Source organism: Hydractinia symbiolongicarpus, chromosome 7, assembly GCF_029227915.1.
Source record: "Hydractinia symbiolongicarpus strain clone_291-10 chromosome 7, HSymV2.1, whole genome shotgun sequence".
Classification (NCBI taxonomy): Eukaryota; Metazoa; Cnidaria; class Hydrozoa; order Anthoathecata; family Hydractiniidae; genus Hydractinia; species Hydractinia symbiolongicarpus.
In genome coordinates, this window is record NC_079881.1 from 9,151,142 (window position 1) to 9,423,943 (window position 272,802).

A 272,802-nucleotide genomic window follows, 5' to 3' on the forward strand; every position below is an offset into this window, starting at 1 on the left:
TTAAAAGTATTTTATGGGTGCGTGACGATAGCATGGACTTTGAAAATGCCTAGAGAAAATATTTTCCAAAAAATTCAGAGAAAAGACTTCGGAAAAAACAAAAAAGAGTCAGAAAAAGCATCATGGAAGAAATTGAGAAAAAATTAATCAGAAAAACGGATTCAGAAAAAACTAATCGGGAAAAAAACAATTTTAAAAGAAAATTAAAAAAAAAACAGATTTAGAAAAAAATGGATAAAGGTAGGGTAGGGTAAGGGAAGAATTAAAACTTTTGTACTTCAGCAGCATGCAATTGAAGAAGTTCTTCAACTTCCTCAATCGCAGCCGCGACTTTCAATTTCTTTTTGGAAAGCTTTCTTGGAAAGATTTTGCAAAAGAAATTGTTACGCAAAACCTTTGTAACACCATCACACTTTTTGCGAAGCACGGTGGTGAAGCTTATTGTTTCTTGTTTACATTTCTTATATCGTTCATCTTGCTCAGCAAGTTTTTTCTTAAGATTCTCTATGGCATCCTTTTGATAAGCACCATTAACCTCCAGCTCTTTCATTTTGCATTCCATATTGAAAATGCACCGATTCAATCCATCGTTTTCCTTTGCAAAAACATTACGTTCACCTGTCACCTTCTCGAGTAGTTCTTCAACTTTGATTCTTTTCATCTTTTCACTCTCACAATCTTCAACAGCTTCCGCAGCCATCTTTTCCACAGGTTTTATTGCCTGCTGAATGATTTCTGGAATCGCATTTACTTTTGTGCTTAATTGGTCGAATACTGCATCACATTCTTTGTTACAATCTTTGATTACTTGCTCTAGATGTTGAATCTGCTGCAGATGCTTTTTATTTATGTCTTCGTTCTCCTTTCTACTTTTCTTCTCTCCTTCGAGAGCTTGAGTTAAAGATGTTAACTTGTCTTCATAAACTTCGTTCATTTCCTGAAAAATAAAGTAAATTCGCGTTAACAAATTGTAGCGAGATGCAAAAAATTCTTTTGTGTGTCGTTTTGCCACTCCATTTGTTTAGACTTTACCATGTATTTCAAAAAATGATGAAAAAGTTAGGGTCTAACAGGATGATGTTACACCGAAATTATAAGCTCTGTTTCAAATTTTGTCACCTTTTTTACAGGTTTCATGTCAGCAACATTATAGCTGCTAGTTTCCATTCTAGAAGGCAGTATCACTTCCATCTGTCACTGAGTATTTGCGCGATGTAAAAGACGTTATTTGACGTCAAATGTTTTGCTATTAACCTGACGTAATAGTTCAAAATGGTTACCAGATACTTAGAAATGGCAAGTAAAATGAGCCTAAAGCATGATTTCGCAAATAGAAGCCATGAGAAAATACACCCGATACGTAAAAAATAACAAAGCGTCCCATTTGTTAAATGAGAAGCGCGTGAGGGATTCCAAAAACATATATCGCAGAGAGAACATGCTCCATTTCTTGGTTGTTTTAGTCACACAGTTTTGTGTCATCGCACACCTATTTCCAATGCGCCCAATGCATTTGCGACACATCTAAAGCTTGCACTCCTTTCTTTTGCTAATGTAAAGTCAACAGCCGAGTGGATTGCTTGGGGGGTCCAGGGGGGCAGCGCCCACCAGGCGGGATTTGCATATGATGTCAAAGTATATTAGAAGAAGCAAAAGTTTAAAAGAGCTGGGAACAGAATTTTAGGATTGGTCAGAGCATGGGCATATCACATTTTAAGTCTAGCCGCTTCCAAAATTTGGTCAATGTTGGCGACTTAAATTCAGTTGAAAGTTTTCTCGTCCATATAGACACGGAGAACAGACGAAACGGTGAGGAAATTCAATAAAACATTGTAATAAAATGTATTATTGGAATATATTTACAAAACATAATTTACAAAAAATAATAGACGTATATCCCACCCAACCTTTATCACAAAAAGACCTTTATAAAACCTATTAACACGATGAGAATTAAAGACAAGAATTAATGGAAACAAAATAAGGCTTCGTCGGGTATTTGCCGCCGTTCCACAACAAAATCTTACGAATACTTCCATTTTTAGTCCAGTCTCTATAAGCAAAAAGAAGTGGCCGGTAAAACCTCACAAAACCAAAGAAAATTTTAAAAGCGAATCGAAGAATAAAAAATATTAAAGAGATACTTTATCAGGACAAGTATGCTATCAGGATTGATCTTTAATTTAGCGAAATAACTCAAGCTTCTGTTGCCGCCTATTCACAAAAACTTGACAGTGATCACACTAAGAAAAAAAACGCATCAGTCTAAAATACTTGTTAAAAGTATTTTATGGGTGCGTGACGATAGCATGGACTTTGAAAATGCCTAGAGAAAATATTTTCCAAAAAATTCAGAGAAAAGACTTCGGAAAAAACAAAAAAGAGTCAGAAAAAGCATCATGGAAGAAATTGAGAAAAAATTAATCAGAAAAACGGATTCAGAAAAAACTAATCGGGAAAAAAACAATTTTAAAAGAAAATTAAAAAAAAAACAGATTTAGAAAAAAATGGATAAAGGTAGGGTAGGGTAAGGGAAGAATTAAAACTTTTGTACTTCAGCAGCATGCAATTGAAGAAGTTCTTCAACTTCCTCAATCGCAGCCGCGACTTTCAATTTCTTTTTGGAAAGCTTTCTTGGAAAGATTTTGCAAAAGAAATTGTTACGCAAAACCTTTGTAACACCATCACACTTTTTGCGAAGCACGGTGGTGAAGCTTATTGTTTCTTGTTTACATTTCTTATATCGTTCATCTTGCTCAGCAAGTTTTTTCTTAAGATTCTCTATGGCATCCTTTTGATAAGCACCATTAACCTCCAGCTCTTTCATTTTGCATTCCATATTGAAAATGCACCGATTCAATCCATCGTTTTCCTTTGCAAAAACATTACGTTCACCTGTCACCTTCTCGAGTAGTTCTTCAACTTTGATTCTTTTCATCTTTTCACTCTCACAATCTTCAACAGCTTCCGCAGCCATCTTTTCCACAGGTTTTATTGCCTGCTGAATGATTTCTGGAATCGCATTTACTTTTGTGCTTAATTGGTCGAATACTGCATCACATTCTTTGTTACAATCTTTGATTACTTGCTCTAGATGTTGAATCTGCTGCAGATGCTTTTTATTTATGTCTTCGTTCTCCTTTCTACTTTTCTTCTCTCCTTCGAGAGCTTGAGTTAAAGATGTTAACTTGTCTTCATAAACTTCGTTCATTTCCTGAAAAATAAAGTAAATTCGCGTTAACAAATTGTAGCGAGATGCAAAAAATTCTTTTGTGTGTCGTTTTGCCACTCCATTTGTTTAGACTTTACCATGTATTTCAAAAAATGATGAAAAAGTTAGGGTCTAACAGGATGATGTTACACCGAAATTATAAGCTCTGTTTCAAATTTTGTCACCTTTTTTACAGGTTTCATGTCAGCAACATTATAGCTGCTAGTTTCCATTCTAGAAGGCAGTATCACTTCCATCTGTCACTGAGTATTTGCGCGATGTAAAAGACGTTATTTGACGTCAAATGTTTTGCTATTAACCTGACGTAATAGTTCAAAATGGTTACCAGATACTTAGAAATGGCAAGTAAAATGAGCCTAAAGCATGATTTCGCAAATAGAAGCCATGAGAAAATACACCCGATACGTAAAAAATAACAAAGCGTCCCATTTGTTAAATGAGAAGCGCGTGAGGGATTCCAAAAACATATATCGCAGAGAGAACATGCTCCATTTCTTGGTTGTTTTAGTCACACAGTTTTGTGTCATCGCACACCTATTTCCAATGCGCCCAATGCATTTGCGACACATCTAAAGCTTGCACTCCTTTCTTTTGCTAATGTAAAGTCAACAGCCAAGTGGATTGCTTGGGGGGTCCAGGGGGGCAGCGCCCACCAGGCGGGATTTGCATATGATGTCAAAGTATATTAGAAGAAGCAAAAGTTTAAAAGAGCTGGGAACAGAATTTTAGGATTGGTCAGAGCATGGGCATATCACATTTTAAGTCTAGCCGCTTCCTAAATTTGGTCAATGTTGGCGACTTAAATTCAGTTGAAAGTTTTCTCGTCCATATAGACACGGAGAACAGACGAAACGGTGAGGAAATTCAATAAAACATTGTAATAAAATGTATTATTGGAATATATTTACAAAACATAATTTACAAAAAATAATAGACGTATATCCCACCCAACCTTTATCACAAAAAGACCTTTATAAAACCTATTAACACGATGAGAATTAAAGACAAGAATTAATGGAAACAAAATAAGGCTTCGTCGGGTATTTGCCGCCGTTCCACAACAAAATCTTACGAATACTTCCATTTTTAGTCCAGTCTCTATAAGCAAAAAGAAGTGGCCGGTAAAACCTCACAAAACCAAAGAAAATTTTAAAAGCGAATCGAAGAATAAAAAATATTAAAGAGATACTTTATCAGGACAAGTATGCTATCAGGATTGATCTTTAATTTAGCGAAATAACTCAAGCTTCTGTTGCCGCCTATTCACAAAAACTTGACAGTGATCACACTAAGAAAAAAAACGCATCAGTCTAAAATACTTGTTAAAAGTATTTTATGGGTGCGTGACGATAGCATGGACTTTGAAAATGCCTAGAGAAAATATTTTCCAAAAAATTCAGAGAAAAGACTTCGGAAAAAACAAAAAAGAGTCAGAAAAAGCATCATGGAAGAAATTGAGAAAAAATTAATCAGAAAAACGGATTCAGAAAAAACTAATCGGGAAAAAAACAATTTTAAAAGAAAATTAAAAAAAAAACAGATTTAGAAAAAAATGGATAAAGGTAGGGTAGGGTAAGGGAAGAATTAAAACTTTTGTACTTCAGCAGCATGCAATTGAAGAAGTTCTTCAACTTCCTCAATCGCAGCCGCGACTTTCAATTTCTTTTTGGAAAGCTTTCTTGGAAAGATTTTGCAAAAGAAATTGTTACGCAAAACCTTTGTAACACCATCACACTTTTTGCGAAGCACGGTGGTGAAGCTTATTGTTTCTTGTTTACATTTCTTATATCGTTCATCTTGCTCAGCAAGTTTTTTCTTAAGATTCTCTATGGCATCCTTTTGATAAGCACCATTAACCTCCAGCTCTTTCATTTTGCATTCCATATTGAAAATGCACCGATTCAATCCATCGTTTTCCTTTGCAAAAACATTACGTTCACCTGTCACCTTCTCGAGTAGTTCTTCAACTTTGATTCTTTTCATCTTTTCACTCTCACAATCTTCAACAGCTTCCGCAGCCATCTTTTCCACAGGTTTTATTGCCTGCTGAATGATTTCTGGAATCGCATTTACTTTTGTGCTTAATTGGTCGAATACTGCATCACATTCTTTGTTACAATCTTTGATTACTTGCTCTAGATGTTGAATCTGCTGCAGATGCTTTTTATTTATGTCTTCGTTCTCCTTTCTACTTTTCTTCTCTCCTTCGAGAGCTTGAGTTAAAGATGTTAACTTGTCTTCATAAACTTCGTTCATTTCCTGAAAAATAAAGTAAATTCGCGTTAACAAATTGTAGCGAGATGCAAAAAATTCTTTTGTGTGTCGTTTTGCCACTCCATTTGTTTAGACTTTACCATGTATTTCAAAAAATGATGAAAAAGTTAGGGTCTAACAGGATGATGTTACACCGAAATTATAAGCTCTGTTTCAAATTTTGTCACCTTTTTTACAGGTTTCATGTCAGCAACATTATAGCTGCTAGTTTCCATTCTAGAAGGCAGTATCACTTCCATCTGTCACTGAGTATTTGCGCGATGTAAAAGACGTTATTTGACGTCAAATGTTTTGCTATTAACCTGACGTAATAGTTCAAAATGGTTACCAGATACTTAGAAATGGCAAGTAAAATGAGCCTAAAGCATGATTTCGCAAATAGAAGCCATGAGAAAATACACCCGATACGTAAAAAATAACAAAGCGTCCCATTTGTTAAATGAGAAGCGCGTGAGGGATTCCAAAAACATATATCGCAGAGATAACCTGCTCCATTTCTTGGTTGTTTTAGTCACACAGTTTTGTGTCATCGCACACCTATTTCCAATGCGCCCAATGCATTTGCGACACATCTAAAGCTTGCACTCCTTTCTTTTGCTAATGTAAAGTCAACAGCCGAGTGGATTGCTTGGGGGGTCCAGGGGGGCAGCGCCCACCAGGCGGGATTTGCATATGATGTCAAAGTATATTAGAAGAAGCAAAAGTTTAAAAGAGCTGGGAACAGAATTTTAGGATTGGTCAGAGCATGGGCATATCACATTTTAAGTCTAGCCGCTTCCTAAATTTGGTCAATGTTGGCGACTTAAATTCAGTTGAAAGTTTTCTCGTCCATATAGACACGGAGAACAGACGAAACGGTGAGGAAATTCAATAAAACATTGTAATAAAATGTATTATTGGAATATATTTACAAAACATAATTTACAAAAAATAATAGACGTATATCCCACCCAACCTTTATCACAAAAAGACCTTTATAAAACCTATTAACACGATGAGAATTAAAGACAAGAATTAATGGAAACAAAATAAGGCTTCGTCGGGTATTTGCCGCCGTTCCACAACAAAATCTTACGAATACTTCCATTTTTAGTCCAGTCTCTATAAGCAAAAAGAAGTGGCCGGTAAAACCTCACAAAACCAAAGAAAATTTTAAAAGCGAATCGAAGAATAAAAAATATTAAAGAGATACTTTATCAGGACAAGTATGCTATCAGGATTGATCTTTAATTTAGCGAAATAACTCAAGCTTCTGTTGCCGCCTATTCACAAAAACTTGACAGTGATCACACTAAGAAAAAAAACGCATCAGTCTAAAATACTTGTTAAAAGTATTTTATGGGTGCGTGACGATAGCATGGACTTTGAAAATGCCTAGAGAAAATATTTTCCAAAAAATTCAGAGAAAAGACTTCGGAAAAAACAAAAAAGAGTCAGAAAAAGCATCATGGAAGAAATTGAGAAAAAATTAATCAGAAAAACGGATTCAGAAAAAACTAATCGGGAAAAAAACAATTTTAAAAGAAAATTAAAAAAAAAACAGATTTAGAAAAAAATGGATAAAGGTAGGGTAGGGTAAGGGAAGAATTAAAACTTTTGTACTTCAGCAGCATGCAATTGAAGAAGTTCTTCAACTTCCTCAATCGCAGCCGCGACTTTCAATTTCTTTTTGGAAAGCTTTCTTGGAAAGATTTTGCAAAAGAAATTGTTACGCAAAACCTTTGTAACACCATCACACTTTTTGCGAAGCACGGTGGTGAAGCTTATTGTTTCTTGTTTACATTTCTTATATCGTTCATCTTGCTCAGCAAGTTTTTTCTTAAGATTCTCTATGGCATCCTTTTGATAAGCACCATTAACCTCCAGCTCTTTCATTTTGCATTCCATATTGAAAATGCACCGATTCAATCCATCGTTTTCCTTTGCAAAAACATTACGTTCACCTGTCACCTTCTCGAGTAGTTCTTCAACTTTGATTCTTTTCATCTTTTCACTCTCACAATCTTCAACAGCTTCCGCAGCCATCTTTTCCACAGGTTTTATTGCCTGCTGAATGATTTCTGGAATCGCATTTACTTTTGTGCTTAATTGGTCGAATACTGCATCACATTCTTTGTTACAATCTTTGATTACTTGCTCTAGATGTTGATTCTGCTGCAGATGCTTTTTATTTATGTCTTCGTTCTCCTTTCTACTTTTCTTCTCTCCTTCGAGAGCTTGAGTTAAAGATGTTAACTTGTCTTCATAAACTTCGTTCATTTCCTGAAAAATAAAGTAAATTCGCGTTAACAAATTGTAGCGAGATGCAAAAAATTCTTTTGTGTGTCGTTTTGCCACTCCATTTGTTTAGACTTTACCATGTATTTCAAAAAATGATGAAAAAGTTAGGGTCTAACAGGATGATGTTACACCGAAATTATAAGCTCTGTTTCAAATTTTGTCACCTTTTTTACAGGTTTCATGTCAGCAACATTATAGCTGCTAGTTTCCATTCTAGAAGGCAGTATCACTTCCATCTGTCACTGAGTATTTGCGCGATGTAAAAGACGTTATTTGACGTCAAATGTTTTGCTATTAACCTGACGTAATAGTTCAAAATGGTTACCAGATACTTAGAAATGGCAAGTAAAATGAGCCTAAAGCATGATTTCGCAAATAGAAGCCATGAGAAAATACACCCGATACGTAAAAAATAACAAAGCGTCCCATTTGTTAAATGAGAAGCGCGTGAGGGATTCCAAAAACATATATCGCAGAGAGAACATGCTCCATTTCTTGGTTGTTTTAGTCACACAGTTTTGTGTCATCGCACACCTATTTCCAATGCGCCCAATGCATTTGCGACACATCTAAAGCTTGCACTCCTTTCTTTTGCTAATGTAAAGTCAACAGCCAAGTGGATTGCTTGGGGGGTCCAGGGGGGCAGCGCCCCCCAGGCGGGAGGCGACGGACGCCAAAACGCAAATTTCTGGACGCCTAAATAAAAGTTTAGGTCTTTGGCTGTGAAATGAGTCTGAATTGAGCATCTAGTTCGTTTTTGTTTTTGAGTTATTCAGTTGAAGTTGAAATACGAGTTGTGTCAAAATTGGCATTTTTGACAAACGGACCTCAGTGCGAGGTTTAATACTCTGACAGAGTATATTTTTATCAAACTATAAACAGGCATTTGAATTTTGTAAGAAGGCAACCGTTTAAATAAACAGCCAATTGCTTTCTGCTTAATGCTCTGTAGAAAGGTTAAATTTAAACTTCTAAAGTCTGTTGGTATGACTTGACCGGACATGGGTCCAGGACCTTTCTGCGCTGGGGAAGCAAAAGCTGTCATCACGACCGGAATACGGGAACGTTACGGATAGTTGGTTTGACCCACTTGCAAAGTATAAAAAGGAACATTGTGCCATAGAATCCATGGTTGTTTTGATTTGGCTGGCAAGAAATAGTTATCCGGTCTACAGAAAACATTTTTGTTTAGATAAGTCGGTGAATTCTGCATATACCGTAATAGAGCACCAGAGCTGACATATAAATAGCGCGTTAGGTCCCAGTTTACCCTTCTAGTTGTGTCCGGCTGCGTTTAGGTTCTGTGCAATCCTATTTTGGAAGCCCTGCTTTCTTGTAGATACACAAATCTGATAATGTATGTGGAAGATATTTTCCACGTTACAAAAAGTTTTCACAACATTTTCTGTATTTTTATGCAAATTTTTATTGGATATTTTTTCAAAACAATAAATATTTATTTTATTTTTTCATTTATTTACTATTTATTTATGGTTTTACATAGTTCATGGACTAATTTACACCAACTGAGAAGTATTTCAAAGCACACCCTTCTTCTCGCAAAACAACTGTCAACTATCGCGTTTTATATGCGTTGCGAACTCCAAGCAACGCGATATTCATTTGTGCGTTAATCAGCGATACAAAAAATAAATAAAAATGGCAACCAAAATTCGTTTTTGTAAATTTGACGTATTTCTTAGCGAAGTTTTAATAACATTACCGGATACATGTGTAAGATTTATTATCAATGATGTCCCCCACAAAGAATATAGCGATATTTCTAGATGAACAGTGTACAAATGTATCTGGATATTTTTTTATTCATATATGTTTTAATAGCGTAAAACGGCTGAAAACGGCGCGCGGAGTTTTAAAAAAGCTACAAAAACCCTATAGGAACCAGATGACAACATGCAAAAATGCTTTCCGCATATGCAATTCGCATGTAAGCGCTTGATCCCTTGCAAATTGTGTTGAAAGTGACAACGCTTTTGCAACCTTGTTTTTTCGGCTATTTGCTTTCTTTCTTACACAGAACGAAGAGACTGGTAGAGAAGTTTCCCAAAGTTTCCTCCCTTTTTGATATAAGAAAGGACTCAAATCCAAAAAGGTAAAAAAGCCTGAAAACAAGGGTGAGATTTGACACCATTTCCGGTATAATATAATTTTCGCTGCCTTTTCTGATATCAAAAGGCCAAAATCCTTTGGAACGAGGGTGGTCCAATGACTACTTCATTCTGCACGCGAAGCAACCTCGTTCCCAGGGTCTTGTAGCTCCAAGCCGTTATTACGGAGTAGCCAACAAAGCAAGGGTCTTTCCGCCGCAATGAAATTCATTAAAAAGGCAAATGGCCATGGAAAGGAGGTCGCGCGAAAAGTATACTAGCTTTGTGATATAATTAATCTTTTATCGCAAATATTATAGTCGCAATAGGTTTTCAATACAGTTAGTTTAAAATTGTACATGCAATTCGTGTATCTAAATTTTATATATACGTCGTTTTTTGATAAAAAACACAATATTTGTGAACTTGAGGCTGAAATATAGGGACTTTCAACTAGTAACTGGCGAAAGACAAAGTAAATTAATAGATTATTCGAAATCTTTTTAAACAGAATTTTAAAAAGATGTATCAGATTTCTGACTCCGTAAAGAAAATCTTTTTTAAAGTTAAGAAACATCCAGGCTAAAACATAAAAATTATGTTTCTTATAAAAAAAGACATGTATATAGTCCTTTAAGTGATTTTTACAGTAAAAGGGATTTTAAAAGGATTTATCAGGGCTGGTAAGAACATATTTCATATTTCAAGTACTAAGAATCATTTAAGAATTAGGTAACGAAAGCTTGAAGGAACTTACAATCAAGAAACCAAAATTCATAGCACTTCTGAAGGTCGACGCGAACCGATCCGACTTTCCATCCGACTTGAGATTTTTCCCATGTCGGATGAAAAGTCGGTTCGGTTTGCGTATGTACGAAAAAACAAAATTTTCAAGAAAAAGGTTGGATGAAAGTTTGTTCCAGAACACAAAAATGAACAAAATGGTTTGGTGTACCATTTCATCCGACTTTTGGAGTCTTTTTCTTTACAAAAAACATCTGCTTAAAACCTATTCTATCTTCTACTTTTAACTCTTAAATGATATTTTTAAAATACCCCTGTTCTCCACGCTTCTTCCTTGTTTTCATTGTTTTTCGTCATCAAAATCTGCAAGCCCGTTCATTATAATTACCGTTGCGAGCAAAGTGCTGTCCTTCATTTTGAAAATTCAAATTACTAAACTCACGGATGGGTCACAAACGAGAAATTCGATTTCATCCGACATTCGAATTTTCATGCAAAATTCTCTCTTTCTTTCAAAGTCGGATAAAAATTCGGATCGGTTTGCGTCGACCTTAACTTTAATCAGAAAAATTACAAGTAATGTCTCAAACCGCAGTGCAAATTTGGGCTAATGCAAAATATTCACACTTTGAGATACACTATAATATTCTGACAGGACGTCTAACTGTCCTTTCAGACTATCATTGTCGCATATGAGCGCTTAGGACAAGGCCGGCTGACAGAAGGAAGTTTACAAAATGTCGCTCATGTCATTATAATTCTACTTCTGCTGTTTCGATCTAAAGAAAAAACACACACGCTTCTGCAGTGAAAACAAACCAACAACTGAGACTTTCATTGATCAAAAATTGCGCACTCGTAAAAAACATTCTAGGCTTAACATTAGTGCCTACCTAAGTGATTTTCTACCTGAGTACATCGATCAAAATAAAAGTTTATGGTTACACATTTTTTAAAGAAACGAAAAGTACCAGAACACAGGTTCCATCAAAAATTCTAAGAACAAGCCAAGAATTATACCTGCTAATTAAAAGATTAGTTAAAAGAATTTCTTGGCTTTAAAATAAATACAAAATAATAACTTCCCCAAGCTTCCACGAAATCGAGACATCGGACACGTAAATACATGTACTCATTTTTTAATTTTTGAAAAATTATTTTTAAGAGTATCGAAATTCTAACTAGGTTGGTTATTCTGTTAATTTCTCTAGTATCCTAAACAATACACCTGTTAACCTGACTCGGCCTGAAATTCTTATCCAAACCCAGTCCCAACTACAGGCTTTTATTTATAAGAATATTATAATTTGTTAAATATGCAAGCTAGTGCTGTTAAAAAATGTGTGATATTTACTTGTGTTGTTTGCTTTTTATGTTTCCAAGAAATTTTTTTATCAGGGTCAAGAAAAATGCAACAGCTCTGCTCACTATGTTTTTTAATTGAACAATTCTCTTTCCTGACCAAACCATATTCGTGTAATGACATTTTAAAATTTCATTTTCTTAGAATTGTAAGTAAAGAATTCAACTACTTCGTTTAATTGTTCACCCATGCATTCATTCATTCGTTCATTCATTCATTCATTCATTCATTCATTCATTCATTCATTCATTTTTCCACTCGTTTTTCCGTTTATTCATCATTCTATTCATTCGTCCCATCAAATAAATATAATTAAAAATAAGTATAAAATAAAATAAAATTTATATCTCTATGGTCCCATTCTAATGTTTTTTTTTGTAAGCATATATTCTGTAAAAATGTGCAAGATGAAATTGGGCAAATAGATAAACATATTCCAAGAATATGCTTATCTTGAAATCTTGTTTGCATCTTACATTGAATGTTAACAAAAACACGACATATATATAAACCTCCTATCATTGATGTAATATGTCTTTTCCCAGGTTGAATATTTTCCCCACAAAATCTAGTTTTCTGTCTGTCAGTTGAATTAGACTGCTTATAGAACAGCACATTAGAGGTGATTTTACACATTCTTTTACACATTCTTTCTAATCTTAAGTTTGCTAAGAATATGCTAAGATAATTAGTAGAACGGTTTTTTCCCAAATATTCTCACAAAAGAGCGTTAAGGTAAACCCATGCAAATAGATTAAAATTTCTCATTCATGACATAAACATTACAGAAAATTGTATATGTCTTAACTTTATATCATAAAATATATTTCGATGATGCATTTTAAGGTTATAGAACTTTCCCTCATCAGTAAGATGTTCTCATACTGCCCAACGCTATAACGTCTTTAATTTGTTCGTCATAACGTTCATAAGTTGAAGTATCACTGCACACAAAAATATCCTTTTATAAACATCCAAAAATATTCACCCCACGATCCAAAATTCTCATTACCACCAATTGCTAGCTATACTTTATTTCCTTCAACTCATGCGCTTTTCCAGCCACTCTCTCTAATAAAATAGTTTCCCCTCGTAATTGTTTGTCTCTATCAGTTTTTTGAAGAAATTTCTCTTAAATAAAGTAAAGATTCAATAATAACTAAGCTCCTAAGGACTGATAGTTTTATCGACACCTATCTCAAATAAGAAAACCTTTACACGGTTGAAAAAGCGTGTGGTTAACATCATGCGACTTTTTTTACCCGTAATGCATTTCAGTTGACCTATCATTTATCAGTCCAACCATAGTGGATATAATCATGGTCTAGCACATATAAAGGGCTAGAATAGAGACAATAATGCACGCCGTTATTTGATAGAGGCAGGCAAATGCCAGGTGCAATTGCATCCAAACAATATTGAACGATTTTGAACTTTTTGGGTCGTCAAATTGGGTGGGATTTTGATATATAATTCCTGTGTTATGACCTTCTTGAAAATTACATTTGAAATTTTGCTCACTATTTACTAACCATCAATGGCGTTTTAATTCTCAGGGGTTTTAAAAAGGGAAACTAATAGATGCATTTAAAAACTCCCATTGTTAGCACCACAACTATATATTCTGGGGACGAAAATGCGAACCAATCAACATGCGAATTGCGCTAATCACGTGCTCTATTTCATTGAAAACAAGATTGCAAAACATCGTAAACAACAAAAATGGCGACTGCAATGTTTTGGTTGCGTGATTAAAGCTTTAGAGCTGCTCTTTTACATTCAAACGAGTAGCGAGCAATGGTAAGTTTTGAGATATTTTCTTTTTATCATTTAAAATTGCCTGTTCGCTATGGCTGGGAATATTTTGCATCGCACAAGTTATCCAGCTTACGTGGGATTAAAACCCCTTTTCAAGAAATATTAACATTAAGACTGAGTCTTGGAAACGAAGATTGTTATATGTAATCCAGTTGCTGTCCAAAGTTTTGTTTTAGCTACTATAGGTATAAAGGTTAGCTAAATCTCCACACTTGATTGCGTTAAAACTTCTGATTTTGTTAATTTGTAACTCGGTAACACCTTTTTTGTGCAGCAAAGCCAGATAAAATTGTGTACATACTGGCTGTATCAACAAAGTCCTTCTTGTTGTTTCACAAAATCTACTGTTCTAAATGCAGCAGTATGGAAGAGTGTATACTAACTTACAGGGTCATAAGGACTTCTTGCATTGGAGAGGTAAAGAAACCACAGGTTTAATAAAGAGATGGTTGAGTTGAAAAGGCGAGATAGCCAGATTTGAGTTACTTGTACAAACAAAAGGAGAAATTATTGATCTTTTTAGCTAAATATAATATACCAGTTGATCACTACAATGCTAATAAGTGAGGAGATTCCTAAAAAATTTTTAAAAAGAAGCTTGCTGAGATAAGGAATTCTTCAGTTATATTACTGACAGCTTTAAGCTTCAAGGGAATGTTGCACAACTGAATAGTAGAAATAGATTTTTTGGGGGAAATTTACAACAATAAAGCAATTTGTACTTGTACAATTTTATTATTTGCTTAAAATGAAAAAAGATTTAAAAATACATTTGGTGACTTCAAAGATACTTAATGCATTACCAGGATATGACTTAATACTCTTCAGCATTAAAGGAAAATATTTTTTGCAAGGTACCTATCATCCTGTTGGTGCTGTTGTTGCTGTTTTGGGTTTTTTGTTGCAGTTGCAGTTGCTTTTTGTTTTGCTGTTGTTGTTGTTGTTGTTGGTGTTGTTGTTGTTGTTGTTGTTGTTGGTGGTGGTGGTGGTGGTGTTGGTGGTGGTCATGTCATTGCAATTGCTGTTTTGTTATTGCTATTGTTGTTGTAGTTTTTGTTGTTGTATAATTGTTTTTTTTCTTTGTTGTTGCTGTTTTTATTAAAGTTTTGCAGTGGCTTTATATTGCTGTAGCTCTATGTTGTTGCATCATTGTCTCTTTCCTTTGTTGTTGCTACAGTTGTTGATACTGAATGCTATTGAAGTTTTGCATTAGCTGTTGTTGTTGTCCATGGTAACTATTGGAACCATATGTGTTGCCTTGTCAATTGCATATCACTTTTAAATACACTGTATTTAACATTAAGATAAACTAATGGCTTCTGCCTTAGTTCTCTGTTCCATCTATCTAGTAGCTGTTGCCATGCTTTACCATGTTATATATATTCAGATCTTTTCTGTTTCATACTCTTTCTTGGCTGATTAATAACTTTAAATGGTGAAGCTTGTAGGTGAGCTAAATTACAATTCATGACAATGGATAAATTTTAATGTCTGTTTCTGAATAAGTTTGTATGACTTTAAAACCTTTTTACCTAAGACTTTTTACACAAAGGCATATTTAGGGACAAAACATAAAGTCATTCTCATTCAAAAACATACCATGCTTCTGTATCATAAGGATGGACTTAAAAGTCTATCTTTATATGTATATTTTCATCTGCACATTCAAATTTTATCTTCTTGACATATATATTATTTTATTCTTGTATATTTCTTATTTTATTTCAACCTACCTGCGTATTTTGTCGTCAGAAAGAAATCTGTTTTAATAAAACAATTTAACACAGTGTCTAAAAATAAATTTTAAAAAGTCCGGGCATCTTCCAGGCTTGCCAAATGTCTGGATTCTTTTTAGCGTTCTCCGGTTCATGAAATCCTTTTTAACTTTTATTCCTGTTTTGGAGAATAAGAAGATAACGTATTGTTTTCGTTACGTCCAAAATCGTCACCATAGTGATGTATTGTCGCTGGGAAACCTAAACGTCATGGTTATAGCTTTTGTTTCGTTTATATATTGTATTAACGGATCCAATAAATCTAAATGGGAATTTACACGAACTGTAAATTATTTGATTGTTATGAGTAATTTTTTTTCTTAAGACGTGCGTCCGCAGTCAGTAATCAAAGAAACAGCAGAAGATAGTCGAGTTACCTTATTTCATATTATCATATTTATTTTTCTTCTCTCCTACTTTAGAATTTCACCGACATAACAAAAAAATAATTTCACGTTCCAAGAAATGTATTATTCATAGCATATTTTTTAAACAGCGGGACGGATCAAAACCATTTTCGCCAATTCTTGGAAGTTCTTTGTATGCTTACTGAATGGCTGCGCAACAAACTTTTCTAAATGTGCCGAACTTATACGTAGGATAAATTATTAACTCACTTAGCCAGCGCGTAGAATTACGTTGTAATATTATCGCATATCATCCTGCTAAATAAAATACACATAAACATGGCTCATTAGCAAAATATATGCCAGCTTCTCTAACGCTGCCAAAATCGTACTGTTATATCATACACTCTCAAAAGTAAATTCTTTTGCTATTTGCAGTGTACTTGTAGGGTAGAAATCTAAATATGTGGGTTTCTATTGGGGTGGGGGGAGGGGGGAGGGGCTATTGCTCGATGGGCTTATTTTGGTGTTTAAGCGCGAGTCGAGAGAATGGAAATTTCTGTAAATGAAGATATTTCATAGTGTAACTTTGCTAACTCTAAAATGAAACTAATTTGTGGAGAGTTATTAGATTCAAGAAACCTGTGATAGCAAAGTCATTCATTTAAAAACAGAAGCTATTTATTAATGTAATTCTCGTGCAATAACAGAAACTTTTGTTTTTTATCTTTTCTGACGTCTGTTTCTATATCAGGATGTACTTTACGTGTACTCAGGGGCGTTTTTAAACCGACTTGCATGATACCAGCCTGGCTCTAATAAAACGTATTGGCAGTTTATTTAGAACTATCTTTTGTGTAGGGAAAGCAAGTAATTATGTGGGTCTGCAGGTAATTATGTGGGTCTGCAGGAGTATGACAAAGTTACATATGAAGAGATGATACAAAATTTAAAAAAATAAACTTTTTAAAAAATAATGTTCGAAATTGATTTTTTTTTTCTTTTATAAGAGAACTACAAGAGAAATAAATTAATAATATTTCTACTGGCAATGTGACAATATTGTGTGCCTAGCCTGCCAATCTGGTTTCCAATCCTCTTTCGTGAAAAAGCAAGTCAGCGATAAATTAAAGTATCAAAGACAAAGTGCCACTTCAAAACTAAAAGTAAAATTCACACGTAAATTGGAACTTTCGAGTTACTAACTTGCGTTACGTCATTCTAAAATTATTGAGATCTGGTATCTGGGGGACTGTCCAAAATTACACAATATTACTCATATTAGCGTAACAAATGAGTGAGTGGTACTAGAGCTGTTACAGTGTGTTACAAAAGCAAAAAAACATGATCAAATATTTTACTATTTGTGACACAACGTAACGGTTCCAGTAACACCTACTAATATGTAACGTCATATTGTGAAGCCTTAACCTCTGCCTAATTATTTATTTTGAGGTACGAAAAAAAAAATTACAAAATTGCCGTTTATTTAGTTCTACAAGATGTCATTCTAGGTCATGCACTTTCACAAGGAAATTCCGGACGTCATCTAGGAAGGCGAAAGTCTTTTATTTGAATTACAGGAACTTGAAAATGTCGAAAAAAACTCACTCGCGTAACAAAAGAAACTAAATCTCCCGCCCTTTAATTTATTTTCGCAACTTGTGGCAAGAAAAGCAATTGTACCCTGTCACCCTAAGAGGCTACTACATAATTCTTTGATGACCTCTGAAAAGCGCAGCGGCTTTAGCATAGGAACCAAAATGACACGAGAAGAGTACGTCTGGTCTGTGATTGTAATATTTCTCGGCGTTTTTTTATCTTAGCAGTAATAACCCATGACAAAATGAAAATTAAATTGTTTTTAATGAAAAAATAATCCCATAATAACTTCATCAGAAAGGTAAAATTAATTGATAAAAACAAATTTGAAACGCGATATTTAAATATCAACAGATTAAAGTTTGGCTTCCTCGTTAATCATAAGCAAACGATCCTCTCCATCGCATTGTGCCTTACGACAGCCTCGATTCCAGGGCACATTCACGTTTCACTCCATTTAGAAGTCGAAGAAGCCAACATACCCGAAAAAGTGGTTGCTCATACGAAAGAAATGATTAAGTGTGTTAAGTCTTATAAAAAGTTTGATACAACCTTGTTCGCAGGACTTTTTTAAAGGAAAACAAGGATCGTAAGAAAGTTAGAAGGACTTGTGATAAAGTTCCTGCCATGTAAAAACAATCGCTGTTAAAAGTGTGGACCTCTTCCAACATCAAATCGACTAGAGAAAAACGACTGGTTATGTAGGATATTAGAAAAAGCCACCAAAGAAAAGAAGCCTTGGTACGAGGCTGTAGTAAGCACACTGTTCTGACCGCACCTTTAGGGTTAGTTTCTACGCGGAAAAAGGTGTCATTTTTGTTACATCCGATAGCAAGATTCTTTGAAAAGTTTGTAGTTCTCAGTACCTAGGACTGTTAGATAAACGTCAAAATACGGAACTGGGTTCGAGTTTGCTAAATCCTCAAAGTTCTGGAATTACGCTGTGTCTGCTTTTTTCTTTTCTCTCAATATTTAGGCTCTTTCGCAATAAGATTGAAACAACTGTTGATTCTTTGTGAGTATTAGATACTTTGTGAGTAAGTTAAGGAATCCAACTAACCTAGGGTCACAAGGTGGAACATAACAACTATTCATGTCAAGAAGAAAATCTTTTACACAAAGTCATGAGGCAAAAACTTGAACTCCTGGAAAGGAAGTGTGTGTCCGATGTTGTTTCACATTGAACCTAATTTTGTATGATCCTCATTATTTCATATGATTTTTATTATAGTTCTTAGAACTATTGATAACGTGCTTGAAAGCTTTTTTATGTTGATGAGACATTTTGTATACAATAACAAATAGCTTTGTTTGCTTTGCTCTCAATCTTGAATCGTGTTTCTGCGAAAGATAAGTGAACTTAACGAGATTTAAAATTTTTAGAATTAATGCTAACTTCATGTAAAACATCACGAAGGTGATATCACGCATAGGACCAAAGTTGACCTGGATATCTCATGTATTCATGGTAACGCCCATTAACATGAATCCCGCACACAGGCATAAATGTTTTGAGTCAAAATAAATAAATAAATAATATATGGACGTGAGTCATTCCTTGCTAGTGATCGTTTCTTCTCTCTGGCTCGATCGTACACGATCACAATTATAGAATTCCATTAGCAACATAAACACCTAGTTTCATGTAGACACAGAAATTCCAAAGAAGTCTGAGAAAAAAAATTCTTCGAATAAGAATACGTGAAGGCTGAATACTATTAAGAACAAAATAAGAACAAAGACTCGAAAAATAAGAACAGCTAGCCTCAGGCTATACTGATTCTTACAAAAAAGAGAGGGTAATGTGAGTACGGATGGGAGTGAGTGCAGGTAGAAGGCTATCGAACGCAGCAATAAAAATTGCTGATGGCAGCAAATCAGAAACTTTTGAGGTAATCTCGCTTAGAAAAGTGCTGATTGTAGAGTCCGATATATTTTACCAAAAGTCTACTCCAAACAAAATTTGAAGAAAAAAACTTGAAGTGTCACATTAAGTTATAGCTCTAACGTTTTAATTTTTAGGCTTTTTTCCCCTCAACTATCTATCGATGTCGACAAAAGCATATATAAGAACACACCGTCAATATTTTTTTTCTGAAAATTGTTGTAATGTGGAAAAAGACCTTAACGCATCATTAGTCACGATATCCCTGTTTTGATGACAGTGCTTGTTATACATTTGTCAGATGCACGTTTCATTCTTGGATGACATCACACAAATGACGTCACACCGTCACAATGATCTTTCTATTACGCTGGCTCATCAAAAGTTTATAAGTAATGCACAATGAATTTTGCTGTTGCAACGTAATTACTTTTATGTTCTCAAAGAGGAAAAAAGTATAATTTTATGGAAAAAAGATCCCGGGAATTAAAACTGTCCACATTTAACTGTTTAGAAATAGTAACCAGACCTCAAGCTGAACCAGACAAAGTCTTTTCTCATGTTTAGGTTTTGTTTTGTTAATTTTACCCAAAGGTAACTTTTTAAGAGTTTGCTAAATTAATAAAGTTGATTCTAAGATCTAACATGCTCGTCCCTAGGTTTTATTGGTAGCCTTGCTAGCGCTTACTTAAAGACCTTATTATCAAAAAATAAGAACCGCTGAAGACGAGGTTATAGGTGTAAGCGTTTGACTTTTTAATCTTTCAGAAGCCTTAAAAAGACGAATTGTTGTAAATATTTTTTATCCTGTCAACAAAATAAACATCGTTTTACAACCTTATCCCCAGGTCTTCTTGTATCTTTTTTTTGCAGGCGCTGGGAACTAGGTTGATTACTTTGATGTTAAATTCTCACATGTTGCCTTGGCTACTAATAAGATCAGCTATTTCTGTCTTCCAATCTCTGATAAGTGAAGAGGTGTATGGAGACGAAATTTCGCCATAGCTACGAGTAAACAAAGAACACACCAATTTTTTTTATCCAAAATATATTATTAATGAATATTAAGTTTAGGAAGCACAAAAAAAAAACAACAGCAATAATGATAATAAAATTGTTTTTTTTGTATGTTAATTAAGATGGTTTCGTTTAATATTTTTAAACTTTATGAATTATACTGCCTAAAAAGCAACTAAAAGTTCTGGCGCTAGCACATATGTGTCTCGATATCTCAAATCATGAAGAGTTTGAATTATCAAGTGTTCCATTCATTATAGCAAAGGGTTAACCGTATTTCACCTTTTTTTCTTTTTCAATTTAAAGCAGGATTCCCATTATTCTACGACAACTTTATTTAGTATTTCATCGAACTTTTTCTTTCGACATATGCGTGTGGCCTAAAGCACAGAAACTTCTAAGAATTGTCTTCTAAAAGTCACGTGGTTGCTTTGGTGACGCACCACTGAAAAAAGAAATTGTATATATGTACATTTATGTGTATGAAGAGAAAAACTATATTTTAGATATAAAAAGCAGTCTATGACAAGTAGCTACGTTGAATCACATCTTTTCAACGTCATAAAAAAATAATTTACCTCCATGTCATTGAGTCTATACCAAGAATTATTGATAGAAGACGTCTTGATATGAAAAGAAGCGGGGAAATCTAGTTAATTTTTTATTCTTTGCGGTCAAGCGTTGAAAATAAGATAGAAATTTTAATATTTATCTTTTTTGAAAGTGTCCAATTTTATCGGCGCCTTTTATCCTTGTCCCCTCACTTTTTTGTCTAAAGCCGTTACATCATGTTGCCCGCATAAAGTTTATCAAAACGGCGAAATGCCCTGGAAACTAGGTTGAACGTTATTAAGTTTAGGAAGCGACATTCTGGTTTCACATTGAATTTATTAACTCAAGTTTTCACTTTTTTTTCTTTTTTTTTTACTAGTACATTCTCCTAATAAACCAAGTCTAACCTTCGTTATGTGAATTGGGGACGCGATATACACACTGCAGACTTTATTATTTTTTTTACTTTATTTCAAAAGAAATTGAAATGTAAAAACAAACAAACAAACACACAATTAAAAAAACTATTTTTGTTACTTTTTGTTGACTTTAAAAGCAAACTTTCTGCAGAAATTCTTCGAAACTACGATTTATTGTGTCACTTCTGAAAATGAGGAGGCAAGTGTAAAAGATTCGAGGAAATTATTTTGTGAGCACATACAGAAAGTTTACTAGTAAACAGTTAGATAGGAAGAAGCGTTTTATTACCTAATTAAGTTATTAGCATCATCTCATTATCGGTCTAACCAAAACGTATCAAGGCTACAACATGCGCACCTACTTAGGTTATCAATTACTCTACATGGGGGGTTGGGAGAGGACGAGATTTTCTTAGTAATGTCTTTTTAGCGGTTAACATAATATCTTTTCATCGACAGTAGAAGTTTCGTTTGTTTGTTAAGAAAAAACTTAAATAGATCTTTAATCAGCGTTGTGTTGTAAGAGCCTTGGATTTAGTCTACGCACTTTTAGACCTTTTGTATGGATCCTGAATTTGCAAGGATGATAACACCTTACAAGAAATAGCCTAGATAGCTATGTAACCTTTTATACTTTTGCACATGCGATACTTAAAACGACTAGGGAATCCTAAAATACATCAAATATGCGATTCCATATGTTTTGCAAGAATGCTATTCCGCCAACTGTTAATTCTAGATCTGTTCCGTACGGTCTTGAACCGAAGTCCTGCGAATCCAAAAAAGATGTACGAAATTATAGTTGTAAGGCGCTCACGTTACGTTAACCTTAGTGTGTTGTGACGCAATCCGTGGCAAAGTGAAGATTTTTGCATCTAAAGATTGAACATAGCCGGCTAATGATAAACTTAATGCACTCTTACGTTTAAAGACACCTAGAGAGTATGACGAAGTGTATTTTTATTTAGAGGTGGAACGATCGCCATAGTGATAAACTTTAATAACTTCTACTTTAAAGAGCATCTCAAAGACGTAGATTGCGTGTTTCCGATTGTAAGCCGTGCGTCAAGTATGACTCTATGCACGGCTAAATGTCGTTAAAAAGAGGACTTCTTTTTCGCCGCAACTTCTTGCACAGTCCCTTCCACTGTCGATTTAGATGATCTGTTTACAACGAAAATATTTGAATTGGAACAAAATTATTGTTTTAAAATGTGAAAAGATAACTTCGTATTCAATATATTATTTTAACAGAAAGAATATGAAAAACAATATTATTTTCGTTCACTAAATTTCAGCATTATTTTCTGATTTATGAATTCGAGTTAAATCCCTTTTCGTGCAGCGTTTTCGTTCACGATGCTTGAAAAAATTGGATTTGCTCCAAAAGATGGAATTACTCGTTTTTCATGCTTTTTTCTTTAAAAAGCTTTTAATAAGAAAGGAAGTACATACCAAAGCGGAGATGAGATAGAAACATTTTTTTTGCAATGTCATCCCCAATCTCCTTAAAAAACTGGAAAACAAAAGTTCAAACAAATTTACCTTCTTCGCATTCATTTGCGAAATTATGGGTTAACTTTTTTTAATTGTTAAACACAAACGCATAGGGGGGACACTCTAGTTGCCCTTTTTGCGGTTTGAAATAAAACCAAATTTCAAAATAGGGACGTGTCAGTCAATTATCGATCGGCACATGCCTAACCGGATCAGAAATGCGGTTTTCATAATTACTGGTGAAGAGTAACCCTTGGAAATCTTTGTATGGGACAGTTCCGGTCATCTTCTTATAATTACGCCGCAGAATACAAAGCATGAATTTAACAATGTAGTGTAAGCTCCTGTCACACGTTCAACGGCAGGAAAATTATTTTTCCTCTCTTGAATGACACAGAAACACAATAAGTCAAATTACTTAAATTAACTGATTAATAACGAAACTAGGAACATGCGTCTGAAACTAAAAGTTCAAAGAGAGTAAGATCAGGCTTTTTCATTCCTGAGAAAGAAAGTTTAATCATGTGATCTGAAGGTATAAACAAAAAGTAGGAAGTGTAAAACAGGATTAAAGGTAATTAAACTCGCGATAAGTTAATTGAGGTCTTTACACGCAAAAGTCAATGGAAAATGATTATAGGAAGCGTTAAAGGTGGAATTTGCAATACACCCTTGTACTTTCTTTGTGTTAATGCTTCTGCAAATTTCTTGAGGTATACGGACTGAATTTCCACCTGTTAATTCACACAAGTACTTCTAATTTATTCTTATATTTTGGATAAAAGGGGAATTATACATATGTATTAACAAAAATATACAACATAGGCATTTCTTTATTCTAACCCAACATGCAATAAATACTTGACTGTACTTTTTATATATATATAGAGAATTTACACAATTAACATAAGCGCAAAAACAATTCTAAAAAATTCATTGAAATAAATTAGTAACTATATATATATAGTACATATGTATATAATCTACATATACTTTGTGATGCCATTATACCTTAACAAGGAAGCGAAATACTAGAATTAAATTCAAGCTTCTAGTAATTTAAATCTCTTTGTTATTCACTCACTCTTTAAGCAAATAAAAAATATTTTTAATATTTTTAATATAAAATATATAATACATAATGGTACACATAATATATATTATAGGAACTATATATTCATTATCAGGGGTATGCTTTATCTAAGAATGTCTCAAAAACTTCACAATCCATCATTCAGCGAATTCTTGGAATATCTCGATGAGTAATGCCAACTGAAATAAGAAATTTCTTATTACAGGAAATGAAACAGGAAAATAAACCGTCTACTGAGTTTTGTGAATCACATCGTGCCATCATAGGGAGTAAGGGTATACACTTAGCTGTTCTTGAACAAAAGTAATATCACATTTAGCTTTGTTTTTTTGTTTATTTAATGATACCCTGGACAAATGTTTCAATGAGGAAACAGTCTTTCTCACAGGAGCTTTTAAGAATTTATCAGAACTGATTTTTCCTTGGCTACAGTACGTTTGAATTAACCCAAGAACTGTATCTGAATGACAAACAGGTTTGGAGCTTGCCGCAAAAAAGAACTTTCCATAACTGTATTCAATTCTTATGCTTTTTATTGCCATTTTTCGGTCAACATAAGTTACTGTGTAATAATGGGATTGAGAAGAACTGTCTCGAACTAAAAATCTTCCTGGCTCATAGCCTTTCAGTTTTTCTACTGCTTCTTGTGTTGATATATCCCTGTAATAAAATCCAGACATATCAAGTTCGGTATTATTTTGTTGAAAAAGATTCTTTTTATAACTGCTTAATTTTTCGGGTCTGTAGTGGTATGATCTGTGTGATTCTTTTAAAGGTGAAACATCATTGAACATTCTATTGCAGCATGGCTTATACTGCCCCAACGGTGAGCAGAAAATATAATCATGTACTGTTGGTGCCAGCTTGAATGTAATAAATTTTGTGACTAAAGTCACTACAAATACACAAAAAGTTGAGTAACTAGCGAAGTACTTTTCCAAAGTAAAACTCTCACTAAGATATTGTTCACAGCCGCTTGTGTGAGCAAGAAAGAATTAATAGATAAAGGCTGTGTTCATACGTTTACTAATATTCTTTTGAATCTTTCCTAGAATAACCTTGAGAATTAAACATTATATGAATGCAGCATCTGTTGTTTTGGTTTCCTAGAAATCTGCTTGCATAATAATATCTCTGTAGAAAAGCTTCTGAGAATTACATTAATTTAAAGCATTTGATTGGATATGAAAACAATTATTAGAAAGATACGACCGGTTATTCCCAACCAGAAAAAATGGGAAACTTCTTAACTTTTGCATCACATTGACCTTCAACTTTTGAAACTAATATTATTTTTTTAACATAAAAAGTAAGAAATTATGCTAAAATAAGATTTTTAAAGTTACTAAAATTCTCAAGCGGATATACCCACATAATAACATCGTGCCCGGATCGCACACCGGTATGAATAGAAAAATGTTTTAAAATCATTTCCGGCCGTTTACAAGGGCCGTTTATTATATAGCTAAAAGGATACCATAAGCTGTGGAAAACCTAACCTAACAGTGTTGTTTTGTTTTGTGTGCGAATCTAGACAGATGGATTAAACATTTTCGTAAAGTACAAGGCTGAGTAGAGGGCAAAAGGGCATTCGAGATCTTGTCCAACTAGAGCTAGCTAGCTATAGCTTTATAGTTACATCCCTTTTTCATGATACACGCATGCTCTTTTTGAACTTTTCAGGTTTACTTGTAGCTAAATGCTTATGATGGTTTTAGGACTTGAGAAGCCTTTCATACCCTCTTTATATTACAACAAATTGACCCACTCAAACAGTTGTTAACGAAATAACGTAAGCCTAAGAGTAGCTAAGGTGCCATTCACTGAAAACGCCTGTAGGCGAACTATATAGGTATATAACAGTACGGCACTTTCCCCTGATTGGGTGATCACCCGATTGGGCAAGTCGGCGGTGGACGCTAACTTTTTTATACCCTGATCGAGTGAGTGGCGCTTTGGAGCTTGTAATAAGTCAATCGAGTGACTCTGTTCTGAACCAACTACGGACACAGGCCCAACTTTGGACACAGGACTGGCCCGTCTTTAGACAGGCCGGTTCATCAAAAGACAGGTCGATGCGTTCGCAATCGGGATAGCCCATCTATTGACGGGCCCGGTCCAATTTTGGACAAATGTATGCAAATACGTCTTAAGTTGGTACAGGCGCAACTATTGACGAAGGAATCTCTTGCTTTTAAAAGCCGTGTTATTCGATGGGACAAACTTAACTGTACACAAAGGTCTCTTGTAATTTTAGAAAATGTGTCACAAGATGGTAAAAGGCCTAACTATTGACAAAGGACACTTGTGTTTTCAAAAATCGTAGTAAAAAAGGACAGATCCAACTTTTGACACTTTTTAGAAACAGCATGGGTCAGTTTGAAGACTCCCAGACTAAAGTTAAGCCTTGTAACATGGGAAACACACTGTTTCAAATTTAAAAAAAAAATAAAGACAGATCTGGCCCAACTGTGGACAAATGCACTATAGTGTTTATAGGAGAGGACAAAAGAAAACAAAAAATATACAGAGGAAAATAAGTCATAAATTCTCTAAATATAATCTATTACAAATATAGATGACTTGCTATCTTAATAAATTTTTTGAAAATAAAGCAATTCAATTGGCTAATACTTCTTTTTAGAAGATCTGATTAGTTAAAAAAAACTATTTGCTTGTGAAAAAAAATGTAAACAAAGCTTAAGTCATCTATAGCTAAAGTAATGAGCAACACAAATACAATTTCATAATATTTTTCTTTAAAAATTGAGCAAACACAGACATAAATTCACAAATATTAGTAGCACAGTCAGTAGAGCGTACGACTCATTTCCAAGTGGTTGTGGGTTTGATCCCCACATAATGCTGTTGTCCAGTTGGAAAAGAATTTCAAAAAAGATTTCTGTAGCTCAAATGGGAGCTTAAGGACTCACTGATCACATAAAATATAAATTAACTTATAATATTTCTTTAAAATTATAATCAATCTTTCTGTTTCTTGATTATATAACAAAATATTTCAATCATGGATGCCCCAGCCAAAACGATTCTCGCTCTCAAGTTACGTAATAGGTCCAGTTGCAATAATTCCATCAAAGATTATATTGAAAATTAAACATAGCAAAATAGATTAAACAACAGCTTAGCTATACTATAGCTACCTGTGAATATATATAATATGAAATTACACTGAGCTAAATGTTATATTTTGATATCTGAGTCATAATTATTTAGCTAGTCATTATGTACACAAACATCTCCGATAATTCAACAAGGAAGTCTCTAACTGCTTTTTAAAATGCTTTCGCAGATATGGTCTTGCACGAGTTGTAAAAGTGTTGTTTTTGCTACCCACAACAATCTTGAAATACATAACTGGATTTAATCTCAGCTAGCCATATACAACAATACCTCGGCGAAAGTTGCAGCAGTTCAGTTTTTTTCACTTTATTGTAGTTAGTTTACGTTAAATGCAATGTCTTAAGTATGCAAACATCTTTTAACGCCATATAGCAAGTTGGTCCTGGCCCGTCAATTGACAGGCCAGCATGTCAAAAGATGGGCCACCATGTCAAAAGACAGGCCGTGTTCCAAGTTGGGTTAGAATAACTCTACCCAATCAATGTTACAACATCTTTCTACATTGTAAATGGGTTCGCCTGCTCGAAGTTTATTTTATATATGTGAAGCCAATACACTAATAACATGTTTCTTATGTCTTTAGCTAGCTAGCGCTATAGGGTATCAATCCTTATTTCTTTCACAAATATATTTTTACATTAGTTTCTTGCTTTAGCTAACATAATTAATCTTATTTGTCACCTAAGCCATTTGTCACCTAGCCGTTTTGGTTTATTCTGTAAGCATGCAGTAGCTGTCATCTGTACACGTAATAAAAGACTCAAATATACTTATTATTCACAAACTAGCTACCCTTGCTTGCTTCAGAACATCAAAATAACAAAATCTCTCCAGCATGTTAGCTAGAAACAATTAATACTTTACCATGTTGATCCAACGTAAATAAACATTAATAGCGCCAGAACAGCATAGTAATTTTTTTTTAATTGGTGAATCGACGCGAAATACGCATGTGACTTCATATAAACAAAATTGGCCCCCGCTTTTGTCCAGTGGCTTGCCTTTTTACGAAACAATTTTTTTTTCATAAACAGTACTCACACGATCCGGGTAAGTCTCAACTAATTTGAAAGTTGCAAACTCCCCTGATCGGGTGATTACCCCCGTGCCATTTGGTGCCAGTTCTGAAATTTTTTAAAAAGAATGAAAACGCTATTATCTTTTATATTGAAGAAGAACTACTTTGTTATATGACTTACACACATTATACTCACCCGTCATGATCAGAGGTCTGATCAGGGTGAAGCATTCTCTGTTAAGAATGAAATACGGATTTGCTATGATAGATATTCACCAATATGCTATTATCTTTGTTGTTTTCTTTAATAATTATGTCTTCTTTTCTGCATAATTTTACAAGTGCATAGCATAGAAACTTTATTCCCAGATAAACTTAATTATTTAGGACGTTTTAAAAGGAATTGTTGAAACTGAATATTTTGGTTAAAGATAGTAGTATTATCACTATAAAATTATGAAAAGAGTGTCACAATAGAAAAAATGCGTGCTTTGTAGATGCCACATCCAAGGTTTTGGTTTGAAAGATGATGATATTCAGTCAAATTATATTAGTGTATTTGTTTCAGGGACTATCTCCACCATCATTTCAAATTTTATATGAATTGATTGTAATTTTTTAAACTCAAAAATTATACAAAATGAAAATAAATGGGAAAAGAAAGAGATATATGACAGAGGAAAGATTTGGAAACTGCTTTAAAACGAATCTAGAAACAATATTTAAAACGAAGTCCAAACAAATTCTTAAATGAATTTATTTTACCAAAACAATTGATTTTTTATCTAAAAATATTTTAAAATTCGTAACAAAATTGTTTAGAATCTCTTATAATAATACGGAGTGTATGTGACGGTCATAGTGGATATCGTCATTTTCCTTTAAAATCGCCGAAATTTCCTTTGAAGTTGCCGAAAAAAGTATGTCTCAAATGTTAAATTTTATGACGCTACAGCGCGACATCAATAACACTACTTTAACGTCAATATCACTACTTTAACATCAATATCCTATATTAAATTAATGAAGCCGTTACAGTGCACTTAAAACTTTGAGGCCAAATAACTTGGAAACGAGGTGGTGACGTCAATGATATTTCACCAGGTGGGTAGCTAGGGACCACCAGGACCAATTTGGGTAACTTTTCCAAACCTGGGTCCCCAAATCCGTTTCGGAGTGGGCGGGTTGATGACGTCATCAAAAAACTTTTAAACCCTAATATCTCTGCAACCGTTTGTCACAAGTACATGATCCTATACATTTTCTTGATCAGCGTTTCAAGATCTATACAATGAAGGAATACAAATCTGTCAAAAAAATTTTTTTGTCTTCACGGGTCATTCCTGACGTCAGCAAAATTTTTAAACCCTCCTATCTCAATAACCGCTCATCAAAAGCACATGATCATATACATTTTCCTGATCAGGGCTTTAAGCTCTCCACAATAGAGGCAATGTGAAAACAAAATTCTAAATTTTTTTTAGTGGATGAGTTGCTGACGTCATCAAAATTTTTATCCTGCCTTAGTGGATTTTTCCACGGGCCTTATCGACTAGTAAAATATAAGAATTTAAACGATTATTTTTTAAACAGTCGTGGAGAGGATTCATAAATTGGTTCATTAAATAAATTAAATTAAAATTAAATTATTTCATTTTCAATAATGAAAATGAATAATTGAATATAGATTTTTTTACAAAAACTTAAATTTTAGTTAAAATAATAAAGTGAGAATAAGACTGTAATTATGTAAATAAAACACAGCTATTACTTTTGATCTAATGCAATGAATATGTGGAATGCCAAAATTTTCACAGTGTACCTCTGGACTTAACCCCAAGAAACTATCTAGTTTCTACACTTTCTTACCCAATTTCACACGCATAACATGTATTCTCTGCAACGAATTTGCCAACATCTTTATCCATCATTATAAACCTAAAAAAGCTTAGACTGCCCTCTCAACTTTGTAGCATCTTACTGAGTCTCCTTTCCTCCTGACTTAATAAACATAACACATATCAACCAGTCAACATTCTAACAATTCAAGTACTTCAAGTACTATTTTACCAACATTTTCCTTAACCATCCTCAACCTAGTTTTAACTACCTTGTAATGTGATAGCCGGGTAAAAGTCTGACAATGTTCACACCTGACAACACAACGTGTTTATTCCTCAGAGTTCCAGTCCGGTTTACGCAGTTTCTTTGATGACCTGCTTTCACGTCAAAAGTTTTGTTGTTGTTTTACAGCCAGTTGCTTTTCCTAATGCCAACCATTCACAGACCAGACTAGGTGTTTTTTAAAGTGAGGCCATATATGTGGCTTGTCACAGGACTTATAAAATCACCCCTTTAAACTCTAAGTTATGGTGGGGGACGTTTAACTCCTCTCTTAGTAAAACACAAAAAATAACTTCTTGCAGTCGAAATTGTTTTTTTAGAAAAAAAAAAGGTTTAATTTCCATTGTATACTCATTCACCTCTTCACCAAATAAAATTTATTATAAGTAAAAAATTTTAAAATTATTTTTATACCATTTCATAGGGATTTAAAAAAGTATTTAAGTGAAGTATGTATAAATATACTTTAATTTACCAATTCTGAAAAAAATCATACTTCAAAAAATCATGCTTTAAAGGTATACCATATATCCTTTACTTTCCAAATTTTTAAGAGCTAAAATTACAAAATGCCTTTGTTCTAACAGTTTTTAAAGATTTTTCATGAAGTATACCAAAAATAGTTTCAAAAACTATTTTTCATCAAAATCAATTTTTATAACTTCATGCATTTTTCTATAAATTGAATGAAATGTAAGAATTTGTAAATAATGATCTGTACTATCTACAAATCTGGTCCCACATGTGGCAAAACTCTGTTTTCAAAATTGATTGAAAAATATGGTTTTTCACATTTTATTAACATTTATTAGTTTCTTATAGATAAACAATAACCTGAGAACGGATGTTTTTAATTACAAATTTCAGTTAATATATGTGTGAGAGAATTATGTTGCTAGACAACAGCCCTTAACTTCCCCAAATTTTATCATTTGAATGTTAATGCTCATGTTTGATATTTGTGTATAACCATTAAGATTTGAACTTGTTTTAAATGCTAACTGTATAAATTTGATCAATTTCTGTATGTATTTACATACATACAGCACCTGGCAAATCCCTGTTGCATAGCGTTATGTTAATCACATTGTCTAGTTTGGCAAAATTTTGCTAACCTACAACAGGTATGAGGTTGGCAAAGATGATTTACGGGCACTTCAGGGGTCGCACGTTACATTTTTCTTTACTCTGGGGATCTGATCAATTTATATCGACTAATATCTTTTGGAGACATTTTTTTTCCTATTCAGCGGCACTGGTGTGTTCATTCTTTGAAGGCATAATTACAGGAAACTTTGTGTATATACCATAGTACCTATGTAGCAATGTACGGATTGTTAGCCTCTTGTAGGTAGGTGATAACAAACATTCTGGAGCTAATCCGTCAAAGTGAAATAATTTTTCCACATCCTGTGAAACAAGGTCGGTTCTGCTGTTGTTACAAATAATCTTTTCTTAGCATGTCGACCGTAGCATACATTTAAGGCAACAAAAAAAGGCTGTTTTTGAATCAATGCAGTTTGACTTTCGGGTTGGCAATGCTAATGCTAATGTAAATTCACAGAGGAAGGAATTTATCTTTTTTAAGTTTTCAACAAGAAGTTATATCACAACAAAAGGTGTTTGGTTATTCTTTTAGATTAAGAAAAGAACACCGCTATGGCAAAAGTCAGTCTCTACATATATGATATTTCAAAGGGCATGGCACGCCAGTTATCTCTTCCTTTAGTGGGTATGTATCTTTATTATATTGTTTCAGTCAGGCACTTACTTCTTCTTCCATGTTAAATTCAGTAATTTTCAGCATTGTTGGATACTACCTGCTAGTAATTTGATTCCCAAGACTGAGGCAATAACTTTGTTAAACTTTAAACATTTGTAGCCCCATGGATGTCATGTTAAGAATAAACAGGACCCTAAATATTTACCACTGAACACAGCTGACAATTTTTTTTATAGTTTTAAATGTTTTTAAATTGCTTTTAGGTAAACAGATTGATGGTGTTTGGTAAGTATAGTTTTACAAAAAGCATTATGCGTATAAGATAACAGGTTTAGATTTTTGTGATACTTTTTATGGTCATCTCCATTAGCCGATTACTGGTCATTCTAATTGCCAGTGATCAAGGAAACAGGCGACTTCTCCATTGAGGCAACAGAATTGTAAATTTTAAAACACACTATGCACAGGTGAATTTCATGGAATCAGAATTGCCATTAATACTAGTGTGATTAAAAGGCCGATTTTGACCTTTATTGTATTCCTTCAGTAGCATTGGCTTTAAAGGTCATTGATGTCAAAACTGCCAGAGTTTGGCGAAAAAGTAAAACTTGATTTAACTCTCGAGATCTCAATGATACGCAATATAACACAATTCTTCTTAAACAAAGCTCATAAGCATGCCCATATCTGATTATTAGCAAGTAGAGCGACCAAAAATTGCCTAATGGAGATTAGGCTTAAAACCAAAGAAATAATAGGTCTTTACCGCAGGGAAACATATAGTTCTTCACGTTTTAATCAGTGTAGAACTCAATATAAGGTATATAAGTGTTTTTTTTTTAATCAAGTTGCTGATGTGAAATTCCTTGTTTATAAATAAAAACCTTTCTATATAGGCATACATCTATTGTTTGTTTTGATAAGGAGTATTTCTATGGTGGACAAGGCATCACTCATTGCACCCCAGTAAGTTTCTGTTTTTCTAATCTTGATATCACAATCCTTCACAAGGACTATGCAAACTTTTCACTTATGTCTATATTTTCATTTATTGGTTAGGAGGTTGTTCTTCGAGTTGAAAATGTGAAAAATGGCTCTTTGAAGGGTTGAAAAATGACTCCTTGACTTAAAAATGTGTAATCTATTACATTTCGTGATTGCTTGGATGACATGTTGATAAACAATGAGGTTTTAGTAATTCCTGACGTTACATTAGGGAGGACAGATACTTGACAGTTTATGATTATGCCATCTTTGTGGAAAAAACAATTAATCTCTGTGTTGTTAAAGTTCAGGTGTTAAACTCATTTTATGGTTTTCATATACTGATAATAATTTAACATGTTTTTGTTTGTGTATGTTTCTTGTCATGTGTGGACGTGCAGAGGAAGCGCAAATGAATTAAAATTTAGCAACCTTTTTGACTTGAAAAGAAAAGTGCAAGATATTTGTGCTGATCATTTGAACTTTCTTTTTTGGAATTTGTGAATTTCGTAAACTTTTAATAATTACACTTTCATATTGAAATAGCTCCAATTATTCAACTTCTAAGTAATTTAAAACATTTATTTATGATGATTAAGTTTTAATAATTGATCCTGTTCCATGAAAGGTAATTAAATTTCAAAATTTTAAATAAGGAAGCCTACTGTTGTTCAATTTTGAAACTAATTATTTTGTCCACATAGGCGAAATTTTTTGACTTTTATCGTCTAACAGCTTTGTTAGAATACAGATAGAATTTTTTGTATTTTTTTACAATAAGAGTTTGTTCCATCATCAAAATTTTCCTGCAATATTTATTCAAGGCTTTTACTAAATATGTTTAAATTTCATAGAATATAAGGTTTTAGTCATTGCTAACCAAAATGAAAACTTCTGGTCAATCCACGTTTGAAATTATTTGCCAAACTAAAAATAAATTGAGTTTTGTGGAATGCAATAGCTTACAAATGTTAATCCATGCACATCTGTCATTGCCCTCATAAACAGTGCAGGTTTCTTTCAAAACAAAAACTGAACAAAATAAATATGTTTACATGATCATATAGCATTTTTAACACATTTTCGGCATGCTGAAGGTTGATTGAATGTAAGGAGAAAAAAACACTGTGTCATGACTAGAAATTTACGTAATATTTTTTCTTTTGCTGCCTTTTTGTTTTTTCTATGTTGGCAATTTTTTGCAGGATGAATAGGTCAATAAGCTGCTACTTATATTCTGTGTTCTTTTTGTTTTGTAATTACTTCTGGAGATTATTTATAGGACTCCTAATTCTCAATCCAATGCACTTAAGAAGTGACTTATCCTTATGGAAATTATCACAAAGCTATGTAAGAAAAAAGATTCTATGCAGGATTATTATTATACAATTCGTTTTTAGGGATTTTTTTGTTTATTCATTGTTTACAATTTAAAATTCTAAATTAAACTTTAAGCGCTTCTGATTAAAAGAATTTTTAATGACAGAATAAAAATATATAAGATTAATATGAATAGATTGTTAAAAATTTCTTGAATTTTTATTGTATTATATATTTAATTCCTTACATCTTTAATGGAATTTTATCAGGTTCATTATCAGAGGGCTCTTTGAAATAAGATCAGCTGTGAACAATGCTTGCTGAAAGATAGAATTTGTGAAAGCATAACACAAATACTTGTAATTGTTTTGGAATATATTGAATTCATACAATAATATCACATTTCTTTCTTTATGAGCTTGCACAAAAAAAATATCCTGCCACAAAATAATTTTCTCCAAACTGGTTAAAATTTGCTTTTTGTTGGTTCGCAAAGATTTCTTTTTACTTTTCTTTTTACATTGATTTCATGATTTAACATGTTTCAGCTACCAATCCGTCCCGAAAAATGATTTAGCTCTACGTAACACTTATAAATATATCACCTTGGAATCCCTCATCGTTTTTGTTTTGTTTTTGACAGATATATCACCTAACCCATGTATGCTTTCCATTTAAATCAGGGGTATATCACTGCATATTACCATGTGCAACATAAATTTGACTATAAAAGTCAGAAGAATTAATAATGAACTAAACAAACTTAACCCAAAGTAATAAAATCATATATATTTTTTAATCTTTTGGCCTACCATCTATTAAAAACATGTCAAATTTGTGTTGTGACAGGATTAGTTATTACAAACGTTTTTTTTAACATTTTTTATCGCAGGAAATGGCCCATAAGAGAATCCTTCTGTCTGAGGTTTTAGGGTTATACAAGGCTTCCAAGGATATAAATATAAGTGTTTAATATGGCTGAACCATTTTTTTGGATAGATTGATAACCATGCAATCCTAATCAAAAAAAAAAAAAATTCTTAAACTTTTTGTTTTGCAAAAGTGATCAAATTTTGGGTCGGATAATAAAAATACCACCAAGAAAAATAACATTGCACACTTATCAAATATAGTCATGACGGGAGTCATATTTTAACAGTGAAGTTATTTTTAATAGTGTTTATTTAAATCTGGTTAAAAATTAAAAATGTTTTTCTATTAGAAGGTTAAAAAACAGCTTCATTATTGAAAAGTCAAGTTTTAAGGCAACTCACAAATCAAAAAGTGCATGCTAAACATTAAACCCAACTGTAACGTTAAAGCAAACAATTAATCAGATTGATGTTTTGTATAAATTGTTTCCATTCGAGTGTCATTTCCAAGTAAGATCAAATAATAATATTTTTTTCGTGTACTGAAATATTTGGCAAATAATAACCCTCAAACATGTGCTTACGGCCCTCAACATGTTATTCAAGCCAATACGTTTTTTTCAATACAATCCTTGAAAGTAACACAAAATTTCACAGAACTCTAAAATTAGCCGAAGAAGTTATTCAATGCACTGACTTCTTTTGCTTTTTAATTCTGCTGACTGTCTTATAAAGAATACACAGTAATTAGAAAGCAGGGTTAATAGCTCTTCATGACCAAGGTCAATAAGTTTTTTTTTACTATTTCCAGTGACAACTAGAACCTATGACCTCTATAATGTGCAGAAATAAATATGTCGTTGTCATGACAACTAATTATAATAAATTACTAATTTTGCTGAAAACATAAAATTTGAGGAATAGATTTGCAATTATAATTTTGTGGCTAGGATGAATCAAAGAGACTTAATAAATAGCTTCTACTTGTTATGTGTAGAAGTCAGCAAAGGGGCAGTTCATTATACCCACCATCATTAAAACCCATTACCACGAAAATTAAAGACACATTAAAATAAACTTTTAATTAATCTTTTTCTAGTTACTCATAATTATTCTAGTTAATTCTAATTATGCTGAACTGTTTGACGTGTAATATATGTCACCGGGTATTTCCAACACATAATATAGAGCATAGATTACCCAATTCCAGCTACTTATAGTTAGTTAGTAATGAGGCTGACAATGGTGTTGCATTTGGTCTTTTGCATAAACAAAATAATTCCTTAACAACAACACATGCGGAAGAATTATGACTAAACATCTTCCAGTTATTGAATTTTAGGTGTGATCAACATAAGAGGATGCAAGAAATTGATAGCAAATTAAGAAACCATTTTGTACTTAACAACTTTCTGTAGAAAACACGTCTGTTTGAAAGTGAGGTTTGCAGGGAAATTTCTTTGGGGTAGTGTTTGATCAGAACATCAAATCATTTGTAAGTGTTGATGATGTACAATCTGTGAAAGTAAAAATTCCTGTATTTTTCTTCAGAATCATCAAATCATGGACCTTCTTAATATGTCCTTTTAAACATAATTTCTTTTAATCATTGAATCTACAATCAGTAATAAAATTTTTGTGCATTTTTTCGAAGTTAGCATAGAGCATCATTACGCCAATGTAAACGTTGACTTGTTCAAATTGTGTAAATCTAATGTAGAAGGCGATGGAATTTAAAATTTGCAGTCATGTGCCAACTTATTTTCTCACTGATTTTGCTTGATGAGATTCATGACTGCATTTTGAAGTTATATATGGTTGCAGCTTCAATACAAACAGATTTGCTATATTTTAGGTGCATTTTTAAGAATTTCTTTGTTCATTTGTAGTGTGGAACCGTACTTGGTGCACCTGATGAGACTGTTAACCTTGGTGAAACAGCGATAACAAAGAAATTATTTAAAGATTATTTAGCTGGACTAGGGACTGAAGCTTTTAGGTAAACTCTTGCTTGCAATAAGTTATTTAATTAGTTTGAAATTAGCTTATTATGACAGCTTTTGATTGGATCAAGGATCCCCATCTTTGGGAAGTGGAAAAATGCCTGAAATTCATAATGACAGTCTTTAAAACAAGAAAAATATTTGCAATAGTTAAAACACTTTGGTGTAGGTATAATACTTATGATTTTTCTTTATTTGTGTACTTTGGTGTTATAATGTGTTCCAATAAAAGAACAAATTTTTTCATGAATCCAACAGTAGAAAGTTATTATCTCATGTCTTATTATTATCTCTTATTATTATTTATAATCATTCTTTATCATCTCTATTATACTTGTATATGTCTGTCTCTCATGCAAAATGGTACCGCAAGTAGCGAGACGCACACAATGCGATATAAAAAGTACGGGCAAACCCGTGGATTTTTTTCACGGGCTACCGACTAGTTCATTATACTTATTCTTTGTTATTACTCCTTATTGCTTCTTTTTATTAACCTTTTCGCACACATTGGATATTGTATTTGTAGTTTTTAAATTCTTGCTTTTACAGACCTGAAAAATACCATCTGTTTCACCACAACTGCAACACGTTTTCAAATGAAGTAGCACAGTTTTTAACGGGAAAGAAAATCCCATCTTACATAACAGACTTACCGCAAGAAGTCATGTCAACTCCGTTTGGTGCCATGATTGCTCAATTTTTCGAGAGCGTTCAAGTCCAACCAGAGGTGTATCATCCTGGACAAGGTGTGAGCTCTTAGTAAGTACACTGTTGTAAGGTTGAAAATTCAACTTGTGTTTACTTTAAAAGACGAAATTTTTTGAGGTAGTAAAAATTCGTGATTTTGAAAAATTTCGGCGAAAATTGTGCAATGCTTCATTTTGCACGTTAGAGCTCACAGAATTTTGTTTTTGCAATGTTTCTTTCCATTCGCCATTCGTGAATTTTTTTATTTTTAAGCGCTTCTTTTAATTCTGGTTTCGGTTTTACCTATTAATCTAATTACTGCCTTTTTAAAACAACTGAATGTTATTTGCGTGTTTATATTTATTTGGAAGAAACCAAGGAAAGAGAGCAAAAAATAACCACGTTTTGTGCGGATTTTTCTTTACAAATGTTTGAGCAGTGACCATTTGCGACATTTAAAAATGTGACAAAATTACCCTTTTTTTTCATTCGCCCAAATGTAGTTTTTTAAGGTGCATACCTTAAGCACCAGTTGATAAACATCTTTTTAACAAAAAGTTTAAACTTTTCATTTTTTTGAACTTTACTGGCGTTTTAGACAGGGAGTGGCCACGATAAAGAGAAAGCATGTAAAATAATCACTAAAAAAATGTAGCATTTTGAAGAATTTAACTACACCTTGGAAAACACAGACAGTGATATTCTCTTGTTGAATGTCAACGTGAGTTAAAAATGATGGATGTAAAGAACCTTGTATTATATTGACGAGACATTTTAATCTCTGAGTTTTCTGTCTCAGGAAAATAGTGTGCCGAAATTCAAAATTAGCCGTCCTTGTTTCATTATTTTTGTCCATGGTTTTAGTTGCAAAGCCTACCATCTTGTTTTCTCTGTATAGCGTTTGTTGTGCATTAACTTTCTTTACGTAAATTATGAAGGTATAGATACACGAAAACAACAGTTAAATGTGAATGGTGTAAGATTTAATTAACGGTTACAATGTCATCAAAATGTATTTGAAAAATAATAGTGTCATCACTTTTTTCAGTTCTGGAAAGGAGAATCATTCAGACTCGATTGACAGTACTACGCAGCAGCCTGATGTTAGCTTGATACCTACTGTATGTAAAGTTGAAGATGACGAGGTAAAATGGCTTGCTTGAATTTTTTTCTTGGATTCCATAGTGATGGCCAAAAATTTTAAATGTAGATGATTGGGCAAAAGTAGAAATAACGAGGTCTGTAGTGGGTAAATGTTGCTTACGACAACTTATTTCGCAAAGTAAAAATGTTGGATGGTCGTACTACTAAAAGTAAAACACAAAGTTTTACTTTTAGTAAAGGTAGAAATAATTTGTTCTGGTAGTGGGTGAAATGTTGCTTGCAGTTAAGTTTGAAACTTAAACTTAAACGTTTGAAACTACGACAAATTCTTTCTCAAAGTAAAAATGATTTTCTGTCAGGATATGGTTGCCACAAGCTATATTTAATACTTATATTCTGTGTGTGTGTGTTTGTTCGCTAAAACATCGTACTATGGGCACAACAAATAGCAAATAGGACATATTTTTATCCACTTCGTTGGGACAAGCCAATTTCCGTGGAAGTATAAAGGACGGGAAACCCCCGTGGAATTACTGACTAGTCCCCGTTATTAATTAGACCTCTCGCCCCCTCTCCCCCTGATAATTCGTAGCAATTTTTTTATCCACAGCAATTTGTAATACATAATTTTCGTTATTTTTACATCACCTAAAACTGAATTTGCAAAATTTTCCACAAAACGAGTTTGCTTTATACGGACTGATTAATAACAGTATTTTGTTCAAAATGGTTGCGAACTTGCCACTTTGTGTTAACGAATACACTAAATAGCGATGCCTGGGTATGATATGTTAGATGGGAGAATACCTTATCACGGAAAATTTACAACTGACGAACGTTCGTTAATATAGCTCAAAATAATTCATAGTGATAGCCCTTCTCTTTGAAGAAAACAACAACATCAACAACAAACATGCGATATCTTAAAAGCAGCGAAGCTAGAATATATGTTTCAAACGTTGTTTCCGTCTTTCAGCAAAAACGATCCGAATGTATTGCAACATTAAGTGTTTTTATTCTTCTGTTTTCAGCTCACGAAATGCATCAACCAACTGAAACAAAATTTCGAAAAATACGCAAAAAATCTCGACAAGCTGAGATGTGTTTTAGAAGAAGTGGAATTTGACTTTGGAAATGAAGACGACTTGCGAAAAGACATAACAGAAAGTTTGGGTGGGTTTTGTTCTTACTATTTTTTAAAACAGAAAGAGGTCCTTTTTTAAGAGTGGCTAGATTTCCTAGAATCTCCTTCCGCGAATTGCTCGAAGTTTTATAAAATACTTTTAAAGCTTGCCTTCGTAAAAAAAAAAAAATGGTTTCATATGAGAAAGCTAAAAAAAATTATAAATCTTTTTTTTTTTTTTTTTTTTTTGAAAGAATTTTGATCGGTGGTTAAGATTTTTGAATCTGCAAATTGTTTCTCAGCATCTAAATTTTTTATCATAAATCCGCATGATTAGCCTAAATTTTAACACCTGAATCTCAGAAACCGGTCAATACTTTTTCAAAAAGTATAAAGATTCGTAAGGGCTTTTCAAAATCTTGTAAGCTTGTGAGGTAAGTTTTAAAATCCTTATATTTTTGAGTTTCGTTTCTTTAAGAGTCAAGTTTTTTTTTTCTTTCAGGTTGCATGTGCAAAGAACTTGAAAGTGTCAACGGAAATGTGGAAGCATTCAAATCATTGCTTACTGTGTTAAAAGCCACTGCGCTTCATCTGCCGAAAGTGTTCAAATACGCAGAAGGTTGGGATGAGATAATATATATGCTAAGCACGATATTAAGGCTCTGTGCATCCATTTCCTCCCCATGAGAGGATTCTGAAAACCCTGTTTTGAAATTGTCATATGATTTTAGAAAGGACTTTTAACCGCAGAAATATGTACATATAGTCCATTAGGCGAGCAAAGGAATAAAGTTGTAGTTATTTATTAAGTGGAATTATTTTTATCTTATTTGTACAGGCGATGAGATTATACTTACAGTGATCAATAAGTTACAGCGGGGACATGTCAACGAAATCAAGTTACTTCGTGTAGAATTCGTAAGTTAGCCGTTAAATTTTAAAATTGATTTTTAAAAGGTTTCAAAAGTTATGACTTGCCTGGCTACTTCGTACACGCGAAAGAAAAGTTGTTAATTCGCATGGCTACTTCGCACACGCAAAAAAAAAATTGTGAACTCGCATGGCTACTTCGTACACGTACAAGAAAGGCTCTTCTTCTTTGCACGCGCAAATACACACAAAATGCTTAATGTTGGGTATCTACTGTGTGAATTATATCTTTATATTGAAACTAGCATTTGTCTTTAATAAATTTGTTTTTAGCTTACGAACCTGCTAAGTGTTTACGAACTCCGTAATCATTTGCTAGCTATCGAAACGATGTTGCGAACTCTGGTTACGATAACAATTTCAAGTATACTCGATGGCCCAGGTCCTCTGATTCGTGAAGCTGGCTGTTGTCTTGCTTACTCATTATCAGTAGTGAATGTGAGTAGCTCGTCCATTCTTTCGTGTCTTTGGTTTGTGTTGCACGCATCCAGTGAGTCGAACCCTCGAGGCACTTTGCCTTTATTTTATTTGAGTGTTGTGGTGTGCATCCATAGAGATATTCTCTATCCTCCTGGTTGACTACCCAGGTGATATCTAAACAAGTTTTTATGCAAATCCAGCATACCACCCAGCATAGAGACAGTGCAACCTCCCACTCTCGATAACTGCCTAGTCGGGATAACTCCCCACCCTAAATAACCGTCCACCCGGGATAACTGGTCACTGGACTACAGTGGTATCCCGATTTTTAGAACTCACGAGGGACTAAGAAAAACAGATCCAAAAATTTGTAGTTCGGGAATTTAAGGGTTGACTGAAAATCTTTGAAAATATTAATTGTGTGGTAAAATATTAAAAATATTAAATGTGTGTTAGCATGATTATCTGTTTTAAAAGATAGCTTGTAATCCCACTGTTCTTTCCAAAGTAAAATAACAAGTTAGCTAAGACTAGCAGTGGATCTTCGGATTTAATATACTTATTTTAGAACTAAAAAAACATAACATTTATACCAGTATCTAGTATCCTTTTATCATTATCGTAATCACAGCCATGCTCTCGCAAAAAAGGGAAAAATTTTTTTTTTTAATTTCTTAGTTTATCATTCGAAAAACCGGGAAATTCGAAAAATGAAAGTTCGAAAAATCCGGCATATGAAACATTGAGACCTTTAATCGCCTTTTAATATAACTAAAACCATTCTGACGTAGAATATCTTACCCTAAATATTTTCTTTGTGAATAATCCTTGCCTACGACCTCTGTCCCCCCGCCCCCCCTGTCCGGATATACCCCTCACAAATTTCTTGTTAAATACCCTCAGTTAATTATCATTTCGACTCACTTATTGGTTATTAGCCCTGTCCTATACAAGATAAGGCTACGCTTATTCAGTGGAAATTATATTAGTGAGAGTTATCCAGTGAAGATTGTATTAACAGACCAGTTCCTTCGTTAAATTATACTAACGTTTTTTGAAACACGTACCAAAGTAGCAAGGTACTCAAAACTTTAACAGCGCATCACTTAAAATGAGCAACAAGCAGTACCACTGTAGCTCGTACAACAATGTTTATGTTTTTAGATCAATGATGATCACACGTTCGAATTATCATCAGCTCTCCTCCACATCATTAGTGATTTAGAAAAAAATACGAAAGCTAGTAAGCTGTTCATTTATCGTCTGTTTGTTATATTTGTTGTTGAGAATTTATTCATTTTTTTACTCACATCCTAGGGGAATATGGTATGGCTGCTTTAAAGAATTTTGCAAGTAAAAGTGACCAGGTAAAGATTGGACTTATAGACTGCCTTTTGTGTACTCCCCCGCGAAACTTACAAAACTGCGACGGTCCCCTTAATACAAACACTTCTTCTCATACTCAGAAACACTTCTCTTCATTTTTCCGAAATCTTTTCTTATATTCCCGGACTCAATTCGGGCCCGTAATATTGATCGAGCTGGATTTTGTTACGTGTTTTGAGTAAATGACATTTCGGTTCCCGGTTAAAAAAAAAGGTTATTGTTCATAGTAATTATAACTCGCCAAAATATTTATGTATTAGTTTACATGCTTTTTTAGCATTAGGTAAATTAACCAGTCTGTTCATTATTATTATTTTCCCCTTGTTCCAAACAATAGCCCTATTAATTTTAAGTTAAAATTCCAGCCTAATATTCTTAGAAGTATGTTCTTATAAAGGAAAAAGCATGTAGTTTGTTTGGTGGAAACTATTAGGATTTCGAGGACTCTGGTAGCCATTTTGTCATTTATTATGTTGACTACTCAGGTACTGACCTGGTAAAATAATCGTGGAAAAAATACAGGCCATAGGTGGAAAATAGCGGATCAGATTTTTCAATTTATATGTGAAGAAAAAGTTTGGAGCCTCATGAAGAGAAGTGTTCAGTGCAAAAGAGAAGTGTCAAAATGCAGAAGAGAAATGTATGAATCATAGAAGAGAAGTGTTTTTAAATTAGAAAAGAAGTGACTCATTAGGGACCATCGTACAAAACTTGATCGGAAAAGTTTATCCATATCTGAAATAGAGAATATTCTATAGATTTTGGAAAAGATTGTTGGAAAATTGTGTTTCTTATAAAAAAATTTTTTTTTCTTATTCTGTATTCTAGGTAAAGAATTGACGTACACCAAATTAAATACATCTTTTTTCTTTTATAAGAATATGCTTTATAAGAATATTGGTCTAAAACAAAACACCCATTGTTTATAACATAAAGAAATAAGAATAATGACCAACCTGGTTAACCCTCTAGACCGATGTACTTTTTTGTCGCATTTAGCTCTTTTAAATTTGAACGCGAGACGAATCGGAAAGGAAAAAGCAGCTCATGAACACGCGATTAATTACTTGAAGTAACGAAAGTGTTTGCAGAAGAAAGTTTCGCGTTGTTTTCACAAAATGCACGAAATTTATTGACGCAAAAAGTTAGGTCAAAGGTTTTTCACCGAAAAATGTCATATTTAGAAATGATTTCACTGCCATTACACAAACTCCATGAAAACTAGTCGGAATAAGATGAAAACATTGGTACCATCGCAAACTGTTAACCGCGAAAACTGTCACCCCCCCCCCCCCCCGAATTTTTTTGCCGCAAAATGCAAAAATTTAAGGCTAAACCGCAGAACTTTGTAGCCCGAAGGAGCTAAACTAAAGTATATTTGAAAAAACAAATTTCCGTTTTATTTTAGGTAGCAGAACTGGCGCGAATGATTGTTCCTGAGTTGTGTGATGGCGAGTTAAAACTGTGATAGCGAGTTAAAAAGAGGTGATTTTCATGATTTAACAAATTCTGCTTCATACATTTCGCAAATGAAAAGTGAAAACGCCCCAATGATGCTTTGTTGTTTACTAAAATATAATGTTTTAGGTTTTTGGAATTATATTCAATTTGGTTTGGAATAACTGCACAATAGCTTCACGATGCGAAAAAGAACGAATTTCGGGAATATATTTAACATTAGGATATTTTTACTTCAACCGAAAAAGTTTGAATCAACTGTAAACTCTATGAAGCAAGAAAGATACGACGTTTTAACAAACGAGTTTTTTAGGATTATATTTATATCATACGGCTTTATGTGATATACGGGACATAACATCTATTTTTTTAATCCTAGACCATTTGAATATGGTTATTCTTAAAGCAGATGTATTACTCAAAAGGTTGTGTGTACTCAAAAAAGTTTTGAGCCATTTCAGTGACATTAATGCTATAAAAAGCAAGAGTTTTAGCATATTTATAAAAAAATATGGAATTATTTCAGATCTGATTTCCTACTTTTTATGGGCCATAAGATTTGAATGCTTCTCTATGGATGTTATTTTTTCATTTCAACCTGTGAATACTTAAGTTTGCTGTAACTTTTACGAACAAAATAAGTTTATAAAACTAATAGTTATTTATCTTATAAAATTTTAGTGTAATGTAACAAGAATACAATATTTTTATACTTTATCTTATGTCGTCGACGAATGTGTTAAAAACAAAGACTGTTGATAAGGGTACTTCGGATATTGTTGCACATGCGTTATATAATCTTAGGACTGGTATTCAAGAGTTTTGCATTCCAAACGTGAAAAAAGTCGCATTCCTTGTTTAGACTATTTTTTAAAATATTAAGGTTTTATAATCAGCAGCGGATGGGAAGTATGTGCGATTTCTCTTTATGAGAAATTCTTTCCCTCATCAGTGTCGTGCTGACGTTACACCATACATCCACGTTATTATTTTCACGACTCACAACTTCGCTACCATTATGCTGCGTTTTATTTTGTTGCATAAATTCACCAAGTTGTTGTGCTGTTTGAAAATGATTGCCATTGGTTACATGTTTTCTCCATATGCGTGGTATATTACCGAATGATTTTTGATTACCAAAATAAATAATATGTCCACCAGTTTTCAAGACTGCTAGCATATTTTCATCTAGTATGTCTGAACATGATTCTGTTACTACTAGGTAATATTTAAAATTACTTGTCTTGTTTATAAGTTGGTCTAATCTGGTTTTGTTAATTTGACCAAACCTATTCCGCAGAATACTAATTTTGGGGCATATATTTATCATAGTAATGTTATAAAATGATTGAGTAGATTGGATAAATTTAACCATTGTTTTGTTACAGGAAGTAAAGTAGGCTAAAGCATGGTCAGATTTACCATGAAAAACCTCTTCGTAAATTGAATTGTTTAAGACCACATTCGGAACAGGATGTTCTGAGAGTGGTTTGTAAAAATCAAACTGTATACTTGAACCAATGGAATATTGGAATTGGTTCATGAAAGCTTTGTCTCTTAATCTAGTATACTCATTTGGTGAACCAGTAATATGCAAAATCCATGTAATATTCCGATAACTTCCGGGTAATAGGCCGTCTTCTTCAATATGTATAAGTAGTGCATCGGCATTCAAGGCTTCGGAAATATCACGCGATAAACGATAGTTCTGTTTACACGATCGATCGATTTTATCGTTTAGTGAAATATCGTTCTTGTATCGTTTCGACCAAAGTACAATTAGAATCTCTTTGTTCTTTGATGATTTTTCTTCTTTAAATAAGTCCCGATCCAAGTGTATCGTAATATCTGCCGAACCAAAATAAATCCGTAAATCGGTACCGTTTCCCAATTCCATTATTGAATAGCGATACATGATCATCGCGATTACTACAAGCGAAAAGAATAATAAAACCACAGTATTCTTTGTGTTTATAACGGGGCTATTACGTACTGTATCAGCAGACTGCATCTTGTATAGTCTTTGATAATTTCCAGATTGATAATTTTATTTTATTCAAAAAGTTAACCCTTTCACGACGCTCTATTATGCTCAACTATGTGTTCTCCACCGTAGAAAAAACTCAAAACAGAATCTGCTTCCGCTTATTTTAATTTCTGTATCTTTTTAAGAGATTAAAACCTATTTCACTGAAACAGGTGCTTTTTATTGTCAATAACGCACAAAATAGCTCACTGATTGTGGTTCTTCGTAATCTTAAAAATCATCACCAAGAGAGAGAGTTTCTATTCTGAAAGTGATTACAGTTGAAAGATTGAAAGACCAGAAAGGTGTGAATTACATAAATATTTTCTTTCAGAAAAGTAATTCCTTTTAATCGCGGCCTCTCTACTCAGCAACAATATATTTAACACCATCTTTTCACGGTTTGCACAGACACGCCGACCTTTTCACACTTCGGTACCAGGTCGCGAATTTAGTAGCAGTTTTTTAGTAAATAGAATAGATGAATTCCGTTGTTTACATTTCCAGCGGCAAGCTCTTTCGACTTAGGCATTTGCGTGGCAGGAAAAGATATGGGGGCGCTACGTGCTAAGTAATTATCTGTCCATTTCTTCGGATGAAAGCATTTTTATGACTTTTAATGGACTCAAATAGATAAGGCATCAACCTACACTCGATAATAGTTTATAACCCCAACAATGTCCCCGTTAGAAGAAATTCACAGTAAAAGACCTTTCTTCACCAAATCCCAGCATCTTTTTTCCTGCCACGCAAATGCCCGAGCCACGGGGCTTACCGTTAAAAAAGTAAACAAATGACGTCACGCTGGAATTCATCTATAGAATAGAAGCGAAGTCATTTTGTCAACCCATGGTTCGTAATGACGTAAGTTTTCAACGTTCATAGTAAATTCGTAAAACATCAGAGCTAGTTTTCTTTTTGAAAGGATACCATACCGCTAGCTCTAAACAGCTCTAGAAAACGAGTACATTCAAGTATTTCCAACTTTTTCAGTACAGGTGATCGCCTTGTCGATCCCTGGGGGCGTTTCCTTGGGTAATGAAGACAACTGTCTCGATGAATAATTCTTATGTTTATAAAATCAACATATTCAATAAGATCAAGACTCTGTAACAAGAAGCATATCCAGGAAACTCTTTTTTTGCCATGCTCGTGGAACGTTTCTGCCTACAAGAGATACGAAAACTCCTTTTTTAACAAAGAATGTTATTGTCGTGTAAATAGAGCATTCCAATTGAGAAAGGCGGGGTGTAAACCTCGTACATATCTCTTCACGTAGAATGTTTTCCTGTTTACACAACCTCATCATGGCAACACTTTTTTAAAGCTCCAAATACACTTTAAAACTCTGGATTTGACTTTTTCCTCCAAGATAACGATAACAGACAATCACATTAAAATTCAACCTTATAAAAAAACTTTTTTTAAAAACTAGAAAAAACAAATTATAAATTGATTTTTTTAAAAAAAAATATAAAAATCACTTCCCATTAAAAAACATATAACAATGCAGTCTTGTGTTCTAAATTCGTGGACACGCTACACAGCATCTTAGAAAAATCAACGTCAAAGGCAGAATTATGAGACCCTGCATCTGTAAAGAATGTTTTTTTGGCTCTCACCAAACTTATTAAAATACAATAAACTGTATAGAATGTCAAGTTGGTTCAAGCAAACAAAACTTTTTCAAAACGTTTCCTCTGATCTTACAAGGCTCATTTCCATTTGGCTGTTTATTCCGCTATAGCAAAAAAAGCTCACGAGATTTTGTCTAAGTGCACATGCGCTACGAAAATAGCCCGTAAGATTTAGCGCTATAGCGAAAAATGCAGTCAAATTGTAAAAACAAGCCTAATAAGAATGGACGAAAAAAATGTTTTTAACTCACTCGCCGTGTACCCTTGACATGTCTATAGAAGATGTAAGGATGCTGATCTTCACTGCATGAATGTCTGACTGAATGGATGCAAAAACACGATGCATTTCGCCGAATGTTCGTTGTTTATGCTACTTCCGTTATAGAACATAAAATCAACTTTTTGAGCCAAAACATTTTTCAAGATTCATCTTGTCACTGGAAAAGTATTATTTGGGATGGTAATCTACCGTAATTTTACGAAAAACATAAACATTATAATTTATATATAATATAAAATAACAATATAAAAGCTCATGGAAAACTTAAAAGTATATTAGCCAACCTGGACTATCGTTTAAACACTAAAGAAACTATTACTATTCTTTATACGAACAGAACACTAATCTCCAACCTCGTGCGCAAACTTAACTGTCTGCAAACGAGGCTGAATCAACTGTACGAGTCTACGTTATATTTACAAAAATAGATAAAAATGTAATATTTTGAAACTAATATAAAATTTGAGAGATATCTGATTAAATAATTTAATATAAACACCGGGAAGGAGGGGTTTCGAACTTTACGAACAGGCAACCCCGAAGAAGACTAGGTGCAACAGGTGGAGCGTTCCAGTTTTCAAACATATCTTTCGTTCATCTGTACGTCTAAAGAAAAATGATAAAATCATAACGCAATGCCACAACAGTATAGTTAGTTGGATAATCGGACGTTTAAAATTTGATATGATGACGTATTTGAAGTGTGATATATTATCACAGGGTGGCAAAAAGTTTACAACCTTTTTCGGCGTTGATCTAATTTGTGGATGGACTAAAATGAGATTTTTCTTGTAGATTAAAGATAATTAACTCCTATATATACGGAGGTGTGGCACCCGAGGGCCAAAATAAGCTGATATCAGCAGCAAATCTCTGAAAATCATAAGGCACAACCACATATTTTTCAAAATTACCCAGAGTTCCTCAACGTTGTCCGTCATTTTGGCTAGCGCTGAAACTTGACTGAGACGCGGTTGGAAGCTCAGGGATCGTGGCTTGAAACTAAAAACATGCAAAGAAATGCCATGAGTAGTGCAAGGGAACGAAGAGGAATTCTTAAGTAATTTTTTTTCATTGGATTTACAAGAATTTGAGGTACCCCACAATGAGAAGTAAAGAACAGAAATGCCTTTCCGATGTCTGATGATGAGGGATGGTCACATCTGGATAATATTTATTTTGTGATTTTAAGCTACCTAGCCAGTACCATGCCAGCACTCCAGGGCACATTTGTTATTAAATAATTAAGTGATAAAGTACAAGAGCTAAATATATTACTTTAATGTAGGTAGCTGCACAAAAGATTTTTACAAGGCATTCTGTCATTTTAGATAAAAATAGCTGGGTAGTTATTTGGACGTCCCATAACAGTGAACATTCAAGACTTTAATATATATCTAGTTAGGTATGCAAGACATTGCATGTTGGTAAACATGTTTCCACGACAAATTGAAACCTATATTTCATAAATAAATTTCTGCATATATAAATAATTTTGTAGATTTTCAGTTTTCTTTTATGAAATAACAAAATTTGGGAAAGTATAGCCAGAAGTAATATTCGCTTTGAAGTGGGATGACCTAAAGTCTTCAGGTTAAGACTTAGTAAAGCGTAAACTGTTTCACATGGAGGACACTTAGTGTAATGTGTTACAAATCCAGTGGAGCACTTATAGCATTAAGGGTATAATATCTTTTTCATAAACCAACATTCACAGGACTTATGATAAAGCCTATTGTTATTTCTGTAAAGCAAATACAGTTGTTTAGCATTTTTCATTTTGCATAAAAAGTTCCTGTGGATATTCAAAAATTAATTGTGAGTGGCACCAGACTGGGCAATTAGTGCAAAGTAAACGTGTTGCAGATCAAGGTGGACAAAAAATAACTTTCTAACCACTTTGTATTTATACGGCATAAAATTTAGATTATGTATTTAGCACTGTGCTTTAGAAGCACATTCCCACTTTCTCTGAGCTGGATAAGGTATTTGGTCCTAAACTTGGGACACATTTTATCTGTTTGAATTATTTTTAATCCTGAGAATCACTTAGAATGTTTTCTGTACACATAGTTTGTCAAAATTTATATGCTGTCAAAAAAATTTATCGGCGTCTCCAAAAATGGCCAAAATTAAGAACTCAGAAACTATGATAGTAGTAAAAAAAGATTTTGGGTTCATTTCATCAAACTGGTTTAAAAATATGTAATACTAAGTTTCAAGTCATTATTCCAATTTTTACTGAAGTAATAGGACTTTTACTTGTGATGTAATGTAAAATGTGATGTAATTTTCCTCTTAAACCACAGTGGGAACCGAGCTTAATAAGTACCAAATTTTATGTGTTCATTTCTTGCGCTTATGAGTGTAACCAAAGTGGCCTCTACGTAAGTCCTAAAAATTTATGTCATTGGCTCACTCTTTACGAATGACACTAAGTAACAAAGGAAAACCATGCTTTGCTATTTCCCGTAACTTATACCGAGATTTGGTTGTGATATATATCAGAATTAATTGTCTTTAAATTTGGCAAATAAAAATTTTTGTTAAAATTGGCGAGTAAATAAGGTATTCATCTTTTTTTCGGAAATCGAGTCATCTTTTAGTAAAAGATACTTAAATATCGTGTCGATTCATTATAACAACTTGTAAATAACCATAAGGCAAAAAATTTCGACCTAGTAATTTCTGCACTTAAAATCCACTTAATCAAAGTAAATACGAAATTCGCACATTTCTCAAAATGTTCATCACGTAAAAAAATTTTTTTCGGTTAAGGTATTTAGGTATATCCCATCCAATGGACGCTAAAAAATACTTTCCCATGTCTGGTTGCAGGAAACACTAAAAGTATCAGTCTTTTCGACACAATTCTTTCTGACTCTTCCAGTACACGTATGTAGAAAAAATTAGTTTTAAAAACAACAACAATTTTAGAGGTGACAAGAATTCTATACCTTCCATTCTGTTTAACTCACAGCAGCTGGAGCCTGAAATGTGATTCCATTAAATGGATTATCATTATTGTCAACACTGCAAATAAAAAATTAAGAAATAAAAACTTTGTACATTTTATGTAATACTCTGTCCGACTTTTTTTATCACAGACAGAAATGGTTTCAAAGTTTTTCTCTGGAGAATGTGGGATATTTAAGGTTGCCACGGCACCCAGATTACACTTCAGGTCAACGTGGCTCACTTATCAAAACAAAGGTTAGAAGTAAATTGAACATACATAGTTTTATCTCCCTCTTGTTCCTCTTCTTCCTCGTCTGACTCAGGTGGTGGTGGCGGTGGGGGTGGCGGCATAGCATCGTAATCTTTCGCAGAGAATTTAGTTCTTTTCTTTTTGGTCATTTTCTCTTCGGTTACATCTTCCGCACTGTCATCAAACGAATCCATATCGTCATGGTTAAAGTCAATCCCTTGAAATGAATTCGAATGCTTTCGCTCGTGGCCATTGGTGGAAGTCTCATTCGCCATGTGTAGCATTTGTGGCATAGAATTTGACGTGGACATCATCGGGATATCTAATCGAAATAAAGCATATCAAGATAAGAGTAGCGCAAAGACAAATAACTTTAATTATGAAACAAAGAAATTAGTTTATTTCCTGCAATTCTCTTCCCCTAAACCCTTTTTTCTGTCAAAAAAATTCAACCTTAATCCCCTTTTGCAAAAAAAATCCGAATTTTGCTTTGATTTATCTTGCAAACGATTGTCTTGCAGTTATTTAGCCATCGTTGGGAAGTGATGTTTTTTTTGTTTTTAGCGCTTTATGAACCACTCTCCCCCGTGGACAATACTGTTGCAATAAATGGCAGACTTTTGAAACTGTTAAACATTCCAATCTTTTTACCACATGTTGTTGAAGATTTTTAGTACCCTTAATGTGACGCACAACAAAAAGCTCTATAACAAAGACTATGATCTAATATTTCAGCTTAATCGTGCACTCTCTCCTTAACCAAACAAAAAGCTCTCGCCAAGTGGTATAATTCGAGTTTAAGTAGCATTTACTGTTAATGCGTACGAACATATATACATATTTTTTCTTTACAGAGGCTACACAAATAAAAAAGAAGATACCTCCATGGCTGTTCGACCTAGCGTGCATTTCATCATTCTGACTTTTAGGGGTCACTAACGATATTTTTCGGCTAGCGCCTCGATGAGATTTTTTCGCCACAGGTGGAGGGTGTTTCTTGTGGGTTGTACCAGTGTTACGTGCAGTGGGTTTAGCTTTTGTTTCCCTACAAATGGATTGCATTGAAATACATTGAAAGCTGTACAATAGATGCACAGCTTCATATTTTTTAAGCACACTTTGCGTGATAGAGATTTTAGTGAATAATACTAAAGAGGGCTAAAGAGATTTGAAATAGTTTACACTAAAGAAGAATAAGGAAATTTGTGGTGGTTTACACCAGAAGAGACTTTAAAGATTTGGAGTGGTTACACCAGGGGGCAATAAGAAGATTTAGAATGGTTACACTACGGAAGATTAAGGAGATTTGGAGTGGTTACACTAGGGAAGATTAAGGGGATTAGGAGTGGTTACACTAGGGAATATTAAGGAGATTTGGGGTGGTTACACTAGGGAAGATTAAGGAGATTTGAAGTGGTTACACTGGGGACAACAAGGAGATTTGAAGTGGTTACACTAGGGAAGATTAAGGAGATTTGGAATGGTTACACTAGGGAAGATTAAGGAGACAAGTACACATACCCAGTGCTAGTTATAATAACTTCTTCTGTGAAAGCAGATGGAAACCATCCCGATCTAAAATAATCGTAAAAACATACGCAAACGAAGTAAATTCAGCAAAAAAAAAACTGACAATCTTGCTACACGCCGCTTAAACGATGGAGATGTTTAAGTCTCCCTAACGTTGGCTTCAATTGAGATCTTAAATCGAGTTGGTCACCTTGTTTTGACGCACATGTGCGTCCTACGGGTTCTAATGGTTAATGAAAATATTGAAATGTAATCCTTCTAGATATTCCAGTCAGCAATTAAATTATTCCCGCTGCTGGTATAATAACTGATTAGCAGTTTGTTCCTGGACGCTCAGGTCGACTTAAAATAGCCAATCAAAACCTTGGGAAAAGAATATCATACAACTGTCGTCACCCCTGTGCTCGAGTCCCTATTTGCTTCACTCAGGAATGAGACCCATTCCTGGACTTCTAGCTTTAGAATGAAAAATCTTGCCGACTCGGTTTAGAAAGACACGTGACATTGCTTTACGCCAATAAAAATATTTAGTGGAAAATTAGTTATTAAGAATGAGAAAAAAAGCAAGCTGTTTTTATTGAAGATTTTTTGAAAGTAAAAAAAACCTAGCTGTCTCGCTTTGGGTTTGTGTCAAAATCGAGATGGCACCTTTAATTTCGATAAAAACGGCTGTTCTATAAATATTCGAATGTGAAAAATCTTCACGTAAAATACACAGAGCATACTTTTTTGTCTTTTCATTTTCTCCGTACTGCCAACCCGCGGTCGCTTCACAAATAGGGAGAATGATGTCATCCTAAAAATGTAGAAAAAAAAATGAAGGTTAACAAATACCAAAATTTTGTGTATCAGAAATGCGTCAATAATTCCAAGTCAACAATGACTCATTTTTTTAGCACTTTATTTAAATCATTCTTATCCATACAATGCTATCGTTTAGATCAGTCTGTTGATGTAATACTTTTTCTAATTACTTTTACTGAAAAATTGTAGAAAACGTATGACCTAAAAAACACAAGCTACAAATTTCACGTGTCGCTTATATTTTTTAACTACTAAACGTGAAATAGTCGACGTGACATTACGAAGGTTACCAACACAAATACTGGAAGTTCGAAGCGAAAAGAATAACGTTTTATGGACAACTTTCTGCTACTTTAAAGCTTCTCTTTCTATTCTTTGATATAATAATTGTATCACTGTATTACAAGTTATATACAGTTAACTTTCACTAACTTGAACTGGAAATACCACACACCATAAAATTGATGTGGTATTCCAACTATCTTAGAACGTATCACAGATCCCTTGACGGTTCAACATAAAAGATTTTGACGTCAATGTATATCAAGCGTATTCAACTGAAGGGTTAGAAAGGGGCGAGAATTGTGCATGTGCATATTTTACCTTTACAAAATTAAGTTGAGACTGGTCCTGCGCAAGATGATCGTACAATGCTCTGAGGCAACTCCTGAAAAATATAAAACGTTGACATAAATATAAAAATATACACGGTAGTATCACTATAATCAATGTTAGCCTCTACTTCTGCTAACGACAGTATCCCTATTATAATTATGCATAATATTTAGGAAGAGGTACATTTAAAAGTCTATTAAAGTAACTAATGAGAGCTGCATATAAGGCCGATTTTTTCATCCAGGCGTTTTTTGACTGCAGCTATCAAACTTTTAGGATTTAGGAAGGCTACACAAAAAGAACAAACTGACAAAAATACGGGAGGACATTGATAGATCAAAAACTTGATATATAGAAATCTTGTTTTTAATATTCAGTATAAGACTCTAAATATTTCCAATTTTTATTAACTAAATCCTCGATGTTTCAAATTTTTTAGACAATAATTTAGTCATGCATAACTTTCGCGTAGTTTTAAAAAGGTGACCAGTTCTATTTTGTGAAGAGATGTAGTTAAGGGAAATTTTTTGGCGTGCGTTTTGATAAAGCGTTTTAAAATAAAATTATTAACGACAGGAGGCAAATTTAAATTTTGTTAAATTTCAAGGAAGGGTTTTTTATTACTCTCTGTTTTGCATTTTACCATACTAGTCATCAAATATTATCTATGCCATAATAGACCAGGTCTATGTTATAATGATCGCTATGGGCGCTAAAAATGGTAGCGTAGCAGCGTGTAGTTTATTAAGATTATATGTTTCCGGTCTATGTCCTATCACAAAATTAAATACATACAAAATACACTGAAAAAAGAACTCGCCAAATAAATCCGCGCATATATTTAAAAATTAAAATAACCAAGCTTCTCAAAATTAAGGAACTTACTTTGAAGTGGGGTCATCAGCCGGCGGTTCATTCAACTTCTGACTTAACTGATTCTGTATCATTGCTAACCGTGACGCAAAATCAGATGATGAATCAGCACCTTCTGTCAAAGCATTGGGTATACTCCGTTTCATCCCATCACACACTGCACTCTCCGTCCGATTTAGCGTCACCTTCTGGTCATTTAATTCTTTTCTTGGAGCAGTGAAAGAATGACTGCGTGCAGCCAAGCTGTTCTCATCGTGTTTGTTCAACACAACTAAATTAGCATATTCACTCCGTGTTGGACTAGCAGCAGCCGTGTGAAGCTTGGGAGGTTCATACATTTTTATCTGGATTGTTTCACTAGTAGGACTACCACCGTGGGCTGCAGTGCTCAAATCATCATCAGTAATCGACCTTGGTGGCATCGAAAACGAGGGACTATGAAGGCTACTTATGCCGGGTGTACCCGGGGCTCTTCTGGTTGGTGTGTTACTATGACTCCCATCAGATAGGTTAGAAACCGAGCTAACAGTTACCGCTGACAGACTTGGGCGAGAACCTCCTCTTGATGAACGACCATCGAAGGTGCTGTATTTAGTTGGGAAATGGTTGTTGAAAGATTTGCCTCGTTTAACAGCTTCTTTTTTGTCCGAACGAGACATTTTTCTTTTAACAGTGCCCATTTTGTATCCAGTGGGATTCTACGACAAGAAATGAGCATATTAATAAATTCCAACTCAGAATTTTTTTTGAATTGAGAACATGTTGTCCATGGGAGTTATTGTATGCAGATGATTTGGTTCTCATAGCAGAGTCGATGGAAGAATTAGTTGAAAAGTTTGAGAAGTGGAAGAATTAGTTGAAAAGTTTGAGAAGTGGAAGAAAGGGCTAGAAGAGAAAGAGCTAATTGGAACACAGCAAAGTCCAAAGTCATGATTAGTAGCATTGCAGCCAAGTGTGACCTTGTAGTTGGAAAGTGGCCTTGTGGAGTTTGCAGGAAAGGGGTTGGTAGTAACTCAATTTTTTGTCAGACTTGCAAGCATTAGGTACATAAGAAGTGCAGTAGTATTGGTGGAAAGTTTAAGAGCTGACATTCAGTTTGTATGCAAGCGTTGCAAAGGTGAGACTATAGAGAATGAAGTATTTCCAGCTTCAATGATGTACAACAGTGGCTCGTTAGAGATAGTTGAGAACTTCTGTTACTTAGGTGATATGTTGGGCAGTGAAGGGGGTGTTGGAAGACGTGTTACTTGCAGGATAGGTTCTGCTTGGAAAAAGTTCAAAGAGTTACTTCCTTTGTTGACTAGCAGAGTCTTGTCAATTGAGTTAAAAAGGTAGGTTGTATGAGGCTTGTGAAAAAGCGCTATGTTGTACGGTAGTGAGACATGGGCAGTGAAGCAGGTAGATCTTGACCGTTTAGAAAGGATGATATGAGAATGGTTAGGTGGATGTGTAACGCCAGTAAGAGACAGAAAGAGTTCAGATGAGCTAGGAAGCAGGCTAAGTATCCGTAGAATTAAAGATGTTATCCAGATAAGAAGATTGAATTGGCTGGGGCACTTAAAAAGAAAATTAAGCCGAGAATGATGATGATGATGATAATGATGACAACACTTAGATAAATGCTGACAAAATATCACCTCACTGAAAACACGTACATGCTAATTAGGATCCAGGATCATTTTTCTACATCTTTTATCCCTCTCAAAACCGTAGCTACTTTACTAAGAAAACACACTGCAGCTTATAAAGAAGAAGGGCTACTTTTCTTTTGCGAAACCACCAAAACCAGCTATTGTTTTAAAACACTGTTGAAATCATTCTCATATGGTAGCTGTAATTCTAGGAGATATCGACTTTACAACTGCAATAGTGAGATTTGAACCAGGGTTCATGAGCAAAATGCTCTACCATTAATCCACTACTGCGAAGTACAATATTACAACTTTCAAAACTATGTGTTTCAAAATAAAATCCTTACAGCTATAATGGCTTCACTATCTTCTGGCAGTTCTGTAGGTTTAGCAATGTATTGTTGCCAGTCTGGAAGCTTTTGGTTTATAAAGTTTGAAATCTAGAAGAAGAAAAAATCAAATTGTTGTGTTAGTATCGGTGTTGGCATCACCGTGTTTTACATCCTTTAATCAGTTTAATTTTTGGACCATTTTAGTCAAAACAAACATTTAGGCATCCGGAATTTTTTTTTTTTGATGTCGTCTTCCTATCAAATTTTTTTTTTGTTTTTATGACTGTGCTATAGTTTATCCAGGGGCATTACGTTGCAAGGTAAGCACGCTTGTTCCTAATAAATGCAAATTCAATTATAAGCATAACTGATAGAACAGACTGTAAAAATCAATGCAATGTATCTGAACAATTCTAACATTCCTTGCATTTTTTTTAAATAATAAAATTACTGAAAAGAACTGATATTATCTTTCCCAACTTTCTCCTGACATTTCGACTAATTTCAGAAATTCCGAATTTTTACATTCCTGAGAGGGAACACTCTGCAAGTAACATGAAAATGATATCATTTTACCTAACCACCTCACTGGCTTTAAAAGAACTCGATTTTGATGTCTACAAAAAGATACTATTTTTCTCAGACTTTTTAAAACTTGAGTTTGAAATCTACATAACCAGCATCAAGATGAAGACTTAACACCTGAACTGTATATGAACAATATATCACTCGTCTAATCTCAGAAGGAGTAGATAACTAAATCACTCATCAACAACATGAAACAACCTGAGTAAAGATTAGACAGTTAAAATTCATTCCCTGATGTTCCCTGGCGACTATCCCTGATTAAGGATGTGATGCTCCCTTACTTTTCAGACGCTATGAACTCTGTCCTAAATGCAGCAGTGCTTGCAATAAATCATTCTCCTTCTATATGTTATAAAATATTATTAAACGTATTGTAAACAATAGCATGTTATAACAAATAACTATTTTGTTTGCCCCTATGGCTCAATTTTGGTCACTAAAAAATATCTTAATAGCGTTAGAATGGTCAAACCACATGTACATTTCAAAACAGCTGATACTTGCATGTTTCTCTATAAAATCTTACTTACCCTGTTGTTGTATATGATCATTCCTCTTCCATATGTACACATACGCTCAGCAACAAAACAATAAACCCTTCGTTCTTCAATTAATGCCTAAAAATGGTTTTATTAAAATCCTTTATCAAAAAAATTTATGTCTTAACACAACATGATGCTAAAATCTGTTTGGATACAGTGAATACATTAACAAAGGGGCCAGGAAAGTGTATAAAGTAGGAAGATTCTGAATAATAAGTAACCCAGAACTTTAAATGAGATTGGTCCAGCATGTTCGAGAATAGTTTCTGGGGCAAAACACAGAGGTAGATAGACTTGATGGTGAATTTCAAAATAAGAGCAATTAAAGCTTTGTAGGGTAACAATGTTATCAGTCTCCGAATTTCTTGCGAATGGAATTTTTACAACATAAAAAGACATCCTATATAAACGGCTATAGTAGCATACCTTTCGCAAACCTTCTTCCCGAACTTGTTTTAATTTCTTTTCCTCCTCGTCCAAAGTTTGCACACTCTAAAAAAAAAAAAAAATTCTTTAAAATTTGCAAATTGAATCTGAAAATCTTTGTTTGCTAGAATTCAAGAAAACTGCAATTTTTTGAACGGATTCTTCTCGTGATATAATACAAAAGTTTGTCGTGTTTGTAAAATTTATTTTTTGGAAAATATACTAAAATTGTCTGGTTTGCAAAATATTCTACAATTAGATAGATAGGCAAATTTTTATTGGAGATATAATAGGACAGGGACAAAATAATCTTTAAGAAAAATTACTTCCCCTAAAAGTAAGACTTTGTACATACCAATTTTTCTTTTTCTTCTAATTTTGGTGATTTCTTTTTTCGTATACTTTTCTTTTTGATCTTCGAAACAGTAGTCCTTGCTTTCTCTGTGAGCTGAAATATCAATTTTGGCTGTCTGATTTCCAGAAAAAAGTTTATGGATAACATATTTTACATACAAATGCAGTCAGCCGAACTTTATCGTTAGTGTATTTAAAAGGCTTTGGCCCTATAGGATATAAAAATATAACAAGCACTTGGGTAAACAATCACCCAGTATACAGGAGAGATTACGTGCCTCATTATGTTCACCGAGAAACAATAATTCTGTTCATTTTTTTTAAAATCTAATATATTCTAGCCAATTGACAAGTTCCATTTCTTGACTAATGCTCCACAGACAGTTAGTTGGCTATAAAAGCTCTGCTTTGGAAGATGTATAAGCTAGGTAAACAATGTTGAAAATGTGGTGGCCACAGTTTCTGTTTTTTAGCCTTGTCAAACTGCATTTTAGCCATTGTGTCTGTATTAAAAGACAGACAACAACAAATTATTTTGTGGCAGCCACAAAATAAATTTTAGGTAAGAAAAAAAAAAAGATTTCTTAATCCAAAAACCTACTATTAGTAGAAATCTAAGTATTTATATATCTTCCCATGAGATGAAAATAAGTAGACTTTGGATGAACCTACCAGTAAACATTAAAAAAGATCTATGACTCCAGATAATTTAAAAATTTTTTACATGCAAACATAGTAACAACATTTTCATAACCTTCATTTAAACTTCCTAACAGCTTTAAATAAAGTCTGTTGTGATAAGACAGCACCAAATTTAGTAAAATATAGACTAAAACATTCAACAACAAATCAAGCACGCAATATAGTTTCATCTTTAACTACAAATTTTTACTTTTCTATCCTTACTTACAAATTTATTTAGTAAGTTCAGTAAAAATATGAAATGATAAGAACATGTTCTTCACATGTTACATTTTTGCTATTTTGATGTTCAATTTTTTTTGTTTAATTGTTTGGTGTGTGTGAACCTGTGGTCGAGAAATGTATTCCATTGTTTTTATTATTGAGCCACCTATATGGAACAGGTGACTCAATTACATGTAAATCAGCACTCACAAAAGATTAATTAAAATTGAATAATATTAAGGATTTTTTATAGAGTAAAACAAGGGTCTGACCTTCAAATAAACAGCTACTGTTAAAGAAAACTTTATGTTTCTCTAATATTAAAGATATAAAAGTTCTGAATATTAATATAAAGTGTAAAAATAAATGAAAGATTAAAACCTACTTCTGTTTGTATTTTGTTTTCACTGTTGTAACTTTTATGTGTGCCCTGCAAAAAGTAAAGTATGTTATATGGGTATATTATTGATGGTACAGTTTAAAAAAAAAGAAAAAAGAAGCTTTCTGGCTTGTTAATTGATAATCCTTTCTTAATTACAGTCTGTCCATATTGCATAAGGTAGATAGAAATATACAGAAGAGAAAATTGGTGTAACATTTAAAGATGAACTTGTTTAAGGTGACGTTATACCTTTTGAGCATGATTTCTTAAATCGCGATTTTTCAGCGATAGTTAATTAAAGTTTATTCATTCATACATCACCAAAAAGCATTTTTAAACACCTATCAAATGATATAAAAATAATTTTTAACTTTTTAACTCCTGAAAAGTACAGAGACATTTTTGAAACACACCCTGCCTTCAAAAAAGTGACTTCATTTACAAAACTACTTCGTTTCCAAATCTAATCCGATGTTCTTTAGAATCGTGATAGATGTATGTAAAAACATTTTTCAATTATTTTCCACAAAGAAGATAAGAGATTTGAAATGTAATAGATGGTATACAAAAAAAGCAACACTACGAAAAAGTGTTTTAAAGATTTTTTAAAATATCACACCTTTCAAGCATACTCATGATGATGGTGATACTTTCACACTTCCGAGGTGATGAATATTCAAAAGGTTGTCTTTTTAAATTTTATTATTCGCAAAGACGTGACTGAGAATGCAGATGGTATTTCTTTTTGGAAAGGAAATATAATTTATTTTTAAAAGTTATACGCAAGAGGATGATAAGTGTTAAAAACATTCACTCTCAACTCTTATTCAATTTGAAGTGTGAAAGACCGATCAGAAAAAAAAGTTAGTTTTTTGGATAAAGTCAATATTCCTTTTCGAAAAATAAATAAATAGTTTCACCATTGGAGAGATCGTCGTTTCTTTAGTATAAATAAAAAAAATATCATTTTTTGATACAATAAAGGTATACCGTCACCTTAAAGTTTGCAGTAAAAATCTAAGTTTTGGCTATTTCTATACTCTTAACTAGCTGAGCTAAAATGTTTAACAGACAAGCTTGCTTTTCTAATACAAAGTGACTAAAAGGTAGAGAATCTAATAATGTAACCATCATCTTAAAACAAAAACCACATTTATGGAGTAGTTACTGGGATATAGGAACATAGAATTATATAGTTGAGTATGTTAACATCATGAAGCTAATGATCAATAAAAAAAAGAAAGCTGGGCAGCTATGAGCTGTCTTGTCCAGAATAAATTATCTTTGCTCCAACTAAGTGAGCTGCCCAACCTCATCTGGTTATAAAGCTTCAACTGGATATATGGACTGACCTGATTATAGGGCCAGCATAAAAGCCTTTGGCTGCCAGCCCTGGGTCTATATATTATATTCAGGATGTTATGGCATAACATTTACCTTCATGTTGTTAATTTCAATTTCTGCTCGACTTTCCAGTGGGATTATGACTTCATTTATAAATAACTTTGTTAATTCCAATTTCATATTTTCTATCTCCTTATATGCATCAATTATATCTTCAATAACTTCACCTAAACACAAAATATTCCCGTTAAAATACAGAATATTTATTGTGGTTATTAGGGACATAGAGAAGATCATGTTTTGACACGCATGATTCGTGATTAAAAGCCATCACTTACATCACCAAGATAATATTAACGATTGTGTGTGTGTTAGGTTGGTCACGTAATTGTGACATAAAGATATTCCATACAAAAATTGAGTGAAGGTTACATGATAAGTCTTATTGGATCAATCTAACCAATCAGAAAAAAACTTGTGTAAACAGAAAAGGTTTTATAAGTTCTCTAAAATGTATGTGTTTGGTTTCTCAGACTAGTCGTCCATACTCTTGGAACAGTTTTTAAATATTTTCTTGAAGAATTTTGAAAGTAAAATGTGTATAAAAATTAATAGTAACAAAAGTAGTTCTTTTAAAAAGAGCTATCAAAGAGGAAAAATTTTAGAAAAGGGGGAAGCCTTGTTTTTCAAAATTGACTAAAAGTTTGTTTTAAGCACTGTGTCATTGTCTATTTTAAAGGGCTCATTTTTTTCATATTTTCTCGCTTATTCTACTGAAAATTCACAATGCTGCTATTCTAGTTAAACAGTTACAATATCTACTGTAAAAAGACAATTTTTATATAAAAAAACTAATTTAAATTGATCCTGTATACCAGGTACACAATGTATACAATCTGCATTTAATTTTATAACCTTTTACTAATTTCTAATTAACTCGTTTAGTTAAACTTATGGTGTATTTCAGCAATAACTTTCCTTTTTTTCATTATTGCTTTTCAAGATAAATTGGAAACATTTGCATGAACTTTTAGTAAGCATTGCATAAAGAAAATATATAGGCATGGTTTAGGGAATCTGACAGAAAAACTAATCAGCAGGTCACAATTTGCAACATAGCAGGTCAATCATTCCATTCATTCAAGTTAAAATTGCAAATCCTAAATTGCAAATTTTATAATGGTTGTTGCAACAAAATCAATAGCACTTGTTCAAAGATAATAGCTATGTAAAGACTTTTTTCTCTACAGTCAGCAAATTTTTGCAAAATGACTTTATATTTCTAATTTCAATCCTGCTGATGATAAAGAGGCTTAAGAATCTTTGATATTTTTAAATGCAACATTGGGTTTCGTGCTGATATAAGCCTTAAAATTTTTTTTTTCTTACAGAAAAATCAATTCCGGCATACTCCATTATAAAGAACAGAAATGAAAACACTGGGAGAACAAAATACTTAACCCTATTTGTGCTGGGGGGGAGGGGGGCTGATTTAGCCCACCCCCACTTTTTTTAATAACTTTTTATGTGTTTATAGTTACAACTTTAAATTTGGTGAATTTTCATAACTTTTATTTAGCTTTATTTTCCTAAAAACTTTTTTAGGGAATTATGCCGAAGTGTTGCCATGGCAACACCTTTTTTATGTTGAGTAAAATTCTAAAAAAAAAATTTACATGTTTTTAAAAGCTTTAATGACTTCTTAGTTTATCTTATTATATTATTTTGTGATTCTATTATTATTGTTACTTAATTTATCATAATTATACAATCGTTAACAAAATTCAAAGTTAGTGCTTTTTTCTATATGTCACCGAATTTCATCACCAAAATTGTCATCACCAAAAAATGCTGGCGTCATCACTTTTTTTTTTTCACTAAAATACCTAAACAACACTTGTTGTAAGTTTCAACAGACAACAATTGTAGAAATTACGCTGGGTAGGGGGGTCGAATCAGCCCCCCAGCATTGAGGAGCCCCTAAAATTAAATTAACTTAATTAATTAAATAAACCATAAAAACAGTGAAAGGGAGTAGAAACACAAAAGTGATAGTAGCTATAAACAAGTCAGAATAACATAACAACTCAAAAACCACAACTATTATGGTTGAACTATTATTTATATAATTGCTTTCCGGAAGTGGTCAGCAATCTAACGTGGATTGCACAAAAACATTCCACTCCTTTTGATTAGACAGTTCATTATTTTCTATGAATTAAAAGGAATAACAGATTTGATTTTTTTAAATATTTGACTTTGTGGATACAAACAGTCAATCAATCCATGTCTTAAATAAAAAACAAAAATATTATGAATTTGATTTACTTTTGATTTTTTAAATTCTTATCATTATCGCTATTCATCTTTAAATCATACCAAAATTTTAAATGAAAAATTATGATCTGGAAAAAACAAGTAAGTATTATTTACAATACAATGAAAACTTTAACAGATAATCATTTTTTTATGTGTAGGTTACAATATAATACACACAAATTAATCAAATAACGAAAAACGCTCAGTGCACACAACAGTTGTACAAATAAGAAAAGAGAAAATAATATATAAAATATATTGACAAAAATAACAGTCATTAGTTTGGGTGAAGTCAGGTTAAATACAAAAGTAAACAAAAATACAGTTTTAATCCTGTGCTATTAAGTTTTTGTTTCCACTAGACACCATGTTTGTTTATTTAATATGAAAATTATATATGTTGATAAAATTAGTGACGTTTGTAACAAGAGTGGTATTTTTCGCAAAACCACTTTACCCTAAACATTTTGTAATTCAAAAAGACTTGCATAAAAGGCACATTTTTCTTAGATACTAAAAGAATTAAGTAAAATAGAAAAAAATTTGACGACACACTGACTTTTCTGGACATTGCTTATTTTTCCACTTTTTAATAACACTATATAAACCTTTATAAAAACAATGAGAGCAGAAACTATAAATAGATCACTTTTTCTCTCTAAGTGTAAAAAGATTTCGATGTGGTTAAAACAGTTTTCTGATTGTCAGCAAATAATATCAAAGACTGCTAACCAATGGAAAATCCACAGGTTTGCTAAGCAGAAATTATTTAATCTATGGGAAAGCCCAAAATGAAGCTGAACACAGCCATTTAAACACAGAAAATATGGCTATCATTATAGAGAAACGTCAGTTGCCCCCCTGTGAAAGAATTTACTGGTCCTTCAGTCGTCAAATTTTTTATTTTTGTTTGTCGCAAGGATTTCTACAACGCCATTTTTAACAAAATACGACAATTATATAGAGATACAAAATCATACCTAATTTTTTAGTTGCACCTTGTGACACAGTTGCAGCATTTGCAACATTTTGCATTGATTCAATGAACATAACAGCCAGGTTACATGTAGCTAAAATAAACATTAAAGTATATTATATGCTTAAGAAACTGACCAAAGATTAAGATCTTTGTAACAGCTTTGCACAATATGCATCCCACTCAATTGGTATTTTAGCAAAATGCTTATGAAACTTTTAACCTGAGATAAATAAGATAGCTTTGACAAAGTAAAAAAATATTACATGTGCTTGCCTGCAATTAACATAAAAATGTTAACAAAAAATGACTTTTTATAAAATCAAGAATAATGATTTGACATTCGCACGTGGTGCTGGCAAAAGTACTAAATTTTATCAGATTCTTTTTGCTAGTAATTTGCAGAAGCAACTTATCTTACTGATCCCAATGCGCTCCTTTTTGCACTTTTGGAAATGATTTTTTTGTTGAAGAAAGCGAAAATATGACACACACATTATAATACTTTTAAAAGGTCAAAAATGTTTAAACTATTTAAGGGATAGTTTATTCAAATGCAATTTATTTGAGAATGACATTTGTTTTACGGGGTCTCCATTATTATCTGCAAGTTTGTATTTTGGCAGATTACAAATTTAAAATACACAATTTTTTATAAGCAAATCATTTATAAGCAACTGAACTGGATTTAAAATAAAAATAAATAAGCAAATTCAGTTCTGTACAAAAAGCAACACAAAAAAATATTTGTTGTGAAAATATAAAGAAACACGTTTTCAAAACAAAAGAAATAAAACTCCAAGAAAAAATACTCTGTTGCACACTTCAGTTTACTTTTGTTAAGAACTTTCTTTGACCAAAAATTTGACTTCTTTTCTTTTCTTCCCTTCTTACATGTATTATGAAAATTAAGCAACCATTATATAAATCTAAATATTGACTAAAGCATTAAGCATCTGACCAAAATTCTAAGTTACTTATAAAAAATCTTGGAGAGTTCCTTTTAAAAATAATACAAAAATGGTTATATATATTTAGTTTAACTGATGATAACAATTCATGGTGAACTCAGAAATTTTTAAACCCATACATATACATAAACCCAAACTTATACATAATTTTTGAAAAAAATTTATGAACACTGAACGCAATTTTTCAATGCTATAAATAACAATTCTTGCGTAAACAATGTCATGCAAGGGTTAGACATTAAAACACCATATCAATATCTGTGCATACTGTAAAACATAAACAATATGTCATTAATGTGCAAAAAAATCTATGTAAATGTAAATTCCATGACTTTTCTGTGAATTTTTTTAAAAGGTGATTTGTATTAATTATTCCAGCCCAAACATAGTGCAATGATATTTATTAACTGTTAGGATTGTGATATCTTAATTGTACGGAAAAAGGTATATATTTTATAAGAAATTTTAAGTTTTAGCAGGTTCAACAATGCAGTGTTGCACATTTGATTTATACAAGGTAAATACAATGTCACAATGCTAAACTTATTTCTTTTTTTAATTTTGCAAAATAAAAGGAAATAAATAGTGACCACCTTTTGTAAATTAATATAATATATACATTATTATTCATGTAATTATTGTTTTATAAACAGTTTTTTAACAGCAAATGTGCAACAAAACATTTTAAAACAAAATAAGGAATAGCCATTTGAGTTTATTCTTAGCGCTAATTAGCAATTAATTTGTCAAAGAAAAAGGTCTCTAAGCAATTTATACAAAGTGTAATTAAGACCTTACAAACCTAACAACAGGGATTTAAATTGATCCAGAGATATTAAATTTTTATGATATCCACTTGAATGAATAAAAAATAAACTTTAAAAAAAGTTTAAAAGAACATTTGTTTAGGATGTTAACAAAACAAATTATTTGATTTGAGTCATATATTAACATAATTTTACCAAGCTATCTTATAAAATAAATCATGCATATATATACTCTTTATCACCATAAGGCTACCTTAAGAATTGGAGAAAATAAAAACCATCCAAAAAAACTTGCCATATTGTTGACTTTTATTTGCATAATAAAAAATCAGCCCTGTTTTTGTTTTAACAATTTTAACATAAAAAATGTTGACATGATTGAATTAAATAAAATTCCACGTAGCTAACAATTGTAAGGAACTTTCATTGTTAAAAATCATGCAAAGTGGTTGCTGCTTATAGCTAGCGATATAAAAAATTAGTGTGGCTAAAGCAAATCAAGCTAAAGGGTTTATTAACAAAACTAACAGAGATACCAAGCTAACTAAATCATATGTATATATATATATATATATCCTTTTTAATTGTATTTATGTAGCTAGCTGCTAGCAAAGCACAATGGCAAGTTTTCATTTAGCTAGCTATAAAAAACGATATATCACACAGTATATGTATTGGGAAATGTTTATATACATACTTTGAACAGACTTTTGATAAATTTTTGCATTTGCAACCATCTGTCGAAGCATAGGACTTAGGTTAGTGACATTCTAAAAATGAAACACAGCTCTTTAACTAACCATAGTGTCTAGCTTGATTTGACTTTTCATAAATAAACAAAACATCTTATTTTACCTGAAAAGTAGTATTAGCTAAATTATGAAGTTCGTTTAAATCTTCCATCTTTTAAAAGTTACAAATATTATTTTAGTTAAACATCTTGAAATTTATATGTTGTGATCTTTGACTGTTCCCGCTGTGTTATTTTGATGTAGCGGTAGCCGACATCAGGTTGGCCGTTATACTATTAATATAGTATCGTCATTCATTAATTTACGTTAATTTCTAGATCTATCAGCAACTTGGATAAATATACCGGATTGGTTTTCCATGCGGGCGCGTGTCAAGCACATCCGAGAAGGTTTTTAGACATTTTGTGTAAAAACTTCTCGTGTCCTTCTTATGCGGACAGGTAACGTAGGGTTCTATCATTAAACATAATTTTTACACTTTTTTCTAAAATAGCTGAAAATAAGAACAAAATAAGAACAATGGCTAGGGGAAATATTACTGATATTCTTTATGGGAAATCTTTTGAATATTTTTGCAGAATCAGGTGTTGCAATTTTGTGAAAGTTGTACCAAAATCTAGTATCGCAAATATTTGTAACGCAGCGAAACATATAAAAACAAAAATGCTCAAAATATAAAAAACAAAATAGAAACAATTTCAGGCTGAACAAGTAAGAAAATAAGAACACATCAAGCTGAAGTCAAATTTTCTGATTCTTTTTGTGAAAGTATCATCAAAGTCCAAAAACGTAACATATTTCACTCTAAATTTTATTTTTTCGGCCAAGAATTCCTGACTACACCCGTTCAATTGGTAGTCACGTTAATAACGGATACATGATATAACCCTAGATTAAGACTGTGAACTTCCACAGAACCGAAACGATAGAAAAACAACCAAATGCTATGAGAATAAACAAAATAAAACGTATGTGTCATAATTTTTTTGTAGTAACACTAGATGTTATTTCCTTACGTTTTTACATTCTAAAATACGTGTGTCATTTTTCTTTTATAACCTGGTTAAGCAGTCGACTTTTACGATATATCAGGTATGGGTATGTCAGAATTTCTGAGAAGACGACGGTGTTGTCACAAAACAAAATGAGAAGATTTGAGGACATTTCCATATTCTTCCAAAAAAATTGAGAACATTTAAAAAAGGCATGCCTCCTCAAAACTCCTCAATATTCCTTAATTTTAAAAAGTCTTCTCAAAACTCCTCTAAAAGTAGAGGAGTCTCCGCAAACTTTAATGTTACAACCTGTGGCATGTTTGTATTTTCAAAATGCATAGTAATGCCCTGCATATCCAAAAGGAAAAAATCCCTGGGAAAGAGAATATATTATTAACACTGGAAACCCAGCAGTTTTTTTGCTCACACGCACAGAGTAATATCACGTTTTGTTTATACAATATTCATTTTTTCATTGCATAAGATATCATTAATAATGAAAAAAAAGACGTAATTGTCAATAAACTGTCCACCTCTGTGAACACCAATCCCAAATCTATAAATCTATATATTCTTTTCTCTCAAGAATAATTTTGAAGATGACAGCAAAAGAAATATAGACAGCCAATCTTTCTGATGAAAATGTTTTAAATTCTATAAAAATTACAACATAAGCCTGTTGATTAAATTCGTGACATTGTTTTTTGACACATTGTATGAAAAAAGCACAGCGCGATATATTACTGTTGTTATTTAAGGATATGACATATAGGCGAGTTAACAACTTAATACGCCGGGTTAATTATTCCGTGAAAATTGCTGGACGTAAAGTCAAAACACGATTTTTCTAAAATAAATGAGAACGAGGTTGCATTTGAAAAGCAGTTAAATATCAAATCTTATCTTGTTTAACATTTTTTCTCATAAAAAACAAGACTGCACACAAAATATAAATAATTCCAACGTTATGTGATGTCAGTTTATTGTCGACGGTACATAAAAGAATACGAAGAAAATCGTCCCTGGTTTTCTCCCCATATCATTTGATTGATTTACAAGAAAATGCACATTACAAGCGCTTTTTAGATCGTCGGGGGAATGGTTATTCGGGTCCTACTCTTCTTGCATCGACTGCCGTATTTTTTCCAGGGCATTCATAGCTTGTATAACGGTTGACTGCGAAATAACTTGAAACTCGATCATATTATTCAGGTGGAGAAGAAAATTTCGCGCCATATTTTTCTCGATAACATCACGTCCGTACTCTTCCACAAACGATTTGCAACCTTGCGTCACAGTGAAATCAGCAATGTATCTAAATTTAGTTTGAACACAGTAAGTTGCACAAATATAGATTGAGTGGGAAAGAAATTCCAGATGTATGAACCAGATCTGTTCCATGCAATAAAAACGCTTTTACAACTTAATAATATTCTAAGATGTCCCACTGCTCTGCAGTAGAAACATTGCAGAAGGTAGATACGGTATAGACTCAATAGAAATATGTAGCGGTCCTGCATGAGGGATTATTCTTTAACCCATGCTAAAAGGGCAGGTTTAATAGAGACGCTGGATACAAAGCTTTAAATTTTGTGCTTGCCAATTGGTTACAATGTATTTAATACACTGCGGGTAGAATTATGTAATCCCCTCAAACGTTTTTCATCATCAAGTTTATTTGTTTTACTGTTGTAATTTTTTTCAAGTGATAATCTTTTATCTTTCATGCCAGTTTTTTTTTTTTTACTTTTTGTGTACGTTTTAGAATTGAATTGACTCACTGTGAGTTGCGAATTAAAAAAAATCAGATTAGGTGAGACAAAAAATTCTTAATAAATGAACTTGTTTGGAGCGAAAAAAATTGCTGCGAAATACCTTTTGTTGGTTATAACTCGCTTGTCAGTAGCGCGCAAGAAATCGCTTAAATACATTTCAAACTACGAAGAGAGCGCTGTTTAAAAACGCGCATCCACTGAAATACATTTTCTTGCGACTGGTTAAAAATTTAAATTGGTCGTGGGGAACATCAGAGACGCACAAAGTGATTACTTTAGAGGTATTTGGCATAAACATTCTGCTGGAACATATTGTAGAAATCATTCTTTAAAAGACCCTTAAATTTGAAGATTAAAAAGCATCAAAATAAAAAGAAATCCTGGCTTGTTAGCTGTGCCAGACCATGCCGGTGTCAAAAGAAAAATCTAACATAATTCAGCTTGACACGAATTATAATTTCTTAAGTCAGTCATATTGAAGCATGCGGTACGACTAAGGGCCTGTTCATATAAGGTATTTTTTTACGTTCACATCAGGCGAGCTAGCCCGGTTAGAAAAAAAAAAAAAAAGTTATGAAAGTTTGTTTATATCAAAGATGAGCTATTGGAAAAAGAAAGCCTACAAGGTCGTAAAATGGGCTCAATAAGCTACGTCATGTTTATGCATGGTGTTTGAAATTTATCACATAATGGCATCCGAAGCTGCGTTAGTATGTTGTTATTAAAGGTTTAATTTAAAAAGCTCAGAAAAAAATACTTACCCCTTTTTTAACATGTGCAGGTTCCATAACTTCATTAAGGATTTTTCGCCTTCATTGACATCTGTGAACTCTTCAATCATCTAACAAAAATACGAGACAAAAAAATGAATAAAATAAAAACGAACTGTGAGCAATACCTTATTTTGTGGAACACACCCAGACCAGGAAAATAGCAAAAAGAGTAATGCTGAGGTCTGCAATAATTTACACCGTTGCATGCAGTATATCTAACCAAATAACCGAAGTGACAACTGTGTCGTAAACATTTGGCCAGTATACATTGACAAGCGCAAAGTGTGTTTTACTAAGTCAAATGAAAAATATAAGTGGGGATTAACAATATACTTCGGTTAATAATATTATAGGGAATAAAATTCCAAGCATTAAGGTAACGAATAGATGCCCTAAATTAATATTTACACTACTTGTAATTCTATGGAAACACAATTTTCAGAATACATTCAGAATTTAATATGAAAATCGATTTGTCATTTCCCTTTATCTTATTTTTTTTTATTACCCCAAAACTTTCAGGCTTTCGAAAATGTCACCATTTTTACATATGCGGCTTAACGGCATCTTCGTTATAGTTTTGGCAGTGAAACTTGGCCTTTAGCATTTTAGGTGGGATTCTGGTTTATAGGTGATGTGACTTTTTAGGTCGGAGTTCTAATCCCTCCTACATACAACGATGGCTTTACTGCAGCAAAATTCTATGTGTTGTTACAAAGATTTTTAACACATCATTACTTTCCTTCGTCTCTCCACGAAGGTTTAAAAAAGCTGTTTGGTTCCTAAAACAAGTCCCTTATGTTTTTCATGGCAAAATTATCGACTTTTCCAAAGACCCTTTGTCCAGTACAGGCTTTCTTATAAACCAGTTTCTTATAAATAATAACATGCATTTCTATGACTTTACATTGTCATTTTTACAACCTTTTCAGTCACAATGACTTTCCGTGCGCATGTAATCTCGTTTGTGAGACCAAGAACTTTAATATAGAATAGAAATTAATGACTAAACCACAGATGATTAAAGGTAGCAACTTTGGTACTGTAACTCACATTTTGTGTTTTCTCTTGCAGCCAATCAGGAGCCTTCTCGTCTTCGCTATTGTAATCAAATTCAGAGTGATGAACCACGTGTTGATTGTTTCGGCCATGATAGTACACTCTAAATAAAATAAATCACACGCACATTGATATAGTATTTGTTGTGGTAACGTTTAGCCGTTCATTGTATCCATGGTCTCACACACCGGAAACAATTACTCCTTCACTTTTTTTTACACCACACTCGAGTTTAAATTTTTTTTTTTAAATTTTTTTTAGGGTAATAATTTTCGCGAGAACTAAAAAAGAAGCCGTCAGAATTAATTTTTCGAAGTTAAACGATCTCTTTACATTTCTTGAGAAATAGACTTCGCGAAATTGTTCTCCAAATCACCTATCTGACAAAAAAACTCTCGATCTTCGAGAAAATTAATTCCCTCAAGCATTCGTTTACGTTGAGTTTTAACCCCTCTACCCTCTGATTGCAGACAACCCTCCTTCTCTACCCTTTCCAGCTATTTGCAACAATCATTTGCATTCTGTAAATTTAGCAGCGTTTAGAAAAGCATGTTCCTATAAGAGCTCCGTAAAATATATAAAAATCAAAAAACCTATATGAGAAGTGGAAAATAATGCGTAAACCTTAAGGTAAAGGCTTAAAGGTAAAAGATCTTACACCACATGTTTCACCTTTAAAAAGCTAAGAAAAGTATTTTTTGTCTCAGTGAATTTCGGACTGAATATACCTGTCGTGCCCTTTTATAGCCACAACTCCTTCTATTTCTTCTGTATCTGGTTCTGCAAATTCATTCAAATCTTCAACAACCTTGAAAGGTCTAAATAACAAAAAACATAAACAAACACACAAAGAAGGAAAGAAGGAAATTTCCAAAACCAAGAAGACCTTAGAAAAAACAGAACGGTGCAACATTTCTGTAGAGATTGACAACTAAATCATATCCAGATCAGGGTGCATATCCCACAGTACTTTTATAGTGCCATAGGATAGTGAGCATTTGTGAATAAGGAATCGCTTATTCAGACTAAGGAAACTAAAAAAATTATTCTAAAATCTCTGGTCATCCAAGTAACATATTTTATTATGAAAACAAATAAAAAATACAAAGATACAAGGAAGGGCATTCATTTTTACGTTCGGGCTCTCAATCAAACAGTCTTTAGGTTTTATCTGATATGCAAAGAAAATACCGCCCCCCCCATTAAAACTAAGTCCCACCTCTTCGGCATCCCTCACAAATTAGGCATGACTTGCATAAATTTGTATCAAAACTTATACCTGGCGACGAGGATTTCAGTTTGTGGTTTTCGATGCAACGGCGCGTCATCAACATTAATAAAACCCATATCCTTGATGCCGTCGAAATCTAATGTTCCTTCAAAATTATCATTGACACACACATCGATGCGATGACTTTTCTTTAATGGCTGAAATACGAGAAGTATACTACATTTTTAACATCAGTACAATGGCTGTTAAAATTTTATATGTTTTTTATAAGCGAGTAAAAATTCGCAATCGGGCTGGGATATGTTTATGCGAGATAAGGTAATGCGTTAAAGGTCGCCTTATGGGATAAGATAAAATGGTCCCGCTTTTACATTTAAAAGAACAGCATTATAACTAAAGGTATGTTTACACAAGCTAAGTTTAGAAAGTATAGTGGTGTTAATTAAGTCTTATGTATGAGAAATTTAAACTCTGTGTCTAATTTAAAACGCCCATAACACAAGTTAAAACACACATGAGAAGGATTCACCAAGGGGGGGGGGGCTATATTCTAAGTATATGATTAAAAATTTAAACCTGGATATGCTTTTATTAGCGTATGTTTACAAAAAAAAGTAAAATAATAAGGAATGCAACATTTTGATAAATATTTTACGTGTAATGCCAGTCAATACTAACTTCTTATTTCCAGGTATTTTGTGACTAAAATTCCTGAAATTTCTCTAATATTTGCAGCTACAGGCTGATACATATAATTCATTAGAATCTTGCATAACCCTCACAAGATAGAACAGGCTTAATGCTAATTCTTTCAGAACAGATCTGACGGTTATGTTTGGCAGTTACTAAAGAATTAAATTAGTTCAGATAACAATTTAAATCTAAAATTCCTGACTTTTTCTTGCCATTTTGACAATATTTTGAACAAAATCCCTGATATTCCCGATTTTCCTAGAACAGGGGACAAACCCTCAAGGCTTTTTTTCGCAAGAATTAATGTTTTGATTTTTTTTTATCATAAGAAACAAGTGATGTCAATAGACCGACATGGTCAAAATTAGTCCGTTTGGTTCGTATAAAAGAACTTACAAACAACAACGACAACAACAACAATAAAAACAACAACAACAACAACGAAAATAAAAACAACAACAAAAGCAAAAATAACAAGCCAACTTTTAGGAAATGAGTTATTTCAAGAAATTTTGCAAACAATTATTTTCGCGAATAAAACTTTTCAGGACATTTTTCTCGATCTTTTACTCGAATTAATCAACTTAGGGTTGTCGCAGAAAAATATTTCACCCACATTCTGCATTATCAACCAAACAACATCAAAGAAAAATATCAATACTGGTAAAAAAAACACTTACAGTATATAAAAATGAAAATCTTGGATGACAACATTTCAAGTGCTTTAACAACGCATATAACCTTTTGCAATTTAAAGCACACCACGGGCAAGAGGTACCCTCCCTCGCTTCTGTTTGCTGGCGAGTGTTATTGTTGTATATAAATTGATAAAAAACCTTCGGCAATTCTTTTTGATCCGTTTGTGATTTGTTATTGTTGGAAGCTAATGCAGTCGTTAAAGGTTGAGGACTGTCTGTATATGGAGTTGATAAAGAACTCAAAACAGGTGCAATAGGTACAGAAGATTTTGACTCCCAACGTAAACTGAACTTTATGGTTGGACCAAACGAAAAAGCGGCAAACGGTCCAAGCTAAAAAGAAATAAACGGTGGTTAGTCAAGACTTCTTATTGATCAATTAAAAATAGAATAGCATTCATCTAAATTTTTGAAACTTAAAGATTAATTTTATGGCTGAAAATCACTGAAGTCTAGCTGAAAAGTGATTCCTTTTTAACTCCTGGGTTAATGGCCTAAAGTTGTACAATATTAAAAAAGGTAACAACAATTTTTTTTAACCAGTTATAAACAACCACTCAAAAAAAGTCTGTACCAAAATGCTAACTTACACGATAAGAATTTAAAGAATTAGCCTTTAAAAGAAATAAAAACTTCAATTTTCCTTTTCCCACTAATTTTAAATTCAAGCATTAAATTTCGCATATTATAAATTATCGTATGACTTTTTAAGAACCACTCTTTTCTAAAATAAATATAGAGAAAACGTAGGGAATTTCAAACACGTTCTTATAAGAACTCACAAAAACAGTTGTTTGTGGATTCTAAGACATAGCAAAAAAAAGAACAGTCTACAAATCCCGAACGATTTTTGAAATGCGGTTTTCACCACTGAATAGCATAGAGTTGTACTTTTTTAAACTAGTATCGTTTCTCACCAGATGCCGAGTGATAGCAGTTTAATCATCGGAAACCGAAAGTGCGTGGTTTTCCAGGCTGGTATAGTCAAATGTATACCAAGAAAGTATCCGGGAAGTAAACTCATATTCCAGATGATTTTTAAAATGCGGTTTTTAGCACTGGAAAGACTTTTAGTTCTCAACCGTTGTCACAGTAGTTGAGGTTACAGGGAAGATTACAACTAACGATAAAAGAAGTACCTTATTTTTAAATGTACTTTCCCAGCTGTTATTCTTATTAGCACATGTATCATCGTTGTCCTGCAGTAGTAGTTCGTAATCACCTGCTGTGAGCAAGCAGGTCTTGTGACGATCATAAACGATAAGTTCAGCGGAGAATGATGCAGACGTTTGGTCCATAAACACCTCACTTGATGGCACCTCTCCTTCTTCAGAAATTGAAGATTCCACAACGGTTTCAGATTTGTGACGTTTAGCAGGCGGTTCAGGAGTATTATCTATGAATAAAAGGGAATTTATAGAACTAGTATATATCTTTCCATATTTTTATATGTAAATATTTACGTTACGTGAAATATATAGTTACGTGATTATTTGCTGACGTTAGCAAAGATTATTTGCTGACATTAGCAAATATTAGAAAACACAGCAGTTCTTGTATTGTGTAATATTTAGCCGCATGAAAGCTGCGAAGGCTCCATTTTAAGGTAACCAACAATTTTTTTGAATAAAATATTTCCAGATCATTTTTGCATTCTTTCACTCACAACAAAGACGGGCAAAACACAAAAAGACATTAAGACTGGGAATTTTGTTCAGCTATTCGTTTGTAGAAATAAAGCAAGAAGTAGTTCATCAAAAAAAAAATTTCAAGTACTAGTATTACAAAAATTTTGGAACAATTCAAGGATTTCCAGAACCGATGTTGATCGCTTTGCATTCAGATAAAATTTCTTTTTCATAATAACACCTTAGGCTTTTTCACTAGTTTTTAAGCTTAATCTAGCTTTATTAGGACACTAATGAGGGATAAAATACGGAAATTATAAGGGAAAAAATTAGTGAAAATTTTCTACTCCACATTTTGGAAAAAAAAAGTAAAAAATTAAGAGGCCCGGGACAAGCAAACAATTATCATTTGGCAAAAAAAATTATGTTAACCAATTCACCTTTATAATATATATGCAATGATAAAGTTTGAATGCACATTCCTAAACAAGTCTAAAATTACTGAAGAAAAATTTGCTATTAATTAAATATGACATAATTTATGCAGCATAATTAAATCGAAAATTCTTTAAATGTGAATATATTGAGAAGGAAAAGAGCTTTTTAAAAAATTTAAAAAGACTTGTTAACCAACCTTTTAAACTCTATAATATAAGTCCAACATCATTTTATACCCCGGGTTCCCTTAACTATTAGGATTGCAGTCAAAAAATTTTTGCTGTAAAATGTTCACTATTTTTGGCTTACATTTCAAAATTTTACAGGTTATTGGAATCGATAACGCTAAAAATATCAGGAGTTTTATTTTGTAGTACAGACCAAAACTGTGGCTTACAAAAGCATTTTAAACACATTTTAAAACTGTCAACCACACTAATTTAATGAGCAAGGATGTCTCTCATGTCCTAAAAATTCTTTAAAAAAAAAGCATATAATAAGCATATTTCCAAGCCTAAGAACTTTTATTTCTTCTTAAATCAAGAGCAAGGTTAAACAAAGGAACACACAAGAAAAATATTTAGACGAGGTCAATGACAAAAACAAGCAGCATAAAATAATGAAATAATCTTGGAACAAAACTAAACGCTCAAACATAAGGTTCAAATTTAAAAAATTTCAAGCATACTGAGCCTACGCCCACCTTGCCTACCTTGATCTGAAGAAGCATCTTTCTTTTTACGACCTCTTTTTTTTCTCATTTTCTTTGGAACACTAATGCTAACAGTAATAGATAAAATATGAGTTTTGATTGGTCGGCCATCTTCTGCAAAAACTGATGGTGGAACACTTAGTTGTACGGAAGAACATGGTAAGAGTAGCTGAGAACGTGGATTCCACGGTGCTTTACAGGTTCCTAATAATATAATTTCCATTGGGGCATCTTTGCCCTAAAAAGTAAAGCAATTTTTAAAGAAAAGAAAAATTTTCAAATCTTTATATTTCCTTAACCTTTTATAAAAAGCACATGATCCTATACATTTTTTTGAGCAACATTAAGTCAGGTACACTAATTTATGAAAAAAAAATTTGTAACCATAGGTTATCGCTGACATCATCAAAATTCAAATGACGGATACTTTTCAATGTTCTTCTGCCTAAGTGGATTTTTCCATGGGCTTATCGACTAGCATTGATGAAAACAAACAAACACCAAAGAGAAGCTCCAGTATTGTCTAATAATAGTGGCTGATAAAAACTCAATTTTAAACACATTTTGATCACAATAACACCCCCCCCCCCTTTAACCACCCTTCCCGCCCCAGGCATTTTTTTAAAACATTATGTCCCTGATCCCAGGCATTTTTAGCAAAAAAACACATTTTTCGTAAATTTCATAATATTAGTCTAAAATAAACTAATTTAAAGCATATACAACTAATTTAAAGCATATACTATGTTTAAAATGCATGTAAGGTATTTCTCTTTTCTTAAAAATGATCATAAAGCATTATCTAAGTCCCGGTTCAACTCCGGTAATAGATAATTCAGTATAAATTGTAAGTATATAAAAGGAAAGTTGGCAATCCGTCTATTAGCCATGCTTAGATTGTGCTTATTGGACCACAACCTATGCTTAGTTAGTGCTTTAGACTAGCAAATAAAAGGAATGTAAAAGGAACTTCTTCTCAAACATATAAAACATAATTTTGAGATATATAAAACATAATGTATATATACTATTATTCGGACATCATTTGAATATATTTACCAATGAAATCTTTATAATTATGATAAAGCATAAAACAAGGTTTCACACAGAGTGGAGTAAAACATTTGTCACACTCATAAGATGATTCTCTTCCCGGTCGTTTTCTCTTAGGAGTATTATTTTGCCGATCCATTTCCCTTCTGGTGGGAACACATACACGACATGATCGACTAACTTGGGTTTTCTTTCTTTTTTGAGATATTTTTCTGGGGAAATGTCTACCAGAAAGTCTGTGTATTTCTAAAGAATTAGAACTAAAATTGACCGGAGCACAAGGTGGAGTAAGAGCATTAGATTCTTCCACTAATTTACGAATCACAATTACTCGAAAAAAAACTTTCTTCCACCATTTGAGGCTTTGACGTGAAAATGCGGAATACTGTAGCATTTGATCGCTGCTGTCAACACCACCCATATATTTATTGTACATACGTATGATATCAGGACACTCAATTTTCTCGTTGGCAGTTGTAAGCAGTGGATAGTAATGTCACATGCTTACGGTCTAGGATACGGAACGCAACAAGCTTGTTATCGTATGTCATTGCAATTGACTCGCCTTTCCTTTTAAATTTTGCTGTTTTATTTGAACAGGCAAGCCTTTACGAGGCCGACTGGTACCACATGCTGCTGTTTGATGTTGCATACGAAGGTTATAAAATAAGTATGGAGATGTATAAAAATTATCCATATACAGAATATAACCTTTACCAAGATGATTGTGCAAAAGATGCATGACTAAGTCATAGGTTTTACCATACTGAGAAATGGGCGGAGCATCGTCAACTTGGCCAACATAGATATCAAAGTTGATACAATATCCATTATCTGAATCACACAATTTGTATGTTTTAATACCATATTTATCTGGTTTGTTAGGGTTGTAAACCTTGAATGAAATATATCCTTTGAAAGGGATAGTCCCTTCATCAATGGACAAATGAAGGTTTGGTGTCCACACTTCTGCAAATGTTTTTTCTTTGGATTGTAACCCGGTTCACCTTTTGCTGGATAGTCATCATTGTTACAGCAATGAAGGAAAGACATGATGTTATAAAAATCCATTCTTGACATGACAGTTCTTGGAAATGGAGTAGAAATAGTAGTGTCTGTTGACCAATAAGACTTTAGTAAATCTTTTTTTACTATGCCAAAATAAAAAGTCAAAGCCAAGAAGCTTGACATTTTTTCAGTAGGGATTCCATTTACAGGCCATCTAGCCAGGTCTGAAGAGGGAGGAAGACCATCACCAGCTTTTTTAAGAAATTCATGAGCATAGCGATTAGTTTCAGTAGTTATATCATAAATAATTTCATTAGTGATAAACAGTTTGAAAAAATAAAGTTCATCGGCATCCTCAGGAATATCGACATTTATTCCAGGATTTGCAGCAAAATGGGGCAACTCTTGTAACTTCTTGTCACCAGATTTCCATTGCCCCATGTTCCAACCAGGAGGGCTTGGTTCCTTTCTAGCTTTTTTCGAACTAGGTTCTGCCAATTCATCATTATCAGTTGAACTTTCATCAACACATTCTTCCCCACCATCAGAAAATCCCAAAAAATCTTCGTCTTCACTATCACTCCGGCCAAAGAATCTGTTAATTGGATCATCACTTGCTACTACATCCTCATCGCTATCCTCTTCAAAGTTTAGTTCATTAATAGAGGCCAGATGATGCATTACTGCTGCTAAAAGGCGAAGATCCAGAGCCACAGCATGCGCTAAATCCAGTCGCCATCTTTGTTTTAATTTTGAAAAGCAAATCTGCATAACTTACGGTAGTCGAATTTAAAAATCGTCCGATCAGGCGCAAATGAGAGATAAATTATTCTAGTGTTAAAAAAAATCGATCTTGTTAGTTTTAAAGATACAGGGCGGCCGTGAGGGCCGTTCAAAGTGGTCCTAGTGAAATCCCGGACCTGTCCAGGATCGGGATTATTTTAGCGTAGCAATATCCCGGACTAGTTCGGGAACGGGCTGAGAAGGGTTAAGTTTTATAAACAATACTGAGTCTTAATACATAAGGGTGCCTTTTTGTTATAACTGATCAGGATTTTACTGGAAAATCATTTTTTAAATTTTCGCTGGCTTCAATAGTAGGGGTTTTCATGAAAACAAACGACTGGTGTTGTAATTCCATGGCACCTAAATTTCATTCTTACAACAGCCCTTAACTCAGAACTGCCATGTCCTTAGCAATCATTAGAGATAGATAAGAAATAGAAAACCAATAAGATGTTACATAAAACAGATGTGCACTGCACATGACACAACCTTTAAAATTCCATTTATCTGCCTGCTTCATGATGACAAACTTGTGTTTCATGATGGCAATTTATATTATGTTTGTAATTTCACTCTCCCATACACAAACAGTTACAATAAGAACGATAATGAGATAATACATCTATAAATTCAAGTTACATTTTGTTTAAAAAAAACACGCATGCAAGTATTTGTCAATGTTTTACTAATTTTTACTAACATGTTGGCTTTTACCAACGTAACTTAGAAAGGCTGTGACATATACATTGGTGGGAGAGCTGTGTAATGGCATAGGTGAAATGGAGTATTGATTTGATATTTAGCGTACATTTTCAACTACCCACAAAATGGACAGTATTTTTTATTTATAAATACCAACTAGAACACAACACTGTTCTCATCACAGATTAAATCTAACCTTTTTTCGCCTATGGTACACTTGAATTAAATGTATGCTAACTGTGACAAATTCATCTTTGTAGATACTTTGTATTTTTGGATCATTGGTTAAGAATATAGACTCAGCAAATCCTAGATGCAATAATAAAAAAAGTTTTAATGACATAAAATGGAGTAAAAAATATGCATGCATTTCTGGAAAAAAGTCTGCCGATGGCAGATAAAACAGAGGTGAAGTCCAGAGGAATTGTTTGCAGCAAAATTAATGGAGATAATGCTTGACAAAATCTGCTAATGCTCCTTAAATTTAAAAACAAAAAACAAACAAAAAAAAAACAATTAGAATTTAGTAATATGATCTGGGGTGCTTTTGCGAAAAACAAGATATACACCCCTTTTAAATCTAAATACTAACCTGGCTTAAATGGAAAACAAGTTTTGGTGGTTCAAGCATTACACATGGTTGTGACATGTAGCACAACAAACAGAAATAATTATAATAATTTTTTTTAATTAAAATTACATTTAATCAACAAACATTTTACCTGGCCCATGGAAGAACCCTCCAAATGATAAATTAAGATAATTGTTTCTAAACAGTACACATTATTTAGTCAAACAAATAATAAATATATGGTTAGATATTAAGTTTAATTCTTTGATAGATTTAGAGAGAATTGTTTAAAAGGGTGAACTGTCCACGATGAGTTTAGTCAACTAAAATAAAAACCAATCAGTGTTCAAATCAGGAGTTTCACAGTTTTAGGAGAAAAAAGGGCAGTGCTAGTTAATTTTGGTTAAAATAATTGCAGATAAGATGAAGTAAGCAAATAAAAATAAAATATTGGATACACAAATTTAACAAAAATGGTTCGCATTGAAGTATTTTAATTTGTTAATTGCAAACTTCTGATTCTGCTAACATAGAAGAAAAAACATACATCCCCTATTATACGGTTATAGCGATATAAAATATAATTTCTGTATGTAATGCTGTCTTAGAAATTTTTTTGAAATTTTAGGGAAGTTAATGTGGAAATTTAAAAAATCTAAAAAACTTCAGAGAAAATACAAAAAAAGGCTATTAATGGCAACAATAATCGTAATGATAATAAAATATATTCCCCCATATTTCATAATTATTGAATTGTAAACTATAAAAATGCAGTAATTCTGTCTGTATCTGAAAAATTGAACAAGGTCAAAATTCGTTTTTTTCAGATTGCGATCAAATAACTTCCAAATGGAAGTAAATAATTGACATCATTCCCTGTGTGGATAATTTAGGGCAACCTGAGACCAAAAATTAGGCTCATTTCCTCCATTCGTTTCATTGAGGCATGAGTATAGGAAAAAATCTATTTTTTTAAAGAAATTTTTTTAAGGTGATTGGATAGGAAAAAATCTAATTTTTCTAATGGTGCAAAAATATTTTAAAAAAAATGTACTTAAGTTAGGGTATTCTCCAAAAATGAAACAAATTTGTCTTAAATTACTTACTATAAAATCAAATATTTGTCCACACATAACCATCTTGGGTATTAATTATTATAACTCAAGGTTATAATGATAGAGGCCTCCAAAAGAAAAACGATTTTTGTATGTAGTTGAAAGATACTTTTGAAGTTTTTCTACAACATTTCCCATAAGAATATAGTTTTCAAAATCATCAGGTTTTTGTGATTTTTGTATCTACAATTTTTATTTGTTTTACCAATACTCGGAAGTGTGTGATTGCGAATGTGACCAAACATGTTCAGCATAAAAAAATGTTAAAAAACCTGTTAGCTAATAGTCGTTACCATAGTGACCAATTATTTATGCAGAAGTATAAGAATTCTGTAAAAAACTTTAAACCTCCTTTTCACATTGTTCATTTTTTAAGATAGTACTTTGTATGTTTAAAACCTTTTTTAAGGCTCTGGGGTGGGGAGCACTAGCGCGGAGAGAAAGGTTTGATTTAAAAACGATTTTTTTTATTTCGTAAGTTTGTGTAGAAGGTAAGTTATGATAAGTTTTCTGACGATTAGAGGTTAAAAATTGTGAAAAAATGTAATACTAAATATCTCCAAAAGTAAAAAATGTTAAGAAAGAATTTAAAAATCGTTTTAGATTAATGTTTTGTGATCCCAAAAAAGTAAACTCACGCCTTAACAAACTTTAAAGCCCCATATTTCTTTAACCTTTCATCCAAAACACAGATCTTATACATTTTATTAATCAGCATTTCAAGCTCTACACAATAGAGACAATGGGTAAACAATTTTTGTGTATCAACGGGTAATTGCTCATGTCATCAAAATTCGAGTGACCAGATCTGTTCCATTGTTTTTCTCTGAAAGTAGGGATTTCGACGAGTTTATCGTCTGAAACTTCACGCCATGAAAGTTGAAAAGACTCTTTAATTCTGTGTGTTAACCATAAGTATCATCAAGTTTGTATCAGAGAAAATGTTATGAGAAAACACATACGTCCAATACAAGGATGTTTCCGTTCTGAGCTTTTTGTTCCTCATGATCGAACCTGGGGCAGTTCCCTTTCTAGGTGTATGTCATTACAAAGACCCTTTATTTTCCAACAAAAACTTTATAATTTTTAAAAAAAAATTATAGAAACATACTCTGAATCACATTCCTCTAATTTTTCTTTTGTTTCTTCAACTGACGGAACTTTGTCAATCAAGTGATCTAATTTAAACTCCTTTCTATAAACAAGGAAACAAGTTTAACCAAATACAGTAACAATAGAAATAAAATTTAGAAGTTCGATATTTTAATTTTTAATTTTTTTTGACTCCAATATGTCAAGTATTTAGTTTGTAAAAAAATATTATATTAAATTAGTTGTCCACATAACACTTTCAATAAATTGATTTAATTTGTCTGGCCTTTTCTAAATGCACCAGGATCACTTACACAGAATAATTAATGTAATTTAGAATTCAACACTTGCGGGAGTAAATTTTGTGCATGGTTAGCATGATCTGCTTTTGGGGGACAAACAAAATACAACTATTATTCTACAGAAGCAAAATGTCATAAGTTAAGGGTATTTTTAATGTTTCCTTTGAAGTTAAGTTGGCATGAAGAAGTCAACTTTATTTAATGTTAAAGTACATTACATTAGGTGTATTCATAATGTAAAGGAAATTGTTACAATTTTTTTAATGAATGCTTGAGAAGAAATGCATAAATGCTAATTAAAGAAAAACACATAAAAATTTTTTCTTGAATACCTTAAAAACGATAGTCCTAAAAGACACATTGTTTCCACCTATGCATACGGCTGTCAAATCAAGTCTATTAATAAGAACAGCCTATGCAATAAATTGCACGCTAAAAACTGCAATAATTTTGTTTGCATAAATGATTTAAAATATTCAAATTAAAAAAAAAAATTAATGACTTTGCTTATGAATTTTCCATACATGGGTAAAATTCCTGGCCGTAAATACTACTTTAAACTTTCACCAGGTCTGTTCCCCAGGCCAACACAGCAGCCTGTGCAGTGTACAGGTATTTTGTTACTGTTTTACCTTTGTCAAATATAATTATAAAAGATTAAAAACGCAGAATTATTAAGTTGCATGCCGAACTAAAATCTAAAGAGATGTCCTGGCGTTTGTATTAAATAAAGATTCAGTCAGAGTCATTTGAAAGAAATGAAAACGAAACTTTACAATCCTGCTTTTAAATTTTTGATGGTTGTGAGAGTTCTAATTTGGCATTTGTGTAGGGCCAGTGAGGAGCGTTGGAAATGTGCTAGTCACAGTTTCTTTCATATCTGCATTGGGAAATAATTAATATACGTCATGCTGACGTCAGCAAGAATTATCGCAGTGTGAGGTATCAAAAGTAAACAAATAACCTAAGGTAGTAAGTCCATTGTAAAGATTGACAAGTTCAAAGTGTGTGGATATTATTGAAATCTATCAATCATTGCTTGTGGATATGATCTTCGAAATTAAATCATTCAATTATTTTTTGAACAATTGCAGTAAAAAGCAAAGCCTTAAGAAAAATTGTTTGTTAAAAATGTTTGTTAATGTTTTTTTAATAAATAATAAACATTTATAAGAAGAAAATTATTAACTATGTCACTTGCTATAATATTAAGAGGGACGGAAGGCAAGGAGTATGTATATTGTAATTCTTCTTCATCCCTCATACTTTTTTCTAATTCATGCGTTTTGCAGCAACTGTCATTCACTACTTTTCCTCTCAATATTGAGTAAAAAATAACAAGAGATTTGAAAATTTAAAGGATTTTGATTTCAGAGATGAACTACTAAGATAGTAACTCAGATATGAATCAAAATCTTTTTTTTGGAGTTCTTGAAAAAATTGTTTTGGAAGTTGTAGCAAATGAAAAGAACACAACAGCAATCTGTTATCTTTATCTGTTATCTACAGAAGTATTATATGGGCAAGGTATTAGCAAACCACTGTGTTTTTAACCACTGTGTTGGCAACCTAATATGTTGAAGAAAAAAAAAAGGAAAAGAGTAAAAGTTAACGTTACACAAAGCTGGATTGGCATTCTAAAACTAAATTAAATCAGGATAAGAATCTCACCTTTTTATTTGCTGTTTTATTTTTTTCCTTGACCCGTGTTCTTTAAGATACGATAGATTGCGATTTAACATAAATGGCTAAAATATAAAATAAACACATACACAATATTGCATCAATAGTCAAAAAGAAAATTCAAGTTTTGAGAGAACATATTTCGGTTTGACAATCACTGTATTTACGGATGTTTATATCTGGATATATAGGGGAGATAAACAATAGTGTGGAATCGTCGTTATTGCTGATATGGTTTGGTTGAGTGATTGTTGATGCCACAGTCAAGATTTTTAATGTTATATGCTGTCGGATACCGTCCTTGTTTGTATCGACTTGTGTGACTATTGCTGTGGAAGACAACTTACGTTGATATTGATTATTGTTATCTTGTTTGTTCATATCAGTTGTATATTATGACTTTTATGGTGAAACAAATACAACAGAGACTGATAGTGGGATTCTATTCAACATTATACCCTCTTTCTGGCATATCGAAGCATATTTTTATTTACTTAAAAAGTATACGTATTTGTTTAAAACGTTTTGCACAATTTGTCTGAATTTTTTTTTTTTATTGCATTTAAAAAATTCTTTGCTGCTTCATTTTTTTTATTATTGTAGTGTCTTTCTTGAGTTTTACTAGACTAATGAAAAGACATTTATATGTCCAATGTAAAAAAAAACTTAAGTTCTAGGTTATTTTTTAATCTTTTCACTTAATCCAAGACCAAAAAAGGGTACCTCAAGCAAAGATAAATAGTTTTATGAAGAATTATTGTAAGACATATCTGGAGTATCTACAGTTACATCCATATCTATATCTACACAAGTTGTTATATCTGAAAATATAAATTAAATAAAAAAATTATGTGTATGGAAGTGTGCGTGGAAAAAAAAATTTGTAATCCAACAGTTTAAAGGTTACCATGTGAAAAAGCTTGAAAGGTTGTCTAGAAATTTGAATATAATTTTTTTAAATTCTTAATTGGTTCTTTCGAATTTGGACTAAGAAGATTTTACTAATTATGCATGATATCATGAGTATGCTCTGCAAGGGGGCTAATTTAACAGTTTTGACAAGCCATATAGAGTTAAAAATGTTTTCTGGCTGTTCACTTTGACACACAAATTTTAATATTTAGTTACCATAATTATGCTTAATGCATACTCATGATGTCATAATTCGCATAATTAGATTTTTCAAAATATCTTTCATACGAGCTCAAATTGATTTTTTGCGGGAGGTAACCTTTAAAAGAAGTTATTATACAGAACTGTTAAATTGTGTGAAGAATTAAGTCATACAGATAACTGACGTCTTCTCTGGATATGTCTGTACATCCAAGTAGGTTCTAAATATAAAATATTTACAGTGAATAACCAATATTTGTAAGAAATGTAGTTAACAGTAATTTAGCAGCTTTAACAGTCATACTGTCTCAACACGCTAATATACAAAAAAAACCACAAAACTAAATAACTTCCTGCATGTTCAAGACAATTATCATAATTCCAACAATTGGACAATTATAATTCTGATATATATCACACCCAGATCTCGGTATAGGTTACAGGAAATAGCAAAAGACAGTTTCTTTGATTTGTGGTTTCCTGTCGAGTGAGCCAGTGGCACAAGTTTTTTAAGAACTTATGTACAGGGGTACTTTGATTGCATTGCATTCATGTGCTGCACGCATTGTACACATAAAATTTTGTACTTATACAGAAATACCCCTAGCAAATGTTTACAAAAAGAAAATAGCTTTGAGGCTGTTTGAGGGCTAAATTTAAGGCATATAAATTTATTTGTTTAATCGGAGGAAGTAAGAGTTATTATTGGCTGAAACTAATGTTTACAAATAAAAGGAAAACAACATTGTCAAATTAATTTTAATTCATTAATATTTCGGCAATTGGAGACAAGGAAGTTAAGACTGAGAGAGTCGCTAGTTCAGACACTCGGTTCTCGTGTTTGGGGTTCACAAGTTTAAACGTCCCCCACTTGTCTCCATCATGAAAAAAACAGAACACACGCACATGTTTATAAAATGATTAGGGTAAGTAAAAATACGCTGAATTTTTTTCTTAACACGATGCAGGTTATGCAAAGGTGCGGGTAAGTAAAACACACCGATTGGAATTTTATGCGGTTTATACAAAGGTGAGGCTCTATCTTATATCATCTGGTTTATAACTCCTAAAACAAGTTAAGCTGTGGGTTATACGATGTTCGAGTTATATACAGGAAAATACGGTAAATGAATTGAGAATGGAAGACTCATTCAAGTCATTACGGTATTAGTAGAGCTTTTGTCGTCAGAAAAATGCACACCTTTTGTTGGCATCTTTTAACTTCTTTCAAAATGTTGAAAATTCTACAAATCGATTTGCAGAATTTTCTTGTTTAAAAATACCTGTGAAAATTTCACACCATATCTCGAAATTATTTTCAGAGCAATTCGAAATACTTTCACAGCTTTAGAAATGTTTCAAAATATTTTGAAATATTTTTAAAATGTAAATTTCAGGGAGTTTCTAAATAACAATGTCAAGTGTATCTCGACCTTAACAACTCAAAACTCACAATACAATTTTATTTCATTAAAAGGAAATCATTCTGCAAAGTTTGGACATTTGATTAACCTGATTTCTGGAGTTTTTTTATTTTAGGCAATTTTTAGACAACTTTTATTTGGTTATAAGAAACTTTAAATAGAATATTAAAATTCTTTTACAAACTAAATTAATTGAATTTTAAACAAAGTATTTTCGGCAAATTTCCAGGTTCCGATGCACATAAAAAGTGTTGACATTCGCAAAAATATATTGCTGTTGTTTTGTTCCTTTTAAGCCATACTTAAGTGTACTAATTGATGTTATTTAGAAAAGCTAATCAAAAAAAATTTGCAGGGAGACCTAAAAATTCCAGATTATTTACGGTTAGGCCAAAATTTCTGTGCATGATCAAGATCATTCTTTTGAAGCCTGAAGATGAATAAAGATAAGATGAATTGATGAAAAATCAACAAAAGTGCAACATGCCACATGCACAAGTCTAACATGGCCACTTTGCTTAAAAAATAATCAGCAAAGTTTCTATTATGTTGAGATTATCAAATCAAGAGAGTTGTACAGAAAGAAAGAACATAATCTAGACTATTTAAACCCTAAGTAAAAAAATGTATTAAATCTAAAAACGAAAATTAAATTTCTATACTTACTTTCAAATGTTTGCAAGAATAACTCATAGTCAGCTCTAAGTTGCTCGAATTTTAATTTTTTTGGAGTAGAACAGGGTGAATCAACTTTGTTGCCACTCATTTCATACAATTATGCTGCACAATGTACTCTTCCGAACAGTGGAGTATTATTTAGTGACACTGAAATAACAATAAAGAACTTGATTTTTAAAGGACAAGCATGAAAGAACATACACTCTGTTTACACTTGAGCACTTATATGAGTGAAATAATATTGATATTCAGATGAGAATTTAATTGTAAAATATAAAATGTCCTACGGTTTAAAAAATCTTATCATCTTTTATGCCGGATACATCTTAATTTAATTAGTTGTTCTACGGGCCCGACCGACCCTAATTTTCACGAAAACAAAAAAATATCAAGCAAGAAAGTTGAAAAAAACCAAACATTTTCTCATCCCATCTCGTAAAAATACAATGAGCATAGAAGATATCAATGATGTTGTTTTTTGTTGGTTGAATATCCATCTACAATTATACTAAACAAGGTGAATCAATAACGTTACTTTAGGACCACTATTGATAAGGCCACTGGAAGTTGATTCTTTGTTCATGATAATTTGTTACGATAAAACTAAAATGCGCTGTGCGCTAATTTTGTAATCACAAAAATTGTGGTTAAACAGAAGTTTAAATTTTTATGTGATTTATAACAAAAATTAGCTACTTTCGCTAAAATAGTTATAATACAAGTGAAAAACAAGACAGACTATTGTCGTAACACCCTCCATCGTTATGATTAATAAACTGTAATACAGCAAGAGTTTAGTCGATACCATTTAGGAAAAATAATTAAAACAAGATAGAATACGCTTGTCGTAACACCCTCTGTTATGAATTTAAAAAATGATTTTAATGCTGCAAAAGACTTTAAATATTCTCAACTAAACAACCATAGTCTGAAAAAGAACTTGCACTTAAATTTAGATTTTCCTATAAAACTGCACAAAAAACATTAAAAGAACACTAAAACTGTTTGTTTTATTATTTTAAGTAGGAGAAGAATAACTTGCTGTTTGTTTTATTATTTTAAGTAGGAGAAGAATAACTTGCTGTAAAAGTTTCAAAACAGCGCAAGTATAACTTCCTGTATATATTTCAAAACAATACAAGTATATTCTGTACAACTTTTAAAACTGCACAAGAAAAATTCTTGCTGCATAACTTTTAAAAACAAGTTTTTGATCATGCAAGTAATTTTATCTTTTCACCTTGAGAACTAGTTATATATTTTTTAGTGGGACAAATTATTATTATTCGAAAATACATGCGAAAATATTATGCAAAAATACATAAAAAAATAGTTGTTGTAACACCCTCCTCTGTTGTTATTTTTTATTATTTTTTTTGTTGTTCCGACCATATATTCTCCATAAAATTATTTTTATTTTGCCCACCGACCGACCGTAAGTTACTATCGACGACTTCGCCTGTAAAGAACTAATTAAATTGAAATTGCCTGATATATTTTATTATAAATTCTCTTTTGATTCCTTTCTCAGGCTTTCTAATTTCAAATTGGCAATTTTTTGACAATGCTAACCTTCATTATATTATTTCCCCTCAGCATTTACCCATTTTACGTTAGGAAAAAAATGACATGAACTTTTATTATACTTTTCTATGTTGCACACAGGCAAAGCCAGCTTGTTCACATTTAAACTACTTTAAATCTATTTAGAGTAAATAAGGAAAATGCTCAGCAGACACTTTATGATCTTTTTTAATTCTTGCAGGTAAGAAATAATTTCTATTGTTTTTTTTACCTAGATTGTCTATATAACGTTAGATTCAAGGCAATTCAATAAATTGCAAAGAAAAAATTTTGCTGACGTGAAGTTGTTTTTTTCCAACTCACCTTAGCATTAGCAATGTGCCGACGTGAATTAGAAAGGCTGTTCCACTATTATGCATATGGCATAATTTAGCAATGAGAATTTTAAGAATAATAAATTGAAACACATACTACCTTTGGTCATGTACATTAGATAGCTATGTAGCTAAAGGGAAAAAAACTGCCTGTTAAGACAACCACTTTTCTTCATTTATTCCCACTAACCCCTGATTGCTTAACGATATTACACAGGGATATGCAGGTGATGAAACATCAAGTACTTCTTCACTTCCAGGTTAACTCGCTGACACAAGTTCTAGACAAATCTATTCATATCTATATCAACCATGTAAAAAAACACGCCAAACATTGTGAACTCGAATAAAAATCAGCCACCTGAAGTTAGGGAAACATCAATACGAGATCGGATTATTATGGGCACCCAAAACAAAAAATCCACAAAAATGCCCTTGTAAAAAAACTGGACAAACAAGCCTGAAACAGTCTTGATCATGAATGGTGTGCGGTCGCACATGTTCGCCTCGGCACACGCCACTCTGTACACACGCGAAACAGAACTGAGCTATTTTAGAGTAATCCCATACCCAAACTTTACCCAATACATAATTGTTCTTCCCTGTTAAAATGTATCTCTAAAATGTATTTCTATTAAAAACCCACCTTCATTAAAATTGCTGACGTGAGATACATTTCAAATGTTTTGCGTCTAATTTTTTTTTGCTTAGCAAAAAAATTCGTCATTAACCTTGTATTGACTCCTTAGACAATGACAAATGGAAATGAAGTACAAGTCCTATTGACCTACCTTCCCAAAGGTGTACTTCTTAAGTTAATAGTTCTGTCCCAACTAGCTCTCTAAGTTTTAAGATAAATTGATTAGGAAGTAAGTTGTACACATGCTATTTACGAACTGAAAGTCAGGGCATCATTAAATTGAATATTGCAGTTGCCGGTGACATGCTTCCAAAATGCTTGTCACAGGCACAGTTCAATGCAAAGCAAAACTGTTAAGGAGACTCAATTGTTAGAGTCTCCGCAGAACATCTCTTCTCACAAAACCGAGCGCAGGGCTGACTTATTGCCTGCTGTGTCGTGTGGGAGACAGAACTTCTGGACTTCTTTTTAATACAATATACAATTTTTTGATTATTATTACTAACCATATTTGATTTCTCTTTCCCCTTTTAAAAATATTTTTTAAACTTTATTAAAAATGTTTTTTCTTTGGCATTATTACATCACAAGAACATTCGTCTGAAAGCTGTATTAATGTACAGGACACCTAATCTCTCCCATGTTCTGGTTATATTTAACTTGCATGGGTGCGCACTCTTCTCGCAGTATTCTCTATGACGATGAAGGTCGGACTGACTTGTGGCATGGTTCCAAATGGTCTTCCGTCTTTGGTTCGATTCATGAAGGAAAGGGGCGAACTTTAATGTTCTCTATACCTTACGTTCTTTATAATAACACCATTCATTTAAATTTCACAAAATTACGTCGGCAATTTTTTGCCAACTACTATGCTTCAAAAACTCTGCGCTGCCACTCTCCTGAATGTAATAATTGCACGCCAAAATCATAAGGTAGGAGTGCAATACTGATGGCACATCTGTATTACTGTAGGCGTATGTACCACTGCACTTGGGTGCAAATATTCATGACCAAGACTGCTGAAAGATAAAAGCCAGCAAAATAGCTGTACACCAAATCAGCACCCAAGTAGCCTCAAGCAACACCATCAACTAACTTCAAACCATAGCCCCTAGACATACAGTGCAGTCTGAATGTAAAAACTTCTGCAAATACGCAACTTGCATGAATAATTGCTTTCAAAATAGTTCTTTCAACTAAGTCAAGAGTCAATGAATTAGCTAGGAAATGCAGGTTGGTTATGAAAAGGCTTGCTCGTGGATTAAAAGGACCAGGACTATTTAATAATTCTGAGATTTAAAAGCGTCGGACCAAGACGAAAATCTATCAAGCGTTTTGTCCAAAAAAAAATTGAAACGTGCTACAGACATGTCTGACCTAACTGTAAATGTGGCGGAAATTTTATTTGATGAGTCTTTAAAAAATACTTCGAGGGCTGCCATAGCAAAAAAAAGAATTTTATAGGTTGATTTTCAAAACGCAATACTTATTTTTTATTAATCGCACGTCAAAACGATTTAGGCGTGTGCCAAGCTGTGCGCATGCGATCGCACGCCTCTCCTGAAAAAGCCTGCACATGTGAATTTTTTCTTTTTCTAAAACATCATAGAGCAATGAGAAAGGCTTTCATGATTTTTAAACAATCTGCATGATCTCTTCGATATCTACAATGCAGTTTTTATAATTTTTAAACGATCTACAAAGATCTTTTCGTTATCAACAATCCCATTTTGATTGTTTTAGAAATTGGCAATGTGTGATAAACATGTGTTATATTAGAACCGATTTTGAAACGATTTGAACTGAAATGAATTTGCAACAATTAATTCAATTTTTTTGAAACAATTGTGAAACAAATGCAAACCTATGTGGAAACGATTACGAAGAAGTATAAGAGGAATATGAGAATAATTCTAGCGTCAAGTGTCAACATATTTCTTGATGCGTCCTTTGCTTACTCAAATCCAAGAGGTTGACATAACTTACGGGCAAGTGGGTTGGTGGAATACCATATTTCCGCCAGAGCACAAACAAAGTAAAACATTTCTGATCCCAAACAACATTGGTACTTGCGCTAGATGCAAAAATTTGACCAATTATATAGATTGGGTAATCAATGGAAGCCTTTGTTTATAATTATTATTTTGAGGAAAGTTGAAAGTACTTGTGCTGAAAAACATAATTTTTCAGTTATTTAGGGGGAGTGACTTGTTCTGGAGTTCTGGGTGACTTGACCTCAACAAAACATTTAGTTAGCTCAAATCCTTGTTTTTATCATCAGTCAGGGATACTGAAGCTGAGGTTAGTCTCAGCTGTAGACGACGACGAATGGATACCATTTACCATTTATGCACTTGAAAGTAAAAACACCGTTAGACCCAGGGTGGCTTTTTTTACCACCAGAAAAATAAAAGGGTAAGGTGGGGGAATTTGAGAGAAACTTAATTTTAATAGCTTTGTAGAAAGCTTAATTACCTAGGCTATTCAACGTTGAGCTACTAAACGGACAAACATAAACGACAAGACCTTTTCGTTTTCTTCCACTCCACACTTTCACTTTGGCGGGAGAGATGTTATTATTATTTGGGTTGATCATTGTTAGCGACCATGCCCGATAGATTTGAGTTGCATTTTCTTTATGTGGCCAACTTAGCTTGAATAATAACGCGCGAATGTTTGAAATTGTTATGACAAAAACGAAAGTGAGCTGGCAGTACTCGTCTCGTCTCGTTCTGTGCTCATTTCATCAGCCAGAAAATAAAATAAAGAAAACGAATAAAAAAGATGTACAGAAACAAACATAATAATTGTCCTGAAACAGTATACAGTGAATCACAAAATCGAACATTTATACGGGAACTTGAAGGAGGTGTTGTTAAGAATGTATGTTTTTCAATATCCTTTTTTGTTTTTGTATCTAGCTAGCTCGCGCAGCTTACCTACTTACCTAGCTTTGCTAACAAGTTTTCCGTTTAGCTGTCGAAGAAAAGTAAATACAAACTGTTTTTAATTATATACACCTTAATGTTTTAGGTAATCATTGGGTTGGTTATTGCAAAGTATGAATCTCGTTCATTTCCAGACAAGAAAAGTATTTTATGTTTATATTTTATACAATCTTTCTTAAAAGGGCCATTTCTATCAAACAGCTAATTGATAAGGTACAGATATGGAAACATTTTTGTAGAGACTATCTTTTAGAAATTTAGAAACTCAAGATTTTATGTTTTTTTTCTCTACAAGAGAAATTGTTTCGAACATTGGGAAATGTTTTGCTGTGGGTTAAGTAACTTTGCAACAAGGGTATAATTAATAAAAAGTCCAGTAGTAAGAAAACCCCCGAAGTACATCCCTGTTCTGCATAATATTTTTATGTGTATTAGTGGGGCTTTCTATGGAGCATGACAAAACCTAATGCACTTCCCTTGTGTTACCCTTGATCAATATGTATGGGTCAATGACCTATCTATATTGAAAAATTATTTTAAAGAATTTTAAAACGCTAATTAAAAAAATGTATAAAATCAGTGCTTTTAACAAACAGCTAAATAGATATTTGGACTTATTTTTGATGATGTCATTTATTTGTCTTTTCTGAAATGGTTGGGCTGATCCCGCGAAAGATAATGTCAGTTATTTCCACCTGTTTACAAATTATTTAACCGTTTTGATTAACTGTGTGTGTGCACTGTGATAATTCACTGACTTTAATAATAACACTTTTAAAAATCATGCATATAATTGTTACTTCTAGACTATGGACAAATGCGTTATCAACTTGTTTTTGTGTTGCGAGACACAGCAGTTGACTTTATTAATGTAGTTTGCTGGGGTCAAGAAGAGTTTATCAACAATACAAGTCAGTTACTTAAGGTTGGAGATATAGGTAAAGTGTGTGACAATTTTTATCACAGATTTTGTTAAAACATAGTAAGATGTAATAGGTTAAGGCAGGCTGGGGGCGGCTGATTTTATAGATATTTTCAAGAAAACAAGAGAAACTAGTTTTCAATGAACTTGCCCATAAAGTTTTTTTTTTTTTAATGATTTGTTTTGACAAGTCTGTTGAGCATTAAATTTATTCTTTGTTATAAGTTGTTACAAGGATTTGCGTTAATTTCCTTTGTGTTTATTCTGTGATTGTTAATAATGTTGTGTCTCATTATTTTTCTGAAACAAGGTATATATTTAATATTTCAAAATTTCTTGTTGCATTTAAAACAACGTGAATAGTTTACTACATTAGCTGTGACACCTGTATAATCACAAAGACATTAATTGCATCTATTGCGTTTTGTGGATTTGGTTCATTTTGGTCCTTTGAGTTGAAAAATTAAATCTTTCCAAGCATGATTTTTACCATTCAATACTGTTGGCTGTTTTCTGTCTTTTTTGTGCCGTATTTTGTTGGTGAGGTTAAGTAACTTTAACCTCACCAACATAATATTTTATTATTATATTATTATTTTAAATGAATTTCCTCAAGGAAGTGTCATCAAAAATATATGCCAAATACAATAATAATAAGCAATAATAATTCTTTGAAAACTACATTTTAATCAAATACAAAATTGTAGATTGTAGAACTATAGATGACTAGGCCTTTATATTATTGTACACACTGCCAGACTAAATTTGGTTGTTACTTTAATTTTATGTTTTCTACATTTAGTTGAAATTGAAAATTGCATGATACAGACAAAACCTTCAAGTGATTATGAAGAAAAATACAGACCAACAACAACAAGGTCAGTTCAATCTATTATATATAATAACTTAGTATTACCAGTGAACACAAAAAAATTTTACATGGCGTCTGCTGGAGGAGGGAATTCACATAACTTTAAACAAATCAGAAAAAATTGTTAAAATATCTTCAAAATAAGAAGAAAATCTTGTGCATGAACTAATTTGATCACTAACTTATTATCGCAACACAGGAGTGAATAAGCGAATCTAATTTGTGAACAACATGGGAAAGAGAAGAAAAGGAAAGTGAAGAAGGGTGTAAAATTAGAAAAATGTCAGTGGAGAATTTTTGAAATCCCTAACATTCTAACAAACATCCTGTTATAGTTCCATAAGGAAGTAACACTAGGGGCATTTGAAAAGTACCTTCGTCCTAAGAGAGTTAAGAAGTAATGATCGCTAAGTCTTAAAAATCATGGGCGCATCTGCTTATCAAATTATTAGCATTCCTGGGACTAAATTTTTATTCTTTTTGTTAAGGTATTAGGTAGCAGTGTGAATAACAAAATAGTATTTTTATTGGTGGAGAAGAGGGACAGGATAAGTTTGAAGTACATACGAACAAGGGATATGACAAAAGCGAACTTAAGCAAGCAGGGAGAAGGGTCAAACATTATAAATAGTTTAGTGAACATACTTTTTGAATACCCTTCAATGTAGGAAGCATTTTAAGAGTTAATACTGTGTACTTTTTTTAGTCCTTTTCAGATTAACGTTAGTGAAAGTCATTCAAAGATTAGTCAGTTTAGTGGAACCGATTTTACTGAGTTTAGTTCGATTGCTTACATACCTATAAAAGAAAGCAATGATTATTATACATTGGGTGATATCATTGCTAATGGTCATAACTTGAATGGTGCAATATTAAACCTGCTAGCTGTAGTGAAAGATGTAAGTTTGGATTGTTGTGTAAATATATTGAAATAATTTCAATGTTTTTCTTAGTTAAGAATTTAGTAAAAAAGAATGATGTATACAAATTTTGGTGGAAATATAATTTGGCAGAATTGGCAGATAAAGAAAAAGGATCAAAATTGGCAGGATTATAATAAGGTGGAATACGAATAAATATACAAGTTTCATTGTAAATCAAGAAACAACGTTAGTTTTTTTTTTACAATGATAGGCACAAAATTTGAACACAATGTTACTAACAGATTTTTTCAAAATCTGCCAATTTTGCCAAATTCCATTTCCACTAAAAATATCTTGCCTTAAGGTATGTTAGGACATTTTCTTTGACTCTGAAGTAAGCTATGGCAAAGTAATTTTTGCGTTATGCCAGAAAGCGTCAATTTAGCACCCAAAGGTTTTCACTCTTGAATAAGCACTCAGTATAGAAATTCGAATTTGAATAAATATATGCTAATTTTAATATTTACAAGAAGTAAATCTAAAGTCGCTATGTTTTGTTGTGAAAACAAACTTTTCAAGCAATTTTGTTTGAATTGAATGGTCCATTAATTTTACATTGCACTTATTGCCAATTAAATACATAAACTTTTTTTTGACTTTTTTTAGTTTTCGAAAAATGTGCGTCGGAAAATTTAAATGTCCAAATTTTTTTGTGTCCGAATTTTTTAATTACCCTTAAAATCCAAAATTTGCTTAATAGTGTGTTTTTGACTCGTTATTTTTAAGAAAAAACGTTATTATATATGAAACCAGTGCATGCTCAATGCACTATTGGCTTCATAATAATTGGAGATATTCTCATATCGGAAGGAATTGATCACAAGCTCGAAACAAAAAACTTATTTTCAGGTTTAGACTAAGCACCTTGTTTTCTGTTAGATATTTTATTTTAGAGGCATGATACAGGTAGATTCTTGATAAATATTTTTGATAATAATTTTTTTGTTTTGATTCTATTATAAAATTAATTTTGTTGAAGAAATAAATTTGTTCGAAATCATTGAGATAGTGTCCGAAAATTGATGTCCGAATATTTTATGTCCAAGATTGTTAGAAGTCAAGTCACCCCTCAGTCCAGTTTCTGCGTAGTACTTACATCATGTATTGCAGTGAGTTATTAGAAGCCTTCTGTAAACATCACTTTCAAAGCATTACTCTTTCTGAACCACTCCTGTCAATCATCCTATAAAATTAGCCATTGTAATGAAAAATATTTTTATTCTTACAGTCTGGTATGACGAAGAACATAACAACTCGTACAGGGAGACAAATGAAAAGAAGGGAAGTGAAATTATTCGACGATACTTGTTTGTCCTTTCCCATGATCATGTGAGTTTAAAAAATTATCTTTTCTATAAACTTTTCGTAGATTATTGTTTGCGTGGATTAAAATTCGCGCATAATGAAAGCTTGCCTGATTTCGCGCATACATGATTTTACGGACATTACGCTGAGTTGTAATTTAAATGATAACCCCGAAAGTAAACAACTTCGAGATAAAGTTCCCTTAGAAAACTCCAGGAATTCACATTTTCGCGTTGAGACCATAAAGTCTCCCCGTCAGCGTGAAAAAGCCTTCCATGCTTTAAACTATTTTTCTACTTTCAGATGGGACGGTGAAATTGCAGATCAGGTGGACACGTGGACGCTGAAAGAGACTGGTACCTATTTTACAATGTAACTGGTCTTAAGTAGTAGGCTTTCCTACATTTTAAATAAATAAACAAATAAAAGAAAGTATATTCTCCGATATAGAGTTTTTATTTTAGTGTTTATATTTTAAAGCATGTTTTCTTTTCTAGTTTTATTTATATCAGATGTGAAAGTAAGCTTTGAAGAATTTCGACAAAAGATGGTAGCCACATGCATATCGAAAACAATCATCATTACTAATCCAGGTTATCTATAAACTTCTTATGACTTATCACATATAGGCTGTTATGCTGGCTTTCTCTGTGTATCACTATCCTCTGTATGTAGGCTACAAACTCTTACTAAGTTAGTTTCTTTGTATATAGCGGTAGGCCACCCTCGTTGCAGGCAAACATCTTTGTATATTAGGCTACCTTTCCTGTATGTAAGCTCTCCTGTCCGCATGTAGGTTATATTCTCTGTAATGCAGACTCTTTCTTTCATATATAAGCTGCCGAAAGGCTTCACCTCTTACATTATAAGATAGAGCACTTTCGTTTTTTTTGCAACAAAAATCCTTTACGAATCCTATTTTTTTTGAAGATGTAGGAAGCTATTTAATATGCTGTAAAAAGTCTGGTAACGAAGTGCTCATTCTGGGCAATGTATTTGTTTAGATAGCGCTGAAGCGCATCATTTGTTCAACTACGCGCAAAGCGTAAGCACGTTCGAAGATGATTCGTTGGATGGAACGAACTTGGAAATCGATCGTATGTACTGCTTTTTTATTAAATTAATAAGAGTAACAATAATCCTTTTTTATAATTACTGTTATAGTAGAATTTCCCTACATCTCCTCTATTTCCTCCACCCCATCCCTTTTTTTACCTATATTGTGAAAGTACAACCCTTATGGTTTTACTTGTGTAAATGTTTAAGCGCTAATCGTAGGCGCGTGGAAAAATTCACGGGTTCGCTCGTTGTTCATATTTCTATTATCTGCCGTTATTTACGCTACTGTGGTACCATTTTGCACAGAGACGCATTAATATGGAGATTTGTTCGCGGAATTAAACCTTGACAAAATTTACTAAATTATCCTCTAAATTAACAAAACAAATTTATGAGTAAGAAATGATTTTTACACCCCCTCCTCCCCCACTTATTCGTTTCTTTATTCAAAGAATAACTTCACCACTTTTTCGAAGCATCATATACATCAAAAAATTTAAATGACAATAACCGTCGTCTGCCTCGCTTTTATAGCCCTGCCTCGGACCCACGAAATGCGATATTTTAAGGACGGGCGAACCATTGTGATTGTGTTTTCACGGATTTTATATCATTCGAAGACTGTTAGTCCCCTGCAAAGAAATTCGCTACTTTATGGTGGTTTACGACTAGTGATGAAAAAATTTTAATGTGGTTTTCGTGCAGTTCACTTGTTTTTTTTTGTGGGTTTTTTTGGCGACAAAGAAGCAATTACGTCTTTGTTTCAAAGGTTTGGTATATATATAAATCATTTTCTTAGCCCCTTAAACTTTCGTTAATGCTTCTTTATAAAAAACTTCGGTTAACACGAACCTCGAACATAAACATTCGTTAACTCGACCCATTTTTCATTGGTAACTGTTGCTTCACCTCTTGTAAAAATCGCTTAAATTGGAGCTGTTAATCTCATGTTAGACTAAATTCGACTTAATCGGTTGACTCGAACATTTGCGAAGTCGAAATATTTTCCAATCTTCTTTGTAGTTCGGACTGTCCAGGAGATAAATGTACTGCATACTTAAAATAATTGTTTATTTTGCCATTTCTTGTTTGTTTCTTTTTGTAGCTGCTACTATACAAGACGTGTACGATCTGAAACAAGTTGATGAAAAGTTATCTGATCCGTCTTCACTGCTCTCAACGCCATTTTATGGTGTCGTTTGTGCTTGCATCAGCAGTTTCGACATCGATTGTGAGGGCAAAGATAAATTCGTCGTCACTCGTTGGTAAGAAAAATTTTCTAAAACTTCTCAAAAACATTTTGAAGTATGAAGAAATTTGATGCTGTTATTAACACTGTAATATCTTTATACAAAGCTGGTTGCTTCTTCTCCACGTTTTTTTTCTTATAAATCTTCTTCTTATGCGATGACCAACCTTTCCTCCACGCGTCAAAGAAATGTAACGAACCAATTAGATAATTTGACATACTTAGACTCGCTTAGACACTCACTTACATTTATAAGTGAAGGCAAAATAACTAGGTAACAGAGACAAACTTAAACCGAAGGTTGGCTATAGCTAAAATAAAAAGTCACAATAGATGCAATATCCCTGCATTTTTTTGTTTTCCGTGCATAACTTCTGTGAAAGTAAGTTCGGCTTTGATTGTAATTTAAAAAAAAACACAAAGGTTTTTTGGTAAGAATAGCGTAAGGGACCAAAATAGATCGAACGTTCCATAAAAAAAACTTGAAATTCCAGACAAGGGAATTAATGCTTTGAGGGTTATTTCTTTGTTTTACTGTGAACCACTTTCCCATTGTCTAAAACAATAACCGAGAAACGATATTTTCTAGCCGCCACATGTTTTGTCGTCCTTTTAAACGAGTGCATATCTACAGTACGTTCTTGTTTCTTTAAAACTTCTTTTGTTTTGAAATGTGACACGATCATCCAAATCATTCCAAAACATGAGCACGTGACAAATATAAAACCAGTTATCTAAAAGAAAAAATAATCACGTGACATGAAATCAGCCAATAGAAAAAGGTGCTTAGCATGAGATGTCTTATTCGTATTTCACCCTATAATTATTTTGCATTTATTTTAATTTTCTATCTTTAGCTTCTGTTAGTGTAAGATGACCAGGTCTGTTTAGCGGGCTGGACAAAAATTCAACAAGAATTTTAGTGTATTTTTCTGAGAAGTGGCTAGCACGGCTTAATGGGATGAATGTTTTTCATTGTAACCGGCTGTTTCGATATGCAATGTTAATTTCCCGACTGCGCATGCGTTGGTGCGTAATCAAACGCAACAAAATACTTGAATAGAGAAGCAGTTCATCAGGACGGGAATTTGCACACAAAATATTCATCTTAACTAGCTGGCTAGTCGCGCTAAGCAGCCCAATCATACAAAAACAATTCTTAAAGGTGGGTTTCACTTAGATGTAATTGGTCTAACCTATCTTCTCTACTTTTTGTTATTCGATTTGAACACTTATTAAGTGAAAACCCGTCTTAAAGTCGCAATAATTTTCCCAACTTGTCAAGCTTTCTAATTTCTGGACGAGAATATTTTGCACAAAAAGACAGGTTAAATACTGCTCGTCCTCACCATAAGTCTTTTCATGTACACCTGTTTATTTCTTGCGCGCTTTTCCGTAGAGGCATTATTTGGCTTTTCTTTAATAAAATGATCATAGGTGACCCTTCTTCGGTTGGTAATGTCCTTTTTCATGTTTTTACTTATCGTTGCTGGTAGTTCTTTTTTAAAAGTAGGACTATGGTTTATGCGTCTTAAAAATGTGTTATTTAAACGTCGAAGGTGGAGAGCCATCGTTTTTTTGTTGTTCCGGGCGTCATTGTCCACCAAACGGGTTTGCGCCATAAATATCGGTAGAATCATGATCATATACTGAGTCCACATATTCTTGCTGACATCCAGGCTAAAGTCTTAGCATGACTAGTCTGTATTATTGTCAATTAGTAATCTGAAATAAAAACGAAAATTTTATTTTCAGTATTTTTATTAGTAAATTCCGATAAGATTTTTTAGCAATCTCGCTTTTCATTAAAATCCCAAGAATGAAATTCTTTTATATTATTGAGTGCTAATGTCAAACGGCCACGTACCAAAATGCATCCTTCTTACCCTGGTTAACTATTTATTGCCCGCGCTATAACAAAGTGAAATCTCAAAAAAAAAAAAATTTTTGAAGTCTTTAAAGATCAATTTTACTATATCCTACGCTCCAGATCAGCTGTTTAAAACGATATAAGTCGATATGGTCAATATATAATATTAACCGACAGAATTGGTTAGAGTTTCTTTTGACATTTCGATACAAACAACCTAGTTCATAATTTCGAATTTATAAATGTTGCATTTGTGTTTATTCTGCTTTACAAAGCAATACAAACTATAATCCAATTTACAGTGAGATAACAAAAAGACCATCTGTAGTTTACTACACCAAACAATTTTTGCAAAAAAAAACTTATTTAAGACTAAATGCACTTTTTTTAAAAGAATAGTTTTTTGCTTTCAAAATGACTATTCCTAACTTTTTGCGGAAAAATCCACGGGCTCCCGTCCTTTCAATTTACCCGTGGTAACAAAGTGGATAAAAATATATCGCATTTGATATTCGTGTTTCCGTAACATCATTTTCTAACTCAGCGGGGGGTCCGCGCAGAGACAGACAGACTGAATACGGCTATTATTATAGAGATAATTACTATACTTAAGATTTAAAATCTGAGAATGCACACTGGTGTAAAAATGACACCAAGGGTACTGTTGTTTATGCAGTCTAGACAAATAGACAAAAAGCTTGTGTAGAAAACAAATAATACAATTATTATTATCAGCTCAATATTTTGACAAAACTGAGCAAAAATATGCTTGTAAGCATTACGCTCATATAACAACATACCCACACCCAGGGCGCATCACACACGTAATAACGCTAAAGGCGCAAAATATGTACACATCTAGGAACTAGCTTTATCTGAAATTAAATACAATAACATTTAAAACTACAGTTAGCTCCCGGTAACTCAAACACCAGATAACTCGAACTTTCATTATCTTGAACCATGTTCTTTGGTCCCTTGAACTTTTGTTAATACTCCGGTTAACTCGAACCTCGGATAACTCGAACCTCGGATAACTCGTCTACTCTAAGACTAACTCTTCGGATAATTCGAACTTTTTACTCGAGAAAAGAAAGTTGAAGACTAGATAAATTTTGGGTTTTTTTAGGTTTCCTGATGTAATATAAATAGTAATGTTGTCTGTCAAAGAAATTACAGGTACTTACATGCCTTTTTTATCTCCAAGATTGCTATTTTGAAAAATCTCTTTAACTCAAGCTATAACCTTATTTTAGACTAAATTCGGCTTAGCAGGGGCTTCTTTTAACTCGAAAATTCGTTAATTCGAACTATTTTCCTCAACTCCTTGGAAGGTTCGAATTACCGGGAGATAACTGTATTTCCATTAACAATCCATGAAATAAAGCAACCAGTCTACCCTGTAAATCTTCCCTGTTTAAAGAAATGTAAAAATGTAAAAATATACATATATATATTTATTTGACTTCTGTCGTTGTTTTTACAAAGATTTGTTTATACCATCATACTTGTGTCCAGTCTCTTTGCGTCGGATAACACGCGACTTCTTAATAGAACACTAGGAACTAATAAATTTATAAACATTTAAGAAAATTTCGAAATGAAAAGCAAATCTTTTCATAATATATTATTTATCACTATATTTATTTTTCTGTTTTATTTCCATATTATTTTCTCTGTATTTATTTTAATAGAGGTTAGCATAGTTTAAATTTATAGGTCTTTTTAAAAGTCGCCGCATCTCCTCATTCCAATTACAGTAAAAACACATCAAATTTGCGGAAAATTGTATTGGGAATTCGGGGTTTTTTGAAGCCCTAATTGTTGTTTTTGATGGAAGCGAAGCGTTTCTACAAACCTCGATTCTGCACAATGTAAACTGCCACCCACCTCCGACCCCTTACTCCTCCGCCTCGCCTCGCCCAACTTGATGATGATGATGATGATTTTAAATTTCTTTTCATTTCATATAAATTTTTATTACTCTCCACTTTTTCAAGCTGAAAATTATTTTTGGAATTATCGTGAAAGTGAGATCCTATAAACGTTACAATTTATCTTGTTTTCAGCACATCTTGCAAGCGGCGCACTGACTTTAACAACAACCAGTGTAACGATGACGCCAACCTATGTACAAATAGTGAGTGCGTGGGTAAGCAAGCCAATTCTACATCCAGATCTTTTGAGATCCGTCTCTCGTTAAGCGACTGTACCCATGGTTTGGATGGATTTATAATGACGCGCGATGTGGCTCAAAAAGCACTCGGCTGTGACGTAGGTTAAATTTATTGTTCTTTGTAAACATTCAGTTTGTTTAACAATTTTAATCATCAAAGCCTATGGTGTAAATCTTGATTAAAGTGTTATGGGTAAGTGAGGCAACATATGGATTGCCTCGTTAATTTTAACCGTTATTTTTAAAAATTAATACTAATGATTTTTCTTTCGTGAATTTAATTTTTGTAAATATTTTACTTGCAGGTTGAAACCTTTGTTCAACTCACGGAAAAAGAGAAAACTGAATTAAAATGGAAATTTCTTCTGGAAAGATATCGATTTTGCTTCAAGGTTAGATTCCTTCCTATATTCATAAAAATCTAGCCACTTTTCTTTAGTAAAATATTAATAGTTAATTCTCCTTAATAGAATACTGCTAATTACTTCTCCTTAATAAAACAACAGGTTAATTCTCCATAATAAAATATATGATTGACGAACTAAAAAACAGAAAAATACAGCTAAAAATGTTAGGAAAAAAATTCGGAGTATATTTGTTTTGGGCCAATACGGGGAAAAAGCAGATTTCAAGTGACAAATTTCTAAATGGGTAATAAGCTAACATAAGATCATGGCGCCCAACGTTCAAAATTAAAATTCAGTTAGTGATTTTTATTAACTAGGGTAGTTTTTAGTCAGAACGTTTCTTGCAAAATAAAGTGTTTAGTCACCCTCGCACTCTTGACTGTGAACAGATAACGAACCTGAATAACACAATTTTAAATATTGAATATGAGACAGCTTTCGTGAAAGACCTGCATTAAACATTGAATTTTATTTGTAGGGTGTACCGGCGGGACAGAACCGTAAGAATCCAAGCCTGTCTATTCTTTCAATGGACCAAATTAACGTGACCGAATTGTTACAGCATGAAAGATGAAGAGGCAGTTTATTTGGATATTGAAGATTTCACGTTGTGTTTGTTGCAAAGTTATTAAATCTGGAAGTTTTGGGTTTCAAGTTTTTGTGCGCTCATGATGTAAAACAAAAATATTTACGAGAGCTTTTTTGGGGGTTTTAGCGCAAATTTGCGCGCTATGACACGTGAATATGCTTTACGCGTGTATAGTTAAGTACGATTCCGTGCGTGGTAATTTTGGGCACAAATGAAAATAAAACGTATATTTTTGAATAATTTACATTTCAAAAATTGTTTTCGAAACTTTTTATTTCCGCAAACTTATTCACGCGTAATAACTGCACGAATTTTTGCATAAATTACAGAAATTACGACAATCTAATTATTATTATTATTATTATTATTATTATTATTATTATTATTATTATTATTATTATTATTATTATTATTATTATTATTATAAAACATGTTTATTGTAAACAAATGTGTTGGCTTATAACGTAATAAATATATATTTATTTAACGTTCTAAAATTTCGTGGTTTTCGTTTACGCCCAATTTTATTTCATTTCAATGCGTTCAATGTCGTTGTGCCAATTTTTAAAGTCTTACCCTTTCGCACTCACTTTAAGCTCCCACACTCTTTCCCGTAAAAATAAATTTCCTTCCTACGCCACTGGTTTATAATTTGGTCTTTTTTTGATTTTGTGCTTTTTTCTGTATCTTTCTAATTCGAATATTATCAGAGGGAGAGTATAGTTAATGGGCAGTCACTCTTTATTGATCAAAATGAAAAAACATAAATCGTGTAAAAGCTGGGTGACATAAAATACAGTGAGTAAAAAAGTTTGATCGGCCAAAATTTGGTCACTTTTCAAGAAAGAAGCTTAAAGAGCAAATTAAAACCATTGTTGTCTATGTACAGGTTGCTGCAGTGTTCTTTGATGGAATTTAAATTATAAAATCAGCCGTTCCCCTTTAACCTGGTCCCCAGGGTTTTTGCCGGCCGTCAAGTAAGCGTTAGCGGCCCTAGGTAGGGACGAGGATGGTTCCCCTTTGTCATTTTCGCTTAAATTATAACAACAGTGCATTATTTCTCGAATTGGACGATAATTTTAATTTCTTTGAACCTTGCTTAAAATTGACCACACCCTTGACCACACCCTGACATTGCTTTCATCTTTCCCCGTAAATTACCAATTTGCACGGAGTTAGTATAATAAAGCTGAGTGCCGAGGGGCGAGAAAATGGTACAGTGATATTTACAAAAGCGATATTTACAAAAATTGGTCAAAGATTAGATCTGCTTGTGTGGCACTCAGGCCTGGATCCCTGTGTGTGTGAAGCACAGAGTGATTTTTGGACACATCCAGAACAATACAACGGAGGAGGGAGGGAGTGTTTAGACCGTTCAGTTCATGGGAACGATTTTGTCAAGCACTGGCTAAAAGAAGACAACGAAGTATTGTTGATATTCTCCCGTGAGTATTTTCTCTCATTTAAAATTTATTTCGTACAAAAATAGTCATTTATTTAATCTATCACTAAGCACATGCTGGAAATGATAAAAGTTGCCCAGCAACAGCCGCTTCAATTTACTTTTGTGGTTAACTATTCCATTTTCTTCATAAATGTTTTACAACGTGACGAAGAAGCTATCAATATTGAAAAGGCTGAAATGACAACTGACAAACACAACTAAACTAATCTCATATTTATAACACTACAAAAACATACCCAACGAAGGAGGGCTTATTGCCAAACAAAAATAGAAGAATACACTATGTCACTGAAAAATACACTATGTCACTGAAGAATAAAAAAAATACCGAGTCTTACTCTCGAAACAAGGCGTGCGAAAATGTTAATCATATTCTCGATTTGCGGTGTATATAAAAAAGATGGACAACCTTGAATATCAGAGACAAACGAATATATTTGCAGGTTTACAGACACTGGAGACGAAGTTGACATAAAAGTAGTGATAAATAAATAAAGCAAATAAGAAAGGTGTAGCAAAACATTAAAAATGTGTAAAAAAAGTTCAGAGACAAAAATTAATTTATATACATTCTTAATTCACGAAAACACGTACAAATTTTTTAAAAGAAATAACTCAAAAAACATTAAATCGTGCCGCTAAAAACGCTCATTCTAAACTCCAACCGAGTCAACCGGTCCATCGTCCGGTTCACGATGCGTGTGAGTTTTCTCCACATCTGGTCTTGGCTTTCGCTTTCCAGATTTCTCTTTGTGGTTTTTCTCTGCTTCTGATGCGATGAAATTTTCACGCTTCACTTTCAATTCCAAGGCTGCAAGAAAAAGTTACGGTGGACGTTTAAAAATATGATTACAAGACAGAGCTAGCCCTGCAAGCGAAAAAGCTAAACGAGGTTCATACACATACCAGACATGTTAGCACAGCACACAGCTTTATTTGCGACTGACAACAATACAGAATCAACATGGCGCATATCGTAAAAGTTTCCACAAACTTCATACCCAGTGTTTTACTGAAGGAAGTGGGCTATTCAATTTCCCAGGTTGATACTTGAACGTTTATTAGAATCTCCACAAGTTTTTCACTCAGCCGTTTATTCAAAGAGATTTTTCAAGCAGGCGTTTATTAAATTTCCTAGGCTTTTGTTCAGGCGTTTATTCTACGCACTGCTTATTTAGTCTGGGCGTTACATGACAACTAAAATATGCAGTTAAAATTACGTAAACACGATGCGAATAAAAAAATCTCACTTTTCGGCACATCTGGAATGAGGTACGCCACAACAAACGTGACAGCCAACACGAAAGCCTGGAATGCTATGATAAAAGACAATCGCGCAGCAAGAATGATCCAGTAGTCCTTGCTTCTCCTGTACGGAGAAGTATCTTCGCGAAACCCGGGGTATCTAAACAAAGTGAAGATATGGTTAAAGTTTAGCCTGTACATATCTGGAACCATACTATGGTTAGTCTGCTTGACTGAATATTGTTTTCAACCGGAAGATTAAAAGGAACTGGCTGCTTTATAACGCTGTTACGTGCCGGTGAAGCCTCATCCAGTATCCAACATTGTTGCGCATGCTTTTCCCCATAGATGTTATAATTAAAATTACCTGCAATAGTCTTGTATTGCATAGCCATTTAAAGTAGCATTATCAGGGCGAGATGCGTTTTTAAAATCAGATACTTTGAAGTAAGACAAGGTGAAGTTAGTAAAGCCATGCAAATCGTTTGTTTCTGAGAAGTAGTATTTGTAAGCCAGCCGAGGTATCAATTCGGATGTGAATGCAAGTACGAATGCATTCACGATGGTGGAGAACTAAAAAAGAAAGAAGAAGAGTGTACCAAGACAAAAAGAGGGAAGAGTGTAAAAATCTATTTTTAGAGAGAAAACGTTGCGCGGGAAGAAATTTTCGCGGTAATTTAACCTCATTTTCCGTAAGAGTTTCTTCCGTAAAACACACAAAATCAGCGAAACGAAAATTTGTTTTAAGTAAAATTCATAAATTTATGACGTAACAGCTAAAAGGAAGAAGGTTTTGAGGGACATATTTTTTTATTTTAAAGTTAACGTGAAAGTCAAAATATCTATTGCTTCAAAATGACAAGTTGGTGAATTTACATTAAATTAAAGATATTACTGCATAGCTAGGAAAAATGTACCAGAATAAGAAATTTAGCGAAATTTTGAGTTCCTAATAAAAAATATAAAACACCTATGCGATTTCAATTTTTTGTAGAATTTTTAATTAAATAACGTTATACCATTCACGATTAAAAACAAGTCTTACTGTGGTCAGCGTTGCTAGGATACCGTACCAGGCACCGATATCTTCAGCACGTTCGGCAGCAGGCCTTCTAAAGTTGTGAATGAAGTTCACACCATCCAAACGAATTTCGACCAAATTGTTAGCCAGGGCGAAAAAGGGTGCGAGCGGAAACGCAGCCACAAACATCGTAACAAAACCGTATTGAAGAACTGAAAAAAAAATTATCAATGTTTCTTGACTTGAGGATGAGATGAAAGTCCTTTTAACTACTAAGTCGCAAAATATTGATAAATTAAAAAAACAAAATAACTGATAGATTAATAGAAATCATGCTACAAAAAAATTTTGAAGGTACAGAACTGACTGCAAAACTCCTTTGATGCTGACAAACATTCAGGCGGAACTTAAAAAGAATGTTTTCAATAAACAAAGACGTGTAGTTGTACAACAAAGTACGATCTAGTAAGAGTATACATTTTACAAGGAAATTTAAGAGAAATTATTCACTATACTAATTTCGTATAAAATTACCAGGCTTCATGCACATCGCAGTCTGACCACTTTACTAGACTTGCTCCAATTCCATAAGTTTTTAAATTATAAATAAATTAGCATTCAACTGTTTACTTGCAGCATTAAAAGTTAATATTTACACGTAATTTGTTTACCTATTTCAAGATACTGCCAGAACAGCGAGAATTTCGTTTGCATTTCACATTCGAAATCTGTCACCCACTGTGGTTCATCAGCAGCAGAGTAAGCTTGTGTCTTGCGGTTCTTCCAGTCTCGGAATTTGTTTTTCAAGTAACTGAAAAGGAAAGCAAATTAGCAATGCAGTTAAGACATAATATAATCTATCTCCATTTGAACGTTTTAAAACAGAAAATGCGTCACTGTTTAGAAACTTACGGGACGACAATTTCCATGATATTGCCGATGATTTGTTGGCCGACCATAATGATTATAATGATTATTAACTGCACGAATTTTTGCATAAATTACAGAAATTACGTCAATTTAATTATTATTATTATTATTATTATAAAATGCACCATCGGGCTGTTTTGTTACAAATCGTGCGATAATTAAATTTGTCGCTAGCTGCCTCACGCGTCGGTTTTTTTTGTCATTGTTTACTTTTTTTTGTAGTATTTTGTTCTTCTCAGTAATTTTAATTGTATTTGTCATTTATTTTTCTCTCGAATTGGGGATTAGCTGAAAAATTCAAGAAAATTTCACCCAAAACATGCCACTTTTTTACATGACTATTTTTACGTTTTGACAAAATTTTTGCTAAAAATCTTTTTGTATCATAACAGTAGTGTAAAAAACCTCCTTAGCTGTCACTTTTAAAGGTGTTTCCACCCAACCGGTGTCAAGAAATTTCCACTGTCACGTATTATTCTGAAATAATAATTAGTGGTTATCATAATTAGTGGTAATATTAGGTGGTAGTAGAACGCAACCGAAATTTAAGAATTCTCAAACTCAAAGCGTTTTTAATAGTGATTTAAGCTTTGTTGAAACAGCTGAGAGGTTAAATGGGAGGAATTACTATAGATATTATAAGATAGAGCAACCTAAAGCTATATGACATGTGATATGTCTATGAAGCTCAATAACCGATGAGATGAGCTGAAAAGGCGGTTCAGAAAGACATAATAGCGGTCGTTCCAATCTTTCTTAAGTAATCACTATTACTTATTGCAACTTCATGGTTAAATAAACTTCATTTCGGTAACTTAATGACGTTAGTATTAGCATAGACTCCCAAAATCTTTAAATTATGGAAATGTGTTTAACAAACCCTGTTTTGAGAGCATCAAAACAATGTATGTGTTTACTTTTGTACTTGTTTACGGATTCACAGGAACGCATCCTGGGATAACACGAGACAAAATTAAAGATTTTTGATTGAAAAAGGGCTTAAAACTGTTTTATCAAAGTATTCGTGGATTGTAACGACAATATGGTAAAGTTATGGATTTGCTTACTAATAAAAAATTTCGACGTATTTACTTTGTCAGTACCTTTCTCGAATGAAACAGTATAACCGATCTCAACATTATTTTGTTTCAAAACGACAGTAGAAATGTACATCAGAAACGGAATAAATTTTATAGTCAGGCATGTCTTCAGGACAATTAAGGCAATCTACCAAGAAAATCAAAATCTTTTACTTCTTGTATCATTTGCAAGCCTCCGAATTCTTCTGAACATCTATTAAAAACTTTTTAACAACTATCTCACCTTAAATGATAATTGTTAAAAAGGAAGATATTGACGAAACCACGATGTTCGTGAATATATCACTGATTATCTACAAAATAGTGATCATCTAAGAATGAAAGACAATTTTGAAATCAAAGACTTTAAACAATTATTAAAATACGCGTTTATTCAACAACCAAAACACTGATTGATATTGTTTTAACCAACAATGTAACTAGCATCGGTAGTAACATAAATGCCAATTGAAACTTTTTAATTCAACCTCGACGTTCACAACCTTGAATTATCTAAAAAATGTTTTAGCAGATGTGTTCAATCAACACGCTCTTTTTTCCTTTTTCCTTTAAAGAGATGTGTCAAGAAGAACACATGACCTTGCCTAGACAAAGATGTAAAACGAAAATGAAAACCCGAGATCAGCTCATGTACACGGACCGTAAATCAAATAAACTGTCGGAACTGGATGCCTACACACGACAACAAAACTTTAATAGAAATGAGTTGAAAAGATCAGAAAGAAAACGCATATAACTTCGTTCATTTCTAGAAAACAGGGGATTTTTCGGACACAGCTCAGAACTAGCAATCAACCAACAACGTTTACTATTGACATCTCAGTGATACAGATTTCTGTAAATATTTTACAAAATTTTGGAGTTGATTGAAGCGTATATCATTCACCCTCACGAACTTACATAACGAAACAAAAAACACTGAAAATCTAGTCCACAGCGACAGACTTTATATTTTAGACAGTCGATAAGACTGGAGTGAAAAGTCATCGAAAGGAACTCAAACTTAAATGGGCTACAGGGTTAGACAACATTTCCAGGTGCTTTCTAAAGGTTGCTTTAGGCGTCATTGCGAAGCCATCAGTGTACGTCATAACGATATCACTGGTTTCAGACGATTTCTAATTAGCACGAATTTTTTCTGATACTAGAAATTATTAACTAAGGTATCCAGTTTAACCTTTTACCGTGGTCAAAAGGTAAGTTGCCTATCCGAAAAAATTTCCAAATTTTTTAACCCTTCCGATATTTGTTCCTACATGCAGCCGACAAGTTTTTTATTTCCATGGTTTTGTAATTTTGTGCTTTTTGATTCGTTAGTTTAAACAACAACCGCGACTGCGGTTGTTGTTTAAACTAATGTCGCCCGAGTGTGCAGAAAATCTAGATTTTCGTGCAGAAAATCTAGATTTTGTGCAGAAAATCTAGATTTTCGTTCGCCCGAGTGTGCAGAAAATCTAGATTTAATTTTCGCTCTGTTTACAATATGTTACAATTAAAAATATCTGGAAATTAAAATACTCGGTGTCTTAGGTATATCACAGATGGCCTGCTCACAAATACACCCGACAAATATTTTTATCTGTAGCCATATGTAACTAAATCTGAGGCTTATTGTGAGGTGACTACAAAGTTTCTATCCATGTTTATTTTGAAATTACGGATAAAAATGCATATAATTTTTTTCAAAATACAAGAATCTTATCTTCCATTTAAAAGGATCGCGTATTTCAGCCTTTAACTGTATTTAACCATACTTTAATGCCATGAACTTAAATATTCTGCGTCAAGCCTGAGAAAACACATGCAATTTCTCCGAACTGGTTAAATCATTCGATCTTAAACCTAGGACATGTTTTTCCCAAAAATTCCCAAAATTTTCCCAAAAATTCCCAAAATACGGCATGATTTAACTTTGCAAGGCCCTCAAGCTGGTGTGTAATACAAGGTGGGTATAAGGTCTGACATGTAGCAAAAACCTGTGCTTTTATTTGTAATGGACTTGTGAAAACATTATAAACACAGTGAAACACTATAGGCAATGACCAACCTACCTATACTAAATCCTCAGCCTGGGCAGCCTTAATTCGCGTGGGTCACACTTGTCCACTTAAGGTTTTTCAGGTCGGAACATTATCAAGATTTTCAAAGGGAACCTAAAGAATTAACTGCTGCGTTAGTTTTACCTTAACATATTTTTATTAAAGCAGATAGCTATATGTTTATGATGTTTTCAACCAAAAAACATGTCTTCATAAAAGCATGCATTGTAGGACATTTTTGTCAGCATATCGTACATATTTCCCGCATTTTTATTTCATGCATCCATGTTCACTTGTTAGTATGATGGAATGCAATTTATTTGAACGGGTGTTATTACTACAATCATATGTGCGATTATAATGAGGTTTTCTATTTATCAACACCTTGTTTCTAAAAAAATACGGAAATTCACAGGTTATACCGTCCTTTATATATTTCTTTTCAACTGTATACAGTATAACATTTTCTAGCGCATAAGTAATATACGGGTATTGGTATCATTATAGTGCATCGAAACTTTAAGCCACATCGAAATGTTTTACCCAGCCTTTAACGGCAAGTTGACTGACTGTTTAGTTGCAGGTAAATCGTTCACATATGTTGGTTAGACTTAAGGACAGATATTCTGCACATCCAGTGGGACGTCTGCAGGTGTAATGTCTTCCGGACTTCGAGCGTTGAGCACTTTAATTATGTTGCGCAACAAGGAAGAGCGCTGTAGTATTAGTGTATTTTACCTTGTAACATAAAATTAACGAAGCATAACTTTAACTAGTCATCAAGTTATGAAATTTAGCGCTATTACTTAAATAGAAAATTACATATGAATTTCGCGGTCATTTTGAAAGTTTACACCTCTAGATTGGCGGAAAATGTCCTTTCAGACGTCAACGATCTGATGGTTCAATGTTATGTTCAATGTTCTATTTCTCTGACTCTCTTTTCTCTCTTTTCTTTTTTTCTTTCTTTCTTTCTTTCTTTCTTTTTTTTTAGTAGGAAATTATTAAAGTCCAACCATGATACATAAAGTATTAAAATAAACCTAGTAGTTAAAAGAAAATTAAACCAAAATAAAAATACTATTGCCGACAAAATAAAAATACCATTCCCAAAATATCTTACACGTACAGTAAACGTTGTCTATATTGTATTCTCGAAATCTCAAAACAAGATAAGCATTTTATTTAAGTTAGTAGAACCACCTACGGATTAAAATCACGCTTGCATTAATTTGCACCTTCGCAGTAAAACATTTCATTGATTTAGCTTATAACAAATAAATAAATTGGGGAAAGAGAGGAATACTCTATTTTGTATTGAGTAACAAAAGTAAACTGGGTGGTACAGACACAGACTCTGCTAATGATATCGGTAAAAATATCAATTCGATAAATTTTTCCACTGTAGTTTTAATTAACGAAACAGGATATCATCTTTGGGAAATGCACCTTTCTCTAATTTCATGCATTTTTAAACCTGTTTAAACTTGTTTAAGGTACATTATGTATATCATGTCCATAAACTTAAAAGAAAAGATAATTTTTAATAACTGTTTATAAAAGAGGACACATAATTAAACAAGCCGTTAAAACAAGTTAATTGTCTGCCGCGGAACAGCAGTATTAAAGTGGTCATTGTATACAAGATTAATAATGCCTGAAACGAGATTTGTATAAAGTTTGCAAATAGCTAACTGAAGTAGAACGAAATTTATTTTCAACTTCAACTTTTCTTTTCTTCCAGGTTCCTTTATAATGAGGTTTGCCGTTTACGTCATTACTAGATTTGAGTGTCATACGACTCTCCGTTATTCTCTTGTCAAATATACGAACATGAGCAGAAATAATACTTTCATAAAAAGATTACGTAATCACATGAAAACGAGACAAGGGGAGCAAAAACTTTGTTCTCGCGTAAGAAAACAATATTCAATAGGAAAGGCTCCGAAAAGCTCCAATGTAGCGTTTATCACCAAGAAAAGCATGTAAATTGTCCGTTGAACCTGAAAACAATGCTAGTAATATTTCTGAAATCGATTTTGACATTGTTAATACTAAGGACAATAATACAGGAGCAGAAGACCTTATTAAGAAGAAGGAAGAACTCGTTACCAAACGCCAACAGTATACTAACTACGTTATGCAGGCATGTCAAGTATTGAAATATTAACTGCGTTGTTTGGTTTCATTGATCCCGGAATCGATGGTGAAAATATTATTTTACATAATAGTCGTAAAATCAAAGGGAATGATACAAGAGACAGAAAGCAATTTTTTTCAGGGCCTGTAGCGTTTCATTGTCATCTCAGAAAACGCTACAGGTCCTGGTATGGAGGTTGCGTTGTCGTGTGAATCTTTTTTATTACTTACTACTTAATTTAACTAAACCAAAACATAGATATTGAAACTGTTATGCTGTTGGGAACCAACAATGCCCAAAACACTTTCACAGGATAGTGTATTTCCTGACCACGGCAACTCGCATTCATGTTTGTTTTTACAGCATTATATATCATGTTCACGACCAATATCGTTTATCGTAAATAAAAGACAAAGTGTTGAAAGAACTATTAACATTATATATTATTCTAGTTTGTATCACTGAGACAAGTTTTCTGTAATAGGATTGATGGTGTTCCACCGGTCGGGATTGTAGCATTGATTGACAAAAATCGTTTAAGACAAGTAAATATGAGATAAAATGTTGAAAGAAGTAGTAGGATTGTATTAGTCGACTAGTTCATCAGAAACTGACTTTTCGTAACAGGATTGATGGTTTCAAACCGGGCGAGATTGTTACATGATTGACCAAAATCACTTACGACAAGTATATACGAGATAAAATGATGAACAAAATAGCAGGATTATATTAGTCCATTAGTCTCTACTACTAAAACTGACTTTCCGTAATAGGATTGATGGCTTCACACCAGGTGGGGTTGTTACATGTTTGACCAAAATCACTTACGACAAGTATATACGAGATAAAATGATGAATAAAAATAGCAGGACTGTATTAGTCCATTAGTCTCTACTACTAAAACTGACTTTCCGTAATAGGATTGATGGCTTCACACCAGGTGGGGTTGTTACATGTTTGACAAAAATCACTTACGACAAGTATATACGAGATAAAATGATGAATAAAAATAGCAGGACTGTATTAGTCCATTAGTCTCTACTTCTGAAACTGACCTTCCGTAATAGGATTGATGGTTTCAAACCGGGCGGGGTTGTTACATGTATGACCAAAATCGCTTACGACAAGTAAATACGAGATAAAATGATGAATAAAAATAGCAGGACTGTATTGGTCCACTAGTCTGTACTACTGAAATTGACTTTTCGAAATAGGATTGGCGGTTATAAAGGGGGCGATATTGTAACATGTTTGACCAAAATCGTTTACGACATGTAAATACGAGATAAAATGATGAAAAAAATAGTAGGATTGTATTAGTCTACCAGTCTCTACTACTGAAACTGACTTTCCGTAACAGAATTGATGGTTTCAAACCGGGCGGGATTGTAGCATGTTTGACCAAAATCACTTACGACAAGTAAATACGAGATAAAATGATGAAAGAAATAGCGGGATTGTATTAGTCGACCAGTCTGTGGTACTGAAACTGACTTCCCGTAACAGAATTGATGGTTTCAAACCGGGCGGGATTGTAGCATGTTTGACCAAAATCGTTTACGACAAGTAAATACGAGATAAAATGATGAAAAAATTAGTCCATTGGTCTCTACTACTGAAACTGACTTTTCGAAATAGGATTGACGGTTTTAAACGGGGCGGGATAACATTATATTAGTCGACTAGTTTGCATTACAAGAATAGTTTCTTGTAGCAGGGCTCACAGTTTTGTATCAGTTGTACTAGTTTATTGTAGCAGGATTGATAGATCGGATGCAGATGTTGCATAACCAAATTGCCTACACAAAGTACACATAAAACGTATTGATGACACAAAAGCAAAGAGTACATAGATTGTATGCCTCAAACTAATTTCATGTAACGGATTCAATAATTTTAAATTTGGTTGCTTGTTACAAGTGACAAAATCTAAGCCCTACATACGCGACAAGAGTATTTTATTTTGAGGTTGAGAGTATTATATTCTGCTGTGAGTTTTTATTTGCAAGTTAGAAAAGACTGATAACTATTTGACCTGTGTTTTTAACATTAAACCAAAGCGAATTTGGTATCAGAACTCTTCCTATAGTAACAGGAGAGAGAGAAAGAGTATAAAAAATGCCACTACATCTTCCGTAGCAGATTTGGACAGTCTTCGTAAAATTACCTCGGGTTTATAAGCAGTCTCTTAGGCGGCGGCTTGTTACATGAGGCGGCTGTCCGCATACCACAAGTGCATGGCTAGCGATTATTAAATTAGCGTAAGTTTTGTTATCATGCAATTGCTTTATATGCGATTTTTATATTTCAACCTGTGGTGCAACTTTTTCCGATTCGGTTATCTGCGGACGTGTAAGTTTTTTCACAACAGCTCAAGCGACGGCCTAAGAGACCACCAGTTTGCCTATGGTGAGCGCCAGACTTTTTAAATTTTCGATACTGTTAAGAATATCAACCGAAACGAACAAGGCCAAACCAATTTACTAATATCATAAACAAATACTTTTTGCTAAAATTTTATTCGTCGAAGAAAAGGCTTCTTGACCAATGACTTCACCTATGATACTTTCAGCAACAGCAATGTCGATATTTTCAGCAACCATTACTTTAATAAATAGTTTAATAGTTCAGGGATGCATGTCGGAAAAGTAGTAGACAAGTCCAATAAAGTGTAGGTAGTAGTTTACGTGTCCCTGATCCATATCTCAATTTATATTTACATTATACACAAAATTTTCCACTATATACAAACAAGAGATATTTCAGTCTACATTAAAGCTAATTTTTCTTTAAAAACGTGTGGTTAAAAGTACAATAATAATGCTATGAAGCATGCTCTGAAAACTTTAAATTGAATTCTAACTTTTAAACGAGTTCGTAAAACACGTGCTTATACAAATTACGAAAGTAGAGGGTGTAATAACAAGAAGATTCAAGTTTGCTAAAACAGAATCATACATAGGATGTAGTAGAGAAGACCAATGCCTTTACAGCTCATAAACAAAATATAAACTTTAGAAAGCAGTGCATCAAGCGTTATATACACAAAATGAAATTAAGCAAGAAAACACATTTTGTCTAATCAAGGTTGTATTTAAAGAAAATGTTAGCTTAGCAAAACTTAGTTTCATTAATTAAAACTAGTTGTCAAAAATTAACTCAGTATTATAATCGTCGTCAAAGTTAGGAAAGTACAGTATCGTGCGTGTTAGCAGTGCTGCCTCTGGGATAACATGCAACATCAATTATAAGAACAATTAGTAAAGAAACAAAAGCAGAACATTAACATGTTTAATAATTTTAACGAAGAGTTATTCGTTTTAATGACTGGCATAAGTTCATGGAACAGATGTGTTCATAGTTGTTTTCTTTCGTAGTGCAAACGAGTACGAATTTGTACAAAAGTATATTTTTTAGTATATCTTCCCCTTCCAACGCCTTAGTGACACCTTGTTTCGTTAAAGGACCATTAGCAATAATATACGAGCACTTTTGACGTAGCAGTTGAACATCTTTATCGCAAAATAAACTTCTTCTCTTGCCCTAGTATAACAGAAAGAAATAAAAATAAGTATTTTTAAATGATATTTCTTCAAAGAACATTCACGGCAATACATTATACACATTGTACCTCTGATAATCTTTGGAGAGCGTACCAAAAAATTAAACCTACTACTTACTCTAAATAAAGATTTTTGCTGTGGCACACTACTTGCTGTACTTACAGTTTCCTGAAAAATGTGAAAATGTAATTTAGTTAATCTCAGGTTAAAGCTAATTCTCAAGTTTATTTGCCTTCCATGTGAATAGCACAATATGCAATGTATGAGCGGTGCTAAATGCGTTTTTTATACACCTCCCATAAGTTGTATTTACAGCTTACCAAAATATATTTTCTCAGTTACAAAATTTTCAGGATTAATCAGGAATCGCGATTAAATTCAGAAAAGATATGATTATTTAACGTCAAAGTAAGGAAACGAAACCTTAAAAAAACTAGCATCTTATAAAAAGAATCAAAAACTGCAGATTTAAACAGAAGCAGATCCGCTACTTACAGTAATTAAAGGTCGCTTAACAGGAGTATATCGCATGAAGCTACGGACTTTATACCTGGATTCAATATTACAGAAGAAACATCTAGGGAGAATTTTGTTTGGATCAAGAGATTATAAGGGAAAGATTATTTTTATGCTGGCCAATGTCAGTGTTAATATGGTTGTTACAAATTCAGAGCCATGTTAATAAATACTACCAATTTTAAGTTATATTTATCGATCACTTAATAATGAGAAAAATTCCATTGGGAAAAGTGTTGCTTGCAAGAAAAACCTCACCTTATAAAAACTAAAAATTTCACGTATAAAAGACTGTCCTTTTACTTGTGCGTGAAAAAGAATTCGTGTTGCGAACATATGCCATTTGTCCATGAACTACGTACTATCATGTCTAACAAAAATCGCTCATCGTACGTTTCTACCTAAAAACGCCTTGAGAATTCACGAGTGATGTTGGGATTAATTCACATCATCACTCGTAGATTTCCAATGCCAAATTCCAGGATGGAAAACATATTTGGCTTTTTTTGTTAAAGAATGAGAAAGGGTTCTGAGCTTGCGGGTAAACTTGAGGAAGCGTGACAAATAGACAAAGTTTGACATGACCAACCTGGCCAATAAAATAATTAGCTAGTCGCCTAAAAGCTAACTGAAAAAATAGTTTCAAAGTTTAAATGTTCAGCTTCTTCTTTCATCAAACTATCAAAGTCGATATCCTTTCGTGCAATATCTACTAGGAATCATGGAAAGTTTTTCATACACTAATACAATTATTACAACAACAACACCACCAAACGTAGATTTCCTAAATAAATTATTTACTAAGGAATCACCTTTACGTCTACATAACGTCTATAAAAGATAGGCGTAAATTCTGTAGGACAACTTTTCAAAATACTTGCTAAGGGAGGCCCTAAGGGGAAGCTTATAGCTACACTATCAATTTGTTTTTAAACTTTGTTAAAATGCTAGCAGGCTAAATTGGTCACAAGTCCTAGGTAAATTGTTTTGGCTACGAGGTAGTATTTTAGACACAAACGTGCGAGATCATAAAACATCATTGTTCCTCACTCAAATTTTCTGACATGCGTGACAAGCTTGTCTTTGTAAAGAGCCAAAAATATATAATAAAATATAATCTTTTTTCCAATAAGAAGAAATATGAATTACAATTAAAATGCTATGTTTTGTAAATAGAAAAACATTTATAGCATAACCTAACAATAAATTGAATGTTCTATAATACTTTTAATGAATTTCAAGCCATGAATTGATCAAGTCAATAACTTGTGTAAATTTATTTTCATCTTATTGCGAATGTTTGATGCATGTTTGTTGCAAATGTTCAATAAATATCGTGGATGGAAGAACAGATAAATTTTGGCAGCTCTGAACCAGATGTTCCTATTCCATATATAGTGTTCTGACTCCCTACACTTTCGCTAGTGAATCATCTTTGCAATTAAGCCAGCACCTAAAATCGATGTAGATTATAATACGGATTATCAATTTTTAACCGATAAGTGTATGTGGTCATTACATATTGTCATATAATACTACTACTTTGAGTTTTTAACACCTTTAAACTGTACTGAATAATAATAATAAGTTGTAATTCGTATTGCAACTACTGTTTAAACTGTGTAGCTGGTTTACTAACTAGGTAACTTAAAGACTAAAAATACTTACAATTAGATTTATCACTGTAGACGCTTCTATTTAAAACCAGCTTACTCAAAAGTTAACGTCCTATTACTAACTAGCATCCTAGATTTTCTTTTTACTCAACTTGATATAAGTGAATTTGCACACGAATCTGAATGCTAGTCCAACGATGAGATCATCTTGTCGTTAGCAGATTAACTGGAGTTTGGACCAATCTTCTTTCATACACAGCACCAGAAATTTTTATTAAAAACAGATAGGTACTTGACATGATGCTGATGCAAAAAGAGCGAATGTAACAAATCATAACTCTAATTGGGACATATCGCTTTTGCTTATGAACTACGAAACGACGGATATCACTTAGAAATCAAAGTAAAAAAACTGACGCCCAAAAACTATGAAGCAAAAATATTAGCGTGAGATGAAAAAATATTAGCGTTTTTTCACATATATTCGGAAATGCACGCAAAAAATGATAGCTAATTATTTATTTGGAGAATGTCCTGAAGATTTATTTTTCTTTATCAAAACCTAATAGTTAAAATAAAAAGACTATTATATATTATGACTGAGAAAGAATAAAACGTATCTGCTTCTAATACTTTTCCTCGTAAGATTTGTTCTAAATTACTGACATTCACTTCTGTTAATGTGTCATACTATTATCACTTTGATGAACTAATACAACATACTAAATGTGTAGTTTCATGTAACTACTTATAACATACCTCTCTAAAATCACATTTCCTATTATTTCTAAGTACATACTTTTTAGCAGCTTTCTTCTTGCATGCTTCGACAAAGTCGCCACAACCAACTTCTTTAGCTATCAACTGGTCTACTTTATCATAATTTTTTTTTTAGTAACGAAGCTTTTATGACGATCACTGTCGAGGGGCTATCAAAACAATAACAATAGCTAAACGAGTCTTTCTGTCAAAAAACTATCATTTTTATTTTTCCATCGATATAATTCTTGTATCCAAGAAACAGATTTGATCTACAAGGAAAAAAGGGGTCATAGCATACATATACATGTTGTAGTGATGTGTAACGTATCTTGCAACATTCACAAAAGCGATCATCGGCAACATCTTGAGGTCTAGGAAGAACATATTTATTACGTGAACATTAATAGAAAGGATCTTAAGAGACGTTGTTGGAGTTATGATAAAACGAATACTTTTGCGCTTTCTTTTACAAATGTGTAGATTATTAGATGACGCTCAAAAACCTTGAAATCGTAAAAACATTTTAGGAAAATCCCCAGTTTCAGCTTGTCAAGATTCAATTTTTAAAGACCTTAATATTTAGATTTACAGTTACCAAAATCACCGTAATTTCAGAAGAACACAATCAAGTTTCTTTTTTTTCAGTAAAGTAGCTATACAGCATTCATGGATCTCTGGAGGCAAAATGTATTCAAAATACTGGAATTAATTACTAACAAAGTTTTATCCCAAAATAACAAAAGAGGTCTTTTTTTCTTCAATAAAAATGTTATTTCAAATGTCGATAAAATATAGTAGTTATTTATAAAGAAAACAAAGAGGAATAAAAATTAAGAAAAAAAATAAGAAAATTTGAGCCTATATTCAGTCATTTTGCAAAGAAAATTGAGGCTCAGGTCAAAATACGGTTATCTTTCAAAAAACAACGTGTAATGCAGGAATTGTAGAAAATACATCTAGGCATTTTCTACGTTGTTGATTTGTCATACCATAAAAAAAGTTTTTTGCCGCCCACTAGCTGCAAAGCACCAAGTAATGCTTTTCCAGAAACAGTTAAGAAGTTGTAGTTAGCATAAAATTAAAACACGAAGACTCTTACTTTAAAATAGTGACCCTAGGAATAAAAAAGAGCATCATAGAGAATACTAATTTAGATGTGAACTGTTAAGATACCTTGTATCACACGAGTCATGTCTTGTGATTTCCTTGTCGATTTCAAACAGACAACCCTTTTCAAAGTGAAGATTAGGGATCTTCGTCTTATATATTAATGGCTTGAACAAACTAAAAACATAATAAAGAAACAGGTATATTAACAATACGTTAACGGTAACAATTCAAATTTAATCATGAGATTCAGGTTGTAATAAAGCCAAATCATTATTATTTTTATTTACTGAACACGTTAAAACTACACAAGAAAGGAGAGAGCTACTTACTTTTCACGATCTCTGATAATCATGTAAGGCTGTTTTAATACTATAAAAATAATTGTGTCACAATATACGTTTATTGATAAAAGGTTATACTTCTCATTGTAAGTGTGCTCACCTTCTACCTCAATTACAGTTTTTTGCCCTTCCTACAATGAAATCATTGATAAATTGAAATAACAAGCAAAAGTTTTAGTTATTAATTAAGCAATCGTACAAAAATTCAATAAACAAGAATGCTAGTTTTATATATTAACATCTCAGGAAATATGCAACATAAAAACAGCGCTTGCTACTAGTTTATTATTAGGAAATGAAATTCAGTGATGTAATACATACCTTCAGTTTCAGAATACTTGCATGGGAGATCTTTTTTAGCTAAGAATAGAAGATAAACATCATATATATATATGATTTTTTTTTTTATATAACTTGTAGTGGAAGAAAGAACAGAAGCAGAACCTTGAACACACTAATTTTTTTGAGCCTTGATAATATGCGAGTTTAACATGCAGTAGGCAAGAAAAAAATTGACTTTGTTTGTGCAAATATAGAAAACGTGAATTCACAATGAAGCTTCTTTTATATCACAGCTCAAGAATACAAACACTACATTTCTTATTTGTGATCACAATAATCCAAACAACTGCCTTGTGTGCAAGAATATTTGACATCAATTAATAACTTGAATTGAAATTATAGAATCCTGGTGAGAATATTTGCTTCTCTGGATCTTTAAATTTTTTACTTTTTACTTTTGTACACTACAAGAAATAATGATTTCTACCTGATTCTCTATATCTTTTAAATGTAATGGCACACACAAGTTCTTCTATAAGAAAAAAATGCAGTAAATATTTGGAAGCAAAATAACAGTAAAGTTCCTTAGAGTTAATAAATTACCTGCTTTCTCAAAGACAACATGCATTTGTCACCATAATCGTATCTAAGCTCTTCATTAGTCTTTATGAGTTTTAGAGACTTTAAGCCTAGATACGGCACTTTGTCACGAACCAGTAACACCATTTTACAATTGGCACACCGGGATGGGCATGGTTCACGAATCTCGCCAAGCAGTTGGAATGTGTTGCATCAATGCTTAAATATAGTAGAAAAACTATTCAGATACTATTTACGGATTAGAAACAAAGTTTAAAATATCTTGAATTAGAGTTTTTGGGCAACATTTGTGTACCATTACCAAAAGCTGCAATATAATAATTTGTATACCTATATTTGTTATATAAATAACTACATAAAACGTTTCTATCTCTTATAATAATACGAAGTGTATGTGACGGTCATAGTGGATATCGTCATTTTCCTTTGATGTCGCCGAAATTTTCTCTGATGTCGCCGAAAAAAGTATGTCTCGGATGTTAAATTTTATCACATTATGGCGCGACGTCAATAACACTACTACTAACGTCAATATCCTATATTAAATTAATGAAGCCATTACAGTGCACTTAAATATTTGAGGCCAAATAACTTGGAAACGAGGTGGTGTCAATGATTTTTCCCCGCGTGGGTAAATAGGGACCAGATAGGACCAATTTGGGTAATTTTTCCAAACCTGGGTCCCTGAATCCGTTTCGGAATGGACGGGTTGATAACGTCATCAAAAATCAATTAAACCCCCATATTTCCGTAACCGTTTGTCAAAAGTACATGATCCTATACATTTTCTTGATCAGCGTTTAAAGACCTATACGTTGAAGCCAACAGGTATACAAATTTCTAAAAATTAATTTTGTTTGTTTTCGCGGGTCTTTGCTGACGTCAGCATATTTTTTAAACCCTTATATATCATTAACCGTTCATCAAAATCACATGATCACATACATTCTCTTCATGAGCGTGTTGAGCTCTACACAATAGAGACAACGGATAAAATGAATTTCGTCAATTTGTTTTTTCATATGCACTGCTGACATCAGCAAAAGGTCTAAAATAACTAATTTTTACATTGTCCCTCCTGCCTAAGTGGATTTCTCCACAGGCCTTATCGACTAGTTTATTATATTGAAAATCACTTTCCCATTTCCCCATAAAAAATGAATTCACTCACTGGATATTTTCTAGCAGCGTTCATGTCAACTTAGCAGTTTAGTTCAATATTGGTTCTTTATCTTTATAACTAAGAAAAAGTAATTCCTATGAATAAGGATAGACAATAAGGCACCAAACATCAAACATGGCTAACCTTTATATATAAAATAGCAGTTGTCACAAAATATATACATAATAAAAAAATAAAAATGATGTTAAAAAACATTAAATAAATTAGGCAATACAAGAGTTCACAGTTTTAACTAACTATTGTTTAAATAAATCTTTCTTTTGTTACAATGATCTTTTTTGAGAATTGAAAAATGGAAGTAAACTGTTATGAATTAAGAAAAGTTACAAATCATTCACATATGTTTTAAGTAGAGTTACTGGCAATAACTTACTAAATTTTCATGCCTTAAAACCATTTTTTTTAGAAAATACAAAATATTCATAATGCCCATGGTCTTATTAAATTCACTCTGTTTACTTCCTTTTTTAATACAGAAAATAAGTGAACAACTTAAACTGTGAAAAGGTCAATAAAAGAGAATATAGCACATTGAAATTTTATGCGGGATAGAACTTTACACTAGAGGTTTTGGATATGTAATAGTTATAAACCAGAAATACGTGTTGACTTTTGCAATTTGATTTATATATATATGTAACATTATATTTTTTAATAAACTTATGAAGAGATTATGCATAATACGTTATTTCAAACAACACAATTTTAGCTATTTGGTCAACTTTTAATGGGAGATCAAGTGCTTAAAGTACAGGTAAACCTAGAGTACAAGTCGGAACCCTTGTGTATTTTGTGTTGGACAACAATTTTTTTTGCTGGTTCAGTGAAAAACGATCTACAAAATTATGTTATTTTGTAGTTCTTCTAATTTCATTTTTTGAAAAATACTGTATTTATATACCTTACGCAATTAAGAATCTTAAAAATGTGCAAATACACACAGAATTTCATAATTGCATATGACGTATGAATACAGGAAAATTAAAACTTGGGATCAGTGAAAGATATATATATGTCCAAAATATGAAAAAGATAATCGTTTTTTAAGTTGAGTAGAAAATGTTTAAGCATTTTCGCATTGTCCCAATCATAACCAGCATTACAAGAACTAGAGTGAAATGAATCTCCTGATGCGCTCCACTTTTCTTTAATGTTGGTGTCTTTGTGTTGTTCAAAGCGGGTAGCGATTCCCAACTTCGTCTCCCCAAAATATTTTTTGCCGCATTTGCATGGGATAATGTATACGCCGGGTTGACTTAGTGGTGGTAGTTGGCATTTGTTTTTCGATGTCAATATTGTCTGAATTTTAGCAGAGCTTTTAAAGACAGTTTTATATCATTTAAAGAGTACATTACATATATAATATATAATTGCATCTACCACCGTATCCAGTAGCGCATATATACTCTCTATGGCAAATCAGCTGTTCATTTGTTCTTAAAGAAATATTAAAGAATATGCAAATAATAAAAAAAATTATAGACATTATCTTGTGTTCTTATGGTATCATTATATTATTGCCCTCCAAAAACCAAAGAATGGGTGCATAAAAATCCCTGTTTTATGAGCCATAAACAAATCAAACCATTGCATTTTTCATATAACTCTTCCGTGTATCAGCCAAGTAATAAAAAATAAATATAAAGATGTTTTTTGCATTCAAAAGCTTCTGTGTTTTAACATGATTTTTCACACACTGATGTCAACAAAAGTTATGACATTTTTACAGATAAAGAACGTCATTAATGTATATATAAAAAATATTGTATAATGCCTTTAAACAAACGACTTCACTGTGCAAGGTACAAATGGTATTCAAAGACCAGCTATGATGTATATAAGTTGTAATATAGAAATTCACAGCTTAATATATATAAATAAAGTTACAAATGTCCAGAAACAAATGTGTTCAATACCAGAAATGTTGATGCAGACAAACTTATGAAGTTGTCACAAGCAATAAAAGAACTATATAAATTAACACTTTTATATAAAAAGAATGAAAAGATAATAAATATTTAATATCCATGATTTGAAAAGCATTTATGCCTACCATAATTGTTTGGCTAGGAATGAAATGTCTTGTGTTGTACATTTATGAAGCTATGCTATCTTATTTATATAAAAACATGAAATATTGCACATTGTTCCAGTATGCTAGCTAGACACTTCACAGAGAAGTGAACACAACACAATATTTTCACAAATTAGTTTGGTGTTTTTGGAATAAATATTTGTATATTATATTTTTTCACGACGATAAAGTAAATGTGGTACAGGAACGACATTGTATTTCGGGTAAATGAATTAAAAGAAAAAAAAAATTATATTGTATCCAATATGTCCATATTTTAGTCAAAAAAAACTAGCTCTTATAGAATGCTATACAGCAGATACTTTTTCCAAGGTTACTTTTAACACACTCGATACATTTTTGGGAGGTCACATAACTCACATACTTTGTGCAGGAGACGCCGGTTCAATTTTGTAATGCGGCTATTATATATGCTGGTTATTGAAAGTTACCATAGCTCCCCCCCCATCCAGATGAACCTCCAAGGGAATGTGGATCATGGCTAATTACCCTAGTTACATGTAACAAACTTTCAGACAAGTCATAAAAGCAGTAACATTTTTTAAACTTTTTTAACCCTAAGACTGATAAAGGCTTGGCGCCGCAATATATATGACCAGTCAGCCAAGGGAAATTGAACACTGCTCTGGTCTTCTGATGATTTTAAACACTACAATTAGCTACAAGAACCTAGCTAGATAGCTTCTACAACTAACGAGCTAGCTATAGCTTTTGTAACTGGGTAAGTTAGCTAGCTATTTCACCTATTCCACAACGTTTTTTAATAATAGTAAAACAAACATAAAATACTTTCATTGAGATAGCTAGCTAGCTAGCTATCTACACGAGTGTTGCTGCCAGCTAAATGAAAACTGGCGATATAAACCAAAGCAAAACACAGTTAGCTAGCCAGCATAAACTTTGAACAACTTATTGTAGAGAGAGTTTTGTTTACAATACAGTACAGGCCTCAAACTTAACCAAAAAGATTTGCTAAACTACTGCCATCTTGAAATTATGCACGGTAACAAAACAGCCGGAATGGTAGCAAAACCGCCCGATCTCCCGTAACAAAACAACCCGATGTGACAAAACAGCCCTATTTATGTAGCAATCCCGCCCGGATGTAACAAATCAGCCCTGCCGACATGTAACAAAACAGTCCATGAATATAGTTATTATTATTATTATTATTATTATTATTATTATTATTATTATTATTATTATTATTATTATTATTATTATTATTATTAGGATGTTCCTATTTGAAAACAGGATAGCCTGACATCCTATGTATAACGACAACCGGCATGCGTTGGATCAATTATATTATTGTTGTTGCGCGAAATTTGTATTATTGGGATTAGATCCAAAAAAAAAAATATATTTTTTTATTCCACAAAATATTGATTTCCTTTAACTTAAAAATAGTGATAATAATTGATTCAATAATTATTATTGGTAATACGTTGATTCAATTATTATTTCTAACCGTGGAAACAAATTGCCGTTTGACGATATCGGATAGCCTGCCATCTCTAAATTTTTTCACATATGGCAAGATAAAATGTTTACTGTATTGGGTATCAGCAGTTTTGCGCCGGAATCGTGGAAAAGTTCTTCGCAAGTCAATAGACAGGGAAAGTCTTTGTTAGCCCCTTGATTATTGTTTTCTTGCGCTATAGGTCATAACTTGTAATATGAAACCTATGTTTTTATAAAATTACCGATCAATTTTATTTTGTGTATTTTTTAATGCAACGATGCGGTTCCTTTTTATTAGGACACCCCTGTGTAAAAACCCGCATGAATTTGCCCTTCACATATATATCCCTGCATTTTATGCTTGCTTGTCCGCCTGTCATCGTGAACAAAGAAATTACTGATCGGATAGTCTAAAATAACGCAGTGGTGCAACCGTTTCTAACACAGATAGACAACGTATATTATTGTTATAGAGAGGATTTCGGTTTGGCGATTAATGATTTTCCATTTTACTAAGACCCAGTATAAACGACTTATTTTCAAGTTAAGGAGAGAAAATGTTCCCAAGTACTACAGGAACGAGAAACCGTTCGGAATATGCTGTTCAATTATGAAAACTTCAATTGACACGATACTTATCCTATTTGGTATGGCAAGTCGCTGCGCCGGAATTATTTAAATCAGTAAAATGCTCGGATTAAGTGAAGTCGACTTAAAGTCTAGACCTTCTCTTGCAACATGATAATGCAAATATGTTGAAGAACACAAAATAAGCAATTTAAAAACAGTACAACAAATTAAAAACATAATGTGTTTAAAAGTACACGTTTTTAATGAGAAACCAAGCACATTTTACTACTACATCTTATTCACTACCCTTATTAAAGCTTCCTTCGGAAGAAACCACTTAAGAATTGTTTGCACTAACATCATGAAATAATTAAGTAAGTACTAGACTTTTTGCTTGATTTCTTATAAAAAAATAAGTAGCAAATCAAATATGTTACGTAATAAATGAACAAGGTGAAATATTACAACAAAAGTAATCTTAACAATCGTAACAAAAGACTTTACGAACAAAACAACTAAACGATCAAATGTTTTTACTTCTGTTTCATCTTAATTGTGTTCTAAATAAAAAGATAATATATAAAAATCATAACTGTTTTATGTTTTGTTAAACCTGTTCATGCCGGAGCTAAGGGGAAAGGGGGCGGAGTGGGGGCAAGATACTCTAACTACATAAAATGGCACCTAAGCTGCGCACGAAAATTCAACTACATACCCGAATAATACTAAGGAAGATAACACGCCCTAACACAGTGATTATCTGAATATAATCTCTATCATAATTAATACCCGTATACGTCTGTTTGTCACGTAAAATGATATGACGAATTGCGGTAAATAAAGGGCATGCGAACCCGTGGATTATTCCACGGGCCACCGATTAGTATTTTCTAAATAACAATGGATCTTTAAAAACATACATCTTAACAAAATATGTAGACTGACTCCGGCATGCATAGGGTAAAAATACACTGCTGCCTGAGGAGGAGAGGATGAAATTACGTTTTGGAGTAGAAAAAACCTGTACGAACATACTTTGGAGAACAAAAAAAATCATTTTGCTGGTCACAGCAGTGACGTAATTATTAGTTACATTTTTAGCGGAGGAGATTAGCATAAACTATGGACTTCTTAGCTTTGCTGGATGTGAGCAAGCTGTTACTGTTTGTAGTTGCTAGAATTACATTTTCTTATCGATAATCGACATTCGTTGTTGGAATTTTATTTCACAGTTTTCACAAAAAGGTGAAGAGCTAAATTATATTAAAAGTGAAGGAGTTTTAGAACGATGTTAAAATAGCGAAAGGTATAACTAAAAATTGAAATTTTAGGGATATTCCTTTGAATCAATAAGATTGACGCAGTATCTGCTAAATTTGATAAACTAATACTTAGCATTATCAAAAACAAACTATAAGCATAAATAAACTATAAAGCTATATGTATTACGAAACTCACCTTTTTTTCTTTGTAGATTTTTCTCTCGTAATTTATTCGAGTGCGCAACTGAACGAAGGTGTACTTCTCGAACAACCCACATGATTCTAGATGAGTCCTCACTCTGTTTTCATCTAAGCTTCCACCTTTAATTAGTTCTTTTCCATGCATTAAAATTAATTTTAAATCATGTTTCGGAAACAGTGATTTTCGCTTCATGACACACGGTGGTGTTTTTTTCGGTGATATATGACGCAACTTGTCATAAACCTGTCTAGGTGACGCAGTTAGAGTTGGTACAGCTGCGCATTTTTGTTTTACCTCCGAGAAACTCACATCATTATTGACAGGAAACACCTCTTTCAGCTCTTTAATCTCTTGTTCTGACCACACTTTTCTTTTGCTTTCTTGTCTAGCTGCTTCGTTTGACTTGTCAGCTTGAAAAAGTTCTTTAACTGCTGTTGACCCAACCAAAGAAGACTTCTCCATATTTCTTAGGAAATAGTGTTCCTTTGCTGTCCTCATGCTGTGTGTCATCAACGTGGCGGCATCTTTTAAATTACAGCTTTCCGATTCTCTTAATGCTGTGCTAACAGACTTCCGAATTATATTTGCTGAAAGATTTTTTGGAGGACATTTATCATTAAAATTACCAACTCTGTCCCACTGAAGATGAAGACGTTTACTAATGTCCCCAGGTGACACTTTCTTTCCTGACCAACTTAAAAATACATACTCGCATTTTGGTAAAGTTTGTGGTCTGGCAAATTTCACGTATGTTGTCAAGAAATCAAATTCTTCTTCATTAAGGATAATTTTAGCTGGGCCATAGGTGTCAACTGTTTTATGGTCCCAAACATTCATTACAAATTTTCCGTCAAGCTTCGCTGCCCTATCATATTCATTCATTGTGAGGTTGGCCGTCACACCAGATCTCTGTGCAATTGATAAATGAATCACAGCATATAAATAATCTCTTACGGCGCAATACTCCGTCTGAGTTAGATTATATCCTATGTCTTCCTTTAAAAGTTTTAGTATGGCTTCACCCTTTTTTGCTCCCTTGTTACTGTTAAGGTATCTTCCTACTTGCTCCTGATCAATGAGCATTTCTCGATCGTCTGTCATCCGCTTAAATTTTACCAATTTCTCTTGCACTTTAAAATTTTTTCTCCACTGCCGCAATTTTGAAATAAACGTTGTAATGTCTTGATGACTGCTGTTCATTACTTCTTTTTCCTCAGCGATCAAAAATTCGCAAAAGTCTATTAGACTATATAAATACTTTTTGATACTGGTTGGTTTTTTTTCCGTTTCTTGACAGTGCTTTGTAATGTATTTATCCCGAAAATCATTACCTCCATTTCTGAAAACAACGCTTAGGTCATCCTTTACTTCCATAACACGAAATATACGTCGTAATTCACTCGCAGTCAGGTAAACTGCCCTACGTTTTCTCTGTCTATCAGGGCCGATCATATAACATATGAAGTCTGTAACCAAAGTTTCCACATTACTAGCAAGGTTATATATTACAGATTCGTTCTCTTCATCGACAGGCTCAAATTCACTTTCCTCACTTTCACTTTCCTCACCAAAAGAACTAGATTCGTTTCTGGTGTTGCATGCAGTGTTTTCAACAACCATTTTTGGTCTTAGTCGTAGATTATGAAATTCGCACGCATTGCCTTGGCGATCATTATTCACTGGAATCTGAACAGATTGCACGAAACTTTCCTCCACGTCATTTTCGTTCGCCTTTTGTTGTAACCGTTTAATAGGTGTAGTTGAAGTTGATACAGTGCTTTCCAATGTTCTATTTAAAAATACTTTCGAGACAGCCTTTCTTGGAGATTCGGAAACATTGCCTTGTATAAAAGGGGCGTCCACCTTGGGTGCTTGTTTCAGCAAATGATAATATAAAGGACCTTTTGGGATATTGTGTTGTTTCATGAGGTGATCAGGTAGGTTTGTCCTCACCATCATGCAATTTTTAACAGGACACATTCTCTTGCGATGATAGTTTGGAGTTTTTTTATCAATTTTACTTAACTTTTCGTTGCCTGTTTTTGGTGTGCTACTAAAAAACTGACTGGAGGCTGCTGCAGCACTTTCCCAGCTCCACTTATGCTTTTGCCTTAAATGTCTTGTGATGTAAGTCTGTTCAACATCACACACAGGGCATTTAAACTTTCGATTGGTCCTTTTCTTCACTACCTGTTTCATTTTGTTCTCTTTTTTTTCTTCTTTTGACCCAAGCAGCAGGTCAATATTGTCATGAGTATAAGATTTACTTGAATCGTCATAAACCTTGGTATTACAAAAAACCGATTTGAGAATTCTTCTTAGTGGTATCTTCATTAGAGTTTCCAGCCTGCAATTTTCCTTTCTTTGAATCAGTAACTGCAAAGTCGACCTAGATAATGATGACATTATTATTAAAAGACTTGTCAAGCACCCATACCAACGTCTTTAATAAGCGACTATAGGAAAGGCGCAATCTTCAATAAGCGTCATAATTCTCTGAGTACACATTTTTTTCGCTCCTGACCATTATAATTCGATTAGATTGACTTACAAGTGAATTTTGGTTACCGTAATGCTTCGAATATATTGTCCTCTTTCCTCGAATAGACTTTCTCCTTTTCAGTCATTTTTCAAATAAACGCTCCCTCTACTAGACGCCCCTTCGAACAAGCCCCTCCCTCATAAGGGGGAGTTTATTCGAGGCGATAGTAAAAGTAAGTATATGAAAAAATCAATAACTGTTATCGTTTTGGTATTTTAATTGAAATGAAATTTTAATGGTTCTATTATAATATAAACACATCGGTAAAATAAGGAAATTTCTATAAATAACGCAATCCAGCTGCTGCATCCCGCTTCAATATGGAACCAAAGCGTGTGAGAGAATGGAAAAATGATATTGAGCAAATTAACGCCCCCTGTTTTAAACGCCCCCCTTGAATAGACGCGCCCAAAAAATGTCAAAAAATTTCATAAAAAAATGCTGACATCAGCACAAATTTATTGCTGCTGTTTTGTTTCTTTCATGCATACCAAAGAACGCGGAGGTAGTGACAAGGGAATAGGGTTGAACATGCTTGAAAAAAACACCACTTATAAACAAAATTATTTTTAGAAAAAAAAATGAGCATACCTTTTCCCTCCATTCTCTGATTTTTGCGTGTAACAAAAACATTTTCTTTTGAGCGGTAACCATTCCCCTCTGCACATGGTCTTTAAAGGTGTCCCCATCCTTAAACGGGTTATCTTTTGATTCCAGGGACGTTAAAAATTCTTTAAAAAAGGTTTCTGTTTTGATTTTACTCCAATGTGTAACAACTGAAAACAGCGTAATTACGGCATCGGGTAAAATAACTTTGATTATATAATCCCTGAGTCCTATTTTGTCACGAAGGCTATCTTTTACTCGTTCCTGTAGCAGTAAGAATGTTTCTTCTGGTAAGAGCTGAAGAAGTTCTGTCCCGTTCAAATTCCTTTTATTTTCGCCACCCTTTGCGAAAGCATTATGGCGCCAGCAATCCCTTCTGCCACTCACGAGATCAGTAACATACTGATCATTTATTATTTCTTTGATTAACTTTTCAGAGAAATTGCTAATAGTCTCAACTAATACTTCCTCCGGATCTGTTTCAGTACAAGATGCTAGATCGAAATTTTTATTACATATTTCGATCGATTTATCCAATGTTGCAAAATTATTGTTGTTAGCCACGAATTGCTGATGAATTTTCGACGTTCTATGTTTCTCAAGACTGGTAAATGTTACAGCACACATTTCGCAAAATTTTTTTTTGGTCTCTTCTTCTTTCCTAAATGTTGAGATTGCTGCGGTTTGGTTCTGTTCTTCGTCAATTAATTGAACAACAAAATTATTGTACACTATTGGTCTAAAACGTTTATCTTTGTCTTCAATTTTACAAAAAGGTGGTTTCAACTCTTCGACTTTTACGATACTTGGGAGACTTTCGATAATTTTTCGTTTGCCGATCAAGCTTTTTGTATTTTTTTTCTCCGGGGTTGGCGGAATTGAGTTATCTTCTGTCTTTTTAAATTCCCCTTTCGCAGACAAAATTTCTCCCAAAACATTGGACGCAGTAGCCGCTTTTTGTTTTTTTAATTTTTCTTGAACTTCTAAACTGAGCTTCAAAGGCTTCAAATATTTAGAACTTTTCCGCCATGGTAAATACTTTCCTTTATCACCGTAATCGTATCGAAGCTCTTCGTTTACGTCGATATCTTTACTTGCGACTAAGCATAGGTGTGGCATTTCACCATCATGCTTTATTACCATTCGGCAGTTCGAAAAACATTGCGGTGAGTCGTTGACGTATCTTGCCATGCAGTTAGATTTTGTTGCATCGACGCAAAGTTTTTTATTTTTGTCAGAGAAATAAAAAAGGTATCTGGATGAAATATTTTCTCCGTACTCTTTTGCGAGATCATCTGCTTCCGTCGCACTAACTAAACTTCCTTTGTAGCTGAGTAAAGCATCTCCGTTTTTGAAGCACTTTGTTGCAAAGACACCATAGCCTGATAAAAAGAATTAGAAAAATTAAACAGCTTCTATACCAGATCAATAGATATAAACTTGCGTATCATAATTCCTCTTTTAACGCGTTACATTATGAAAAACATTTTTAACACGACACTATAACCTAATTAGTAGGTATCCAATGAAATAATCTACGAGGTTGCCCGTCCTTTAATTGTTACGCTATTTCATGAGCCTGTAGCAATTTTTTTCTTGTGGCAATACAGACAGAAAAATGGCTATTAATAATATGAAGTAGTTGTTAGATTTTAAACGAATTCACAGGTACACCACTGCATAGATTTTTGCCATCATTCATATTTCCAACTTAGGTATTTTATGTTTTTTTGTCCCTACGCCAGGATGAAGTATTTGAATTACTCTATTACGAGCCGCACGCAACCATTTCGAGTAAACAGACGACAGCTATTATTACAGAGACTATTCTGTAACGCGTAGAAAAATTCACGTGGTTGCCCGCCTTAATATAGCACAACTTTTTTCTTGCGGCCAGACACAGACAGATTACAACTATTCTTTATAATAATAGCTCTTATCCGTTTGTTTGTTTGTTTGTAATGGTTTTGACCACGCACAAAGTCTTGGAACTACAAAAATATATGTAATATACTTTTATCAGCCTTTTCGAGAATTTATTATTTCGCGCACAATTTTGTAGATATTTGCTAAAAATATTAAACTTAATCGAGTGCCTGAGGGTGATCCGACACCAGTCGGTTAGGGCGCAATATTTTCCTCGATATCATTCCTATTTTTTCGTATGGTGTGGGATTTTCGTGCCATTTTATCTATTGTTTTCGCGGTCAAAACAACGGTACTATTTGGATTAGAGAAGTCATTTTCACTCACTCAGCATGAATGTTTGAGATAAATATTTCCATCAGTTGCTACCTAGTGACAATTTCTCGTCGATGATGATTAGTTGTTATCGACGAAAGTAACACAGTTGGGCAGGTTCACGCGTGTCGGTTGCTATTGATTGACATATTAACTCATTCTATTTAAACAAAGGCGGTCGCATATAGTTACTAGTACCGTTTCACACCGTATTAGTAACTATATTGATACTTTTATATTGATATTTAGCGCCATAATTGAGCCTTTTATTAGAGCGCGATTAAAAAATTTAAAAATTCATGCAAGTTTTTAATAAGATATAGCGTTTATTTGGTGCATTGTTTGCTCGGCTAAAAAATCCCAAAAATTTTTTTAGGGCGAACAAGGACGTTATTCCGCAAAATCCTTAACGTGAATCCTTGGCGTGAATAAGAGATAAAAAAAATAAGGCTCAATTATAGAACTCCAGCGACGAAAGTCATTGTTATATCAAAACATTCGAAACAGATACACGGGTCTTTTAAAGAATGGGCGTGGCATTCCACCGACTGGATGTTTTTAAACTTTTTTGGGTCGGCTACTAATTGTTACTAAGTTAAAGTATGTCCGAAGGTCATTTCCCCCTCCTTATCCTCTTCCCATCTCCTGCCTGACCTGAATAGTGTTAAAGAAAAAATCAAATATTAAGTACTCACCAATTACTGTGTCAATTTGATGCAAAGTAAATCCGTGGCCATCTTCAAGGGCTTCCTCCCAATCGCGTACCAAAAATCGATTATCCTGCATGAAACATGAATTATTATGTTTTTTACTTTTTCATATAAAGCCTAGAACATTTTCAACATACTTTCGGTATTTTATATTCCTTTTATTTTCAAGGTTACCTCTGTGTAATGTTACAGACTTTAAAAACTGGATGATGACACAAAAGTTACTTAGATGTATGTAACTTTATTACCTTTTCCCAATTAGGAGGTTTTGAGGTAAACAACCAAAGATCATATTAAAATATCTCGTGTATCAATGTAATGTGCAGTAAAAGTATATAATAGTAACTTTTGGAGCAACATATATTGTGGGAGTGAAATTCCTGCACACGGGTGAGAACGCAGTGACTTTGGGTTGGTAATTATTTGCATAATTAGAATGTAAGATATTATAACTTACACGGTTTCTGAGTTCATATGCTTTCTTTTCAGTATCCATTGTTTTCGTTCACAATGTCAAGGTGCTAAAAGAAGAAGATGCAGAGTAATTATTTGTGTTGACAGGCTAATCCGTTGAACTTTCCTTAGTAATATATTCGGATAGCCTGAGATTTTTTCGCGGATTGTTGTTATATCTCGGCAAACTCGTACCCAGACTGATAAATTTTAATCTTAATAATAAAATCGGATACCCTAACATCTTCACGCACATTGCTCTTCTGACTCGACCAGCTCGTACCCAGACTGATAAACTTTTAACTTCAATAATAAAATCGGATAGTCTGACATCTTTTTGCGCATTGTTCTTATATCTTCGCAAACTCGCACCCAGACTGATAAACTTTTAACCTCAATAATAAAATCGGATAGTCGGACATCTTCACGCACATTGTTCTTTTGACTCGACAAACTCGTACCCAGACTGATAAACTTTTAATCTTAATAATAAAATCGGATAGCCTGACATCTTTTTGCGCATTGTTCTTATATCTCCGCAAACTCGTACCCAGACTGATAAACTTTTAAACTTAATAATAAAATCGGATAGCCTGACATCTTTTTGCGCATTGTTCTTATATCTCCGCAAACTCGTACCCAGACTGATAAACTTTTAAACTTAATAATAAAATCGGATAGCCTGACATCTTTTTGCGCATTGTTCTTATATCTCCGCAAACTTGCACCCAGACTGATAAACTTTTACACTTAATAATAAAATCGAATAGCCTGACATTTTTTGCCCTATTAATCTTATATCTCCACATCAGATTCACTAAGATTAAAATTCGGGCAATGGCTTTAATGTCCCACTATAAAGTATAATTTATAATTCCCCCGTTAAAGGTTAAAAGCCTCACAGGCTTTCTGTGCTCTCAGGCTATGTATCTTACAAATAAATGCACACGTAGACACACAAAGACACAAAATACTTCTTACTCAAAAATACTGTGCTTCCACTTTATATACTTCTAAAACGTTGATGATGGTAATGTACTTTCAAAATATTAATAATATTTAATTTTACGCCAATATCGTGATCACTGTTCGCCTTTTATAAACATCCCCCAATATCAATTACAATTTTTCACAATTTTGTTATATGATTTTTAAATACCTAATCAAAGTTAACGTTATGGATGATCTTATGACTCAGATGTTTTGCAGCTCTTTGTCCACCTTGATCTTTTCTTATGGTGGTGTTTTGAAAATTATAACTGCTTGAATAGCAACATTATTAGTCACCACATACAAAACAACGTATTGAAACTTATTTTGACCATTTAAGTCGTTATTATATATATTATATATGCACTGTGCAAACTCGGGCATTATCTTTCTCCATCCATGGTAGTGTCTCTATACTTCGCACTATTTTACTAACATATGTCTTACGCTTGTCAAGTCTCGGGTCAGAACTCATCCTATAAAACCCAACTAGTTTTAAATCTACAAAAAAGAGCTATGTGCAAAATAACCTTTTCGATTTAATTCTCATTCTGCTCCTCTGTTTCCGGATCTTAAAATTCTTTCTTTTTTTGATGATGTCAAGATGTCAACATTATTTTTTTTCATAAGTTAATCAATCACAAACTACCTTTTACTCTTCTAAATAATTTTATAATTACATTTAATGCTTGCAATCTTCCAAATAATCGTGCTAATCCGGGCTCAATACGTTTGCTTAGAGTGAGTACAGTCACATTTGGAAATAAGTATCAATCCATCGTCTCCTTTTTTAACAGTTTTTAGAAGGTAATATGTCTACGCTGTCGTTGGGTCATCTAAAGTATCTGGTCAAGTTTTATTTTTTTTCATCATATAGTAGTTTTAACATTTAATCTTTTTATTGTTGCATATATCGATCGTTATTTATGAGTACATAAAGTTTGTAATTATAATATTTTTCAAAGTTGTAATTTGGTTTGGTGGTCATTCCTACATATTAGGTATTATCCCATCGGAATGGTCTCCGGTCTATTAGGACAAATAAATAAATGAATACTTACTTACTTTCTTACTTAATTCAGGATAGTCTGGTATTTACACTAAATTCCCTTTTAATCTTAATACTAAAATCGGATAGCCTGACATATTTTTTAATATTTCTCTTATAACTCAACAAACTCGGTACACAGACTTACAATGTTTTATTATTTCTAACAGATTTGTGTTTCCATTATCAAAAAGTGAAGAAGAGCCCTGGGGAGGAGGTTGACATTTTGTGTTGTGATTAGCAATATGATTTTACTAATTCTGCGTTAGCGCGGCGAGTTGCCGTAATTGATCACCGGGGTTAAAACAGAAAATAAAGTATGATAATGCTACGGCTGCGAATTTCGCAAACTAGAGACTTTTGATTTCGATGATTGATTTTGTTTCATCTACAAATATTGAGAGAATATTATAGTTGTTCATATCTAGGTCTCGATATTTTGTATAGCTATTTGTAAAGTATATATGTAAAAATACCCTGGCCAGAGTTAGCATTTTGTATGTTAAATTTTGACTATTATTGGTCCTTAGTAGTGTAGTAAGTAGAACGTACTAGATAGTTGAATCCTTAAGTCAATAACATTTTTACCTTCACAAGACATTTCGTCATACTAAGAAGTCATGACTTACCCAACTATTACAAAACAACTTTATCAATGGCGTTATATTGTGTCAAATATATCTAGTTTGACGGTCTGTTTTCTATTCCCATCAAGAAGCTGAAGTACCTTTTTTTCGCAGATTACTTTTAGCACATTTTGGGAGCTTTTAATTCTGATACCTTTCAAAACTAAGATTGTGTTATTGTTGTGTACTACTAATTCTATTTAAACCGGACCGTGATATGTAGAAATTTGTCGGATACTTCTTAACCAACATTTGACCTAAAATCACAACGACAACCTCAGTTTCTTTGATTTTTTTACTATACTAGTCGGTAACCCGTGGGTAAATCCCCCAACTCATCCGTCTTTTATTTACCGCATTATATGTTTCGCTACTGCGGTTATCATTTTGCGTGACAAACAGACGTATACAGCTATTATAAAGAAGTAAGGGACCTTTAAACGCCGGGATCAGCCACAAGTAGCTGTGTGACCCATTGTGGAACGCCCAGTGGAGTACTTAATAAGACCCGTAGAGTTAAGCGCTTCAGTGTAGGAATGAAGTAAAGCACACACAAAATTATGGTGTTTTATTTTCCCACAATTTTAGCTGAAATAAAAACACAGTTTACAACCCGTTGGTACACCGTCATGGAAAAAACAGTTGACCAACCTTTTATATTTTTCAAAATATACTCAAAGCTGAGCAGTTAGGTAAAAAAATGCCGCGCATAAAATTTACCGCAACTTCGGTTAAATAGAAACACAGGAAATAGCCTGTTGTTAACAATGGGATGAGCGCTTGGCACAGGTATACTGTCTCGAACATGCTATATATGCAAAATATATACCGTTTTCCAAAAAATTATATCCTAACTTCGGTTTAAATAAAAACACAGGAAACATTCCGTCGTTACTCCGTCTAGCTAAAAAATCACTCTGCAATTTTTCTTTGTGGAATATGTTTTCATGACAGTTATAAAAGTTGTAGTTACCTAACTGCATTTAGCATCATAAAAATGATAAAAATTATTGATTAAGAAGTTTTTTGTAGTCAAACTGCAATTGGCTACTTTCACTTTTTAGCCAGAGGAAGCTGAAGAGCTAGCCACAATCCCAACATAAAAATAAATATTGTTATACCACATAAGATAAGAACTTTAAGAGAATAATAAGACTAGCTATAGCAGAATGTTACCTCGTTATCTATGTTTGTAGCTAAAACCCTAATATTGTTATGTTTAAGATTTATAAATTGGAGTCTGCTAAATTTCGTGCCCTGCGTGTCTACGTACATACATGCTTTACGAGCTTTTGCGGCTACATGGCTACGTGCCTCAGCTTTTCACGTGCCTACATGCCTTAATTTTTTTGTGATAATTTCTTTTGTTGGATACTCCCCGTTGTTGCTAAAGAATCCAGTAGTAAGCGTTGTTAGTATAGTCTGAATCAATGGAAAATCACGTGTTTTTTGTTGTTGTTGATACTTCAATGGGAACTTCACAATCTTTTTAAAAGCCTTGAACCACAAAATTTCATCTTTCGCAAAAATTATTTCCCTTAATTTCCCAATTATTTCGAATCGTGAAGGTTTATTAATGAAATACCAATTACCGCAGAAGCACTAGGGCACGCAAGTACATAAAGCACGTAGAGAAACTAAGGCGCGTAGGCACATAAAGCACGTAACCACGAGGGCACGTAAGGCACGTACTTTAGCAGACTCTATACATGGCTAGAGAACGTGATGATATACAATCGCGATCGATATCTCTAATACTTTTTTCCCCGTCCTTTTATTCATCGCAATCTATTTTAAGGTTTTTTGGAAAGAAGTAAGTTTAGTAACAAGCACATACTACTATCAAAATATCCTTTTTTTTTTTATTTTTTCTGTTCCTCGTTTTCGGCTAAACGAGTACTTTATCTCGAACTTTAGAAAGTCTTCGACGCTCGATAACTCGACTATCCTTAATCTTGAACTTTCGACGTCCTAAACTTTTTTATCAGTTCCCTGGGAGTTTGAGTCGACCGTATTTATTTTAACACGTGGTATTAAGAAGAAAAAAAGTTTAAAAGGAGACCGACAAACCTGACAGCACCACTTTCAAACCAAAATGGCTTTCGTTACATGTTTTCGGTTTTTTTGGATTCTACCTTCTGTAAACAAAATTCGCAAAAATCGCGTTCCGCAAGAATTTTCCGAAATAAAGCTGCGGCGCTTTTTTATTTCGAACAAAATACGGCTATTATTAAAGAGACTAGTCGTTAGCCCGTGGAAAAATCCACATGCTCGCCCATCCTTTATATTTACCAGTCGCAACAAATTGGATAAAAATATATCGCATTTGATATTCGTGTTTCCGTAGCACGATTTTCTAACTCAGCGGGGCGTTTGAGCATATACAGAAAAAATACGGCTATTATTAAAGAGACTAGTCGTTGCCCGTAGAAAAAACCACGGGTTCGCCCGTCATTTATATTTACCCGCCGCCAAAAGGTAGATGAAAATATATAGCATTTGATATTCGTGTTTCCGCAACATCATTTTCTAACTCAGCGGGGGGTCCGCGCAGAGACAGACAAACGACGGCTATTATTATAGAGACTAGTCGTTAACCCGTGGAAAAATCAACGGGGTCGCCCGTTGCGTTCGCTCGTCCTTAAAATTTACCCGTCGCAACAAAGTGGATAAAAAAATATCACATTTGATATTCGTGCGCATTTTAAAAATTTCGTGTTTCCGTTACGGGACGCCGCTTTCGCGGACACACAGACAGACGACGGCTATTGTTCAAGAGACTAGTTGTTAACCCGTGAAAAAATCCACGGGGTCGCACGTCCTTTAAACTTAACCGTCGCAACAAAGTGGATAATAATATATCGCATTTGATATTCGTGTTTTCGTAATACGTCTATCTAACTCAGCGGGGGTTCGTCGCAGAGACAGACAAAATACGGCTAGACTAGTCAGTAGTCGGTTCGGCCGTCCTCAAAATATATCGCATTTGGTGTTTCTTACCACAACGTTTTCGTGTGGACAGACAGACCGTTATTAATATAGGGAGCAAAGCCTTAGCCTGGTGAGCACAGCCTTTGATCTGAAAAGAAATAGTCACCATGAATTGAATTGTAGTCTCTAATAAAAGGCATTAAACATATTCGTGCCATGTCGGGAACACCATTTGACCTAAAAAGATGCTGACAAGCTTAGTTGATCTGAAAGTTTTTTAGTATTAAACACTGGCATTAAACAAATAGTTTTGTTACATTAGTTGTATATACCTACTATATCTTTGTTACTCGATAAAAATCCTGTATTTTTTTCGAAAATTCTTATCATCTTTCCTTAATGTCTAAATTCTGAAACTTAGCTAAAATATAGCTAATACAAAAGTATTTTTCAAACTGATTTCTTTCCTTTGGTCTAAAAGCATCTCATAACAACTTTAATAATTCTGTTTGTACTCAAATTATTCATTTTTGATATTTACGAAATAGAGCCCCGTAAGCTCAATCATTGCGTTATGAATCACCACGCTTTAACTGATGGAATTTTTTGTCTGTCTTTTATATACATGTTGACCGCTTCAGTTAAGTGCAAGGAAGTTATTTCATAGTAAAAGAAATTCCGCATTGCTACATCTAGTGTGCGTCAGCGAGTAACATAGTTTCATTTTTGTCAGGCAACCCAAAATTCTCTGTTTACACGTCCTTGCCACGCCAAAAAATTGCATTACATTGCGTTGTAAAAACATAAATAAAAGTGCCTTTTTACTCAAGAAGTAAAAATTAACCAAATCAAATGCACAATATTTATTAAGACAAGTGAGAGTATGACAACAATTTTCCGAAATTTTAAAAACGTATAAACTGTCTAACTAACTAAAGTTTTAAACAAAAACCTTCAAATATAGCTACTGAAATTCACAAAAATAAAAAGCATTAAAACCGAGCTAGCTGAAAAATGTACTGTTTCTTAGACTGTTTTGGTTTCGCCATCATTTTTTTCACTCGCTAGAAATCGTAGTTTATTCTTGACGTCACGTGGTTTATGCTTACTGAACACGGCGTCCTTTTAAGAAAAATTTGGGTTAGGCAGAGAAATCTTATAATTATTACAACCCTGGGTTTTGGGTTGTAAAACGGTCACGACCCTGATACAGACCTGTTCAGCTGGTCTGTACCAGAGTCATGCTCGTACCGACGTCTGAATGTTAGAAAAAATACAGATGCCCTGCTTGATTTTTTCACAAACTCGTACCCAGACCAATATCATGTTAATCTTAGTAATAAAGTCGGATAGCCTAACATCTTTTCGTGCCCTGACATAAAGAATTCTATTTTAAATAACTCTTTTGGCGCATTGCTCTTATGACTCGACAAACTCGTACCCAGACCGATAAAATTTTCAACTCAGTAATAAATTCGGATAGCCTGACATCTTATCGCATATTACTCTTATAACTCGACAAACTCGTACTCAGACCGACGACATTTTAATCCTAGTAATAAATACGGATAGCCTGACATTTTTTCGCACATTGCTTGTATATCTCAGTAAACTCGTACCCAAACTGAGAGAATTCTATTTTAAGTAATAAATTCGGATAGCCTGACATCTTTTCGCATATTAATCTTACAACTCGACAAACTTGTACCCAGACCGATAACATTTTCAACTCACTAATAAATTCGGATAGCCTGCTAAGTTTTTGCACATTGCTTTTATAACTCAGCAAAATCGTACCCTGACTGTTTTGCTAATATAATTAAAAACTAGTCCCAGGCTGACATTGCTTCAATTCCAATACTAATTTTAGATCTTCTTGTTTTTTAATGGTGTCGCAAGGCCTGTAAAATTTTGTGTATAGTCTGTATATTAGTAATTTTTTATTATACAGACGCTGCTTTTAACAAATAATAAAAGTTCTATCGGGAGTGTGGTATAAAGAAAATACATAATCATTCCTTTAAAGTGATAAAAGTTCAATAAACTATAAAATACATTGTAAGAGTTTTTTCTTTCTTCTCTTCTTCTTCTTTTGCAGATATGACTTTCTCGTAAAACAGCATTAAGTTTTTCTAAAATATAACATCATCTATCAAAATCGGGACAAAACTAAACACTATGCAGTGACGCAGTTTGTATGTTTCATGGTGTCATATAAAAAGAGTTTTACTAAATTAACATGTTATAATATATTTATACGTTATACATACATTGGACCTATAAAATAGACTCCATTTCTATAAATACATAAATTACATTGGTATACTTGTGCTGTGATTAGAGAGCTTCAATTTACACTAACGTGCAACCATTTACCTGGATGCATAAACATGTGCTAAAAAATCACATTGAAAGGTGATTATTGTTTTTAACTACTCCACAAAGCATTTTGTGTGCACTCTTACACAGGTGCAGTAAGTGAAAAAAAAGTTACTCCATACTTGAAATATCGATAATCCCCAGATTGCACATATTCTTGTCTTTTTTCATTTCAGTGCTTCCCATCAGGTAATATTATGAACTCTAAAGTGAAAGTGTTTAGAAATATAGGAGGTTTAAAAAATTTTTTAACCATGCTTTCACAGAAAATTGCCCACAAAAAACGACTCTATTAAGGACACAATCAATCCAATTTAGCAATTTAATTTTCAAATTGTCAGTTTTCTTAATCATTGCTTAGTGTGATATATACAACTACCTTTTTGCTAATTAGAAGAAAGCATGCATCCTATTTTTAGATAAATAGTGTTGATGAGAAAATTTGAAAAATTAGATAGATCGTGTAATACTCCCAAGTATTGTGAAGAAACACTGCTACACATGCAATAATAGGAAAGATACGCATAAAGAATTTCAGAAATTACTTATAAACACTTTTTGTTATAAATCATTTTTTAAGAATATATATATATAAGCATTTTATAAGTATTTGTAAGTTCTTGTTAGATTATCTAGGTAAAATGTTCCAGACAGTTGTCAAATATTTGGAATAATATTTTTACAAGCACTACAAGAATATGTTAAAAAAATAATTCGAAATAAGAAAATTCTAGCAATTTTAATCATTATTTACTTTGATCTAAATTGCTAGAACTTTATTATTTTGCTGCTGCTGGTACAATTGTAAATACTATACAGACTCAAGCACCTAATGCTTTTAGAAGGACAACCTGCAATTAAAAATTAACATGGTTAAACACATGAACGTAATACTTCACAGAATTAGTCCAAAAAGACAAACAAAGAAAGTTAAACATGTTCTTAGATATTTCTTTCTCCTTTCACTTTTCCAAGTAAAAGGACAAAAAAATTTCAAACGTAAACAATTACTAATAAAACCTTAAAAAACACCCTGCTTTTCTACCAGTAGAAGAAATAGTACTAGCAAATCCTATATTATGCGTAATCAAAGCTTATCAAGGTCTAGAATTACTGGACAAACTTCCCATAATTTATAAACAGACACAAAATGATAATATTTTAACAATATCTACGAAGTTTCTGTTACTGTTTTACTGTCACAGTATACAAATTGTTTTGACAAAGTAAAACATTTTATCACTTAAATTACTACTGAGTTGAAACTTTTATCCTAAAGTAAAATAACTTAAGAATGTAGTAAAAAATTGACAAGAAGAATGCTCAAAAAAATTAAGAATATTTTGCCTATGCTCAGTTTAAATATATCTGGAACTTCATCGCAAACTGCGTTTTGACAAGCTTTCGAAAAATCTTATTATGACTAAATAATGAACAAATAAGTGTGATTTATTCAACAAAATGATGTGATCAATGACTATCATGTGCCCACATGATAGTCAAAGCCCTGAATAACATATTATCGTAATTATATTTATTGTGGTTAGAATTTTCTAATTTTTCCAGATCACAGTCATGAAAAAGAACAGCTAGCTAAAGCCACACAGCACACCTTTCGACTATATAGCTATTTAGATTGCTAACCTTGTTTAATAAAGTTAAATTTCTTTAAAGCACAGAGCTGTGCTAGCTAGCTACAGACAGGAGGGTCATTAGCTATATATTGCTTTTTTAACACAAGTGTCAAGTTATCACAACACCAGGCACCTATGAAGTTACACACTCAAACTAACCATAGCAATAAGTCTTGTATTTATAACTTTAATATATATATTTAATAGTACCATAACAACAACTCAATATGTTTGTTTAGATAATCACGTAATTAGGACTACAGCTAGCTAGCTACAGCTATTAGTTTAGAAAAACTTTAGTCTCCGCCTACTACAGTAAACCACTTCACAGTAACATATTAAAATTAACGATTACATTCTGTATAAACAAACAAAAAACACAACAGCTAGCTAATCATATAGGTTATGCTTAGCTTATTAAACAAGCATCCTCTTACAGAGATGGTCTGCCAGACTGTCAACCATTATTAAACACAAGTGGAAATGTTAACGGCGGCCGACAAGGATGGCAGGCTATCCTATGAAGATGGCAGGCTATCCTATGAGGATGGCAGGCTATCCTATGAGATGGCAGGCTATCCTACGAGATGGCAGGCTATCCTATGAAGATGGCAGGCTATCCGAAAAAGATGTCAGGCTATCCTAAATCAAATTAGGAACATCCTTATTATTATTATTATTATTATTATTATTATTATTATTATTATTATTATTATTATTATTATTATTATTATTATTATTATTATTATTATTATTATTATTATTATTATTATTATTATTATTATTATTATTATTATTATTATTATTATTATTATTATTATTATTATTATTATTATTATTATTATTATTATTATTATTATTTTAAAACATGTTTATTGTAAACAAATGTGTTGGTTTATAACGTAATAAATATATATTTATTTAACGTTCTAAAATTTCGTGGTTTTCGTTTACGCCCAATTTTATTTCATTTCAATGCGTTCAATGTCGTTGTGCCAATTTTTAAAGTCTTACCCTTTCGCACTCACTTTAAGCTCCCACACTCTTTCCCGTAAAAATAAATTTCCTTCCTACGCCACTGGTTTATAATTTGGTCCTCTTTTGATTTTGTGCTTTTTTCTGTATCTTTCTAATTCGAATATTATCAGAGGGAGAGTATAGCTAATGGGCAGTCACTCTTTATTGATCAAAATGAAAAAACATAAATCGTGTAAAAGCTGGGTGACATAAAATACAGTGAGTAAAAAAGTTTGATCGGCCAAAATTTGGTCACTTTTCAAGAAAGAAGCTTAAAGAGCAAATTAAAACCATTGTTGTCTATGTACAGGTTGCTGCAGTGTTCTTTGATGGAATTTAAATTATAAAATCAGCCGTTCCCCTTTAACCTGGTCCCCAGGGTTTTTGCCGGCCATCAAGTAAGCGTTAGCGGCCCTAGGCAGGGACGAGGATGGTTCCCCTATGTCATTTTCGCTTAAATCATAACAACAGTGCATTATTTCTCGAATTGGACGATAATTTTAATTTCTTTTAACCTTGCTTAAAATTGACCACACCCTTGACCACACCCTGACACTGCTTTCATCTTTCCCCGTAAATTACCAATGTGCACGGAGTTAGTATAATAAAGCTGAGTGCCGAGGGACGAGAAAATGGTACAACCAGTCAGTGATATTTACAAAAATTGGTCAAAGATTAGATCTGCTTGTGTGGCACTCAGGCCTGGATCCCTGTGTGTGTGAAGCACAGAGTGATTTTTGGACACATCCAAACAATACAACGGAGGAGGGAGGGAGTGTTTAGACCGTTCAGTTCATGGGAACGATTTTGTCAAGCACTGGCTAAAAGAAGACAACGAAGTATTGTTGATATTCTCCCGTGAGTATTTTCTCTCATTTAAAATTTATTTCGTACAAAAATAGTCATTTATTTAATCTATCACTAAGCACATGCTGGAAATGATAAAAGTTGCCCAGCAACAGCCGCTTCAATTTACTTTTGTGGTTAACTATTCCATTTTCTTCATAAATGTTTTACAACGTGACGAAGAAGCTATCAATATTGAAAAGGCTGAAATGACAACTGACAAACACAACTAAACTAATCTCATATTTATAACACTACAAAAACATACCCAACGAAGGAGGGCTTATTGCCAAACAAAAATAGAAGAATACACTATGTCACTGAAAAATACACTATGTCACTGAAGAATAAAAAAAATACCGAGTCTTACTCTCGAAACAAGGCGTGCGAAAATGTTAATCATATTCTCGATTTGCGGTGTATATAAAAAAGATGGACAACCTTGAATATCAGAGACAAACGAATATATTTGCAGGTTTACAGACACTGGAGACGAAGTTGACATAAAAGTAGTGATAAATAAATAAAGCAAATAAGAAAGGTGTAGCAAAACATTAAAAATGTGTAAAAAAAGTTCAGAGACAAAAATTAATTTATATACATTCTTAATTCACGAAAACACGTACAAATTTTTTAAAAGAAATAACTCAAAAAACATTAAATCGTGCCGCTAAAAACGCTCATTCTAAACTCCAACCGAGTCAACCGGTCCATCGTCCGGTTCACGATGCGTGTGAGTTTTCTCCACATCTGGTCTTGGCTTTCGCTTTCCAGATTTCTCTTTGTGGTTTTTCTCTGCTTCTGATGCGATGAAATTTTCACGCTTCACTTTCAATTCCAAGGCTGCAAGAAAAAGTTACGGTGGACGTTTAAAAATATGATTACAAGACAGAGCTAGCCCTGCAAGCGAAAAAGCTAAACGAGGTTCATACACATACCAGACATGCTAGCACAGCACACAGCTTTATTTGCGACTGACAACAATACAGAATCAACATGGCGCATATCGTAAAAGTTTTCACAAACTTCATACCCAGTGTTTTACTGAAGGAAGTGGGCTATTCAATTTCCCAGGTTGATACTTGAACGTTTATTAGAATCTCCACAAGTTTTTCACTCAGCCGTTTATTCAAAGAGATTTTTCAAGCAGGCGTTTATTAAATTTCCTAGGCTTTTGTTCAGGCGTTTATTCTACGCACTGCTTATTTAGTCTGGGCGTTACATGACAACTAAAATATGCAGTTAAAATTACGTAAACACGATGCGAATAAAAAAATCTCACTTTTCGGCACATCTGGAATGAGGTACGCCACAACAAACGTGACAGCCAACACGAAAGCCTGGAATGCTATGATAAAAGACAATCGCGCAGCAAGAATGATCCAGTAGTCCTTGCTTCTCCTGTACGGAGAAGTATCTTCGTGAAACCCGGGGTATCTAAACAAAGTGAAGATATGGTTAAAGTTTAGCCTGTACATATCCGGAACCATACTATGGGTAGTCTGCTTGACTGAATATTGTTTTCAACCGGAAGATTAAGAGGAACTGGCTGCTTTATAACGCAGTTACGTGCCGGTGAAGCCTCATCCAGTATCCAACATTGTTGCGCATGCTTTTCCCCATAGATGTTATAATTAAAATTACCTGCAATAGTCTTGTATTGGATAGCCATTTAAAGTAGCATTATCAGGGCGAGATGCGTTTTTAAAATCAGATACTTTGAAGTAAGACAAGGTGAAGTTAGTAAAGCCATGCAAATCGTTTGTTTCTGAGAAGTAGTATTTGTAAGCCAGCCGAGGTATCAATTCGGATGTGAATGCAAGTACGAAAGCATTCACGATGGTGGAGAACTAAAAAAGAAAGAAGGAGAGTGTACCAAAGACAAAAAGAGGGAAGAGTGTAAAAATCTATTTTTAGAGAGAAAACGTTGCGCGGGAAGAAATTTTCGCGGTAATTTAACCTCATTTTCATTTTCCGTAAGAGTTTCTTCCGTAAAACACACAAAATCAGCGAAACGAAAATTTGTTTTAAGTAAAATTCATAAATTTATGACGTAACAGCTAAAAGGAAAAAGGTTTTGGGGGACATATTTTTTTATTTTAAAGTTAACGTGAAAGTCAAAATATCTATTGCTTCAAAATGATAAGTTGGTGAATTTACATTAAATTAAAGATATTGCTGCATAGCTAGGAAAAATGTACCAGAATAAGAAATTTAGCGAAATTTTGAGTTCCTAATAAAAAATATAAAACACCTATGCGATTTCAATTTTTTGTAGAATTTTTAATTAAATAACGTTATACCATTCACGATTAAAAACAAGTCTTACTGTGGTCAGCGTTGCTAGGATACCGTACCAGGCACCGATATCTTCAGCACGTTCGGCAGCAGGCCTTCTAAAGTTGTGAATGAAGTTCACACCATCCAAACGAATTTCGACCAAATTGTTAGCCAGGGCGAAAAAGGGAGCGAGCGGAAACGCAGCCACAAACATCGTAACAAAACCGTATTGAAGAACTAAAAAAAAAAATTATCAATGTTTCTTGACTTGAGGATGAGATAAAAGTCCTTTCAACTACTAACTCGCAAAATATTGATAAATTAAAAAACAAAATAACTGATAGATTAATAGGAATCATGCTACAAAAAAATTTTGAAGGTACAGAACTGACTGCAAAACTCCTTTGATGCTGACAAACATTCAGGCGGAACTTAAAAAGAATGTTTTCAATAAACAAAGACGTGTAGTTGTACAACAAAGTACGATCTAGTAAGAGTATACATTTTACAAGGAAATTTAAGAAATCATTCACTATACTAATTTTGTATAAAATTACCAGGCTTCATGCACATCGCAGCCTGACCACTTTACTAGACTTGCTCCAATTCCATAAGTTTTTACATTATAAATAAATTAGCATTCAACTGTTTACTTCCAGCATTAAAAGTTAATATTTACACGTAATTTGTTTACCTATTTCAAGATACTGCCAGAACAGCGAGAATTTCGTTTGCATTTCACATTCGAAATCTGTCACCCACTGTGGTTCATCAGCAGCAGAGTAAGCTTGTGTCTTGCGGTTCTTCCAGTCTCGGAATTTGTTTTTTAAGTAACTGAAAAGGAAAGCAAATTAGCAATGCAGTTAAGATATAATATAATCTATCTCCATTTGAACGTTTTAAAACAGAAAATGCGTCACTGTTTAGAAACTTACGGGATGACAATTTCCATGATATTGCCGATGATTTGTTGGCCAACCATAATGATTATTAGTTGCACGGTTAACTCAAGAAAGCAACCTTGCACGGAGCAACCATCGAAACGGAAATTTTTATTGGTGAATCGTTTGTACTGCCCTGGAGTACCAGTGAAATATTCACCTTTAAAAAACGCCACATAGAAGATGGACGAATAGGTGTTAACGAATTGAAACCAAAACATTTTAACTGTAAAGCTGTCCTCGTAATCCGTCTTCGTTCGAGGATTTTCCCAGTCTGTAATTTTTACAGCAATTCTTTGGTAGATAAATTTGAGAAGATTGATAGCGACTAAATTAATACAAGCAGCACATGCAGAGTTGACAATTTTTGATCGCTGACGAATTAACTGATTTCTTTGACCAATCAAGAAGGCGTAAAATGCAGCGCGGAAAACTATTACGCCAGTAATGGCAGCCAAAACAAGAATGATGAAGAAAACAACAACACCAAACGCGCCAAATAGTCGAGTCATTCTTTGACCAGTAGGCATGTATGGTTCCATCTTAAGTGTGACTGGGTTCTCCTTCAATCTGGTGACAGATGCCAAATATTCCGGGCGTGGTCTTTCTTCTTCTTCTTCAAAATCCATCGTGTGCCAATCGTAAGCCAATGTGACTTGTTTTCTTTTCCAAAACTCGAGAAAGATGGTGGCCCAAAGCGACATAAACACTGCAAAAAATAATGTAGCTTCATTGTCGAAAAAATGGGTGATTTTACTATACATACATCCTTGAGTTTGCAGTAGATAATACGAACACAGTTTGTCACATAACGGGCACATATAAAACAAGTGTGTGCCGTTTTTGTCTGACGGGTTGCAAATTTCTTTCACCGGTACATAATCCCAAGCTGAAGTTACGCCGTAGAGGAAACAGAGGAAGCCAACAATCGCAGCAGGGACTAAAAACATGGTGTAAAAACCAAGCCATGCAAAATAGAGGGCAATCTTTTCCCCAAAATAATCCTTGATAGCTGGTATCGGTTGGTACTTAAAAAATCTTTTCATTGTAGCCCAATCAGCTTGTAGACGCTGTCTGTCGTTAACTGGCGGTAGGCTGGAATCCTCACGCACCTGTCCATCGTGAAGGGGGTAAGCGTCTATAAAGACGCCTTTGTGTTGCAAGTTGAATACACCCAAGTCTAACTCTTTTGGACCAAATTTGGTTTTCTCTAGGATGTAAAAAACTAATCTTCCACGCTCAGCTACTGAAAAAAACTGATCTGGTTTGTCACCGTTAATGTATTCTTGTAATCTATCTTTATCGAAATGCGTGACAAAGTACTTCTGTTCTGGCTTTGTTGCTGGGTCGCGAATTTCAAAAGGATCGAACTTTTTAAAAAAGTCGTACACGCCACCCAATTTCTCATACCATTCTTTGATATAGATGTCATTTTCGGCGATCGGCATTTTCATCTTCATATCTTCAGCGGTGTCACAGAGCACTTCAAATGGGGCGTGGACTTTAATAAAACGAACATCACTTTCCTAAAAAAACTCATTTTTATCAAAAACAGATCTGAATATATCTTATTAGAGTTAAAGAGTATAGTTTATCTCCTTCATTAGATATTGCTGACATCAACACATCCTTAGCAACCAGTAGCCTTATATAGATGCCTGAGGTACGGATGCCAGGAAAAAATCTGAGGAACGGAATAAGTAAAATGGACAAGCCCGTGGATTGATTTACAGGCTAATGACTAGTTTCTTTAATAATAGCCGTATTTTGTCTGTGTGTCCGCGAGAGCCGCGTCCCGTAACGGAATCACGAAATTTTTATAACGCGCACAAATACCAAATGCGATATATTTTTGTCCACTTTGTTACGACAGGTGAATTTAATGGACGGGCGAACCCGACGATTTCTCAACGGGCTAATGACTAGTCTCTATAATAATAGCATTTGCGTGTTCAAAATGGTAGCTGAATTACTAATTCATGGTAAGGATATAAGAAATAGTAATACCAGGGATATGTACCGATATGGATACTTCCACAGTTACTAACTAATCTCTTAACACCTGTTGTCCATCTATCAGATCAGGTCGATTTCCTGTTGAAAATGCTTAACTTTTTATGCCGAAATAGCAAATCGTACATATTTTTTAATGATTTTTGTGGACTTTTCACAGGTTAACAAATGAGCTTAATATGTTAGCTGTCAGTTGCAACAGGCTAATGACAGTTAACTCTAACAATCAAATAGGTCTCAAATTAAAATAAATAAGATCTCAAAATATTAAAAAAAATTAGATTTACATGTGGCATAATTCATAATTTTATTTGCAAATTTTGATATTTTTTATCATCAGTAATTTTAGAAATGTTATTGTGTATATATATATACATTTAAACTTATTGAAAGTAGAAGTAGTGATTTAAGTTTTTAGTGGTTAGCCACTTATTTCTAGACCTTGCCTATTGTTCCCAGGCTAAATTCTATTTGAGCTAAAGTAATCTGTGGAATATCTACCCAAAAGACAACAACCTTAGGTGATGATCGCACCCATGTTCATCTGGACACAAAATGCTAGGATAGTGATTGTTTACTTGTGTCATGTCATATCATTTAGACCTTCGGTTCTAATCCTCTAACCCTTCTTGAGTAGACTTAAAAAATCTCTAGATCGGTAAATGTGAATATTTTGAGAACAATAAAAGTTATAACTTTCTTCTAAGTGCCAAAGCTTAAAGGAACCCGAGGTATAAAATGATGTCGGGCTTATATTATAGAACTTAAAAAGTTAGTTAACAAGTCTTTTTAAATTTTTTGAAAAGTTCTTTTCGTTATCAAGTTATTCACATTTAAACAGATGACAGAAAATATCAAAATTTGCTTTTACTTAAATATGACATCATAATGTATGCAGCATAATTAAATCTGAAATTCTTTAAATGTGAATATCTTGAAAAAAAAGAGCTTTCTGAAAAATTTAAAAAGACTTGTTAATCAACTTTTTAAGCTCAATAATTTTAAGCCCAACATGATTTTATACTTCTGGATCCTTTTAATTTAACATGATTTTCACTTTGAGAATCATTTAAAACATCCTTTATAAAAGAAATAAAACCATAAAAGGAACTATTTAAACTTAGGGATGTGTAAAGGAGATGATTACTACAATTTTTTTTAAATAATTCTAATTATCCTCTACAAAAAATTGTAATGTGAAAGCAGTCGTTTTTAAATGTAAGAAACTTTACAAATCCTGTTTCCGAAGATTAAACTTAAGGTAAGTACAAACATGATATATAAATAGTTTCATTAAACTTGTTGCCCCTGATGTTTTAAGAAAGACATCAATTAATAACAATTTGCTTGGTAGGCAAGTTATTAATTATATTTTCCTCTTTTATTGTTTACAGGAATTGATAAGGATACTATATATTAAGTTAGGTGAGGTGAGGTGAGAAAGAGCTGCTCAATAAAAAATTTTATATATGGCCTATGATTCATATGCTGTATTTTCACATGTAAAGTTCTTTAGTTTCAGAATTTTTTTTCTTAAAGATTTCTTTTTTGTTATGTATTTTAAGTCATTCTTAACACATATAGCAGCAAAAGCTTTACTTAAATCAATATAAATAAATAATAATGGTTCATAAATGTATAAAGAAACAAGTTTGTATGAATAAAAAAAATTTCAACATTTAGCATGATTATAATATAAACGTTTTGTTTTTTAAATCAAATGTCTTATTTTGTGGGCCTTAGTAAAAAATTGAATATATTGTTCTATTGTTTTTGCCTCATTGTTTTTTCGAATTATGAGGTTTTAATAATAATTCATGCTATGTTTGCACATATATTTTGATCAATTCATATTTTCTAAAAGTTTTATACAGGGGGTTTTGAGTTTCAATAAAAAACTAATTGTAAAGAAATGAGAAAATTTTTATATGCACTGCAAAAAAAAAATCCATGGTAAAAATGTGGACCAATTGACACCCTAATTCAAATCCATTTGGGAACAGGTAATAGAAGCTCAGAATGAAGCAATAGTACTAGAAATACCTGCTTTTTACTTTCGTCAAACGTCCCATAGGCTTCTTTTCCCTAAACAAAAACAATTGCAATAATGATACTGTCAATTTGGATAGTTAGACAGAGCAGAATATTTTTGAGTTTGAAATTAAAATCCTGGGTCTATATACCAGGTAAACTTGTACAACAAACAAATGCTCAAAGTCAAAAATATTGTGGGTCATTGGCTCTCAATTTCAGAAAGAGTTAAAGCAACAAGAGGGCTCACTCATGATGTGTTTGGGTTGTTGGAAAAGGGGAAGTTTTATTCTGTAATTCCCTATTCTTAAATCTCTATTTGTGGGGAAGAGATTGATTTCATATATGTTCTGCTAAAAGAGTCAAATTGGTCTACTTAAAAATAAAAGCAATTTCAACTATGCCAATAATCCCCAGAAATAAACTCTTCCATGCCAAAAACAAAAACAAAAGTATGGTAAATGCTGCATATATAATTCTTAAATATTTTTATATTATATATGGTTAAAACCATCAGTGCTAATTTTACTGTCCAACCTAATGTCTAAAAAATATTTTTGTCGAGCTTTTAGAAATTTTAAGAAATTTAGAAAAACTTTAACATGCTATTCTATATACTAAACAAGTGCTGGGATAAAATTTACACAATTCTGTTTTTTAAACATTTTATGTAAATATTGTGGAATTGTATAATATATAATCTTGAATTGAAATGAAAATTTACTTGCCCTTATGCAAACAAAAAAGTTACAATAACAAAAAAACTAAAAGGCAATATAGAAAATTCCTGCACCCATAAAAAATCAATTTCAAGGAACATACTCTTACAAAAACATCAATTTCAATCTGAAGTCTCCATCTATGCAAATTTTTAATATATGCATCTCTATATGATCTTAACCAGCCCTCACTATCTTTATCTTCATCATATGCAAGAATGGCATCGATTCTACGCACACCATCATTGAAGAAGTTGCCACCTTCCTTTTCTTTAGCAAGATTTTTACATTCTTTAGTTCGTAACAGGAATGCATTCATACTATGATGCTAAAAACTTTTGTGGCCAGACCTACAAACATGACTAACTTAATTTTACCATTTAGGAAAAGTAAATCATTCAAAAGATCATTTTATTTATGAATTATTGAAAACTTTATTCAAATCAGATCATACTATTGGAAAAATTGTAGATTCGTGCAACATTTATGATTTCCTTTGGATTTGATCTTTGCTATTCATACAAGATCAATAGCTGGATATTGGAGTACATAAATGTATAGCCCTATTAAAACTGTGAAGAAAAAATAATGTGCTCTCTTTATTATAACTACTAATTGTGTTATTAAGGTGAACGTCACAAGTATTGGTATTGGAGTCACCCAACCAACCCTATTTTTAGATAGCAATTTTGAATAAATGTATGGGTTGCCTCCTTTACATGCCATCTGGTGCAACCAAAAAGTATTTGTTAGGGTTATTATTAAGTATTTAAGTATTTGTGAATGAACCGTTACAAACCCTTACTGGCTCTCTAGAGTGCATTCACTGAAAAAATAGTGAGCTAAAAACAATGGCCTTTGTCTAAGGCCCTTTTTACTTTTAAAGCTCTTGTCTTGTTTAGCTATACCAAACATAGAGAAAATAGCTAACATGCTACTGAATTTTAAAAAGGGTAGAAAGCTAGCTAGCTAAATTGCCTTTTTATGCAAGAAAGGTGACATCAATCAGAAAAGCAAGTGATTCCTGGATATAATATGAATATTAACATGAATAAACCTGGTCTCCACTGCTGATTTCTGCATGTTCTATTTCCAATCCTTTGGACTGCAAATTTTTTATATATGTTTGGCGATATTCCTCTTTCTTTGCAGCTTCTTTTTCATCATCTCCAGCAACAATTTCGTAGGCAAGCATATGATCAATCTGCCGAATACCATCCTCAAAGTATAAACTTTTGATCGAGTTGCTCTTCTTCTTTTCCGCCATCTCCATGCTCGTCAAAAGTCCCGAACGATCATCTGCCATTGTAGGATTTTGGACTACAGGCTCCTTATTTTCTTCTTTGTTTAATGTCCGCCCTACCTCCTGAGTCGCTAGGTTGTCGTCAGCCATTAAAAGCCAAGAATAGCGATAAAATAACAATATATATCTGCTCAGGGTTGCATAAATTACTTTTTGCAGCAGTGAATAATAAACCCAACAAGGCGTGATGGACTTTACGATCTTCCATTGTTCTTTAACTCTTTGTTTACAATACAGCCATTTTGTTAATTTTAAATAAAGTAGTTTAAAAGAAATCAAAACAAATGCACGTGACCTATCGTGTAATTTACCGAACAAAGTGTAATTCTAAAAAAAGGTTAGAGGAGTATCCCGGGGACGGGATACTCCTCTAACCTTTTTTTAGGACCCGTTTATGAAATCCGTAAGAGTTTATTTTATTGGAACCAGATCGACAATTAGCCAATCATCAAATAAAAGTTCAACCTTGTTCACGAACCTACATTGTTTTTAACGGCGCTACAGTTTGTCACGAGTCTTGACCGTGCAGTAAAATGAACTAATGGCCTCGCATAAAAAAATATGAATAATATAGCATAAATTATTCAAATTATGCATTTATGTCTGGAATATTGCTATCCTAATCAATATTGATTTATATATTTTATCTCTATTATGAATGAAATTTTTGTTGATTCAGTGAGCCAGAAACTTGTTAGTTTCATTATTTTAAAGTAGAATATAGCAGAAAACAACTCAACAACGAAACTCCAGTGCCGTAAAATAGGTGTCACACAGTGCTAAAAAACAACAGGGTATTCTCTCATTTGTTGTTACTATCACTTCTACTATCTTGGGATATGTATGGCCACGTGTTCCGTACGTGTTCCTTGTCATCCAAAAACACAGTGGATTTTTGCATCGCTTTGAAAAAACAGCAACCCCGATCCCAGGACCTGTTGTCTCTTGCTGTTTATACGATATATTCGTCAGACATATCTAATAAGCACAGGTCAGTGGAAGACAAAAACGACGTTGGTAAATTAGGTTAAGAAATATTGTGTTAATTGTGATATTATCAAATGACAACGCCATTATAGATGAACTACAAAAATAGCAAACTCGAACCCGCGCAAGTAGCGTTTTTATAAATAAGTATCGTATAATAATATATAATAGAGAACGAAAGCAAGTCGGAAGGTATCAGATATTAATAAAACAATCTCTTTCCCAGGGCTACTTTTTCGCTTTTTCATATGTGACTAGCACTGCACCACAAGTAATATCGAAAATTAAAAAGAAGCTATGGGACGAGATTGCATGAAAAATAGGCCCGATATTTTAGGTCGTTTTACTGGCGTACTAACCTGATTCAAAGAGGTGTCGTTCGCCTCTTCTAGTAACAAACCCTCCTTTTTTAAATTTTCTAAAAAAAATTCTCTTGCTTCAGCTCGTTCCTGTTCTTCTTTACTATCCTGGTTTGATGGCTGATAAGCTAACATGTAGTCTATGCATCGTTCGTTGTCGTCAAAGAAGAAACGAAAAGTCTTCCTTCTTTCTTTCAGTTCCATACTGCTAGATAACAATCCAGCTTTTTCAGTAGCAGGCATGATAAGTTTTGTCTTACCGTCGCTCCCAAATGTCGTCCAAAAAAGAGCGCTCCGAAACCTCTCACTGTCAGACAGTGTGAATGTTTGTGGAGTGTTGTGTTGTGTGGAAGTTTACTTTCACACTATAACATTGTGACGCCACGCACAGGTCATGACCCATCATCTTTGCACAAATAATGTGTTATTATTAATATTACAATTTTCAGAAAAAGGAAATTAAAAAAGGGTATTAAAACTGTAATTCTAAGTAGAAATTACATCTAAGAAAAAAAAAGGAAATTTGTTTAGCTTTAATTAGAATAGATCCCCTTGCCGACAGGGGTTTTTAATTAGAGTCAGCAAAAATGAGCCTTGTTTAAATGTAGGGGAAATCATCTTAGCTTAAATATTTTCGATACATAAAAAACATCAAACAAGTTTTATAAGATTGTTGCAAGTGTATTAATCAGAAGCTATCATTTCAGAAAATTAACCTGTAACCCATTTATTTGTAAAAGGTTAAAAAAGTTCAAAGAAAGAGTCGTTTGTTCATTAATATATACAGTATAAGGGTCTCTTGATTTCCGTTTGTTGTTCTCCATAAATCAAATGTTAAGTGGTACGTGTTTTAAATCATTCCACTGTGGTAATGTTTGCTAAAATTTTAACTCTCGTTCCCAAACCTGTTTCAAAATTATGCTACGATTACCAAGCGTCTGCCGTCCAGTGAGCATATCATAGAAATAAAAGAGATCTAGGGACAAGATTTGTTTTCACTTCGATTGAATGAATTAGAATGTTTCACTCACTGAACATGCGTTGTTTAACTTTACACTAGTACCTAGGACTCTCTCCCTTAATTTTATATTTTTATTTCCTTATTTATTTTTTTATGTAAGCGCTTAAGCTGTAAGTTTCGCCTTAACGGAAAAAAACGATGTTTAAACAAACACCTTTTAATAACATGCTAACCAACCTCAATTACAATGTATTTTGTCTCTTATTTTTTAAAAAGAGAAAAAACTCTGGTGTCTAGGTTGCGTGTTAGCTTTAGTTTTAAACCAAGACCTATCGACTGAGTTGTTGATTTAAGTTGTGCAGCTCTAAACAAATGTACTCACCTCGATCCCACAGCTCTGTAAAAATTCTATTCGAGGTTGACTCTGTCCTAATAAACGTGAAAGTGAGCGACAGGGATACTTATTTGAAATCATAGGTTCGTGGTTTATATTTTTTGTACTGTAATTACTTGAATATTCCCCCACATTTGTCCATGTGCCTACTTATATATAGTGTGTAACGTAGTTCTACTTTTGTCAGAAATTATTGAGGTTGGGTGTTTTTTGTAAATTGTTTTAACGGGGTCAAATCTTTCTATCAGGAATTTATTAACAAGCGGGGCTGAGAATATTGTTAGCAACTTTCTAACCTGCTTTCTTATTCTTTATTAGACCATGGCTTAGGACTGCACATGTATTTATAGTAACTGAAACAAGGGAGATTTTCTTCTAATAAGCAAGTTAGATTTTTTCTACCTCGTTCTTTTTTTCTGATGCATCGTCTTCGGCTGCTTCCAACTGCAGTCCTTTTTGTTTCAAGTTTTTATAAAATGCTTTTCTCTTTTTTCTTGCTTCGATATCTTTTTCAGTGTTTTTAAACTTTCTATGTACTAGTATGTAATCAACCTTCCGCTCTCCATCGTTGAAATACCAAGACTTTCTTTTTGATTGTTTGTCACCCTCAGTTTCATCCTTTCCGTATATCGTCATGACAACGCAGTGAGGCGATTTTCTAAAATAGAAATACCGAAAAAGCTTATCGAAACATATACATGCCTTGCAAATGTTTTTTGTGAAGAAATTGATTATCATCAGAAAGCAAGCTAAAAATGAGTATTCATTTGCCTCTTTATTCTGGGCAGAGAGGTGCCCGTACATTTAAGGGGCAGAAGGCGTTGATAAAGTTTTCTAGGTTTTTGCTCTGGCAGTCATGTGTGTCGTTGTTTTTTGTGGCATTAATTTGTGGTACTAGCTACAAGTTTTACGAAGGGACCCTGTTTCTCAATAAAAAGTCGAAACTAACCGAAAAAGTGAGGGATCATCTGAGCAATCCCCAACGGACCCTTCTTTCTCGAATGGTCTACATGAGACATGTCACTTGCACCATTGCTGGGATATACTTAATTTATCTCTCAAATCGCCCCGCATATTCAGGAGACTGAAATTTAGGTAAATTAAGCAAAACTTACTTAAAAAAAAATCTGCAATAATAACCTATATAGAATAGAGCTTTGATTTTCCAAATATGATGCCTTGACACAATCTCGTTTCTGGGGCATTTTTCCTTTTTACTGAATTTTTAACGGCTCAGGGGCCATAGGACCCTGAGAACGAGGTTGGCTTTGATAAACTTACTACTAAAAAATCTAAGCTTATAAAAAGGAGGTTGATGTCAGGACCCCCTACGTGAAGAACAAGCCTTTTTTATTTTCATCTAACGTTTTTTATATTTAGCAGGCTGTATATTTAGATCCACTGACAAATATTTCTAGAATGGATTTAAGGCAACCTCGTTCCCAGGGCAATTTTTCGCTTTTTTGATATCCGAGACGGCGTGAAGAAATGATTTCTTCTCGCCGTCCGAGATTGTCAGAAAGAGAAAAATGGCCCTAGGGTCGAGGTTGGATTTAAGGATCATTTGTACAGAATGGAATTTAGTATATTGTCGCCGGACTTCTAAGGAAACAAGTGGAGCGCTGCTTAAAACTTGAGGGTTGTGTGTAAGGAGCTCCTGTTTTACTTTAGTGGTTTTAAATCGCTATCGTTAGTTTTCAAAATTCTGGCTAAGGACAAAAGTTTATGCATAAAACGAACTTCCTAAACGAAGATGGGTAATTTTTTTATTTTAAACTCATTGTCATAAAGAAGTTAAAAAAATTATTTTTTGTGTGTTTACGCAACCTCGTCCCCATGGGTTCGTGACTTTTTGACATCAGGCCGCCGGCAAGAAACATTTTAGCCGTCAAGTAAGCGCTAGCGGCTTTTCCATCAGGCAACAAACCCTAGGGACGGGGATAGTGTTAACGCTAAAGTCAATGGACTATATTGTTCGGTTAAGTTTTTGAGGACGCTTACGTTTGCAGCAATAGGGCTGTTGTGCAAATAATTTTCAAAGTGTAGAGTGAAATAAAACATAGGTTTCTTAAGACCAGATTTTTTTTTTTAAAGAAAATCAGCCAATAAACGAATCAAAGATTTAAAAAGTTTGTAACATAAAAGTTTTTCAAAATTACGAGGCCAAAATTCGCGAAATTTGCGAATTTTTAAAGAATTATTGTTCCGATAGAAAAACACTGAGAAGATGTTGATGATTATCCTGAGGACCCTGGAATTATTTTTTTCCTGCAGGCCACAATGTTTTTTCCCGTCAATGATCCGTCTAATAATCTAACAAAAAATACAATTTCGATTCTTACCTACGGTTTATTTATATACTTCCAAATTTATCTTTTTTGCATAAGTTTTATGTAAAGTTTTATGTTTTTGATAACATAAATCTTCGCGAAAAAGGCAAACGAAGTTAAATATATCTGGTTCTAATCGAGTGAAAGCATTTATTATATTTATATATTACTAGTCGTTAGCCCGTGGAAAATCCACGGGTTCGCCCGTCTTTTTTATACCGCATTGCGTGCTTCTCGCTATTGCGCAGCTAAGCTACCATTTTGCGTGACAGACAGACGAACGGACGGAAGGACGGACAAACGTATACGGGCATTATAATATAGATATATATATTCAGCATTTTTTTTTAAATTATTAACCATCAATATGTTTTGATTTGGTTTATATGCAACTTCGCTCTCAGTTTTTTATTTTCATTTATGTGGACAAGGAAGTATACTGTTAGGAATAAATTTTTTTAAAGCACATGTTTGTGTATTCGCTCAAAAAGAAAACTCGTCCCCAGGGCATCTTATATCTTTTAGAGACCGGGACAGCGTTGTTCGTAACGCCGTCTTAATGTTAAAAAGATACAAGATGACCTGGGGAAGAGGTTGCTAAAAAAGTCAAAATAATTATGCTTAGTCGACACCCTAATCTCGTCGTATCCCAGTGTTTTTTTCTTTATGACAATTTCGATTGTGGAAAAATAGCCCTGGGAACGAGACTGAACACAGCAGTTTTATTTTTTGTTGTGTTCGTCAACTTTTTTTTAAGGTGTTAAAAAAATCGTTTCATTCTTTTTTTAATATTGTCCTGGTTTAAAAAAGGACAAAGAGCCCGGGGATTCAGGTTGGTGTTATCGTTCGTAAATATTAAAGTTGTTGAAAGTGAGCCATGAAAGCATAAACTTCAGCAGGTAACAGATTTACTTTTTCATATTAGACATTTAATTTGTTTATCGATTTCTTTATGTACAAAATCTTAATCCAAGAAGGAACTAACAAAATGTCTGATCGTTGTGTATCCAACAACATCCTTTTTCCCCCAATAGTTTTTAGTTTTGTACAAATTGTTTTTTTATGAAAACTTGACAATATTGAATTAAAGTAATGAATCAGCCATGATTATGCACAACGGGTGCTTACTTAAAATTTATTTGAATCACGAACGGAGATACTTATTTTAAAATATATATTATGCAAGAGGTTTGCGTTTCTACGAGAGATGCGCCAATAAATGGCGCTGAATACAAATCGCAAATGTATAAAACCGATAATTTTTACCGCAAAGATTTGCCATGGCCCATCCCCTTCTTGTCCCCAGAGCTCTTCGAGATGAAAAATCTCAAAGAGCTCTGGGGTTGAGAATGGCCCATCCGTATAATTTTATTTTTCTAGTTTTATTTAGGTGGCCAAAACGTTACGTGTTTCACCAGGAAAATGATGTGCTTGTGCAAATATATATAAACACAAACTCACAATAATTTAGATACACGTATTTTATTTGAAGGAGGTTTGAGGTTTTGGTGAAATTGCATACTCTTTTTTGTCGACTACATTCTCAATATCCTAAGTCTCAAATGTTCTTATGTTTAGTAACCAACAAAGTTTTCATCGCATTACAATCGCACTACAATCGCACAACAATTGCACTACAATCGCACCACAATCGCACAACAATTGCACAACAATCCCACCATAATCGCACTACAATCTACTAACGACGTATTGAGATCACATGTGGTGAATAATTGAAAAAGGACATTTAAAAGGGGCATAGTTTCGATAAAGAGAAAAATTATATTCGCATAGAATTAAGCTTCATCAAGCACATATAAACCAGTGAAAATCTGTTATTAGCGTGGAACTTCGAAGAATTAAAAGAACCATTCAATGTTTAGTTTTCTGAAATAGCTGCAATTTGGACTGATGGGTTAAATAATATATAGAAATGCGTTTTCATTTGAAAAAACATCGATCTACTTTTCAGGACCGGTATAAGCTGTTGGACTCACAATGTGTAGGCATAATGCCTCCAAAATAGTTGAAAATATCTCTGGTCCTTAAAATTTGTTATTGCTGCAAACGTATCCATCGCATTGGCACATAAATGAATAATGTAGCGTAAGAAGCAAAAGGTTATTTAACAAATTGTGCATGTGCATCCAACAGATAAGAAAATATACTTTAAGGTGGATTAATGCAAATTTTACTCCTTTTTTCTCAAAATTGACGTTTTGCATTTGATTTTTTTGTGTTGTACATTGAAATGTGCTAAAATGGCAATAAAAACTCTTGCATTTCGAATTTGTTGTCCAGGTGTGGACTATTAATATATAGCCACTGCACCTGATTGTGTTCTAAAGCGCGAACTTCTGAAATAGGCTTGCTATAAAAAATATTGTGAAAAAGGAATTTATATATATATATGTGTGTGTATATATATATAAAGATGGATATTCAATTATTCAATTCTAACACTCCAAAGTTAACATCAATAAGAGGCTAGTATAACAAAACGAGGCTATTTAGGTAACAGAGTGGGATTGTAAACTTAAGTTTTACTTACTCTTGTGCCACTGTCTTATAGCTTCTTTCATCTTTCATAATTTTTTAAAATCACACAAAACAACTCTCTGTATCAATGAACAATCCGAAAGCAGAGAGTTCCATTTCCCAAAGAAAAAATGTATTTTGCAGACTATAAAAAGCGTAGTAATAGTTGCCATGGAAATGCAGTGCGTAGTGTCCAATGCAATTATTGTCTCTGCCACCCGAGATAGAATTTTCCCATCAAAAGAGAATAGGAATGCTAATTATAAACAGCGAGAATGTTTTGTTGTGAGATTTCAATAAGATTTTAATTTTGAGTTTAAAAAATTAATCCTGAAAAATTATATTTTTTGATTAAGTAAATTTTCCTACAATTTTTTTTTTGGATTTCCTCATTTTTAAAAAGATGAGAAATGCAATTAACGTTGGTTTCGATGGAAGTGCGATCATATGATATACGTTCTTGCAACAGGAGACACAAGTCCATCAAAATACCAAGAGATAGCGAAGTGAGTGAAGTAAAGAAGACAGGGGAAAGTGTCCAAGACGTTCCTTGTTCTAAGACTCATACGGCGAAACATAACAAAAGTTTGTTTTTTATTGGCGCACAAACCTAACTGGGCAATCAAACACGTAAATTTAAGATTCCTACGTAGATGGTCAATACGCAACAAGTAAGGGACAGTCGCAACCTCGTCCCCAGCGTCTTCAAACTCGTCCCCAGGGTCTGGTGGCCCCTGAGCCGTTATTACGGAGTAGCCAACCTTTTCGCCGCTATTAACTTCATCAACAAGGAAAAATACCCTGGAAACGAGGTTGGAGCAGTCGAGCCTATAAAACAAAGAGACTTAAGCAACCATGATCTTCAGCCAAACCGTTTGTGTTGCTTATGAAACAAAAGTCGTGTAATGTATGTGTAAACTTAGCTTTAGCATATAGCACTGAAAAACTCCGAATATAACCCCATCTTTAAGTTAACAACCACCTTAGTTTACTGTAAGGCCATGATTAGCTTCATTGCTAATGTTTTCCATGTATTCATTGGATCATTTCTTTAACGCAGATTGAAAAACAAACCTGACGCGCACGACGTTAACAACATTAACGACATTGACGGCTATAAAATGCTACAAAATCCCAGAACAACATATCTACAATCTTAGACAAAAATATTGCCACAAAAGCAGTAGTTTCCTCATTATTCAAATATGGGCAGGACTGTCAAACAGTCAATGCTCTGCAGTTGGCAGGCTACAAAGTCGCAACTTTTGCACACACGTAGGCCAGGCAGACAGCGTTGAATTTTCTAGTCACATTTTCTTGCACGCCCGCACACCGAAATAATCCACGTCGAGGGCCACGAAGGTCCCAAAATTCATAAAAATTGCCATGCTGACGTCAGCAACAATTAGCACATTTTAGGAATCTGAACATTGCGAAGTGAACTTTGACAACTTCATAATGTGTGAATCTAATATAGAAATAACCTACGCAATTAATTGTGGTGATAAACTTCAAAATTATTTGTCCTGTTTCAACATATTTTAACCAGGATTGTAGATATCACATTCAGATATCTTCAAGCGTCATTTTGTATTCGCTGTAGACGGGATACCCTAGTGAAACGGTGGAAATAAAGTTGGGAAGGTTTCAAATATTGAGCCTTTTTTCCATAAATCTCTATATTTTTTCTTCGACAATAATTCAGCATTGAACTTCAGTCCAGCTACCAGTTACACCACGTACTAACGCAATTAGGCACCTTTAGAAAAGCAGATTTAATTCTCCTTTATACAGCCTCCACCCGTGTCCCTATATTTCTCACACGATCCTTCCGAAAGGCTAATATTTTGACAAACTATCCGAATCATGATCTTTTTCACTTTTCTCAAGTAACGCAAACTCATCGTCAAATTTGTTAATCTGGTACACTGATGCATACCGAAGTAGTCGAATCACCACGGGATGTGCCTAAATGCGAATGGTCACTTGAGGGAGGTATTGAAACTAAATGCAGATATACGTTATGTGGATTGAAGAAGAATAAAATAGAATTTAGAAAGATGTAGTGTGAATATAGATTATATTTAAAGAAACGACTTCTTCTTAATTGATTTTCCAACGGAATTATTTGTTTTCCAGAAATGAGACCATAAGCCGACATTCGAAAGGTTAGGGGGGGGGGTTAACGGGGTAAGATAAAATAGGTAATTCGTGGGCTTATTATTGATAGGGTCTTTTACAGAGAGGAGGGGGGGGAGGCGGGTGGGTGCCGGGGTTTTACAGTACTTTATGGCGTTTGGTATTTTAGCTTTCCTTTGACAACTGTGTGCGTTGTTAGGGTCTAAGGATTAAACACCGACCATATCAGACGTAAGTCCACTGATCCGCAAAACTGGCTAGTACGGAAATTAAAATAACTTAGAAATTGTTCGTTTTAAGGTCCTACTAAAAACGCAGCGGATTGCCTCCTTAAAGACACATCTGCCACATTAAGTATACTAGAAAAATTTCCTCGTGTTAAAATAAAAATACAATAAAGTGTTAACAGCAAGACAAACTTTTTAACCTTTGCCAATGTTAGGAGCTAATTAAATGATGGTGTCGATAAAGGCGTTGATCGGGCGAAAAAAAATAAAAATTAGAGATTATAAATAGAAAAGTTAAAAAATGTACGAAATAAAAATAAAAATTCAACAAGTGGTTTTTTTTTTCATGTGTCCGCTTTACTCAGACATTTACACGATGTCATTCAGTGCGAAAAAAAAGTGTCCGTTTCATCAAGTGTCCGCCTTTATTACTGTCCGTCTTATAGAGATTTTCTTGTGAGGGTTTGACCTGAAACCAGTCTGTTCCAAGGAATAGTGTCCGTTATATAGAGGTGTCCGCTTTAGACCATGTCCACTTTAGAGAGATTCCACTGTATAAAAAATATTGTGGTAGTAACCAGATGTACCTAAGAAAATCAAATTATTTGAGCACTTTGCAAACTCAGTCGAGCCGGACGAAATATGGAATACACGCATGCGCATTCGATGAATACGATTCGATTCGATTAAATCGATTTACAAAGTTTAATTAAAGATGGTGGAGAGCGAAACAACAATAAAGACAACAGCATATGCTTCGGATAACCGTTTTACATGGTCCGAAAAATTATTCCTCCCATTGATGCCCTGTGACTATAAAGGTATAGTGTATAACGTGAGGTTGTTTTCCACCACGATTTACAAAACAAGTGACAAATAAAAAGATTTAAAGACATTCGTTATTTTCTTTTTCTTTTTCTATATTACATGCAACTAAACTTATAAGTTTTTTCTTACAACTAAACGGTCCGTTTAAACTTACCGTGTATTTTAGCCTTAAGGTCGGATTTTCCGAAACGTATAATATAGGGGACATGTTTTCGTTATTTTCTTTTTCTTTACTTTTTAGTGATTTATAATGAAAAATAAAATAGCCTTGTTTACAAACTTAATTCTAAAAAAGGATCTTCATCATCTTCAACGTCCATGTGATTGTTCGCATTTCCCATACATTTTTTATAAAATGCGCCACTTCGGACTTATGGATTTAACCGGATCTGTTAGATCCGTTGTTGTGATTCGCAGTCTTCAAACGATTCTGAAACCATATTCTTGAATTCAATCCACCATATCTTGATGGCTGGGTGCAAAATTCAACTTTTGGGATAGGATCAATCAAGGTTTACTTAATAAAATGGCAGCTGTAACAGAAGTAAATAAGTACAACAACGAAAAACGAAAATCGATAAAAGAAAAGATTGTTACGATTTGAAGGTAAGTATGAGAGTGATAAGAAAAAATAAAAAAAAAAAATAATACTTACCTTAACGAGATAAATTTTCGCGTGGACATATTTTCGGGGAGGGAAAATTTTTGGATTTCGCGTGGACAGATTTTCGCGGATGTTCATATTGAGAAAAAAAATTTCAGGTTTTTGAAAATACCAATCTTCCATAATAATCGTTACAATTACAACAAATTGCCAAAAACAAAAAACTTTTCACCCCTCACCGTAATTAACCTTTGATGCTTCAAAAATATGAAGAACTTGTTAAAACACTGTATACTGAGCCCAAGACGAGATCATTGACGGTTGTTATCCTTCAAACACAAATCATGTAGTCATAAGGGATGACCCGGTTGTTCCAAGAAAGAAAAAAAGGAACACAAAAGGCGAGGTCAAAATGGATACTTTTTTTAGTGAAGAATAGAAGAAAAAACGGTGTATTTTTACTTGTTTATACTTCGTAACGAATTCTTAATCCCTAAATCATTTGAATTTTACAGAAAAAAAATAAACATTTTGCGGAAACATATTTTCGCGGTTTGGCGAACTGCAAACATTTTACGGAGACATATTTTCGCGGAAATAACCAAAATTTAACTCCGCGAAAATTTATCTCGTTAAGGTAAATAAATGTTATTTTTTCCCCTCTTTTTTAGTGCGGCTAAGGTCAAATGTTCCTCTTAATTTTAGTGCGAAATTAAATATTTGCAACAAGACAATTTATTCCCTATTATTAGTGCGACCCTCCGGAAATAGTTATTTTTTCGGTCGCTCTAAATTAAAGGAATGACAGTGTAAGCCCACCCCTTTAACACCTGGGAAAACAAATCAGTTTTCCTAGGTGTTAAAGGGGTGGCCAATTTATTCACACACTTAATTTTTTTTAATTGTCTTTTTCTAGATCATATAGGTTCTAAATACACGAGATTAGAAATTCACCACCAGGGATTCGTGTTCTTTCTGATGCAACGCGATGCTTGCCGTTAATAGCGCAAGTCACATTTAAAGGCCGGCGCAAACGACGTAAGTCCCCTTAAAACTATTTCACGCAAAAGTTTTGCGTGAGGGAAAAAGAGAAAGTTAAACCTTGAGTGATATAGCAAATATGGTCTCGTACTTGGAGATAATAGAACATACGATATTACAAGGGCTGAAAAAATTTTTAACTACTGAATCTGGCAAGAGAACATGTATTGTGCAGCTGACTATTTCTGCGGATGGAAGAGCTAGAATCGGCCCACTGGTCATCTTTAAAGGGAAAATTTTGGGAGTAAGCGTAGAAGAAAAGAAACAACGGGACGAAAGAGTTGTTGTTTTGTTTTAACTGAATGCATGGTGTGATGGAAGAAATCATAAAGAAGTGGATAAATGAGCAGTGTGGTAATGCAAGGAGGTTATGTTTTACTTAATCCACTTAATAATAAGTTCAATAGTTAAAATCCTTTTTGTTGGTATCCATAAGGCACAATAGACAAACGCCTTGGAGATATGCTATAAAAGTATAAAACCACGCTTATCAACGTACAAGGTGGAACCACACGTCGTGTACAACCCTGTTTATAAATAAACCATTTAAGGATCGTTTCGAGAGTCATTTAAAAAGCATATAATTTAAAGATTTTTGCACGGAGAGTAAGTTTTACTGCTTCGGATTGCCGCGTGCTAGCAACAAAATGGGTTGCAAATGCTTCAGCTGCGATCATAGCAATTGAGGAAATGATTTGGCGATCTTTTCAGAAAAAAACAGAAAACGTCCGTAGTCAGCAAATTGGTGAATTGAATTTTTTCTTAAAAATAATCAAACTAACTCTGAAATTAACTTGATAAGGAAGTTCTTGAAATATTGAGATTCTTTTCTGCAAAAATTTGTCAATTCATCAATTTGGTAAACACAAAAACAAATTAAAACTTACTTTTTTACACACACAGATGTACCTTCAGTTTGGTTATCCATCGTTGTAAAGAACTTTTTTACATACAAGAATTTTTAACATCTCACAAAGTATCACACACCTAGTTTACAGCTTAAAGTTGGAAAAACGTTCTGTTTTTATTAATTTACAACCGATCCTACCATTGTTGACACATACTCGCATCATGCAATTTTAAAGGTTACAATCAATGAATTGATTACTGCTTGAGTCAAAAAGATCGCTGGATGGATTGAAATATCGTGTGACGTTTTTAAAAGCGCCGACGTTTTATGACATGTATAGGACGGTTAAATGACGGCTCGTGAAATATTAAAGAAAGAATTTTGTAAGAATATATACAAATATACATATACAAAATATATATAAATAAGGAAGTAATAAATAAGTAAACAAGCAAGTAACGAAAAGTTTAATGGCATTGAAATTTAATCGTCACGGTTAAGCCTTTCTTTCCTTCCAATGTAACTAAGTTACATTTCTAGCTAGAGATGCGTATAGCATTGCTCTAACTTGTTTGCTAGATAAGCCAATTCACGGTCGGCAGATGGCTCTAGATGAGCTGACAACACCAAATTTAATTGTCTAGAATGGAGACTCAAACCTGGAACCGTATAATAGAGGTCGAAAAAGTTACCATATCCATGCACCATATCCAATTGCTTCTCACATAGTCCTACTGCAGGTATTATTCTAAAGCATCCACTAACACAGAAATCCTTGTATCGATTGTTTTGCCCTAGATATTCATATAGAAAATGTTGAAAACTGGAATAATTAAGGAGGGCATTTTAATCCGACATACATGCGTTATGTGCTGAAAGAATATTACCACGTATGATTATAATTCCAAAATTGATGGTGACGCCTTATAAGTTCATCGTATGCCCATCGTTATTCATTGCATTGTATAAGGTGGTAAATCTAGTGTATAAAACACGAAGAAAATCGTAGCTGCAATAGACACCAACCTGCGCAACTGCTGAAGAAACATTTCCAGCCTTCAAAGCATCACGCAATTTTATGATGCAGTTTCTGATAACAAAACTTGTACTTTGCAAGACATCAACGTATGGGTTTTGTAGGATGTTGTTTTGGTTATATTAAGTATTTAATTTGTGTTACCAGGTGGTCAACAGGGTGTTGCTAAAGGAGGTTAATCGGTCCTTGGAATTAAATACAAACAAGTTTGGAAGAAAATATTGATCCTGCAAAATAACGTCATTATTAAACCCAATGACGTCATCTCATTGTTTTTACTTCAATCATCTTCGAATCCAATATTCTTTCGGTGGACCGGTTTAATAAATTAGTTTGTATTAAGACATTCTACTACTGTGCCACCTAATTAATCAAGAATAAGTAGTTTGGGATATGTGGCTCGCAGGGGACGAGAAATGAGGGTCGATAGAATCAAAGCTGACGAAAATATGGGTCGACGAATAATTTGAACTGGCGAATAATTCAGGTTCTGAAATTGTAAGTAAGTTACGCAAGCTGCGGTTGTCGGCAGAGTTTGGGCAAACTACATTAGGTCAGCAAAGTTGGTGCTGATGACATATTATGATAAAATGGGCGGTATCACAACCGTAGACTCAGTTAGTATTTTGGACATCTCTAAAGCTACAAAAAAAAACGCTCTCTTGTCCCTATTATACTTGCAAAGTCACGTTGCCCAAAAATAGCCTGTAGCCCAATACATGTGTTCACAGGTATTAGCTAACGATTTTTTAAATAAATCTTTCTTTTGTTACAACCCTTTTATTGAGAATTGTAACCATGACCATAAAAAAAAAATTATTTGGAAACAAATTTGAAAAAAGAAATTACAATTCCTTCATATATGTTTAATGTAGGGTTACTGGCAATAACATACTATATTTTCATGCCGTGAGACTAATTTATTTCTGCAGAAAATAAGAAATATTCATAATGCCCATTATCAAAGTCTAAACTGTCAAGAATTTAAAGAAAATCCAGAAAAATATTGAAGGCCAGATTAGATAAACCAATTAATATTTGAAATAATAATGACAATCCAGAAAACCATGGATTAAATCAACTTTTTCATATTATAATTAAAAAAAACAATAAAAATTTAAGATGGTTAAATCTAAGGGCTTAAGGCTCACGTCATTTTCTTGTTCCTATATACAAGTGAAGACAGTGCGTAGTAAAATAACCAGTTTTGATTTAGATGCAGTGAGAAGCATCACCTGCTCTTGCTTGTTTGATGTATCGATCACAGCTATCTTTTTTATCACAATCTTTGCAACACCACGCATATGGCTCTACATCGTCTTCTTTATGGTTTTCCACAGATTTATCAGGTGTTCCTGCTCCAGGGTGACCTGGCCGTAACAAAGTTCCACTTTTATTGTAACAACACTGTTGTCTGGCTCCATATTGACTTGTAGCAGAAGAGCGGAGACAGCCATCAGCTCCTGGGTGAAAGTAAAAGCACATTGGAGCTCCATTACCAATACATGCACCGTCTATATCCCAGACTTTGTTTGATGGGTTGTCAATTGCTTCCAATCCCAATTTGTACCATGGATTTTTTCTGACTTTGCATGGACATTTAAAATTCTTATTTAAATCAAGCAACCACGCATTATCACTCTTTTCACGTTCGGCCCATTTCTGGCACTTTTCACAAGCGCAATTAGCCGCTGTTAAAAAGAGAATATTTGGGATAGGAATAATATCGTCAAGAAATTTTTTATCTCTGCAGTAAGATTTATTCCAATAACACTTTTTCTTTGCGCGACATTCTTCACATGCTTTTATGCACGAGCAATCAGTTGCTTTCTTTTCCTCGGTACAATCCGTTTCTACTACTAATGTTGCACTTTTCCCTTTGGTATAATCATAAGAACTTTCATCGTGACTCCCAAGAATTCCTTGAGGATCTTGAACAGTGATTTTTCCTTGACCTCCAACTTTTGTAACCGAAGCTGTATAATCGTAATCCGGTGTATTACGATTTGTTGCAACGTGCTGTATTCTGATTGGATATGAACCAGGCTTGAAATTGTAATTTCCTGAACCAACCAAACCAAAACCAGGAGATTGATGAGATACATCTCCGACATACATTACATACCTTTCTGAATGACTTCCGCTGTGGTCACCAATTGTAATTCTAATTAATACGTCTTGGGTATCTGGAGGTGGCATCCCTCTATCAATTGGATCTCGAGGGTCAGCATTATTTTTTACTTCAGCCCCGTCCAAAGCTCCGTCACCATCAGTGTCTGGATTTAGGGGATCAGTTCTGAGAATTTGTTCTTTTAAATTTGTCAACCCATCACCATCAGCATCTGCTTTTGAATCGTCCTTTTTCACTGGACTCATGTTATTGAAATATTCAAATCCGTCAAGCAGAAGGTCGCCATCAGAATCTGGATTTAATGGATTTGTACCAAGTTCTTCAACATTGATGACATTTCTTCGTGTTCGGACTTTGTCTTTTTCAATGAAGGATTGGTTTCCATAATATTCGATGATATTAACAAGAGCATCTCCATCAAAATCAGCAAGGTATAAACTCTCACTGTTATTTGCTGATTTGAAATAGTGAAGAACCCAATCATCCCAATATTCTGGCTTTCTAATTGAACAGTATTCATCTTTGAACATGATTTTATTATCTGATGGAATCACACTGTAACTCTGAGGTAGATCAGACAATGTGCATTTTATTTTGAAACATTTTTTCTCGTTGACGCATAATTTTTCCATGTAATCGAATGGAACTTTGACGTGTATTCGAGGATTCGAACAATCAGTCGGTGTAGCTGGCAGTACGAAAGTAGCAGTTGACAATACAATCACACCAATTAAAACTGCGTATCGTTTATTTATTAACCAAACACAAAAGAATACCATAAAGCACGTGATCCATTTGTTGACATTAGTCGTTGTTGCCATAGCTTTTTTAGTGAGTTGTACTTTCAAAATCATTTCATCGTTTTTGTACGTAATGTTGTGTGATACATGGCTGTTATGCGCGATTGTGATGTTACTGGTTCCTTTTTCAACTTCCCAGGTAACTACCACTCCTGCAGGGTGTGTGAGGCGAATGGATTTGATAAATTGTCCATAAACAACTGTATTTTGCCATGTGCAATTTTTTTCAGCTGGAAGTGGGGCAACAAAAGCTGCCAACACCACTATCAACAACCTAAATAGAGAAGCAAGAAAGATATGAAATTAAGAGGCGTACGGGTTGGTGAAAACAACAGCAATGTGTAGATACAGCATACTTATTTTAAAAATAGTCGTTTATATGTATTAACATATTATAAGTTTTCATGGTACTTTTTTTATCAAAACGAGCATAGTCTATTATAGAATATAGAATTATAATGAACTCTCTCATAAAAGAACCTTGGCGGGTAAAATATTAAATTATGGCAGCTTTATTTGTATTATAAGCCAGCTATATCAGTATAAAAATCTGTAAAAAGTCAGCAAAAAATAAAGTCAGGAAAAAAGCTGAGGAAAAAATTTGGCCGGTACAAAATGTTTGTCATTGAGCTAAAATGTGGTCTAATCTTAAGTTGGTTGACACACTTTTAACCAAAATATATGAGAACTAGTCTGTGGCCGGTGGATAAAACCACGGGTTAGCACGTCCTTTATTTATCGCATTTCGTGTGTCTCGCTACAGTTGTCACAAGTTTGCGTGACACACAGATTTATAATACGGGTATTGTAAATATAGATTTGCAGTGTTTTCTTTTACATCAACCTCATTCCCAGTGCATTTTGTTTTTTGATGAATTTATATTTTCTAGTTTTGCTTACTGCATAACGTCGTTGTTTATTTTTTGTTAAGATTTACTCTAATATGATGTCTCGCCTGGGCGCGAACTGTACCGACTCACATGATCGAAAGGACATCGTCAGCATTTTTTCTTCTTTTTTTTATCTTATATGACAAGTTAATCAACTCAACCCAACTTCGTCCACAGGCTCTTGTGGACCTTGAGCCATTATTACGGAGTGCATCAACAAGGCAAAATAACCTGGGAACGAGGAAGCTTAAGAACGTGACGGAAGTTATTTTATTTTGGTTGTTTTTATTGATGTAGAAACTTGTTACTGCAGGTTTAATGTAAACATGCCTGCACCAGCCAGCCATTTATTCTGTAGTTTATTTATTTATTTTTTTATTCGTGAGCGTTTAGTTGGTCATTACGTTTAGAAATTTTAGGTAGGAAATTAAGTCCTGGTAAACTTAGGGGCTGCAATGAATTTAGAATGGCAACGACTTCAAAATCCTGTACAGGAAAAATTAAAAAACTTTCATTTTAAAGCTAACTGGAGACGAGGTTGGGGTTAAAGCCTTCTTTAAAAACAAAACAAAAAAAACAAACAAAAAAAACAAAAAAAAAACAAAAAACAGTTGAGCTCGTATGATAGACCTGTAAAAATTATCTAAAAATCTTATTTCTTTGCTACTCAAAATACATGGTCAGTCATTTTTGTTTCTAAAGATACATATCAGGGTTTATCTCTAATAAGGATAATAATAACAGGGCAAAAATACCTAACAACAAAATATCTGAATTAAATAGATTTTTTATTCGCCACAGAAAGAAATTGATAAAAACCTTTAAGGCCTTTGCTTTGATGAATTACTTAATAACAGGAAGTTTTATTGTCGTTGGGGAATCCATCCTAACGGCTGGCTCTTCCTCACCTCCGACTCTAACTATGTTACATTACCGCCAGAGATAGGTACAGCATTGCTCTAACTTTTCTGTCTAATTGTTGTCTGACTGACTTTCTTGTTTATCAGTAGATGGAACCAAGTGGACTGCCAACATTACATTTAAAGTGCGCCGAAGTGGGGAACCAAACCTGAAACCTTATGACTATAAGTCGAATTCGCTACCACTACTACTCGATCTCTTACACGAAAATATACGCGTAATTTCTTAAAGAAATATAAGACTTACAATCTTACCTTGACATGTCGAGGAGTTTGTCTGTGTCTCTAGAACTGAAGTACGCTTGAAAGAAAATCTTTGTAATAATCCAACCTCGTCCCAGGACCTGTTAGGCTTTTTATGTCAGGCCTTCCAAATATAAAAACCTAACAGGTCCTGGGAACGAGGTTGGTAACAATCAATAAAATAAACATTCAGACAAAGCAGATTTCAAGCGACATGCCTGTCATACAATCTTGTCCCCACGCTTTATGGTCGAGAAATAAACTTCCTGGTGGGGAGCAAGCTAAATTGTTTGGTCATCATGGCGCCCTCAGCAGATATTTCTTCGTACGTTTTTAGACTTCACATCACATTGTATATAAATCAGGCCGCGATGTTTTTATACCCCTGGATGTAACAACCTGGGACGTAATAACAATTACAAAACAACAAGGTATCTTTGCAAAGCCCTCAATGATAGTAAGAGTTTAAATTGCACAAGTCACTGTATTTATATTCTCATCCGCAGAGCTCTTTTAAGTAAACGTCAATGAGAGGTTTAATGACGAATTCTCAACCGCATCGTATTATCGCCAGTTACGTTTCGGGATTGCTATCTCTTCGTTTTTAGTCTTTTATGACGAACGAATATAGTTATATTCCAATCGTTATGGACTGGTGAGAAAGTTTCTAATTAAGTTAAAACATGAAAGCTTACGTCAGAAATTTGTTTACTCACGAGCGCTGAAACCACCATATTCTCAGAATCTTCATTCTTTTTTAAGTTATTTATTTAAAGCTTTATTTAAACAGAGATGCTTGCCAAAAATATTATTTATTTATCCAACCTTCAACTATTTTGAATATGTTCAAAAGTTCTCAAATGATGTTCAGACGGATTAAAGTTGGCGGGAAAAAATTATTAATCAAGTATTACGTAAATGACAAACCTCCCAGGTTTTTTTTCTCTTTTTGATTTTAGGGACAATCCCGGCTGTCAATTACATCAAAAAGAGAAAAAAGACCTAGGAACGAGGTTGGTACATAACCAACCCTTAACATTACTCACCTTTTCTGTTTCTTAATCCCTTATAATTTCCTGCACATAGAGTTTGATCGGAATCGCTAGCTGCTAAATTGCAATGCACAAAAAACTAAAAAGAGATGGGGACGAAGTTGATTAGATACAACATGCATTAAAATCCGCGTCATTAGCGTACTTCATTTGAAAGTAATGTCTGGGAGTTTCCTATGGAGTTATATGTGGGACAATATTCGTGTATGGTTTTCGTCGCGTCGTAATGCTTTTCGTCGTGTCGTATCTTTCTTCGTGGCGTGGTTTTTTTTGACTCGTAATAGTTTTCGTCGTGTCGTATCTTTCTTCGTCGTGTGGTTTTCTTCGCAGCGTAATGGTTTTCGTCGTGCCGCATCTTTCTTCGTGGCGTGGTTTCTTTGACTCGTAATAGTTTTCGTCGTGTCGTATCTTTCTTCGTCATCTGGTTTTCTTCGCAGCGTAATGGTTTTCGTCGCGGCGTATTACTCATGTTGGTGTGATCTCATGTTTCGTCGTGTCGTATGTCACTTCGTGGGATATTTCATTTTGAGGCGAAATAGTTATGCTTTTTTTACACGGAATTACTAATTTCGTGAAGCTTTTACACAATATATTTCACTTCCTTTCTAGTGGCTTTGGTCCTTCTACTGGGTAAAGCTAGCAATTATTATTGTCATTTTCTTTTAATAAACGATACATTCTTAGCTATAGATTTAGCTAGCTAGCTAGCTATACATTTTAAACATGCTACACTGTATAATCTATTATCTATTTTGTAGTTTAAATGGATTCTGATGAAAATATTAAAAATCAAGTAAACTAACTACATAAACATAAATTATTACATAAAACTCTTACACAACACATAATATTTCTTCATAATCACAAAATGTAAAACTAACTTAAAAATAGAATATAATTTTTAGCACTAAACTAAAGGTTTTGTTTATTTTACTGCACCTTATTCATGTGACTTGGATTTCTTGTAAGCGCTACACGAATATAGTAATTTCGTGTTAAAAAAGCATGAAAATTTTCGCTACAAATTAAAATACGCCGCGAAGTAAAATACGCCACGAAGTGAAATACGCCGCGAAGTAATATACGCCGCAAATTGAAATACGCCGCGACGAACACAAATACGACTTAACGAAACGTTAAACCACCCCACAAAGAAAGATACGACGCGACAAAAAGCACACCACGAAGAAAGATACGGCGCGACGAAAAGCGTTTACGACGCGCCGAAAACCATACACGAATATTGTCCCATATATAACTCCATAGTTTCCCACGCAGTAATCTGGTCGATAAAAACCGAAATTTCAATGACAAAAATTGAGCTTCCATAACTTAACGACTGTAAAAATGGACCTAAACAAACCGTTTCCCATTTTATCAACATTATCAGGAGTTTCAACCAGGCATATATTAAATTTTTGTTAGCAGTAACATATTTTTGTTACACATAAGAACTGGATGGATTAAACATTTTTTTTTGTCAGAATAATAATAATAATAATAATAATAATACACCATTTTGTTGATTGTCTGTGATTGTAAATACATTTTATATAAAAAAACGCTGAAAACACATACACGTTCATTCAAAGAATTTTATATTTTAACCTTCTATAGATTGGATTAAAATGCATTCTCTGTACAAGTCTCCATTTTAACCAAGATCGACAAAAACCTTTTGCACCTGTCCGTCCCACCCCAAGGCCGCCACGGCCCTGTAACATAACAGAAGTCGGTAAATATATGTTTTTAGTGAACAAAACTATCAAAATAATGTATAAAAATTAAGCGAATAATAACAAAAATTATAAATGATGTATATATATACATAATAATAATAACTCTAGCTGAGTTATGATCTGTGAGTTATGTAGCAAAACACACAGCTGCGAAAAATATTTTCCAGCTTAATTTGTTTTTTTATCTTAAGCAACTAGTCTCTGTAGCAAAAATGTAAACATTCAATTTCGGCATGATTCTCATCCACCCTCTATCTATATGTAATTCAACTTTATAGCAGTTTGAATCCTTTAACTGTGTTTTACTGAAGTAAAACAAAAAAGATGAAAAAACAAAATACATGTCAAAAATAAAAACCTAATCTAACGGAACTTAAACTTTAACAAGTATCGAATTCGACATTGACTTTCTTGGTAGAGTAAATATTCACTTTGGTGAAAAGAACTATTTGTAGATTTTGTGGGCACTGGTTTTCCTTGCGGTACAATGACGTCATTCCCATCAAGGTTTAACGTCGTATCTTGTTTCGGATCTAAACAAAATTTTTAAGGCTGAAATACACTACCATTTTTCAATGATACATTTCAATGTAATCAAAAATGACACATTTTGGCGCAAATACACTATCATTAAAAACATGAAACTTGAGCAGGTTTTTCTTTGCAACATGGACTTTGAAAAAGAAATAGCAGCTGCTGTTGTTGTGTATATGTTATTAGAAAAAGATAGCTAAAGGTAGGAAAAGAAAGCAAAGAGATGTATGGGTAAAGTCGTGGTTAAATAGGTGAACTGAACTTGGCATCTACAATACTTTCATGTATGAATTGCGCGTGGAGAAAATTGCAGAGTATACGCGTTTTTAAGAATGCCGCCGAATATTTTTGATGAACTTCTTAACCTCGTGGAAGTTGACATTGAGAAAAAAGCAACGCATTAACGAGACGCAATTCCTACTAAAGTCAAACTAGCAGCAACTTTGAAGTTTTTATCATGCGGGATACCTTTGAATACCTCGTGACTTCTTGCCATCTCGTTTCTGTCCTTATACAACGGGGGCTTAATATCCCACAAACTGGGCTGGCTTCTCCAAATCTCAACAAAATTTTTAGTCGCTTCTTGCGTGTTCATTCTAAACCTATATCGCGTGCAACAAACACATATACGAAAACAATGGATTCGATATAAAAATAGAAAAAAAATGTCATTGAACATGTTCAACTTTTAATTTTTAAGGATCGTTGGATATGAGAATGTAAAAAATGACAATTTTTCCTGTATACACTGTCATTTTTTTCAATGATAATTGGAAATTCAGATACATTTCGTCATTGCAGAACGACATCACACTAGACTCAAAATATAAAACAGTCAGTTTAAAATACCAGTTTTTGTAAGTGTTGTGCTAATTATTTTTTTTTATAATTTAGTATTTTTACGCATTTGCTAAAAGGGTGGCTAAATTAACAAAAGCATATATTTCTCCTTATTGGGATGGTCATAGGTCAATAGGCTCAAAATAATGAATCAAGTTAAAGATCAAAATAGAAAAAATGTTAAACAAAATGTGACGAACATATTTCTATTATTTTATACTACTGAACGTACTAAACAAATTGATATTTTACTTTGTGAGTACAGATAAAGAAAGTAAAGATTTGTGAAAAAAAAAAAGATGCAGGCACCATACTGCGTTTTCGATTTGTTGTTTAATGTTTCCGGTCTGTACATTTATTTAAACTTGGCGCCATCTTATCCATAACAAACTTTTCGTTCGACGCTCGTATTATTTTATGGAAAAGAGGCTTAAAACATGAAAATTATTAAGTAGTTATTTATTTGTTATTATAGTAGTTACCTTTTTTTAGATTTTAGGATTTAGAGGTATTTAATATTTTTTCTCTCGCCTAATATTTCTTTTCTTGGTGCCACAAAATAGTTTTTTGTTCGCATCTCCTTTAACACAAACTTATTGTAATTTCGTTGCTTTACTTAAATCTCACGAAAAAGAAACAAGCATAAAAACACGATGAAGCAACACGGGTAAACCGCGTAGCCACACCATTATTTTCCGGAGTTCATGAAGGTTTTTAAAAATCTTTACAGATTGGAGAACAATATAAAGGACAAACTCACCAGGTTCCTGTCGTCCCTCAGCCAAGACAGAGTCGAAGCCTTTAGGTGGTTTTGTTAACGACGAATCGTCCCTTGTTATAACGTGTTGTTTACCAAGTGTTGCTTCACTCAAAAACATAATTCCTGTACCATCTCTTGACGTGCCAACTGAGAAAGAAAAAATAACATGAAAGTAAGTATACTTGTCGCACTTCGTACCTCCATAATTTGGAAAATCAAGAATAGAATAAATCACTCGTTAACGCCTCAATTTATGGAAAAAAGAAACACCCAAGAAAGTGTTTCCATTAGTCTATTCAAATCGACATGGATCTGGTTAGTACGGAAACCCATATCTGCTATTTAATGTTGAACAGTAGAATTAGATTTCTACTGCGCAGTAGTCACATTTCTACTGCGCAGTAAAACTCAGTTTACCGTAGGTAAGGTAGATGACAACTTCAGAGCAAAACAACAACGAAATCTGTTTTCGAAAAAAAACTGATCGTTTGATTCTTTTAGTTTTGTTTCGGAGCGCAAGCTATTTCCCGGATTGAAAAACCATTCGAATTTAAAGGCTCCAGGCAATACAGCAAAAATATACACTAAAAAAGACTTATTTAGAAATTTTAAGACTTTTCGACGATGAATCTACCAAGCACTTAGCCTAGCTAGATTTATACAGAACAGTTCTACTCAATGTCATACCATAAGCAGCAGATTTTGCGTGCTCTGACGCAAGATAAATTCCACGTCCGACTCTCCCACCAGAATGTGGCATGATACGCAGTCCACTTTTCAAGATAGCCACAACAACAGCGACACTGGTGCCATGCCAAAGAAGTTTTCTATTCTCGATATCTTTGTGCGCCGCAAATCGCTTGTCCTGAAATGTAGAATTAAGCGTGTCGAAAAATAACAACAGTCTAGTTAAGCTTGGGTATACTCTCTCATAAAATACCTTTATAGCAGACACTTACATCACAGAAGCTACTTATTGCTGATATGTTTTTTAGAAATAAAAACCTATAGAGAAGTATTTAAAAAAGACAAAGAAAAATATATCTTCGTTTTAATAGCTAAAAAAGTAATCACACAAAATTTAGGAGATTTGAGTTTTTTAAGAAGATTTTGATGCTGAAAACGAATGAAGAATGAGATTTTTATTTCGAAAATGAGGACACATATTTCCATTGGTATTTTTATAGGTACTGGGGAGCAACTTGCATTTTTGGGCCGTATACCCCGGAAGAAAGGAGGCATAAAGTGTCCGCGCGTTAAACATCCTAAACTACTTAACTACGGGAACAGAAATGACGTCACACATACCTAAATTAGGCCATTTCCCCATTTTTTACACTATACTTCAATTTTTCACGACATGTGCACTATGTAGCAAAAAATTATTTGACAATACCTTCTAATGACGCAAAAAAAGAAAAGTTTTCCATACATATTGACGCTTATGTGAATAATCTTGATATATCTATATTATAATACCCGTATACGTATGTCCGTGACGGACATACGTATACGGCGTCCGTCCGTTCCTCCGTCTGTCTGTCACGCAAAATGGTAGCTTAGCTGCGCAGGTAGCGAGACGCACGCAATGCGGTATAAAAAAGACGAACGAACCCGTGGATTTTTCCACGGGCTAACGATCATGTAAAATATTTCATTTAAAGATGCTTGAGGGAAGGAAAACAATACAATGACGTCATTCCGCAGGATTATTGTTTCCTTTAAATCTGGTCTGTATTTTATCTCTAGTACCCATATATGGCCTTTTAACCTCGTGGTAACCACCTGGCAAATAACATAGATGTACTTAATATTAATAAAACAAATACAAAAACACTTTTTAAAATTTCAGCACTCACCCAGATTCCAACACAAGTTATGCCTGTTCAAACAGCCCACAGGCGCTTTGCGCCCGTATTCCAGATAAAATAAGGTTAAAGCGTTTTAAGGAGGTCAAATTTAAAATTAAACTTTATTATTCCGCCGCGTAGGTTGTTAGGAACTGTTACACATAGTATGGATGTTGAAGGAAAAGTTGAAGGAAAAATATTTTTTTATATATATTTGATAGAACCAAATTCAACAACTTCAAAATTTTTAGTTTCAGTTTTGTTTTATACTTCTAAGAGAAAAACATAAAAAACTCATGTACTCTCTTTAAAGATTTTGATGGAAATCTCAACCTTTTTAAAAGTAAAAGAAAGATGGATCAAACGTAAACGTGTTGTTCCCATAAAGAAAAAACCGCCAGGTTCAGTCTGAAAATAAATTCTAGACTTTTTCTTAATCTATTTTAAACGATTGTTCTGGGTGCTTGTTTTAACTTCCATGCACTTTTATTAGGTTAAAAAGATAATGTGTATTCATATTTTTATGTGTTAGGTATGATTTTTTCTCTCTTCTGCAATATTTTCTTGCGTTTGATTGACATATTTGATATAACCAGAATGCCTTTCTTCCTTTTGTTTCCCCATGTACTTAATAAGTAAATATATAAGTCATAAGCTTTTTATATATTATTTAAAACTTTTAAGGCGAAACAGCAGCTTCGTTTACGAAGAAGACCCAACGTGCATGAATTAAATCATATTTTTTTGTGATCTTATGGATTAGTTGAATTAAATATCACAAAATAATTTTGGGTTAACTTTTCCAGACACAGCTTTCCATAATAGATGCTATTTTGACTTTTAAGGTGTTCGTTTTACACAAGATTGACCGTGAAAAGTAAACAATGCCTTAATCTTATGCAATAAAGTCCTGGCCGTCTAAAGCTTTCCATGCAACAATTTTATTACCAAAGGAATTGCAGGCTGACAAAGATGGATGAGACCTGATATATTAACAAAGGGACGTTACCTCGTCTTGTCTATCCACTTCCCATATGTCCAACAGTTTGATTCCTCCGCTTGACTTTGTGTTGTCAATATATTTGGATATAACCTTAAAAGAAGAAATTTTCACGCAATTTACCTTAGTTATGCAGATGTCGAAAATTATCTCCGTTTGCAGAATTCACCTCGGTGTCACGTGATATAAAAGCAATCTTGTGGAGCTCAATTAAGTGCTTTCGTTCTCAAAGTAATATTTGTAAAGATTTTAAACAAGCCAAGTACTGTAACGTGTTGAGACATTTTTTATTGCGGCCAACCTATAACCTGCTATTTTCATAAAGATATCTTGATGAATCAGCAAGAAACAACATTGGGAAATATCACTACCATCAAATCTCACATTCTACGTCATCAGTCACTAAAATTAGCAATATACCACCCACAGTCATCCTTTGTCAACTTTGTCATAATAGTAATTTCCCCATATCTTTTTTAATTCATTGGAAACATACCTTATACGCATTCTCTGAAGGTTTAACACGAGTTAAGCCACACTTTAAAAGACCATAGTTTACATCTAGTGGATGAGGTTCTTCTAACTATAAATTGAAAATAAAAACAACAATTTTATGTTTAATCAATCTGAAATTGCATTACACGAATTATTTTATAAAAATACTTTTAAAGGGATCCCAAGGTATAAAATGACGTGGAGCTTATATTATATTATTTAAAAAGTTAGTTAACAAGTCTTTTTAAATTTTTCGTTCTCCAGATATTCACCTTTATAGAATTTCAATTATTCTGCATAAATTATGATGTCATATTTAAGTGATAGCAAATTTGGATATTTTCTGTCATTAGTGATTTTAGACCTGTTATGGTATGTGCAATCAAACTTTATCAATGATAGATATTATAAAGGTGAATTGATTAGCATAATTCTTTTTGACATAATGGCACTCGTTTGCTCGTCCCAGGCCTTTTAATTTTTTGCTGACGACCCAATAACTCGGGATCTGTAACTTTGTTTTTAATAAATTTTTTTTGGGAAAGCTGGTATAGACTCTACATGTTTACTCACAAAATGTAATTGCAAACAGACATGATCTTGCAGTACAAAATACAGAAAGCTTTATCATGGTAACTGTGCATGCATACTTACTGTTGAGAAGATCACACAAAATCTATACCTGCTCTCTCTTGACTTTCACTTTTTGCAGATCTTGGGCTAGTTCTATATCTCCCAGAATCTAAAAAAAAAGAGTGAGTCAAATAATACTGGACCAACCAAATTCTGCAGAAATGAGTGAATGCAGCTGCAGTGCAGAGAAAACAACCAACTTGAAATTTAATTTTGAAACTCTTCATTCAAAATTCAAGCAAAACTTGTTTCTTGTTGGAAATTACTTGTTTGTTATTTACAATGCAGTAAACCCTTCTTATCACGAGAATCCTATATCCCAAACTAATTTTCTGTTCTCAACTTGATCTTCTCTATCTTGAACAAATGTTCTGTTTTTTGTGAGCTTGAGAGAGGGACGAGTTGAATGAATCAAATACTTAAAATTGCAAGCGAAAATGAAAAACTTATCTGCACTGAGTGACACAGGAAAATCCTGAACCTTCTATCCAAACTGACACTGGATAAGATTTTAACAATAAAAAATTACAACTCACAGTTAACATGTCCATTTTCAGCTGCAGTGTTTCCGCATCTGTGATGGTGGGAGGGCGCTGTCTACCAAAATTATGTGGGATTAACGTGTAGAATGTTGATGTCAGTTCCTGTAATTTATTCTTTGTTTTCTTTTTGAGCTCATTTTCCATATCTTCCAAGATCTGAAAACAATATAAAAGAGTGTTGCTGTAATCTTTATGCTGCAAGGAAATAAAAGGGTGTTGCTGTAAAGTTTTCGCTGATGACACACTGGTCACTTAACCCTATTTATACTGGGCTTTTTTGATAACCAATATCAAATATAGGGTGGATTTCACCTCAAATGATTTTTGAATGGATGAGAACCTCCAAACACATCCTTGTTAATATTTGCTATAATGACCTTTAAGGTATATTAACGAAACTTCGAAGGAATGTAGTATGACATAAAAGCAAATAGATTAGAGGGGATAAAAATTTGCTAACATCAACAATTTTGCTATGATGTCATTATTTTTCCGAGAACAAGTGTTTTCGCTGTTGACTATTATAACTTGATTGGGTCGGTTTGCACGTGAATCTTGTTTGTAAGATGGTTCCTATGGTATTAGTCTTTCAAATATTACATTTCAGGACAATACAGTTGAGTAAAAACAATGCTCAAAAAGCTTTTTCTTGGACCACATTTAGTAACCAGGTGCCATGGCAACTCCCAAAATGGAAATTCAAAAATCATTCGTGAAAAGTAACCTAATAGAAAAATGTTACGAATCACCTTATTAGAGCGGTATTTGTGAGTCATAATAAAAGTGAGTTGGTGGAGGAATCCACCTCCCTCAGTATAAATAAAGTTAACAGATGTAAGAGACGAAAAAAATGAAACAACTTACCTCAAATCCCTTTGCAATTTGAGTTTTACTTAACTTTCCCAATGGCATTTTCTTAACATCTACAAAAAATAAGATAAAAATGTTTGCCATGTTGCAGCCAAAGAAATATTTACTTTTGCAAAGAATTCTAAAAAAAATTTTTAAAAAACAATATTTGCGGATGCCATGTTTTTATAAATTTGGCACAGAAATCTTTGACCTATTTTAACGACTCTGTTAAATACTCCAATGTATTTACCTATATTCATTTGAGACATAGCTTCTTTAAACATATCTTGATCAAAGATCAATTTAATTAAACTTTGTGTTGCAGCATCTAAGCAACATGGCTTTGTAATTTTTGCTGGTGTACCATCAGTTGAGTCCAAGTTGGCTAGCTATATAATAGAAACGTTGTCTTTATACTAAAATAAACATTAAAAGATACGCAAAACTTATGGAATAGTCATTTCATGGGTACAAATATTTTTACTAGCTGCTAGCCTATGAAACATTCTACAGGAAATCACCGACAGGGAATGACATCGCAGGGAATCACATATTTTCTTCATTGCTATGTTGTGCATTCTTGCCTGTCTGTTAGCACGGTGTAATAAAATATACATGGACGGGGTTATTACTATGATTATAGGTGCAATTATAATACTTTTTCTAATGAAATAACACCCTGGTTTCTAACAAATTACAGAACTATCACAGGAAAATAACTTTGAACAGACTGACAAAATATGGATATTATTTTATAGACTGCATCTACAAACAATTAACATTGGCAATTCTACCTTTTTTTCCATGTTTTGATTATCTGTTTCATCTTGAGCATCCATTTCAATCATAGTATACTTCCCAGATGCGGGTTTGAAATCACTTCGATCATCCCAATTGTTTTTTGTTTTGTCTTTAAATTTCTTATGGAACTCTTTTACAGCAGAGTCTTGGTCATCAAAAGGTCCCTTCATAGCACTTTGGCCACACTCTCCCTAAATTAAAAGAACAGCTACATCATGTGCTTCAAAAATGAAATCTAATTCCTAACTCGAGGCATGCACCATCTATTTATAAATTAGATTGTGTATACAATATTTTTTTTGATTCAATATGTTGAGTCCAATTTGTGCAATTCGAGATTTCAAAAGTTTAGCTTTTCAGGTTTGTTGAAAAAACTTTGACCAATTAAAAATGATTTGTTCACCATTGAAACAAAATTATTTCAGAACATTCTATATTCGATTAAATTAAGCAGCTTCTGTAGCATATTACATATTATCAATAAGATAATAACACCGAAAAAAATTGGTCCCCCAAGGTTACAATAATTTAAACTGGGCGAGCGATCTGAACGAATAGAATAAGAATCTATTTTGTTTTATTTTTTTTATATATTTTGTTTCTTTTTTACTGTAAATAAAAAGAAACAGAACATTGATTCCCATGTGAGATGAAGTGATATTGCTCAGCCAGAAAAACTTTTTTAAGAATTGGGGGAGCAATTAATGGCTCAGCTAGTTTCTCATTTCTCAGAATTGGGCGAGCCTTTGCGTGGGCAAGAGCCCTGCCCTTATTGATAGGCCTGATATTACATTATTAGGTAAAATGCTTTTATTTAACCTGATAATGTATACTTTAAAAAGCTTCATATTTTAATTGAATATAATATGTTCTAAAGCAGTTTGTTTTACTTACAATGGTGAAATCAGTTTTTTTAAATTGTATAAAAAAAACACAACCAATCACACTCTGCAAAATGGAAAGTTGAATGAAAAACAATCAATGTATCGCCTGATGAAGTAGTACAAAGTAGTACATCACTGTAATATTGTTGATCATAGAAATTGAGAAACAAAAAAAGAGGAATTTTTGATTAGACATAAATTACGTTACTACAAAAAAACAATACAAATTATTATTATAGAAAATGTACATCAATATAACAAAGTACAGTGAGCAGCTCTTAATCAATATAAAACTTTTTTGAGTCACCTTAAAGTCACAATCTTTTCCTAATTTCCCAAGCCAAGTTCTCACTTTTTAGAGAATTCTAGGAGTGAAGCCAATGAGCTAAGAAACCCTGTCATTCTTTCGCTATACAAGAATTTGCCATTCAAATCTTACCACTCTTCCCCATCGATTCCAAAGAAAGAATTTCCCACCATCTTGAATTAACTGAATGACATAGAATTTGTTATTATTTGCACCAATATTTGTCTGATTCAACATGCAGTCATAATCATCGACAACTCTGCCAGAATTATAACGAGGACAATTTGAATCTACCTAAAGTAAAAATTGTTTGAAAATTAGTTAAAAGGAAATACTCAAACAAAAAACACACAAAAAAGAAATAATATTTACCAAATCGTGTCAATCTTGTGTGAATAAAACGTAAATGTAATAAGAGTTATATATATATTATCTGCAAATGTGTTAACTTACATCCGTATTTCATTCTCTTTTGAGAATTAAATACAGATGTGCTATGATAAATATTCACCTATGTATATTCTAGTCTAATTAGAAATGGTTTCAACTAAATACATTTTAAAAGTAAATTGTGACTTGCCTGTTCTATAGAATTTCGAAAACAGCTATTAACACACATTGTGTGCCCACAAAAATAGTGTGCCATAAGTCTTAGTTACTTCACACATATTTTAGTGTTTGTGTGTTTTCTTGCCCTATTACTGTTCTACTTAGTATTTGACCTGCCTTGACTTGTCCCTATTAACAGGACAAATAGGAATGATTTTCTTTTTGCATGCATTTACCCTACATTTTACGTAGATCTTATTCTGAAAATAATTATTCACAAAATTGTAAAAAATGTGTTTCCATTGCCTAACTTAGAAAATGATTTTTTTCAGTAAACATTTAAGATTTTTAACTGCAAAGAGGTTAAAAGTTGCCTGCTGACAACACAGCAGGAAACATGTAAAAGACCTGCCCTTGGTTTTGCAAGAAAAGGTTCTATGAAAGACTTTATTATCGAGTCTCCTGTATGGTTCTGCTTTTGTAGAATGGGTTTTACGACAGGCATTTTTTAAAGCTCATCTCTATGGACCTCTGCGATAAAAACTCCACTAAGTAACTAAATGCCTTATAAGGAGTACTAGTCATTAGCCCGTAGAAAATCCACGGGTTTGCCCGTCCTTTTTATACCACATTGCGTGCTTCTTGCTTCTGCACAGCTAAGCTACCATTTTGAGTGACAGACAGACAGACAGACGTATACAGGTATTATAATATAGATACATTGTTTATAGAAGAAAACAGTTTCTATTTTTTTTTTTCAGTTACAAATATTGTTTTGCTATCGTGGATTAAGTTGGCAACGTTAATTCCTAAAAATCATTTGCTGTCACCAAATTTTCTAGTGTCCCTGTGCTCTACTAAACAAGTCTTGGATAGATCACTTCTAGTTACCTGAAATGTTTTACGTTTATTTTTCTTCTCTTCTTCAACCAAGGCTTTTAGCTTATCTTTCATAGAGAGCTTCTCCTCTGTTTTGTCTTTATCCTGTTCTTGTTTTATTTTTTTGGAAGTTGTTCCTTGACTTTCATCTTCCTGTAACCTAAACGGAAACCAAACCAAAAATGTATATAATAATTTAAAGTTTTATTATTTTTTATAACTACCTTTAAGAGTTAATTACAGGCAAGTTCATTTTTTAAAAAATTTGCTTTAATTTGGTTAAATGCTTTTTTATGACAATGTTAGGAGAAAATATAACTACGCCCTAGTAAAACATAGAAACTGAGGCGAGCAAAAGTTTGTTATTATATTTTGATTATGCAAAAAAAAGAATAAGAATATTTTTTTGCAAATAAGTCCCAACATTTTATATTTGAAAACTGCATCTAAATCTACATCAGGAAATATTATTTAAACTAAACACGACTGACTTAATAAGCTATACTACACACCAACCCTTGAATAATAAATATGCATTTTTTTTGTCGTTTAAAATCGTTTAATGCATTTTTTATGCATTTTTAAACGACTATCACGAAAACATAAAATTTTCAGTAGCAAAACAATTGTTTTCATTTGATAATCTTTATACATTTCTAGAAATGTAAAGCACATGCCAGTTATTTATGTCGCTATTTTCTGATCTGGTCAAAAAATGCAGCATATAACAAATATGTTTTATCTGTATAAACAAAATAAAAATCACACCAACCTTTTAATCAGATCTGCTTTTCTACCATCACAAGCTAAACTTCTTAGTTTGCATTCCTCTTTCAGTTTAGCAACAGAAAGCTTGGAAAAGTCTGTGTCCTCATTACTTGTTTTGGATTTTGAAACAATCTTTCGTTTTGGTGGCATTATTATCTCCTTAACCGTAAATGAAGCAGATACACATGCTTTATTATTCTTTAAATAAAACTCAAAATTAAATAGATAATAATAAGAATGTATACAGCAAAGTACCTTTGTTTGTATGGTACAGTTTACATATAACTTTACATATACTGAAGTTTTCCAACCTCATGTAAAATAGACACATGAACTTAATTGCTTCTTATGTTATTTGGTATTATTTCTATTGTTATTTGATGAGATTTTTGTTCTCACATATTTAAAATCATGAAGTCTATTAAAATTTATGTATTTTTTATTGAAAGGATATTCTTTATTTTACGTTAACTATTTTCAAATGCACAATTTTATAATCACAATACAATGATTCCTATGCTTTGATAGAAAATTTCTTTGTCCTTAAAAAAGGAATGTTTTTTTCTCATTTCAGAATAAAAAGAGATTTTTAAGCTTTGTATGGCTGTTTTCTTATCACTTCAGAACGAAATACGGAAATTTTAAGCTTGACATGGTTGTTTCCCCACATTTTAAAATGAAATACAGAGATTTTTAAGCTTTGGCATTTTCGTGTTATTCTAGAATGAACTTTGGTGATTCCTATGTTTTATACAATCGTTTTCTGGTCATCTTAGAAAGAAGTATGACAATATTTAGCCTTGCTAATTCACAATTTCTTGCTGATATGAAAGAAATTGCATTACAAAACGCTAAAAACAGTGAATTAAGATGATAGTCATAGAAACCTAATGTTATTTTTTAATTTAACCATGCAACACAATCCAAATTTAAGCTTCTGCATATGCACAACTCACATGAATAAAAACTTTCATATAGATCCTTCTGTCTTAGAGAAAATAAGTATATCTGCTAAAAGATGAATATAGATCAGGGAAACTTATTGTTTAAATAAAAACAACATGCGTGAGATGATCTTGAGAATACTTTCAGGGCAAAGTTTATATAGAATTTGTAAACAACAGCAAATAAAAATATAAATAAAAATAAACTTTACTATTTTATGAAGTTATTAAAAAAGGTAATTTTTATCTCAAAGGATATTTTTTTTTGAAACCAAAACATCTTAAATTTTCTAAACATGATACAAATATCATTGTTTTCTTACATATATATATACTACTTTAAAACATTGTTTGTATAAACTGTATTGTTAAACTACTGTTTGTGTTTAGGCAGTAAAACTAATTACAATAGTGTTGGAAGGGGTTTTAGTTCTGTGTGGTGCAGATCTGATACATTGGTACAACGTTGCATTGCTGTTGTGTTGCTGTTGTGTTTAATGACTGTTGTGTTAAACTCAAGTCAGAGCTACAACGATTATCAGGTTAGACACATATTTCATCTTTTAACAGTAGCAGAGGTGTACTAACCTGTTAAAGATGGTACACTACAAATCTCCATTGACACTTGGTGATAACACTGATATGTGTTATGAGAACTGGAAAAAAGAAGTACAGATATGGCAATTATTTACTTCGCTGGAGAAGAAGCAGGCACCTGCTATTTTTTTGACTTTGACTGGTCAAGCACAAGAAGCAATTTTAGAGATGGAACTTGAAGTTTTAAGTTCTGATGATGGTGTTAAGGAACTCGTGAAGAAGTTAGACTCCTTGTATCTTAAGGACTCGCACCATTCAGCTTATGAAGCATATGAATAGTTTGAAAAATTTTGTAGACCTTCATCAATGACAATGAATGATTATATTATTGAGTTTGAAAGACTATGGAGCACTTTTTCTTTCAATCAATATTTTAACGTATGGATTAAAAGAAAAAGTGTAACAATATTCAAGTTTGGAAGTGGTAAACATGTGAGATCTGGTAAAAATGTCACTTTACCTACGATAACTGCTGGACAAAGTGTGATGTTATCCACAGATGTGGTACAGATACCTTTACCCTTATTGCTAAGCAAGGAAGCTATGAAAAAGGAAAACACTAGAATAGACTTTGCCAACGATAAAATAATTATCTACAACACAGATATACCAGTTTCTTTCAGTTCCTGTGGTCATTACTGTATTCCAATAGGAAGAGTTGGAAAGTTCAGAGAAAGAGACATTACAGAAGAAGCACTTGCAATATGTAATGTTTTACAACAGAAAACACCACTCCACAAGAAGTTTCCGAATTTCTTCATTCGCGAAAGTTTATCCAGTAAGCTATTTTATCATTTTTCACCAAAAGAGCACAAAATACTTAGAAATCTTATTTCAAGAAAGAAAGTTTATAACATTTTCAATAGTACTAAGAATTTTGAAGTTTTTTTCTAACTGAAATATTCTTGTTCGCGAAAGTTTATCTCGCAAATATTTGCAGGTTTCTTCATTCGCGAAAGTTAATCTCGCAAATGTTTCTCCAATTAAAGTAGTTCAAGACTAAAACAGTTGCTGCTAGATGCAAATATTAATGATGTTTAGATCTTTAATCATCTTGATGAGCTTGAGCATTCCTGCCAAATTTGTTTAAAATACAAAAAGCCAAAGCCAACCCCAATTGTAGGATTTCCAATGGCAAGACGATTCAATGAAACAGTAGCATTAGATCTGAAAGAATGGTCAGATTCACCAAAGGTTTGGTTCTTGCATTTAGTTGATCATTCTACTCGCTACAGTACTTCGTGCGTGATCAAAACAAAAAGGAAAGAAGAAATAATCAAACGAATCTTTCAAATATGGATTTCCATATTTGGTTCTGCTGAAAAATTTCTTGTTGATAACGGCGGAGAACTTGCAAATGAGGATTTTGTATCGATGTGTGAAAATGCCAACATCAGAATATGCACAACAGCAGCAGAAAGCCCTTGGAGCAACGATTTGGTGGAAAGACATAATGCTATTCTTGGTTATAATATTAGCAAGAAGGATAAGTCACAGTCAATTTGAACATGGCAGTAGCCTGGTCAGTGAGCGCCAAAAATTCCCTGAAAAATGTCAATGTCTACAGTCCGAACCAACTTGTTTTTGGATTCAACCCAAATCTTCCAAACTGCGATAATACGAAGTTACCAGCTTTAGCAGGAAAGACAACCAGTTAGATTGTTGCAACAAATCTAAATGCTATGAACGCTCCACGGAAGGCGTTCATACAAAGTGAATCAGCGGAAAAGGTTAGAAGAGCATTAAGGCATCAAACAAGAACGTCAGGCAATGATAGATTTGAAACTGGGGACAAGATATTTTATAAAAGAAATACAAGCAATGCTTGGAAAGGCCCAGGTAGTGTCATAGGACAGGATGGCAAACAGGTTTTAATAAAGCATGGCAGTTTGTATGTCTGTGTGCACCCTTGTTTTATCTATAGAGACAAAGGCTTTTCTCTGATTGATGCTACTCCCATAGAAAGTTGCCGAAGTAAACCAATAATATCTTTAATCAACACCGATAATCCTGTGAATGAAGAAATAGTAGGTGATGGAGATAGTGATGACAGTGGTGAAAATTCTGATATTGGTTTGCAAAACTTCTAAATTGATGAACCAGAAAGAAGGGATGCCATTATCAAATTGATGAAAGTTGAAATGATATGAATAATCTAACCAGTAGCATAAATCAACTTTCCTTAGATGTAACAATTAGTGACACACAAGACCAAAATTGGTTTGATGGTTCTGTTAAACCCAAAGCTAAGTCATTTGCAAATGTAAGTTAAAGTACTGTGATACAGTTAAAGATGTGGAAATTATATCAAGAGGTGGTAAAGCAACTGGGAAATATAAATCCTATTTGAATATACGAGATGTAGATAGTAATTCATTGCCATGTATTGATTAGGAGGAAATTAAAAGTTGGCAGCCAATAAACACAGAAGAGGTACTTCTTTTGCAAGTAAAATTTACAGATTCAGACGTCTTGAATGCTAAAATTGACGAATTAAAAAAATGGAAAAAGAACAAAGTTTATGAAAATGTTGAAAACCATGGACAAGAGGCATTGTCTGTGAGATGTGTCGTGACTGAGAAAATACTGCATGGGAAGAAAAAGATGAAAGCCAGATTAACAGGGTTTCGAGAAGACAGAAAATGACATTTTAAAAGACTCCCCAACTTGCTCGAGGGAAATTTTGTGTTTGATACTCACCCTCATTGCTTACAATAAATGGAGATGCAATTCTATTGATATCAAATTTGCATTTTTTGAAGGAAAAGAAATTGAAAGAACTGTTTACCTGAAACCTCCAAAAAAAGTTGATAATGGAAATTCCTTGTGGAAGCTTAAGAAATGCATTTATGGTTTGGTGGATGCTTCTCGCTGTTGGTATTTGCGTGTAAAAGAAGAGCTCATAAATCTTATTGCTCGGTCAGCAAGAGTGATCCTGCAATTTTTTACTGGCATCATGGTCAACAATTATCAGGAGTAATGGCCACACATGTTGATGATTTTTGTTGGGGCGGGAATGAGGATTTCATCGAAAATGTTATACAACCCTTATGGAGAGTGTTTCTTGTTGGATCTGAATGTTCAACTATCTTTCGTTATCATGGATTAAGCTTGAACCAGCACAGTGATTTTACTATTCCAATCATCCAAAATGCGTATGTTGTGGAAATTGAACCTATTGAAATAGAAAAAGAAAAAAAGAAAGGGGAAGAAGAATTCTCCACTAAATGAAAATGAGATGAGGGAATTCAGAGCTTTAATAGGATGGCTGTGCTGGTTAAGGGGACAGGTCAGACCTGATATCATGTTTGAAGTCTGTGAATTAGGAGCATCCACAATAGATGATTTCTTGAAAGGCAACAAAGTTCTGGTAAAAGCCAAAAAACAAAAATATTATTTTGAGTACTATGAAAAATTTGACTCTTGAAGTCTACAATGACGCATCCTTTGCAAACCTTTGAAACGGTAGATCTCAAGGCGGATATAAAATATTTCTGAAAGACGACTGTGGAAATCTATTACCCATTATGTGGCAGTCAAAGCGCCTGCGAAGTGCAGTAAAGAATACAATACAAAAGAATTTTTCTTATTTTATATTCCATCGAATGAGTGCGCAACCACCCGATCAGGAGAGACTTACCTCAATCGGGTGAGTATTTTTCTTGCTTAAAATTGCTTCTTAAAAGGGCACACCGCTGGCCAAAAGTGCAATATAATTTTTGTTTACATCAAGTCATAAGCTTATTTTGCGCCGTTTCACAGATTAAAAAAAAATTTTACCGTGCCGTTCCAATGCTATTGATGATTTCTTGAGTTGGATTGACTACATGGTGCATATTTTCAGTCTAGGTTGCACGTGTTGTGCCTCTGAAGCTCATTTTAGTTGTCTTATAGACATGTGCTTGGAATTAGTTTAGTAAGAAGCCAGTATAGCAAGCTATATAGAGAAAAATGTGCATATTTTTATCATATCTGACACAAAGTATAGTAGAGAAATATTGATATCTTTAACATAGCTAGTTAGCTGTCTCTAGAGCTTTAAGCTGACTAGGTGCTAGGCAAGAACTAAGTCTCTCCCAAGCACCTTCGGTTTGTTTATATATTTAGCTAGCTAAATTTATCGCCAGTTATGACTCACTCAATCGGGTAGTCGTGAAAAATTGCCGCCAGTGCTGACTCACTCGATTGAGTGGTTTAGTCAATCAGGGGACACTCACCCAATTGGGGAAAGATCCCGTACTGGTAACCTGTTACAGTAATTAAAAAAAAATATCCACTTTCGCTATCAAACCAACAGCAATGTAATTGTCAATAGGAATTAGTTGTCCATACACCCTCCCTGAGAACAAGGTTTAAAATGACATCAAAACATTAAAACTGTCATTAAACAGAACTCCAAGGATGCCCAAGCCGCACAAGTCCTCTAAATGGTGTGGGCATCCTCGAAACTGCTTGTAATTTTAGAACAAACTGATAAGCTGCATACGCCGTAAAACGGGCAGGCGTTTTTGGCCAAGTTTAGCATTTAGAAAAAAATAGAAGTAATCACCCGAAAAAACCAGCATAGACCATAAAATAAACTATGTGGTAGCAAAGTTCTTAAAAGAACTGTTTTTGATGGTTTTTGATAAAATTTACTTGATAAATAACTTTTAGACTTTATTAACTCCTTTCTCTTAAAGCATCTTTTTCCAACTATCGTCCAAGGAATTGAATTTGGGAAATACATTATAATTTCCTCTGGGTGATTACATTAATGTTGGTGGAAAAAAACCCTGAATGATGAGAAGCATGTGTTTTTGAATGGGTCTTAGACAATAAACTTATTTAATTTCCCTTGGCCTTGCATCAATCAAATTCTGAAAAAATAAACACTTCTAAAATGATTTTATCAGATTTCGAAACTGTTGGTACGATTGGAACTTTGCATATAAAATTAGTAAAGTTGCCAAATTGTTTAGTTTTTTCTTTTATACTTTTCCGAATTAGCCTTAATTATTTATGAGATGAAAAACAGCGCTTTCAATTCCATTGACTTGGCCATCCCTTAAAGGCACTGGAAGCTTCACTATATGAAAATTTTTTCTTTTTCTTTTAGATTGTGTACAATGGGAGTGAGTGATGTAATCTTCCAATGCGTGTGGTGAAAAGAAGGCGAAACCGTTATTGTTTTTCTGCCCAAAATTGAAGCTATTTAATAAATCTTGATAAAGTTAAAAATAATAATAATAATAATAATAATAATAAATATTTAAAGTGGCTAGCCCAGAAAATCACAAAAAACCTATAGTTAGTGGATTGTTTCCACTGGGGGCCACTAGAACAAAAAAGAAACAAAAAATGATAAACCTTAGACTGCCTCAGCTCAATCAAACATAGTAACATTTATAATCTGTGAAAAATGAAAAGAAAAAGAATAAAAAACAAAAATTAAAAAGTTAAAAAGTGATCTCCATTAGAATTTGCCAAATACAATAGAGATGGAAGTCTTAAACGAAAGCAGACTTCCATCACAGGTCACTTGGTCTGGAAGATTATTCCACACTTTTGCAGCTCTAAATGGGAAGGCTTTTTTGCCAAATTCCGTGTTGACCAAGGGAAGTGTGAACCTGTTTTTTGAAGCTCCTCTTGTTTGATGATTATGACAGTTTTTTGTCAAAAGGAATTTTGAGCGCATGTAATCAGGAGCCATGTGATTCATGGCTTTGAAAACTAATATGTTAACATCCTACTGTCTGACTCTAACAATGCAGTTCATTTATGTTTATTATATGTTTGTATATTTATAGGTATTAATATATAGTGGTGGGTTTATCTATCTCTATTAACATTTACGAGTTTTCATGGTAGCAGAGGGTAGTTAAACAATGGCTAGTGGATTTTTAAACCCACCACGGTGGGATGAAGAAAACAAAGAGTTTTCATTATGGCTCCGAGAAGCCAAGGCATGGAAAGTTGCCACTTCTGGTGTAACTGGACTGAAAGATGTTCATGGTTTGCAATTAGCATTGCATCTTCCGGATGGAAGCGAAATACGTCGTCAACTATTTGATACCCTTGATACGGAGAACATGACAGGTGATGACGGGTGGAAAAAGGTGATAGAATTGATAGAAACGTACTATAGTAAGGACGATAACACGTCAGCCTTTGACACGTGGAAAGACTTCCGTATATTATGTAGAAAAGAAGATCAAAGTATTGAACAATATATCATGTATTATGAGAAATATAAAGTCCGAATGGAGCGCTTCGACATGAAACTTGGTGAACGTATTCATGGACTTAATTTACTGTGTGGTGCCAATCTTAATGATTCTGACCTTCGTCTAGCAATGAGAGAAGTTGATGGGGATCAACCAAATGAAATGTATAAACAAGCTAAAAAGGCGCTTAAGAAATATTTTGGCAGTGCTGCTGTCACAAGTACTCAATCATCCAACACCGCTGTAGCCTCAGTTCAACCTGCTGTCAAACAAGAGCCTTTTTTTGCCACACTAGATGAATACGAAACATACGTTGCATGGAGACAATACCGATCGAAAAATGGTAATTCATCAAATAAAAGTTATCGTGGACAAGGTCGTGGAAAATTGCAACATCGCAATCCCCTAAATGCTGACGGTAAACCTTTAACATGCCGTGTTTGCCGTTCAATTGCACATTTTGCTCGAGATTGCCCACATCGTTCTGAGAAACAACAAGGTTCGGAAGACAACCAACAGCATGATAGTTCTACAAACCGCTCCTGGGTTGCTTCTGTTAACTCTGATGTTATTGAATGCCAAGCATCTGATGCGTCTATGGCAGGTGGTGTTGCATTTAACTATATGATTCTCGATACAGGTTGCCCACAGAATGTTGCCGGAGTAGTATGGACACAGTGTTTTCTTGATTCCATGAGTACTGATATGTACCAAAATGTCAAAAAGCTTCATGGTAATAACAAATTTAAATTTGGTGGTGGACGTGTCATGAAATCTATGTATACCATTATAGCTCCTGTTTTGGTTGCTGGGGAAATCACTTCCTTAAAATTCGATGTTGTTGACACCGATCTTCCTCTTCTGCTTGGAAAGGAAACTATGAAAGCATGGAATCTGCTCATTTGTACAGGAAATGACACTGCTGAAGTTACAATAAATCGTGTGAAGAAAAATGTTGAGCTCTTCACATCCCCTACTGGACACTGGTGTATAAATGTGCAGCCAGGTTTTCCTGTTGAAGTACTGGATGTTATGTTTTCTGTTAGTGAATTGTCCAAACATGACAAAGAACTTGCTGCTAAACGCTTGCATCGCCAATTTTGTCATCCTCCCTTTGAGTTCTTAAAGAAAGTCCTCAGTGTCCTGGATAAGCCTGACAAGGAATTTTTGGACATTCTGCATAAATATTCTCAGAATTGTCTAGTGTGTAAGCGATACAAACCGACCATTCCAAGGCCAGCTGTCGGAAACTTAATGGATCCAGATAAAATGAAATTTAATGAAATAGTTAGTATTGATTTGAAAGAAAGGAAGGGTAAATGGATAATTTACCTCATCGATATGGTTACTCGATACACACGTGCTGATTTCATACCATCTAAAGAAAAACGCATCGTTGTTGCAAAGATTATAGAACTTTGGTTGCCTATATTTGGAGCAGCTAAAAGTTTTCACATGGACAATGGAGGGGAATTCGCTAATGATGAAATGCGGGAACTTGGCAATCAATTTGGGATAAACATCAAGCACACCGCTGCTTATAGTCCTTGGGCAAATGGTCTGAATGAACGGAATCATGCAACTATAGATATTATGATGGAAAAAATGCTAGAAGATCACCCGAAGTTATCAGAATCACTGGCATTGCAGTATGCTATATCTGTACGAAATTGCTGTATGTTTGTAAATGGATTTACACCAGCACAGTTAGCAATAGGTCAAAATCCTAGACTGCCATCAGCTTTCCATGATGAACTCCCGGCCTTGGAAGGCATTACCACCAGCTCTGTAATAGCCCAGCATCTTAATGCCATTGCTGCAGCCAGAAAAGCTTTCGTGCAAGCAGAAATAAGCTCAAAGCTTCGCAAGGCATTAAAACATCCTGTTCGCGAGTATGCAGATATTTTCTATCAGCCTGGTAACCAAGTCTTCTATAAACTACCAGACGATCGGCGTTGGCAAGGGCCTGCTACTGTCATTGGTGCAGATGGTAAAGTTGTAATGATTCGTCATGGCAGTGTTCTTCGTCGTGTTCATCCATGTCGTCTGCAACTTGTTAATGAAATTAGTCACTCCTCGTCACAACCAGATTCCTCACCACAAGCAGCAGGAAATAGTCAGTCAGATATTACTCAAAATCTGGAATCAGGGTATGAACAGCACCACATTGCAGAAGAAGAAACTGAACAGGAAGTACAACATTTTACTGAACATGTTGCAACTCACCAACCAGAAAGCTCAATTCAGCAACCAGAATCTGGTCCTGTTGCCAGATCCAAGATGTCCCTCCCAAAAAGACAACAGACAGTGCAATACAAATATCCTGATGGAGAATGGAAAGAAGTAAAAATTCTAGGCCCTGCTGGAAAAAAGGGTGGGATCCACAAAGATTGGGTAAACGTTCGAGATCACTCTGACCATGAGTATTCTATGGATTGGAGTGATGTATCAGAATGGAAGTTAGTCGAAATTGAGTCAGACCCAACAGGAGGTGATCCCTCTACTCCTTCTAATTGTGAAGAAGAGATGTGTGTTGCCGTATGCTTCAACGCACCAGATGAGTTCAAGAATGCCAAGAGTGCAGAACTTGAAAAATGGAAACAGTATGAAGTTTACCAAGAGGTTCCAGATGTAGGTCAACCCAGACTAACTGGTAGGTGGGTATGTACCCGAAAAATTGTTGACGGAAAACTTGTACCGAAAGCAAGATATGTCATCCGAGGCTTTCAGGAAAATATTAACATACCTGCTGACTCACCAACTGGCAGTAAAGAATGTATGAGACTAGTGCTTTCTATAATTGCCAGCAAACAATGGACACTAAATTCTATTGACATAAAAGCAGCTTTTCTCCAAGGCAAACCAATACAACGGGATGTCTTTATTGTTCCACCATGTGACGTACCCCTTCCAAACACACTCTGGAAGTTAGAAAAATGTGTGTACGGTCTAAATGATGCTGCTCGTATGTGGTATTTTGCAGTATGGGAAGCATTACAAAATTTAGGATGTCATAGATCAACTATTGATTATGGTGTTTTTTATTGGAAAGATAAAAATGATCAATTGTCTGGTGTGTTACAAGCACATGTTGATGATTTCCTTTGGTCCGGTACTGATGTTTTCAAAGCTGATGTCATAGATAAGCTTTACCAAATATTTCAAGTTGGTCATTCAGCATCATCACATTTTAAATATGTTGGTATTAATATCAGCCAGAGTGAATCTGGACAGCTATCACTTGACCAATTGGATTATATTGAAAAAATCGATCAAATTCCAATCACCCGAGAACGTCAACTTCAGAAAGATTCCATTTGTACCAAGACTGAATCTTCTCAATATTGCAGATTGGTTGGTCAGTTAAACTGGACTGCTACACATACTCGCCCGGATATTGCCTTCGATATTTCTGTATTGAGCTCGACTATGAAAGCTCCTACTGTGTCTAATATCTTGAAAGCAAATAAAGTGCTTCAAAGAATCAAAGGTAATCCATTAAAGATTCATTTCCCTAGCCTTGAATCATTGGAAAATTGCTCCATCATATGCTACAGTGATGCATCGTTGGCAAATTTGTCATCAGGTCAAAGTTCAGGAGGATATGTGGTGTTCCTCTCTGATAATAAAGGGAAGGTGTGCCCATTAGTTTGGAGTAGCAAAACTATTCGACGTGTTGTTAGAAGTACACTTGCTGCTGAAACAAGTGCCATGGTGGATGCTCTTGATGCTGCATACTTTATGTCACAAGTTCTTACTGAAATGATTTCCATACCAAACACGCAATGTAAGCACATTCAGATTCATGCATTAACTGATAATGAATCTCTTTACCGAAATACTTACTCAACAACAATGGCTGCAGAGCGCCGACTCAGGGTTGATATTTCTGTTATAAAAGAAATGATTTTGAGAGAAGAACTATCCAGCGTGAAATGGATTCCTACATCCATGCAACTTGCAGATCCATTGACAAAAGTTGGTGCAGACCCAACAAAGCTGACAGCTGTTTTGGAAACTGGAAACGTCGGATAGAGACACTATTTACACACTTCTGTTATGAACCTTTGGTTATGTTTTGATTTTGTTTCGGGGCATTTGCAGTGTCGCTAGGCATTTGCAGCCGTATGTTTATATTATTGGTTGCGAGAAAAGAGAGAATGGGAATGTTAACATCCTACTGTCTGACTCTAACAATGCAGTTCATTTATGTTTATTATATGTTTGTATATTTATAGGTATTAATATATAGTGGTGGGTTTATCTATCTCTATTAACATTTACGAGTTTTCATAATATGGCATCGTTTTTGATGAGTAAATTATTCATTGAATATTCCCTCTCTTTCCCAAGAAAGGTACGGACACATTTTAATCGTTTTTCTAGTTTTCCCAATCTACCTTGGGTGGCACAAGCCCATGCCGAGGAGCAGTAGTTGAAATATGGCATGACAAGTGCATTAATTAAAAGGTTTTTTGTGTGAGGTGTTAAACAGGATGCAATGGTTCTAATTTTAGAATATTTAATTAGTATTTTTCTATTTATGTCATTAATGTGCTTTTCCCATTGCATTTTTTGATCAAATGTTACCCCAAGATATTTAACTTTTTCGCTCCTCTTCAAAGGAATACCCATATAGTTGATAGTTTTGTTCTCAACTTTTTTTAACTGGCTGTGGTTGCCGAAAAATATTGTTTCAGTTTTGTCCGTATTAATAGTCATTTTGTTATTATTCAGCCAGAGGTCGACTTGCGAAAGTTCTAACTCGACCTGGGAGACAAGGGTATCCAAGTTTTTATGAGACGAAATAATTATTGTATCATCCGCATATAGATGGTGGTAGTTTGAATTGATGACAGATTTTAAGTCATCAATATACAAAAGAAAGAGCAGGGGCCCCAACACAGATCCCTGCGGCACCCCAAAAGCGTCTTCATGAAGCAGATCTGATCCTGTGTCGTTTACAAGAGTCAGCTGCATTCGGTCCGTTAAGTAGGACTCAAACCAGTCAAAGGCAGCATCTCTGATGCCAAAACACCATAGTTTTTTTAACAAAATTTTATGATCAACAGTGTCAAAAGCTTTTTTAAGGTCAATGAGCACAGCACAAACAAAGTTATGTTGGTCGAGCTCAGTAAGAATAAAATCAGAGACATCGACTACTGCAGTTTCTGTGGAAAAGAGTTTTCGAAATCCGGACTGTCTGTCATTCAGGAAGTTGTGCTCAGAAATAAAATGAGACATTAGCTCATGCACTAACTTTTCAAAAATTTTCATAGGAATTGGCAAAATGGAGATAGGCCGATAATTAGTAAGATCTGTTTTATTGCCACTTTTAAAAATAGGCGAGACCCTTTTAGTCTTCCAACATTTAGGTACATAACCAGTAAATAAAGATTTGTTGAAAAGACTTGATAAATAAATACTTAAAACTGACGAACCTGCTTTTAGCAGTCGTGAACCAATTCCGTCCAAGCCTGTAGCTTTATTAAGTTTTAGTGATCTAATTATTTTTGCGACAGTTTTGGTCTCAATACGAGCCCACCGAAAATCGTGTCCGCTAACAGGTGGATTAACATTAGTAGTGTCAGAAGAAAATTTAGAGGCTAGTTTGGCACCAACACTGACAAAAAATGAATTGAATGTGTTGGAAATTTCTTTTGGGTGAGAAGTTTCTGTACCATCGTTTTGGACTACTCGTTTTATCGAGGTAGTATTGCCTGACTTATCAGGAACCAGTTTTTTTAGGGTTTTCCAAAGTTGTTCTGGCCGTTTTTGAAAGTCCTGCAAAACGTCATTATAGTACTCGTTTTTGAGTCGATTTTTGAGACCTATTACCTGGTTCCTTTTTTGTTTGAAAGCTTCCCAGTCTATGATGGATTTTGTTTTTGATGCTTTCCGTTTCAAGAAGTCTCTTTCTTTGATGGCTATTATTAATTCATCAGTGACCCATGCCTCAACACGGCCAGAAAATCTATGTGTTTTGAAAGGGGCATGTTTGTCAGCCACTGTTAAAAAAACTGTTTTGATTTGTTTGTTTTTGTTTTAATTGTTTCCCGTGAGTTTTCGAAATTTGTTCCAGCAGATTCTGTGGCTTCTAGTGCCGGTATTTTTACGTGAAAAAAATACTGTTTTGTTGTAAGGTCATTTACGAAATCGTTAACGTTAGAACCAACTTCTGCGGGTTGTACAACTCGATGTATTACATATCTTTCGAAATACTGCTAAAAGTTTAATTTTGTATTGCGCTCTTTACTTATGGGAAAAGGCGGTACAAAATTCTAACAAGTGTTATTCGTTTTTGTTAGTTTCGCGTAATCTAATTTTCTCGCACATTTTAAAAAGAATATCCCACGCACATCAAATACTCGCGCAGTCTATTCGCAAAAAAAACTGTTTTTGATCAACAAATTGTTCTGCAGAGCGTTCATTTTCCTACCTCGTCCCCAGGGTTCTTCAATATGATATTCAATTTTGATGTATTTGGGAAGATGTTAGCACCAAAGAAACAAGAAGCGCTATGGACAAAGTATTGGATAGCTTAATTTTGCTTGGTACTTGCGAAATGCTTCGCAACCTTTTTTAATTTCTAGTTTAATGCCACACAAATACCAAAGCTAAAAGGAGAGCACTCCAGAAAAAGTAAACAAAGAAAATCATCCACCTAATGTAGCGAAAAGAGCTGACAATGTCAACATTAGGCTTAGGGGTTGTTAGCTATACGACTTTAATTAGAAGCTTGGTTGTTGGTTTCCAAAGTCAAGCTTGTTAGCTAGCTACAGTTGTTGTGGTACAACTGTTGCACAACAACAAAGTTGTCTATCTCTAGCTACAACATTTGTTGTGCAATGTCTCTTGTTTCGCGTTTGTATTTCATGTGTTTTCAAAAAAGTTGTAACCGGGTGCTGCAGCTGTGCAATTGGAGACCAAGCATACAGATTATGGTTAAAAGATGTTTTGCAAAGATGATAATTTGACCAGGAAGTTACTCCTAGTATACTAAAGCATGGAATACAACATTCTGCAAAATTACAGCGTTATAATTTATTCTATACATCGAAACCTCATTCGACAAAAAGAAGCATGCCGAGTTGAAGTGCCGACTTCTTGTTTTCTCTGTGATATTTTAATCTGACAAATTTAAAGTAAGGACGTGCTATTCTTTCCTATATTAATGTGCCTGTATTTTCAGAGCTATAGCTAGCTAAAATATTTTGTTGAATGTAATGTATGTTGACTGTGATGACATTTCTCTGTTGCAGAGCAGCAAGAGGTCCCCCCTATGTTGGCAAGCAAAAAATTTTAAAACATTCACAAGTCCCCAGGTAACCTCGACCCAGGGCTCTTTTTTGCGATGGAAGTCAAGGGGCAGAGCACTTCTGCTGTTCCATGCAAGTTATTAAAAATCATATATCTATTATAAACGCGTATGTTTTTTAGCAAGTGTAATGGCATACATGCGTTACAAAATATTTTTTATAGAAAACATTACAAAGAGAATCCCTACTAATCCCTACTAATCTGAAATATTTACTCTAGGCCACGCTCATTTAAACTGAATTTAAATTTTTATTTTGCTACAAAGTGCTTATAAACATTCAAAAGTTACAACACAACGGATAAGCGTTGTCTTGAGTTTGATTTCTTTGTTATGTTTTTATTAGATAACGCCAACAACATTAAACTACCCTGTGTGCATTGACTTTTGACAGTATCAATCAATACAGGGAGAATAAGTAAAAATAACATTTTTGTTCGCTAAACTAAGTTAAGGCACGAATAGACGGAACAATTTTGCAGATCAATTTTTATAATAAAATATTGAACTAAAATTGATCTAAAATTGTTGTGTAAAAAATAATGGAACAATAATATATACTCAAATGACGTAAAAACACAAATCAATATTTAAAAATTGATCTAATAAAATCAACAGTTTGATTTTATTAGATTAATTTTTCGTCAGAGCAATATTATTCCAAAGAAAACTGCCATCTCTTCACTTCCTTTCGAAGCTCACATTGGGATTTTTATTCATTTTAAATGTTTTTATGCACGTAAAAGAGAGTTAGTAGTGAAGAGAAACGGGACTGAAAATTGTGTCAGAAAAGTATGTTTTGATCATATCAAGCCGCAAGGCAAACTGAAGTACTTAAACAGCTTCGGTAGCTCTCAAAATCCGTCAATTTTAATTTGTTCAACCTTTCACCCATATAGTTCTTTATTTTCTAACTTTTCTTACATGTGAAAGAATAAATTCTTTCTTTTTCATTGTTGCTTCTTTATATTGTATTGTGTATACAAAAAATATTAAATATTAAATTAATTTAAGAATTAAATAGTTATATTGACCTAAATTTTTTGCGTGTATTTTTTTCAACGATATTCTGACAAGTAATATTTTTCGAAAATTGATCTACAAATTTGTTCCAACCATTCCAGCTCTTAAAATTTTTTTGAGCAGTATGGGTATGCTACAATAAATCAATAAATCGCTGTGTCGCGTAATTCTGCTTTTTTGATTTATTCATTTTAATAATATTTTTTATTTTATGTTATTATTTTTTTGTATTTTTCAGATGCTTAAATCAAATTCGAGAATTTTGAATAGAATTAATCTTAAGTCAGCAGGATGCTTATGTTCAATGAGAAACATTATGAAAAAACCAGTTACTAAGCTGCCAAATCAATCAACGAAAGGCACAAAAATGAAAAGATATGAAGTTCCACCACATAGAATTGGAGTATTGAAAAGTTGGGATTCAAGACACACTGGTGAGTTGGAAGTTTTAAGACCTTCATTTTTATGTTTATCTATAAAATGCTTTAAAATTAAGCACATATTAATTTGATTGGATAGTGAGTGTGTTTACGATTGAGTTATATAACGACTTGCTTGAGATTCCATGTGGTTAACGTCACTAACTTCGTTATATAAACCCTCCTATTATTAGTAGGAGGGACCAAAAAGTTGGTTTCAAAGTAACTAAACAAGATATATGTTGAATTTTCTGCTTAACTAGGCAACACTCGTCTTAGACCCTTGAACTCTGGACGTGAAGTGAATGCTCCAACCCTTGAAAGTTGTGTGGTTGAAACCAACTAGTGTATCTCCCCTAACTGGTGTGATCTGTGGTGAATTTGACATGAGTTGCTTCCACTTATAATTTAGTTTCTTACGATGTCTTTCCTTCTTTAGGTGGTCTCAAGGGAAGTTATTGGGCTGCCGAACGTTTTGCTGATGATATTATGATTACAAAACTTATTGAAGGCACGTTCTACGATCGAATCACGTCGGATGTGATCATAAAGAGACGTTTGAATGAAATTGTAATTTGTTTTTTTGTCACTGGAAGAGGTCAAGAAGGAACTACAGCTAAAGTTTACTTTTTGAAAGCCTTCACTGAGAAGCTGTTATCGGAAATGATGGGCTGTATTGTGAAAATTGAGTTGAGGACTGGGCCAGAGTTTGTTTGACTATAAATATTGTAAATATTTTGCATGTAATGCAATGTAATTGTTTTTTCTGAATAGAGATCCATTTAATTATTAGGCCTGCGGGAATTGTTTCCATGCACGCTACGGTTGCCACAAGTCTGGAAAACCTTGCAAAAGATAAAGCCAAAGAAATATAAAGAAGTCAGGTAAAGCTAAAAGACAAGTGTTGAGATCCGTCCCCGCAAGCAGCTACTTAGTGTATTTTTGTGTTAGATTTATATAATTGGAACAGTTCACTTTACGGTTCACAGTGGGTGCATGACAATTTATAACTGGTTGATCGCCAACTCTTAATCTGCTATCTAATAAACATTTCCCCAATTAGTTTTCTTTGATATACCGCTGCTATTTCCAAACTTTTTTAAACAAAATGAATGTGATTTTTGAAATCCTCCCCTGAAACTTGATAAAATGTATAATCGTCAGATTCATACAGCAAACAAATAGCAGGATTTTAATTTTGTCCTGAGTGAACTCTGCTTGAAACCGGGGCTTATTATTAATTCAAGTGGAAAATTAAAAAGATTTTGACCGTAACCTTAATACCACGAAAACGGCATTCTCACTTGTCGGATTAAGTTAAAAATTTATACACACACCAATTCAATGATATTGAATATGACCCGAAAGTCAAAACATCGAAATTCTAAAATTTTAAAACACATGTAATTCGGGAAACGTGTATTGTAGCTGACGTTAACACGACTCTTTACCATATTTCCGTACTTCAATGGCACTGCCGTAGAATATTTCGTATTTTCGACATGTTAGAAAATGCAACTAGTGCGTTCTAAGCGTCACCTACTAAACCTACAGATATGTAGAAGTTGCATTTTTGCAATCTCCTGGCTGTCATTTTTAAAAAATGACCAAATAACTGCCATTATCAATGATTGACTTTGAAAACAGTTTTTGTAGTTAATGTAACATTGCCCGGTATACATGTTCAGTACTGCTATTTTGGATATATTTTACATTCTTATTGTATATATTTTGCATTCTTAGGCTTACTGTAAGTCTGTTGTTGTGATTTTCACATCGAAGCTTTGGAAACTTAAAATTCGTCTTATAAGGAAAAGCAATTAAGGTTGCCAGGATGATCTATTCAGTTCCTATTGGTACTACTATGTACTAGAGTCCTGCGAAGGTGGTTCAGTGCATTTAAAGCTGACATTTGAGCTACAAAAGTCGTGCAAGCGCAGCAATCGGTTAAATGGACAACCGCCTAAGATATCAATCCTATTTTTATTATGAACGCTAAGCAGAAAGGATCGATTCACACTTTTATAGTCTCTGCCATGACTCGGGTGGGGTTTGAACCCAAAACCTCCCGCACTGGAAGCGAACGTTCTACCACAAGGCTACCAGTTCCTTGCATTTTGTTTTGTTTCAGAGTGGAAAACTTTTGATCTTTACAATTTTTGATCTCTACAATTAACGGAAACTCCACGGAAACCTCTGATTAACGGAGAGATTTCATTACACCGGCCCAATTCTGACTGAAATCTTGAGAAAAATTTCTAAAATACGTACAAGCAATTAACGGACACTTCAATAAGCGGATACATTTTTTTATACAAAATAAGGATTTTTGAACTTTTGTCTTTCTAATTTGCGAATATGATGCTCATTAAAAAAATCGTAGAGAAATGGCGAGCTAAGAAAGCAGGATATTTTTATTTTCATCACTCACAAAAAGAGCCATGAAAAGATCCGTCATTTGAATTCGATGACGTCAGCAATAACCCGTTGATACCCAAAAGTTTAAGAAATTTGTTAACCGGTTGCCTCTATTCTGTAGAGCTGGAAACGTTATTCAAGAAAATGTATAAGATTATGCGCGTTTCATGAAAAATGAAAAAAATATAGCTTATTATTATTAACAATTATAATTTTACAGGTTGACTACGTCAGAAATATTTACAATCCTGGTATCAATGTAGGACCTGTTGAAACAAAAAATAGTAATAAATGAAATTTTATAATAGGTAATAAATTAGGTATTTTTTTCTATATATATTATACAAAAACAAATAAACAAATAAGGTAATCGAAAATAAATAAATTAATTAGATAGGTGAGATGGAAAAAAGCAAACTGGTACACTGATGACACTGGTACACTGATGACGTAAGAATGGGATAGCACGAAAATTATTCTACATTGCTTAGTCAAAACACTCGCACACAGGCAACAAAATCAATAGAGAGAGAATCCTAGAACAAAATGAAAGGCAATCAGGAAAAAAACGATTCAAATTGGATCAAATAGCATGAGACAAACAAAGTTATGGAGGAAAGAAATTAAACAATGCAAGAAAACCAAAAATCAAAACAAAGTATACATAGTAACGATAATAATAGAATGATCAGAAAAATATATACATATAAATTACTACAACTGCTTAGTCAAAACACTCTCAGGCAACAAAATCAATAAAGAGAGAAACTTAGAACAAAATGAAAGGCAATCAGGATACAAAAAACAAACAGACAGTAAAAATAAATTGAATAACTAAAACAAATTAACTACGTTGATATTTCTTTTAAAAACAATAAATGACTTTTCGTTTCTCAAAGGTAAATCAAGTTTATTGAACAGCAAGGTTCCTTGATAACCAGTGGTTTTGCGACCAGCTTCGGTTCGAACACGTGTTCGATGTTCTATAAATTCGTATTGAACATTTTGAATTGGTTCCAGGTTGTGAACGATTTAAATACATCGGTTACCATTTTTCGATCTATTTTGTTGCGCTTGAAACTTGATTTTCCAGGTTAAGTTCAAGCCAGAAAATAGAGGGTAGCAATAATGAAACAGTGGATTTATCATGGATTTGTAGATAGTTTCCGCCACCGTCGGTGGTAAAGTATAACGAATTCGACTGAGCAATGTAACACGTGAGCATATTCTCTTGTAAACCGAATTATAATAAAAATTCAAATTCAAATGTTGATCCAATGTTACTCCAAGATATTGGTACGATTCAGGTCGGTTCAATTCTACAGTATTAATATTGATCAAACAATTTGGTTGTTTGGATGGACGTGAACCATATAATACAAATTCAATAGAAATATTGATGACATCAGCAATGTAAATTTGAGATTTTTTAGTAATTTTCATTGAATGGAGTTAGAAAGTCTAATAAAATAAATGTGTATGATCATGTGCTTTCGACAAACGGTAACAGATATATTGTGGTTTTAAAGGTATTTCGATGCATTTATGAATTTGTTTGTTTCTAAAAATTTACCAAGGAGATTAGTCCTAATTTTGTACACTAGAACGGCGTTACCAACTGTAATAATATTATTAACGGCGATCTTTGTAATTACGTAATGTTTCAATAGCCGATAAACAAATTAGACTTATTTTTTCAAATATATGCATTCCTTAGGAAGAAAAAAATATCTCCTTTGGAAAGTCTAACTTTGAAATGGTTCATTATTTTTAGTCACAGACAAACTTTTCGTATTAATGTAATAGATTAAGCTATTGACATTAAATTAATGTTATTGACGTCGTGCCACAACGTCAGAAAAAATTAACAAATAACAAACAACTTTTTCGCCTACATCACAGGAAATGAAGATATCCTCCTTTGCCTGTTAGACACATGGACAGAGTATTAGTATTTAAGACTAGTCAATAGGCCCGCGGAAAAGGTTCGTTTAGGATGAAAATTTTTGCCTCTCTGAGCACCGAAACGGGAGTAGACGTGTGTTCTAATCTCATCTTGGTAATTTTTTTTTTTTGCTGTTATATAAGTAAGTGTTCAAAATCATTCTTTAACTAACCGATAAAGTAAAAGTGTCTCCACCAAAGTTTACAAAAGTGAATGTAGAGGCAGAATAAAGGTCTCCCAAATGCCCGGAAAGTAGTCTGCAAAGATTTCCACAACATTACGTAAGAGAGAAACGAAGACTTTTATCGACCATTAACTTTCTGCTTTCCTATTCTGGGCTTCACGTTCAAGGAATTTTCCGTACAAGAAGATCTTACAAATCAATTTTGAAAAAATAACTGCATAGTGCGTAACAAATATTATTTCCTATCTAAAAAGAAATATATGTCGTGTCTAACTTCGTAACACATCAAAATCTGATAGACAGCTTTTTGTAAACTTTATTCGCGAGGTTGTCTACGTATATCATACATCTTGTTTTTTTTCTAATACATTTGTTCACCCGTTGCCTCTATTGTGAAATTTGAAACGCTGATAATATAAAAGGAACAAACGTTGAGGAGAAATCAGGGGTAAATTGTTGTCTATTATTGTGTGAAGCTTAAAATGCTGGTTTAAAAAATGTATAAGTTGTGTGCCTTTGACGAACGGTTGCAATCTGTCGTGTCCGAAACGGGTGAGCCGGCTTTGGGAAATTGGCCTAATTTTGGTCTAAGGTGGTCCCTAGTTCCCCCAGTCCCCCCATGCGGCAGCTTACGTCATTTATTTTCAGGCGTTTTCAAGTTATTTAGCCCTAAGTTTGAAATTACAATGCAATTGCTTTACCAATCATAATGTCAAACTGATATATTAACGTCAGCAAATAGCCAATTTGTCGGCAAACGAATATTGGAAAACAGAGAGTACCGTCGGTGAAAAGTGACGAATTTTTGTCTTGGTGACGAATATTTTTAACCGATGAATTTGTCAAACTCCCCTGGCAAAAAATTCGTCGCTGGAAAGTGACGAATATTTTTCACCGACAAATTTTTTAACTGCTGAAGTTTTTAACCGACGGATTTTTCACGGATAAGGTATGGGCGATACCTAACACAATCCATCCCTGTATGTAGGGTACTGTAACTATTAATTTCTTTTTCCATGTTTTCTGAATCCACTAAACATTAATATCGCCATACGTAATTCTCAGTTCTCTAAAAACGATCAGATGGAAGAAATGGAAGGAATAACCCTGGTAACCATAGCAATGAATTTTTAACATTTCGACAAACTTTATCTGAACATACATTTTTTTATATTCATTTTCGTGACAAATTGGATACTGCAAAGCGTTAAAAAAATATATTAAAAATATATAATTTGATTTATGTTTTCAATAAATTTTATTTTCTGTTATAAAAATTTATCAAACATCTGCAGGCAAAGTTTTATTAAACTTATAAACCTTGTTTCCAGCCTTTCCTGAAAACTAACTGTGTTCCATTTAAACGATTGAAAATAAGCCATTCCTAGGTTCTTTTTTAAAGTTGCTTTATACTGATATATCAGAATTTTATTAATTTTTATTATAAAAATATTATTATAAAAATCAAGAAATCACGAATAATTGCAATATTTAGAACCAGTTAGCAGTTTGAAAACAATATGGCGGTTTAAAAAAAAAACAGGTGTGTTATATTAACGCTTAGGTTACTGGTTGTGTAATCTAATTACTTTTGTTTTTCAGTTATTCTGTAATAAGAATTAAAAAAGGTGCAGATGTTTTAAATTTGTTGTTTAAACAATGAAGTTCTACTTGATTGAGTATTTTGTCGTTGTTGGAGTTAAATCGCAACTTCAATGACGGTAGCTACGACAGCATATTCAACCTTTTGATTGGTTCGTTTTGTTTTTAGTTTTTGAATAATGAAAACAAATACAAACAAACCTACCAGACAAACGCTAGCAACATAGTTTTTTGGGTTTGCTTCGCAAATAATTTTAGAAAAAAAACGAAAGTTCTGAAATGTCATTACACACAAGAATACAAGTACAGCCTGCTGTTTTGCGAGGGAAAAACGTTAAAATAACAGGACGAAATGTGTCACCTTTTCCAAGTATTGCAATGAAAAGCGCTGTGGTTAATTTCATCACGTTAACTGTATTTCTTCCTCATTGTGTTGAAGGACAATTTCAAGGTTTGAAATGCATTAACATCACATTAAACGAAACTCAGATACTCTGCCTTAACATAACAACTCCAACTGTTGTCACGATGCCAAGACATCATCCAAAGGGTATCAGTTTCATCTTATCACCCAATCAAATTACTCCAAGTAAAGGTTTATGCACGGATAGCGAGAAGAGCGGCAACTGTATCGATTTCTTCTGTACCTATGGTTACATTAAAAATGGTAGCTCTTGTGTTAAACAGAAGGTCAAAGCGAATAAGAAAGCTAGAACTCCAACATTTAATTCTTGTTTACAGGTTGCCAATTTCTCAATGTTTTTAAAAGTCAATGGAAACGAACTTAAAAGGCCTAATTGGAAATTCAAAAGTTTCATGGGCCCAGAGTATACTTTTGAACAAACTTTAGATAAGAATTTCGTTAGACTTAACAGTCCACTTACGTTTAAACTTCCTCGGATAATTAATGACGTTAGAAATCAATTCAGGTATGGAAAATTTATCAAGAAATTCTATTATTCTTCCACATCAGCACATTTTACTAAAATGTACGGCCTTGCTTTCGCACGAACATTTCCTAATGGAAGCTTATGCGCCAACACATTGCATCTACCTGTTGGAAAACAAATGCAATTTAACACTAACTGTACGGTGACGATCCAAAACCAAACATTTGATTTCATAGCATTAATTGAGCAGACTAATAATTCAGTGATAAAAAACGAAATTATTGTATGCCGTCAATTTTATCACACAAAAAGATCGGGCTGTCCTTTACGTTTATTGAGTAACACGTCCGTGGATGAGAATCAAACATTGATTGATCATGCAACAAAGAAACGCTACAAACCGGACGAATATCTCCCTTATGCTACTGGTATGGGTACATGTATACAACTACAGAGACACAGTGCATACAGCTGGCACATACTACTGGAAAATATAGAACGTTATGTTACTTTAGTTGGATTGCCAGTTGGGATTTTTTGTTATGTATGGTTATTGATTGTATTTTTAAGAAATCGGAAGCTGCAAAACATTTCTGGGTTAACCACTATCGGCTTGTGCATATCTCTTTTGCTTTCAGATATATTTTTTCTCTTTGCGTTATTTTCTGCAAAATACAAAAAGTTATGTACAGTAACCGCCATTTTGCTTCATTGGAGCCTATTACTTGGCTATGTATGGGCCGTAATTATTTCTTTTGAAATCGCGATAAGTTTTCGTTCGTCATTTACATTAATCAGAAATCGACGCGGCTGCAAACGCTTTTGGAATTATGCATCGGTAGCCATACTCGTTGCTACAGCAACCATCATAACATCGCTAGTGCTAACAAAAACCAAAACTCTAGATTTCAAATATGGTGGAGACAGTGGCGTATGTTGGATTCAGAACTACGAGGCTGCCATATTTAGTTTTGTTGCACCCGTGGCGTTTTTAACATTGACTTCTATAACTTTACTATTTTATACAATCTTTACTATAGACAAGGAAACAAAGAAAAATAAAGGATTGATAAAGAATAGCGGAACAGACATATCAAAAGTAGCTTTAAGATTGATACTGACTCTGGGTACAATCGAATGTTTGGGATTCATCCGAATTACAAGATCGGATTTATCGGAATCAGAGGAAATCTTTAACGCTACTTTTCAATTCATTTTCACTTGCATGAGAAGTTTTCGAGGTTGCTGCCTGTGGGGTGTTTTAATTTGCAGTCGAAGGATAAAAACGTTACACAAGGAATGGCTGAGAAAACACGTTTTTGCTGAAAATAAAACAATTAGTTTTCAGTCTGGAAAATCAGTTTTAAGAATTCGCAGTACAACAACTGAATCGATATGCTGATTTCAAAGGACAGTTTGTTCTCCTTTTTATTATTAGTTTTCCTAACATTTATTTTAGCATACCAACCCTCTTTATTTATGCAGAAATTACTCTTTTTTTAGAGCAAAAGTCATGGTATTTACGTGAAAAGAATCCATTATTGGCAAGCAATTTTAAAAAAATAGTTAATTGAGAAATGTCTGCTTTGATGGTTTATTCAAACTTGACTTTCCCAACATGTGTGACAGTGTAGCGTATAAGAAGTGCGCAGCGTTGCGCAAAAAGTGCGCAGTTTTGTATAAGAAGTGCGCAGTGATGCATTAGCAGTTCGCAGTGATTTATAGAAAGTTCCCAGTGGTGTATAAGAAGTGCGCAGTGTTTTATAAGAAGTCCGTAGTGTTGTATAAGAAGTACGCTGTGTTAAAAAGTTCATAGTGTTGTATAAAAAGTGCACAGTGTTTTGTAAGAAGTCCGTAGTGTTGTATAAGAAGTGCGCAGTATTGCATAAGAAGTGCTCAGTGTTGTTTAGGAAGTACGCATTTTTGTTAAAGAAGTTCACAGTCCCGTGTTAGAAGTGCACAGTGTTGCGTGAGAAGTATGCAGTATCTTTAAAAAAGCGCGCAGTATTGTATTAATTTTTATGGAACTTCTGCAAACATAAACCATATAATTTTGCAAAGTGGAAAATAAGCTCGCGAAAAATAAACTTTTGCAAAATCTTCAAAGCAACTTCTTTACTTTAATATATCTAGGAGGATTATGCACATATTTTATTTGCCGTGAGCGTACCAGTATGGATGTGATTAGAGTAGGGAATCCTGAACTTAATATCTGCTAGATGGCTTGTGTTTTCAACATACATTATGTACCATGTGTCTTCTTCGGATTTTAGTGTATGTCTTCAATATAGGTGGATGTGTTGTGAGTTACATGTTATATCGTAATCTTCTGTTTGCACTGATGCTTAACATAACAATAACGAGCATTTTCGTAGGTTTGCATAGATGGCGAATAATTAGATAGCCTTTGAATATCTGTATATGTAAATGAGTTTAAACTGCGTGGATGTAAAATATTTTTCGAATACTTGGTATCTCTAACAACTATTGTTTTCTTTTCTTAGCCCAATAGGCCGAGTTGTTTCCAATATCCGGACCTAATTCTGCTACGGTTGTTTCCTCATCACTCAACAGAACATAGTTTTAAGATACCACAAAGGAAAAAAATGGTAAGATGGTAAAGGGATGGTAATGGTAAAAATGAAGTTTTTGCTTATGTCAGGATTTTTACTATGACGTTACGAAAAGCGTGACATTGATTCAAAATTGGTTTGTCTGTTTGAAATACATTGCTCTGGAAATCCGGTTCTACTGGTTATTGGATAACTTGCCCCAGACTCAGGAAATCGGGTAACTTATGTAATATTCCTTTAACGAAACAAAGCTATAGTAAAAGTTGAAAGAAAAGGTAGGATTTTGTGGGGTATGTAAGATTATTGAAAGTTTGACAACAAATTTAAAATCAACAAATTTAACAATTCGATAATAATTTTGATAAAATATTTAAGTTAAACATAACGATATAATGAAATAACTGGCTTAAAGATTAAGCTAAGCTGGTTGTTTTCTGTTCCAGACAAAATTACATTTCTCACTGAAGCGTAGGAGTTAATACGTGAATGATATCTCATTTGTTTTATCAACCTTAATCCCAGCGCCTGTTGTCTCCACTTTACGCTATCTCGATATAAGGAAAAATCAATAAACATTGGTAACAAGTTTGCAGTTTTAGTCTGAACGAAATCGCTCTAATGATTTCTATTTAATATACAATGAATACATTTTTTAGATTAGAATAGGATTGTTATCTATGCTCTGAGCGGTTCCTTGCTTTCATAATTTACTGTTTCTTCAGCTGAGCGATAGAGCACAACACAGAGATGGTACGATTTTATTGGTAAGCTGCCTGTTTTAAATATTCGTACAAATTTTCGCGGAGCGAAGAAATACTTCGCGCGTAATATTCATCTGCTCATTAGGAATAAAAGCTTATTTCGCACATCCAAAGTTTTGCGCGACTTTATACTCAAAACACATTTTTTGTTTAAATTTGAGAGTTTTAGTAATTCTTTTTAAATCCAGTTTCCTTTTAGAAATTTTTTCCGCATAAATCAAACTGACGAACTCTTTGTACGCAACCGCGAAAATCGGTACGAATAACATAATTTTTTTCTGTCATTTTAATAACTCCAAGTGTCAGCGTTTAATATGGGTATCATAATCATTCGATTGAACGCCCCTAAGAACTGTTTTATCATAAGTGAAGCTTTTTGAAAAAAAGGCGCAAAATTAGGGCGCTATTACTTCTTAGCTACCCAGCATTTTCAAGGTGAGGAAATAAACAAATGACTTTAAACTCCTGTATCTATATATTTGTTGGTCCAAAGTATGTAACGTTCGGGTCCAGGATTTTGAAGATTCGAAGAAAATTGTGAAGATTCGATAAATTCATTTCTTAGAAAAGAGTGTTTTTTGTAGTGGCTACATAAACCAAAATAAAATTTACGGAATGCCTTTGGAGATGCTTATCAATATGTGGGCATGACGTTGGATTATTTTGAATTTTCAGGCTCGTTCTCAAACTCCTTGGAGAGCGGCCAAAAAGCCATAATTAAGAAATTGTTGAATGACGATTATACTTAATTTAGTCTTTGTCCAAATATCTCTAAAAAACCTTACAAGCCCTGGTGACGATGGCGCTTGGTTTACTAACGGTTTTAACATATTTATTATTATCAACCTGCTAATGTGTAGACCTAACAAGCTAATCCTATGCGTTAAAAAATTTAACATTAAATCACCATAAAAAATAAAAATATTTTTGACCATTTTGTGGTAAAGAATGTTACAGAGTACAGGGGAGAAATTCTTTTCTTGGAATTTAATATCCTAATCCAAATCTAAAGTCCTACGATGAAAAATTTGGAGCCTTGTCTCACTTGGCCAACCCCATACCCTCTGATTAATTTCATTTGCAGCACACATCATCCTTATATGAAGAGATATTTGCAATCCTCTTTAATTAAAAAAAGACTGGGAACGTTCATAGCCTCACACCTTACATTTCCTTCTTTCGTTTTTATTTAGGTAAAATGGACAATTAAGTATTTGGGATTACATTTAATTAAATGCAATCCAATTTAATTTTAATTTGTGTTGTAGGAGGTCCTTAGGATTAAAGACTTTCAAAACATTTTTGTTTTTTGTTAAAAAAATGGAGATGCTGCAAAGAACTTTATTGAATTATAGATTTAATATAGTGTTGTCTCGACCCAACTTTCTTGTGTAGCAAAAAATACTCTCACATGAACTAAAGTATTAATTAAAAACGATATTTTAATCCTTCTTTTGACTTTAAGATCATATTCAGCAATTTAATCCGACACGTGAAAATGCTGTTTTGGTGGTATTAATGTTACGCTCAAAGTTCTTCTGTTTCAAGCAGAGGTCAATTAATACAAAATTAAAAAAACTGTTTGAACTGCTTGTTTCTTTGCTGTATGAACCAAAATATTTCACATTTTACTAAGTTCCAGGTGAGAATTTCAGAAATCACATTAATTTTGTTTGACAAAGTGGAGAAATAGAAGCGGGACATCAAAGAAAAGTAATTCAGAAAAGGTGTATTTGAAATTTTAGCTTCAGCAGAAATTATTTTCAACAAACTTCAGAAAAACAATAACCTTGCCACTTACCTGCGCAAAATAATTGAGATTTTTAGTTATGGCAATCAACAAGGTGCCCCCACACATTTACCATAAATGTGATAATGAAAAAATATAGAACGCAATTTTTCTGTTTCTTGGAACAGCTATTAATCTCCTAATTTCATATCTTTTTTGCTTCTCTATTTAGGTTGTTGATAGTAGTGTTGGCAGCTTTTGTTGCCCCACTTCTAGCTGAAAAAAATTGCACATGGCAAAATACAGTTGTTTATGGACAATTTATCAAAACCATTCGCCTCACACACCCTGCAGGAGTGGTAGTTACCTGGGAAGTTGAAAAAGGAACCAGTAACATCACAATCGCGCATAACAGCCATGTATCACACAACATTACGTACAAAAACGATGAAATGATTTTAAAAGTAAAACTCCCTAAAAAAGCTATGGCAACAACTATTAATGTCAACAAATGGATCACGTGTTTCATGATATTCTTTTGTGGTTGGTTAATAAATAAGCGATACGCAGTTTTAATTGGTGTGATTGTATTGTCAACTGCTACTTTCGTACTGCCAGCTACACCGACTGATTGTTCGAATCCTCGAATACACGTCAAAGCTCCATTCGATTACATGGAAAAATTATGTGTCAACGAGAAAAAATGTTTCGAAATAAAATGCACATTGTCTGATCTACCTCAGAGTTACAGTGTGATTCCATCAGATAATAAAATCATGTTCAAAGATGAATACTGTTCAATTAGAAAGCCAGAATATTGGGATGATTGGGTTCTTCACTATTTCAAATCAGCAAATAACAGTGAGAGTTTATACCTTGCTGATTTTGATGGAGATGCTCTTGTTAATATCATCGAATATTATGGAAACCAATCCTTCATTGAAAAAGACAAAGCCCGAACACGAAGAAATGTCATCAATGTTGAAGAACTTGGTACAAATCCATTAAATCCAGATTCTGATGGCGATCTTCTGCTTGACGGATTTGAATATTTCAATAACATGAGTCCAGTGAAAAAGGACGATTTAAATGCAGATGCTGATGGTGATGGGTTGTCAAATTTAAAAGAACAAATTCTCAGAACTGATCCTCTAAATCCAGACACTGATGGTGACGGAGCTTTGGACGGGGCTGAAGTAAAAAATAATGCTGACCCTCGAGATCCAATTGATAGAGGGATGCCACCTCCAGATACCCAAGACGTATTAATTAGAATTACAATTGGTGACCACAGCGGAAGTCATTCAGAAAGGTATGTAATGCATGTGGGAGAAGTATCTCATCAATCTCCTGGATTTGGTTTAGTTGGTTTCGGAGATTATAATTTCAAGCCTGGTTCCTATCCAATCACAATACAGCACGTGGGAACAAATCTTAATACACCGGATTACGACTATAGAGCTTCGGTTACAAAAGTTGGAGGTCAAGGAAAAATCACTGTTCAAGATCCTCAAAGAATTCTTGGGTTTCATCATGAAAGTACTTATGATTATACCAAAGGGAAAAGTGCAACATTGATAGTGGAAGGAGATTGTACCGAGGAAAAGAAAGCAACTGATTGCTCGTGCATAAAAGCATGTGAAGAATGTCGCGCAAAGAAAAAGTGTTATTGGAATAAATCTTACTGCAGAGATAAAAAATTTCTTGACGATATTATTCCTATCCCAAATATTCTCTTTTTAACAGCGGCTAATTGCGCTTGTGAAAAGTGCCAGAAATGGGCCGAACGTGAAAAGAGGGATAATGCGTGGTTGCTTGATTTAAATAAGAATTTTAAATGTCCATGCAAAGTCAGAAAAAATCCATGGTACAAATTGGGATGGGAAGCAATTGACAACCCATCCAACAAAGACTGGGAAATAGACGGTGCTTGTATCGGTAGCGGACTTCCAGGATGCTGGTACTTCCACCCAGGAGCTGATGGCTGTCTCCGCTCTTCTGCTACAAGTCAATATGGAGCCAGACAACAGTGTTGTTACGATAAACGTGGAACTTTGTTACGGCCTGGTCACCCTGGAGCAGGAACACCTGATAAATCTGTGGAAAACCATAAAGAAGACGATGTAGAGCCATATGCGTGGTGTTGCAAAGATTGTGATAAAAAAGATAGCTGTGATCGATACATCAAACAAGCAAGAGCAGGTGATGCTTCTCACTGCACTTAAACAAAACTGGTTTATTTTAATTCGCACTGTCTTATTCTAATCTGCACTACATTTTGTATATAAGAACTGGAAAATGACGACTCAACTGTTCTTCATTTTTAGCTAACTTTCTGGCATTTTCTTATTTTCAATTATAATGAAAGATTATCGATTCGATCCCTACTTTCTTCATTTTCATGATCATTCCACGAGAAATTCTTGACCTGTCTTGAGCCTCAGTTTACCTTTGATTATTACCTCAAATTGTTCCGGTAGTTTTAATTTGATTTTCTTATTGTCTTTACACGCCTATATATACATAGATAAGCAGTATTATAATATTTTTGAACTTTTATGTAAGGAAATTAACTGAAACTGGTGTAGGGCTATTAATACACAAGGTTTTTTATTTTTTTTCTTAAGGCTCGATATTCATTTGATAACTTAATTAAGTTTAAATAAACAACAAAAATAATGACACCTGCAAAACCAATCCCTTCTGCAATAACACCTGTTAACACACCTATTAATAACTGAGAGAGGGAAAAACAGACCCGAAAGTGTATAATTCCTCGAAACTTTGAACTAACTACCTAACATAAATAACTTGATATAAAAATAACACTTATTTCGAATATGCAAACGTTACAATCTGTAAGAATCATTTTATCTGTGGTTTGTTACCACTTCTTTCATCAAGTGTTACTATTTGTAATTTATTCCTAAATCTTGTGTTGTAAGGATCTATATTCATGTAGCCGAATTGGACATTTGTAGAAACTATTCTCATTCGAGACTTTTTGGAATTTTAATAATACCCTAACACTTTGTATACGTTAACACATAATTATATTTGCAAACTGTCGATTGTGTTTTAATTTTTTGGGACTTGGTAAATGATCATGTTTGCAATAAACATTATAATATTCTGTTACCATGAAGGGTGGAATGCTTTGTTGTTCCGCGTTGTTGTTCATTCGAGATAGGCGCTTTTTCTTAAGAATGCTCACATTCTAACCAGGTTAGTCAGCAATTTATTTATCTCTTGTTCTAAGCAAAAGACTTATTGTTTTAAGCTGAAATCTTAAGCCTGATATTATACAGCATATTTTTATAAAAGAAAAAACGTATAATAATCTTTAACCTTTAGACTCCTTAAGATGCGAATTGGCGCCGCAGCAAGAGCGAAATGCTGAGATGCCGTCTATTGGCAATAACTTGGGGTCCAGCAAGAGCGAAATGCTGAGATGCCGTCTATTGGCAATAACTTGGGGTCCCCGAACTTTGAGATGTCCATATGAAAAAAAATTTAGCTTTTTATCCGGCAGTGCTTAGGTTCAATAACATTGAGGTAGCAGGTGGCCTAAAATCGTCCCCAAAGACAAAGATTGTCTTGGTCAAACAATTGAAGATTTTGGCTAAACTTGGCTAAACAGAAAAATCGAGTCCTAAAAAAGAAAAGGAATAGGAAAGTTTCATTCGCTTTCCTTAATTTTTTTTTTTTAGAAATGAATATTTTCGATTAATTACATATCGTGTATTTTTATAAGCGCAAACTAAACGAAATATTCTCAACTGATCTTCGCATCATAAAGTATTTAACTCACAATTGTTGAAAGTTTTTTAAAATAGGTTTTTGTAAAATTTTTGGAAAGCGTTACAATTGCTAAAAATCCCTGCTTTTTTAATGCGAGCTGTGGTGGTTAAGGCACTTCTCGTGGAATGAGAAGGAAAAAGCTTCATATCTATAGCTACCTGCGCATTCTAGAGTACAGGTTCTTCTTAACACGAGGCTGAGATTGCAGGTACTTTCAACTGGTTCCAGGGATCTTGCTGAAAATAATTTTAAGAGTATTTAAAAAGGAGTCTGTGTCTACAAAGTTTTAATGTTCGCTATATGACGCATTTGAGGCGTAATGCTGGTTGTGCAGTATTAAAAGCAGGGTATTATCTTTTTTTCAAAGAGAATACTTAAGAAATTCAGACTTTCAACAATATTATAATAATATCAAGTGACTTTTCTCTTTAATAACAGCCGTATTTTGTCTGTGTGGTCGCGAAGGCCGCGTCCCGTAACGGAATCACGAAATTTCCATAATGCGCACCAATACCAAATGCGATATATTTTTATCCACTTTGTTGCGACAAGTGAATTTAAAGGACGGGCGAACCAGTTGAGGGCTAGCAACTAGTCTATATTATAATACCCGTATACGTCTGTCCGTTTGTCTGTCTGTCACACAAAATGGTAGCTTAGCTGCGCAAGTAGCGAGACGCACGCAATGCGGTATAAGAAGGATAGACTAGTAATAGTTAATCCGTTCCCTAGTATATATAGGTATGTATTTCCTAGGAGAACTAAATTAGTATTTTTTAATATTGAGAATACCAACAGCCAATTTGACACAACAGGAATTCCTGTTTCTTCTGTAAAAAATATTTTATGACTGAACGTAAAAATGGTGTAAATGCATAGAATGCAAAATCTTCCCAATCAAATAACAATGCATTTACACATATGGGCATGCAATTTTTACAAGGAACGTTTATCAGACAGATATCAGACGAAATACTTAGCTAGTTAAAAGATATATAGGTAACTTCTTAATATATAATTGGGAAAAGCCATAAAATTTCAATACAGTCAAAAAGTCCAGATGGGGAGACTTGGTAGATGTATGTGTTGCATCATTGTGTTCTTGATTTTATTTTTTAAAAAGGGAAATTTCATGAGTATAGAAAGGGCTATTGGCAAAAACGAGGTGAATTTTTTACTTCAACCTCTCCTCTCCTCTCCTCTCCTCTCCTTTCCTCTCCTCTCCTCTCCTCTCCTCTCCTCTCCTCTCCTCTCCTCTCCTCTCCTCTCCTCTCCTCTCCTCTCCTCTCCTCTCCTCTCCTCTCCTCTCCTCTCCTCTCCTCTCCTCTCCTCTCCTCTCCTCTCCTCTCCTCTCCTCTCCTCTCCTCTCCTCTCCTCTCCTCTCCTCTCCTCTCCTCTCCTCTCCTCTCCTCTCCTCTCCTCTCCTCTCCTCTCCTCTCCTCTCCTCTCCTCTCCTCTCCTCTCCTCTCCTCTCCTCTCCTCTCCTCTCCTCTCCTCTCCTCTCCTCTCCTCTCCTCTCCTCTCCTCTCCTCTCCTCTCCTCTCCTCTCCTCTCCTCTCCTCTCCTCTCCTCTCCTCTCCTCTCCTCTCCTCTCCTCTCCTCTCCTCTCCTCTCCTCTCCTCTCCTCTCCTCTCCTCTCCTCTCCTCTCCTCTCCTCTCCTCTCCTCTCCTCTCCTCTCCTCTCCTCTCCTCTCCTCTCCTCTCCTCTCCTCTCCTCTCCTCTCCTCTCCTCTCCTCTCCTCTCCTCTCCTCTCCTCTCCTCTCCTCTCCTCTCCTCTCCTCTCCTCTCCTCTCCTCTCCTCTCCTCTCCTCTCCTCTCCTCTCCTCTCCTCTCCTCTCCTCTCCTCTCCTCTCCTCTCCTCTCCTCTCCTCTCCTCTCCTCTCCTCTCCTCTCCTCTCCTCTCCTCTCCTCTCCTCTCCTCTCCTCTCCTCTCCTCTCCTCTCCTCTCCTCTCCTCTCCTCTCCTCTCCTCTCCTCTCCTCTCCTCTCCTCTCCTCTCCTCTCCTCTCCTCTCCTCTCCTCTCCTTTTTTCCTCCTGGAACTCCACTCATCCCCTTATTAATGGTTCCTTTTCTACAGTTTCTGTACTTTAGCCTCAAATATCTTTCCAAACCAATTACATTGCAGTATGCACGATAAAAAATATTAGTCTTGTGCGAATCCAGATTCAGATTTTTGTTTCTTCTTCATATATATTGACGTTAACGAAGCATAGCTAGTTACAAAAACTAACAAACAAGTCCGGTAATGAATAAAAACATTTTTTCACTTTCCCAGAACCAAATGAAACAGATGACAAATTTTCCTAACGACAAATGTATTGAGGTTAACGCCCTTTTAAAGAAAACTACCCTTGCTGAAAGAGCAATAAATCTGTAATTTTAATTGAATTTTTATACCTACATAAAGCGTCACAAACACAATAAACCAATTGAAATCTGCTCAGCATATATCTTTATAAACGAACCAACATGTTACACCACAATATGGAAAGTTATTAATAAATTTTTTTAGTTTGCAAAGGGTATATATAGGGTCTATATATAAAAGTGGTTTTAGTATTTATCAAATGCTGGTTTTAATTTACCTTTTTTAGGAACTTACTTTTAGTACGAAAGTTAGTACGCTAGATAGCAAAGTCATATATGTATTTTCTTTTATCTGTATATAATTACCTGCTTTTTTTCATGCAATAATGTTTTCTCACACTCGATAGCAAATGTGTGGTTGTTGGGTTTTTTTCACTATCCACTGAGATCAAGCTTCATTGTTGCTTGAAATTTCCTGATTTCAATGGTGTTCTTCAGGTGCAGCTAACGAAAATAAAGATGTTTTAAAGAATTAAGAATATCTCAGGAGATGATAAAATAGTAAGGCGAGGCCTGCCTTTGTACTTTAGCAACTGCAGACAAACTGAAAAAAATTCAGAAAGTTAGGCAACTAAAACTCGAATCTGGATCTAGATGGAGCCGTTTCTAAGCAACCGAATACTAAAATAAACTTTAAATAGTACAACTTATATACTCCAAAAAATTGAAAATTCTCGGCTACTAGGTCGTTTACTTAATTTCTTAAAAATAAAAATGTTGAATTGAAAATTATACTAGTGCAGCTTAGGAAAACTAAGAAACTGTTCATGGAGTAGAGATTACGCCAAAACCCTATTTGGTATGAGAGGTATTAAGTGCCCGCGGAAAATTCAAATTTAATTGTTACAAAACTTTGTGACGGGCACATTTTTCAAAATTTTTGACTCCACCTGGTGATGACATCACAAGTTATAAGACATTGCCCAAAACCACCAATAAACTCTCCAAAACGGTAAATGCCAAAAATTTCACAAAGTGTTTATGGTGTTAATTCTAAAATGTCGGCTGAAATTGGTCACCTTTCGAACTCGCTTTCCCTGATTATTAAGATTGTAAAATTTCTGATGTCGTCACACAAAAATGCTGATGCCAGCAAAAAATAATTAGGATAATTTATCCCCTTTGTCTCTTACTACAATTGGGCCAAATTTTAAGTTACAAGTATAACTCTGTCAGGAGTTATGAAGCGGGCGTTTTATTCCACCACCATACCTTCTAGTTTTAAGAATTTCCCTTAAAAAGTTTTAAAAAAGCGCTAATTTTGCCGTAAATGGCAGTTGTTTACTTGTTTGTTAGATGTGCACAAATTTTAACTAAGAAAAATGACAAAATATTAGCTTAATATTTAATACCAGTCGTTAGCCCGTGAAAAAATCTACAGGTTCGCCCGTCCTTTAAATTTACTCATCGCAACAAAGTGGATAAAAATATATCGCATTTGATATTCGTGTTTCCGTAGCACGATTTTCTAACTCAGCGGGTTGTCCGAGTAAAGACAGTCAAAATACGGCTATTATTAAAGAGATTTAAGTGTGAAATGACGGATTCGTCAATTGCCCGAGAAAATTAGCCAGCAGTTAAACCGCATTAAGACCAGATGACTGGTTTGTCATATAAAAAGTGCTTCCATGCTTTAAAAAGAGGAGGAATTGGGTTATCAACCAAACATAAACTGACTACGACGAAGAAGGTGATGAAGAGGAAACATGTTATTTTTATGAAAATTTTTTTCTTTATTAAGCAAGAAAAAATCAACTGGCATACGTTTGAGAAATAACAACCAAGGATTTAATTAGCAGGTGCTTAAACTGCGAAAGTACTTAAGATTAGTTGATGCAAAAATGAAAAAAAAAAAAATAATTAGAATTCTTCAATCTAATGTCAAAATTTGCACTGGCCAATGCAGGCAAAAAGAAAAAAACAAGAACATTTTCCAAATGTCTTTTTTAAAGTTTATTAAAGTGTGTGTCTAAAGTGACATGGTGTAGACGGCATTTGTGGTGGGAATGTGATACGACATGTAGTTCTTCATTGCTTACACTGTGACAACACCTCATAGGGTAAGCCTATATAGATATAACATTTATAGCATGCTTGTCAAATCTTTTTTACATTATCTTGACTGGTTGTTGTTATATGTTTGTTGTTAGATGTTATGAAAACATACATAAATATTCTGCTTGTATTTTCAGTAAAAAATGGCCGACCGACTGATAGCCTTGTGGTAGAGCGTTCGCTTTCAGTGCGGGAGGTCTTGGGTTCAAACCCCGGCCGAGTCATGCCAGAGACTATAAAAGTGTGAATCTATCCTTTCTGCTTAACGCTCAGCATGAGAATAGGATTGATATCTTAGGCGGTTGTCTAGTTGAGCGATTGTTGTGCTTCCACGACTTTCGTAGCTCAAATGGGAGCTTTAAATGCGCTAGGACCCCCTTCGCAGGACCCTCGTTGATAGCAGTACCAATAGGAACTGAAGAGGCTATCCTGGGTAAATAATAGTAGTAATGTAATGTATCTTTCGCAGATCATTTTCTTTTTACTGGAGGTATTGTCTTGAACAGAAAAGGTTATCAGCATTTTTTTAATTTCGCGGGTAAGAGATGCAAGGCTAGCAAATAATATGCATTTAACTTGTAGTTTTTCTCTTTAATAATAGCTGTCGTCTGTCTGTCTCTGCGCAAAATAATAACGCGGTATATAAAGGACGGCCACCGACTAGTCCTTCTCTTTAACAATAACCGTATTTTCTCTGTCTGTTTGTGCGCGAAAAAATTGTTGTGCAACGGGCACACGAAATAGCGTGTAATTTAAAGACAGACGATCCCGTGGATTTTTCCACGGTCAACGACTATTCTCTTTAATACCAACCGTATTTTGTCTGTCTGTCTGCAAGTAACGGGCCGTGATACGCCCCCCAATGTAGCGTGTAATTTAAAGACAAGCAATCACGTGGATGTTTTCACGGGTTAACGACAAGTTTCTATAATGATAGCCGTCGTCTATCTGACTCTGTTTTGGGAAAGAAGTTACCAATATCATCTGGGGGATTACGGCTCGCCTTATTATTAAAACTTGATGTGTTGTACAGCTTATGGTTCCTTCCAACCATCATGTCGGAAATTGCCTTAAAGTTTATTCCAATTAACCTGTGATGATTAGCTAGGGTTCTTTTACCCACAATTAGATTTGTAACAACGTGCTTCATTAGGATGTATTTAATGTTTAAACTGACAATGAATTTTACAAATTTTAAAAAAACTTTTTCCTTATAATAAAATTACCGAGTGTTTGTTTTTAACTGGATGAGGTAACGACGGGATGCTTCCTGTGTTGTTGCAATTATTGTTTTTTTGAAAAAGGGTGTTACGATTTAATCAAATTTGCGACACGGTTCACCTATAACAATGCGCTCAGCCAAATGTTACGATTTTTGTTTTGATCTTTTACGAGAATTTATTCTGCAAAATAAAAATTCTGGCCGACTGTTTTATCTTATGACGGGGTAACAACAATAAAATGTGTTTTTATTTAAGCTAAGGTATCGAAAAAGTTAAATTTAAAGAATATATTACACCCGAAACATAATTTTTGTACACTTCACTCGATTCCCAACATACTGTATACCTGTACTAAAGTGCTCCACCTGGTTGTGTGGCATGGTTTACGGCTTTTAATAGGCGCTCAACCTGTCGTACATACATCGCTGGGACCAATCTCTATAATGACAGCCGCTGTTCGTCTGTATGTTTGTAACGGGGTTAACCAGGCACGAAATCTTGAAGCTGTAAAAAACAAATGCGATTTCGTTTTATCTTTGACTTTGCAGTCACATAACCCGTGGATTTTTCAAATAAGGCAAAATAGTAGCTGCTAATAATAACGGACGACTTCTCATAGATTTTTTACGGTCCTCCTTTCAGTTTTTGTTTTTTTATATACTTGTTATTATTACTCTTGGCTTCTCCTGATATTTCAGGGAAATTTTCACATTGCAGCTTACAATTAAGATTGCTAACGTGTTGAAAAATCTCCTAACTTGGACATTTCGAAAATGAAAATGGGAAAGGGTGCTGACATTTGGCTGTGTTTACTTATTAAGACTTATCTTTTTTATAATGTAGGTCGGGTAAACTCCAAAAAGATTTTACGGAGCGTTCCAAAACCCTCACAGCTGTCGATTTTGTTAGAAGACCTTTATTAACTGATGCGGTTAAAGATGTATGCACAAAATTGGAGATGGCTTTGATAAAAGATTACACCAATTCGTAGAGAGCAGTGTCTGATGTTATCTTATGTGAAAAAGTTTCTCCGTGCTATCGCTGTAACCAGATAGAGGCGTTGTGTTGGGTATATAAAATTCTCGCGTTGTTTGTTTTGGTAAAATAATGATACACTTTTTATAGTTAGATGATCATCAATTCCTGAATCGCATAATAAAACCAACGATAAACGTATATATATACCGTGCAGTACCGTAGGAAGCGGGGTGTTAAAAGCTATATATTTTTTCAAAAATGTTTTTTTCAGAAAAGAACATAAAAATAGCAATACATTTTCTCCACATTTTAAACCCATCCCATTGCGCCGATTTTATTGAATTTCAATGCATTTTTCAGTAGTCTACGAATGCCACTTTTCACTTTTACCGCCTCCATTTCTATAGCCTTACTATATGCATGTCAAATAAAACTCTTTTATTAGTTAGTTCCGTTTTAAAACTTCGAAGAATTTAATAAAGGTCAAGAACGAAATCCGTATAGACACTGAATTTTAACTCATGGAACGACAAAAATTTTTTTACTGTTTTTACTATGACAGTGCAACGACAGGATGCAGTTGGCGAGTTTGTTTATGGTGGAGTTTGTTTTAAAAATGGTCTTTAAAACTTCTGATTACATCTGAGATCTAATAAAAATAGCCAGCTTTCTTCTTCTCCTACTTCTTCTTTTTCGACTTATGTTTGAAGCGATTACCGTAACGTCGCGGATTTAGCAGTTGGATCTGGCACCACGATTTGTTGGTTTATCAACCATTTGTACAAGTCACAATGATCCCTTAAATGTAGATAAACATTGTCGAATGTTGTGACATTTGACTTGATACAAGTAGCACACTTTTGTGCTAGAAGGCTGAAGTATCTCTCGAAGATTCAGCATAAGCGGATTATAATCCTAGTTATAACTTTATTTGGGCCTTAAATGCAGAAAAAACCTCATGAAACACACAGCGAGATAGCATTAGTACATATCATCCTTGTGTACATACATTTTTATATTCCACACACACTAATACGTACACCTTTTTAAAAAGTGTTTTGGAGTTTCAAACATTAATATTTACAATCGTCCGTGTATTAGTACATTTAATTTCCTTATTTTTCGCGGAACAAAAATGCGACTTTTTGTCTACCGGTGTATTAACGATCAAAAATGGTAACATTAGGCAATAGGAAGGCTGGTATTTTTGCGTTAGAAAAATCTTCGGACTATATTGTATAACGAAATAACGTTTTATATAGCAGTAGCACAATACTATACAAGTCATAAAACAATAGTACAACAACAATAGCAGCAGGAATATACACATTATACAATCTTCAGTAGTGGAGGTAATATCTATTGGTGAAACTTCGATTGGAATTTGAATCAGCAACCATTAGGCTAGCCTTTTACTGCTATGCCAACTGAGCTATTGGTTCAAAAAATTACAATTGCCCACGATACAAACTTTCACTAACGGTACTCACGGCCACCTACCAAGCCGTGTGTTTTAGTACATTACCTTCGTCAGCCCATTTAAACTTATATCTTTTGGGTACAGTATTGTACAATTATACAGTTTTATAGAGCAGTAAACGGATACTTCCTCGTTTTACAATGCACTTTAAATACTGACGTATTACTAAGAATTCTTGGTTAACTAGTAGACGAATGGAAAAATATTAGTTTTGCACAAAAGGGTGATTTCATGACGTCATTAAGGTCAAATATAAAGACCTTTATTTCCAGTAATATCGACACTCGTGTCATTACACGTGGAATAAATAGATTTTACATTCAATTACTTTTTATAATAGCAAAACCATCTAATATATAGAAAAATGTAATTACCTACTTGTTGTCAATTTATCAGAAAGGTAAATTTAAGGGTTTTGTTTCATGATTTAGCAGAAATTTCTAAGTATAAAAGTTTTTAGATGACGTCTTTACCTGCTGGTTCCAAGGCAGCTTCGTTGCTTTAGTCCTAAGTGGCCCTATTGACACGTGTGGGAGAAAACATCGATTTGTTCCGCAATCGTCGCAGGTGATCCCTAGTTAGCAAGTCGAGAGGAGCGGACATCGTCTTCACCTTTGGAAATGAGATATCCTTATTAATTCACTATTGACAATCTTATTAAGTAGTGCAATTATTATTTCTTAATTATTCTGCAATTAAATGTTATTCATCGATTGTGTCAAGGACAATAATTCAATTGATTTTTCAAGAAAATTGTTTTCAGCTCCCGCTGTGTTAAATGTGTAAGGAATAACACGGTTTAGTTGCGTTTTGTATTCTAAAGAAAGACATTGTTGTTGTTTTTAATCAAGTTTTATGTGTAAGTTTTCTACCTTACGAAAACGTGTGTATTAATATGAAAACATGATTTTATATAAGAACGTAACGACGAAACGTTAGTCTGATAACAAACTTTGTAGGAGGGAAATGCAGTCACTGGCGATAGTTCGCCAGTGTCTGCATTTTCTACTGACAAAACTTAAGTACACAAGATAGGAATTTTCCTGCATTTTAAAAATATCGGGACAGAACCTAATTCTCACAAACTTAGGTATTGCGAGGGGCAAAAAAGAAATTTCGCAAGTTTTCTAATAATTTGAAAACACAATTCGCGAATTTTTTTCCAAAAAAAGTAAATTTTGATGCATTTTACTCGCATGAACTGTGATAAATTATGTAGAAAAACCTAGCAGAAATCAGATATTGATTAACCTATTTATTTAGCATTTTTCATATAGTAACTATTTTTCTATTAAATGCAAAAAAACTATTTTAGACATGAAAAATGACTGCGCCAGGTGAATTGATTGTTATTGGAGCTGGACTTCCTCGAAATGGCACCCATACAACAAAAACAGCTTTAGAAGTACTTTTGCCTGGAAAATGTCATCACATGTATCCAATAATTGAAAAACACCAGAGAGAATGGAAATGTATATTAAACTATGGCATGTCTGATGAGGAGTTTAAGTCTTTCTTCATTTCAAATGGATACATTGCTGCAGTAGATATTCCAATAACATTCTTTTATGAGAGAATGATGAAAGTATTTCCAAATGCCAAAGTAATACTGAACGTGCGAGAACCAAAGTCGTGGGAGCGATCAATGAATCAAACCGTTTATCCGTTGTTAACCAAAGGCTTTCTTTTCCCAGATGATGCTTTTGAGATGTTAGGCTGGTTCAAATCCTATCTTATCTATAGGAGAGAATTTTATCGTGTTTTAATGAAACACCCCCGAGTGAGTGAGATGATCGCATCGGTAAGTTGCGGTAATGGCGTGGACTTTTAACACGCGTTATTCGTTTTTGTTAGTTTCGCGTAATCTAATTTTCTCGCACATCTTGAAAAGAATATGCCACGCACATCAAAAACTCGCGCAGTCTATTCGCAAAAAAAAAACTGTTTTTGCGCAACGAATTGTTCTACAGAGCGTTCATTTTCCTACCTCGTCCCCAGGGTTCTTCTATATGATATTCAATTTTGATGTATTTGGGAAGATGTTAGCGCCAAAGAAACAATAAGCGCTAGGGACAAAGTATTGGATAGTTTAATTTTGCTTGCAACTTGCGAAATGCTTCGCAACCTTTTTTTTAATTTCTAGTGATGTATTTCGGAACATGTTAGCGCCAAAGAATCAAGAAGCGCTAGGGACAAAGTATTGGATAGTTTAATTTTGCTTGCAACTTGCGAAATGCTTTGCAACCTTTTTTTAATTTCAAGTGTGTGTGTATTTCTTGCGCTTATGAGTGTAACCAAAGTGCCCTGTACGTAAATCCTAAAAATTTATGTCATTGGCTCACTCTTTACGAATGACACCACGTAACAAAGGAACATGCTTTGCTATTTGCCGTAACCTATACCGAGATTTGGTTGTGATATATATCAGAATTAATTTTCTTTAAAATCTTTGCTTGTACTTGTATTGAGAAGACAATAATTTTATAGTGTTTGAGGTATTTGTTTTATTGAGCTCTTAGTACTTTTCCTTTTTTCTTAACGATAGCTACAATCTTGGTCAAAATATGTCCAGGCAAGTCAGCTAATTTCTACGTTCTTCACCGCAAGCAATTGCGTAGGTTTTGTGTGTGCAAATGTAGCGACTTTGCAGCAGGCTGCAAAACATTGACTGTTTGACATTTGTGTCCATATTTAAATAATGAGGAAAAAATTGCCTTGTTTGTTCAAGATAGGAGCTAACTTAGGTAGCGCAGAAAACCATATGTTTATCATTTAGCAAAATTGCGAAACAACCTTACTCTTTCAGCTCTTGATGCACACTGATGTGAAGAAAAAGTGTGATTAAAGTTAAATACTAAATTTTTAATTACTCCATTGATAATATAACATGCAACAATTAAGGATACCCTTAAATATTTACTAATGACATTTCACTACATACGCTTTACAGAACAAGACATAAAATACTAATACAAGATGGTAGCAACAAAAAAAAAAACGTAAACTGTTTGCTTTTTTTTGACGTGAATAAAATTTTGTGCCTTTTTATTTTTTGTTTGTAAACACTTCACAGAAACTGACCATAATAACAACACAGATACCCAGATATTTTATCAAAAACTGTTCGAAACTGTACGAAATGCAGGAAACAAATTCATTGAGGTTTTGTTTTAAGCAAACTTAATTTTATGTCGACGCATTCTAGCAACCTTATAAATTAGAATACCTCAATAAGGGAAAAGATACAAAAATAGAGTAGCGTAGCTAACACACTGTTGAAGGCTTTTATAACAAAAAATAGAGCAAACAGCTTACTACATTAATTGCTTCGACTATTTACTTGATAAGTCCTTAAACAACAAGAAAACCAAAAAAATAAATGCTCACGAGAATGTTTGATTTTAAATTTGAAACAAGGCCTAGTTATTTGTTTTGCCAACAAATTTCATTTTTTCCAGCACAGTTTAGAAAACATCCAAATTGCCATTGGGATTGTTATCAGCTCATACATTAGCAACATGGAGCGTTTGTGATTTAAAGCAATGCGCTCCTCAAACGCCTTGCTATCGTTGGAATGCGGAAAGGGCTGGGATGGGATTGGCACATTTAAAAACTTGCACAGTGGTTTCCAACCCTCCTTAACACTAAATACCAGCAGTTTTTCTTCACTTACATTTCGTTTGACTTCTTCCACCCACTTGTTGTAATATTCCACGCCATTACCGCAACTTACCGATGCAATCATCTCACTCACTCGGGGGTGTTTCATTAAAACACGATAAAATTCTCTCCTATAGATAAGATAGGATTTGAACCAGCCTAACATCTCAAAAGCATCATCTGGGAAAAGAAAGCCTTTGGTTAACAACGGATAAACGGTTTTATTCATTGATCGCTCCCACGACTTTGGTTCTCGCACGTTCAGTATTACTTTGGCATTTGGAAATACTTTCATCATTCTTTCATAAAAGAATGTTACTGGAGCATCTACTGCAGCAATGTATCCATTTGAAAGAAAGAAAGACTTAAACTCCTCATCAGACATGCCATCGTTTAATATACATTTCCATTCTGCCTGGTGTTTTTCAATTATTGGATACATGTGATGACATTTTCCAGGCAAAAGTACTTCTAAAGCTGTTTTTGTTGTATGGGTGCCATTTCGAGGAAGTCCAGCTCCAATAACAATCAATTCACCTGGTGCAGTCATTTTTTATGTCTAAAATAGTTTTTTTGCATTTAATGGAAAAATAGTTACTATAGAAAAAAATGCTAAATAATTAGGTTAATCAATATCTGACTTCTGCTAGGTTTTTCTACATAATTTATCACAGTTCATGCGGGTAAAATGCATCAAAATTTACCTCTATGGAAATAATTTCGCGAATTAAGTTGTCAAATTATTGGAAAACTCGCAAAATTTCTTTTTTGCCCCTCGCAATACCTAAGTTTGTGAAAATTAGGTTCTGTCCCGATTCTTTTTAAATTATCTGATAAATCTTTCAAGATAAGAATTCGGAAGGCCTTAGAAGCGAAAAGTTTAAAATGTTAGACCATCTATTCACAAAAGAACTTATGGTAGTTATGATCAGCTAAAGTATATAAAAAAGGAAGATGCAGGAAAATTCCTATCTTGTGTACATAAGTTTTGTCAGTAGAAAATGCAGACACTGGCGAACTATCGCCAGTGCCTGCATTTCCCTCCTACAAAGTTTGTTATCAGACTAACGTTTCGTCGTTACATTCTTATATAAAATCATGTTTTAATATTAATACACACGTTTTTGTAAGGTAGAAAACTTACACATAAATGCTCGATCAAAAACAACAACAATGTCTTTCTTTAGAATACAAAACGCAACTAAACAATGTTATTCCTTACACATTTAACACAGCGGAAGCTGAAAACAATTTTCTTGAAAAAACGATTCCATTTTGTCCTTGACACAATCGATGATTAACATTTAATTGCAGAATAATTAAGAAATAATAATTGCACTACTTAATAAGATTGTCAATAGTGAATTAATAAGGATATCTCATTTCCAAAGGTGAAGACGATGTCAGCTTCTCTCGGCTTGGTAACTAGGGATCACCTGCGACGATTGCGGAACAAATTGATGTCTTCTCCCACACGTATCAATAGGACCACTTAGGACTAAAGCAACGAAGCTGCCTTGGAACCAGCAGGTAAAGACGTCATCTAAAAACTTTTATACTTAGAAATTTCTCTTAAATCATGAAACAAAACCCTAAAATTTACCTTTCTGATAAATTTACAACAAGTAGGTAATTACATTTTTCTATATATTAATTGGTTTTGCTATTATAAAAAGTAATTGAATGTAAAATCTATTTATCTTGATCTCCTGTAAGAAAAGATGTTCCACGTTTAATGACACGAGTGTCAATATTACTGGAAATAAAGGTCTTTATATTTGACCTTAATGACGTCATGAAATCACTCTTTTGTGCACAACTAATATTTTTCTACTAGTCGGGAAACCCGGCGTCGAATCGCCGGGATGAGCCACAAGTAACTGTTGTTGAACGCCCTAAGGAGCGTTTAAAAAGAACTGCAAACTGTGCCACACTGTCAGGTGGAGCGCTTTAGTACAGGTATGCAGTATGTCGTAAATCAAGTGAAGCGCACACACCACTATAGTGTTGCGACTGTAACATATTTTTCAAAAAATAACTTTCCCGCAACAAAGTCTGAAATAAAAACACAGTTTACAACCGTTGTGACTCCGTCGTAGCAAAAACAATCAGTCAATATTATTTTTTTTTGCGGAATAAGTTTTTGTAAAAGTTAAAAAATTAATCGTGACACCGGACTGAGCGCTTAGTACAGTTAAATGGTGTTACACAGGTGTATAGTGATAATACCCTTTTGAAAAAAACTTTCTTGCAGACTCTATTTAAATGAAAACACAACAAACAGTCCTTCGCTTCTTGCACAGGGCTAAGCGGTTAGTCCAGGTAAACATTGTTGTACGAATGTACAGGCATGATTCCCAAGAAAGTTTAGAAATTAATTGTCACAGTGGGCTGACCCGCCTAGGCGTAACAGCCTTTTCCAAAAAACAGGCTATTGTTAACACTGAGCTGACCGCTTAGTACAGTTAAACAGACTTAAACAGTACCCTTCTCCAAAAAAACTTTATTACAACTTCAGTTTAAATGACAACACAGGAAACAGCCTGTCGTTACCCCTCCAGCTAAAGCAATTGCTCAGCCATTTTATTTGCAAAAAATTTTTAAGGTAATTAAATAAAGATGTATAGCTACCTAGCTAAACTGCATTTGAGTATTGCGACGTTTTTTTTGTTGCTACCATCTTGTATTAGTATTTTATGTCTTGTTCTGTAAAGCGTATGTAGTGGAATGTCATTAGTAAATATTTAAGGGTATCTTTAATTGTTGCATGTTATATTATCAATGGAGTAATTAAAAATTTAGTATTTAACTTTAATCACACTTTTTCTTCACATCAGTGTGCATCAAGAGCTGAAAGAGTAAGATTGTTTCGCAATTTTCCTAAATGATAAACATATGGTTTTCTGCGCTACCTAAGTTAGCTCCTATCTTGAACAAACAAGGCAATTTTTTCCTCATTATTTAAATATGGACACAAATGTGAAACAGTCAATGTTCTGCAGCCTGCTGCAAAGTCGCTACATTTGCACACACAAAACCTACGCAATTGCTTGCGGTGAAGAACGTAGAAATTAGCTGACTTGCCTGGACATATTTTGACCAAGATTGTAGCTATCGTTAAGAAAAAAGTACTAAGAGCTCAATAAAACAAATACCTCGAACACTAAAAAATTATTGTCTTCTCAATACAAATACAAGCAAAGATTTTAAAGTCATGGAGAACAACCGAGTAGCCTTTTTGATAATTCTACTAATGGATCTTGATTATAAATTTTTAATAAGTATGGTAGCTTCGTTACCTCAAGTGAACATATAAAACAGCCAACTTTCTGACTGCAACTTGGAATTCGTTGATAAAAATTACGTATAAAATTATGTTTTTTTGAAAAAAAAGGGTAATGCCCGAATTTTGTCTGTTTATGCTGTGCCGTAAAAATTATAAAAATTCGGAAAAACGGGGGTAATTTGAAACTCGCTTTGTTTTTTATGCCAACCTTCGCCCAGCTTTACCAACAAAATGTCTCACCTTTGCTCACTTTTAAAGAAAGAGTTCATTACGGAGTTTCATACCGAAGCGCTTTGCAAGAACAAATTTTTGGCTTGTTTTCATTTGTCTCGATAGCCCAAATAATTTTCATGGTCAGTTTTTCACAACTTTTTCTGGTTAGTGCTGCGAAAAGAGGCAGAAATGCAAAATCCTGCCTGATGTTTCTTCAACTAATTTTTTACTTTAACTGACGTTTTGCTTTTTAATAACACGTTTATGTGGTGTTGCTAACCCTCTTTGTAGTATATTGACATGGGTAAGATGTTGGAATCGAAGAAAACTTGAATTACTGACTTTTATAGAGAGGCAAAAGAAGACATATTGTTGATGTTAGTTTTAGGGGTTAGCTTCCTGAAGTTGCAAGCTACATATACCATACATTTTGTGAGGAATAAAGTAATGGTAAAAAGAAACATTATTCTATCATTATCAGTGCACTTTGGCAAGAAGAAATAAAAATTACAGCTAGCTATAGAAAGACTTAAAAGAAGTTTTTTACAGTAAGCTATAGCTAGCTAGCTATATATGGATCTGCAAGTTTGACATGGATTAACGTGGAAGAGCATTTAATAATGGATTTATTTGCAAATTATAGCTAACTAGTTAATATAAAAAAGAGCACAGATGAAATCGACTGAAAATAAAATACACACTTCAATGATATAATGACTGGCTTTGACTTTTCGTTAGAAATTATTGTATATAAATATTACATAACTAGCTAGGAAGGGATATATATAATAGCATGTTACACTGTATTACTGTGTTCTTAATTTTGGTAAAATGCAAGAATAAATTTAGGCAAGGTCTACTTTTACAATTTTGTGATAGCTATAGTAATTTTGGTACATTGACATAAGAAAAATTTGGCAACCGAAAATATTTGACGAAAACAGTTAGTCACTAAATTTGTTTAAAAAGTTATTTTCCATTAAATTTGTTTATTTTAACCGCAGTATGTTATTTTATTTTATATTTTGCAGCGGTCGAAACTTTGTACTTTAGCTACAGATTAAAATTATTCCAATGCAAAATTGAGGCGTAGCAATTTTTAAGGCTGTTAAGTTGAGTGATATTAGAAATGAGTTTTTATGATCCTATTTTTAGCATCTGGCCACTTACCCACCTATATATCTGATTACTGTATGAATAAGGCTACGATATATATGAATGACCCAGTGTGACCCCTGGCTAACAAAAACTACAACGAGACAGATACATCCAGCTTTTTGACAATTTTTAATTTGGTTTATAAAAAATGTAGATAGCTCCGGCCTGGTTAGTTAAATAAAGTTTCTAGCAAACACAAAAAAAGAAACTTTGGAATTGTTTTTTAATATTATAGCTAGCTAGGTATCTGTTTAATGAGCATGAAACTATTGGTTAGCAATAAATAACAGTAGCCAAAAGTACACGGGATTTTTTGTAGAAACCCGATTTTACTGGGCTAAATTAAGCTTCCTGCGCCCCTTCACCTCATCCCCAAGGCTCTTAAGCTTGGACTTACGCGGGATACACAACAACTTAGCGAAGACTATGTTTTATTTTTAAGTTACCATCAACCGTCTTTTCTACTTATATTAGTGGAACAACAATAACAATACCACAGACTTTTACAACTTTCCACTTCAAATACAGAGTCCGGTATCCGTTCACACATTCTGTGAAACCATCCTCCACAGTTACTACATTTAGCCATTTGCTTGTCTAAAATATAGCTCTCTGCGGCTCTCCATGGCATTCGACAACTGCAGTAGAGGTCGATGGATATTTCCTTGGACGCACATCTTCGAGCTATTATGTGGCTATCACATTGAGGAAACTTGGTGATTTGATTTGCAGCTTAACATTGAAGCATATGGTTTCTCATTTTTGATGTTTCAAAATTGATATCTGTAGGAAGTTTTTTGGTCGCGACAGTGTGATATGCAAATGCTACTGCAAAAACCCCACAGTCAACCCCGTTCTTTTGCTGCTGAACGGGAATTACTTTAACTTTTAGTTGATCCTCACAAACATTAATAATTGGGCATATTTGGGTTTTGGTGTGTTCAGTAACCTTTCCACGAAACATGCTGTCCATCATATGAAGCTTACCTGGTTTGCATCCATATGTTGTAATAGCAATCCAGTGAAGATTTCCATCGTGCAATACCTGTACAAATGGCATGCTACGATATATGCGGAAATTAAGCGTTTGACCAAGCACTGTGTCTTGGAGTCCACCCACATTTGGAAACTTTCGTTTAATCATATTTTGAAACACGTTTATCACGTTATCATTATGCATATTTTTATACGGGAGTTCCATATTATGCATAATGTTTACAAAAAATATGCTCAACTCATTTTGCACATATTTTTTCAAAGGTGTGAAGGATATAACAGCTCTAAAAAGGCTTTTTCCAGAAAAAAGGGATGTTCCAAATATTTTTATAGACTATAAAATATGTCATTGGAAAGAGAATTTTTTTTCTATATGTCATGAATTTTTTGCAAAAAACCTAGAAAAAAAAGTTTCCTTTACAGTAACCTTAAGCATTCTTTTTCCAGAAATGTCCTCCAAGTCATTATGTGAGAGAACAGTTCTTGCAAAAGGTGCAACATCATTTTCAAGATTCTTTTCAGTAGTGGCGTTATCGTCTTCATCATCACTCACAACAATTACGTGTGCATGAAACGAAGGTTCATCATAGCTGTTGTTGTCATGTATCACCTGCTCAACTTCAATCCTTTCGTTTTTTCAACCACGATTTTGAGTTGAGATGTTTTTACTGATTCTTCTTTTTTTATATACCAACTCGCTTCAACAATAGATTTTTGTTTTTTAATTTCGGAAGTGACATATATTTATATGAAGTTTTCTTATCTGGTTTCACATCTAACTTTTGCAGCAAGGGAACGCCACTTTCTTTTGGAACATCGTCCTTCATTTTTCTTACAATTTCGGTACGGTATGTAGCATCGAGTAATATCATTTCGCTTGCATACTTTTCTAACAATCTTTTTTGCCAACAATTCTGGTAAACAAATAGAAGTGGCATTTCTTTCTCTGAAGAGAGTTTCACATTTTTCTGAATATCCTCATCGGAAGCGCTTTCTTCTGAGTCATTTACAGTTTCACTAATTTAATCACTCGCAGTATTAGTGTGGAATACTAATACTCGCAGTATTAGTATTCCACAACGGTATTTAACTAGTAATAACTTAACATTAAAACACAAAAAACAATCATAGACATACAAATACAAAAAACAAACCTTTAGGTCTAAAGTATATTTTAGTGGTTGGATCTGAATCTGTCCATTCTTTTATCTTTTTTTGAAGGCACTCTTGATCGATAAGTGAATGACACAACTTTCTTCTAATATGAGTTACATGGTTACGTATTGTTGCATTCCGTGGGTAAAATCTTTTATTTGATGGTTCTGGCAATTTTGTTTCCTTAAACATTTCTTTCTTGACATGTATTTTCAACAATCTTTTCGTCTCTTTCGTGTCCGTGACACCTTCCTTTACATACATATCGATTTTGGAAACAATTTCTGAATCTATTTTTTGGGTTATACCGGAATCCCAAATAGAAAAATAGATAAACAATTAAAATTACTTTTAAACAGAAGTATAAATCATATTGCCTGAATCAATTGAACTTCTACCTTTGTTACTATATGACCTTCATGACTGCTAATATTACGCACCGTGTCATTTACAACCTAAATAGTATTTAATAAAAAATACATCAAAGTTGTATTACTGTTTTCATAAATTTCATATCTAAAAAAAAAGAAATCAAAATGTAAAACTACTGGATACTCTGGGAATTCTATCATTTCTGTGATGATAACTTGTGCCGGACAATCAAACTTTTTACAATCTGCAATCCGAGTGTGTTTCCTTCTACACCCATGATCGTTTTGCTGTAACAAGAGAGATATTATTATTCTGTGTAACTCTTTTTAAAATCCAATTATATAGTGAAAATCGTGAACCTTACCAGTTCCTTTTCTCTTTTTTCTTTAACTGATAGTTTCAAATTTAGGTTCCTATCTTTTCCGTGATGACAATCCAAAATTTTTGTTCCAACAAACATAAATGGCAAACCGGAAAACTTTACTCCATCACTTGACGAGTAAACCTTGTGTTTTTTCTTTCTTAAATCTGGAATTAATTATATAATGTCTCAAATTATGCATTTAGTTTAGAATGTTATTTAAAAAGAAAAGCCTACCAGTGGATCCAAAGTCTTTCGTTGAGAATATGGTACTAAATCGAACAGTGTTTTCAATTTCACGTGTTTTGATTAAGACGCATCTTAGCTGCAACAAGGAAAACAACTCCATATAAAAACAGAAGTATTTTTATCATACCAGATATAGCGATATTGTAGGAATATCTTCTTCATTCATATTGCATACGTATTTATTTAAAAAAAGAATCGAATAACATGATAATCTTTAAATTTTTAAGTTACTTGACCGCTCTTCTCAATAATGTTAACAGAGAGCACATGTGTATCTACCATTTACTACAACTTTCCCGCGTGTTGTTTCAGTTACGTAATCACATTTTGTCATTACGTAATTTTTATCGGAAAACAAGTGTACTTTTGGCTACTGTTATTTATTGCTAATAGTGTAGAAAAAAACCCATTGTTTTCTTTACTGTGTTTATTCAGCTACATTATTTTGGCTGTACTAGTAGCTATATAAATCTTGAATGACATGCTAGCAATCCCTCTTTGATCAGCACTGTGATATTTTTAAGACAATATTAAAACTTGTGATGTAACTAACTACCAAAATAAGGTTTCTTTCTCTTTTGACTGCCAACTTTTCATGATGAGTGTACCCCACAACTTGAAGCAATTAAATTAATAACCAAGTTTAGGTCTTGAACCTTTATAATATACAATCTTATGTCAACACTGAGTATCCTTCCTTTAAATAATTGTAAAATCAATATATCGCACCAGTTTAAAAAGTAAAAATACAAAGGAAAAAGTGAATAATTCTCCTCGTACTGCATGTTTTTCTTAGCAAATGCCTTACGCTCTGCGGGGGATATAAAAATTTGTCCCTGCAAGCGCTTTGCTAGTGCCCAGACTTGCGCGGTATGAAACTCCGTAATGTCGGCAATGTTTTATACAAACACTCAGTTAGGATAAGGGTTTTTCAATCATAAAGAAAGTTTTTCGTCAACGGAACTTAATTCCTCACAAAATTCTATGTCGCCTTAGTTAAATTTTACTATTACTATGCTTTGGAGTTAACTTGAGTTGATTTATGATGTTAATGCTAACTTCATCCAAAACAAACTTGTTTTCTCTTCACCCAACAATGTAATTCTGTAATAACTAGTCGGGAAACCCGGCGTCGAATCGCCGGGGTGAGCCACAAGTAACTGTTGTTGAACGCCCTAAGGAGCGCTTAAAAAGAACTGCAAACTGTGCAACACAGTCAGGTGGAGCGCTTTAGTACAGGTATGCAGTATGTCGTAAATCAAGTGAAGCGCACACACCATTATAGTGTTGCGACTGTAACATATTTTTCAAAAAATAACTTTCCCGCAACAAAGGCTAAAATAAAAACACAGTTTACAACCGTTGTGACTCCGTCATAGCAAAAACAATCGATCAATATTATTTTTTTTGCGGAATAAGTTTTTGTAAAAGTTAAAAAATTAATCGTGACACCGGACTGAGCGTTTAGTACAGTTAAATGGTGTTACACTGGTGTATAAGGATAATACCCTTTTGAAAAAAAACTTTCTTGCAGACTCTATTTAAATGAAAACACAACAAACAGTCCTTCGCTTCTTGCACAGGGCTAAGCGGTTAGTCCAGGTAAACATTGTTGGACATTGGTACTGGCGTGATTCCCAAGAAAGTTTAGAAATTAATTGTCACAGTGGGCTGACCCGCATAGGCGTAACAACCTTTTTCAAAAAACAGGCTATTGTTAACACTGAGCTGACCGCTTAGTACAGTTAAACAGACTTGAACCGTACCCTTTTCCAAAAAAACTTTATCACAACTTCGGTTTAATGACAACACAGGAAACAGCCTGTCGTTACCCCTCCAGCTAAAGCAATTGTTCAGCCTTTTTATTTGCAAAAAAATTTTTAGGAAAATAATTAAAGATGTATAGCTACCTATCTAAACTGCATTTAGCATAAGATTTATTGCTGAGAATATTGCGATATTGATAGCCAAACTGAATTTTTATACTATCACTTTTTAAATAAATATATGAGATAATGGCTATATCCTCGATATAAAAATTAATGTTGGGTTTGAGAAAAACCTTTTATACCAAACAAAATTAGTAAAAAGTAAGGCTATTAGCTAGTAGCCTTCAAAATATTCGTTCCTAGCCAAAAAACTGGTGCGTTTAAGATCTGCACGTAGCTAAAAAACGTGACAATATATTTATCTTCACATTTTAGAACATAAAAAAAACAAATATTACAAATATAAAAAGCTTATAGAAGACAAAAAGGTGAAACAGACTTAGAAACGACACGGCCATCATGTTTCTTCGTTGGCATGTCTAGGCCGCGAAAGTCTTGATTGATTTTTCAAAGAATCAGGCGTTTTCATTGGTATACACGTGCGAGCAGTCAAAACAAAGTCAGTTAAACTGTCAATAAAACCATCCAATTTGTTCTCTGTGGCTCCTGGGCGGAAACGGCGATTAAGGTCACGGGGGTAAATTATTATTAAAAATGGCGCATTTAAATAATGAATTCATTTTAATCACTTTTTAATCATTTTTTTTTAATATAGAGGTTTATCAATTAAATTAATTAAAGTATGTAAGGAAATAAATTAATTTCTGTAATTAATTTTGATAAATTATAAGATTTCCAATTAAACAACCCCCTGGTTTCTAAAAATTCGCGGAAAGATCAAAGGAATATTGGTAACCCTTTTGAACAGTCAAAATACGGCTTTTATTGTAGAGATGTTGCCAGGAAGGTATATAGATATTTAGTTATGAAATTTAGCTGTTTCTTGTTAAAGTAGTTATCGACCGCCTGAAAGTGGTCACTCCAGAGGTCCAGTGCGTGAAATTTCAGAACTGGAATTTAATCTGCGCCTGCAATCTGCCGCAGCTAAGCTATCCTGATGATTTTTGATTTCGTGAGTGGCCTTACCCTGTGGAGATAATCATCCAAACTTATGTGCGAATTTTGAATGTCCGTATGTCGTGTTGTGGCCATGAAAGCTGGAGGTAAAAAGGCTGTGAAGATAATGAATTTTTAGCTGCATGTGGTGGCTGCATGTGGTTCTTTTCGTTTTATCTACTGGAGGAACAAACACGTGAGATCAAGATTCAGAAAAGAGTGAGAGACTTGTTTGTATTTGCGTTTTTTGTGTGAAACTGTTTTTCTCCAATGTTGCTGTTCTCATTTGTACTACTGTATTGCATAAGATCAGCATGAAAGCTAGAACCAGTATAAAAACTCACGATAATCATCATTGTCATGCAACACTACAAATGCCTGCTTCTCACGTTCATTTTATGACTACAGTAATTGAGACACCTGGGGTGTATAGCTGTGCCATTGATGGTTTCATAGAGTTGTGTTATCATGTTATTCTTTCGTATTTGCAACAATTACATCCTCATTTAACATCATTTTGCCAAGTAATCCATGCTGCATCAGTCAGCTGCACACCTCAGGAGTTCCTAACATCAACTATGTTTGTCAACTCATTTTGCAAGAGGTTCGAATCCAGTGCTAAAGATTGCAATGCACAATTCTCTGAAATAGTGCTATATGCCAGGCTTGCTATAAAATGAAGCAAGGATCTTTAAATACATTTGTGCAGTATGTCTCTTGCATTTCTTGTTGTTCCTTGGATAACTCAAGTCTAAAAATGTTCTGTAACAGAATCGATGATAAGCCCGGCCACCATCTTATTTATTGAATTCTCTCCAATACTTTTGAATACAGTTGTCATATATGACCAATTTTCAATAATTAGAATGCAATACAGTCTTAGCGGGGCTGTCAGAAATGCTGGTGCTCATTTTACAGTAGCAGTAAAGCAAAGTACTCGATGGGTAAATGTTGACGACATGTCTAAGAACTCCTATTTTTCACATCTTTTTCAAATTTGAGGTACCGATTTCCTGGAAGGTGTTTTTTTTGTCAGGAATTACTTTCTTCCAATCAAAATTTTCTAAAACCTCATTTTCTTCTCATCAGTACCTCATTTTCTTGTGAAAGGCGCCGTAGATTAGTGGTTATAGCGCCGTAGTGGTTATTATTATTATTAGTGGTTATAGCGCCGTAGATTAGTGGTTATAGCTCTCGTACTCTGTGCGGGAGACCGGGGTTCGATTCCTCTTGACGGCGATTCAACATGGGCGAGTGAATGTTACCATAGCCCCGGGTTAACCCAAGCCATGTGAGGGAAATTGGGAAGATGGCACACTGTGTGGGCCGTTGGATGTTGCCGGGAGTTGTCTAGTAGAGCGCGGGCTCTAATTGGGTCTGCGTAGCTCAAAATGAGCATTAAATACTCTAGGACTCTCCATCTACGCCATGGCCCCTCCTGGAAATAATAGACAGGGTATATCCCTCGATATTTGTGAGGCTAGCCATGTAAAATATGCACATCTATCTATCTACCATGATTATTGTTGAATTATAAACAACATTGACATAAAAAAGAATGATACCACCAGTCAACTTTTCCAGCCAGGTTGCAAGAAAATGAAAATAAACAGTGGCAAGTCTGAGGTTTTAAAAAATGTTAGCAAGAATATTCCAACTGTAAGTGACCACACATATTTCATATTTGTTGCTCAAAGTAAATTTACGGAAAAAGTGCGCTACTACCTATGGTAACACTATACTATCATGAGGATGATCAAGTTGCGGCTTCACAGTAATTTTGCAGTAGCTTAAATTGTTGAGAAAATTTCATTGTAAACTCAATAATCTTAGTATTGCGCAATGTCGTGTTTGCAAAGAGGCTAGGTGTCATATCGTAAACAATTTATGTGGTAGGTGTAAAAGAGATAAAATAAAACTCAGGAAATTCAGTGCAGAGAATGACATGATTCCCTCCAAAGTACCAAATCAATTATGTGACTTATCTCAGGCAGAAGAAATTTCAACTGCTAGAGCCTTCCCTGTTATGAATATTCATTGTAAACCAAGAGGCGGACAACGAACATACAAGGAACACGTGATCACTTTCCCCACTGAAAACTTGGAGCATTGGAACAGTCAACAAATGTGTTTGTCAGGTCAACCATGGTTCATAACATGTCAAGCTGGATAAATACACAGAAGGATCTTGTGACAACATATGCAATTTCAATCCCTGTAGATAAGGCAGTCAAAATCAATAAATTAAATTAAATATAAATCGCTCTCAGTCTTCTAATGCTTGCCAGTTGCTCGTTTCGATAGTTGGGAAAGCAGGCAGTGGTAAAAGCTTTTTAATTGACCGATTAAGGTTTGCGTTACAAGATACTTGTATTATTTCTGCTCTTTTTGGGATTGCTGCATACAATTTCAATGGTAGAACTTTATACTACTTGCTAAAATTACCAAAAAAGGGGAGACGTAATCATGATTTGAACGGAACTGCTCTATCTCAACTACAAGGATGTTTTTGTGGTGTGAAGTATCTTTTAACTGACGAATATTCTGTTATAAGCCAGCGTGATTTATCATGGAAACAATTATTTAGTGGTATTAACATAATATTGTTTGGTGACTTGGGTCAATTACCTCCTGTTAATGGGAAAGTGCTTTATGATTGTAACCCAGTTACTGAACATGATTCTGAAGGTTATTTTTTATATTCTCAGTTTCAGACTGTCATTGAATTGGTTGGAAATGAAAGGGTCTCTGGTTCTGATTCTAATCAAACAAAATTTCGTAATCTTCTGACAAAAGTGAGAAACGGAGCAGTTTCTATTAGTGACTGGGAATTGCGGCTGACAAGATCTTCAAGTAGATGTAATAACATAAGTCAATTTTCTGATGCACTGCGATTATCTTTCGGTAATAAAACAGTTTCGGAGGTTAATATCAATTCATTGAAGAGCCTTGGTAATCCTATTGCTAAGATTAAGGCAATTCACAACAAACAATCTGCTGCCAAATGCAGTGCTGATGATATGGGTGGGCTACCTGTGTATCTTTGTTTATCTGTTGGGGCTAGGGCTACGTTGACTAGGAACTTGTGGACAGAAGTTGGCTTGTGCAATAGAGCTCTTGGTACTGAACACAGTATTATATATGAAACTGGGAATTATACTTTTCCAGTTGCTGTACTTGTGACATTTGATACCTACTCCGGTCCAGCGTTTGTTGAAAGTGTTCCATCGTGTGTCCTAATTCCTCCCTTTTCTAGCTCTTCTGATTCTCTTGGTTCAAATTTTGAGAGAACACAGTATCCCTTAAAATTAGCGTGGGCAACAACCATTCATAAATCCCAAGGTCTCACCTTGCAGAAGACATGGATTGGCCTTAGTTCTTCTGAACAATCTTCGGGCTTGAGTTATGTAGCGCTCTCCAGATTCCATTCATTACAAAGTTTAGTTGTAGAGCCTATGACATTTGATCTTCAGTGTATTCTAAAGCCCAAACGTTTTCAGAAAAGATCTGCGGAGGAATCGCGATTGCATGCTTCAGCTATTTAGTACTACTAAAATATTTTACTATTTGTCAAACTTAATCTTATTTTTTGTGTCTGGTAGAAAGTCAAGAAAAACAAAAAACAATGCTGAAGAAAATAAAAAACTTAGGTAATATTTCAAAAACCAGGTAATATTTATTATTCGAACAAGATTACAAAATTTATGGCCCTCTAATTGACCTTGGTTGTTCAGATCAATCTCCAGGCTTGTGTTATATAGATATCGCTTTCCAGATTGCGCTCGATACAAAGTTTTTAGTTGTGGAGTCTATGACATTTGATCGTTTTCGGTGTTTTCAAAAGTCAAGAAGTTTTTAGAAAAGGTGAGTGCAGAAATTGTGATTACTTGCTGCATCTATTTAATGCTATTAAAATATTTTACCATTTGTCAAACTTAATCTAATTTTTTGTGTCTGATAAAAAGGCAAGAAAAACAAAAACAATGCTGAAGAGAATAAAGAACTTTACTTCCCAGCCAGGTAATATTTATCATTCGAACAAGATTACAGAATTTATGGTCTTTTAATAAGCTTTTTGGACTCGCGAAAGTTTCTACGAATAAAGTAGTAAGCACTCCATAATGGTATGTAGGTTAATAAAGATTTTCCAAGTTCTACTGTAGTTCTTCTATTTTCAATTTCACATTACTTTATCCTAACTTATCCTTTTTTAGAGAGTCTGACAAAGTAACACCAAGGAAAAGACAGATGGCCTGTCCAGAAGGAAGCCCATCAACACCTTTCACACCTAAAAGACTATTTACTGCCTCTACTTCACCTTATTCGCCGTCAGAACCCTCCAATGCAATAGGTACGTATGACATTACGCCATCCGACCTGGGCAATATTCTTCACTGCTGTAACCCAACTTCTTGCATATATTTAAATATTGTTCATGCGTGCTTGTATTTCTTTGTGTGTTGTTTTCAATGAAGAAATTTAATGCTTCTTGAATGTCAGAAATTTTTGTGTCTGCTATTGTTAGAATTTAATTCATGCGAAATGCATCGAAATTATTTATTCACAAAATTTTGTAAGATACTTTATCTATTAGTAATTTTGCATTCATTCGGTTTGTGGATATCACTGGTTTTCTTGCATCTATGTCACCAATTAAGAAAAATCAACAAAAGACATACTTTTTTGTGTTCATTAAGACTGCACCAACTGAATTTAAGAAAGTATTGGTGAGCAATCACAGGAATATGAAGATCATACATCAAAAGTTTGTTGACATTTTTCATGATGAAACACCTTTCCGAATCAGCAAAGTGGTTCCTCAAAAGGATGTGTTCTTTTTCAACACTTATTCATTTGTTGATACATTATATGATAACATTTCTTTTGCCTTCAACGATGCAGATGCTGTGCCATTAGTATATGCAAGATAAGGGCTTGGTTACATCTATTGTTGGTGAAATTCAGTTTACTGGACCAGAGATATTACAATCATATTTCAAAGATGGGAGAAAATCGCCAAGACAGAATGCGTGAAGGTATATTTAGTGATCGAACAAAAACTGTTCAAATTACAGTATGGTCAGATATGCTCGATATGATTAAAGAGAATGAGCTTAAAAAAATTTCAAGTTCTTCATCCAGAATTTTTAATGAAGAAGTTGATTTGACAACTAACTTTTCAACAACGATTTGTTTTTGGACACATTGAATGTTGTGTTTGATAAAAATGTTGCCCCAAAGCCATCCACAGAGGCTATTGCTAAAGAAACGTTGATTTGTTGCCCAAAGATAGAGAGTATTCGAGTTAATACGTTTTTGCAGTGCAAAACTTGTCGCAAAGAAGTGGAGATACTACCAGGAACAGAGCTATGTAGTTGTAATAACTGCAATCGGGACTATCTCGTCTCATCCTTGAAACAAAGTGCTGGTTGTTTTCAGAAAACACTTCAAATTGAAGTGACTAATGCTCTTATTGCTATGTCGTTAACAGTGTATAAAGATGTGCTTGAAGATTTTTTTGGAAATGACGTGGTTCACGATGATATAAAATTAAAAACCTTCGTATTTGGGCTGGAAAACATTGATTTTAAGGTTCCGAAGGGTAACAAAGTTTTAGATATCCAACCACACACTCCAAACCCCATTTGCTTTTGCCTTCAGCATATAAATCTACCAATTTGAACGTTTAGTATTTGTTTGGTAAACAAAGAGAATTTTTAGATTTGTTTCGTTTTGTCACACACAACTTACAAAATTTTGACTATTGTTTTTACAGTTACTGCTTTGCTAGATGATCTTACTTCCAGCCCATTCACTGAAAATGTGAAGCCTGCTATTTTCAGGTGGTTATACATTTATAATTAATAAAAGTAAATTAGCACATATGCAGTTTCTCAGCAATTGTCCATGTATTTCCGTTTTGTGCGGAATTAATCTGGCGTTTAAAAATGTTCAAATGCGGAGAAACAGACCAACTGCAACCCATTTTCTTTTGTACTTGTCACATTACGTTAATGAACACGCCCTTGGGTTAAATATTCAAAGGATATACTGCATTTTGTCTATTGAGCGCACATTCTCGAACAAGTGCACACCTTTGCGGGTAGTTATAGAAATGAACGCACACGTTCAAATAAGCTTTGCCATGACTATGATACTGTGCGCTCATTGAAAAATTGAGTGGCAAACAACGTGAATTTTGTATAAACGCGTCCCTTAAGTTATCGCATTTTCCATTTTCACGAAATATAGGGGAAGGACCCTTAATCTTGACTATATGAAGACTATGTTAATGAAATGAAATTTTGTGTTTTGCATATATATATGTTAACTGCTTCACCTATGTGTGACAAAATAAATTTTGCTAAAAATCCCTGAGCAACTAAAAGGATGCAAAAGCAGTTATCCTGTATAGGGTTACATCCGACATGTGACTCCCAGCCTCAGCTATTGTAAAATTGGTTCTCCCAGCCATCCATAATCCCAGTTTTCTTAAACAAAAAGAAAAGATAAGTTGCTCTGTATACTGAAATACTCATCCCGGCGTGCGACGCCGGGTTCCCGGCTAGTTTTATATAATACGAGAACTGTGAAGGTATAATTTTGTGTAACTATGCAGCATATCATACGGCCGATGGTCTTTTGCTTTTTGCATCTTTTTAAAGCACACATAAGGATTAGTGTGATATGTTGGTTTACCCTTTCGTCGCGGCGGCGACGCTCTTCAGGAAAGTTTTATCACACTGTATTCGATTCAATTCAAAAACTTATGACACTGCACCCAAATTAGTGCTTTGAAAAGCGAGCGTAACTCAGATGCGTTTTCATCAATCTATTTATATACATTTTATCCAATGTATAACTTATCAGCATCAGGTTAGGACTAATAAGGTTATATATTCCAAAATGAATATCTAGAAATTTACTTTAAAAACGTGAGTTTATTATGACACGTTTCGTTTTGTTTAAGTTTGTAAGATATAATTTGTAAGATATAATGTCACTTGTGTGCTTTCGGAGTTTCATGCATCATACTGAATGTTTGGCACGATGACAATGAATTCCCAGGTTGTTATCAAATATTTTGGTAGTGAGTGCAAATTCTTGGAGCACTCAGGACTACTTGTTTAATCTTATTTACTATTTGCGCCTCCGAACCTGCTACACATTCAAAAAAAAATGTCGTTCACTTGTTTTAAATTGAATATTGAGTTCTCTTCCCCGTCACGATCCCGCGCAGAACAATAGATCGTTTTGGTGTCCACTCCATTGCTCATTTTGACTTCTCTTTAACACCCTTCGTTTGACTATCCCATTGTAATTGATCTCGTAAAAAATTTGGTGAAAGTTACTTGATTTTTTTCGGAATCAAAGTTTTTTTAGGCATTTTTCAACTTTAGTCTGATCTGTTTACAAGTCACACTATTTGAACTATTTCTGTGATGCATGATTTCAGTTTGTTTTTAGGTGGCTAGCTAACTATGTATATCGCCCGATGTCGAAATTTATTCACATTGACAAAAACCTAGGAAACGGCTTATTTGTCGCGTTTCCTTTTTTAACAAAAACAGTTAATATTGTTCCCATCCGTTCTTATTGACAAGTCAATTATTAATGCCAAGTTTTCGGGTACCAACCTACGATAGGCGTTATTGTAGCCCATAGACAAATATCATCTTTTTATAACACAATTTTTTAATGTTCAAGTAAAAGAAAAGTCTTTTTAACAATACATCTTGTCATTTTTAGTAACATGGGGGTTTTTCTTGTAGGCTTTCCTCTTTTTAATTTTTTTATCAAACATAAAACATGGTTCGGAATTCCCAACAACAACACCGATCTTATCCTTTAAACTATCAATCCAAACAAATTACTCCGTAGATATTTCTTCAATAACAAATACTCCACGCTTAGTAAATTAACTTGTGCCAATATATTATATTCAACGCTTATTCGCATCCACGGAAGACACACTGGGTACTGTCATTCTGTAAAATTGTTTTGCTGCATTAATGCATTTATGCTGGAACAATTAGCAGATTGTGATACTCCTCATCCTAATTAGGAAGAAACATGTGAAAGTAGGCAGCCTCGTTTCTTAATCTTTGTCCTATTTCAGTCTCAAATGTTTCTTAAGTGTCCGGAATTGTTTAATATGCAGGTTTGCTGCCACTGTATTGTATAACAATACAGTCGCCTGTTTGCAATTACGAACAAAACCAATTACCAACATGCAGAATAATAAAACATGTAGTGTCCGCTACGTTTCCAACCTGTAATTGTTGTTATTTTTATTTGAAGAATGGACTACTTCTATTGGGCTATACCTTAATTTAAATTTTATACCATTTTAAATTGTAAATCTAGAGGAAATAAACCTCGTTTTGTTCTTTGTCCCGTCTTCAAAAAGTTTAAAAAAGGCATGTCCGCGATGATAACATTTACATTTCGATTATGATACCTTTCCTCGGTGAAGTACCAATTTGGAGAGATGTCCGTCTCATTGTGTTTCAATATTAACCACGCACGTAATTTGGATTAATGCACTAATTATCAAGGCCCAATCTTCTAAATATTTTCATGATACACACAGTAAAAAAAGTATCCAAAAAATATTAGTTTTTTTGATTTGTTTATCCCGGAGACTTATTTTCAACACAACAATTTTCCTGACAATCGGTACATCGAAATGGCTAAGATCTTTTTTTCACGTTGTTGATATGTTTTTTTCTTCCTAAGACCATTTTATTTGTTACGTGAAGGATAAAAAAATACATTGTAACAAAAAAAATTTAATAAATTACAAAGGTTGAAAATTATACCCTTTAAGAAGCACCAATCCGTTTTTTATTCTTATTTCGTTGTTTAATAAATCATACATATTACATCGTCAACATGACATATGATAGTTTGATGGCATGGATGTAAAGTTCTTTTTTCAGCGAACGAAAACGTCTAAGTCATCAAAACATTGACCGTAAAGGGGAAAAGGAAATTTTTGTTCTAATGTAATTGACTAATTGTGATACAGGTATGTCTCCGCACTCATTTCCGACAAGCATTTTTAAAATAGCCCATTCCACCAATTGTCGAGAAAGCCAATGGGGGGACGACCTGTTATCAACATCAGGCACATTTTTATTGCACTGAAGTATCTTATCATCCTCGTCGCGTTTAGAGCATTTATTGAGTTCCAAACCCTAAGTGTTTTTGTGCCCCTACACGCCAAAAAACCGTATATCCAAAAATACCCTTTGACCAGCAGTCTATAACGCTTATATCAAAACAAGCATCTTGACTTTACTTGGCACTTTGTGGTTAAATCTGTTATTAAACCAACAATGGTTCCCGTCGAAGATCGATACACACTTCTTTTAAAAAAAAAGTGATATCACGAACTTCATTGTGTCTCATCGTGATAAAACCACCTTTCTCGCATATAAATCTTGAGTCACGTTAAATTTGCTACCACATTCACAATTTAAAAGGAGTCTAGGTAGTGCTCAATTATAACGCATACGTAACGCATTCCTAAATTGATCTTTGTTTAAGTCAATTCAATGCTTTCACCATCATGTTTACATCATTAATCCTCTTCTGTTCTTTATTCATATTTTCTCTTAACAGTTCGAACTTTTCTATCATTGCAGTTGACTTACCACTGTCATCGTCGATCTTTCCCACGATTTCCTTTTAAAACAGATGCATGAATTGTGTTGAGTTTAAAAAATATATGCGTATTCGCATATATTTTTTAAACCAACGCCAGTGACATAAGCATGGGTTCTTCATCATTTGCGACATGTCTACTAACATAGCAGGTATGCCTCTTACAGTTAGGTTATTGCAATTTCCGACAGTATTGACAATTCTTAAACCCATTGATTCACCATCTTGTTACAGTACTCACTTTTGTAATCATCGCTGCCAATTACTGCCTCTAGATGTTTTTCACCACGTGCAGTATTCTGAATATTTTAAAACAACTCGTTAATTTTTTCAATATATTGCTTTTTAACATTCAACCAGACGTATAGATGACAATGTCATCAGTGTATGTCAGGATTTAGATTTAGAAAGGACACTGCAATTTTATTGAAGGTGATTAAAAATAGAAGGGGACCTAAAATCTAGCCCTGCAGTACACCACAGGTTACTGACTCAGGTTCAGATGTTTCATTATTTATTTTCACAGTATGCTTACGAACAAAAAGGTAGTCAATAAAAATTTCCAATTGCTGTCACAGCATGACTTGTCAAGTTTTCAAATGATTTGTGCATGACTAAGCAAATCAAACGCTTTGCCAAGATCTATGAAAATGGGGTCAGTTAACACTTCATTGACCATATTTCTTTTTTTTGTGTCAAGAAATAGTTTGACAGCAAGCTTGGTGTTTTTTTACTTTCTAAAGCCAAATTAATTTTCAGGTAACAGTTTATTTTGCTCTAAAAATTTACATAACTGGTTATAAATATATTTTCCGGAATTTTCGAACAAACAGGTAAAACGGTAATTGGACGATAATTGTCCATGCCATGCAGATTTGTGAATGGGCGTCACTTTTCCCAATTTAAAATCGGACGGTAAAATACTAGTTCTTTTTGAAGCATTGATGTCATGGCAAAGAGACTTTGCTACGTGTTCCTGAGATGTATAAAAACTTTATTAACTGTGACCTCCCCGAATTTAAAAGTAGTACTTGTTTTGAAATTGCTTGTTCTTGATTTACGAGACTTTTTGTTTAGCGTGTCTTGTTAATTCATTTCCGATTTTATATCACGTGTTAACCATGGTGATTTTTTACCTTTAACTTTTTTGCTAAAACTTGGAGCATGATTTTGGAGTTAGAATCTCTTTAATAATAGCCGTCGTCTGTCTGTCTGTGTGTCCGCGAAAGCCGTGTGCCGTAACGGAAACACGAAATTTTTAAAATGCGCATCCATACCAAATGCGATATATTTCTGTCCACTTTGTTGCAAAGGGTTAATTTAAAGACGGGCGACCCCGTGGATTTTTCCACGGGCTAACGACTATTCTATGTTATGTCTGTCACGCAAAATGGTAGCTTAGCTGCGCAGGTAGCGAGACGCACGCAATGCGGTATAAAAAGGAAGGGCAAACCCGTGGATTTTTCCACTGGCTAACGACTAGTATTCTATAATACAGTTATAATTTTTGTACAATATGCTTCTAATTTGTTATAATATCGTTCCAATTTCACTTAATTTCATAACATCGTTGCCACAACAACGCTAGCAGATAATAGATCTATTGTCACCCAAACAAAAGGCATTCGAAACCAGATCACCAACAATATTATTAAAATCAAACTCGTTTGACTTTATTCAAATATTATAGCCATACAGCAAATTATGAGGTTATGACGCACATGTCATGTGTTGAAATTATACATATTATAGCTATATTATAAGAAATTATAAAGGCCGAGATACATTTGAAATTTTTATTTCGAAACTGTCTAAAATTTTATTTCAGAAATATTTCGAAATACGTTTTCCATGTTTCGAAATTAACATAAAGTCTCTCAGCATTATTTTAAACATGAATTGAAAGAAGGAGGAAGGTTGTATGGTCGCTTCCTTTTTCTTCGAAGAAGAGTGGAATGAACAGCATTACAAAAAACGCAAACGAAGCATATGGATGAAGTCATGGCTGCAAAGAAGAGAGCAGTCGTTTGTTTGAAGGAGGATTAGGAGTATGGTAAATATCAACAGAACTGCTTTCATTTGAACAAATACTTGAAGGTGTGCTTGGTATATTACTGATAGTGTTTCTCACGAGTAAATTATCGTTTAAAAACGATAAACTATCATAATACAGCCATTTGACTTGATACACCTCGTCTGCACCGGCTCCACTTTTTTTGACGACTCGAATTGTCTCCTTTGTGCGGAAGATTAAACTCTAAGACTATGCATTTTGTTACTAATTTCATCAATTGCCGGGTGTACATCAGCATTGTGTAATTCACTGTGTAGGCGTTTCAAAGCGTTTGTTTTTGCATCCTAGTTTGCGTATAATGGTTTTTTAACGTTGAATAGCACACCTATTTTACCCATTCTTCAATTAATCGCACAGTATCATCATGACTCCACGGCATACTTCTTTCTCTTTGCTTCTTCTATACTTCTTTCTCGGCCTTAAGAAATTATAACCATACTAGCCGGAAAGCCCGGCGTCGAAACGCCGGGGTAAGTCACAAATTAAGGTGTGACCCGGCGTTGAAAATTCTGTGAAGCGCTTAATAAGAGCTGTAAACTGTTTCATAAGATCAGGTGAAGCGTTTTAGTAGAGGTATGCAGTATGTTATAAGTCAATTGCAACGCATACACCGTTGCAGTGTCGCGACTGTAACATATTTTTCAAAAAATAACTTTCCCGCAACAATAGCTGAAATAAAAACAGAGTTCTACAAACCATTTTTACTCCGTCATAACAAAAACAATCGGTCAATATTATTTTATTTTGCAGAATAAGTTTCAGCGTGAATTCAAAATTATTTGTGCAACCAGGCTGAACGCCTAGTACAGGCAAACAGCTTTGAACACACCGGTGGAACAATTAATAGTAGTCGTAAACAGTTGCACACGATCAGGTGAAGCGCTTTAGTACTGATATACAGAATGGTATACAGTGTGTTGTAAATCAAGCGAAGTGCATACACCATTATAGTGTTGCGACTGTAACATATTTTTCAAAAAATAACTTTCCCGCAACGATAGCTGAAATAAAAATAGTGTTTACAAACCGCTGCTACCCTGTAATAGCAAAAACAATCGGTTAATATTATTTTATTTTGTGGAATAATTTTTTTAAAAAGTTCAAAAATTAATCAGGACACCGGGCGGAGTGCTTAGTACAGTTAAACAGTGTTGTACAGACATATAAGGATAATACCCTTTTAAAACCCGTCGTATAGGCGTATTACCCTTTTCCAAAATTCTTCATTGCAACTTCGGTTTAAATAAAAACACAGGGAACAGCCTGTTGTTACCCACCCAGCCAAAACAATCGCTCAGCCATTTCATTTGAAGCAAAAGTTTGCAGAAAAAGTTTGCAGAAAAATAATAAAATATGTAGCTACCTAGCTAGCTAACTGCATTTAGCATAAAAATTATTGCTGAAGATTATTGTTGTAGTCAAACTGCATTTTTATACTTTCACTGTTTAGTCAAAGATATAGCTAAGAAGGTAGCTAAATAGCAGGAGCCTCAACACCAAAATAAATGTTGGCTAGGATAAAAACCTCTTATACTATATGGAATAGTAATAAATAAGGCTCTAGCTAGCTAGCTAGCTGGCCTTCAAAATCTTCGTTCCTAGCCAAAAAACCTAAAAATGGTGCGTTTAAGATTTGTACCTGGCCTAAAAAACGTGACAATATATTTATCTTAGCATGTAAAAACATATAGAAAACAAATGTTACAAAAATGGAAGTATCAGAAAGAAAAAATAAAGCAAACAGTTAAGAAACTTTTTGTTTCCCCAGCAATGAGTTGACTCAATCTGCTTGCCAAATGTCGGACCGATAACGTAAAAATTGTTGCTAAGAAATATAAAGAGCTTAAAGAGCTTTAGTTTCTGATTGGTCATTTATATAAAACTCCGCTCCTGATTGGACCAGCTAATACGCCTATCGCCTGTTAAACTATGTTTAAAACCCGTCGCCCCCCCCCCCTGCTTGCACAGGGACGGGCTAGTCTCTCTAAATAATTGCCGTCGTCTGTCTGTCTGTTCAAAAGGGTTACCGATATTCCTTTGATCTTTCCGCGAATTTTTAGAAAACAGGGGGTTGTTTAATCGCAAATCAAATTATTGATTAAAATAAATCCTTAAAATTAATTTATTTTTTTAATTAATTGAATTACTTTAATTTATTTCCGTAAGTAAGAAAAAAAAATTAGTGATAAAAATGAATGCATTATTTTAATACGCCATTTTTAATAATAATTACCCCCGTGACCTCTATCGCCGTTTTCGCTCAGGAGCTACAGAGAACAAATGGGACAGTTTACTGACAGTTTAACTGACTTTGTTTTGACCGCTCGCACGTGTATAGCAATCAAAACGCCTGATTCTTTAAAAAACCAATCAAGACTTTCGCAGCCTAGACATGCCAACGAAGAAACATGATGGCCATTTTAGTTTTTAAAAAGTAATGGTGGTCAGTGTTGTTTCTAAGTCTGTTTCACCTTTTTGTCTTCTATAAGCTTTTTATATTTGTAATATTTGTTTTTTTTATGTTCTAAAATGTGAAAATAAATATACACGTTTTTAGCTACGTACAGATCTTAAACGCCCCAGTTTTAGGATTTTTGGCTAGGAACGAATATTTTGAAGGCTAGCTAGCTAATAGCCTTACTTTTTACTAATTTTGTTTGGTATAAGAGGTTTTTCTCCAACCCAACATATCGCAATATTCTCAGCAATAAATCTTATGCTAAATGCAGTTTAGCTAGGTAGGTACATCTTTACTTATTTTCTTTAAAAAATTTTTTGCAAATAAAATGGCTGAGCAATTGCTTTAGCTGGAGAGGTAACGACAGGCTGTTTCCTGTGTTGTGATAAAGTTTTTTTGGAGAAGGGTACTGTTCACATCTGTTTGACTGTACTAAGCGGTCAGCTCAGTCTTAACAATAGCCTGTTTTTTGAAAAAGGCTGTTACGCCTATGCGGGTCAGCCCACTCTGACAATTAATTTTTAAACTTTCTTGGGAATCACGCCTGTACGAATGTCCAACAATGTTTACCTGGACTAACCGCTTAGCCCTGTGCAAGAAGCGAAGGACTGTTTCTTGTGTTTTCATTTAAATAGAGTCTGCAAGAAAGTTTTTTTTCAAAAGGGTATTATCCCTATACACCTGTGTAACACCATTTAACTGTACTAAGCGCTCAGTCCGGTGTCACGATTAATTTTTTAACTTTTACAAAAACTTATTCCGCAAAATAAAATAATATTGACTGATTGTTTTTGCTATGACAGAGTCACAACGGTTGTAAACTGTGTTTTTATTTCAGACTTTGTTGCGGGAAAGTTATTTTTTGAAAAATATGTTACAGTCGCAACACTATAATTTTGTGTGCTTGATTTGCGACATACTGCATACCTGTACTAAAGCGCTCCACCTGACTGTGCCGCACAGTTTACAGTTCTTTTTAAGCGCTCCTTAGGGCGTTCAACAACAGTTACTTGTGGCTCATCCCGGCGATTCGACGCCAGGTTTCCCAACTAGTCTATATAATAATACGCCAGTTCTGTCTGTCTGTCACTTTTGCAAAGTGGATAAAATTTCCTTGATAAAGTCTATAAAACTTCGTCTATAAATTTGTTCTGTAAATTACCAAACTTTGACGTTAAAGCAATATTGACGTCAAAGGAAAGTATATTAAGATTAGTGAAGCCATTGCATTGCGCTTTTAAATTTAAGGCTAAATAACTTGGAAACAGGTGGAAATAACTGACGTCATCTCCTGCGTAGGTAACTAGGGACCACCTGGGACCAATTTCGGTAAGTTTCCCAAACCTGGGTCCCCGAATCTGTTTCGGAATAGACGGGTTGATGACGTCATCCAAAAGCTTTCAAACTCTAATATCTCTGCAACCGTGTCAAAAGTACATGATCCTTTACATTTTCTTGATCAACGTTTCAAGATCTATACGAGGAAGGCAACAGGTATAAAAATTTCTAAAAAAAATGTTTGTGTTTTCACGGGCCTTTGTTGACGTCAGCACAATTTTTAAACACTTATATCTCTTTTTGCGTTCCTCGAAAACATATCATCCTATACATTATTTTAATCAGCGTTTCAACCTCTACACATTACAACAAAAGAATAAAATAAATCTCTCTAATTTTTTGGGATCTTCACTGCTGACTTCAGCAAAACATCTAAAACAACCTATTTTTCCATTGCCCATCTGCCTGAGTGGATTTCTCCACGAGCCTTATCGACTAGTAATAATAATAATGAACTAGTTCAGAGTGAGGTGTTAAATTAGCGGTTTTAGTGACACATATAGCGTTAAATTGGTTTTCACCCTTTAGGTGTTGTGAACGTTTTTTTTTCGAATAATTTTAAAGATCATACAAACAATTAATGCTTTACGATGTTTCAATATTATTTCTTTAAAACTTTTCTATAAAAACTTTTGCTTTTAGTATTGATTGGCAAAAAGGAAAAATGAATGAATTAAACCGATTAGATAAAAAAGAAGTAATCCATATGTCACAGTTTATTATATTGTTTATTTCCTTTGTGTTTCTATGCCATCCTACTAAGGAAATAAAAAAAAATGATTTCTTATATAGAAACTCGATTCTTTCTGGTTAGCATTCAGCATGACAATAGACAAAAACTAATTAACATTTTGCATTTGATTTTTAAATGAATGAATACACAGATTTTTTTTTAAATTAAACAAAAGACAGAGCCTTCCGTAGTAGGTATAACATTTCTGTGGCAACCAGGGAGTTTTTCAGTGTTAAAAGCCAGGTCGTTCTATGAAGGATTTAAAGACATTGACAAAATGCAATCTGACAACTTTTCGAAAGCCCCCTCATCTTGTCTAATGCAAAGTTCGAAATCGCGTGGTTTAATCATTAAGGGTTAGCTAAGAATTGTTTTATTGTTGAGCAGCTATCCAACTAGCCAGCTGGCTATTAGTTTACCTTTTGTTCTTGATCTACTGTCATTGTCTAGCTATAATGAAACTTTGCAGCGTGACCTGTAATGTTATTGTTTGTATCGTTACACCAATAAACATGCATATACTTAGGCAAAAATATGAACAACACACTGCAACGATTGAAAAAGTCAAATAGAAAAACGAAACTGAGATTAACGTTGTTATGTTTTTGCTCCCAATTCTAGTGCCTTTTAATCTTGTATTTTCTAAAAGTCTGCTGTATCTCTTGTCTGTCAAAATAGACAAATAAATAGAACTTTGTAGATATTCGTTGAATAATTTCAAGGCTTTGAATGGAAATTTGTATATATATATAAATATATACAATATAATATATATAAATCATGGACCCTCCTCCTAGGAAAAATAGATTCAGCATATTATTAGTCTTATTTCAGGCTGTGCTTAGGTCTAACTATGAAAGCTTTGAAATGAAGGGTACCTTCCTCGCTCATCTTGCCACGTATAATATTGTTTCCTATTTTATTTAATGTTGTTAAACTGCATGATGGAGTGGTAAAACCCAATAGGAATGAAAACAGGTAGGTGAACAATGCGCAGACTTTACAAAAAATAACCCATTACTTTTGTTCTTCATTTTGTTTAATATTTTAATGTCAGAAACGCACGCCATTTGTGAACTTTTACAGAATTTGTAATAATTTATTTTAGCGAAGTGAACTATTTCGAATATTTCGCAGACGCGCCTTTCCATAGCTTAGGAATTAAATTGAAAATTTTTACTTAAAAGCAGAATTGTGTGCATTCGTGACAGACAGTGTAGATGTTATATTTTGCTTTAAAAAAGGACAGTAGTATAATCTATATTATAATGCCCGTATACGTCTGTCCGTCCGTCCGTCTGTCTGTCACGCAGAATGGTAGCTTAGCTGCGACGGGCGAACCCGTAGATTTTTCCACGGGCTAACGACTAGTACTGTAAAATACATAATATAGGCTTATATAATATAGGCTAATGTATTTTAAAAGCGTCGAATGATCTTGGTGGGTTAACGTTTGTGTGGGCCTGTATCCAAGTATGCTTAAAAGCAAAATGGATAAAGTAATTTTCTGATCATCAAAACATTTTTAAACCTCAAAACTAATAGCATACAGAAAATAAATAAAATTCAATATCTTCTTGTTCCTCTTCCTCACTAAATGACTCACTTTAACGTTGGAACTCACCCTCGTCCCTAGAATTTTTTTGTCTACTTGATATAAGAGACGAAGTCGAAAAATACCCTGGTATCGTTGACCGGGTATTGAAATATAATTGGCTTCCATGTTTTCGCAATATAATTGCGAGCTTTTTTTTTAGCCGGCACTTTTTGGGTCCGCATTAAAATGACGCATTGGGTTGCGGTCAGTTATATGTGTAAACAAAACTTTCAAAAAGCAAATTTAATTACTTTTATTCCAGAGCGAATTTTTGCATTCTGTTTGAAGTTTCTGACAGCTAAATAAAAGTTACTTAACATATTTTCCAGTTTTTACGTGGATCGCTTAAAAGATGGCAGAAAATTACCTGAAAATCCGTTTTTTTTCGATTTTCGGGTAAAATCCAACAAAATCGGAAAATCGTATTAATTACGTGTCCAAATTATGCAAAATGATTCTTCCTAATGAAACAAAGTTGTGTTGCAAGACGACGGTGCAGACGTAGTGATAACATCAATCCTTATATATTTTAGCTTAGCACTTAGTTTACATTTAGCTATTAGGTAGTTCAACTTTTTTAACACTTTTAGACCTTACCAAATAACCTAAATCTTAAATGCACTCTGAACATTAACAAGTGAAATTTGACAAAGTTTAAAAGGTCTAAATCTAATATAGAAATAGCATACGCCCAAAGACTTGTGGCGGCGAACTTCAAAATTAGTCTAAACACTAGTCGATAAGGCCCGTGGAGAAATCCACTTAGGCAGATGGGCAATTGAAAAATAGGTTGTTTTAGATGTTTTGCTGACGTCAGTAGTGAAGATCCCAAAAAAGTTAGAGAAATTTATTTTATCATTTTATTGTAATGTGTAGAGGTTGAATCACGCTGATCAAAATAATGTGTAGGATAATATGTTTTCGAGGAACGCAAAAAGAGATATAAGTGTTTAAAAATTGTGCTGACGTCAGCAAAGGCCCGTGAAAACACAAAACATTTTTTTTCAGAAATTCATGTACCTGTTGCCTCCCTCGTATAGATCTTGAAACGCTGATCAAGAAAATGTATAGGATCATGTACTTTTGACCAACGGTTACGGAAATATTGTGGTTTAAAGGTTTTTTGATGACGTCATAAACCCGTTCATTCCGAAACGGATTTGGGGACCCAGGTTTGGAAAATTACCCAAATTGGTCCAAGGTGGTCCCTAGTTACCCACGCGGTTAAAAAACATTGACGTCACCAACTCGTTTCCAAGTTATTTGGCCTCAAAATTTTAGGTGCACTGTAATGGCTTCACTAATCTTAATTAACTTTCCTTTGACGTCAATACTATTTTAGCGTAAAAGTTTGGTAAATTACAGAACAATTTTATAGGCGATGTTTTATAGAATTTGTTAAAGAAAATTTTGAAGAATATAATCCACTTTGCAAAAGTCACAGACAGACAGAACTGGCGTATTATTATACTAGTCGATAAAGCCCGTGGAAAAATCCACTGAGGCAGAATAAAAATTTTGATGACGTCAGCAACCCATCCACAAAAAAAAATCAGAACTGTGTTTCCACGTTGCCTCTATTGTGTAGAGCTTAAACTGCTGATCAAGAAAATGTATATGATCATGTGCTTTTGATGAGCGGTTAATGAGATATAAGGGTTTTAAAATTTTGCTGACGTCAGCAATGGCCAGTCAAACCCCCAAAACTTTTTTTTAGAAATTTGTATACCTGTTGCCTTCATCGTATAGATCTTGAAACGCTGATTAAGAAAATGTATAGTATCCTATGTTTTTGACAAACGCCTAAGGAGATTTAAGGGCTTTAAAATTTTGCTGACGTCAGCAAAGTCCCTATCAAAAGTTCCAAAAAAAATTTCTTCACAAATTCGTACACCCGTTGCATTCATCGTATAGATCTTGAAATGCTGATCAAGAAAATGTATAGGAACGTGCACTTTTGACAAACGGTTGCAGAAATATTGGGATTTGAAGGTTTTGTGATGACGTCATCAACCCGTCCATTCCGAAACGGATTCGGGATCCAGGTTTGGGAAACTTACCCAAATTGGTCCCAGGTGGCCCCTAGTTACCCACGCAGTGAAAAATCATTGACGTCACCACCTCGTTTCTAAGTTATTTGGCCTCAAAGTTTTAACTGCACTGTAACGGCTTCATTAATTTAATATAGGATATTGAGGTTAAAGTGGTGTTATTGACGTCGCGCCGTAGCGTCAGAAAATTTAACATATTAGACATGCATTTTTCGGTTACTTCAAAGAAAATTTCGGTAAGATTAAAGGAAAATGAACATATCCACTTTGGCTGTTACAGACACACGGAACTGGCGTATTATTATATAGATAGACTAGTCGATAAGGCCCGTGGAAAAATCCACTTAGGCAGAAGGACAATGGACAAGTAGGTTGTTTTAGATTTTTTGCTGACGTCAGCAGTGCAATTACAAAAATATTTGGCGAAATTTAGTTTATTCGTTGCCTGTACTATGCAGATGTTAAAACGCTGACCAAGAAAATGTATATGATCATATCTTTTTGATAAGCAGTTAATGAGACATAAGGGTCTTAACATTTTGCTGATGTCAGCAATGGCCAGTCAAACCCCCCCAATTTTTTTTTTAGACAGACAGAACTGGCGTATTATTATATAGATAATTTGACCAATATTGTAGCTATTAATATAGCTAGCTAGTTTTGTCCCCTTTAATACATTTACTTTACTATAGAATATTTTCCGTGCAACGTAATGTTTTTATTTTGCATTGAGAACAATAGGCATGCACACTCCTTATTGTAGGTATACTTTTTAATTTTTAAAACGCATGACTCCGGTCTTTTTTTCTTGAAATTTCTAATTCCTGATCTTAAGGAAACACTGAAAGAAGTTCCGTTAATTGCGGAACGTCTTAATTTACATTTGAGGAAATTTATTTTAAAAATGTTTGACTTTCGAGCGTGAAGTAGTTCCGCATGTGTAATGGATTTGTAAAGACGTTCTTTCGATGGGCTGTTTGCTAGAAAACAAAAAAACCCCGTATTTCTAAATTAGAAAAAAAAGACGTTTGTTTAGTATTATAAACATTCTTAATTATTTTTTTCAATATTTAGTACTATATAGTTTAATTACAGACAGAACACGAAGACAATGCGGATTCACGCCTTTTATTGCTACCTTCGTGAACACGTTATTCATGGGAGGGTTAGTGCGACGACGTAAAACAATTACTGAAAGATAGAAACTCCCGAGGTAAGTAGCCTCTTTAATAATAGCCGTATTCTGTCCGTGTGTCCGCGAAAGCCCCTTCCCGGAAACACGAAATTTTTAAAATGCGCACCAATACTAAATGTGATATATTTTTGTCCACTTTGTTGCAACGGGTTAATTTAAAGGACGGGCGACCCCGTGGATATTTCCACGGGCTAACGACTAGTCTCTTTAAAAATAGCCGTCATCTGTCTGTGTGTCCGCGAAAGGCGCGTCCTGGTACGGACACAGGAAATGCGATATATAAAAGACGGGCACGCAAACATTTTAAAAATTTCGTCTTTCTGTTACGGGTCGCGGTTTTCGCGGATACATAGACAGAATACGGCTATTATTAAAAAGACTAGTCGTTAGCCCGTGGCGAATTCACGGGGTTGCCCGTTCTTTATATATCGCATTACGTGTTTCCGTTACGGGATGCCGCTTTCGCAGACACGCACACATAATAGGGCTATTATTAAAGAGACTAGTCGTTTACCTGTGGAAATTACCGCGGGGTCACCAGTCCTTTTTTTGCATATTTCGTGTTTCTGCAGCACAATGATTTTTTCGCGCACAGGCAGACAGACGGAGTACAGCTATTATTAAAGATACTAATCGTTGCTCGTGGAAAAATCCTTGGGTTCGCCCTTCCTTTATATTTACCCATGGCAACAAAGCGGAAAAAATATACCGCATTTGATATTCGTGTTTTCGTAACATAATTTTTTAACTCAGAGGGGGTCTGCGCAGAGACAGACAGACGGAATACGGGTATTATTATAGAGACTAGTCGTTAACCCGTTTTGCAAAATTAAATAAGTGAATTTTCAGAAAAAGTGTTCTTGCCTAATTTTCCTCAAGTATCATCTAGGGATAGAATAAATAACAATAACAAATCGCTACAAAAATATACTCAGGCGTGATCCTAGCGAAGGCTTCACCCTTTTACTAGCGAGTTGGCTTTGTGCCCTGAATGAAAAACTGTCTCTCCCCTGATCCAAAATGGGAGAACTGATACATTATTTTGACAGGATAAAAACCGTGGGTTGCTCCCACAGCCTTTGTTGCAATTAAACTTTTATATAAATGTGTTTTGCGATGTCATTTTAATGCGTGTCATTTCCATTAATAACGTTCGTGCTTCGAGGTTCGTTACTGCGTGCTAATACGACTTCAGTTGCTCACTTGATGACGGTAAAGTGCAATCTTTCCAAGTAAGTCCCATTGCGATTTGGTGAAGTGCGTGAAAATAAAAAATAATAAACTGTGTTAAACATTGTAATAATTAATGATATAGAATTGTAGTTAACTTTCCAGCAAAATCAAAGATCGAGGAATATAGCATGTCAAGCATGGTTTATATATGAGAGTTATTACGCATGCGTGCGTGCGTGCTGCGCACTGTGCATGCGTAGCGAAAACGATAAACATTTGTGCAGAATCGTCAAGAAACTCGATTTCCGACAATCGTCAATTGTAGCTAGGAACTCCCGCATACTGATAAAATGTAGCAGAGCGTTGATCATGTTATGGACACAAATCAATGTCCATTGGTATATTCCTACATGTACGTGATGATGTACTGATTTACGGTGTGCTATTCTTCCCAATATTAAAAATTTGGGGGATAAAAGATTCTGCACTACAATCAAAACTTCAAGAACGCTTTTGAACCTGAAAAAAAATTTCTTAGCTTGCTCAAAGACATAACTTTCAAACAAACCTTTATCAATTCTTCTATATGTCGACTGCGTTGTTGGTAAGAAGAGGGGATTTCTGTAAATTTTTCTAGAAATTCTTCATTAAAAGTCTTGAGCGGTTAAAATAATAATTTATAGGCTCTTTTCTCGCGTTTATAATTATTATAAAGAGAAGAGGAGCCCTAGGGACGAGGTTTCCTTTTATAACAGTTATTTTGTATGTTCCAGTCGCTGAGCAACAACTGTAAGAAGTTGTTTAAGTAGTTATTTTATAAGTTTTGCTAATACGTTGGACAATGTCAAGAAACCCTTGGTCATTTTGAAAAAAATGTGGTTCTGCCCATATTTATGCTGCTTATATCAACATACTTTAGCCCTCAAGTGCCAACCTCTGCATATATAGAAAAAATTGTCAATAAATATTTTCTGATATTAGGAGGATCTAACAAATAATGTTCTTCCATTTGTGTTGTGTTAATACATACAAAACTAGGTTCTGTGTTCTAATTGTTACGTATACTTGCATTGCCTATCCCACCCTCGTCCCCAGGGTTTTTTTACTTCTTGAAATGGTCTTTTCCTTGCCCATGATATAACCAGGTACTCCGGTACACGGGGGAGTACACTTTTACAGAAAAGATTACGTCATGTTTTCCGTAATCCTGACTAAGAAATCAACATGGTAGAAGAGATACTGTTATTATATAATTTTCGGTTCCGCATCTCATCTACCATAAAAGGTATTAGAAAGCTCGTGAGATCACTTGATTACTTTGGTTTATTAGGTTTTGGTTTTCAGGTTTTCAAAGTTTTCCAAATATAAATTGTTCTGCCTAAAAATAGAATATATACCAAACAGAAAATAAAAACTGGCGATATAGGCTAGCTAGCTTTTTTAAGGTTTAGCAGCTATAGCTAGGAGGCTATGGATTAGTTTAACTAAAAAGCCATTTAGCTAACTAGCTAGGTAACGGGAAATCAGTTTGTATGTATACTGTGTAATAGCATAAAGATGTAAGTGTTTATATGTCTGCTCTCATCATGGTTTAAGTAATCAACAAAAAGAAGCCCGTTCTAATGGCAACTTTGTCATCCTAGCTAATTTATAGACTCTTTTTTACAAAGCAAAAAGGTGTGTAGCCTAATAATAGCTAGCTATATATGCTAGGTGATATGAGGTTGAGGTTTACCTTTCTAAACTTTTGAAAAAGTAATGTGTTTCTATCTTGTATAGCTGAACAATATCTAAATAATACAAGTAAATACATGGAATCACAGTCCCAATATTTACTTAGGCGCGCATCTAAGTGATTACGTAATGTCCCATGCATGCTCAGATAGATAGATAGATGTGCATATTTTACATGGCTATTCTCACAAATATCGAGGGATATAACCTATCTATTATTTCCAGGAGAGGCCATGGCTTAGATGGAGAGTCCTAGAGTATTTAATGCTCATTTTGAGCTACGCAGACCCAATTAGAGCCCACGCTCTACTAGACAACTCCCAGCAGCATTCAATGGCCCACACAGTGTGCCATTTTCCCAATTTCCCTCACATGGCTTGGGTTAACTCGGGTCTATGGTTACATTCAGTCGCCCATGATGAATCGCCGTCAAGAGGAATCGAACCCTGGTCTCCCGCACAGAGTACAAGAGCTATAACCACTAATCTACGGCGCCACAAATAAGCAGAAATGGAGGTAAAAATGTAAACAAACCAAGCAGACAAGTTACCTCCATTTCTGCGCACGCAGGAAAAAATACGGCACTATGATTGAGTGTATAGTAAAGTAAATAATAATAATAATAATAATAATAAATATTTAAAGTGGCTAGCCCAGAAAATCACAAAAACCTATAGTTAGTGGATTGTTTCCACTGGGGGCCACTAGAACAAAAAAGAAACAAAAAATGATAAACCTTAGACTGCCTCAGCTCAATCAAACATAGTAACATTTATAATCTGTGAAAATTGAAAAGAAAAAGAATAAAAAACAAAAATTAAAAGTTAAAAGGTGATCTCCATTAGAATTTGCCAAATACATTCGAGATGGAAGTCTTAAACGAAAGCAGACTTCCATCACAGGTCACTTGGTCTGGAAGATTATTCCACACTTTTGCAGCTCTAAATGGGAAGGCTTTTTTGCCAAATTCCGTGTTGACCAAGGGAAGTGTGAACCTGTTTTTTGAAGCTCCTCTTGTTTGATGATTATGACAGTTTTTTGTCAAAAGGAATTTTGAGCGCATGTAATCAGGAGCAATGTGATTCATGGCTTTGAAAACTAATATGGCATCGTTTTTGATGAGTAAATTATTCATTGAATATTCCCTCTCTTTCCCAAGAAAGGTACGGACACATTTTAATCGTTTTTCTAGTTTTCCCAATCTACCTTGGGTGGCACAAGCCCATGCCGAGGAGCAGTAGTGGAAATATGGCATGACAAGTGCATTAATTAAAAGGTTTTTTGTGTGGGGTGTTAAACAGGATGCAATGGTTCTAATTTTAGAATATTTAATTAGTATTTTTCTATTTATGTCATTAATGTGCTTTTCCCATTGCATTTTTTGATCAAATGTTACCCCA

The 272,802-nt window shown here is 33.9% G+C and overlaps 18 protein-coding genes and 1 long non-coding RNA gene across 25 annotated transcripts; 6 read left to right on the forward strand and 13 right to left on the reverse strand.

The window, feature by feature from the left end:
* The first annotated feature begins 13,693 nt into the window (after positions 1-13,693).
* Positions 13,694-45,019, forward strand: LOC130648771 (uncharacterized). The gene is made up of 15 exons (XM_057454864.1): positions 13,694-13,801; positions 31,929-32,021; positions 32,276-32,297; positions 32,909-32,978; positions 37,078-37,187; positions 37,744-37,953; positions 38,930-39,026; positions 40,017-40,158; positions 40,611-40,727; positions 40,947-41,026; positions 41,312-41,476; positions 42,623-42,701; positions 42,776-42,825; positions 44,253-44,329; positions 44,432-45,019. Exons 2-14 carry the CDS (start codon positions 31,949-31,951, stop codon positions 44,310-44,312), a joined length of 1,275 nt encoding a protein of 424 aa, XP_057310847.1. The 5' UTR covers positions 13,694-13,801; positions 31,929-31,948; the 3' UTR covers positions 44,313-44,329; positions 44,432-45,019.
* Positions 14,535-16,050, reverse strand: LOC130648778 (uncharacterized). The gene is made up of 2 exons (XR_008982962.1): positions 15,553-16,050; positions 14,535-15,272 (listed from the first exon to the last, which is right to left on the reverse strand). It is a non-coding gene; the product is annotated as an uncharacterized LOC130648778 (long non-coding RNA).
* Positions 23,729-25,394, reverse strand: LOC130648775 (suppressor of cytokine signaling 3-like). Its single transcript, XM_057454870.1, has one exon. It carries the CDS (start codon positions 24,798-24,800, stop codon positions 24,267-24,269), a length of 534 nt encoding a protein of 177 aa, XP_057310853.1. The 5' UTR covers positions 24,801-25,394; the 3' UTR covers positions 23,729-24,266.
* A 2,654-nt stretch (positions 45,020-47,673) lies between the features above and the next one.
* On the reverse strand, positions 47,674-67,831 carry LOC130648768 (brain-specific angiogenesis inhibitor 1-associated protein 2-like). Of its 2 annotated transcripts, none has more exons than XM_057454861.1 (17): positions 67,669-67,831; positions 67,511-67,583; positions 65,080-65,169; positions 61,874-62,007; positions 60,440-60,484; positions 59,150-59,242; positions 58,795-58,860; positions 58,357-58,443; positions 57,254-57,346; positions 55,288-55,973; positions 54,391-54,454; positions 53,709-53,779; positions 52,975-53,028; positions 52,335-52,498; positions 51,481-51,775; positions 51,203-51,235; positions 47,674-48,851 (listed from the first exon to the last, which is right to left on the reverse strand). In XM_057454861.1, the coding sequence occupies exons 1-16, from the start codon at positions 67,714-67,716 to the stop codon at positions 51,220-51,222; spliced, it is 2,079 nt and encodes a 692-aa protein (XP_057310844.1). In that variant the 5' UTR covers positions 67,717-67,831; the 3' UTR covers positions 47,674-48,851; positions 51,203-51,219. The 2 variants fall into 2 exon arrangements, with proteins under 2 accessions (XP_057310844.1, XP_057310843.1); XM_057454860.1 differs by having other exon boundaries at positions 51,203-51,278; positions 67,669-67,830.
* A 1,628-nt stretch (positions 67,832-69,459) lies between these two features.
* LOC130648769 (polycomb protein suz12-like) lies at positions 69,460-89,265 on the reverse strand. Its single transcript, XM_057454862.1, has 14 exons — positions 89,083-89,265; positions 87,167-87,213; positions 85,868-85,944; positions 83,914-83,997; positions 81,839-81,885; positions 81,313-81,425; positions 77,568-77,805; positions 75,929-76,185; positions 74,772-75,122; positions 73,447-73,595; positions 72,896-72,985; positions 72,162-72,270; positions 71,097-71,176; positions 69,460-69,875 (listed from the first exon to the last, which is right to left on the reverse strand). Exons 1-14 carry the CDS (start codon positions 89,180-89,182, stop codon positions 69,674-69,676), a joined length of 1,944 nt encoding a protein of 647 aa, XP_057310845.1. The 5' UTR covers positions 89,183-89,265; the 3' UTR covers positions 69,460-69,673.
* A 4,817-nt stretch (positions 89,266-94,082) lies between these two features.
* LOC130648770 (meiosis-specific with OB domain-containing protein-like) lies at positions 94,083-106,245 on the forward strand. Its single transcript, XM_057454863.1, has 13 exons — positions 94,083-94,515; positions 94,666-94,723; positions 95,387-95,518; positions 96,305-96,380; positions 97,080-97,272; positions 98,525-98,625; positions 98,905-98,957; positions 99,099-99,194; positions 99,606-99,698; positions 100,766-100,925; positions 104,849-105,053; positions 105,261-105,347; positions 105,841-106,245. The coding sequence occupies exons 1-13, from the start codon at positions 94,417-94,419 to the stop codon at positions 105,934-105,936; spliced, it is 1,449 nt and encodes a 482-aa protein (XP_057310846.1). The 5' UTR covers positions 94,083-94,416; the 3' UTR covers positions 105,937-106,245.
* LOC130648776 (uncharacterized) lies at positions 100,018-103,462 on the reverse strand. Its single transcript, XM_057454872.1, has 2 exons — positions 102,259-103,462; positions 100,018-101,643 (listed from the first exon to the last, which is right to left on the reverse strand). Exons 1-2 carry the CDS (start codon positions 102,568-102,570, stop codon positions 101,428-101,430), a joined length of 528 nt encoding a protein of 175 aa, XP_057310855.1. The 5' UTR covers positions 102,571-103,462; the 3' UTR covers positions 100,018-101,427.
* A 1,135-nt stretch (positions 106,246-107,380) lies between the features above and the next one.
* Positions 107,381-110,650, reverse strand: LOC130648772 (anoctamin-1-like). Its single transcript, XM_057454865.1, has 6 exons — positions 110,595-110,650; positions 110,354-110,493; positions 109,707-109,894; positions 109,029-109,234; positions 108,667-108,821; positions 107,381-108,227 (listed from the first exon to the last, which is right to left on the reverse strand). The coding sequence occupies exons 1-6, from the start codon at positions 110,639-110,641 to the stop codon at positions 108,070-108,072; spliced, it is 894 nt and encodes a 297-aa protein (XP_057310848.1). The 5' UTR covers positions 110,642-110,650; the 3' UTR covers positions 107,381-108,069.
* Positions 110,651-118,681: 8,031 nt separating this feature from the next.
* LOC130648777 (uncharacterized) lies at positions 118,682-120,939 on the reverse strand. Its single transcript, XM_057454873.1, has 3 exons — positions 119,950-120,939; positions 119,572-119,622; positions 118,682-119,434 (listed from the first exon to the last, which is right to left on the reverse strand). The coding sequence occupies exons 1-3, from the start codon at positions 119,983-119,985 to the stop codon at positions 119,192-119,194; spliced, it is 330 nt and encodes a 109-aa protein (XP_057310856.1). The 5' UTR covers positions 119,986-120,939; the 3' UTR covers positions 118,682-119,191.
* A 133-nt stretch (positions 120,940-121,072) lies between these two features.
* On the reverse strand, positions 121,073-126,009 carry LOC130648773 (uncharacterized). Of its 3 annotated transcripts, XM_057454869.1 has the most exons (9): positions 125,853-126,009; positions 124,685-124,879; positions 124,569-124,613; positions 124,121-124,159; positions 123,900-123,930; positions 123,788-123,827; positions 123,522-123,632; positions 122,647-122,719; positions 121,073-121,423 (listed from the first exon to the last, which is right to left on the reverse strand). In XM_057454869.1, the coding sequence occupies exons 2-9, from the start codon at positions 124,805-124,807 to the stop codon at positions 121,412-121,414; spliced, it is 474 nt and encodes a 157-aa protein (XP_057310852.1). In that variant the 5' UTR covers positions 124,808-124,879; positions 125,853-126,009; the 3' UTR covers positions 121,073-121,411. The 3 variants fall into 3 exon arrangements, with proteins under 3 accessions (XP_057310852.1, XP_057310851.1, XP_057310850.1); XM_057454868.1 differs by having other exon boundaries at positions 122,653-122,719; positions 123,788-123,930; XM_057454867.1 differs by having other exon boundaries at positions 123,788-123,930.
* A 23,467-nt stretch (positions 126,010-149,476) lies between these two features.
* Positions 149,477-158,994, reverse strand: LOC130648767 (anoctamin-4-like). Of its 3 annotated transcripts, none has more exons than XM_057454856.1 (8): positions 158,522-158,994; positions 156,758-156,799; positions 152,696-154,227; positions 152,455-152,594; positions 151,810-151,997; positions 151,125-151,330; positions 150,763-150,917; positions 149,477-150,323 (listed from the first exon to the last, which is right to left on the reverse strand). In XM_057454856.1, exons 1-8 carry the CDS (start codon positions 158,855-158,857, stop codon positions 150,166-150,168), a joined length of 2,757 nt encoding a protein of 918 aa, XP_057310839.1. In that variant the 5' UTR covers positions 158,858-158,994; the 3' UTR covers positions 149,477-150,165. The 3 variants fall into 3 exon arrangements, with proteins under 3 accessions (XP_057310839.1, XP_057310842.1, XP_057310840.1); XM_057454859.1 differs by lacking the exon at positions 158,522-158,994 and adding an exon at positions 157,574-157,824; XM_057454857.1 differs by lacking the exon at positions 158,522-158,994 and adding an exon at positions 157,568-157,824.
* Positions 158,995-174,123: 15,129 nt separating this feature from the next.
* On the reverse strand, positions 174,124-178,213 carry LOC130649555 (uncharacterized). Its single transcript, XM_057455852.1, has 2 exons — positions 178,058-178,213; positions 174,124-176,266 (listed from the first exon to the last, which is right to left on the reverse strand). Exons 1-2 carry the CDS (start codon positions 178,063-178,065, stop codon positions 174,274-174,276), a joined length of 2,001 nt encoding a protein of 666 aa, XP_057311835.1. The 5' UTR covers positions 178,066-178,213; the 3' UTR covers positions 174,124-174,273.
* Positions 178,214-180,678: 2,465 nt separating this feature from the next.
* On the reverse strand, positions 180,679-198,485 carry LOC130649557 (protein mono-ADP-ribosyltransferase PARP3-like). 2 transcript variants are annotated; one of them, XM_057455854.1, is made up of 15 exons: positions 197,852-198,485; positions 194,063-194,130; positions 192,535-192,694; positions 191,775-191,922; positions 190,467-190,628; positions 189,137-189,334; positions 188,593-188,731; positions 188,355-188,413; positions 187,485-187,646; positions 186,998-187,057; positions 186,317-186,403; positions 185,830-185,913; positions 183,658-183,835; positions 182,971-183,117; positions 180,679-181,369 (listed from the first exon to the last, which is right to left on the reverse strand). In XM_057455854.1, exons 1-15 carry the CDS (start codon positions 197,905-197,907, stop codon positions 181,200-181,202), a joined length of 1,878 nt encoding a protein of 625 aa, XP_057311837.1. In that variant the 5' UTR covers positions 197,908-198,485; the 3' UTR covers positions 180,679-181,199. The 2 variants fall into 2 exon arrangements, with proteins under 2 accessions (XP_057311837.1, XP_057311836.1); XM_057455853.1 differs by having other exon boundaries at positions 196,860-198,485.
* Positions 198,486-207,292: 8,807 nt separating this feature from the next.
* LOC130649558 (28S ribosomal protein S24-A, mitochondrial-like) lies at positions 207,293-209,829 on the forward strand. The gene is made up of 3 exons (XM_057455855.1): positions 207,293-207,422; positions 208,857-209,052; positions 209,477-209,829. The coding sequence occupies exons 2-3, from the start codon at positions 208,857-208,859 to the stop codon at positions 209,752-209,754; spliced, it is 474 nt and encodes a 157-aa protein (XP_057311838.1). The 5' UTR covers positions 207,293-207,422; the 3' UTR covers positions 209,755-209,829.
* Positions 209,830-215,249: 5,420 nt separating this feature from the next.
* On the forward strand, positions 215,250-219,407 carry LOC130649071 (uncharacterized). Its single transcript, XM_057455271.1, has 2 exons — positions 215,250-218,866; positions 219,306-219,407. The coding sequence occupies exon 1, from the start codon at positions 215,466-215,468 to the stop codon at positions 217,476-217,478; it is 2,013 nt and encodes a 670-aa protein (XP_057311254.1). The 5' UTR covers positions 215,250-215,465; the 3' UTR covers positions 217,479-218,866; positions 219,306-219,407.
* On the forward strand, positions 219,288-224,208 carry LOC130649072 (uncharacterized). Its single transcript, XM_057455272.1, has 2 exons — positions 219,288-219,413; positions 221,372-224,208. The coding sequence occupies exons 1-2, from the start codon at positions 219,397-219,399 to the stop codon at positions 223,362-223,364; spliced, it is 2,010 nt and encodes a 669-aa protein (XP_057311255.1). The 5' UTR covers positions 219,288-219,396; the 3' UTR covers positions 223,365-224,208.
* Positions 224,209-233,821: 9,613 nt separating this feature from the next.
* On the forward strand, positions 233,822-235,763 carry LOC130649232 (uncharacterized). Its single transcript, XM_057455484.1, has 2 exons — positions 233,822-233,904; positions 234,361-235,763. The coding sequence occupies exon 2, from the start codon at positions 234,370-234,372 to the stop codon at positions 234,874-234,876; it is 507 nt and encodes a 168-aa protein (XP_057311467.1). The 5' UTR covers positions 233,822-233,904; positions 234,361-234,369; the 3' UTR covers positions 234,877-235,763.
* A 123-nt stretch (positions 235,764-235,886) lies between these two features.
* LOC130649231 (uncharacterized) lies at positions 235,887-239,423 on the reverse strand. The gene is made up of 2 exons (XM_057455483.1): positions 239,337-239,423; positions 235,887-237,264 (listed from the first exon to the last, which is right to left on the reverse strand). The coding sequence occupies exon 2, from the start codon at positions 237,253-237,255 to the stop codon at positions 236,491-236,493; it is 765 nt and encodes a 254-aa protein (XP_057311466.1). The 5' UTR covers positions 237,256-237,264; positions 239,337-239,423; the 3' UTR covers positions 235,887-236,490.
* A 3,662-nt stretch (positions 239,424-243,085) lies between these two features.
* Positions 243,086-244,581, reverse strand: LOC130649609 (uncharacterized). The gene is made up of 3 exons (XM_057455927.1): positions 244,250-244,581; positions 243,513-244,172; positions 243,086-243,272 (listed from the first exon to the last, which is right to left on the reverse strand). Exons 2-3 carry the CDS (start codon positions 243,775-243,777, stop codon positions 243,118-243,120), a joined length of 420 nt encoding a protein of 139 aa, XP_057311910.1. The 5' UTR covers positions 243,778-244,172; positions 244,250-244,581; the 3' UTR covers positions 243,086-243,117.
* Between the last annotated feature and the right edge of the window lie 28,221 nt (positions 244,582-272,802).

Coding starts and splice junctions, on each gene's coding strand:
- LOC130648776 (XM_057454872.1), bottom strand. CDS start 102,570: ATGTGGACTCAGTATATGATCATGATTCTACCGATATTTATGGCGCAA. Junction 101,644..102,258: donor TGTACATGAAAAGACTTATG/GTGAGGACGAGC, acceptor TTTTTCTTTTAG/ATAACTGGTTTTATATTTGT.
- LOC130648771 (XM_057454864.1), top strand. CDS start 31,949: ATGGCAAAAGTCAGTCTCTACATATATGATATTTCAAAGGGCATGGCA. Junction 32,298..32,908: donor AAACAGATTGATGGTGTTTG/GTAAGTATAGTT, acceptor CTTTCTATATAG/GCATACATCTATTGTTTGTT. Junction 42,702..42,775: donor AGAAAAAAATACGAAAGCTA/GTAAGCTGTTCA, acceptor CTCACATCCTAG/GGGAATATGGTATGGCTGCT.
- LOC130649557 (XM_057455853.1), bottom strand. CDS start 196,918: ATGCATTTCTTAAGCTTCCACAAGGAATTTCCATTATCAACTTTTTTT. Junction 187,058..187,484: donor TGAAAATGGACATGTTAACT/GTGAGTTGTAAT, acceptor CTTTTTTTTTAG/ATTCTGGGAGATATAGAACT. Junction 183,118..183,657: donor CGCAAAATCTGCTGCTTATG/GTATGACATTGA, acceptor TTTCTTTCTCAG/TTGGCACGTCAAGAGATGGT.
- LOC130649231 (XM_057455483.1), bottom strand. CDS start 237,255: ATGACTGCACCAGGTGAATTGATTGTTATTGGAGCTGGACTTCCTCGA.
- LOC130648768 (XM_057454860.1), bottom strand. CDS start 67,716: ATGGAAGATTTAAACGAACTTCATAATTTAGCTAATACTACTTTTCAG. Junction 62,008..65,079: donor AGGTGCAACTAAAAAATTAG/GTATGATTTTGT, acceptor TTTTGTGTTTAG/GTGAAGTTATTGAAGATATA. Junction 58,444..58,794: donor GGGAAGAAGGTTTGCGAAAG/GTATGCTACTAT, acceptor AACCATTTTTAG/GCATTAATTGAAGAACGAAG.
- LOC130649558 (XM_057455855.1), top strand. CDS start 208,857: ATGCTTAAATCAAATTCGAGAATTTTGAATAGAATTAATCTTAAGTCA. Junction 209,053..209,476: donor TTGGGATTCAAGACACACTG/GTGAGTTGGAAG, acceptor TTCCTTCTTTAG/GTGGTCTCAAGGGAAGTTAT.
- LOC130648775 (XM_057454870.1), bottom strand. CDS start 24,800: ATGTTCAATGATGTTTCACCTTTAAAAGAATCACACAGATCATACCAC.
- LOC130649071 (XM_057455271.1), top strand. CDS start 215,466: ATGTCATTACACACAAGAATACAAGTACAGCCTGCTGTTTTGCGAGGG.
- LOC130648769 (XM_057454862.1), bottom strand. CDS start 89,182: ATGAGTGGCAACAAAGTTGATTCACCCTGTTCTACTCCAAAAAAATTA. Junction 81,886..83,913: donor TTAGAGGAATGTGATTCAGA/GTATGTTTCTAT, acceptor TGTACTGTTTAG/AAACAATTATCTTAATTTAT. Junction 71,177..72,161: donor TGCAAGAGAAAACACAAAAT/GTGAGTTACAGT, acceptor TATTTTTGTTAG/ATGATTGAAGAGTTCACAGA.
- LOC130648772 (XM_057454865.1), bottom strand. CDS start 110,641: ATGGTCGGCCAACAAATCATCGGCAATATCATGGAAATTGTCGTCCC. Junction 109,895..110,353: donor CTGGCAGTATCTTGAAATAG/GTAAACAAATTA, acceptor TTTTTTTTTCAG/TTCTTCAATACGGTTTTGTT. Junction 108,228..108,666: donor CATTCCAGATGTGCCGAAAA/GTGAGATTTTTT, acceptor TTTTTCTTGCAG/CCTTGGAATTGAAAGTGAAG.
- LOC130649609 (XM_057455927.1), bottom strand. CDS start 243,777: ATGTATGTAAAGGAAGGTGTCACGGACACGAAAGAGACGAAAAGATTG. Junction 243,273..243,512: donor AATATACTTTAGACCTAAAG/GTTTGTTTTTTG, acceptor TTTGTTTACCAG/AATTGTTGGCAAAAAAGATT.
- LOC130648767 (XM_057454856.1), bottom strand. CDS start 158,857: ATGGCTGACGACAACCTAGCGACTCAGGAGGTAGGGCGGACATTAAAC. Junction 156,800..158,521: donor AAATCAGCAGTGGAGACCAG/GTTTATTCATGT, acceptor GTTTTTGTTTAG/GGAAAAGAAGCCTATGGGAC. Junction 151,998..152,454: donor CTGGCAGTATCTTGAAATAG/GTAAACAAATTA, acceptor TTTTTTTTTTAG/TTCTTCAATACGGTTTTGTT.
- LOC130648770 (XM_057454863.1), top strand. CDS start 94,417: ATGTACAGAAACAAACATAATAATTGTCCTGAAACAGTATACAGTGAA. Junction 98,958..99,098: donor GTGGACGCTGAAAGAGACTG/GTACCTATTTTA, acceptor TTTCTTTTCTAG/TTTTATTTATATCAGATGTG. Junction 105,348..105,840: donor GATATCGATTTTGCTTCAAG/GTTAGATTCCTT, acceptor TTTTATTTGTAG/GGTGTACCGGCGGGACAGAA.
- LOC130649232 (XM_057455484.1), top strand. CDS start 234,370: ATGACTGCGCCAGGTGAATTGATTGTTATTGGAGCTGGACTTCCTCGA.
- LOC130648773 (XM_057454867.1), bottom strand. CDS start 124,807: ATGGTGTTACTGGTTCGTGACAAAGTGCCGTATCTAGGCTTAAAGTCT. Junction 124,160..124,568: donor TAAAAGATATAGAGAATCAG/GTAGAAATCATT, acceptor TTCTATTCTTAG/CTAAAAAAGATCTCCCATGC. Junction 123,633..123,787: donor ATTATCAGAGATCGTGAAAA/GTAAGTAGCTCT, acceptor TTATGTTTTTAG/TTTGTTCAAGCCATTAATAT.
- LOC130648777 (XM_057454873.1), bottom strand. CDS start 119,985: ATGCGATATACTCCTGTTAAGCGACCTTTAATTACT. Junction 119,623..119,949: donor TTAAGCGACCTTTAATTACT/GTAAGTAGCGGA, acceptor CACATTTTTCAG/GAAACTGTAAGTACAGCAAG. Junction 119,435..119,571: donor AGCAAAAATCTTTATTTAGA/GTAAGTAGTAGG, acceptor CTGTTATACTAG/GGCAAGAGAAGAAGTTTATT.